The sequence below is a fragment of the Rhipicephalus microplus genome, chromosome X (assembly GCF_043290135.1).
Source record: "Rhipicephalus microplus isolate Deutch F79 chromosome X, USDA_Rmic, whole genome shotgun sequence".
NCBI lineage: Eukaryota > Metazoa > Arthropoda > Arachnida > Ixodida > Ixodidae > Rhipicephalus > Rhipicephalus microplus.
Window position 1 is genome coordinate 154,856,746 of NC_134710.1, and position 276,932 is coordinate 155,133,677.

General features: G+C 44.7%; 1 protein-coding gene across 3 annotated transcripts; it reads left to right on the forward strand.

The window, feature by feature from the left end:
- The first annotated feature begins 107,341 nt into the window (after positions 1-107,341).
- S1P (membrane-bound transcription factor site-1 protease) lies at positions 107,342-232,006 on the forward strand. Of its 3 annotated transcripts, XM_037428421.2 has the most exons (26): positions 107,342-107,481; positions 107,780-108,082; positions 110,107-110,258; positions 110,793-110,901; positions 111,081-111,160; positions 114,976-115,093; positions 115,533-115,643; positions 115,747-115,856; positions 116,242-116,358; positions 119,141-119,208; positions 119,308-119,410; positions 126,790-126,866; positions 127,760-127,834; positions 143,982-144,291; positions 154,859-155,041; positions 155,675-155,751; positions 179,011-179,106; positions 180,962-181,041; positions 181,153-181,188; positions 188,909-189,190; positions 190,039-190,116; positions 192,154-192,297; positions 193,059-193,178; positions 217,657-217,783; positions 225,455-225,617; positions 231,625-232,006. In XM_037428421.2, the coding sequence occupies exons 2-26, from the start codon at positions 107,890-107,892 to the stop codon at positions 231,883-231,885; spliced, it is 3,270 nt and encodes a 1,089-aa protein (XP_037284318.1). In that variant the 5' UTR covers positions 107,342-107,481; positions 107,780-107,889; the 3' UTR covers positions 231,886-232,006. The 3 variants fall into 3 exon arrangements, with proteins under 3 accessions (XP_037284318.1, XP_075734165.1, XP_037284319.1); XM_075878050.1 differs by lacking the exons at positions 217,657-217,783; positions 225,455-225,617; positions 231,625-232,006 and adding an exon at positions 195,726-195,945; XM_037428422.2 differs by lacking the exons at positions 217,657-217,783; positions 225,455-225,617; positions 231,625-232,006 and adding an exon at positions 194,044-194,185.
- The last annotated feature ends 44,926 nt before the right edge of the window (positions 232,007-276,932 follow it).

The window sequence follows — 276,932 nt, forward strand, 5'->3', positions numbered from 1 at the left end:
ATTACCCCTTCGCTGCCGGAGTATGGGGGATGGCCGTTGAACGGCGGAAGCAGTGATGCCTGTAAGCACAACGTGCTTCCTGATCCGGGCGTCGCCAAGGGACGCTCGATGCTACTCTTCCATCTATAACAATTCCACATGTGAAAACCATGAGAGTTCCCATTCCCTACCCTCTTTAGTTGCACTTTATTCCCAATCTGCCTTCGTTGCAGCCCGGTGAGATTCAGACACGCTGTATCTGTCTAGTCTTTCCCTCCGTCGTGTATGTAGCTTCACTGTGTTCAGTAGGCATCCACAGAAGAAGCCTCTCTTTGTTCCACTCGGCCAATCTTGCATTTTAACATACTTCAGGATGATCTAGGATTAATTTGCTTTCATATTGTAAATATCATTGGCTTCCGCTTGCGGCTGGCTTACGATGGTTACCGTAGTTTTTTCACGAAATACTGGTAGGTAATGGTAGCTTTCGCCGTAAGAATGTTCGATCAGGAGACAAGAAAAAAAGAGTAAAGAAAAGCAGCTTGTAACTGAGCACGAACTACACTTTCATATCCAATAATTGTCGTGCAGCCAATGTTGAAATAAGTTTTGAGCTTGACTGTTATTGACCCCTTCATGTCAAGGTGTCGCTAATATAAGATCAATTGCTTAGCGGAAAATATCTCGCGTATATAAAAAAAAGATTCTTAATGAGGCTATTCTCCGGCACCTGTGTTTCCTATATAATTTGTTACGGGCAATTCGAAATTCTTGGTTCAAGAAGTTGACCAGATGTGTTAGAGTGGTGGTAATTTCCACGCGGGTTTCTTAACAAAACACAACTGAAAATCTGTCACTTTGGCGAAAACGGCGTTCGACAAGGCGCGGTAAATAGAACCCAGGTATTTACAGCCGTCCTTGTCTTCATAACGAGCGTAGGTGTACATAAATAGGACACTATTTCCTATGAAGGTTTCTGAACGCCCCACACAAGCCCGCCATGGACGAAGCTAACTGCTGTTAATGCATTAGGTGAGCTTTCTAAGTTAAACTACGACAGCACACCTGCGCAAGCAAACGCCGAAGATGCCAAATATTATTCCGCGTAAGGCACTTTGCCCGTTCGCAGTTTAGCCTGCCCTCCAGTCCCTGGGCTTTCTCAGTGGAAAGATTTTGTCTAGATTTGAAGACCACCAGTCAATATGTATACGTTTTCGACTCTACTATTAGTTAGCAGATTTATGAGCTCTCCATATTTTTTCCTTGCGGAAACGAGCAGCAAAGTAAAAGAAATCTCGCATACAAGAAACGCTGCCAGTTTTGTATCCGATTATAAGAACAGTCGCAGCTGTTCGAGGTCGCACTTTCAGCCTGTCAGCTGCCAGATTGGGCGTTCGATGTAAGCGCGTTTCAATTGGCTGCCTTCCCTTTTCCAAACTCAATCGACGGCCTCGATTGCGAGTAAGGAACGAGAAAGAGAGAGAGAGCAATGACGAGCGGGGCACTTGGAGCGCTACCATGTCCGCGGAAAGCACAACTTCGGGTAACCTTTGGGGCTCACGGCGAAATGGGGCTATTTCGATGGGCGAAATTCACCCACCGAGCTACAGAATGGGAGTCACCTCGTTAGCTTGCCTTATTTTGTGGTCGCTCTGAATTCTCGCTATAGGCTGCGTGCTGGCGTCGCCCCCACGCCCTCTTGCTGCGTGGCCGCGAATTTGAACGTGACAATTTCATGCGCGTACATTTTCATCCAGTGCGGGCAGAAGGAGAGCCTTATGAGCGAAGCTCGTCAGGCAGTTGCCCTTCAGCGCGCGCGTAGAGAGCGTGCGCGGACAAAGGTGCGTAAGCACGGTGCCCGACGTTACCTTTCTAATCTTCTCAACCTTATCATAACTAATCACAACAACAAAAACATTTACACGCGTATCGATCACAGACAGCCAAAACGTTGGCACTGTTCTGCGCCGGAGCACCATACAAGTACCACAAAATGAGCAGTATCATTTAGCGAAAGATCTCCCAGTGTCGTCCGCCCTCCTCTACCCCTGCTCTCCCATTTTGAAACCGTTTCGGACTAGGTTTACGTTAGGTGCAAATAGGGAATGCGAGGAGGGGCTGCGAAATTACTTATCAGCTATACTACCAAACACTCAGGACCATTTCGTCGTATTTACTGGCACAGAGTTTCGTACAGCAGCAGGAATGTAACTGGAAACATGCGAAGGGGGCGGTTGCGCACATATACGATCATTCTGCGTCTGAACATTGCGCCAGGATCGAATCAAGCAGCATGCATTCCGCTCTTGTCTATAGTTCTGCATTCGTAGGCACGTAACGTTGTGTGATACCCTACTGTGTCATCGTAACACGGTTTTACTTTCGCATGTTCATCGCAGACAGTCTGTAGCAGCACTCACGTTTCACACGAGGGCACAGAGGCGTCATGTCTCAACTTGCTCATAATAACGTCTTTCCGGCAAGCTTGCCGCAATCGAAGTATTCACGGCCGTAGACGAGCTAAAGACAGAAAATTCTTCACTAGAATGTTCTTCAGAATATCACGCATGAACTATGTGGTAGTACACGATATAGTACACGGTTCCTAAATACTGAAGGCGTTCCTTAACACATCCATATTCTTTCTTCTCTCTGTGTGGGTGTGTGTGTGTGTGTGTGTGCGTGTGCGCGTGTCCGCGCATGCTTGCAGGAGTGCGTTCCTTTCGACGGGTCTAGAGTTTATACGTGCTCATTGAAGAACTCCAGGTAGTGGACATTACTCCTTTACTACTTTCTCTTACGGACACAAAGTTTCTTTCGAGTTTTAAACCACCACCAATCCCTAATAGAGTGTATATTTAGAACACCACGCGCTCGTGTCACGGTCGATGAGCTCTTAAAACCGTCAGATGCGCTAAATTGGCACCCGGCCCCGCCGCGGTGGTCTAGTGGCTAAGGTACTCGGCTGCTGACCCGCAGGGCGCGGGTTCGAATCCCGGCTGCGGCGGCTGCATTTCCGATGGAGGCGGAAATGTTGTAGGCCCGTGTGCTCAGATTTGGGTGCACGTTAAAGAACCCCAGGTGGTCTAAATTTTCGGAGCCCTCCACTACGGCGTCTCTCATAATCATATAGTGATTTTGAGACGTTAAACCCCACATATCAATCAAATCAATTGGCACCTGTGCAGTGTCATAAAAGGCGTAGCTGCTCTGAAGCACGCGGGCCTGACGACTCGAGGAAGGACAAGGCGATAGAAGAACGCGTCATGCTCAATACCATTTTTTTTATATACTGAGCGCAATTTTCTCGAGCTCGGTGAACACGTTTTCAATGATTGGCCATCGGGTAGTTTACGGACTTTGGGGCATGTTTGCTTGTGTCTAATACCAATGTCGGTTAGCTATCCTAACTAGTTCATAGTATTCAAAAAATTACTGGCTTTTTTTAAAAAATTGCCTTGAAATTAGGTGAGAAGTCGCGACTGGTTATCAGCATTAAATTTTTACCGTAGCTTTCTTCCCCACCACGTTTCCCCTTACCAAGTACAGGCTAGCCAACCGAATATTTCCTTTCGTTAACCATCCTACCTTTCATTTACCTTTCTCCCTGCCTGTCTTCTGCAAAGATGTTGGATAGCATTAGCGCAAGTATTATAAGGCAACATGAGGAATGAAAGACAAATAAATAGCCATGAGACGTGAGAAAAAAGTGCTGAATGTGTGCATTGTGGCCTTTGCAAATCGCACTAGCCGTAACCCTGAATGTGTATTTCTTTTGTGCTCTTTCGTTCACGGTAGAGACTGATAAAATTTTGTTTAAGTGATCAAAAGTATCCGCCGATACCACCAGCGTAATGTAAGTCAGTCGCGACATGCAGTTGTGGGAACTCGTAACAGTGAAACTTTGCAATGTACTTCATACCCGAGTTTTATTCTACTTCTCGCGATTAAAATTTCAAACAACTGGGACACACGAGATGTAGTGTTTCATTTTTCATTCAGATGTATTCGAATTACTATAGATTAGCCATGCAGTTTAACGTTACATACGAGTGTGCAATACACTGAGGTGGTGGGTTAAAAAAAGCTATACTAATGTTAACTGCCTGGAGTTCCATGCACCCAACGTTCGCAAGCGCCCTTGCATTTTAAGGCCAATGGAACGTGACCCCGAAACATGCGACCTGGCGCTCGGCGTAGCTGACGTGTTAGATGAAATTCGGGTTTCAGTGTTTTATTTGTTTCTCTCGTTATTCGTTTGTACTGTCCAAAGAGTTGATCTTAAGTCAGAAGCAGATCACATATTCAAGCGCGCACACGCAGTGACTCACAAGAGGACATGGTTGCAGGTAACGTCGGGCACCTCGATGACGAGCTCATTTTTTTTCCTGGCTAGAAAAGATTCGATATTGCGTTGATTGTTTTGCCGTCCAGCATGTTCTTCGGGTCAATCATTGGCGCTCGTGATTCGAATGGTAAATCGCCCGTCACTCAAAACTTGTGCGCACCCGCAGACGTACCTTTTTTTTTTTTTCGCGCAGCCTTTCTGTTGATTATGTTATTAAAGAAAGGGGAAAAAAGTTTATCACGAAAGCTAACAATTGACTGCGGCCCACTGTAAGATTACATCTAAAATATGTTTAACCGAAGAGAAGTAAGAATCGTATCTGAAGGCGCCTAATATTTGAGGAATGTCATTTAAACTGGCTGTTAAAAAAATTTTTGAATCACCAGAAAGAGAACAAAACAATGCATGCGAGACGTAAAATTAAATGAGGTGTAAGAAGCACTGGTGATTTCGAATAAACATTCTCTCCCAACCCCATTATTTCCGGCCCTCTTATACGGTAGTAAGGAGGCTGCATAGTCAATCGCCATGTTTTTGACAAATTTTTTAATGCCAAGTGTTTCCATGTGCGCTCTTGCTTGCGGACACAAAGCCGACGGCGCTGCATTCCCTTAACCAGACCATAAATTCGATTATGAAATTAGGCGATAGGGAAGCACGCTTGTTGAGCCACGCGTGCAACCTACAGTATACACGCATACGGAAAAAGCATAAATGTTCACTCACAACTAGCACCTTACGTTTGAGGGCTTATAATTTTGTAGCTGGCATGTTGTGTCAAGAAGCAGTTGAGAATTCACTAAGCTGCGGAGTTGCGCTATAGAGGGGCTTCTTTCACTAAACTCTTCTCGTATAGTACGTTGAGCTAATTCCTCGCCATATCGTGTATAATTCACATCTTGGCGCGCGTCATTCCCGCCCGCTTGCTCCAAGTTTGCAGCAACCAACCGTTCCGCGCACGCAGATTGCATCGGTGCAATCGCCGCGACAAACGCGTGGAAGATGGCATCCGTTTGCTTTGTAAGCTGTTACCAGGACGTACGCTAATATCAACCATCACGAGAAAGCGCAGCCAAGCGAAAGATCGTTTCCAGTTGATTCAGAAAGTCCGGCTCGTCGCGTGCTCGATGGAACTTGTTTCTCTTAGCTGAGCGTCGTTTTGCTCTATTCGCAGTTGCAGCGCGGCCACTTAGCGGAGCGCCACGTACTTTTTGCGCTTCGGTTAGATATTTAACGAAAATGTATCAGAAGAGCGTGTGTAACCTTGCTGAAATCTGAGTGAGGGCTAGAAAATGAGCGACCATATATGTTCTGCCAGATCGCGGGCCGAGCAGCTTTTCAGCGTCGCCGAGCCGATGTTCTGCGCACGCGCAGTTCTGCTCTCCTATTTAGCTGCTAAGGAAATCAAGCCGTGGGAACGTTCACTGCAATGTTACGAGTATCCGAACTGACACGCTGTCCGAGCGCGGAGTGGCCAAAGACCTAACTGGCCGAGCTGACCGGCTTTAGTTTGTGCGGGGGCTTGTGGTACACGAGCTTGTAACTCCGACTGCCAGACTCGAGTGGCGCGATCACGCGTGGCCGCGTGCGTGTGCAAGTACTCAGAGGAAACGGCGACATGTTAAAGAGCTCTTTGAACAAGCGAACTCCGACTCATTCCGAAGTTTGAGGCTACTTACGAAGTGTACCGACGCAGGCTCAGAGAATGGTTTTCGTCCTTCTTTCGGTAGCTTACAGCCCTGCTCCGGCAATTCAAAGTCATCTCTGTCATCATTCCTGGAGAAGAAGTAGGAAGAGTACCGGCTCAGAACACTACAGGTGGCCGAAGACTTCTTTCCCAGCATATCACGAGGAATGCGACATCTCAAGGCCCCTATCTCGAGCCCTTGTTTCACAATTATCGAAATGATTTCACTCAAAAGCGTACGCTCGCGACGAGAAAAAAAAAGTGTATATGTTACTCCCCCGGATCACTGGGTGTTCATGCACACTATACGCCTCGTGGTTCGCGTGAAGTCCATCAGTCCGTCGGCTCAGCGGTGTACGCGAAATTGCAGCTACAACTACGTTTTCTGCTTGCGGCTTTTTGCGAATGAAAAATGTCTCCAACGTTATGATACCACTCTCCAAAACGCTGCACTTAACAGATATTCCAAATTCCCGAACAGGAGAATGCATGACTGCGAGGGAGTTTCATATATGCTCTTATTCCCATTTTCACCTCGCACTTCTTTTTTGTCTCTCTCTTCTTTATAAAAGTGAACATAATACCCATCCGCTCCACGAAAATCACAACATTGCTCCTTTTCTTTAAGACACCATTATCTTCCATACAAGTATTAAGTTGTCGCCTTGGACTTGGTTTTGTTCATTTGCTCTACAAAAGCAACCGTGCTGCCTTATTTAGGAAATAAAAACAAAACAAGATGTTCCAATAAAATATGAGTGGAAAGGCGAAAGCCACAAGTGAAATTCACTCATTCTGTGCTGCCCGGCTGCGTCATGCGTGCTTACGCGTGCAGTGGTGATATTCCGTCGACACCCAATGAAGCGTTAACCTCGCTGTCTGCGTGTGTCTTCTTGGCGTATACTATTGAAAGGTATCCACGACGATCCTGAAAGAAGCCACAACACAAAACTGGCGTATGTGGTTCGTTCACCCATAAAATGATTGCTCACAGCACTTTGGATGAACTTAACGTGTCGCTTTCCTCTGTAGAGAAAACGCCAAGCTGGTCTGCGAGGGCGAGATCTGTGCACTCGGAATGACTTGGACTTGCAAAGGTATGTTGGCAACTTCTTCGCACGTGTGCTTCCTTGTGCGCGAGGCTACCAAAACGCAACATGCAGCGTGAATACGCCGCTGCTTTGAGGGGAACTTTCCCTGAGCACGCGCCGCCGTTTTTTGCGCCTTTAAGCTGTGGCCGTGATGATCTCAAAGGTTCCTTTAAAGGCTGTGCTGAACTGAAGGCATTGTCTGCCAACTTTTTTTTCTTGAGGACCTTCATTTTTGCAAAGCTCAATCAAGGATCAACTTCTATGGGTGCAAGTGCACGTGGTTAGTCTGCAAAGCGCGTAGACAGTTTTGAAGCGGGTTTTTCCCATCTCTCTAGTATTTTCTTGAAACTGCTGATCATGATTTATATGTGGGGTTTAACGTAACAAAAACACCACATGATTATGAGAGACGCTGTAGTGGAGGTCTGTGGAGCTTTCGACCACCTGGGGTTGTTTAGCATGCACGCAAATCTGAGCACATGGGCCTACAGCATTTTCGCCTCCATCGAAAATTAATATCGCCGCAGCTTCCTAAAACCGTGTTAGCAGACATTACTGGACGTGAAGACAATTAAATTCTTGTAAGTGTGAGAATTATAACCTTGTTAGTTGTTTGCGTGTGTGTGTTGTGTGTTTCATGGTCATGTGTAGAGAGAGAGAGAGAGAGAGAGAATAAAATGAGAGAAAGGCAGTGAGGTTAACCAGAAATTGGAGCATCCGAATTGCTACCCGGAACTAAGGGAAGTGAGAATGGGAAATAATGATGGGAAAGAAAGCGAAGTGCGAAATAAACGTGCGAAAGAGAACAGAAAAAAAGTGATCTGGGGTGCTAAGCCTATTCAATAGGCCACTACCACGGAAAAAGTTCAATGAGGCCTTCACTGATTTTCAGTGCGAAGGCAGATTATGATGCCTTTCAAGGTGAGCTAATGCAGCAGCTAGCTGCTGTCTTTGCACGCTGTAGCGAGGGTAGTGACAGGAAACGTGCTCTATTGTTTCATCGCTGCCGCAATGGTCGCAAGCAGCACTATCTTCCATGTCGATTCGGAAGGCGAAACTTTTGGTGCAAGCGACACCAAGCCACAGTCGGCAAAGCACCGTTGTCTGAAGTAGAGATAGTCCGGACGGAGGCTGAAGTCGACTAGACGTGTCTAGCCTATGCAGTTGCGTGTGCCGTAAGCACTCAGCGTTCCACGAGAATTGTACTTCTTCGTTAGCAATTTTTCGGATTTCCATTGCAGTATCTCTCCTTGAAAATGAAATGGATTCTTCTTCACCATCTTTGTGTGCTGATCGAGCAGCTGCATCGTTTCCTAATATGCGTTGTTCGTTGCCTAATATGCTGCAGTGACTTGGAAGCCACTGAAACGTGATTTTGTGTCTTTCGTTGAAGAAGTGGTGAAGTAACTCTCTAATTTCCAACACTAGTTGTCACGTGTAAATTTACGTGTTTCCTACACAAATGCAGCTTATTAGTCTCAGTTGGCGCTGCCACTAAAATCCAGGCCTTATTCGGGGGCGGCTTAGAAGGCTAATTGTCTAATGGCTGCACTGGTACTGCGATGACAAAACAGCTACGCCTTAATGAGCAAAATATTGTCAACATCTTCAAAAAGATGGCAAGCATGAAGCCATGCACTCACCCAGCGCCCTATGCACAACAATAGTGAAAGTAGCGTCAGCGCCGTGCGACACTGGATAACAGCAAGATAGACAACGTCAGCAAAAACGCTGCATGTGGTTCGGCCTTTTAAATACGTGCCAATCTGTTAGCTTTCCCGGAGCCGATGCCATTTTTCTGCTCGCGAGTACACTAGAAATCATGAATTACTCTACAACGTGCTCCATTTGAACGTCGACCCCTCCCCACCTCTAAAATATAAAAATGAAGCAGAAGCATACACTTCCTATCAATGTGTATATCGTGGCAATCTAATTCTTTGAAAAGCATTGTTACATTTTATATCGTCTACATGAAACATCTGACCTTGTTTCATTGCCAGGCGTCATTCCTGCACTGCATTCATCGCCGAATCGGAAACACTGCCCCAATTTATAGAATATAAGCGTGCTTTTTTACGTCAATGTGGCACACGTTCTTCTCATTTTGAAATCATTTGAAATGAACACAGGGAGTTGACAGTCTTTTTAAGACTTCGCGAACAATGAAGGAAATAGGTGGCGGATGGAAGCGCTACGGGTCAGAAGTCAAGGTAAGAAAGATACTTTTATGCCAATTATGTAAAAAGTCACAGCCTTGCCGCAAAGGCGAAGCAATGCACGCGATAGCAACAATTTGAAAGGTCCCGCGCAGAATGGAAAGCACATCGAAAGGTGCCCCGCGTTTCTCGCGCACAAATTGCGCACGAAACGTACTCACACAGGTACGAATGCACGCGAATAAGCGTCTCATTTGTTACTTCGCTGAGTCTCAAAAGCGCGTGCTTTTTGTGAACGGAGACTGCAATGATTGCAGTGACCTTTGTGCGCCCGGTAACTACAGCAGAATCATTCCATGTAAAGTCCGAGGCCAGCCAAGGCGTACGATCCTCCCCTCCTCGCCACCGCGATATAAGGGCGCGCGAGGGAGCGTCGCTCCCCTTCTCTAAGCCGGGCAAAGTACGCGTAGGAGGTTAGAACAGGCACTGCTGCGCAATGTGGCGATGGCCGCTCATTGCGCCATATTTCTAGTAATGCCAAAAACACAGCATTGGTAAAAGGTAGATATAAATAGCTTGCCATTTGAACGGTGAAGAACGTTCTCCGGGGTGGCTCAGTGGTTAACATCTCGCCTTCACGACGCAGAGGTCCTACGCTTGATACGGCGCCCCGATGCCGGCGGCAACATCCAATCGAGAGTGTCCATATAATTCCTATCGCAATAAAAAAAACTGGGCAAGTTGTGTTTTATTGTTATAAGCTGGAAGCATGATGGCCTATATATTGGGCACTCGTTCTTCTAACGTTAGTCACAAAGTTAGCTGTCGTTCATTTACATCGAACCTTGTTGTTTTCGGTTAACTTGCGGATGAGTGTACGTGAGGCAGTCGGGTCGCTGCCTGAATATACGCTTAGGGGAGCACCTCTCGTCTCCGGAAGGAAAGTCTCTCACACAGTCGTGCATCGTGCGCAGTGTGATTTCGAAGTGCGCTTGGACCAGGCTACTCGCACCGTGATCGCACAGCAGATGAACTTCCGAGTCATTTCACATTCATATCACCCGTCACCAACAATTTCCAACAAAGAAAGGTGGCTCCTGAAGGGAAGGGTTTAACAACTGAATACGATGTGACAGTGGCTGGTATTGCACCTAGGACAGTGCGCGTGTGCAGCGGGTGACGTCTTCCGAGTATGTATGTTTGATCTTACCTATAGGCCTTAAGTTGATAGCAGCACTACCAGTGCACTGGTGTCATTCCCTCCATCTTAGTCGCTGTCTTAGCTAATGCTCGAACTTTCTTGTAAGATGTGTATGTACCCACTCACTTGCCTTTCGGTCTTACTTAAAAAAAAAGAACTAGAAGATATTTATACCATAGTTGTTACACGTACAGGCCGTCTCACGATCGCGATAACATCAGCAAGGTCGCCGGCCTAATTAACTCTTTTGCTGTTTACTAATTCACTCGCCGCGAGTTAGTAAACAACGAAAGGGTCAATTGGCATCTGCGGAAGATAAAAATGGGAGCTTTAATGAAGACAGAAGTATGACGAAAAGACAGTAAAATGCTGGATTGTATGTATAATAGCCTCAGTAGAATACATGTCTATTGTCGCGCCCCGTCTCGAAGAGATATCAGTAGCAATCATTATCACTGATATTATCGCCATCACTGTAACTTGAATGTTTCAATGCTTCCTCAACAGTAAGCTTCCTGGTGGCCGTGATGGCCTCTATCCGATAAGCATGTCATCGGAATAAAAAAAACCACTTGTACTAAGATTTAGCTAAAACCACTTCATGAGTTAACTCAAAGCCCCACACTACAGCATCTCTCACAAGACACCGTGCAGTGTTATGACGCCAAACCATGCGTTTCATTTCGTCTTCTTAATGTACCATACGCGTAACATACTCGGGCGCATTCCCTTTTTGTTTTGTGAATTGTTAGCAGAGGAATTTTCAGGTATAGTAAAATCTAATCAGCTCATTGTGCATAGTGACAATAAAAAGTTAAAAGTATATAACTCGCTAAAGATGGTGTTTCGCTAACTTTAATACTTTCATTTACTATAGTATATACACGCTTACGTTTTCCTTGTTTTTTGCGGCACAACCTTCGAAACTAAATGTCATACTATCACTCATATTAAACATACTAAGGCTTTACTGCAGTGGAACAATACCGCAATTTCTCTATCGATTAAAGACCGAAATCTCGAAGGAAATACGACGGCGAAACTTGCACAATTCCCTAAGCGCTCTCACTTGTAAATATTTTCACTTCATCTAAACTAACAAGCTGTTCCCGTTCCCTGAAAGTCACTGTGATTTACAGTATCCATGTATGTAGTCACACAACCACACTAGCTATGAGGCTTATATTAGCACGTGGTTAAATCAAGAAAGCCTTTCAGAAAGCATTATTCATTATCTTCCTCAAAACTGGGATGATAAAACTACGTCGTCACCGATATAAATGTGGCGACATCACTTATAATCGGGTTTCTCATAAAGCAATCGAGGGCGTGTGCACTTATATTAGAAAGAATGCTCTGGATATAGAAACTGCCGACAAAACGAGCGTTTGATTTATTCGCGTTTTTTATACTTCCCCCTTTGTAGCTCGCCCTAGCCACTTATGATGTAGCGCCGCTCAAACCACTGCTTGAGTGAAAAGCTTGGCAAATGTGTGCAAACTCTGATTGTACTACATGTTTTCTTTGTTGTTGTTGTTGTTGCAAGGCTCTTGAAACAGTGAATGTCCCAACGCAATATATGCGTGTCCGCATATTTACTCGTGCACTATTGCGCTTAGCAGGTGTGAGTACACTAATAAAGGCTCTCAAACGCATTAAATTAACGCGCTAAAAACAAGAAAATACACGCTTTCGCGGGCTACTCGCGCGCGCTCCCAATGCAGATGCTTCTGAGATCTTTAGAACCATGCGACTCAAGCGCCGCTGCTACTGTCACACACCGGAGAATCAGCCGAGATATGGCGCTGCCACCTCGTTCCCTCCACTGCTATACTACTGCCCCCTTCTAGTACACTGTAGCCTTGATGCCCGCGCGCTCCGCTGAGGGTGAGGACAGCCGCGTCGTCTGCTACGACCACCGCCATTGCGCCTCCCCACCACAACTCGATGGTATTCGAAGCGCGATACGCAACGCGCGTGTGGTGCCCTGATACGCCCGGAAACAAGTGCAAGCTAGCGAGCTTTTCTTCTTAATGAGGTTTGGACATCTTTCAGAGTTTATTTTGCCTGAATGCATGCAGGGAGCACATATTTCATGTAAGCTGACGGCTTCCGCATCAGTTATGCGCTAGAGGCAGACGCTGACTCTATTATGTTGAAAACAAATCCCTACGCCGGACCACAGAGGGGATTCGAAATCTATATCGGTGGTGTCGTCTACATGCTTTCTTTGTTAGTGTTAATTATTATTTGGGGCTTTTACATTCAAAAACCATGCCTCAATGCAGGACTGTGGCAATTCTGACAATCTGTTTTTTTTTTTGCCTGCATTGACACAGTACATGCGACCCTGGAGTTTTACGTTCTTCAAAATGAGACCACCGTGGCCTAGATCAAAACTGTGAGCCTCGCTTCAGCAAACGAGCACAGTGACCACGGTACCATTCAGGCAGACACCCTTTTTATTACATTAATCGTTTCTCCACGATCTACTCATCGCACAACTTGACTTGTTTTTTTTGTTTATTTAACGACATAGCGCTTTCATTCTACACAGCGGTGCCCCGTCTTGTCTTCATGCATCTTCTTTGTATGGACGCTTTGCGAGTACAGTTTGCATAAGCACTTCTGTATGATCCCTGATAACTTACAGTATTATTAAATAAATTATTTACTTCATTACTAATGCGTGCTGAAAGAGTTTAAATACTGATAGTGTGTGTGTGCGTGTGTAAACGTATGCCCTTTCCCCTATTATCATCCAGTGTAGAAATAATTTATCTTTGCGCATTAATGCAGCGCTGACAGAAGCAATTCAAATTCTACGCTTTATTGCCGAATTCATTGAGGACTGCCTTTAGTTGCTTCGCAGTGGTCGTAAATGATAAAAAAACAATAATAGTTGCGTAATGATTCGAGACAGGACGAAAAGAAAACTTGAAGTACAGGAACAATAAAAAAAAATTGAACTGCACACGTTCTTACAAGGTTCATCACAACAGCATAGAAGGCGTACCTAAACCAAAGAAAAGATCTTGGAAAAAAGGAACCTGCGTGACTTTGTAATGGTTCGGGCGCTCGAATGGTCCGTAATTGAATTGCGGCCGCAGTGGCCCCACTTCGATGGAGATGAGATGCCGGAGCTCTTAAACTTAGGTGCAAGTTACATAAGAACACCTGTTCAAAATTTCCGAAGTCCTCCAATGTATACCGCGTCTCTCGTGGTCATATGGTGATTCTGAAACGTACACACGCTATTCAAACTTCATTGGGTACGACACTGCCGCTGCGCAAAGATAAATTCCCACAAATGAATATTAAAAAAAACAAGGATATCATCTGCAGAGAAACACGTGTAGTGTATATTTCATGACAAAGTTCTCATCGCATATAGTGAAACCAAGCATGAAGGGCAGATACAGTACCAAGAGCAGCAAGCAATGTTCACGAAGTGAAATACACGATTCATGCACACGAGAATCAAGCATACAGCGGTCAGCGTGTCTGTTGCTTCCGCAAAATTGGTGCCGGCACTAGTTATGCATGCGGAATACCGGCTGGAAACTTACGCTGCGAATGGATGATATGTTTGTCGGGTGCCACTTGTCATCTTTGATTTTCACTGTTTAAAAGGCCTTCATTTCGGCTCTTTTGGGAAAAGATACAGCTTCCAGAGTTTCTGCAATGATTAGTGCACTGCGGCACGCAATACCTGCTGTGGTGACGGTAGCGAGCGCAGTAAACCGGAAAAAAGCGAGCGCCAGCACAATTATCCGGGCGCAGCGAACACGCAGAAGTGACGAAGTGGAGTCAAAAGGGTGGCCATGCAGCCGCTAAGGCCGAGGAGGCGGCACCTGCCCTTTGAGAGGCTGACACCACTCTAAGCGGGGGCGCGCGCATCGAGGCACTCTAGCTGATTAGGGTTCGCAGCGCTCCAAACGTGTGTTGGGAACCTTCGCAGCCTCCGAGAACACTTCTATGTGTGTGCTCGTCTTTGAGACCATTATTATTATTATTATTATTATTATTATTATTATTATTATTATTATTATTATTATTATTATTATTATTATTATTATTATCATTATTATTATTATTATTATTATTATTATTATTATTATTATTTTAACGGGTCGTTCGAATGCATTGATTAGCTTCTTGTAAGCTACACTGCCAGAGCGGCACGCACACGATGCACTGTGTCTATGCACACATTTTGAATAAAACACGAGAATCGTAGGAGAAGCGAAAGCTTTTATTTTCAAGTGATATTCTTGGTAAGCAGACGCTCACTTTCTTAGTGTCTGACGAACGCGGTCACGAGGAGATAGGTTCATAGCACTACAAAACGCGGAAATACAGCTGCCATATCATGAGTATATATTACACACAAGAAATAAACAAATAGGAAACATTATACGAAGACCTGCAGAACAGTAAAACTGCAGTAAACGCCTATAACTACACATACAGTGCACAACGCTACACAGCAGTAGTTGCCGCAGCACTCGGCATGAACGAAAAAAAAAAGAAAGCTTTTGGTTGCGTTTTTTTTCCCACCTTCGCACAAATTTTCTCCTACACTTTATTTACACCACTCTTTCACGAAAACAGTCGCAAGCAGTTGCCGCAGCAAAAACAAAGCAATTTTAGGTGTCATGCAAGCCGTTCACGAGGCAGAAGTGTTTACTCAGAGATTACATCCTAGCTTTATCTTACAAACATTTTTCTAGATTCACCACTTCTCCGTTATTGCTATCATCAGAGCTTTCACAATTTGCGAATGCCGCAGATAAAGATACAAAGCATAACTGCACTTTTCACAAAATTTCACTCATTCAGTGAATTCAAATGCATGTACTAGCACAAAGAAAACCTAGCGACGCGAGTAGCGATTCATTTTCTTGAGTCAACAAATGATTTTCTCGTAAACGTGCTGTGCAGCATTGCAAACCGTTTTTTTTTGTGTGTGTGGCGCGATTCACGAAAGTAAGACATGAAATGATGAGCACAGAAAAGCTCTCTGTGCTGAACATCACAATGCCAGAATTGTTAGGTTAAGGATTCAATGACAAAGACAATACACACTTTGTAAGGTGTTGATAGTGCTCGTACCTATAGCAGCAGCCAAGCTGAGAGGCAGGCCAAACAAGCGAAGACCACGACTCACGCCGGGCACGTTATCGGACATCTCTTACGGCGTCTTCCTGCTGCTGTTCGTACTTCTTCATTGCCTTAAATGCTCATGCACACGGAGGGTGACAACGTTGCCGTCGCTTCGAGGCCATGTGCACTATTCTCCAATCCTATAGTATTCATTCCTGATGCCAGCCCGACGATATCGCACCGCCAAATCGCAGACAATAAAATAGAGACGGACTCAGGCCACAATCACAGTCGCAAAAACACATACACGTATAATGCACTAGAAAAGGTACTGTAGTAAATAACTAGTACTCGTGTTTCCATGAAGCAGTAATTAAGCGATGTGTTGCCATCTTGCAGCTGGGGTGAAGCTGCGTAGCTCAGCCGCTTTTTGCCCCGAGTGACTACCCTTGTCATTTTTATGCTGCTCTATGGTTGCACTCCGTGTTCATGAGTGTTTAGGACAGTAAATTACGGACAGCAGCAGGAAGACGCGATAAAAGATGCGCCATAACATGCCCGGCATGTGTCATGGTCTTCGGTTATTTGGCTGCTCAGGTACGAACGGCATCAACACTTTGTGAAGTGCGCATTTCATTCGTCATTGAAGCCTTAGACTAATATTTCTCGCATCGTGCTGTTCGGTGCACATATCTTTTTTTGTGTGCTCTTCACTTCGCGTATTATTATTTTTATGGATAGCTTCCCACGAAAAAAATAAAAACTGGAATGCTGCGCAGCACGTTTGTGAGAAAATAATTTCTTGGCTCAAAAAAGTGGGTCACCGCTCGCATTGTTAGGTTTTCTTTGTGCCGCTACACGTATTCCATATCACTGCATTAGAGAGATTTTATGAAAAGTGCATCTATGCCTAATATGGTTATCTGTGGCGTTCGCAAATTGCTTAAACCTCTAATGAGTGCACTAAGAGAGAAGTGGCGAATCTAGAAAAATGTTTGCAAGCAAAAGCTATGATGCAATCTTTAAGTAAGCACGACTGCCTCCTTAACGGCTTGCATGACACATAAAATTGCTTTGTTCTCGCTGCGGCAACTGCTTGTGACTATTTTTCGCAAAGAGCGATGTAAAGTGTGCAGAGAAAATAAGTGCGAAGGTGGGAAAGAAAACGCAGCGAAGGTTTTTTTTTTTTTCAGTTCATGCCTGAGGCAACTACACCCGTGTAGCGTTGTACACTGTATGCGTACTTGAATGTGTTTATTGCAGTTTTACACTTCTGCAGGTGTTCTCGTAATATTGCCTAGTTGTTTATTTCTTGTGTGTAAATTATATTATTCATTAGACAGCTGCATTTTCGCGTCTTTCCGCGCAATTAACCTCTCGTTCCTGCGTTCATCAAACATTAACAAAGTGGGCATGTACTTACCAAGAATATCAACTGAAAATAAACGTTTTGTCTCCTCTAGTAATTCCCATGTTTTAATTAAATGTGTGCATGTACTCACATTGACATCGTGTGTTGGCCGCTCTAGTTGTGCAGCTTACACGAAGCTTATTGATGCATGCAAACGAGCATTGATAGAAAGTATGGCCTTAGAGAGGAATACGCAGGTTGAAGTGGTATCGGAGGCTATATGTTATTCCTAGTCACAAATAATGGTCATTGAGGCGTATTTTTCTGTGGAGATCGATCTCTGAGGCTGCAAAGGTTCCCAACATAGAGTTTCATATAATGATACCTAGAGGGGAATCTGGCGCTAGTGTCTACGCGGGGTCCTTCAGCAGCGCTTTTTAAGGGTCGGGAGTTCGATAATGGCATCCCACCGCTGACACCAGTTGTGAAAGGGTATGAAGTCGATTGCAGGTACGGCGGGTTTCTTCACGGTAGCTGGCTCCCCGCCATCGTCCGAAGCTGATCTTCGCCAGTGAGGTACACGTTAGAAGCGAAGTAGAACGAAGGTTTATTTACAATATAGATGAAAGATAGGAACTGTACAGGGATCTAGAAGATCCCCCATTATGTACACACAGAGATGCAGTTCATGATTCAGTTCTTATTTACAAAATGCTTCCGCTTTTATAGCCCGCCGTCTCCCTACACGAAGGTGAGAAGAAGGCGGTGAGCACTCTCGCCACAAATCTCAACGGTCCATCTCAATGGTCTCAACGGTTTAAAAGTCTCAACGGTCCATCCACCAGAAAGGGTGCACATATTGCGCTCGGCTGGGCAAAAAGGTCACTGGCAGCACAAGCGCACCACACAATGCCCGGCCCCCACCTTGAAGGCACCGCAAGGCGAGGAGGAAGAGTCCGGATCGGGAAGGTTGAGCTCCTCTGGGGAGATGGCCACTGACCCGAACGCCAGCAGCGGTCCATGGCTGCTTTCAGCTACAGGCTTCCAGAACTCCCTCAAACATGGAAGTCCAAACGCTCGATCCCTGAGAACGGCTTCTTCGACGACTTCCCACGCTTCCGGGCTGTCGGTGCTTTGCGATGGCCTCGCGTAAATGACAATATCCGAGTCTAGAAGTTGATTTAATGAGATCAGCCACAGTGGCGCCGTTCTACTCTGTTCGAGCCCGTTCAACAAAAAGCTTGTCTGGCGAAGCTTACGTTGAGACCTGACTGGTACCTGGAACATCTACGGGACAGCGTCTTCCACACTGGGCGCCGATGGAGTCGAAAGCATCCCTAGTAGGCCAGCTTACGCACAAGGGCGTCTGCCCAGACTGATTGCCGGGCCAAACGTAACATGCTTGCACCCCCATAGGAATCATGGGAAGTACAGACTTTGGATCTGCTTCGAGTGCATGGATCACATTCTTGAGATGGCGACACTTGTTTGCTGAGTGTAAAACAAAGGTATATGAAGTTATGTCCAATTGAAACTTACTTCATTTTTTGTACGCAAACTTTATTGCAAAAGGTTTTTGTGACTAGGCGGTACAAGTGAAACCTGGACAAATTTAACCACCAGAGTATGTATTACTCTGTCATTGCGCTCCAGATTTAGCATCAAGATGTAATGAATTAATCTTTAGAATATTTCAAAAAAACATTCTTATTTTGCCCTCGAGGTTACGCAATATATATTTATGGAAATAACAGCACAGTTTTAAATGAGAAACGCTTAACGTTTCGTCTTCTGCGATTCGAGGTGCGTCTGTTCAAGTGGTCTGTCCCCAACGAACCTTTCGTTTAGTTGTGAAGTCGAGTCAGAAGAGTGTGGTGGTGCAACTCAACTTCGCGTCGCTGTCATTTTGCAGATGATTCCAACGAGTTTTCGCTATAGACGCACTAAGAACAAACATGAACTCGATGTAATATCCTGCACTGGCATGGGACGCTAGATAAGACAGATGCTTGGGCTAGTTGGTGATTGGGAATCAACATATTTGCGCAGCGCAAGACTACGAGTAGTTGCGACGTAACTACGGAAGTAGTTACGTTGTAATTGGTTGCGCGATTGCGAGCGAATGTTCTGTCATGAGTATATATGTCCAGCGTTCTCGCTAATAAATTTTCTGTTGAAGTCAGCGCTCTTTCTGTGCTTGTCTCTTCTTCTGTAGTTACGTCGTAACTGCTCGTAGTCTTGCGTTGTGCAAATATGTTGATGGGACGCTACATCTATGCGCAGCGGTGAGTGAATGACGCTTAGCTTAAACTATCAAACACGAATTATGCAACTGAAACGTTGCAGTACGTTGAAAGGTCTAGCAGTTTTCAGCTTCTTTGAACAACAAAGGCGCAGCTTCAGTCCTTTGCAAAAATAGTCACAAGCACTTGCCGCTGCGAGAACAAAGCAAACTTCAATGTAAGGAAAGCTGTTAACGAGACCATCCTGTTTATAAACAGGACGGCCTCGTTAACATATAGTACGTTAACACATAACACGTATATATAAGTATACTTAAATATTACGTAATATTCAGCCAAAAAACATTTCTCTAGATTCACCACTTCTCTCTTATCGCGTTCGTTAGAGCGCTAAGCAATTTGCGAACGCCACGTATAACGATATAAAGCATAGCTGCACTTTTCACAAAATCTCACTCATGCAGTGAATTCGAACACATGTGGTGGCACAAAGAAATCCTAACAACGCAAGCGGTGACCCACTTTCTTGAGCTAAGAAACGATTGCCTCGTAAACTTCCTGCGCAGAACTTCAGTTTTTTTTTTCATGTGAAGCAATCCACAAAAAATATTACGCGCAGTGAAGAGCACAAAAAAAAATTGGCAGATCCCACGTACAGTGGGAATCGATTATATGCGAAGCACGAATGAGGAAGGTTGATATGCCACCTTCAAATCACCACAACGTTACGATGTCAAGGTAAATTATACCCTACATGACTTCTGAGTCATGATTACCATGTTTGGGTGTGTCGTTTACCTTCGTCATCTATTCACGTCACGTGATGCCATATTTAGTATATGTGAAGCTATCGAAACGGCCACGAGCACGCTATGAACGTGGTATGTTGTCATGTTTTTTCATAGCACACGTGTCATGATTATGATGATTGCACCAGTCATATACCTTTGTCACACATTGACGTCCCGTAACGCCAAATTTGGCATATGCGGAGCTAGCGAAACGGCCGCGAGTGCACCGTGAAGGGCCCAATATACTCCAACGTGGCGCTGAAGCGTGCGCATGTTGAGCACAGCGACGCTACACATTACCAAAATGCGAGAACTTTATAGTTTCACGCCAGGCGCAACCGGTGGGACCAGCGTAACCGGCTCGAAATGCGACATGCTGCATTTGGCGCCGGTGCGTTACTCAGACAGCACTGCGTCTGCCTTTTTTCGTGGGGGAGGGACGCAGGACGCGCTGAAACGCGCATGCGTCAAAGCAACCAAGCGCGCCGCACCCCTTGGAGTTTATATGGCAGGACCAGCGCCTGGCGTGGCCAACGCGGCGTGACGCGACAAAACGAACACCGGCGCGTGCGCGCGCCGCGTCTCGTCGAACTGTATTGGTGCCTTGACTGTGTTATGTATACATATATTCATGCTGTCACATGACACGCATCTCATGATTATCATGTTTGCACCAGTCACAAACCTTCGTCATCCATTGACGTCACGTAATACCTAATTCGGTACATGTGAAGCTAGCGAAACAGCCGCGAGCGCACCATGAACGTAGCATGTTGTCATATTACATGACACGCATGTCATGTTTATCATGTTTGAACCAGTCTCATACCTTCGTCATTAATTCACGTGCTGTAATACCAAATTATGTATAAGTGACACTAGCAAAATGTCCGCGAGCACGCCATGAGCGTGGCATGTAGTCATGTTGTTACATGACACGCATTTCATAATTTTCAATTTAGGGTCTGTCGCTTGTGTTTGCCATGCAATCATGTCATACTATATACCAGTTTTGCAAAATGTCATGTGAACGAAACCTCCGCAAGAGCAGCAAGACAATCAAATGTAAATCATGACATTCATGACATAGATATCATGATTTTCATGTCATGACTAATCAAATATGCTCCTCATACAGCAATGTGATGCCATACCAAGTTTCGTATCGATATCATTATCCAAACGGCCAGGAAAGCTGAAAGTCGTAGGCGGCTAGATGAAACGATAGATACCCTTCAAGTCGCCGAAGTTCGCTAAGAAATTTAAAAGATATCTGTGCCGAACAGCACGATGCGGGAAATATTAGGTTAAGGCTTCGATGACAAATACAATACGCCCTTCACAAAGTGTTGATGGTGTTTGTACCTAGCAGCAGCCAAACAAGCGAAGACCACGACGCACGCCGTGCATGTTATGGCACATCTTTTATCGCGTCTCTCTGCGGCTATCCTTACTTCACTGCCTTAAATGATTATGAACATGGTGCACACCACAACGTCGTCGTCGCGTCGACGCCATGTGCACATCTTTGGCACCCAAATTCACGCTACATTCTGCCCGACGATGTCACCCCATACAATCGACGGCGACAAAGATTGATTGATCGATTTGTGGGGTTTAACGTCCCAAAACCACCATATGATTATGAGAGACGCTGTAGTGGAGGGCTCCGGAAATTTTGACCACCTGGGGTTCTTTAACGTGCACCCAAATCTGAGTACACGGGCCTACAACATTGCCGCCTCCATCGGAAGGCGACAAAGACGGATTACAAGCCGCTGTGTGAGCTAGTGAAAGATACAATCGCAGTTGAAAACACACATATACGTATAATGCACTAAAAAAGGTACTGTAGTATATAACTAAGACACACGTTTCCTTGAAGGCAGTGAGCGATCTGTTGCCATCTTGCGGCCGGCGTGAAGCTGCGTAGCGGCACCATTTTCGACCAGAGTGACCCCTCCGAATTTATAGGGGCGAAGCTTCTTAATTAAAGCGGCACCCGTGTCACAAGTCCCATTAATTCGGGAGGCGATCGCCGGGCTAATTCCAAGGGCCGAAGTATCGGCCCCCCGAACCGCACCTCGAAAGCGTGGACAATTTAGAAGTGGTCCTTTTTGGCGCGCCAGCGGACGCCGGCTGTGGTCCACAGAACAAGTCAGAGCCGAGAGTTGATAAACATAACAAAATTATATTCTCGATAATGGCAGATCAAAACAATACACAAGTATGCACACTCCACAATAGCTGAATACAATATGTCACCAATCAAACAACGTACTACACAGTACAATCAGCCACACTCGAAACAACGAACACAGACAACAATACGCACTACAATGCAGTCTCATGCATTGATCAACCAAGACACTTAAAGACTAAAAAGATAGAAAACCTATTCAGTCCAAAGTTCTTGGAACAAAGGTCTGGATGATACTCTTCCGAGAATCACTCACTCAAAGTCCAGCGTTGTTGTCATTCCGCTGCCCCCGAAGTTTCTCTTCCAGGAAACCTCGCGTCTTCAATTGGCCACTCTCCAAGCTTCAACTTCTTCGCCGGAAACACGTCGGCTTAACACACGCAGCTGTTGCCACGCGTCTTCGCTCGATAGCGGTAAACACACACTCTTGCCTGTAGCTCGAGTCGTCACCCCTAAGGTGGAAATCATCTTCTTCTCCTGCTTTGTCTCTACGGACAAAACCTTCGCTGAGTACACGGCGGTATACCCTACGCGCTCTGGCACTAACTTCCGTCTTCTCCTGATCTCTCATCTCGGCTGCTCGATTAAATACCTTCCGCGCGAGATTCCAGAAAGTTCTCATCATTTCGTCGGCGCGATGCGCAGCGAAGGCTGGGGGAAAGGGCGAGACGATACGGGGGCCGTCCACGACGGATGACTCAACCCGGCATCACCACGCCCCTTTCCATCGAGAAAATTCCAGGGCTTGCTCGGCCGCCGACGCGAAGAGGTTTCGTCGGCGAACCTACGCTTCCGAGGGAGAGAGTCGCGCGCCCGGGGAGTCTTTGGATGTTTGTTTTCTTTTTTTTATCGTTGACCTCGCGGCGTCACTCCGGCGTTTCGTCGCGAGAATTTGGCGGCGCGCCCTTTTTGAGCGCTCGTTTTGTGACAACCCGTTCGTCCCTAGTCGTAGTCGTAGTGCGTAACCAGTCTTACACTTTGACCTGCACGGTGGTGCCGGTGGAAGATTTCGCCTGTGCGTTGTTGAACAATAAAAAATTCGCAGCGTGCGCTTTAACTAAAACCCGAATTCTTCTGTCTCTCATTCCCAATTAACAGCCATCGGCATGTACATTGAGCGCTATCTAACAAGAAAGGGTTGCTAGGTTATACTCGCTGGGCGTAACCTCCTTGGTTGAAAGGTTTAGCGAGCGTTGGGCCGCAGTGCCATGAATACAGTGAACTAGTATATACCATGAACTCGAGGTGGTTAAAAGTGGGAAGTATACACGAAGCGCAAGCCGTAAGAAAGTGTGCTTGTGCCACCTCTCGTTTAGACCATGGAAGGTTCGCTGAATGGCGGTGCACCTATATGCGGAATATATGATGAAAAAATTCGAGATGGTGGTACTTGGAGTGTTGACTAGATGGATGAACGGACACACAGGCAGATGTATGGATGGGCGCACGGATGGCTACACGGACGGATGGACGCATGGACGGACGTAGGGGCGGATGCATGGACGAACGCAGGGACGGATGCATGAATGGACGTGCGGACGCACGAACAGCTAGACGCACACACGGACTGGCGTATGGACGCACGGACGGTCACACAGACGGACGCATGGACGGATGGAAGCAAGAACGAATAGACGAACGGATGCTTCACTCCACTCTCCATCATTCACTCCGTGGATATGCTGCCATTGTTTTATTACTCTATATATGCTGGCAGTGTTCAGAACATGGGACAACTCCTAATGTGTTGCGTCTGATATTGTTTGATATCAAAAAGTCGTTCACGATTTAGAGGACTCTGTGCTCTACTTTGTATTGTAGAAAAAGTGGGTAACGATTAAGAGTACTGGGTACTCTACTAAGGGAGAGCACCAAACCGTCCCGTTAGGTTGCAGATGGGTTGCTTACAAACTTTTTATTGATGTGTTTTTCACGCGTGGCGAATTTCTTTTGCCAGACCTTAAGCACAAAAAAGCCACCATTCCTGCTCCACTTATTGTCTAGAACTCACCAAGATTGTGTCAAGGCGCTTTTTGAAACCTAAAAGTTTTGTTTTTGCAGACTGTACTCCATCCCTAACGTATTTCTTTTAACCTAATATTACCGTTTACTGCAAACTTTGTTCCTGCGTTTGATAGCTTGACAAGAGAACCGTCGTAGTAAAATTGATCCCAGAAGCAAGATCCTTTCCAACGGGTGACCGCTCTTTTGAGGCGCTGCTTTAAGGCAACATATCTAAGACACGCTTTTTTTTTAATGTGAAGCATTTCATTGCGTACTAAAACAACTTTTGTTGTATATCTACGTATCCTTCTAGCCACTTACGTTAATGACGTGGACTCCCCACGTTCGCATATTAAAGGAAAAAGTTGCGTATACGCGACCATCTTTCGCTTGTTATCAGGCAGTGCCGGTGGCTGTTCCGTTAATGCCATGTTACGAATGTATACTGCTCTCTGCGAAGGCCTTCTACGTTACAGCCTTCTTGCGATACACAGAGTTTCTCAAACGAACATACAAGCACTGACTGGAGCTCAAGCAAAGGCCCTGAGGGTGTACCTTGACCTACCAAACAACACATCAAGCATCGGAACCCTTGCTAGAAGTAGGCGCCTTTCCACTCCTGTTCTGCAGCAGGAGTTTCTTCGAGCCCCGCCGTTGTGGTCTAGTGGCTAATGTACTCGGCTGCTGACCCGCAGGTCACGGTATCGAATCCCGGCTGTGGCATTTCCGATGGAGGTGGAAATGTTGTAGGCCCGTGTGCTCAGATTTGGGTGCACGTTAAGAACCCCAAGAGGTCGAAATTTCCGAAGCCCTCTAATACGGCGTCTCTCATAATCATATGGTAGTTTGGGGACATTAAACCCCCAAATCAATCAATCAATCAACCAGGAGTTTCTTCGAGTTCATTTGCGTTATGGCACCAGAGTGCCGGATCATCCGCTTGCTTCAAACAGTAGTCTTGTGCGGAGCCATCTCTTGCTACACTATCAGAGAGTATCAATGCATGCAGAACCATCGTGTGAAACTCCTTTGTTAACCATAGTCACCTTCGTGCCTGTGTTCAAGAGCAAAAGACGCACACCCGGACCAGCACTCAGATATTTGACTCTAGAGCATCTGGAAAACTGCTACAGAGCTCATCGTCATATTTGCTCTGACGGCTCTGTTACGTCTACATCATCCGCCATTCGCATCTGGATTCCATCTGCCGATGTCACCATCTCCTCCACTCTCAGTCACTGCACCTCATATACAGCCACTGAAGAGGCTGCACTGCCGGCTGCCATTAATTAGATTGTGGACCAGACAGCTGAGTCCTGGGTCATCTCCACTGACTCAAGAGCAGCGCTGCAGTCACTGAAGTCTCCATGCACACAGAAACAACTCGTCACCGACATCAAACGCCTATGCAAGAAAGCCTGTGACCTCCGTCACCCCATTGTTCTGCAGTGGATACCTGCCCACTACGGAATAGAAGGCAACGTTCGGGCTGATGACGCTGCCAAAGTTGGAAAGACACTTAAGCGGAAATTGTCGAGATACCTTTCTTGAGCTAAGATGCTGCAACGCTAGTGTCGGCACACGTACGCCTGGCGCCTCCGGCGATCCATCTGGACAGACCCTGGCCAACAGTATGGGCCTCTGCACAAGATCGATCCATCATGTCACTTCAGGATGCCGCGAAACCTCAACAGGTAAGATGAACAATGAACCCATGCACCATAAATGACATTCAAATTGAATCAGTACAATATTTTAAATATCTTGGGGTATTTTTCACAGCCAATCTATACTGAACCACTCACATTGAACAGATCACTACTAAAGCAATAAAAAAACTTGACATCCTCAAAAGGCGATTATACCTTGCCAACAAAGAAACCATACTCCATTCATACATTTCCCTGATAAGACCATCGCGGGAGTATGCTTCAATAATATGGCATCCTCACATTGAAAATTTCACTTACGTGGTTGAATCAATTCAAAACAAAGCTGCGCGCTTCATAACGTCGTCATACTCGCCGTATGAAAGCGTAAGTTCCATACTGAAATCCCTTAGTCTGCCCCCCCCCCCCCTTGCCACGCACCGTAAACTTGCACGGCTAACTTCCACTCACTCTTTCACAGCAACTCCCAGTTTGCGCGCAAACATATCCTCTCGCCGTCACACATTTCAGCCCATGTTGATAACCCTCACAAAGTTAATCCCATCTTCCCGAGAACAAAAAAATACCAAAACTCGCCCTTAGCCCTGTCAATAACCAACTGGAATTCCTTGCCAGCTGATGTAGCCAGTCTAACAGAATCTTCATCCTTTCTGAAAGCAGTAAAAGTGTTCTTAGAACTTCCAATCGAATAATGTAGTTATGCGATGGTGTTGCTCATCTGAATTACTTGAATATTTTTGTGTGCGTTATTTGCACCTACACTTGGTTACCTGGAGCCTATTGTATTTTTATTAACGAACCTTTTCTTCTGCAGAGTTTACATACATGTTTTTTCCCTTATGACTACTGTTGTGTGTACTCTTTTTTTCTATTTAAGTTTTATGTAATGATGTTTCTCAACATTTACTGTATCTTACACATGTTGAAAATCTTCTTAATCCCCCCTCCTATGTAATGCCCTCCCGGGTCCTTAGGGTATGCAAATAAAAACATGTTTACACCGCATCCGATCAAACGCTGCATATACGAATTACTTCAGAAACAAAATTGGATTGTCCGACTCAGCATTTTATGCACAATGTAACGTCGTTGAAGACATCAATCATGTCCTCTGCGAGTGCACGATATACAAATCAAAGAGGCAGTCTCTGAAGATGGCCTAAAATACAACAGGACGCAAACTTGGAGTTGAAAAATATTCTAGGTTCATGGCAGAACAGCTCCAGTGCGTTAGACTCCACAAAAACGCTACTGACATTCTTACGGGCCACAGGATTGAATGAAAGGTTGTAAATAGTGCAGTGCGTGTGAGTGACTGTATGTGTTATGCGACTGTTATGCGTGCATATAACTGTATGTGTAGTATGTTTATCATTGTATGTATTATTGTCATCACCCGGCACCTGGAGTAACCTGTCAGGTGAAAAACCAGTCAAACCACTCTAGATCACCATTAAAATAATTCTCTCTAGCCGCTTAAGTCAAAATGCTCTCGTGGGCACCCTTTTGACTTGGCGTGAACCAAAATTAGTATTTGAAGTAAAGATGGTTTGACGAATACGGCGCGCTAGTCACGGCGTGAATATTGTCAGAATCCCGTCGCGTACATCGTCAAATACCTTCCGCCAAGCAGTGGCACATACCCGTGGGTGGGTATGTGTCACTTGTGTGCGGGTATGTGCCACAGGTCATTCACACCGTGGAATGGCGAGAACGCACATGGGTAATTTCAACACTGTAGCATTAAAAAAATACACCTGAAATCGGCAGCGTTGGCACGACGAATGCAAAGAATTAATTTCAGAATGCCAGCACGAATTGAACCGAAGTATTCTGTGTGGCAGTCAATTATTCTACTACAGAGCCACGCCAGGTCTCGGAACTGCTTTTCATAAGTACACTAATGCAAGGTATATGTAAACTGGTAGTCTAACTTCCATAGAAGCCCATGGATCTAGTAGTCGGCGGCTCGTTGCCACCGTAGCAATCTACGTGAGGAGGGGACAGCTAAAAGCAAAAATAAAAAATAAGATATGACGTAAAAATCGGCAGTGGTAGCGACGTCGCGAATTAGCCCTACATGGCACGAAATTGAATATTTGCTTAATTGCTGACCTGCTACGTGGCCTTTATTATTACGCAATTTCATTGCGCCTCGTGTCTCGCTAATTGCATGCTATAGAGAAAAGAAACAAAAATACCAAGATTGACGAAGCAAAGTTGTTTTATTAGCCAAATGACGTACTCGCAATATGCACAAGAAACTTCGCAGAGGCAGTTGTGAGACAACTATTCATAAGCACAACAGCATAACTTACGAAAACTCACGTTGCCCAATTGTTGAAAATCACTGCACTGTGACAGCAGTTTTGAAAATATAGCTTTTTTTTTTGCTTAGCCTGTCGCGTTCACAGTCATCAGCTGTACGCTCTGAGCTGTACGCTCCGTTGGTTCTTACTCATTGTGTCAACTGAGAACACACGCGAAGTTTCGTTTTTAGTGTTGCAGGCGTCCTCTCACGTTTTCAGAAGTTGTGTCGTTCATACGGAAGGACAATAAACTTTTCTTGTTATCGGAACAAATGTGTACGTATTGTACGGTGTGCGCTCACTGCGTGTTGTGTGCGCGCGTACTAGAATTACACACTTTACGTGCATGATCATGTATACAATACAGCTGTGCCTTCTTACCGACGTGAAGTACGTCAAGTACTAGGCTGGCGTTGCACGGAATAGCTACAAAGCAAGCTCTCCAAATCGTGCATTGCCACACTGACACTATATACGTGCGAAGAACTGCTAGTCGGCCCGTAGATCAGGAAATATGGCTAAGAGAAAGAGAGAGAGAGAAAAGGCCTTGCGGCGAGCAGAACGCGTAAGTCACTACCGGGTGAGTGCGAATACAATGCTGCAGGAGCTTAATGACTTCATTCCGACATGTACCAGTACTTTATGTGCCGGTGCACAAAAACACCCCACAAAGTATTTAAGCACGCCGCGCTCAGGCCTGCCACGCACGAACAGTCTGGGAAAGGTGTGCCCGCAACATTTTACTGCATGCAAAGCATACAATACGCGTTAAGTTAACGCCGCGACTATATAAGCGAAACAGCGCTGAGAGCATGCCATGGAGCGACTGCTGTTTTGTGTGCCCCATACCGGTTTGTTTGCCCCATAAGTTTGACGTCACTTCCGCCACACTTCTCGCAATGAATTGGGATAGGATAGGGCCTCTCCTTAGTTTTTCCTTCCTCCTTGGCCCCAGGAGCCTATAGGGGTGCCCTTTCATAAAGAGAGAGAGAGAGAGATAAGTTTATTTACAGAAAGGCAGAGAAGTTGGCCTGAGCGATAGCTTGCTCTAGCCTGCTAATATACACTGGGAGAAGGGAAAGGGGAAAAGAAAGATTAATGGATGACGATGGTGAGATAAAGAGGTGAGTATGTAGTGTTCTTTCTAGCTGAGACACATTTTACAACCGCGCATATAGTCCAGTTGTTTCCAAAAAGGTTATAACTGCTCTTGTGACCGCAGTTGCACTGTTGGTGTCTGGCCAAGGGCCCAACACGGTCTCATCAGTTAATAACCTACTGCAATATAGTTAAGTAGAAAAAATCGGTGTTCGTCGTTCACGTGCGTATGCTGGGCAGACACAAAATATGTGCTCAAGTGTTTCTGGCACATTTCACAAATGATATGTACGTAACATCTGGTGTACGCGCACCAAGACGAATGCGGTGGATCATACTTGTGAGTTGCCGTTTCAATTTAGGGGGCATGCGGAACCTCATTTCCGGGTCCCACTTGTGAAGTCGCTGGTGTCGCCATTCCAGTTTGGTCTAGTGCTAAAGTGTGTAGCTGCGCATCACGCAGCGAAGCAGGGCGTTCGTGTCAGCTCGTGAAAACGCAATGCGTACTTCAGGTGCACTGCTTAAGGCATATTTATCTTCAGCGTCTGCCTCTTCGTTTCCCATCACGCTGCAATGAGCGGGAATCCACTGGAAAGAGAGAATATGAACCTTTGTTGAAGCAACCTGAATAAGTTCTGTGATTTCTATTGCCAAGCTGTAATACGGACCTTGCTTCATGATGCAAATAATGGTTTGCAAAGCGGGTTTGGCATCACAGAACATCGTCCAGGCACGAGGTCGCTCTTCGGAAATAAATCTTATTGCCTCCCGGATAGCGACAAGCTCAACGGTAGTTGATGTGGTTTTATGGTCCACTTTGAATCGTCGAGCGATATCCATGTCTGGGATGACAAAAGCTGCGGTGGAGGCGTTTAGCGTGGTGGATCCGTCGGTGTACACGTGCAGAGACTCACTGTACGTTGTATAAATGTGATATAGGATCAGTTGTCTCAGGCCAACAGAAGAAATGAGTGACTTCTTCGTAATTCCAGGTATCGTAAAACAAACAGGTGGTTTAGCAGGACCCACGGAGGCACTGCAGGGGCATTTGGCGGGGAAAACTTTGATGGCATAATATTTTCATGTCGCGATATTACTCTTGAGAAACTCCAATCTGGGTGAGTGGTGGGTAGTACTGGCAATGGGTGCTGTCTGTGTCTGCTCATAAATCGGAGGTGAACTCTAAGTGGCTCACAGAGCATGTATACACTGATGGGACAAGCCCGAGCCTCTGCGATTGTCCCATTTGTTGAAGTACAGCGCGGTTGACCCAAGCATCTTCGTGAGCATTGAACTTGAACACTCTCTAGCGTCTTCACACAACTAGGTCTCATATTGGAGAGCACCGGCATGCTGTTTCGAATGTATCCCACAAATAGAGCATTGTACAATTGAAGTAGCGATGATTCTGATGGGCCCCATCTTGCTCCTGCTACATGGCGAAGAACGAGAGCAAAGTTCTTCAAATTAGATTTAAGTACTGCGACATGCCTCGTCCACGATATATCTCTGTGTACAACAACCCCAAGGAACTTGTGGTGCGTTACAGCAAGTATCGCTGTCCCATTAATAAATATCGGCTATTGCGACATATGCTTGCGCGTGAACGCAAGCACTGCGCATTTGTCGATTGAAAGAGTGAGCCCCTCACGTCGTAGATATTTGTATGTTATCGTCCCTGCACGCTGCAGTCAAGCTCGCAATTGCGGACGAGTAGTTCCAGATGCCCATATGCATATGTCATCAGCGTATGCACTGTTCACCGTGCTGGGAAGTTCTGCTGCTAGGCTGATCACTGTGATATTGAATAGGATCGGGCTGAGAACTCCTCCTTGGGGAACACCACGATGAACCTTATATCGATCGGTGTCTATGTTATTTGTCGTCATGTAAATGATGCGGTCCCTAAGGTAGCTAAAAATCCAAGCATACAGTCGTCCACCGATGTCAAAATCTTCCAGTGCGTCAACAATCGCACATGCAGCACATTATCGTAGGCACCCTTAATGTCTAGGAAAACCGCCGCCACTAGTCTGCGTCGGCTTCTTTCCTCTTCAACGCTGGTGATCAAGTCGACCACACCATCAATGGCAGATCGGCCTCTTCTGAAGCCGTTCATAAATGCAGGAAAGGAGTTGTTGCTCTCTAGAAGCCACTCTAATCTTGACAGTACCATTCTTTCGATTACTTTCTCGACGCAGCTGGCTAAGGCGATTGGTTTGTAGCAGGAAAGTGCATAAAAACACTTCCCTGGCTTAAGCAATGCAATATTGCGACTGCATTTCCAATTAGCTGGGACTTCTCCTGACTCCCATGAGGTGTTATAATGAGATAACAGCATACGTCGTGTTTCTGTATCAAGATGGTTGAGTGCAGCATACGTGAATCCGTCAGGTCCTGGTGCTGATGATCGGCGGGAGGCAGAAACCGCAGCGTCAAGCTCATGCATTGTAAAACGTACATCAAGGCGCTCGTCAGACGATAGAGGCGCAATGGTAGTAAGAGGCTCATTAGTGGCAAGACCATCAGTGGTGTCCACTATGAGGCGACAGTAGTCACTGGCTATCTCAACTTCTGTCCGCCCCTGATGTAGCGCAACAGCTTGAAATGGTTGACGTTGTTGGGGAGTTGTCTGCAAACTTCTTACCACCCGCCAGATCTTAGAGGTTGCCTGGGGTCGAGAGATCCAGAGAATTTTCTCCAACGTTGCCTATCAATCTTGTCAACATGCCGAAGAACATGTCGTTGAGCTTGACGACAAGCGGAAAGGTCTGAAGGCGACTTCGTTCATCTGTATCGGCGTTCTGCACGGTGACGGATTGCACGAACGGCCTCGTATTGGGAGTACACTGCTGATCTCTGCATCGGTAGGTTAACCTGTTTGGTTGTGTCACGCAGTGAAGAAGCAATGATGTTCTCTACCTCGGATGTATCAGTCGTGTGCTCACAGCCGGACTTGACAGATGCCTTGATCAGTGTCCAGTCGGTTTGACGGATGTAGCGTGTGTGCGTGCGGCGAAACCACCTGAACTGAACATAGGTTGGAAGGTGGTCACTGCCGCAAGTGTCCAAATATGTGCACCAACATGCGGAAGACAGAAGGCTTCTGGAAACAAAACAGAGGTCGAGGCAGCTGCTGTAAGACGTGCCACGAACAAATGTAGGTGATCCGTCTTTGAGTACGCTTAGTCCATATTTGCATATAAAATTGACCAAATCCCTTCCGCGATAATTCGTTGTAGTGCTACCCCAGAGGGGATGATGTGCATTAAAATCGCCAATCACAATGTTTGGCCTTTGTGCTGCTTGAAGAATGGTCCCCAGGTGGAAGAAGTCCATCGGTGCGCTTAGGTGTATGTGTCCTCCAATTACTGAGAATGTCCGCTTTTTATGTTTTATAGTCAGGCTCACGTAATCATTCCTGGTATGCGACGCGACTTCATGTCTCAAGGACCTCAAATCACGGCGTATACAAACGAGAACTTTGCTCATACGTTGATCACTGCGGGACCAAATCTGGATATATCCAGATATACGAAAAGTTGAAACCATATTCGGTTCACATATAACGATAACAGGAAATTGATATTTAAAACCCGTTGTCTGAAGTCTCACAGACGGCCACGTAAGCCACGAGCATTCTATTGCATAACAAGCAACTGGCGCATGCGTTCTACGAACATCAATGCCATGTTCACTTACTGAAGAACCAGTAGAAGATGATCCAAAACTTCAAGTAGCTGCACAGCCGCCTTCGCAGCGGGAGTGTTTAGGCGGCTGAGGGTCTTAGGCATCGAGCCCATCAAATTGTTAAGCATAGCCTTGAAATCTGCGTTGTCCATCTTGTTGTTTTCTTCATTGGGGGTAAGGCCACTATGTGATGGTGGCGCTATCGTAGCTCTTGACGGTAGTGAAGGCCACTGAGTCTCCGACGTGGTGAGAGCCAATGACTGGTTACATTGTACTTGCGTGGACTGTATTGGCATTTGATCATCTGTATCCTCCTTTCTGGCCGACAAAAGTAGGCTAGGAGGTGGTGAGGGCACAGTTTTGTTTGTCGAATTCGATAAGCTATGAGCACTGCTGCTCAGTTTGCATCGGTGTCGCGAACGATGTTTACGGCGCTGTACAGCCCTTGCAGCTTCTCTGTCAGTGGAGTGGTCTCGAACCATCTTCTTCAGGATACTAATTTCATTCCTCATTTTGGGACATTCCTTTCATGCTGCGTCGTGGGCGCCTGAGCAGTTTGGGCATTTGGCCACAGCATTGCAGTTATCACCATCATGAAGGCCACCGCAATGCTTGCAGGTTACTGCACCCTTGCAAACTGCACTAACGTGCCCAAATTTCATGCATTTATGACATTGCAGAGGTTTCGGTACGTAAGGACGCACCGACTGCCTCACGTACCCAACTTTTACATGTGTGGGTAACTTCTTTGACTGAAACACTACTTTAACACGTCGCGTGCGTCCAAAGCGGTAGAAACCAAGCACGGGAGCCGACGATGACAGCAGTTTCTCGAGACTCGAGTCTGTTATCTCCTCATCCACATCGTATATAACTCTTGTTCTCGTTTCTTCGTCGTACGCAGAGAATGCGCAAACCGAAATGTTTCCTAATTGAACAATCGCTTTCAGCGTGTCCAATATGGCCTTCTTAGTGACCTCCATGGACAGTATGTTCTTTCGAGTATTTATGCGTATTTCTACGACTTTCCCTGGAGCGATGAGCTCAAAGTACTCCGACAGGCTATGCCTATTTAGGGAGTTCAAGATGTCTGTCTTCGATGTCAGCACATACGAAATGGTGTACGACCACGTGCTACTCGCCTTTGTCTGTGCTTGCTGGCCAGTTGGCGATGTCCGGCTGATTTTCCTCTTCAGGCGTCGGCTTGATACGACCACGTAGTCGCTGTCCGAAGCCATATCTTCAACGGAGGAGTCATCAGAATTGTCAACGTGGACCACGCTTGGGCCGGGGTGCGAACTTGCGTCAGACGCACTATGATGTGGTCGGCCCAGTCCCGGTTGCTAGATGGGGTTTTGATCCCCCATTCTAAGGGGAACGTCCCTTCGAGGTGTGTCAATTATTGAAAAATCTTGGCAAAAGAATTAGAAAACTCACAGAGCTCGAAGCAGACGCTGTTCTCTGTGACAACTTTTTCTTCCTCCCTTGCCCTTTCTTAACTTTTTATATATTACTCTATGGCTAGAGTGTACTAAAACTGTTGAGTGGCATGACCACGCCTCGCCGCCTGATCCTTTCTCGTTGCCTGTAGCGGTGGCACTGCAGTCGAATAGTACTGAAAGAGCCGCGCGCAGGAACAGCTATACGCTTCGGCTCCTCTGTCGCGCTTTCTTGATGCAGATTTCTTCGTAACTGCCCATCATTCATGTCTAGCACACGATGCCACAACCCTTAAAGTATGACACGCCAATCTAGTGAATTTGAGCTCCACAAAGGCCCTTGCGAGAGATCGAAAATAATTCAGAAAGGCTGTGGCTTATACCGCTTTCTTCTCTCTTAACTCGCTCTTCGTTGGTTAGGCGTCCACAATATTCAGAATAACTGAGCCAATATATTGGAAGCTAGGTGTGCTCTGAAAGCTGTGAGATTAAAAAACAAATACCGTGTCAGACGCTCGTAGAACTAGGACGCCATAAGTAAACAGGAAATTCGAGAGGAAGGGAATCTGAACCCCCTAAACCACGAAATGTTTTTGTAACTTAACTTTTCAGGGTATACTATAATATTTACACGCATTTACAGCGACCACCAATTGCCAAAGTTAGTCGTTCTGCTGCACCCCCCCCCCCTCAAAAAAATTCTGGGTAGCCTTGCGCCGAACGTTTACAATTGGCGAAGCTGAATATAGCGTGCCTCTGTGCAAATGCGCACTGTATATTTCACCTTTGGGACAGTATGACGTCTTAAAACTAGTTCAAGTCTAACGTAGTCGGACGAGAAATGCACCGCCTAAAAATAGTTGCTGTGCTAAGGGGCATTGCATGGATATTGTTAAGAGGGCGGTGACGTGTGACTTGAATGCGTGTACTTGTGGATATATATATATATATATATATATATATATATATATATATATATATATATATATATATATATATATATATATATATATATAAGAGGGAAAGAAGTGTATACCTAAGGGCTCGTTCTTCCGTATTTTAACACAATATAAATGAGATCTAACATACAATAATGCCAAAGAATGTATATGGGCAGTTATTAGAACCAATGTAATGTAAATAAGAAGAAAGAAAAGTGGGTGAAAATGACTTGCTGTGAGCAGGAATCGAGCCTACGACCTTTGAATAACGCGTTTGAGAGCATCAGCAGCAGTGAGCGATGTGTTGCCATCTTGCGGCCGGCGTGAAGCAGCGTAGCGGCAACGCTTTCAGCCAGAGTGACCACTCTTCAACTTTTATATTACTCTATGCTGGCAGTGTTCAGAATAAATTGTGAAGGCTTTTGAGCACTGTGCACACCCTACCATAACAGAACTCGTAATGTGTCCCGGTTAATATTGTTTGCAAGGAAAAACTGGTTCATGTCTAGTACTTCGTACTCTACTTTGTGAGCAGAAAAAGTGGGCAACAATTTAGAGTACCAGGTACTCTTATATGGGAGAGCACAGAGCCGTCCCGTACAGATACCGATGAGTATCTTTGGCGACTGTATATGTGTCGTTCATGCAGTTCAGCGTTTTCACTTTTACATCGTCAAGAAACGAAACAACCAACCTTGCCCCGGCGAGGTGCCTGTAACTTGCCCAGATTGTCTCATCAAATCATTGCTTTAAACTTGAAATCTTAGTTTATGCATAATGTACTTGATTCTTAGCGAATTTCTTTTAACCTAATTTTACCGTTTACTGCAAATTTTGTTCTTGTGTTTGATAGTTTAGAGAATCGTTGTAGTAAAATTGATCCCAGAAGCAAGATCCTTTCCAAAGGGTGACCGCGCTTTCGAGGCGCTGCTGTAACGCAACATATCTAAAGAATACTTTTTTTAGGCGAAGCACCTCAATGCGTACACTGCAACAACTTTTGGCGTATACTATCTATCTAGCCGCTTATGTCAGGATGCTCTCGTGGTCCCCCCTTTAACTTGGCGTGAACCAAAAATTAATATGGGAAGTTAAGATCGTTTGACAAATACGAAGCGCTAGTCAAGGCATAAATAATGCACAATGCCGTCGCGTACGTCGTCGAACACTTTCCGCCAAACAGTGGCACATACCCACGGGCGAGTATGTGTCACTAGTATGCGAGTATGTGCCACTGGTTATTGACACCCCAAAACGGCGGGAACACACATGGGTAATTTTAACACTGTAGCGTTAAAAAAAAAGACCCGATTTCCGCAGCGTTGGCACGACGAATGCAAATTCGTCACCAATGCTGCCACTAGTCACCTGTGGCATGAATTGAACCCAAGCATTCTGCGTGGCAATCAAGTATTCGACCACAGAGCCATGCCAGGTCTCGGGACTATACTTTTCAAAAGGACACAAATGTTCGTGAAACGGGAATCGGTGTTGCAGTGCGTGCTATCCAATTTTATAAACAATCATATGTACTTCTATATAGCAGTCTTCACGCCGTGGTAACGTCAATTGTAGTTAGGTACCATCCGATGAAGTTGATGTATGTAGCAGCGTCCAGGGCTACCATCCTCGGGAGAACCAGCGCTTCATATCCCATTTTTGCTTCTGGGGTTGCTAATACTCATGTTCCTGTTGGCATCGTTGCACAAGGGCTAACAACTGCTTATATAAACATCAGCTACTCTTCAACATATATGTGTGTGTGCAATGTTTGCACATATATTTAGCATCATTTCATAACGCGTCACTCATTAAAAAATTACAACACAGTTACCTTCCCTCTGCATGCTTCGCGTAACGTCGATTCCGAAGGTATGTGGGATCTGCCGATGTTTTTTTCTCTCTCAACTACGGAAGTTCTCCCTCAGTAATAACACGACAACATGTCTAGCCGCTACGGTGGCTAGTGACGCTCACAAGACGTTTATTCTGTCTTAGTGCGTGTTTTGCTGCCAGACTGCTCATCAGTATCGAATCTCTTCCGCGGCGGCCGTGTTTTCGTTGCAGGCGGAACTGCTAGAGGCCCATGTATATATACATTTAGGTGCACGTTAAGAAAACCACAGGTCCACCCTAAATAACTCCAGATAGTCAAAACCTATGAATCCTTATACTGTGACTTTTAATAATCTTATCGTGGTTTTATGACTTTAAACCCCTATTCAGCATATTCATAGGACCATCTTGCACTTCCATGCAAGCACATATTCGCTACATCTAAACGAATAATACATCAAAATAAACAAAAAAGCGCCGAGATGCTATTATGCACATACATGCTTTGCAGTAGATTAACTAAAAAATAAAACAACTGCCGATATAGTCCGATACTTGATATATACCAAAATTGATATAAGGGGACGTGACTGCATGGCGAACGAGATTCGCAGGTCATTGCATAAATGAATTAATTCCCTTCTACTAGTCACCTGTGGCACATGCCCGCTGTTATAAAATGAGGTTCGGGGAGTAGGCATTTATGAGTGGTGTAATAGACGCTGGCTAGGGCAGCGAGGCAGCAACTTGCTCGACATACAAACATATATTCAAACAGAGAAGAGCACACAAGGGAAAAAAATGAAAAGAATAGATATACAAGGAACACGGGAAGCATCTTTAGAAACTGTTCAGTTCAAATAAACACCGCGCTCACGCTATGGGGCTTGGCTCGATGGTCGTGGCTGCGTCGCGAATCGTGGACGCAGTCAGGCGAGAAGGGCCAGGCGAGTTGTCGCAGCTACTGCGTCCGCTGCGCCGGAGCAGAAGACGTGCCGTTTGCGAAGTCTTTCGGGCGTTGACGTCGTATGAGGTATCTTCCGGCACTGCTGGCCTCCCGAACGTTGACGTTCCGCCAGGCCAACGCGTCTTCTTCGCTCCAGCTTCTGGCCGCCGGCTGATCAGCCAACAGGGCCTGTTCTTCTTTTTGGCACGCGCCACGTGGTCACGTGCAGAGAGGTATTTTGAAAGCGGTTGATTCACGATAGTTATAGCGCGAGAACAAAACGACCACACAGAGACAAGCCTTCTTGTCTCTGTGTCGTCGTTTTGTTCTCGCGCTATAACTATCGTCATGCCATACCAACTAGCCCAAGCTGCCACACTCCGGGTGAATCACTTTCGCTTCAGTGCGCGTGCTCGCGCTCGTTCGCCACCACATGTCAGCTACTTAGCGGCGTCAATGAACTTCATTACACCCGCATACAGCGGCTAGTTGTATGTGGTTACGAGCCACAGGTGGTTAACAGTCTTTATCAACACATTCTTCAACGTCCTCGTGCCGCTGTGAATGCGGTGCCGTCGCTGGCGTTGCCGATGTAATATCCCGATGGAAGCAAAGAATAAAAACTACTGTGCCAGTGGAAATGAAACTTAGGCGTTCTGCATGTCATGTCAACTAATCTACCACAGAGCCATGCTTGTGTTCCAAACCACTTCGAAAGATGACCATATACAAGCGTGATGTCGGGACAACACTAAATGTAGTCGCGGGTTTATTCACTTTTAAATCAGTGTAGTCAACATTACACATACGTATACCTCTAAATCAGCAAGCTATGATCAAGTAGTATTTAGCAAATACGCCTAAGATCGCTACTTATGGCAGGCACATCATCGTACCTTATCATGAGCTTTTTGGCGATAAAACTGACGTCTCTTCTCTAGTCTGAGTATATGATATACACATCGCACCATGAGCCAACATTTACGCGTACTTGTTGCGCCTGGTAAGCCACCGATATTCGCACACCTATACTCTATTAACCCAAATACATCGACAAGTCTTGTAACATTTGCCTAAGAAAAAATAAATCCGGCATAGGCTGACTGCTCGCTGACTACGTCGCATGAAACCGATTCCCACAATGATTTGTAGCCACCAGCATTTGTTTTCCTAAGATGATGATGGTCGTCCCAAATCTCGAAAGATATTACCGGTCCGAGCAGCCATGGTGCACTCATGGTGCTCATGGTCGCTTTCTTTGTACATCTCCCATAAGGAGGTGAAATTCAAATGCACCGCTACCACCGAAAGCGATAATAACCCCGTGAAGTTACTGCTTACGGCTCTTGTGGAAGACCGCGAAGCTCTCGCTCTGATTACGAATGGATTACGTTGTGTACGTTGTCAGGGTGACAGCAACAACAGCTGCTCACTTCTTCTCGCCTGTTTTCGTTCCACTCTACGCGCCATTATTTTTTTCGCACTTCCTTATTTTTTTACAATGGCCGAGTTTCTTTTTTTTTCGTGCACTTGCGCGTTATCTGTATACTTAGCCGTGCATTCGTGTTTGCCTCTTCGCTCGCAGCCCACAGTGTGTTTGAATGTCGCAAGCAGCATGCTCACAGCTAGCACGAGCGTCGAGCATTACAAGTGATCTCTAATTATAGTTCTACTATTCGTGCTAATCGCAATGAAGTGCTCCGTGTATCATCCTGACATCCCCCCTTCAGTGACGTCATCTTCGGCTAGGCCTTGTATTTCCGATGTAAGAAAAGCTGTGTTGGTAGCTTACTTCCCCTGGCCTTGCGAAGTACGGTATTTTTTTAATGTTATGTGCTGCTGCTTAAACGACTATTAGCTGCCTCCCGTTGTCCCCAGCTAACTACCAAGTAGTGATCAAGTACCTCATGATGTGCCTCGGTTTTTTTTTATCGCAATGTGATGCTTATATGCAAAATATGCTTTTTTATTTTGCTTACCAGTAGTGCCGGTGTCCAGCATTCCATGTATACTTGTGCAATGCCTGAGCAAATATATATGACTGGTTGTTTGTGTTTTGCATCAGTACAATGGTTCGTGGGCATATCATCGCATTTTTATTATATATTTAGATAGCTTGCGCTTCACTATTGTTTTTGCTGTGCTCTGACGTTCATTTAAGCTTTACGATTGTTTCCTATCAAGAGCTCCTCTGCACTTCGGCCGGTTAGTAAATGAAAATCGCGTACTTTATATGCGTATACGACCAAATGGCCCACACATTTGAACGTGTTCGATTTTTGAAATGTCTTATTTCTTAACTATACAGTCACGTTTTGTGTTCCTCATGGATGGACACATTGTACATGCTTGTTTTCGGTTCTTCTCCTGAACGTGTATTGTGCCCCGTTATACGCAAGCTTGAGTTTCGGAAGCGGAGCAATAAAACGAGGCCAGAGAACACGTTCCGCGCTCGTGTACAAAGGTCCTCTTCAGAGTATGGGCATCCCGTGGACGTCTGGACAGAGAGGGATAGAATGACCCGACACTGCGAAATTAGGAACTTTTATAAAATAAAAACTGGGCGTATTTAACCGTCCCCAAGCCCCAAACTCAACAGATCTGAAGCGGTAGATTTGAGGCACTTGGGAACCCAGACCTTCTCCAACACCATTCATTTTTACATATGCGCACATGTCTATCCAGATGATACTTGCAAAATGTGCGGCTAAGCTCATGCACCACTTAGGCACATTCTCTGGGAATGCGGAGTTTTAGTAGAAGAAATGCATGCAGTTTCCCCAGATGAGGCTGTGGCGTTGTGGATGGCTGCGCTGCACAGCTCCAATCTTCAGGATCAACTGTGGGCCATCCAGCAAGCCTGCCAGGTGGCGAGGAGACAGGGTCTCCGGCCCTCCTCGGGAGCGGCCTAGGACCAGGGCATGTGTACAAATATTGCGCGCACAGACATATGTGGAACAGTTGCAGATGTTTATATAAGCAGCAATTGTTTGCACTTGTGCAACGATGCCAACAGGAACATGAGTATTAGGAACGCCAGAAGGGAAAAGCTGATTTGAAGCACTTGTTCTCGCGAGGATGGTAGCCCTGGACGCGCATATATATTGTGGTTGATCGCCAGCGTGAGCATGTCTACTTCCTTATGGACTCATCCACAAGCCAGTCGACAGATCATCGCGAAAAACCTAGCAAACTTTTCTAGAAAAATTCACGATTAATGAAAAATACCACGAGCAACGTACTCGGGAGATTTGTGAAGCATTGAAAAGGGTTAATACAAAGGTGGCCAATGTGCATGTGTCATTGTATACTTCGTGTATTTGCGTCATGTTGCATTTCGCTGCCCACTAAGCTTACGGTAGAATAGAATACGGACAGCAGAGGCTTGTTCTGGAATTATTTTTTTTTTTTGCGCAGGAAGTGAGCATTGCTATAGGGGACATTGCAGGCGAGTATCCAATAAGGAATGGTTGTTGGCACGGTAACAGTTGTTGGCGCGGTAACAGTTACCCGCGTGTCGTTGGCGTGAGGATTTCACTGGGCAATGGCAAGCCACTCAATAGTATCTGGGGTTCTACGTCCCAAAATCATGATGCGATTATGAGGGACGCCGTAGTGGAGAGCTGCGGAAAATTTGACCTTCTGGTGCTCTTTAACGTGCACTTACATCGCACAGTATACGGATTTCTATCATTTCGCCTTCACCGAAATACGCCCGCCACGGTCGGGATTGAACCCGCGACCTTCGGGTCATCAGCCGAGCACCGTATCTGCTGCATCCACCGAGGAGGACAAAACGAGCCAATTGGTCGTTCAGTGAGCAAGCAGACGCCTAGTTCCGGATGTTTCAGCAGTGACGATAATCGTACCATTTACCCTAAGATATTACCATTCCGTGTTAAATCTGCCATGATCCTGACACGTATTAGCTGCGTGAGTTTCTCGACGCGTACAGCAAAATTACGAGAAAATCATAGTGGCTCACACGGGTCTCACAAAATGAAATAGCGATGTACCCACTAATTGGGTGTGGTATTTCCGTACTTACCATATGGAAAACCGCCAAGGCTTAAAGGAGCTGAGAGTCAAACCTGAGAGTAGATAACGAAAAGAGACATAGAGTGATATGGTATGAAGAAAGGCAGTGAGGTTAACCAGAAAGCAAGTGTCTTGTTTGCTACCCTGCACTGGGGAAGGAAAATGGGAGACAGAAAAGTAAGGAAAATGGGATGAGAGAAAGAGAGCGGGACGGAAGTGAAAGCACACAAACAAAACGTCACAAACGTTCGACGAGGCGGGTCGATCGCAGAAACTTCAGGAGGGCCTTCGTCACTTTTTGGTGTGAAGCTTGATCTTTCCGGCATTCTAAAATTAATTTTTCGGAAAGTGGCTGGTCTTCGAGGCGTGCAAACACTGCTGACAGAGACTGTCTTTGACAGTTGTACTGCGGGCACTGACATAAAATATGTTCAATGGCTTCGTCAGCGACGCAATAATCAGACGCAGCACTGTCTGCCCATCCGATGCGGCAAGCAAAGGCGTTCGTAAAAGACACCCCAAGCCATATGCGATAGAGAACGGTTGTCTCAGATCTGGATAAGCCAGATGGAATGGAAAGTAGTAGGTATGGGTCCAGACGGTGAAGACGGGTGTGTAAAAATCCGGGCGTGTTTCACTGAGACCTGGTGGCATCGTGCGTGAGTGTATTAATCCTTGCTGCTGCGTCGCTTCTTGGCAGCGGAATGGGATCCATCATGCCATTTTCGTGAGCGTTCTTTGCTGCAGCGTCGGCATGCTCGTTATGGATTATTCCGCAGTGGAGTAACCGTCGAAAAGTTACATCGTGTCCTTTCTGAATTGTACTTGCTGATACAATTGTCTTGTTTCCAACACCAATTGGTCTTGAAGTCCACAACGTAGCGCAGTTTAAATACAATACAGAGCTGGTTTCGAATCGGTTAAAGTGCAACCTTTAGAGGTGCTTCTTGATCAAACCTACGGAGTGCACAGCGGAGTACTGCGAGCTTGGCGATTGTCAATGTTGTTTTGTGAGATGTTCGAAATTGAATGGTTTCAGTTTTCGCTCTGAAGATCACAGCTCCTGCAGATACCCTAACGTTTGTCGTACCATCCGTATAAAGTTTAACGTGGTGTTTGTATTCTTCGTGCAGCATATGTAGAGTCAGCTGCTTCAACGGTGGTGTCGAGAGATCCGACTTTTTGCGAATTTCTGGCACTGTCAAGCGTAGGGTTAGACGGTCTGAACACCAAGGGGGTGTCAGGATACGTTCCGAAGGTGTGCTGCCTGCTGGAAGGCACTCACGGTAACCCAATACTCTCTTACAGAAGGAGGCACTCGGGCGGTCATCTGGAAGCGAAGCGAGGTGTTGGGCAGGGGCGTGAGCAACGTGCCTAATATGCGCTCAAAGCACCTTTAGAGTAATGTGTACTGAGGCTGGATGATCTTTGGCGATTGCGATGGTCTCCGCTGTAGATGTGCACCGTGGTAATCCAAAACAAACTCTGAGTGCCTAGTCCTGGGCGTTTTCGATTGTATGTATGCTACTTTTGGTGGTGTTCGTCAAAACAGGCAAGCTGTACCACAGGTACCCCAGGAACAACGTACTGTATAGCTGCCACATTGCGTGTGACGTGCCCTACTTTTTTCCTCCGAGGAAGTTGAAAAGTTCGGAGATGGCTGTTTGGCGCTTTTTCAGAGTGACCACATGGGGATTCCTGCAGATATTTTGATCAATGGTGACTCCCAAGAACATGTGTGTGCGGGTGTAGCAGATAATTTGTCTATTTATGGTGACGGGATAAGATGTAATTGCCATCCGCGTGAACGCAATCAGTGCTCATTCGTCTGGAGAAATCTCGAGGCTTAAGGTACACCGAAATAGAGTTCGCAGATTTCTGAAGTTTTGCCCCAGCTAACTATGGACGTGTTATACCAGATGTCCAAACACCAATATCGTCTGCATAGATAAATATCTGCACATATAATGGTATGGTTTCCACAAGGCTGATCATGACAAGACTGAATAGTGTGGGGCTCAATACACCCCCTTGGAGAACACTATGGTGTATGTAATGCTGAGATGTCAGCCCATCATCAGTTCCCATAAACAATGATCTCATATGAAGGTAGCAGCAGATCCAGCAGTACACTCGTCCACCCAAGCCAACGGACTCGAGGGCATCAAGTACGACTTCATGGGAGACATTGTCAAAAGCTTCTTTGACAGCCAAAAATAATGCTACAGATAGCTATAGGCTCATTTTCTGGTGCTGTACGTATGTCACGAGATCAATGACGTTGTCATTGGAGCTACGAAGACGACAAAATCCGGTTATGGCGTCTGGATAGACGTCTGTATCATTCTAAGAATCACTCGAGCCTGGCAAGAATCATTCGCTCCATCAGCTTGCCCACGCAACTAGCCAGCACTATTGGTCGGTTTGACGTCAGCTCTGGAGGTGATTTTTCAGGTTTTCCGTTGTCTGGGAAGAGCTCCAGCTCGCCATGACTCATTAAACTCGTCCAGTAAAGCACTACGTGCGCGATCACCGAGGTTGCACAATAGGCGATATAATATATATCTGATCTGGGCTACGACGATCGATTACAAGAAGCAAGAGCGGCGTCCAGCTCTTCTATCGAAAAAAGGCAGGTCCATGCACGGATCAAGGGAGTGGGGTGCAGATGCAGCAGTAAGGACCCTTGTGCAATGTGATAGGCCGGCAATCTCTCTACAAAAATCTTCTGCTATCTTGATGTCCTTTCTACGTTGGAAAAGTTCCAGGGCTCTAAACGGATAACGTTGTTCGGGAAATGTGCGTAGGCCTCGCATGGTTCGCCATATTTGAGAAAGTCGTTGGCGAGGGTCAAGAGGATCGCAAAACTGCGCCTACCATTGGAACTTCAGTCTATCCATACAGCGCTGGATCTTTTTTTGCATGCGACTTGCTGTGCGTAAATCTCTAATCGACTTTGAGTGCCGATATCTGCGCTCTGCACGCCGACGAATCGCGCGAAGTCGCTCTAACTCTACGTCCATTTCCGAGGGCTTTGAAGAGCACGTCAGCGTGCACATCACGCTCTGCGCTGCTTCTTTGATCACTCGCTCAATGCCAGAGGATAAGCCTGTTCCACATGTGTCTTCTAGGCTGGTTGTGAATGCAGACAAATCGATCTTCCGGATGGTTTTTGGCTGTTGACCACTGGCGAAGCCTTTGATGTTGAAATAACTAAGGATTATGGTTGCTGCCATGCGTCTCGATGTCTAAAAACTACTTGACGCTTGTGGTGAAGCGACGGGACACAAATGTCAAGTCCAAGCAGCTGCTGTACGTGGACCTTCGTAGAAATCTAGGGCTCCCATCGTTAAGTAGAAAAAGTTCATCAGCCGACAAAAATGAAGCCAGTTTTTTGCCTGTGACATTGACTTTTGAGCTTTCCCAAATAGGGTGGTGGGCGTTGAAGTCCCCTGCAATTAGCCATGGACCCAGTACGCTCGCAAGTATGTCATCCAGTATTTTTTGATCAAAACGAGCTCAAGGGGATAAGTAAACACAAACTAATGTGAAGGCGAGGGTTTTTTGCTTCACAGTCAGGCAAACATACTGGCTGTCGTCACGTGGTGGCACAGGATGAATAATGCAAGTAAGCTCACGACAAATGTACACAAAGACCTTGCTGCTTTCGTTGCCGGTTTGGGGCGGAATAGATACGTATCCTGATAGTCTGAGCATATTTGTTAAGTTTGGTTCAAAAATCACGGTGATTAGGAAACGGTTCAAAAACACGTACTGGCGAAAATCAGAAATTCGTGATCTAAGTCCTCTTGCGTTCCACTGGATAACTGATGCTTCTCTGACCACTTTGTTGAATGATTATTGATCTCCATGGATCTACGCGAGGGCGGCGAGGACTGGGCTCAACGCGTCCAGCACCTGTAGGTCACGTCCAGCAGTTGGAGTTCCCAGGCTTCTCAATAGGTCAGCAATGACAGCAACCAGGGATCGTAGCATCGGGATAATTTGTCGATCTACCCTTGACATATTCTCAACAGAAGTAGGCTCGGAGGAAGCTGTAGGGTGGGGAGGCCTGGAGGGGTCTCCTTCGCAGGCTGCGTACGAGGAAGTGCAGGCCAGTCATCCGCAGCTATGGGCTTGTCCACCTCATTTCGCTTCGTGCTTACTGTTTTACTGGTGTTCGAATAAGATTGGTTACGAGTGACAACCTGTATTGCACACCTTCTACGACCACTGCGTCGGTGCCGTACCCTTTCAGAAGCCTCTCTGTGCGATGAATTGTCTCTGACCAGTTGTTTGATAATAACAATTTATTTCTTTATCCGTGGACATTTCTTGGAGGCAGCATCATGTGAACCATCACAGTTTCCGCACTTCAGACTTGTGCCCTGACATGAGTCTGCAGTGTCTGGCTCAGCGCATCGAGGGCATACTGTGGTGTTCGTGAGTACACCCATGACATGTTCGATTTTCGTGCATTTATGGCACTGAAGAGGTTTAAGAACAAATGGCCGAACAGGATGTCGGAAATGTCCCACCTTGACATATGACGGAATAGAATCTCCTTTGAACATTATCTTTACACGGCAGGTGTTTTCGAGGCGAAGTACATTTGTGATGACAACTTCGTCGTTCGCGGGTTTTATAAGAATTGGAAGATCCGAGTTCACAATGACCAAATCAATGTCATAGATTACTCCCGCCATGCCGGTACCATCCATTGGAATTATCAGTTGGACCCATCGTGAACTTTCTGGCATTCGCCACTTTCTGCGAACTTTCTGGCAGCGCCGTCTTTTCTTTCTGTTCTACTCCTTCCCTGTCCTGTATTTTTTTCTGGTGTTGCGCTGTAAGAAAGTTCACGATGGATCCTAACCAACTGGCCCGACTTACCGTCTTACTACAATATTATCAGTTGGACTTTGATGTCTGCGAACTCCGATAATCTGCGTAGCTTGTCTAAGGCATTGGCAGTCATCGTGTCTACAGCAAGAATATTGCCACCTACTGCATAGTCGTCTATCAGCACCGGTATATCCAGAAAAAGCCGCACATATCGTTCAGTCGAATCCACACCCTTTACTGTTAGCGTTGATCGGAGGTCTTCAGCACGTCGATTGCCAGCGACCTCGCCTCCAAGGGTCGCTTGCGTTAGTTTTCCCGGTGGGGACTGGGGGACCGTGCGCCAGCATGGCGCTGTGGCGAAGATGAAAAGCGCCTCGGCGACGGTGAGCGTGGCTGCCGTCCAGAAGGCGGTGGCATGCGCTGTTGAGCCAGGTAATCCTCAATGTCCCGCGGTCGCTGGTCATACCGAGGAGGCGCTGAATATACTGAAAAGCCGCGCAGCCCAAGGCCACTATGGCCAAGGTATGGACACTGGCGGTACAAATGGTCCGCTTCACTGCAGTGGAAGCACAAAGGTCGGCGATCAGGAGTGCGCCAAACATCAGATTTCCGAGGCGAAGCACGTCTGCCGTCAAGGTAGTGTGCTGGTTGTTCCGCAAGATGCACAGGGTTGGCGTAAACGAGGGGTGGGCGCGTGCGTGTGTTCTCGTAGTACTGTAGAGGCTGCGCCGACTGAAGTGAAACTGTAGGAGGTGCCTGAACAAACAGCGGGGAAGAGGAAGCTGGGCGCTTCAAGGCTTCCGCATAAGTCGCACGGTGGTAGTCAGCCGGGGTGGGTGTGGCGTTATCCAGACTCACAGGGTCACGCAAGGCATGATGCAGCTCGTCCTTGACGATACTTGCAATAGAACTCACCGTAGGTAGTGGTGGTGTGGCAGCCTTTTGCAGCTCCTCACGTACTATAGAGCGGATAAGGTCGCGCAGACACTCGGTGTTGCTCCCGAAAGTCGTCAGAACTTGAGCAGTGGACGTGTTCACTTGCCGCTCATACAGGGTGGATCGATGCTGAAGCATCTTTTCCATCGTGACGGCTTCAGACAAAAACTCGGCGACCGTGTTCGGAGGGCTCCGTACAAGGCCAGCAAAAAGCTGCTCCTTAACTCCCCGCATCAGGTGACGCAACTTCTTCTCTTCTGTCATACATGGATCAGCCCGCCGGAACAGACGCGTCATATCTTCCACATAGGTCATGACAGTTTCGTTGGGCATCTGGATGCGGGCCTGGATCGCTCGCTCCGCTCGTTCGTGGCGATCAGCACTTCTGTAAGTGTCCAACAGCCGGCGGCGGAAATCGGGCCACGATGTCATCTGTTCCTCGTGATTCATGTACCAGGTACGTGCTCCATCCTCCAAATAGAAGTAAACACGCCGTAGTTTGGCCGCGTCGTTCCAGTCGTTCAAAGCAGCCACGCGTTCGAAGTCGACCAACCAGTCGTCGACGTCTTCGAGCTCGGTGCCATGAAACGGTGTCGAAACCTGTGGACTTTCGAGGGTGTACCGAGTCACCGGGGGGTTTCCCGTACCTGTTAGAGTGGTTTGAACGGACGTGCTCATCATACTTGTGTGAACTGTAGGGTCAGCTTCGGGTGGCAATCCCCTGATCCTGCGGCTTGTCCGATGAACGGGAGTGTGGACTCGCACTGGGCTTGTGGTGCCGCTTCCAGGAGAGGTCTGAAACATCCGTGAGGGGCTACCCCGCACCTCCACCAATTGTCACGTCGCTCCAGGGGGTGTCGACAAGGTTTATTGATGTCCGAGCAACAGGGCTTTAACCAAACGCGTCGGTTGGGCTTGTCTGCCAGAGCGGGGGTCCACGCGCACTTCTTTCTTCTCTGTGGTGTGTGCCTTCACCTTGACATACGACCCACTACTAGAAGTAGGTGGCAATCAATCAGCAATCAGCAATCAGCAATTCAATCAGCAGATCTTACACTCAAACCGCAGAAGTGTCACTTTGGTTATGAAGAGCTCAAATTCCTTGGCCATGTAGTCAACGCGAAAGGAGTCCGACCCGACCCCGACAAACTTGCCGCTGTAGCCGCGTTTCCGCATCCTACAGACAAAAAGACTGTTCGGCGATTTCTGGGCTTGTGCGCCTACTATCGACGATTTATTAGAGGGTTTTCGAAGATAGCGGAACCCTTGTCTCGCCTTACACGCGATGACACACCGTTTGTATGGGCTACCGAACAACAGGCTGCTTTTGCCGAGCTACGACAGCGGATGCAGTCAGCCCCTGTTCTTGCGCATTTTGACGATGATGCTGACACAGAGGTGCACACTGACGCCAGTAACATCGGCCTCGGCGCAGTGCTCGTCCAGCATCAACACGGCAAAGAACGAGTCATTGCCTATGCCAGCCGCTCACTGTCCCGTACCGAGGTGAATTACACGACCACAGAGAAAGAGTGTCTCGCAGTAGTGTGGGCGATCACCAAGTTTCGCCCGTACCTCTATGGTCGTCCATTTAAAGTGGTGACGGACCACCATGCCCTCTGCTGGTTGGTAAACATTCGTGATCCCTCTGGACGACTTGCCCGATGGAGCTTGCGTCTACAGGAATTTGATGTTAGCATCGTATATAAGTCTGGACGGAAGCATGAAGACGCTGATGCGCTGTCGCGTGCACCCATACCTTTAGTCAATCAAGAAGAAGACGACGATGACGGTTTCCTGGGCGCCCTTAGCTCATCTGACTTGAGCAGACGCCAGCGAGAGGATGAAGAGATTCGACCGCTCATCGACTATCTGGAGGGTCATAGCGTCGTTATACCTCGCCATCTATTTCGTGTCATGACGTCTTTCTGCCTCCGAGGTAATGTCCTGTACAAAAAAAACGCCCGTTCTACGAGCCGCGCTTACCTCCTCGTCGTTCCGAAGGACATGCGGGACGAAGTCCTCTCCGCGTGCCATGACGAGCCCACATCTGGTCATCTGGGTTACTCGCGAACGCTCGCCAGAGTAAGTGAGGCGTACTACTGGCCCGGGCTTTCGGCAAGCGTGAAGCAGTACGTTAAAAGCTGTCGTGAATGCCAGCGTCGAAAGTCGCCACCAAGCAAGCCGGCTGGATTACTTCAGCCAATTGATCCACCCCACAAGCCATTTGACCAAGTCGGCATGGACATTCTCGGCTCATTTCCTTTATCGTCCGACGGCAACAAATGGGTCATTGTTGCAACTGACAATGGGACCCGCTATGCTGAGACACAGGCGATACCACGAGCCACGGCTTCTGAGGTAGCACAGTTCTTCATGTGCCACATTGTTCTGTGCCACGGTGCTCCATCTACAGTGATAACCGACAGAGGAACAGCGTTCACTGCACAGCTTCTTGATGAAGTTTTTCGGCTAAGTAACACTAGGCATCGAACGACGACTGCTTACCATCCGCAGAGCAACGGCTTAACCGAGCGACTAAATAAGACAGTCACAAACATGATCTCCATGTACATCGACGTCCAACACAAAACATGGGATCGCATTTTGCCTTATGTGACGTTCGCTTATAACACCGCCGTTCAAGAAACAACCAAATTTACACCGTTTCGTCTTCTCTACGGCCGCGAAGTTCAGACGATGCTGGATGCGATGCTTCCTTATGAAGGCGCTGATCGATTAACAACTTACGCAGAAGAATTTGCAGAGCGTGCCGAGGAAACGCGCCAGCTCGCCCGGCTACACATTGGTCAGCAGCAACAGGTCGATGCACGACGTTACAATATGCTTCACAATGACGTATCTTACAGTCCGGGAGACCAAGTTTGGGTTTGGACCCCTGTTCGACGCCGTGGCCTCTCCGAAAAGTTGCTCAGCAGATACTTCGGTCCGTATAAAGTAATACGCCGCGTGAGCGACGTAAACTACGAAGTGGTTCCGGACGCTACGTCGTCACGATGGGCACAACGAAAACAACCGACCTCTGACATAGTTCACGTGGTGCGCATGAAGCCCTATTTTGCGCGTTCCTAAAAGACCACTTTTTTTTTTATTTGTGCTCTGACAATTCCCTCATCATTGGTGAACTTATCGCGTCTAACATTTGATCATTAGTGCCCTTTTTCATTTGTTAACCTACTTTGTTTTGGTTTTTTTTTTCAATAACTTTACAGCATCGGGACGATGCTCTTTCTTTTTTTTTTTGTTGAGGAGGAATATTTCCACCTACTTTTAGTAGTGGGTCGTATGTCAAGGTGAAGGCACACACCACAGAGAAGAAAGAAGTGCGCGTGGACCCCCGCTCTGGCAGACAAGCCCAACCGACGCGTTTGGTTAAAGCCCTGTTGCTCGGACATCAATAAACCTTGTCGACACCCCCTGGAGCGACGTGACAATATTCTTGTGTGGATTCAAACGAATATCTTTAATTTCTTTTGGCGCAACACCCTCAAAGTACATAGCCTGTTTATTGTTCGAGGGCATGATGTAGGGGTCCTCGGGCACGAACAAGATGATGTGCGGCCAGCGTTGTTTTTTTTTACTTCCCAGTTAACGTCCCCGATGATGAAGATAGCTTGCCGTTTCTTCGTTTGGCCTTCCTGCTTTTCACGGTCTCGAAACTGTCACCCGACAAGTCGTCGCCGAAGGCCTGGTACAGTTCCGTGTCTTCGCTGGTGCTCGAGCAGGTGCTTCGTTTCCGCGACAGGCTTGCGTAAGTTCATCTCTGGTCGGTCCGCGGCGCAGAAGGATCCACATCCATAGCCATTGGGCAGTGGCCATCAGTAGTTCTGGGCAAGGCGCGCTGATTTAACGAGCAGTTCACCATGGCAGACCTTTGACTGGGCGGGCCGGTGGAAGACTCTTCATCCGGTCGGCCTGGGACTAGAAGCAGCGTCTCCCGGAAAAAGCGAAAACTCGATAAAATTGCTAGGAGCAGAAAGCAGAAGCATTCTATGAAGAGACACTTCGTCGTCGTTTTCCAATATAACGAAACAAGATATTAATTGATTGAGAGTGATATACATTTTAATACAAGCAGTAACAAAAACAAAAGGAAACTTGTAGACAGGTACGAAGAATCACCAGTGATTACAACCAAAAACAAATGCAATAAACAGTTATTAATAGATAGTAAACTAATTCAGTATACGAGTGTACAATAACAAACAAAATACAAGAGTACGCTTAACAGTTGCTCACTGAAACAAAGTTGAAAAAATACAAAAATACGTCATTTAGATGCCTCTTAGCAGCAGCCAGTTCATACACGATGCATGCAGTCGACGACAGAGCTTTTCAGCCAAACGCTAGGGAGTCTCTTGAGGTGTATTGTATTACTGAGCTGGGTTTCGTCGGAGTATAGGTTTTCAGACTCCCGCAGTCAGTTTGAGCTAACTTCGGAGGAAAAGACGCACACTTGCTTACAGACGTTGGTTTGTCATCTCTTAATTCAGCCTACTGATTCAGACTTCAGATAAGGCTAGGCGAGATTCATCTTCATCTCATCTTCTGTAGGCTCTTAGGAGTCAGGAACGGGGCTGTAGCTTGTAGCACGCTTCCGACAAGGTACCCAGTGTCCACCGTGATGGATCAGTGGATGAGGTGCTCGACTGCTGAAGAGAAGCTCGCGGATTCTACCCCGGCCGCGGCGGTCGCATTTTACTCCAGGTGAAGTGGCAGAGGCCCGTGTGCAGGGTGATGTCAGTGCACTTTAAAGAACACCAGATGGACAAACTTGTCAGAGCCCTCCACTACGGTGTTTCTCATAATCATATCATGGTTTTGGGACGTAAAACCCCAGATAATATTTGATAACGTACCCGATAGAACAGAGTTTATAGTCGCTTGGGAGCACACCCAACCTGTTGGAAATCGGTGGCATGGGACCACAGGACCTAAAATTAGGTCGCCTTTTCTTTATTTGTTAGTATTTGGATAATCATACTTTCTTACACTTATTAGATATATCTCAATTCGGTAATTCACACATACTACCCCAAATACTCTAACTGCTCTTTATAATCTACGAAAAGCCGTTTACTCATGGTAATCAGCACGACTATTTGGGTGCTCAGATCACTTCCTGCTTAAAATGTTGAAAAACATAATTACAGTTGTGTTTTCGATGCCAGAGGCAACAACTGTAGATATTAAAACCCAAATCAGGCAACTCCATCTCTCAGTTAAAGTTAGAAACACACATATCAGTTATACACATTCCTGAATACGCAAGCCTCGTATTGTAACACCCCAGAGCCATATACAGTCGAAAATTAGCTAGAATAATTCAACACTTTGCCTTCTAGCTGGTTCGTCTGGGCACCAAAATTTGCCTTAAGCGCCAAAAATCTCCACATGAGAATGCTCCTCGGCTAAATTAGTCACATTGAAGCTTTATTAACGTTGTTTTGGAAATATGGTCGAAAATTTTGAAGACTGCGTAAAAAAATGATATTGCTAGAGCACGTAAAAAAACGCAGCAAAAGTGTCAAACCTGTTTGTGAAATCACGTGTGAATTTCACTTACACTCGTAAGATGTTTGTATTTTCACTCGCCACCACTTGCATCGATAAGCAATGGCTGCAGTATATACAACCATGTCTTATTTAGCTTTCTTTTTTCTTTTTTTTTGTTTTTGTTGTTACTGTGTCAATTCGATCGTTGTAGCATTTTTGCGTGCGCTAACTAATGCGGGTATTGCATCTCACCTCGCGCAATACACGGCTAGATTTTATTGCCTCGAAACTCAAAATACTTGACTCAGTGGAGTGACGAGTATCACAGCCAATTGTCGCTGCAGTCGAAACTCTTGCTCATCTGTCCTTCCCTGTGCACCAACTTTCCATCACTTCAAGCATTCATCTTCCTGTGAACATCTGCACTTTTGATTCAGTACAGTAGTTCATCTGTTTTTCACGTTTTTTACAATGCTTTATATCTTCACACATTTTCCTTTTATCATTTTTGATGAATACATCAACTTGACTTTCCGTGCGACATTTGAACTTTTTTTAATTAATGAATGTACTAAGAAGCCCCAATCTCCGAAACCAACAAAAGGCAGTTTAGAGGGTTCAAGAGCTCGCAGAACGCCACCACGTTCTCGCCTTGACTCGGGTGTCCCCTACAGTATTCGCCCCGAGATCAGACTACAGGGGGCAGCACCATCACCGTGCTAATGTGGATAGGCGGCCGGTGGTGCGCATGCAAATGCACGCAACGGCGCGTTTTCTGAGCGCTGTGGGCCGATTGTCGGCGAATAAAATGCGTTGACTGCTGCATAGTCGTAATAAATATGCCGTTCATTGTTTAATGGATGTACGAAGCTCACTGAACGTTACTTTTACTTGTGACAGAAATGAAGTCTGCCATTAAAAAAGATGTTCGCGCTTGGCGACTGTCGGCACTTTCGCACTGCAGTGTGTCACGTTCCTTGTATTTTAAGTGTGAATACACTTTATAAGCGACCCCAAACCATCCACCGCCGTCGGCGGCGTCCGCAGTCTTCTCTCTATCTTTAAAAGAAAGAGGACTTGGCGGGCCGCAGCACGACGCTCTACCGAATAAGCCACGGACGCGACGCTGATATCGGTGTCAGTAACGCGCCTTATACCCCCTCCCCCTTCGCTCGCTCCTCCGCTCTCCTCGCTCGCTGCAGCTGCGCGCGCACCCCTCTCTCTCGCACGCCCGCCTTCTCTCTCAGTCTCCCGTCGAGAGCGGGTCGTGAGGGGGAGTAAAGTTAAAATCCATTGGCATTCGCCAGTGAGTTAACGTAAACTCCCCCGTGTGATCAAATTGCGATTCCCAGGAACCATTACACCATAAAGGCACCATAGTGTGATTAATAAATATAATAGTGCGAATTAATAAATACCCCTCAAATCATCACCTCGTGTATTCGCACTTAACCATGTTCACCCTCGGGGAAATGCTTGGGAGGTTTTTTTTAATTTAGGTGTTGAGCTTGTGTCCCGTCTACTATGCACTGCTGAGCATGACTGAATTCATTCTTCATGCACGCTGGTGATGAATACCAACCCTCCCACCCCCCTCCCCAAAAAAAAATTCAATATTTTCGGGCGATGAACCCCAAAATACAGCGATTACTCATTCCGCTTTTTTGTATTATATATTTCTTCGTGGAATAGACGTAGGACAGTCGATAAGTTTATTCAGGAAAGCTAAGTGACTTACAGTGCTGAAACACGCTTGTTCCTACTCCTATAACAGTATAAAAAGGTAATAGTTGAGCTCACATCTTTTTTATATTGATTATCTGCGTCAAAGTGATGGAAAGGTTCGACTAATTGATAGAATGAAGTTTTTCTTTTTCAAGCGAATGTGTGTCCACTCCTTCCGTCTGTCTAGCACAATGCCACAAAAGCTCTCAAGATAATGGGAAAAAAAAAGTGACGCTCTTCTTGAAATTATACGACTCTGTGAGGCACGCTGTCTGGATTAATTTTGACAATCTGGCCCCTTTTAAGCGAACCCAAATCTAAGAACAAGGGTGAGGCAATTAGGAAACTCCAACCAAAAATTGTATTACAGCGCTTGAGTCAGCTTTTGGTCTGGCTTCAAAACGTTGGTTTTCTGAATACAATTTTTGGTTGTAGTTTTCTAATTGCCTCATTCCTATTCTAACCAGGCAGACTTCTGCCAGGTGTTCACCTTTGATAAGAACACGGGTCTGTCTATATAAATATATCGCCCAATGCTAAAATTGCTCACGGCAACGCAAGTTTAAGCAGCTCCGTGTCATTCAATTGAAGTACCGAAGTGTCAGAATTTACTATACAGCAGTGTCATGGGACTGGGACCGTACAATACAAGGTTATCTAAAGCCCAATTAAGGGTCGTCACATGACCGATAATCAAGAACGCCACATTTTTTTCTTTAAGTTGACGCCTAACAACAATTCAAAACCTTAGTTTATCCCTGATTTGCTAAAACGCTGCAATCACACAATATTTATCTTTCCTCATGTTTGGGGTGACGCCAAGTGCACTTTACGATGGGCTTCAGCTGAAAAGCGGAACCTACACCGACATGATCTTAGCGAAGAGAGGCTACGACGGCGATACAAATCACTCTCGCCAAATGATCGACCTCATCTTATTGCGGCACATATACATGCAGGCGAGTAAGGCCAAATGCTTCTGTAGACAGTGCTAGGCAAACGTACAAGCAGTTACTCTTGCCCTAACAGAGTGGGACAAACCGCCCTTTGAGCATGAGCATGACGTACGCGCACGTGTTAGCCTATGTGGGTAGCAGACGACGCCGGGAGCTATCCTCACTAGGTGTGCTTCAGCCAGTGGTCACCAGGCGGCGACTCCACTTGATCCCGGCTGCTAGGATGTCCCTCGTCGACACCCTGGTGGCTTAAACTTCTCCACACTTTTTCATAAAGTTCTTGACTGACTGCATTTTGCTCTCATCACCCTACACAGCTGGGAACCGTTACGATTCGCATAATGCGTAGAGCACTGTATCGACGCATTGGCGTCGAGCTTCGTCATCCTCGCCATAGTACTTCATTATTAGAGGCCCTAAGAACATTTCATTGAATACCTTTCTATCGTTGCAGTACAGCCAGTACTTATTGGAGGGCCGCATTACTTTATTAAACTCTATAGAGATCTTCAATACAGCGCAAATTCATGCAGAAAACTAAAAACATTTTTGGGAATTGCCATTCACATTGTAGGAATGTATGAAACAAACTAATACAGTTTGGCACTATAGTGACGGCATACACTTTGTTATGGAGGCTTCATGCACTTATAAGAAGTTGCAACATGGAGATCTGTTTCATTGGTCTTCGCTTTTCACTTCCTTGATGTTTGACGTAAGCCAAACTCGTGAAGCAGGATCTTTGCGAAGCTTCTGTGCACTTGAAATTATGTAGGAAAGATAGTTCTCGAAAAGAGTAGGCGTGGAACCCAGGCATATAGTCTTCATCGCGCAAGTGTCTGCTGCGTACGATTGTCGATGCAGACTTGTCGTTGATGAAGAGGTTGTCTCTCGCAATATTCTTTTGTCACCTCGCGCACAGCTTAGTATTGTTTGGGAATTGGTGAGAAGGAACACCGGGTGTTTTCCCCGAACGGTACTTGCAATACAGAACCACGGTGACCGAGCGGCCGCGACGGAACACAGCAATATACCTTCACACAGCTAATATATATCCATGTACGTAATGCGCGCACTGAAGGTTGTGCGACTGCCTTCTCGACTCAACAAATTGCTATAGACTGAACACTCACAAAGCACTGAATGAAATGCAGCGGTGATGGGTAAATCCCAGAAAAAAGCAAGCCACACTAAAGATGAAAGGCAATCCACAACAACCTGTTTGCAGCAATAAGCTACAAGAGAATTTATATAGATTAAAAAAAAAAACCAGCTGCTCACTCGACGAAAAGTTGTAATTTTGCCAATTTCTATTTCTAAACATGTTGTTCTAAGAACTAGAAAGAGTGCAGAACTGATTTCCACCACAGTTTTAGTTCTGGGGCAAGCGGCTTGCGAGCGTAAGCAGCTGCGTACTTCGTTCGCATTCTTCATGGAAGTGGCTTGCAGTACAAAGGAATGCAAAAGGGCTTGGTGTCTCCGGAATCAATATTTCCCGGTGGTGTTAACACCTTGGCAATGCCCACCACCACTATCTTTGTGTGCCGTCTGAAGACGTTATTCAGCAGCAAGGGCGCTCTTTTTTTTTACTTTCTTTCTCCTTATACGCAGTTTTTCAGCCATTAGAGGTACAACACACGTACGTGTTTTAAAGAGTTTTCAGGCTGCAGACAGCAGCTATTAGCCCTGAAAACACTCCAAATGTATTTAGAAAAAGAAATAAAGAGAGAAAATAGCTAGAAAAGGGAAGGCACGCTCGTCATTCCGTGAACGACCTCTCTAAATTGTGACGTCGTTGTCCGACGAGACCAAGGACCACAGGCGTTTAGTTCTCTCTGATTGCAGAACAGGTGTAGCATTGTTCTTTTATCTCTCTGATCGTTGCCAGTGCTTTATGTCTTTTGAATTATGCCTCTCATTAGCTGATTCTTCCGCATTTTTCCTAAGTTTCAGCTTGTATTATCCACGAGCACATACATACCTACATTAAGCAGCAAGCCGTCTGGTAAATTGCTTTTATTTCATTAGGCGATCCTCTATCAATCCTCAACTTCTTTAATAATACCCCTCCCCAGCTTCGTCGAGAACCCTTATTCCACGGTTTCACATCGTCAAACTCCCTCGTGTCGTGTGCGCGTCGCAAAAGATGCAATGTCATGGTCGCTGCGCCCCTACCACCGACGGGTGGCGCAACATACTCAGAAACTCCCCCATTGTATTCGCGAGGGGTGAGAAGGCCGTGAGGAAACAAGCACGCGAAAGTGCAGTCTAGCCCGGCGGCCGTGAGTTGTATTGCTCCGCCGCCCTCCCGCGCGCAGCCTGCAGCTGCTATCACGTCTCCTTTATTATTATTATTCTAGTGGTACTTCACAAAACAAAATTAGTATAGTACTTCTGGAGCTTCTTCCCTAACTATGCGAAGTGCTAAATAATTGCCCCGGAAACGCGTTGCGCTATTCATAATGCATGACTGCCACCGTCGTCTGCTATGGCTACCGAAATGAAAACCGCGGGCGCCGAGTGTGCTGCTTCTTTAAATGGTAACAAGTCATTCCGTGTCAAAATGAAGCATCAAATAGGTTTTAACGGTAAAAAAAACTTATCTTTGCTGCAAAAAATGCGCGACCACTTTACTTCATTCATTGTAGGTTTGCATCTAAACACGGGCCGCGGTCGACATAACGAGCATGGGCAAATTTACATTTTTTTTTATTTAGCGCGCACAGCCCTACAAAGCAGAGTGCAAGGGAATTCCCCACTTTGTTGGAAGCAGCACATCATTGTTACAGTCACAACCTTTCTGTGATGGTTGTGGGCAAATGTGAGAACCACGCATGCGCGTGCCTCATTAAGAGTTGTTACTTTTCACTGCGGCATGATCCTGATATTTATTGCACTATAAATTTCTACGATGGTCACACGTTGCACATTCGACTGCCATCGATCCACGCATGGGTGACAATGAATTATAAATGATTGGTTCAGTTCCAGAGCTTTCAGCAAGTGGTAAATCGTGACAAAAAATGCAATCATCCAGCAGTATCATTTTGCCACTTGAATGAGCATGCTGCGAGGCCTTGCGTAGTGCGATATAAATGGCAATTTCATGTTTCATTAAAATTGGCAGTGCCGAGGTTTTCTTCTTTTTTACAGCTTCATTCATGAGCTGCGTGATATTTCGCGGCAGCTCTTAGAAGATGAATCGGTTTTCGAAGCTGACCACGTTTTCACCTGTAGATTGAAAAATAAATAAATAAAAAGTTTAGAGGAAGTGACAGTCGCTATGGGCAACGTTTCTAGAACTAGGTCTAAAACGTTGGCTATGGGCGCGTTCAGACTAGGAAGCCTTGATATGAACCCTGTGAGCTAAAGTCACGGACTGCAGGGGCGATGGCAGAATTTTCGGAAGGGGTGGGGGAGGGGGGTTGGGGGGCGCCGCTTCTGATGAGAATTGGGCCCGGGCTGGCATATCTGGCAGACCCTTATTTTGGCGCTATACCATAGAAAAACTGACTACGCTACTGGCGGATGGAAACCCGTGTGATCGGGCACACTTATGGAGACGGACAGCCAGGGAGGAGGGTGGGAGTGGCACAGATGGTGGTTAGGTTACCTTGGCGAGAGAAGTAAGCTTTAGCGAAGATTGGAGCGGCACAGGTATGATGTAAGAAAAAAAGGTTTCGTCGAATGCGCTGGCGAAACATGCATAAGTGGCCACAAAATAGACTGGAATAGGGTAAAATTAACGCATATAAAGAAAATGAACTGAACTTCCAGGGTATATCGTGGCTCTCTGACAAATGAGACGATGGCGCACATTTTTTTCTACATAACGACAGCAACATCCCCAATATCTACACACTACGTCTTTTTTTTTTTAATATACGTAATCGGACTGTTTGGATGTTCTTTTTTTCCCGGTGAACGAGGCTCCGGTATTGAAACTGAAACGTTTCTGCTTTTGTGTGATCATTTATTGCCGGTGCTCATTTTAACCTTATAGGTTTGAAATAAAAAGCACAACAGCAGAGAAAGAGAGAGGTGACAGTGGCACAACCAGCAGCCGTGACAGTGCCCCCCCCCCCCCCGTACGTGGCGCACTGTGGCACGCCGCCGGTAACTTTTACCGCAACTTTCCGGATTCTGTAGTCTGCAGAAGTCCGCAAATATGAAGCCAGAGCAAAAGAACGCTGTTAAAACGTGAAAACAATCGCGAAGTCACGGTAAAAGCAATGGATCCAACCACCAGCTTTCCTTCGCCAGAGCGAGGTAAGATCACGTGATCCAACCATGGACGTCACAGCGACACTCGCGCCTCCAGTGGTGGCCTCGCGCCCATCGAAGGGCAGCCGCCGTGGTCGCTAATCTATCCCACGCCCTCAAGAATAGCAGCGTGACACCACACCTGCTATGCTGCCACGGTGGTTTGCTTCATCAACGCCCCTGCACATACCGCGGACAGAACGTACAAATGAAGCAAGGGAAAAAAATTGATGCAGTTATGCCACTTATTCCGCTTTTGTTTTTGTTTTGTTTTACCGCAGATGTTGGCAGCGTTGTATCATCGCAGCACGGACCTATCAATGGGTGCATGTCAGCCAGCACTAGCATTTGCACAAAACCCAGCACGCAACCAGAAAATGAGGATGAGGCAGTTGCCATCACGGCACAGCACTGCCCCTTCGATACCATATGTATAGACGCAGTCCGCTTTGCAGGGCTTCTCTCCGTTTTTTTAGTGCCTTTTATGTGACAGTAGCCTTCAGATCAAGTTATTTTTCGAAACCACCGTGCAATATTACTGGCGCAATGGCTTTTCAGGCTGTTGTTGTGTAAGTCCTCCGTATATTGTTCCCGTGCGGCTGTTTATAAACCACTTAAATCAGCGACGTCCGTGTCGTAAAGAATACCCGTATCTGAAAGTATGTAAATGGAGAAGTCACACTAGTCGACCAGTTACGAACTTTATTTTTAGTCCTTCAGCGATGATTTTATTGTCTATACTGGCACTCGTTGTGACTTTTCAACACCGAACACGCTGAATCTTCCTGTTTATATACATAAAAGCCTTCATCTGCCCCTAACTATGTAGTATACTGTTTTTTTATGATACACCCCAATCAATAATGCGCGTTTTCAAATTTTATCGTGCATTTTTTGTTCTGAAGAATACAGTTACACTGTGCTTTTTTAAGCCATAGTTGGAACAGGCGTAACTGCAGCTTGGTGAGGCATAAAGTAATGAGATGGTACAGAATGAAGAACGCCTTGAGTTTTCCACGAGCTTTTATTTCCTCTTGTCAAGAACGCGTTACTTCCTGAAATTCCCAGCGATAAATCACTGAATACAGACAAATATGGCATGGGTGGTATCAATCTTTAAAACTATGTTTGAAAGTAGCAGACCTGGTAATTGTTTTTTTTATTATTCGTTTGCCTTTGACACCATACAAACAGACAACGCGTGAGTCACAGAACGCCATATTTTTTTTAGCACGCCGTGGGCAATCGCGAGCGTCACCCTGTCATAAGTCGTTGTTAAGAGCCACGCGCTTTCACTAAGTGATGCTTTCTCTCGCGTTTAATGGTTGAATTTCCTATAGATCTGCACAGGCTAAGCAGAGCCCAAACTTAGTCGTAGTTTGCCTCTAAGGCCTTTCCTATGCCCTTTCTTCTTTCTTCACTTTATTTGAAAATGGCTACGAAGCTCCTCACACCACCAGTAATCAACAAGCGCGTTCTCCACCTCGATCAATCCCCTTTTAATGACGTCATATGTAGCGGGAACGCTGAAAAGCTAATTTTCATCACGTGCAGACGCTGTCGTTCTTTCACTCTTGAAAAAAATGTTGTGAAAAGCTTTTAACCTCTCGAAGCGAAAATCGGGTTAGTTGGGGGTTCACGTTTGGATCGAAAAACAGCGCAAATATTACAAAGACGGAAGAAGAGACGCCAAGTCGTCTCTTGTGCCATATTTGTCCGTATATTTGCTCTGTTTTCACATCCAAGCTTTTAACCACGAGCAAGTAGTTAACAGCAGCTGTTACTAACCTTCTTGAGCCATTACAAACTTTAAAGTTGCAGTAGCTACCACCTAGAGCATCAGACGCGTTGTTCCAAGGTAGCAGGTTCGGATTCTGCTGGTGGCAAGTTATCTTTTCAACCACTTTTTTTCTTCAAATTTACAATACAACTACTTCTAATAACATTCTCTATACTTTATCTGGCTTTATTTATCTGTTTTTTCTCATTATAATGTGTTAACAACAAAAAACGAGCCCTTAAGTTTACACTTTCCTTAATGTCAGCTTAACGTCATTTGTGTTTAAGGGCCATCCACTGAAGTTGGTCTACGCAGCGCTAGCCAAGGCTATACTATCCTGATAAGTACGAGGGCTACATATCAGCTTGCCTTTTCTGGTGTTGGTAATACCTATGTTGCGGTTATCAGTGATGCGCAACTGCAAACAACTTGTTAAATAAAACATATGTGGTGGTTCAGCATATGTCTGTGCGTACAACATTTGTAATATCTTTAGCGTCATTTCGTTCAGTTCCGTTGAATGAAAAATCACTGCCTAAGCCCTCCGTATAAATGGTTAACCATTGAAAGCTGAAACGTGCAGCCCGAATGTTTAGCAATGGGTTCAACCCGACGTGGCGCTGAAGCCTTTCACAATTCTTACATGTTCGTGCTTGTTAATGAAGCTATAGACATGTTTGGCTTTGGCCCCAACAGTGTTTATTTCACATGTCGCACATTGTGCCTCGCATGATCACGGTCATGGAGGAGTGTAAGGAGCGGTTAAATGCGTTTCGCAATGCGTTAATCCCAGTGGTTGTTCCCGAACCACAGGTGGTCACACACGTCGCTGCCGAAGCCCAAGTGCCGCTGGAGAAACTCCCGCCGAAAGCGGACATTCATTCCGATGAACGCACTCCCACAATCGTCACGCTGTCGTGCCACGGCGCTTGTTCGTCGCGGCGTTGATGCAAGTGTTTGACATCACGAGTTAACTCGGCGGCGTGGTTTGCAGAATCCACGCGCCACCGGCATTTGCATTCTCGTTCGCGATTTAGCGGGGCTTGGAAGGCTCTCGGATCATCGGTGCGCAGGTGCTGCCGGCACTCGGCCTCCCGGATTTGTTTTTTTTTTTTTTTGTGCTGACCGCACCATCGGCCCGGCGAATGCGAGCTTTCTCGCGTTTCCACTGTCAGCGTCATTCTAAAGTTGTCCGTTACTTGCCCATGCAGAAGGTTTCTGTAGAAACTGATGCTCGCGTGCTCGGCGCCCTGGCTGTGACGGGTTAGATGACGTCACTTACAACACAGCCAATGGCGCACGTACTTGGATGCGACGCTGAGAACGACGTTGCCGATACTACAGCCAATGGAGACCACCCGCAGCACCAATGCCGAACTTTTTTTTTCGTTTATCCAGCTTTCGCTGTAAAAATTACTTGTTAGCCACCTTTCCTCGACATGCTTCGCATAGCATCGATTCCCATGGTACGGTGGGATCTGCTTTTTTCACATGAGCCATGGTACCTTCCAAGCAATCGCTGGAAGTCACGTTCATTCCAGATTGTATACCGAAGAGTTCCCTTCATCCGCCACGGTGTTCAAGTGGCTATGGGGCTCGACTGCTGACCCGCACGTCACAAGATTCAATGCCTGCTGCGGCGGCCGCATTTGTGATAGAGGTGAAGATGCTCGAGACCCAAGTACATAGATTTGCGCGCACGTTAAAGAATCCCAGCTGGTATCGTCTTATAACCATTAAAAGATTTTAAGACGTTACACTTCACCAATTATCAACTGCGCCCGTCGTACGTGCTATGCATGTGAGTGGAAAAATTTACAGCAATCTAGAATGTTTTGAGACACTCAAACCTGGCTTGCGCCGAGCCACGGCGAACAGATATGAGCTTTAGTCAGGGAAACCCTATCACATTAAAAAAAAGTTGACCCCGTATCTGCATGTTACACCGCAAATGTCGTAAAATGACTATAGTCTTAGGTTTGGAGAGAGTGAACAAAACGTTTATTTGATATTCTGTGCAAGACAGGCGCTGCGAGTGCCTCGAGCGTGCAGCGGAGGCGAACGAGTGCATAAAGTCACGTCACGTGTGAGGCATGACCGCTATCCGGCAGTTATCCTGGAAAACGGGGTGCGCGCTGTGCGCGCCCGTCTCTGAGGTGATAAGGTGTAGAACGCAAGGCGACAGGTAGGTGCCACCACCGTGTCGGCTTAGCAAAGCTTTGGAAACACTTGCCGTTTCGTGCAAGCGTTGCATGGCCAGCGCAGTGTTATAAAGACTACGATCCTTAGAATTACTTATGTATGCCTTTTCCAGCAAAAAATACATATACATGATATTGACGTGCCGTTATAGTGCCTCAGATATAGGCAATAATTGCTTTTTAATTGACAATCGCACAGGTATGAACGCTGAACCTTGAGCAATATTGGTGGGTGCTGCGGATGGGGTCGGTGGTTTGAAGTATCATTTGGTCACTTTGGTGCCGTTTAGCGTACCGTTAAGGGTGGGCAAGCAGACAGACTAAAATTTTTGCGTCGAAGGTCCCCAAGTAAGACTATCGTCTTTAAAAAGAAAACATAGGACATCTCCACCATTAGCACACCTGAGGAAGTGTGTTGCACGGGCACCCAGCAACCACCGTTCATGAAGTTCCCACTGCTCCTGTTCACCAAAGCGTCAATAGCGCCAATTTTTGCGGTATAAGGATGAAGGATTTTCGAGACACGAGTCGAATCTGCTTGGGCAAATTCGCAAACTCTATGTGTGACATGTGCGCGACATTTTGCTGTGCTTTGTCTACTTCCCGTTTGTTACGGCAGTTGATATACGCGTTGTCTGCAACGCTTTCTATCGGGCTGTTCCCCCAGGAGATGTAGCGACGAAGCTGTGACGCAGGGGGAGGGGCGTTTGCTCAGTCGGCGTTTTAGCAACTTTAAGTTAATTATTATGATTATACATACTGGTTATTTCAATTGTATTACTTTAGAGCTTCTTCATTCATTTCAATTTTGATTTGAGCCTTAGTGGCATTGTTATAGCCTGTATTGAGCACTTTACTCTAAGTGTGATCAAGCCGCATGAGATGGATGGACGACAAGCCGGGCCCCTAGAGTGCTCGGCACTCAAACATGCGCATGGCATTGACCTTCTATGAAAAAGCTTCTTCCCGAGACTAGAAACAGGGCAGTATTTTTTTTAAATAAGAGTTTCGCTGCAAGGGCGAAGCAACGAAAGGTCAGCAGTTCACTCCTTTAAGAAACTTTCCTCCTCAAAACAGGAGAAATTCAGGCCCGTACCGATTGGCGCACATTGTAAAAACTCCACAAGACGATGTCCACAAGACGATGTTTCTGATACTCTAAATGTCAAACAACTTTCTGATTTAAGTGATCAACAGATATTTCACAAGTTTGCAATGTCTCTGCATAACTACTTTTCCTTTATTGTTATTTCTGGCAAAACTAGGCACTACTGTCATCTAAGGAAATACTGCTCCCTGACTACCAGAATAATTTCCGTTATATCAACGGAAATGCTTCTCCCCTTGGACTTCCACCTTCCGCGTGAGTCCGCATCTTAGAGATGTACCACGATAACACTTTATTTCAACTATGATATCCTTAACCCCGGTTTGTTCCCTGATCCACTCTGTTCTCTTTTTGTCTCTTAAGGTTACACTTATCATTTTCCTTTCCATCTCTGGCTGCGTCGTCCTCAATTTAAGCTTAAGCCTCTTTGTGAGCCTCCAGGTTTCTGCCCTGTAGGCAAGTACCGGCAAGATGCAGCTGTTATATACCTTCCTCTTGAGGGTCAATGTACCAGTCATCAATTGAGAGTGCTTGCCGAATGTGCTCCACCCCATTTTTCTTCGTCTATATAATTACACTAATCTTGTGGTTTGGCTCCGCGGTTATTACCTGTCCTAAGTACACGTAGTCTTTTACAACTTCAAGTGCACTACTACCTATCTCAAAGCACTGTTTTCTTCCAAGGTTGTTGTTGTTGTCCATTACTTTCGTTTTCTGCAAATTAATCTCAATACCTACCTTTCTAGTCTCCTTGTCTAATTCAGTAATCATGAGTTGCGATTTGCCCCCTGAATTACTCAGCAATACAATGTCAACGGCAAAGCGCATGTTACTATAAGGTAATAAGGTACTCCTGGGGTGCGGCCTCACCGGTAACCACTGCCGGTAACGCACTCCCTCACAAGAGAAGGATTAGCCACCCTGGTGCCGTATCTGGCCACTACCTCCCACATACATACGTCAATTAACTCACGGCCCTCCGTCCAAAGCAGCTGCGAAGCAACTGACCACGGCGGTGGTCAAATCTGCAACGCAGCAGAGGGTGCTAAGAATCTCTGGATCCGGACAGGCCGCCATAAGAACCTGAACTTGGCAACGTTTAACGCTAGAACCTTATTTAGTGAGGGAAGTCTAGCTGTACTATTCGAGGAGCTAGAGGGTGTTATATGGGATATAATAGGGCTCAGTGCGATTAGGAGTACAGATGAGGCCTATATGGTGCTACAGAATGGGCACGTTCTTTGCTATCGGGACTTGGCTGACAGAAGAGAACTGGGAGTGGGGTTCCTAATTCACAGAAATCTAGCTGGCAACATAGAGGAGTACTAAAGCAATAATGAAAGGGTGGTAGGTATCGTAATTAAACTGAATAGGAAATACAAGATGAAGGTGGTACAGGCTTACGCGCCTACATCGAGCCATGATGACGCTTCAGTTGAAAGCTTCTATGAAGACGTGGAATTGGCAATGAGTAAGGTAAAAACACAATATACTATACTAATGGGAGGCTTTAATGCAAAGGTAGGGAAGAAGCAGGCTGGAGACCAGGCAGTAGGAGATTATGGCATCGCTACTAGAAACGCCAGAGGAGAGTTACTAGTAGAATTCGCAGAATGCAATAATTTACGGATATTGAATACCTTCTACCGAAAACAAGGAAACCGCAAGTGGACATGGAGGAGCCCTAATGGCGAAAATAAGAACGAAATAGACTTTATAATGAGTGCACACCCAAGCATCGCGCAGGATGTGGAAGTTCTTGGCAAGATATACGATGCAGTGACCATAGAATGGTGCAGTTTTGAATTCGCCTAGACTTGAAAAAGGAACGACAGAAACTGATACGCAAGAAGCCAGTCAATGAGCTAGCATTGAGAGGGAAAGTACAGGAATTCAGAGCCTCGCTTCAGAACAGGTACTCGGCTCTTAGTGAGGAAACCAACCTTAGCGTAGATACAATGAATGATAATCTGACGAGTATCATTACGGAGTGTGCAGTGGAAGTTGGAGGCAGGGTAGTTAGACAGAACACTGGCAAGCTTTCCCAGGAAACGAAGAATCTTATTAAAAAGCGTCAAATCATGAAAGTCTAAAGTACAACAGACAAAATAGAACCAGCAGAGCTTTCGAAGTTGATTAATAGGCGTAAGGTATGCGATGTAAGAAGGTATAACATGGAGAGAATTGAACACGCTCTGAAAAACGGAGGAAGTGCCAAAGCAGTGAAGAGGAAACTTGGGATAGGCAAAAATCGGATGTATGCACTAAGGGACGAAAAAGGCAAAATAACTACCAATATGGATAGAATAGTTAAAATAGTGGAGGAGTTTTACAGAGATCTGTACAGCAGCCGGGACAACCACGACCTAAATACTATAAGAACTAGCAGTAGTAAACCAGATAACACCCCACCAGTAATGATAGAAGTCAGAAAAGCTTTAGGGAGCATGCAAAGAGGCAAAGCTGCTGGTGAGGATCAGGTAACATCAGATCTGGTGAAAGATGGAAGACAGATTGTGTTAGAAAAACTAGCCACCCTGTTTACGAGGTGTCTCCTGGCGAGAAGAGTACCAGAGTCTTGGAAGAACGCTAACATCATCTTAATACATAAAAAGGACATGACAAGGACTTGAAGAATTACTGGCCGATTAGCTTGCTCTCTGTAGTATACAAGCTATTTACAAAAGTATTTGCTAACAGAGAAAAGAAAACGTTAGAATTCAATCAACCAAAGGAACAAGCAGGATTTCGAGCAGGCTACTCAACAATCGACCACATTCACACTATCAATCAGGTAATAGAGAAATGCTCAGAATATAACCAACCACTATACATAGCCTTCATAGATTACGAGAAGGCGTTTGATTGAGTAGAAATGTCAGCCGTCATGCAGACACTGCGTAATCAAGGCATCGATGAAGTATATATAAACATCCTCGAAGAAATCTAAAGGGGATCAACTGCTGCCATAGTGCGTCACAAAAAAAGCAACAGAATACCAATCAAGAAGGGTGTAAGGCAGGGGGACACAACCTCCCCAACCGCGTGCTTACAGGAGGTTTTCAGAAGCCTAGAATTGGAACAGTTAGGGAAAGGAGTTAATGGAGAGTACCTTAGTAACCAGCACTTCGCCGATGACATTGCATTGCTGAGTAACTCAGGGGACGAATCGCAACTCATAATTACGGAGTTAGACAAGGAGAGCAGAAAGGTGGGTCTTGAAATTAATCTCTAGAAAACGAAAGTAATGTACAACAACCTCGAAAGAGAGCAGCGCTTCGAGATAGGTAATAGTGCACTTCAAGTTGTAAAAAATCATGTCTACTTAAAGCAGGTTATTACCACGGATCCAACCCATCAGATTGAAGTAACTAGAAGAATAACAATAGGGTAGAGCATATTTGGCAAGCACTCTCAAATTTTGACAGGTAGATTGCCACTATCCCGGCCTCAAAAGGAAGGTATATAACAGCTGTATCTTGGCGGTACTTATCTACGGAGCAGAAACCTGGAGACTTACAAAGAGGGTTCAGCTTAAATTGAGGACGACGCAGCGAGCAACGAAAAGGAAAATGGTAGGTGTAACCTTAAGAGACAAGAAGAGAGCAGAGTGGATTAGGGGACAAACGGGGGTTAAGGATATCATAGTTGAAATCAAGAAGAGGAAATGGACATGGGCCGGGCATCTAGCACGTAGACAGGATAACCGCTAGTTATTAAGGGTAACTAACTGGATTCCTAGAGTAGGCAAGCGGGTTAGGGGGAGACAGAAGGTTAGGTGGGCAGATGAGATTAAGAAGTTTGCGGGTATAAATTGGCAGCAGCAAGCACAGGACCGGGATAACTGGCGGAACATGGGAGAGGCCTTTCTCCTGCAGTGGACATAGTCAGGCTGATGATGATGATGATCATGATGATGATGATGATGATTATGGCAACGACGATGATGACGACGACGACGATGACTTTCGATTAGCTCTCTTAATTCCCTGACTTTTTCACTTCTAGGCCTCTGAAACCCTCCTGTAAGCACGCAGTAAATAGCATTGGCGAGATTGTATACCCTGCCTTACACCCTTCTTGACTGGTATTCTGTTGCTTTTTTTCTGAAGCGCTATGGTAGCAGTTGATCCCCTGTAGATTTCTTCCAGGATGTTTATATATGCTTCGTCGTCGCCCTGATTCCGCAGTGTCTGCACGACTGCTGATATTTCTACTGAATAATATTAAAACAAGGATATCTTTAAGGATATATTTATCCTCAATAAGAATATCATAGTTGAAATCAAGAAGAAAAAATGGACATGGGCCGGGAATGTAGCGCGTAGGCAGGATAACCACTGGTCATTAAGCATAACTGACTGGATTCCCAGAGAAGGCAAGCGAGTTAGGGAGAGACAGAAAGTTAAGGGGGCAGATGAGATTATGAAGTTTGCGGGTATACAGTGGCAGCAGCAAGCTCTGAACCGAGTTGACTGGCGGAACATGCTAGATGTTTTTGTCCTGCAGTGGACGTGGTCAAGCTGACGACAATCACACTTGCCTCCCACATATTGGAAAGTATGATAAACCAACGTTTCTCAAAATCGTTGGAAGAAGACTTTTATCACCGAAGAATTCTTATATTTTAGTAAGCATCGCTCTTCAACCCACAGAAAAGGAACAGAACCTCGATCCGCATATAGTAAGCCAATGTTGTTAACTTAAAGGGGCCCTGAAACACTTTTTGAGCATGGACAAAAAACGCTGCTGATCGGTAGGAGGGGCTACCGAGAACACGCGAGCTAAATATGATAGCGCAGCATGCGGCCTAGAATTCACGATAAATTATCAAAGTCATGCAGCTAAGAATTGCTTTCTCTTCTCTTGACATCACAGAAGACGCTCAAACATTACTCGTAGAAAGCCTTCTATTGGCCATTGGTTTATTTGAACAAGGCGCACTCAGTCTTTACAAGAATAGCTGCAGAAGGTCATGACTTGTCCACGCGTGCGCGCGCGATCACACTGAAAAAAACTGCTTATTTAAAGAAAAAAAATACTGCTCAAGGTGACGAGGCTTGCGTGACGTATTTTTCACCCCTACCATTCCCCTCTCCTTAGCTTCCAGTGCTTCCGTCGGGACTAAAAAAGAGAAAATGCGTTTGCAGAGTGCGACAAGTCGTTGTTACTTTGCTCGTAAAGTGGACGGATTCCTAAAAGTTTTGCGGCGTTGAATTCGTAAGACAACAAGCTTTTGTAGTGAATTTATTCAATGGGTATTTAAAAAAAGGTTTGAGGGCCCCTTGGAAGAGGGTGTTCACTGACAGAACTAGAGCTGTGCAGGGGGCTAAGTTTCGAGCCCCAGCCTGGCACGGCCTGCCATCCATTATAATCGCAATTCTGGAAACTCAGGAAAACGCAACGAAACATACAACAAAAATACACATACTCAAAACACTTCAAAAAGGATTGGAAAAATTATAATGAAGTTATGGCATGCTTGTGACTGCGCCTGCGTTCGATCCGGTGTGTTCAGGAAGTGGTGATGGTGTAGGTAGTTGTTTTTATAAGAAGAAAAAGGTGTCTTAATTTCTGCCGCCTGGTAGAGAGCACGGCACCGAGCGAGCAGGAGGGGGAAATGGGACAACAGCGGATAGAAAAGAAAAAGGTTAGAGGTGTAGTTGTGCAAACATCTTCAGCACTGACAGCAGTCTGGCAGCAAAGATCGAGGTGGCAAGGGCCCCGTTCTCAGCGGTAGGCCGTGATTCCCATCTAGTGGAGCAACTCCACTGAGCTCCATAGCGGTGGTAGATGGGTACGAGATGGGAAGAGCAGATGCTTCAGAGAGCTGGCAGGAAGGCCCTGTCTCCGATAGGCCATGGTTACTATTGAGCTCTCTTGTGCACTATTCTGAGGTCTACCTTTCTTTGGTTGCCCCATGCAAAGAAAGGTAGACCCCAGGTGGCCGCTGATGAAGTGATGGAGGGGCAACTGGTACTGGCAGATCAAAGAACATCTGGTAGTAGAGTTGGCAGAGTCCACTCATCCGTGAACTTGGCTGGCTGCGAAAGTGCTTCAGGAGGGTCCTGCTATCGGTGACACTTTGAAGATGGTCGATTTGATCCAACGCACGCTAGAGCATGCGTAGGGATAGGGGCCACCTCCGACCTCGGTGAAAGTCGCTGCCACGGGGGAGTACTTCAGGAGCCCCAGGATAGCCCTCACTGCTCTTCTGTGGTCCTACCAAGAGGAGTCTTCTGGCCGCTGTCAATCATTCTCATCTTTTGCACAAGCTACACATCATCCTGAAAATCACATATGGGTGATTCAAGTGCTAGATTTTTTCATTATCGTTCTCAGTATGTCGACTTCAGTCTCACAAGTACACCAGTTCTAGAGGTAGGCTCTGAGCTCTAAGGGTCTGTCCTGGGCCCCTTATTATATTTAATTTATATAAACGATCTTCCGCAACATGCATCTTCGAACATTCACGTTTACGCAGGTTATTGGGCTTTATAGGACGAGATCGTTTCTGCAGGTGACAAAAGGCGTTTGAATGATTCCTTAACGTCGTTTTATGCTTGGTGAGAAATTTGAAAATGAACATTAATTTCAAAAAAACTGCTGCTTTGTCATCTGCAAAAAAGTCACAGCTTTGCCACAAAGGCGAAGCAATGAACGCGATAGCTAGAAATTGGAAGGAAACGCGAAGAATGTCAAGCAGATGAAAACGTGCTCCACGTTTCTCACGCACAAATGACGCACGAAACGTACTCACAGGTTCAGGTAAACGCCAATAAGCGTCTAAGTTGTTACTTCGCTGTGTCTGAAAAGCGTGCCCTCTTCGCAAGTGGAGACTGTGCAACGAGTTCAGTGGCCTTTGTGCGCTTGGTAACTACAGCAGACTCGATTCGGTGAAAGCCCAAGTTGTACGATTCTCCCCGCCGTGAGGTAAGCACGCGCACGCGTGAGTGTACTACCCCCCCCCCCTCTCTTTACGAGGCAAAGCACGCGTTGGAGATGAGAGAGGGCGCCGCCGCGTTATGACGATCTGGTAACGTGCACTCATTGCGCCATCTCACTGGCAATGCTAAACACACGTTAGTTCCCCCAAGATGCCCATCACCAGAGGTAAATGGTAGATATAACTAGCTTGCTGTTTCAATGTTGAAGTAGGTACTCTTTCGTGGCTCAGTGGCTAACGCCTCGCACTCACGAGCAAGATGTCGAACATTTGATTCCGCGTGCCGAAGTTTTTTTTGTCTTAATTTTTTCTTGCATTTATATATATATATATATATATATATATATATATATATATATATATATATTGTGGGCATTTAGTATACCAACCCTCTTCATCTGTACATTATCATCATTATCATGTGTTGCTCATGCATCCTCATCGTTGTCACGTATCATCATCATCTTGGTTCGTTCATCTCAGCTGTCGGCTGCCGGTTCCTCGGGCCTAATAAAGGTCTTCTAAACCAAGACTTCATACGTGGTGGAGCGTGCTGTTAGATCCCCCGTCATCCTCTCGACCACTCTACCCCCTGGAGCTACGTTCAGGTCGCCGCTTGGGCCAGGTGCGGATATATGTCGCACCAAGAAGAGGTAGGTGCTGCAGCCGTTCCCACTCCGCCACCGCGTGCCACGCCTTTTCACGTCATTAACAGCCTCCAGCGTGAGCCCCATCCCTTCGCTGGTATGCGAGGGGAAGATGTGGAGGAATGGCTGGACGATTTCGAACGTGTCGGCGCTGCTAACCGGTGGGATAACACCTACAAACTCGCTCACGTGTCATTCTACCTCACGGCTATCGCGAAGACGTGGTTCCTCAACCACTTCATCGACATCCATGACTGGTCAGTCTTCAAAGATCAGCTTCGCCATGTCTTTGGCACACCGGCTGTTCGTTCAGCTCTCGCAAAGAAAGCTCTCGCGACTCGTAAACAGCACATCGGGGAGTCGTATACATCCTACATCGAGGATGTCCTTTCACTTTGCCGCCGGATTGACACCCCAATGATAGAGTCAGACAAGGTACGCCAGCTTCTTAAGGGGATTGCACCCGTCGCATTCAATGCCCTTGCAATCCAGAATCCGGCTACCGTTGCTGACGTTGCGACGACCTGTCAGCGCCTCGAAGAACTTGAATCTATGCGCCTACAACCGGACAGTGACGCGGCCCGTATTACGGTGGATCCAAACCTACGAGACACAATAAGGGTGATTATACGCGAATAATTAGAATCAATGGAATTCACACTACCTTCAGTGTGTCCCATTCAGTCTTCTTCAACGTCATTGCGGGATGTCATCAGGGAGGAGCTCACGTCCATGACCCACATGGCCCACCTGCAGCCCACTGTCGCTCGTACTCTCCCATCGTTCTCGCATGCCGTCGCCGCACCATCAGGCACCGTCAGCTCGACGTCGCCGCTACGAACGTATGCGTCTGTTGCTGCCGCACCTCCCAGAAGCTTTCCCACGAGCTTTCCATCACCACCGCCTGAACCATCATCTGTCCCTCTCACTGCTCTCTCTCCCGGTGCATCTAACACAAGCTACTACCCTCCTTATCGATCGACTCGCCCTACGTGCTATTATTGCGGCTATCGTGGTCACATTTCACGCTTTTGCCACAAGCGCCAGCAAGATGAGCGCAGAGGGTACGACATACGCGAACGAGACTATACCGCAGGAGCCTTGTACCAGGGCCGTCGTTATACGTCACCGCCACGTCGGTCTCCAACTCCGCCAGCATCCGGTGAACTGCGCAGTAGTCATCGATCAACCCGACGCCGTTCACTATCGCTCTACCGTCGCTCCTCTTCAGCCAGCTTCCCTCGTTTCTGATCGGCGTCCGGAAAACTAAGCGATGCAGTTTTTGGAGGACAAACTGCATTCCAACACAGTACTCCAATTCCTCCAGCGCGCCCTTACAATATGATTGCAGTCACAGTTGACGGAGTGCACGTTGATGCTTTAGTGGACACTGGGGCTGGGTTTTCTATTATTCGTGCTGATTTGTGTACCAGTCTTCGAAAAGTCACGACGCCTTATGATGGACCAACACTGGTTACAGCCCAGGGAACAATGATTCGCCCTTCCGCTCTCTGTACTGCCCGTGTGCTTATCGACGACATTCTTCATCATATACAATTCGCTGTGCTATCCCCGGGCCGTGCTCCCACAAACTCATTTTAGGCTGGGATTTTCTTTCATCTGCTTCCGCGGCTATTTGTTGTGCACAACGTGTCGTCCATCTTACTGACACAGACCACTTGCTTAGTGACGAAACCTACAGGCCACTTCGACTCATCGCTGCTGTAGACATTGAGTTACCCCCAAACGAACATCAATTAGTCACAGTTTTGTCCAACGACGTCGACTCTGGTGACATTTTGGTCACTCCATCGCCCGTTGCTTTAATAAAGACATAGCTCTCGCATCAGGTGTGGCTCGCTTCAACAATGGATTAGCTGTCCTCGCTGCTACGAGCACCACACCACATAAAATTTTACTGCCGCGGGGCACTACTGTCGCCTGCGTTGCCGATCTGGAGCCTGTGTGCGTCGTGCCTCTTACCCCTGCCTCCTCTAAAGGCCGTCCTGGTGATCATGCTGCTTCTTCGGTCTTTACAGCAGCCATCAACAAGGACTCGACAGACTCGCAGAAGCAGCAGCTGCTTGATTTGTTGCAAAAGCATGCAAACTCTTTTGACGTTCATTTATCCAGCCTGGGTCAGACAACTGCTACAGTACATCGTATTCAGACCGACGGAACATCCATTGTGCATCGTCGTCCGTACCGCGTCTCCCTAGCCGAACGAAAACTCATTGAGGAAAACGTAGACGATATGCTGCGACGGGAGATAATCCGACCCTCAACCAGTCCTTGGTCGTCTCCAGTGGTTCTGGTGCGTAAAAAAGACGGTTCCGTACGACTTTGCGTCGATTACCGAGCACTCAATAAGATCACTAGGAAGGACGTATGCCCCATGCCACGTATCGACGACGCCCTCGATGCCTTACAAGGTGCTGAATTCTTTTCGAGCCTTGACTTGCGTTCCGGCTATTGGCAAATCCCCATGCACGAAGATGACAAAGAAAAAACTGCGTTTGCAACCCCGGACGGCCTATACGAATTTAATGTTATGCCGTTTGGTCTATGCAATGCGCCCGCAACTTTTGAGCGCTTGATTGACACCGTGCTGCGTGGCCTGAAATGGAAGACATGCCTATGTTACCTCGATGACGTTGTTGTCTTTTCATCGACGTTTCCTCAACATCTGCAATGCTTGGACGAGGTCCTGACTTGCCTTGCGGGCGCTGGTCTTCAAATTAACACCAAGAATTACCATTTCGCCAGCAGATCTATCAAGGTCCTCAGTCACGTTGTGAGCAAAGACGGAATTCGTCCAGACCCTGAAAAAACTGCTGCGGTGCTTCGCTTCCCTCGCCCTGACAAGCCGAAAGATTTGCGAAGTTTCCTTGGTCTCACCTCTTTCGGCGATTCATACAAAACTTTGCCTCCATAGCCGCACCACTCCATAAGCTACTTGCTTCTGGTACGCCCTTTTCAGTGGTCTCAGGAATGTGAATCGGCTTTCGACAGGTTGAAGAGTGCCCTCACGACCGATCCTGTACTTTCTCATTTTCACGATGCTGCACCGACCTTCCTCCATACAGACGCTAGCGGCCACGGTTTAGGAGCCGTGCTCTTCCAGCGCGACAACTCTTCGCGAGAGCGAGTCGTTGCGTACGCCAGCCGCGTCCTCTCCTCAGCCGAGAGGAACTACACGATCACCGAGAAGGAGTGCCTCGCCATCGTTTGGTCAGTGCAGAAATTTCGTCCCTATCTTCACGGCCGCCATTTCACCATTGTGACCGACCACCACGCTTTATGTTGGCTTTCGACAGTCAAGAACTTGTCGGGACGCCTCGGCCGCTGGATTTTACGCCTACAAGAGTATGATTTTAACATCGTATACAAGTGTGGCAGAAAGCATAGCGACGCCGATTCTCTTTCTCGCTGCCCACTACCAGCGGCTCCCCTCAGCGTTTCCGCAATCACTTTGCACAACACACCCTCGGAGTCCACGTCTACGGCGGTTTCCTCTCTCGCCTCTATGGACCAGCTGCCTTTGGACGACCCGCACGATTTTTTTTCTCGACAGCTGGCTGACCCGTACTGTCGACGTATTATAGGCTACCTCACTGGCAGTTCCCGTCCACCTAATGCGAGGCTCTGTCGCCAACTCTCGCAGTTTAAGCTGGACAACTCGGTGCTGTACTGCAAAATTTACCATCCTGACGGTCAGCGCTGGGTTCCCGTTCTACCCCGATCGCTTCGGTCCGAAGTCCTCAGAGCACTTCATGACTATCCGACGGCTGGTCACCTTGGTTACCACAAAACCTACGATCGCCTTCGAAGTCGGTTTTATTGGTCAGGTATTACCACAAGTGTAGCTCGGTACAATGGGTCCTGCACTACCTGCCAATGTAGAAAACTACCCACATCTGCTCCAGCCGGTACACTACAGCCTTTTCCGTGCCCAGCCACACCATTCGAAGTTGTAGGCATCGATCTTTATGGCCCCCTTCTAGTCAGTGCTTCTGGAAACCAATGGATAGTAACAGCCGTTGACCATTTGACGCGCTACGCCGAGACGGCATCCGTCACTACCGGTTCAGCTTCTGAAATTGCCGATTTCATCCTCCGAGCCATTATACTGCGTCATGGTGCTCCACGCGTATTGCTCAGTGACAGTGGAAGGGCCTTCCTTTCACAACTAGTGAACGAACTTCTTCGCGCCTCTGGCACAACTCACAAGACTGCCTCTAGTTTTACTCCCCAAACTAACGGCCTCACTGAGCGATTCCACCGCACTCTTGCTGACATGATCGCCGCCTACATTCAATCAGACCACAAGAACTGGGATGTAGTTCTACCATTCGTCACTTTCGCCTACAATACGGCTATTCAGCGGACAACCGGCTACTCACCATTTTACCTAGTTTATGGACGCTCCCCTACTTCTTTCCTGGGCGTCTCTTTCTTTACCTGCCACGCGGATTCATCTCCATCCTCTTCAGAGGAATACGTTTTACGGCTCGCAGAGAGCCGCCAACGTGCTCGTATAAACACTGAAGCCCGACAGCAAGACAGAAAGCTGGTTTATCATGAATCGCATCGTGCTGTATCCTTTCCACCTGGAAACGAATCGCTCCTTTTCACGCCTATTCGAACACCTGGTTTGTCCGACAAATTCCAGCAACGGTTTATCGGGTCATACACAGTTCTTGAAGAAACTTCACCAGTTAATTATCGCGTGGCACCACTTGTAGCCCCAGCAGATCACCGTTATCGAACTACTGAGGTCGCCCATGTCTCCCATATGAAGCCCTTCATGCGACGTTTTTTGTCCCCTTGACTTGCCGCGGCCAGGCTGGCCACTTTCTTGTGGGGGGAATTAGTGTGGGCATTTAGTATACCAACGCTCTTCATCTGTACATTATCATCTTTATCATGTGTTGCTCATGCATCCTCATCGTTGTCACGTATCATCATCATCTTGGTTCGTTCATCTCAGCTGTCGGCTGCCGGTTCCTCGGGCCTAATAAAGACTTCCAAACCAAGACTTCATAATATATATATATATATATATATATATATATATATATATATATATATATATATATATATATGTGTGTGTGTGTGTGTGTGTGTGTGTGTGTGTGTGTGTGTGTGTGTGTGTGTGTGTGTGTGTGTGTGTGTGAAGAAGTGTATACCTGAGGGCTTGTTTTTCCATGTTTTTACAGAATATTAATGAGATCTAACAGACAATAGTGTCAAGGAAAGTATAGGGGAAGATATTTGACCAAATTGTAATGTAAATATGAAGAAAAGTGGGTGAAAAGATAACTTGCCGTGGGCAGGATCCCAACCTGCGACCTTCGATTGACGCGTTCGATGCTCTACCACTGAGCTACCACGACAGCTATTACCCCAGCCACTTTATAGGGTTTATATGTGAATTAAACGTGGGAGTGTCAGTCAGCGCCACCAGTATCCATGGCGGCGAGTGTGGCACACTCTTTTGAGCCTGTTTGGCGTCACGTAGCACGTGAATTTGTTACGAGTGGGCCGCTGACCAATAGTCCCTCGTATACAACCTAAAGGCACTAAGTCTGCCAGTACGAGACCCTAGTTAATGAATAAGGAAAGAAGTGTATACCTAGGGGCTCGTTTTCCCGTGTTTTTACACAGTATTAATAATATCTAACAGACAATAATGCCAAGGAAAGTGTAGGGGAAGATATTAGACCAAATTGTAAATATGAAGAAAAGTGGATGAAAAGATAACTTGCCGTGGGCAGGATCCGACCCCGTCTGCAACATTTATATATATATATATATATATATATATATATATATATATATATATATATATATATATATATATATATATATATATATATACATATATATATATATATATATATATATATATATATGATGAAATAGATGATCAGAGTTTCTTCCGGCTACCGTAATGAAAGTTATAAACTTCGAGAATAGTGCAGTATAGGAAACAAAACAATAAAATATTTATTTAATCCTAACAGTTTCGGCTGGTGGACCAGCCTTCTTCGGAGGATGTAAGTGTATCCTCCGAAGAAGGCTGGTCCACCAGCCGAAACTGTTAGGATTAAATAAATATTTTATTGTTTTGTTTCCTATACTGCACTATTCTCGAAGTTTATAACTATATATATATATATATATATATATATATATATATATATATATATATATATATACGGAGAATGATGGCGACGCCAGTGACAAAATTCAACTGAGAGAGTCTCTATCATTGGCATTGCAATAAAAGTAATGAGAGCTGTCGAAACATACTGTTTTAATGGTGTCTCTTTAACCAGAGTTATGCAGTATATACAGTTATCTTGGTGTCACATTCACTCATCATCTTTCATGGTCCACTCACATTGCCCTAACATGTTCTAAAACCCCAAAGCAACTGGGATAGTACGTCAAACAATGCAGAATGCCCGCAAAAATATTAAACATTTTTTGTATAAATCTCTTGTTCACCATATTATTGTTTATGCCTCCACGAAGCGGTCACCTTGCAGGCAATGTGACGAACTCAGACTGTAAGTCATTCAAAAGAAAGCTGTTAGTTTTATTTTTCGCAAGAACGACCGCAATATCTCACCGTCATTAGCATTACATGAACTAAAGGTAGGATCTCTTTTGGTACGTCATGATGCAGAATCATTAAAATTTTTGCATAACATAATCAACCATTCATATCGCATTTCAAAGAGAGCGTTTTTGTCATTTATCAAACCTATTTCTATCCGTAACTTCCACGAGCTCAATCTTATTACCTTTTTTTGCACGCACAGATACATTTAGGTATAGTTTCCTTCCCCACACAATAGGATTATGAAATTCCCTACCCTGTCACATTTGATTACTCCCCCTGAATGATTATGTGACTATTATTGTTGAAAATTATTATGTAACAAAAGCTTAATTTCTTTATTCAGTGTTATAAATGTTTTATTGTTATTTTGTTGTTACTTCTTACGTATCTTTTCTGTTGCAATTTCTTCTATACAGTATAATGCCACTCCAGCAGTGGCCCTTTTATGGGGTTGCAGTATGTAAAATAAACATAAATAATTAAAAATAAAGAGGCATTTGAATAAAGTGGATGCTTGAAGAGGGGTTGGTTGCCCCGCCGCGGTGGTCTAGTGGCTAAGGTACTCGGCTGCTGATCCGAAGGTTGCGGGTTCAAATCCCGGCTGCGGCGGCTGCATTTCCGATGGAGGCGGAAATGTTGTAGGCCCGTGTGCTCAGATTTGGGTGCATGTTAAAGAACCCCAGGTGGTCGAAATTTCCGGATTCCTCCACTAAGGCATCTTTCATAATCATATGGTGGTTTTGGGATGTTAAACCCCACATATCAAGAGGGGTTGGTTCTGTATTGCGATTTGCATACGCGTCTTCCGTAGGCTATGCATAGCCATGAGTAAAAACATATACGGCACTTAATCAAGTGATGCTGGTAGAAGATAACGTATGGTGCGAGCGTTAGCAACAGGCAGGCAGACAGACAGTGAACTTTATTAGAACCGGAGGAGTTACTGCAAGACCCTCTAAAGAGGGGCCGTTGTAGCCGCGGGCCATGCCCACGTAGAGGCCAGAACGCCGTGACGCTCCACCCGCTCCTGGGCCGTCTGGACTACCTGGATTTGCCTGCTGAGTTCCGTACTTCTGATGGCCTCCTCCCATTCGGCTTCGCATGAGAGAAGATTGTTAGGCAGCATGGGACATCGCCAGAGCATGTGAGCCGTAGAGCAAAAGGTTTCATCGCAGTCAGGGCAGCTAGGGTCAACGTCCGCGTATATTTTACTTAGGAACTCCCGCGACGGAAAAGACCCCGTCTGCAACATTCTCAAGGTAGCTAGCTGACTGTGCTCTGCTGAGCTCCGCGTGAGGAAGAAGATAGATTCTTCTGCCAAATTGGTAATGCGTGGTTATTTCATTGAATGTGAGTAGTGCATCGTTCTGCTGAGTGCCTTCCTGCCCCTACGTAGCCTCCAGGCCGTCGCGGCACGTAAGTTCTCGCGCACAATCATGGGTCAGCTTGTTGAGGTTTGGGAAATCTTCGAGAACGTTTTCCCGATGTGTGTGGGGAACCAAGTGATAACATTACAACCTGGACAAGCCCTCTTTTCTAGAATGAAGGTTGCCTCTCGAGCGAGGTTGCCCGATTGGAAAGCTCTAATTGCGTCTCTTGAGTCGGTGTAAATGTAGGAACGCTCTGGTCGGACAAGGCCAGCGCAACCGCGATTTGCTCTGCTATACCCGGGGTGGCCGCCTTTATCGAGGTGGAGGAGCAAGCACCCCCCTCTCGCCCCACCGCGGTGGTCTAGTGGCTAAGGTACTCGGCTGCTGACCTACAGGTCGCGGGATCGAATCCCGGCTGCGGCGGCTGCATTTTCGATGGAGGCGGAAATGTTGTAGGCCCGTGTGCTCAGACTTGAGTGCACGTTAAAGAACCCCAGGTGGTCAAAATTTTCGAAGTTCTCCACTACGGCGTCTCTCATAATCATATGCTGGTTTTGGGACGTTAAACCCCACAAATCAATCAATCAATCGAAGCACCCCCCTCTCATCTATAACCAACAACGCGAACATTATACTGTTACCGTACTGCACTGCGTCGACAAATACGGTGGAGTCAATGTCATCCCTGACTCTCTTCAGGATGGCTCGTGCACGCGCTTTGCGCCTACCCTCGTTATGTCGTGGATGTGCGTTTCGCGGGATGGGCCCAACCATGTATGTCGCCTTTGTTTCCCGACTCAGTGTTGTTCGCCGTTCCTATGTAAGCCTAGGAGACATGCCAACCTCGCCAAGGATTCTCCTACCTGCTGAGGTCGACGAGAGCCTAACCACCAGGGAAGTGACCTGCGCCTCTATGATCTCGTTGATGTTATTGTGCATACCAAGTTCATCTAGTTTGTCAGTGCTCGCACAGATCGGCAAGAAAAAGCACCTTCTTGATGCTCTTACGCATGAGCGTATTTGACTTCCTCTTTTCTGTTTTTGTCCGTACTAAAGCAGACGCCACATAGTTAATATGACTCATGAGAAACGCATTGTACATCCTGAGGAGGTTGTCCTCACCTAAACCTTTTTTTCGGTTGGTCACCCTTGCGATTAACCTCAGCATATTCTCTGTTTTGGCTGTAACGTGGCTAATTGTTCTTGTATTACAGCCCCTCGCATGTATGAGCAGGCTTAGTGTGTTAACTGAGTCATTTAACTGTAGGATTTTTTTGCCCACTAGCGTATAATGCCACAGGTAGCTGTGGTTGAGGGGAGTTAGACCCATAACCTTTTGTCCAGCCAGTTTGTAAAGTAACAACTCTGATTTACTGGGAGACAGCTCGAGTCCCGTGTCGGCGAGGTAGGTTTCCATCTCGTCCAAGGCCGCCTGTAAAGCTTGCTCGATTTCTGCTAGGGAACCCACTGGGCACCAAATCGTAATGTCATCTGCGTATAATGCGTGACCTATGCCCCGTAGGCCACCCAGTCTGTCTTAAAGACCCTTCATCACTATATTGAAAAGCAGTGGTGAAATGACTGATCTCTGGGGGTATCCCGAGGCCCAAATTTGTGCTCACTCGACCGAATCTGCTCCACCTGAATACAGGCAGTTCTGTTCTTAAGGAATGAGCTAACGAAGGCCTGGAATTCGACTCCAAAGCCTATTCCCACCGTGGCCTGCAATATGTATCGATGGTACACTGTGTCAAACGCCTTAGTGAGATCCAGGGCTAGAATACCCCGCACGTCCCGAGTGCCACTATCAAATATTTGCTTCCTCAGCATTAACATAACATCCTGCGTTGATAGGACGTGTCGAAAACCCACCATTTTATGCGGGAAGAGGTCCTTACGCTCTATATATACCCGAAAACCCTCTTCAAGATTGCGTGCTCTGCTACCTTGCTTATGCATGAGGTTAGCGATATCAGTCTCATGTTGTCCAAACTAAGGGATTTCCTGGTTTTGGAATTAGTATAACCGTAGCCGCTTTCCATGCGTTAGGCACCTGTCCTTCCTCCCATACCCTGTTGGCCTCCGCAGTTAAAAGTTCCACTGCTTTATCGTCCAAATTACGCAACATTCTGTTAGAAACCTGATCCGGCACCGGAGCCTGCTTGCTGCTTAGATTGTGCAGCACATTCCTGATTTCTGATTCTGTGAAAGACACTTCCAACTCCTCCACCGTCACGCACTCGATCTGCGGATAATCTTCGTCTTGTGTCGGCCCTATAGGTATCTATCCACAACTGCATTCAAAGGGGACTCTTCAGTACCACCCTCCTGTTTGTTCTTGTGAATGATCTTACTAATCGATTGTCTTTGATCCCCCTTAGTCTGCGCGTCACCCAGGAGATGCTTTAAGAGGTTCCACTTCCCTCCTGTGTGCATGGACCCGTCTACGGCCGTGCATACCTCATCTAATTGTAGCCTATTAAGCTCCGCGCAATACCTTTCTATCTCTCAATTAAGTTCCGCAACCTCTTTTCTCAGCCTGTGGTTCCACCGTTGTGTTTTTCATCTCGTCAGAATAGAGGATTTTACTTGCAACAGGTATGCTAGGTGCGAGTTCATGCGCGAGGCGTCCGCTTCGTTTTGGCGACCGTAGTGGCTTTCTCTACATCCTCCTTGAGCGAGGTGATAGCCTCGCTGAACGAGGAATATGTGATGATGCGCTCCTTCCTGAGTGTCCTAAACTTATCCCAGTCCGTGAGTCGAAATACTCTTGCCGGTCTGGCGTGAACCTGTAAAGTTACCGCGGCTATGAAGTGGTCACTGCCCAGGTTCTCCTGCTTAGCAAGCCACGAGACGTTATCAACATTCCTTACACTTGCTAAGTCAGACGTTCTGTCTCGAGCAACTGACGTACCCTGCCTATTGTGGGGAACCCTGGATCAGGGATTACGGTAAACACGAGATCATCCAGGATCCTCGTCATATTCTCTCCTTTTGCCGTCTGTCTCACATAACCCCATGCATTATGAGGGGCACTAAAGTCCCCGGAAACTATATCAGTGGAGAGTTTTTGGCTATCGACTTCGCCTTCCTAAGCAGGCAGTTAAAAGTATGTCGCTTGTGCGACGGCGGGCTATAGACATTAAGCACAAGACTGCTCTGCTTCAGCCAACCGTGTGGTATAACCTCCATGAAAAGGGCCTCCATCTTCCCTCGTCCAAATTGTATTTGGTGTTCAATAAAGGCAGACTTTTTGCTGATCACTGTGGCTAGTCCTCCATCGTTCTTTACCGACACAGTTTTAAAGCCAGGGAGGATAGGGACTTCACATAGTGTCTCCTGTAATAACAAAATCTGCGCTTTTTCTACCTGACCTGTCAAAAAAAACGCCAGGCCTCCACGGTAGGCGCAGCGCAGTCACAGCGAAAGCTAGAAGAGCAGCCTTTCAGAGCCTTTTTCAGACACTCATTCGGTAACTACTGCAAGCACACTTGCTTGGTACCAACTAGGGCATTAATAATAAACTTTTGGGTAGTAGGCCGGCATTCGCTATGCTATTTTCGGTCATTCTTCTGAGAAGCGTGGTATCCGCTAAACACTTGCAAGGAATTTTGTGCCAATTGTCTATGCAGTGGCTGACGACGATGAGGAATTATGGCTGAAGTGGGTATGCGCCACAGTTAATAGGGAAACAAGAACAAGCTTTTGTTATTTGTTGGAGCATTGGACGGCCCACTTGTTACGCTAATCGCATTGTGCGACGACAGGTTGTTCTTTCGCTATTGTAAAACACTTTGTAAGTCGCATCAACGTGATTGCTTTCCCGAAATCAAGCCTGCCTAAGGCAAGTTTCACATGTCACAAGCACCGAAGTAGCTCAATTATAGAATACTGGGCTGGCACCAAGCAGACCCGGGTTTGAGCCCCACTGTGCCATTGGTGCTAGGTCATGCCTGCCTAAGGTAAGTTTGATAACAAGTTACAAGCACCAGCGTAACTCAGTGGTAAAAAATTAAGCTGGCACCCAGCGGACCAGGGTTCAAGCCCAACTGTGTCATCGGTGCAAGGTTTTTTTTTTATTTCGCGCGATGTGGTAACGGACACCAGCGGCGACGGCGGGGGACAGCATGCCACTGCGCGTGACCCGAGTTTTGATCTCATAACAGCTTTCGCTGTAAAACTGCCGTATACGGCAGTTTTACAACGTAAAAGGCGATAAGGCGTCATGATGTTATTTTACCATACCTTGCTCCTCGGCCGAAGCAAGGTCGTTGGTGTGATTAGGTGCCTTGCTCTGAGCTCGGACCTTAGATTTGACCCTAATCCTGGCCTTTTGCTCTAGTACCGTTACTCTTTGTATTAAAAGCTTTACATTCTCTTGGTTTTCTCTACTTATCCGTAGTAGTTCCTCCAACATCTTTCTTTGCTGATCCTCGCCCTTAGATGCTCCCGAGTCGCTCTCCTCTTCAGGTAAGGGCGCCTTACGTTTTGCCTTTGTGAGACCTTCTCGGGCGGCTACCTGTTCGACTACCTCTGGCGTCTGGGTGCTCACCTCTAATTCAACATGCTTGAGGTTGGCATTGGTGGCTTTGAGGTGGCAGACCTCCATTCTGAGCTGCCTAACTTCCTTTAGTAATGCTTTCACGTGCGCCCGACTACCATGCTTTGGCGAAGCCAACCGCGTTACCTCCTTTGGTTTCTGCTGCTCCTTTTTCGTCTTCTCTTTGACATGATCCGCCCAGGTAGGCTGCTCCTGGATTCTGACACTGGACACCGAGCGCGGTCTGGATTGAGAGCGGTTTCTTGTATTTTCGCGCTTTCGTGCAGCAGGAGTGCGTGAGCGGCTTCTCTCGGTGCTGTGCTCCCACAGAGACGGCGTACCCAAGTGGCTCCTACCACCCGCCGTGCTGGCATTGGTCGAGTCACCTGATTGTTGCATGCGTCACCATCGCTGCCTCCATCGTCTTCTTACGATATAAGGAACTTGAAATTTTCCCCTGCACTGACTGGCCGCTATTCGGGGGGGGGGGGGGGGGGCACCGCACAACGTGCACTTCGGGTCGCACAGGTGGCCTTCCGTTGGCGGTTGGTTGCCGCAGGTGCGGCACCACTTGCTTCCTGGGTTGGGACACACGTCAGCCCAGTGTCCCAGTTCTCCACACTTGTAGCAGACTTCCATGTGGCGTCGGTAAAGCGTGCAGCAGAACATGCTTGCGCCACATGCCACGTAGTTGGGCTCCTTCATACCCCCGAAAAGCACCACCACCGTCGTGGTGTTCTTCATTCGCCTGGCCTCTGGCCTCCAAGGCGCCCGGGTTGCGATGATTGACAGCTCTTGCTCTGAATGGAGCCTCGCTGATTTCAACGTCGACTCCTCTTATGATTCCTTTGCATGTATTATCTGGTGGGGCCAGGTACGCCGCCCCCCCCCCAAACGTGCCTTCGCCGAGCCGTACTTGTTGCACTCTGTTCACTGAAGGACATCCCACAACAGAATAGAGTCTTTGCAGCTAATAAAGCAATGTTCTATTGTTTCCGGCACATAACATAGACGGCAGTTAACAGAAGGAACAAAAATACTTTTTTTTTTCTTTTTGACCATGTGATATGTGGGGTTTAACGTCCCAAAGCCACCATATGATTATGAGAGACGCCGTAGTGGAGGGCTCCGGAAATTTCGACCACCTGGGGTTCTTTAACGTGCACCCAAATCTGAGCACACGGGCCTACAACATTTCCGCCTCCATCGGAAATGCAGCAGCCACAGCCGGGATTCGAACCCGCGACCTGCGGGTCAGCAGCCGAGTACCTTAGCCACTGGACCACCGCGGCGGGGCCTTTTTGACCATGTGTTTACCAGTAATGTTTCAGAGTGAAGTTTATAGAAGAATGTCTTTGAATGAGGTGTATTGTACATTTTTCGCACTCGTTTCAACACATCGTGGCCTGGAAGATCAGAGTACGATGAGCGGTACGACGGAGGCGAAAAAAGCATACGTAGTATACCCTTATACAGTGCCTTGCATTATACTGTTTACAGGTACTCTATACAAAAAAGCGAGCTTTACGGAACTAAACTGCGGGGAGCTAAACTTCCTGCATGAATCCCTATAACCAGACGCGTTCGGAGAAGTTTGATGAGACAATTATGTATGGCAAGCAATCAACAAGTGTAATTTGCAATAATTAACGGATTACGGAATGGGAATTGTCTCGAAAACTGTTTTTAATAGGTAAATGTGTTTCAATCCTGACCGACCCTCACTAAAAGGCCTGAATATATTGTCACGACGCATGGGCTCAAAAGTCTAAGACCATATGCAAGTAGCAGAAATCCGATGAAAGCATTGTATATAATATTTTGCGCAATAGATAAGTTGCAATGTAATAAGCTTTGCTGCAATAGGTTTGTTGCAATGGGTTGCAATGGGTTGCAATGAGCTTCGTTGCAAGGAAAGTATTACAAGCTTCAGCTCTCCCAAATATTAAAAATCGCTGGCGAACAAATGTCTCGGCCTGTCTTTCAAGCTTAGGAACGCACTCTTTCCACTAATGCGCACTGAATCTATACACATTTATTGGTATACCGAAGTACGTTGGAGGAGTTTTTGTCCAATTAATCCCTGCGAACCAATTCGGCGTGCTACTCCACGAGCCAAACCACCGTCCTAAATTCTTAAAGGCATTTAAACGAGCTCCTGACACAACGCAAAACTTTTCAATCGGAGATACCACATTTTCTACTCATGGCCTATCTGTGCAAAAGAAAGCGACATCCTCTGCATAAGCTAATACTTTCAATTCACTGCCTCATACACTGAAGCCATGAATTCAACTGGGCTATACTATGCTTAAGCACAGTTGTTCTAGATGAAGTGCAAGCAGAAGGGGTGACATAAGTCATTACTATTTTACAGAAGAGCAAATAGAAGCAGGTTTCGATTGCTCACCATTAACAATAAAGTTAAGACATAGTTTCGCTTTTGATTTTGTTAGCAAATTGAGTTCAGTTTCAGGGCTCATGTGCATAATTACCAGAGACTTATTTCTATCTTTTTTTCGTAAGGACAGCAATTAAGTGACATGACCCTACCTCTCGTCTACAATAATAAAAGAGCTAATTTATTTTTAGTTAGTGACGTGACTACTCTATCCAGCCATCGTGAGATATTTCCTAAGACAAAGAAATATTATGATGACGTGGAGCAAATAATACTCCTGATTATCTTTGTACACATTTCTTACTCATGCTGTATAGGTGAGGTAACCGAAAGTAGATTTTTTTTTACATTTACAAACAAAAAGAGCGAGAAAATATATGCATTTTAAACTGTTTTGCACGCGAAATTTGCATGCGGAAGGTTGTATACGAGGGGCCATCGGTCAGCTGCCAGCTCGTAATAAGTTCACGTGCTACGTGACGCCACACAGGCTCTTAAAGAGTATGCCACACTCGCCGCCATGGCTACAAGTGGCGCGGACTAACATTCCCACGTTTAAATTCACATATAAAGCCAATAAAGTGGCTGGGTGGATAGCCGCCGTGGTAGATCAGGGGTAGAGCATCGAACGCGTTATTCGAAGGTCACTGGCTCGGTTCCTGCTCCCGGCAGTTATCTTTTTACCCACTTTTCTTTCTTCACATTTACATTACAATTGGGTCTTATAACTTCCCCTGTACATTCCTTGGTAATATTGTCTGTTAGATCTCATTAATATTGTGTCAAAACATGGAAAAGGCAAGCCCTGAAATGTACACATCTTTCCCTTATATTCGTGAAGGTATGGGATATGGCACAACGGGAGCGTTGTCTACAAGGATAAATATATTTATTTCCCAACAGTTTCGGGAGGGGTCCTCCCTTCGTCAGGGGATGAGTTATACTAACATACATGTTCAAACTTCGTAGGTGCCGCGTAAATATCGCCTTGAAAGATGTTCGCGAGAGTGAGAGAAAACTAAAAAAGGAAAAAAAAAACAGTGAACGCTGAGCACGAAAGCGAAACCAGCCAGTGCACATCCAAATGTCGGTGTAAATCCACATCCGGTTCTCATCGTGTGCTGGCCAGTTCTCGACGTGTGTCGGGCCACCCAAGATTGTCGCCGCGGTGGCGGGAAGGGTCCGCGACGGCATGCGTAAGGAAAGAGTTTCCCCTTAATGGTTCGGTCGGCTCTTTGCCTTTGATCATCGCCCGTTTCCCCTCAATGGCCGTCAAGTGGCAGGCGACCGTGAACACTTGATATGTACACGTGAATATATATATAAGTATATATATATATATATATATATATATATATATATATATATATATATATATATATATATATATATATATATATATATATATATATATATATATATATATATATATATATATATATATATAATATATAATATATATATATATATATAAGAAAAAAAGAATTAAAAAGAAGAAAGAAAGGACAGTGTACACGTACGAATCAGTCAGAAAAACAAGCAAGCCCCAATTTCCTCCTGGCTTACTTCTCGGATGACGATATTTATAGCGTGAGAACAAAACGACGACACAAAGACAAGAAGGACACGAAGGACACTTGTCGAAGGACTTCTTGTCTCTGTGTCGTCGTTCTGTTCTCGCGCTATAACTATCGTCATGCCATATCAACTAGCCCAAGCTGCCACACTTCTAAGTTACTTCTCGGAGGCAGGAGCGTCTTCCGGGGTCCTCGTTGATGCCGGCTACTAAGGTTCTAAATTTGAAATTAAGATATGTCTCGCACTGTTCGCACTTGCACCTGTTTGAGAAACCGCATTGTAAAAGAGTCACGCTGATATTTTCAAAATGGTGGTTTGGCAGGCGCAGATGTCTAGATAAAGGTAGCTTCAGCAGTGAAGTGGCGTGGTACCGGTGATTATTGAACCGCAACCGAAATGGCGTGTTCGTTTGGCTGCTATATTCTTGTCCGCAGATGTTGCAATGTAGCATGTATATTACGTTACTGGAGTTACAATTAAGGCTTTCAGTTATGTAGAATTTGAAATCCGAGAAGTTTGCTTTTGATTCACGTGTTGTGACCATCTTAGGGCATACCTTGCATCGAGCTTTTCCGCAGGGTTGGCACCCTGATTGAATTTTGGAGGGGTTTGTTTTTGCTCTGACAAGAATGTCCTTCAGTTTTTCAACCCTGCGGTACACCATGTGAGGTGGCTTCGCGAAAATTGAAGTTAGTCGTTTGCTTTGCCTAATTATGTTGAATTGGCGGGAAAGTATGTTGTTGATTCGTGGCAGTGATGAAGAGTGAGTATAACGTACATGGTTCGCTTGGGAAGCCGTTTTAGATACTCTGTTTGGTCCCTTAATTATATCATTCCGGTTCACGTTGCGAGCACGTAGTATGACATCGTCAATAATGTCTTCAGGATAATTTTGTTTCAATAAAGACTGCTTTAGGTGTTCTGCGTGTCTGTCAAATTCCTGCATATCCGTGCATATTCTTCGGTACCGGTAGGCTTGAGAATATGGGATAGCCGTTTTGCAATGCTTTGGATGGCTGCTGTTGAAATGTAGGTACATTTGACGGTCTGTAGCCTTTTTGTAAAGGTTTGTTGACAAGCGGTCATTTCTGACCGTGACATTGACGTCCAAGAAGTTAATGCTGGTTTTGGAAATTTTGTGCGTGAATTTAATTGATGGGTGACACTTGTTAAAATCCTCTATGAAGCGGAAAAGACTTCCCTCATCGTGGTTCCATATCATAAAAATACCGTCTAAGTATCTTCTGTAGTAGAAAGGTTTCAAGGGGCGTCCCTCAATGAATGGGATTTCAAGTGAAGCCATAAAGTTGCTCGCAAACTTTGGGGCCATTTTTGTACCCATTGCAGTTCCACTGACCTGAAGGAAGTGCTTGTCATTGAACTAAAAATTGTTATAATTTAGTACAAGTTTAAGAACTGTAAACAGTACCTCGCCACTTACACCAGTTGATGAGTCTGATTTTACATATTCAGAAACCATAGCCATTATTCCGTCATAGTGGGGTAAGTTGGTGTACAGTGAGCAGACGTCCATGGTCACCAGAAAACTACCGCCTGGGCTGTTGAGACTTGAAATTTCGCCAATGAAGCGGTTTGTGTCCTTTAGGTAATAAGGGAAAATTGCGGGGATGTCCTTTATTAAGGAATTGATGAATTCTGATATATTTTCTGTTGATGTGCTGTTACTGGATACTATCGGATGTCCCGGATTACCTGCCTTGTGTATTTTGGGAAGCAAATAGAATCAACCGGGAAGAGAATGGGTCAGTAACATTGCTTTTAACATTTTGCCGGTAATTTTCTCGTCCCGGCGGAGATTATTTGGGGTTACTTTTATCTCACTTTCAAATTCGGGAGTCGGCTCCATTGGAAGTTCTTTGTAGAAGTTTGTGTCTGATAGTTGTCGTTCCCCTTTCTTTAAGTAGTCCGAGGTGTTTAAAATTACTATGCAGCCCCCTTTATCAGCCGATTTGATGGTAATTTCAGCGTTTTTTCGTAGTTCATCGAGTGCCCTTCGTTTTGACTTAGGTTGTTTCGAGACGGCTGAGTTTTTTCATACGCTCTGATGATATCTTTTTGAACTGCTGATATATACATATCGAGGTGTTTGTCTCTCTGCTCACCTGGACACCATGATTTGTCACCAACAATCAATTCTCGTCCGTACACACGTCGAAAACTGGCCAGAACACGATGAGAACCGGATGGGGATTTACACCGACATTTGGATGTGCACAGGCTGGTTTCGTTTTAGTGCTCAGCATTCACAGTGGTTTCTTTTTCTTTTTTTCTCTTTTTTTCTTTTTTTTAAGTTTTCTCTCACTTTCGCAAACATCTTTCAAGGCGAGAGGAACGCGGCAGCAACGAAGTTTGAGTGACTCATCCCCTGACGAAGAGAGGACCCCTCCCGAAACTGTTGGGAAATAAATATATTTAACCTTGTTGACAACGCTCCCGTTATATATACATATATATATATATATATATATATATATATATATATATATATATATATATATATATATATATATATATATATATATATATATATATATATATATATATATATATATATATATATATATATGGGATATGGCACAACGGGAGCGTTGTGCTCTCTCATCCCCTGATGAAGGGAGGACCCCTCCCGAAACTGTTGGGAAATAAATATATTTATCCTTGTTTTCCGAGTAGCCGAGAGGCACAGATTCAACTATCTTCCTCTTCCTCGTAGGCCAAGAGCACGAACGCGTGGCGCAGGCCAGCCGGGTCTTGCTGGTGCTCTTGCCATGGTGATTGCGGCGGGCAACTTGAACGTGGCCAACCTGTCGCGGCATTATCCCCCTCCTCAGACGCATCGTCCCGATGCTTGAGAGATTGAAATGATACATGCGCACTCTCACTCGTTTTCCGACGATCTGTCATGATAGGGCTTCATGCGGACTACGTGTACCACTTCCGTGAGATTGCGGCGTCTTGAGCTCACGTGTCCCGCGGATCTGACATCATAAGTGACGTCGCTGATACGGTTGAGTACTTCATAAGGGCCGAAGTATCGACAAAGAAGCTTTTCAGAGAAACCGCGGTGGCGCACTGGAATTCATATCCACACTTTGTCACCGGGATGATGAAGTGCGTCACTGCGTCGCTTGTTGTAGCGACTAGAGTCGACGCGCTGTTGATGGCGTCTTCGGTATCTTGCCATTTGTCGTGCTTCTTCGGCTCTTTGCAAGAAGTCATCTAAGTCAGGTGGATAGCTGTTTTGTCCTGTAGTGGTAACATGGCATCCAGTGGGGTGGTCACTCTTCGACCGGATACTAGTTCGAAAGGGGCAACGTGGGTTGTTTCTTGAACGGCTGTATTATATGGGAATGTTACGTAGGGTAATATTTCATCCCACTGTTTATGTTCAACATCGACATACAATGATAGCATGTCGGTCAGAGTTCTGTTGAGGCGTTCGGTTAAGCCATTTGACTGAGGGTGATACGCCGTTGTTCTTCTGTGATCGGTATTTGTCATGCGCATCAGGCATTGCATAAGGTCTGCAGTAAATGCGGTGCCCCGATCAGTAATAACGACGATGGGCGCTCCATGTCTGAGCACTGTGTTGTTCACAAAGAACTTGGCGACTTCGGCAGCTGTCGCACTGTACAGAGAGTCAGTGTCAGCATAACGGGTCTGTAGTCTGTAGCTACGACAATCCATTTCTTGCCTGCACATGATGTCGGGAAAGGTCCTAGGAAGTCCATGCCGACTTGTGGGAATGTGGCATCCGAGGGGTCTATTGGCTGGAGAAGGCCGGCTGGTTTCACGGCTGGAGTTTTGCGCCGTTGACATTGACAAGTTTTCACGTAGCGCTGGACTGATGTGAGCAACTTAGGCCAATAGTACTTCAGGCGAATCCTGGCGAATGTTCGGCTCACACCCATGTGTCCAGATGTTGGCTCGTCGTGGCATGCATGCAGAATTTCCTGTCGCATGGCTGTGGGCACGACTAGTAAAAACGTTTCACCGTTAGGTTCAAAGTTCCTCCTGTAAAGGACACTTCCTCGAAGGCAGAACATGGAGAGCCCTCTGGAGAATATGTGAGGGTCTTGAACGTCGAGACCCTGCAGGTGTTGCATAAGCGCTAGCAAATCTGGGTGATCTTGTTGTTGTTGAGCTATTTCGGATGCGTCGACAACGCCTAGAAACAGGAAGTCTTCCTCTTCAGGTACACTTGGATCGACGGGAGAGCGTTACAGGAAGTAGGCATCACTGTGTTTCCTTCCAGATTTGTATACGACAGTAATGTCATACTCCTGCAGCCTAAGGCTCCATCTGGCTAGTCGACCTGACGAATCCTTGAGATTTGCCAGCCAGCATAGAGCATGGTGGTCACTGACAGCTCTGAACGGTCTACCATAAAGGTAGGGTCGAAACCTATTTATTGCCCAGATGACTGCGACACACTCTTTTTCAGTTGCAGAGTAGTTTGCCTCAGCTTTTGAGAGTTTGCGGCTGGCATAGGCTAACACTTTCTCTTGACCATTTCGCCACTGGACCAGGATGGCGCCGAGGCCGACATTGCTGGCATCGGTATGGACTTCAGTGTCGGCTGTCTCATCAAAATGGGCAAGTATTGGTGAACCCTGTAGCCGTTTTCTTAATTCATCAAAAGCTTTCTGTTGTTCGCTTTCTCATGTGAAGGGCACGTCGTCTTTCGTTAGTTTTGTAAGACCCGCAATCATTGAGTAGTTTTCCACAAATCGCCTATAATAGGCACATAAACCCAAAAATCGACGCACTGACTTTTTGTCTGTGGGTGTAGGGAACCTCTGAACAGTGGCTGTCTTTTCGGGATCAGGACGAACACCGTCAGAACTAATGACATGTCCAAGGAATCGCAGCTGTTCGAAGCAGAAGTGGCATTTTTCGGGTTTGATTGTCAAGTTTGCTGACCGGATGGCTTGTAATACTGTGCGCAGTCGCTCTAGATGTTTGTCGAACGTTGCAGAGAATACCACCACGTCATCCAAATACACTAGGCATGACTGCCATTTAAATCCCACGAGGACAGTGTCCATCATTCGCTGGAACGTCGCTGGCACGGAATAGAGGCCGAATGGAAGCGCTTTGAATTCGTAGAGGCCATCCGGTGTCATGAATGCCGTTTTTTCACGGTCCCGCTCGTCGACCTTTATTTGCCAATATCCGCTTTTCAGATCCAAGGAGGAGAAAAGCTTTGCGGATCGCAGCCGATCTAGTGTATCGTCAATACGTGGCAAGGGGTAGACATCTCGTTTAGTTACACTGTTGAGCTTTCGGTAGTCGACACAGAATCTAAGCGTGTTGTCTTTCTTCTTAACGAGCACTACTGGGGACGCCCATGGACTATTCGAAGGCTGGATGACATCATCCGAAAGCATTTCCTCCACTTGCTTCTTAATGATTTCCCGTTCTTTCTGTGACACTCGATATGGATGCTGGCATATAGGCCTCGTGTCGTCTTGCGTTATAATTCTGTGCTTCGTAATTGATGTGCGCTGGACCTTCGAGGCAATTGAAAAGCAATCAGAGAATTCCTTTACCAAGGCGTAAATCTGTTTCTTTTGACTGTCCGGAAGGCTTTGGTTGACGGTCACGGATGTGTCGATGTTGCAGGCCACTGGTCGAGTGGTTGACGTCGTTAAGCTGCATAGTTCAGTCGCCATACAGAAGTCGTGTAAATAGGCAATAGCCGTGCCTTGAGCGACGTGTTGAAGTTCATTGGAGAAATTCGTAAGTAGTACATCTGCACGGCCATTCGTCAAGTGAACAAGACCCCGAGCTACGCAGACACCTTTTTTCAAAAACGGCCCTACATTTGTATCCGCTATACCTTCGCGGTTGTACAATGCATCATTTTCTACGAGCACCATTATACTGTAGCGTGGCGGCACAGTTACGTCATCATGAACAACGCGTAGAGCAGTTAGGCGTCGTTCCTCAGATTCCTCCACAGGTATAGCTCGTTCAGTCGAAAACGACACGCTGGACTTACGCAGGTTAATTACGGCGCCATTAGCTCGCAAAAAATCCATTCCTATAATGAGTTCTCTTGAACATTCTGGCAGCACAATGAAATCGGCCACGTAAATAAAGCCCCGTATTTCAAGTCTTGCAGTGCATCTGCCAAGGGGCGTAATAATGTGACCGCCTGCCGTGCGTATCTGCGATCCACTCCACTGTGTCACAACTTTGTTTAGCTTTTTCACCATCTTGTGACTTATCACTGAATAATCAACACCGGTGTCGACTAAGGCATTCAGCTCCCATCCTTCCATTCTCAACCGCAAATCTGAAGTAACGTTTTCGTTGCTGCACACATCTACCGGAAATACACCATCGTCGCCCTCAAGCCATATTGGAGGATCTTCGTAACTGATGTTATCAGCGGCCTCACCTCCACAGGTCGCTTGCTTCAGTTTTCCGGGAGTGGACTTGGAGAGCGATGACCAGGCTGCCTTGAAGGTGCACGTGGGCTGGATGACCGGTAGCGCATAGGCGACGGTGACCGTGACCGATGTTGGCGTAGAGGTGGCGAGTTCTGCCGCGTGGACAAGTACTCCTCAATCTCCGCTGGTCGTTCGCCGTTTCGGGGGCACGGTGCATACGACGGGAAGCTTCTTAATCCAGCCTGTCGGTAAGGGCAGAATCTGTACAAATGACCCGCTTCGCCACAATGGAAACACAGAGGCCTGCGCTCGCGATCACGGCAGACGTCACTTTTCTTTGGCCTAGGCTCCAAAAAGCGATGCGTGCTACGTGCTCCTGGGGGCAGATAAGTAGCCGTTGGTTCCCGTGGACGAGGTGCGCTGCGTGCTGCAGGTGGAAGAGGAGTCACCGCCATCGCAACTGCTGCATTGCTGTGTACTGTGGGTTGTCTGAGAACTTCAGAGTAAATTCGGATAGGTCGAACCGACTGCAGCTCACGCTCTGGTTCTCGTATGGCCTGCCTCAGTTCGTCACGAACAACGTCTGTAACAGATAGTGCAGTTGGAGTCTGGGGCATTTGCAGTCTGCTCAGTTCTTCTCTAATAACTGATCTAATGAGCTCTCGCAGGGCTTCAACGTCGTTTCGCACGCCTCCAGAGAATACCTGTGCAGATGCGCAGTTAAGATTCCGGTTGTACTGCCGAGCCCGCTGTTCCAGTGTTTTTTCGATGGCCGTTGCTTCCGAATAAAACTCAGCAACTGTGCTTGGAGGGTTGCGGACGAGAACGGCGAACAGCTCATGGTTCACTCCGCGCATTAAATGGCGCACCTTCTTATCCTCAGCCATGTTGTAATCCGCACGCTTGAACAGATGGACCATGTCCTCAATGTACATGGCAGCACTCTCGTTTGTGAGCTGGTTCCTGGATTGAAGAGCAGCTTCCGCTTTTTTTTCGCTCTATGTTCGCGAACGTAGTCACCGCTTGTCGTCGAAATACCTCCCAGGTAGACAACGAGGTTTCATGGTTCTCAAACCATGTCTTTGCGAAGTCTTCCAGGGCGAAGTATGCGCGACGGAGCTTCTCTCTTTCGTCCCACTCATTCAAGCACCCCACTCTCTCGAACAGGTCCAACCAATTTTCCATGTCCTCGTACGAGTCGCCGTGGAATACTGGCGGCTGGTGCGGTTGGCTGATGAACACTTGTGCCGGTGTTAGCTGGCTAGTCATAGTAGCGGCGTCCATCGTTTGGCTTCCCCTTGGTGTGAAGTGGAGAGGACTGAACTCAGGTGAGTCATTTCGAAGACGGCGACTTGCCCTCTGGTGTACAGGAGTCACTTCCATGGGGTTGACAAGCTGGTCGTCGGGGCTACGCTGTCTTGAGCTCGCGGGGCTTCGATTCATTACCCAGCACCTCCGCCAGAAATGTAGCGATGCTGAGGAAGACAGGCTAAAAAACAAGCGTCTTTATTAGGGCGAACTTGTGCCCACGAGTCTAATGACTATGGTCGTCGAGTCCGAGTAGCCGAGAGGCACAGATTCAACTATCTTCCTCTTCCTCGTAAGCCAAGCGCACGAACGCGTGGCGCATGCCAGCCGGGTCTTGCTGGTGCTCTTGCCATGATGATTGCGGCGGGCAACTTGAACGTGGCCAACCTGTCGCGGCAATATATATATATATATATATTAAACTTCGAGAATAGTGCAGTATAGGAAACAAAACAATAAAATATTTATTTATACCCACAGGTTCGGCTGGTGGACCAGCCTTCTTCGGAGGATGTAAGTGAAATGATACAAGTTCCCGTAGCAGAGGGTCACCCTCACAGTTTAAAGACCCACCAAAAAAAAAAAGACAAACGGGCGAACGAGGTAGCAACAGACAACAAGAAGCAGAAGAAGGAGAGGAACTAGAAAGGAGCGACGGAGAGCCGCCGGAAACGAGCGGGTAATTCTGGCATTGTTACTGGGTATAGGAAGACGCGCCGCCAGCGGAGGCGACCAAGAAAAACGGAAAAATGTGGAACATGTTGCCGCTTACTCGCATCCCACACATGGATCGAGTTTAAGTTCACGTGGTTCGGCGGCTGGCCCGCGGTATCGGGCCACACACACACACACACACACACACACACACACACACACACACACACACACACACACACACACACACACACACACACACACACACACACACACACACACACACACACACACACACACACACACACACACACACACACACACACACACACACACACACACACACACACACACACACACACACACACACACACACACACACACACACACACACACACACACACACACACACACACACACACACACACACACACACACACACACACACACACACACACACACACACACACACACACACACACACACACACACACACACACACACACACACACACACACACACACACACACACACACACACACACACACACACACACACACACACACACACACACACACACACACACACACACACACACACACACACACACACACACACACACACACACACACACACACACACACACACACACACACACACACACACACACACACACACACACACACACACACACACACACACACACACACACACACACACACACACACACACACACACACACACACACACACACACACACACACACACACACACACACACACACACACACACACACACACACACACACACACACACACACACACACACACACACACACACACACACACACACACACACACACACACACACACACACACACACACACACACACACACACACACACACACACACACACACACACACACACACACACACACACACACACACACACACACACACACACACACACACACACACACACACACACACACACACACACACACACACACACACACACACACACACACACACACACACACACACACACACACACACACACACACACACACACACACACACACACACACACACACACACACACACACACACACACACACACACACACACACACACACACACACACACACACACACACACACACAAGAAGCATACGACCCGCTCCAGCTTTCGGAATATAATGGCCACGTTGGAAAGCTAATGTGCCCTCTCCCCCTCCCTCCACCTGCCCTCTCTTGCAGAAAAATGTACAACAAGTCATACTGAAAATAAATGAATGGGTATTCTTGTAAAGGATGAACAAACAAAAACGTAAACAAAAAATATATAAAAATAAATAATACTAAAAAAGTACTCAGAAACGAAAATAAAGTCTAATAATACTAACACACGCTGTTTGGTTCACGTAGCATCGAATTCGTTTAGTTTCACGCGCTATATTGACCAACTTGCGTGTGCGACTTCCCGTATGTATAAATAAATTAATTGAGTAATTCAATTTTTGTGTTTCACGAAACGTCGCGGAGGCACGTCAGTCGCCCAGGGCTCTCGTTGATTCCGTGGGTAAGTGATCTGAATTTCTTTATAAAGTATGACTCCCGCTGTTCGCGCTCCCGTGTGTTCTGGAAGCCGGATTGTAGGAGTATGACACTTACGCATTCGAAAGAGTGACCAGGAAGATTGATATGTTTGGAGAACGGCAAATTGAGGAGGCCCTTTACGTGTGCCCTGTGGTTGTTGAAACGCAAACGGAACGCGGTTTCCGTGTGTCCAATATATTCCTGTTTGCACACCTCACAGCGAATTTTGTATACCACATTGGCTGAGTCGCAGTTAAGGTCGTCTTTAATTTTGAACACATAGTCTGAACAGGAGGCTTCGGCCGTATCTGTGGTCACCATGTGTGTGCACACCCTGCAGCGAGGTTTCCCGCATGGTCTACAGCCCTGATGGTGGTTGGATTTGTGTGTTTTCGCCCTGACCAGTAAGTCTCTCAGTTTTTTATTTCTTCGGTAAACCACCTTGGGGGAGTCTGAAAAATGGCAGAGAGGCGACTACTCTGTTTAAGTATGTTGAAGTGGCGGTTTAGTATAGAATTCACCCGAGGAGCGGCGGTGCAGTATGTGAGGATTAAATTTGCCCCTGAAGTTATATCATCTTTATTCCCGCCTTTTCTCCCATTGTTGATTCTCGGTCCAAAGAGCGAGCGCGCTCAATTGCATTGTCAATTATTTTTTTCGGGGTACTTTTGACGCAAGAAGGCTGTTCTCAATTCCTGTGCGTGGGTGTCAAATTGCGTGATTTCAGAGCCAATTCTTCTGTATCTGTGGGCTTGAGAGTAAGGAACACCTGTTTTGCAGTGATGGGGGTGACTACTATGGAAATGCAGATACTGTTGGCGGTCTGTTGGTTTTTTATACAGGGAAGTAGATATGGTGGTGCCACTAAGTGATACAGTGACATCCAGAAAGTGAACACTCTTCTGCGAATACGTGTGCGTGAATGTTATCGAAGGATGCACGGAGTTGAAACTGGAAATGAATTTGGAAAGATTATGTTCACTATCGGCCCACACGAAGAATATATCATCGAGGAAGCGTCGGTAAAATATAGGTTTGAATGAAGAATTTTCGAGGAAAGGAATCTCCAAAGAGGCCATGAAAATATTTGCATAATTTGGGGCCATTTTGGTTCCCATGGCAGTTCCGTTTACTTGCAGATAATGTTTTTGGTCGAATTCAAAGTTATTATGTTTAAGTACCAGATTTAGGAGCACCTCTAAAGCGTTTTCGTCGAATTCACTCGTCGATTTACTTTTTCCATAGGCGGCGACTGTGGCGGTGATTCCTTCGGTGTGGGGAATGTTTGTGTACAGTGATGAGACATCCATGGTGACCAAATAGCAATCTAGAGGTACCACAAGTTTTGAGACTTCTCGAAGGAAGTGGCTGGTATCTTTGATATATGATGGGAATGATTGTGGGATGTGCCTAATCAGAGAGTCAATGAAACTAGAAATTTTTTCAGTAGCAGTACCGTTGCTGGAAACTATGGGTCGGCCGGGATTGTTAATCTTGTGAATTTTGGGTAGTAAATAGAAACGCCCGGGAGACGATTTGCCAGGTGACATCATTTTAAGCATAGGGTAGGTTATCTTCCCACTTTTACGTTATGATATTAGTGAGGCCTTAATAGTACTTTCATACTCCTCTGTCGGATCACAAGGGAGTTGTTTATAGAAATTTTCATCTGCCAGTTGGCGAAGCCCTTCTTTGATGTAGTCAGTCCTGTCGAGTACAACCACAGCACCACCCTTATCAGCCAGCTTAATAACGATGCTCTGGCTGTCACTTAAACTGCGCAAAGCCTCCCGCTCCTCTTTGGACAGATTGTTGCGAATGGGTCGGTGCTTTTCATATTCCCTGATTATATCACCCTGGACGGCTGAAATGTACATGTCCCGATATTTGTCTCGTTGTTCACCTGGAGTCCAAGATTTATCTGAAAATTGATTTTGTTGCGTGCTGCTTCGATCATGAAGATATTTTTTTAGACGCATGGTTCTGGCAAAGTTGTCCAAATCTTGGTAAAGTTTAAACTCATCAATTTTGCCAGAGGCGCGGGGCAGAAGGTTAGACCTTTTGATAGCAGCTTTGTTTGCGCAGGTGTCAAAGATCTGCTGGAAAGGTTAACCACATTGGTGACATCGGTGCTCTTTTGTGGAGATTGATGAGAGGTAACAGGTTGATCTGTATACGTTGTGGGAGGATTGCTGGCGGAGTATTTTAAAGTCGGCCACGCACAGTCTCGCCTCAATTTCTTGTCCTTCTTGACCTGAATGGTCAATCTCTTTTTTCCTTCGTATTTGGCCAGCTCTTCTGTTTCTGACTGCGTCAAACTTGACTGTTTTAGTCGCGCCTTTTCTTCCTCTTTAAGTTCCGCGGCCTTACGTGTACTGTGTTGTATTACGACCTGTGTAAGCCTAATAGATGCATCTTTTAAGATATTGCTCCACTGCCGCTGCTCATTTTTGTTGAAGTTATTCATTGCGGGTTGCAGTTGAACAGTGAGACCCTTTGGTGCGAATCCCGATGAAATATATGTTTTAAGGTTTGAAGCATGCATTTCAAACCTCACGCGCTTATCAACATTCTTTCTTAAGGCCATGAAATCACGAGACCAATATGTGCTGGAGCAAGCCGTACCTGACGGGTTGTTGAGTCAGTCCCTGCGTGGGGGAGAAGCACTGTCATTGGAAGCCTCTGGGTGGCCCCGAGTCGTGTTGTAGGGGCTCTTGCTTCTTGATCTATGAGGAGCACCTCTCGGCGCTCGTGGTGATGATCGTCGACATGGGATCCCGCTTGCTTCGCGGATGCTGGGGTTCTCACTCCGGGAATGACAATGTTCTCTCGGTGGGCCCGGCAGACCTAATGGTGCATGGTCAAGCCAGGTTGACGGCGACCTCACCATATTTCGCAGAAGCAGCGATCTCAGGTGGCTGGCGATGAGGGCAACACCCTCAAAACTTGGGTGTATACCATCGGCCGCCAGAACCCGGCCAGGCGGAAGCCATTCCAAGGCGTGATCGATGTAGAAGAGAGTCCCCCTTCGACGACAGTGCAATCGAAGGAGGTGGTTGAAGTGGCCCGCTTCTCTGTTGAACCGTGCGACGAAGGGCCGGTTGAGGCACGCGCGCCTGCGGTCTGGGGCCCTCGGTAGCACCAATGTGGTGAAGATCTTCTTAATCTCCGGCCGCTGCTCCATGATTCGGCTCACCATGTCCTTGTATTTTTGAAACACCACAGTGGCTGAGGAGGAGGCTATGTCATTCGTACCCACGTGTAACACCAGAGTGGTCACTGTGCGTGGAATAAAGTCCAGCAGTGAGAGTGCTTCCTGCATAATCAGTCCAGATTGAGTCACGAAGACGGGCGTGTTTGTTCGACGGGGGTCAAAATGGTTGTAGAGGTACTTTGCTTGAGAGTCACCGATGATGGCTGTCGTTGAGGGATGGTGGGGGAACTTCCATGTTAACTGTTTCCTTGCAGCACTTGCAGTAGCCATGAGTATAAAATAGATGAAATAGATGATCAGAGTTTCTTCCGGCTACCGTAATAAATGTTATAAACTTCGAGAATAGTGCAATATAGGAAACAAAACAATAAAATATTTATTTAATCCTAACAAAGCAGCTATCAAAAGGTCTAACTTTCTGCCCCGCCTCTGGCAAAATTGATGAGTTTAAACTTTACCAAGATTTGGACAACTTTGCCAGAACCATGCGTCTAAAAGAATATTTTCATGATCGAAGCAGCACGCAACAAAATCAATTTTCAGATAAATCTTGGACTCCAGGTGAACAACGAGACAAATATCTAGACATGTACATTTCAGCCGTCCAGGGTGATATAATCAGGGAATATGAAAAGCACCGACCCATTCGCAACAATCTGTCCAAAGAGGAGCGGGAGGCTTTGCGCAGTTTAAGTGACAGCCAGAGCATCGTTATTAAACTAGCTGATAAGGGTGGTGCTGTGGTTGTACTCGACAGGACTGACTACATCAAAGAAGGGCTTCGCCAACTGGCAGATGAAAATTTCTATAAACAACTCCCTTGTGATCCGACAGAGGAGTATGAAAGTACTATTAAGGCCTCACTAATATCATAACGTAAAAGTGGGAAGATAACCTACCCTATGCTTAAAATGATGTCACCTGGCAAATCGTCTCCCGGGCGTTTCTATTTACTACCAAAAATTCACAAGATTAACAATCCCGGCCGACCCATAGTTTCCAGCAACAGTACTGCTACTGAAAAAATTTCTAGTTTCATTGACTCTCTGATTAGGCACATCCCACAATCATTCCCATCATACATCAAAGATACCAGCCACTTCCTTCGAGAAGTCTCAAAACTTGTGGTACCTCTAGATTGCTATTTGGTCACCATGGATGCCTCATCACTGTACACAAACATTCCCCACACCGAAGGAATCGCCGCCACAGTCGCCGCCTATGGAAAAAGTAAATCGACGAGTGAATTCGACGAAAACGCTTTAGAGGTGCTCCTGAATCTGGTACTTAAACATAATAACTTTGAATTCGACCAAAAACATTATCTGCAAGTAAACGGAACTGCCATGGGAACCAAAATTGCCCCAAATTATGCAAATGTTTTCATGGCCTCTTTGGAGATTCCTTTCCTCGAAAATTCTTCATTCAAACCTATATTTTACCGACGCTTCCTCGATGATATATTCTTCGTGTGGGCCGATAGTGAACATAATCTTTCCAAATTCATTTCCGGTTTCAACTCCGTGCATCCTTCAATAACATTCACGCACACGTATTCGCAGAAGAGTGTTCACTTTCTGGATGTCACTGCATCACTTAGTGGCACCACCATATCTACTTCCCTGTATAAAAAACCAACAGACCGCCAACAGTATCTGCATTTCCATAGTAGTCACCCCCATCACTGCAAAACAGGTGTTCCTTACTCTCAAGCCCACAGATACAGAAGAATTGGCTCTGAAATCACGCAATTTGACACCCACGCACAGGAATTGAGAACAGCCTTCTTGCGTCAAAAGTACCCCGAAAAAAATAATTGACAATGCAATTGAGCGCGCTCGCTCTTTGGACCGAGAATCAACAATGGGAGAAAAGGCGGGAATAAAGATGATATAACTTCAGGGGCAAATTTAATCCTCACATACTGCACCGCCGCTCCTCGGGTGAATTCTATACTAAACCGCCACTTCAACATACTTAAACAGAGTAGTCGCCTCTCTGCCATTTTTCAGACTCCGCCCAAGGTGGTTTACCGAAGAAATAAGAAACTGAGAGACTTACTGGTCAGGGCGAAAACACACAAATCCGACCACCATCAGGGCTGTAGACCGTGCGGGAAACCTCGCTGCAGGGTGTGCACACACATGGTGACCACAGATACGGCCGAAGCCTCCTGTTCAGACTATGTGTACAAAATTAAAGACGACCTTAACTGTGACTCAGCCAATGTGGTATACAAAATTCGCTGTGAGGTGTGCAAACAGGAATATATTGGACACACGGAAACCGCGTTCCGTTTGCGTTTCAACAACTACAGGGCACACGTAAAGGGCCTCCCCAATTTGCCGTTCTCCAGACATATCAATCTTCCTGGTCACTCTTTCGAATGCGTAAGTGTCATACTCCTACAATCCGGCTTCCAGAACACACGGGAGCGCGAACAGCGGGAGTCATAATTTATAAAGAAATTCAGATCACTTACCCACGGAATCAACGAGAGCCCTGGGCGACTGACGTGCCTCCGCGACGTTTCGTGAAACACAGAAATTGAATTACTCAATTGATTTATTTATACATACGGGAAGTCGCACACGCAAGTTGGTCAATATAGCGCGTGAAACTAAACGAATTCGATGCTACATGAACCAAACGGCGTGTGTTAGTATTATTAGACTTTATTTTCATTTCTGAGTACCTTTTTAGTATTATTTATTTTTATATATTTTTTGTTCACGTTTTTGTTTGTTCATCCTTTACAAAAATACCCATTCATTTATTTTCAGTATGACTGGTTGTACATTTTTCTGCAAGAGAGGGCAGGTGGAGGGAGGGGGAGAGGGCACATTAGCTTTCCAACGTGGCCATTATATTCCGAAAGCTGGAGCGGGTCGTATGCATCTTGTGTGTGTGTGTGTGTGTGTGTGTGTGTGTGTGTGTGTGTGTGTGTGTGTGTGTGTGTGTGTGTGTGTGTGTGCGTGCGTGCGTGTGTGCGTGCGTGCGTGCGTGTGTGCGTGTGTGTGTGTGTGTGTGCGTGCGTGTGTGTGTGTGTGTGTGCGTGCGTGCGCGCGCGCGCGCGCGCGTGTGTGTGTGTGTGTGTGTGTGTGTGTGTGTGTGTGTGTGTGTGTGTGTGTGTGTGTGTGTGTGTGTGTGTGTGTGTGTGTGTGTGTGTGTGTGTGTGTGTGTGTGTGTGTGTGTGTGAGTGTGTGTGTGGCCCGATGCCGCGGGCCAGCCGCCGAACCACGTGAACTTAAACTCGATCCATGTGTGGGATGCGAGTAAGCGGCAACATGTTCCACATTTTTCCGTTTTTCTTGGTCGCCTCCGCTGGCGGCGCGTCTTACCTATACCCAGTAACAATGCCAGAATTACCCGCTCGTTTCCGGCGGCTCTCCGTCGCTCCTTTCTAGTTCCTCTCCTTCTTCTGTTTCTTGTTGTCTGTTGCTACCTCGTTCGCCCCTTTGTTTTCTTTTTTTTTTTTTTGAGGGTCTTTAAACTGTGAGGTTGACCCTCTGCTACGGGAACTTGTATCATTTCACTTACATTCTCCGAAGAAGGCTGGTCCACCAGCCGAAACTGTTTGGAATAAATAAATATTTTATTGTTTTGTTTACTATACTACACTATTCTCGAAGTTTAAAATATATATATATATATATATATATATATATATATATATATATATATATATATATATATATATATATATATATATATATATATATATATATATATATATATATATATATATATATATATATATAGACTAAAGGAAAGAAGTGTATACCTAAGGGCTCGTTTTTCCGTGTTTTAACACAATATTAATGAGATCTAACAGACAGTAGCACAGTAGTAACACCTGTCTGTTTGTTACAGTAGTAACAGACAGACAGACAGGTTTCCTTGGCATTACTGTCTGTTAGATCTCATATATATATATATATATATATATATATATATATATATATTGCACGATTACGTAACATAAAACTCTTATTCACATATAATTAAGAAAATTACTGTTTGCTAAATAATTCATAACACTGACCCCCACAGCAAACCTTCTTACCAATTCGTCACGCACGCAGATGCCGATTATTAACTTCTACTTTATACCTTTAAAGGAGAAAACATTAGCTAAAAGTAGTTAACGTGTCAAGTAAATGCTTCTGCCCCTACTTTTTTTACTCTTTTTAATTGTATTTAGCATTCTACACCGGCGAAGGGGGAACAGGGGAGCGAAAAAATTTTCATACAATGCCAACATTTCACTTTTTTCTTTAGTCCATAACCTACATTGAGCAAAGTTTTCTTGTGGGGAGACAGAAAGCGAAGAAGTTTGTTATAACAAAAAATTCCTCGCCCCGCCTAAAACCACAGCTGTGCTAAAACTTTGTCGTGCGTGAGGGGCAGCCAAAGTTGCTTGCAGCCTTTCTCATTAACTCTGGCATTTTCGGCTACAAACGGCGGAGCTATGATTTTCTTCATTTTCTTTTGGCAACCATGGGCTAGCAAAAGTCATCTTTAAAAATGGCCGCTGTAGTGATTTTGCGTGCTTTCCTTAGGGAGATGTCAATTTAGGGTTGTTGTTGAATCACACGAGTGATGTGATTTGCGATCCCGCAATGCATGACATAACGACGAACATTTGCAAGAGACGACGGAAACCTTTTCTTTTACTTCACAGTGGGTCAGTCGTTGATCAACAAATATGGATCAGGTATTTTGGTTTCGACCACATCACTCTGCGATCCACTGTATTCAGCGTTGTATATAGTACCCCCCCCCCCCACACACACACAGTACAAGCTGTGCTTCAGTTGTTCTTTCTTGCACAAAGTGCAAAGTGAAATTATAGATGGCAAACACGTTTCTAAATATTTGTAACATAATATTACTGTTCAGTTTCGCTGTGGAACATGTGTGATGTGCAGTTTATACTGTGGTTGGCGAGTGCATATCGTATTTACATGTATGTTGTAGTCCGTGCGTTCACATTGTGTCCTGTTTATTTTCAGTACTCACAGTGCACGTGCCTGGATGGGGTTATTGTGGTGAATCAATATGCTTATTGCCGTTGAACTGAACAATTCCAAGAAACGCCGTTTGCGTTCATCCCTGTGTGACCATGAAACTGAGGGCACGCTGGAAGCGCCGGAGAAGTCACCTGTTTCTCTCTTGGTTGTCTATCCTTTGGGTGTTATGTACTGCGACCGGAGCCAGGAGTGGTTTGAAAGCTCAAATGGCGGAGTCTGTGTGCAATACCAGCCATCCTGAGCAAAGGGTTTTGCTGCAATACTCCACTTCAGTTGTTCGAAACGGTACGCGTTCTTTCCATGCCTACATGTAACATTTGCGTGTACAAATGTCGCGCAGATGTCGCACACACAAATCTCTCGCACAATCTGCGCTTGCCAGGCGCCGATCGCGAGAGCGAGAAACATATAACATGGGAAACCAAGACAAGTATCATCTTGTGGACATTTTTTGTGGTAAACTTACTGATGCTTTTGAACTGCAACATGTGCGAGCCGTTATCATGTAAGCTATTTCGGCTGCATTTTCGTTTTGAAAATTAAGTCTAAGACTTTTAGTTTTAGAATAACGGCCATGGTGTTTTCGTTTGAAACGGCTTTTGCTGTTCTCAAAATGTTCAGAAAGTTTACTTTCTGTAAACAATTTGGTGTGCAGTAGAAGTTAAATTCTTCCTTTCGTTTTGAAAATTAAGTCTAAGACTTTTAGTTTTAGAATAACGGCCATGGTGTTTTCGTTTGAAACGGCTTTTGCTGTTCTCAAAATGTTCAGAAAGTTTACTTTCTGTAAACAATTTGGTGTGCAGTAGAAGTTAAATTCTTCCTTTGACATAAGCTTTTGCATTACATTTTTCATTTAAGGGGCATGAGATATTGTGTATTAAACGCCTAGTTTTTGGCGGCTTAAACTGGACTATGTATAAAATGCTCACATGTTACATCACGGACGCAACTTCTGAAAAAAAGTGAGACTCCAGGATGGTGGCTTTGGTGAGAAACAAGTTGCTTCTAAGAGAAAACGATGTGGAAGGAATTCACTTAAAAAAACAGCGCCAATAACGAGGGACAAGAGAAAAGAAGGAGACAGACAGACAGAAGGAATGTTTTTGTGCGTGAATAATGAAAGAACCTGCATATGATGTTTTGATAGCATTAATGTGACATCAAAACTGTCTCGTCCGCACATGCTAGTGCTCTTACACGGCGATTTCAGAGATGTCATTGCAAGCCATCTATGGCATTTGTTTAGTGTCATCATGTTTAAAAACACAAAAAAAACTCATAAAGTCAATCCTGGAGACAGCTTGTTCTTAACCTTGTGTAACTACTCTGCCTATGTGCTCAATGAAAAATAATATTAATTTGACTTGAAAGTTAAAAACTTAAACATAGTTATCAAAAAAAGTTGATGTAATAGTTCTCATGTTCTTCTAATTATTTGATTTTTTTCATCACTATGGAAAGTTTTTCTGTTAAGTCTGTTTACAATGACGAAATTGAAGGAAGCCACCTCCCATTTCTTATTCAGTAGTTATAAAAATACTTTGGGGCACGCAGTAGAAGGGACAATCTTCAGTACATTTATTGTATGGTTGTGTTGCATGGAATAAAAAGTATTAGGCTGAAATTAAGTGATGGTTGATTGGCCATATTAATTTGGATACCAGTGAACCTAAAGGGACACTTTCATTTCAGAAGTGATTGGGGTGAAAAATTCAACTGAATATAGAATGCACTTTCACCTAATGCAAAAATAATCTATTGCTTATTGACTAATGTTGCATACTTCACTATATTTTAATGATTTTAGATAAGAATCTAGTAGTAGTGGATATTTTGATATTAAAGGTTGACTGTGGAGCTAATTTTTTGCCAGGAACAATCCCAACAGTTGATAAATAAAAGAACAGTGCAGACAAAGTAACCTGTGGTTTTAATGTATGACCAGAAAATGGAACTTCAAAGTGGATTAAAAGAAACTTGCCTCTAATAGTTGGCGAACCCACATCCGCCACATTAGAAGTATGATGCTCTACTGCCTGAGCTGTCATTCCAGCTGATCCCCTGTCTGCTTCATTTTGTATTTATGTATCTCTAGAAGTACCCTTGGAAGTGTTTACAAGTGAAACAAAGTTCTATAATGAACCATACTAGCCTATTTCATGTTTATTCACACTATATTGTAGGAATGGTAGATATATTTGCTGTGATGTCATTTATTTATTTACTATGATGTCAGTTGGCTTTCTAGTTATTTTGTGTACTATAGCTCTGTATAGTCTATGGCATCTACATCAGGCCTTTTGTTTCAGAATATATCATCACATTCAAGCACTATTATCGGACAAATGCACGCGACAAGTTCATCAAAGCAGCCCTCAAAGGTTCAGGAATTCATAACTGGGAGCGGTTGCCCCGCCAAAATGCAGCATCGGACTACCCCAGTGACTTTGAACTTATAAGGGTATGTAAGTGAAAAAAAAAAGGTTGCTGCGGTTGTCAAGTAGCGTCAATTCACTGGTAGCTCTTAGTGACACCATAAGTGCACAACTGACGTTGAATAGTATTTCAAGATAACTATCAATCAGCATGTGTTGCACACTAGGGAGGAGATTGGGTGAAGTGCAATAACATAATGCATAGTTGTAGTATGACACTAAGAAAAAAAAATATAAATGAAAGAAGAATGAAGAGCATGTGTTTTCCCGCTGTTCACTCTTCGCTTGCTTCTTTTTCCTTGCGAGGGAGCTCTTACACTTATGCGATATCTTGAGCACTGTTCATGCAACATTACAGTTGCATACTGACGAAAAAGTACTTTGCTTGACCCATCCCTGTACTTTTCCTCATATTGAAAGGGCAAAACTGATGCAGCAATTAAAAGTTTTTTGTAGCATTAATTGTCTGCTACTCCAACAACTCCATTTTTTTCTCTTATTGTGGTGCTTCTGTTTGCACATTCTGTAGTCACAGTTTTGCTGTTCTGCCCTACCCTTAGCTACTTGAAGGAACTGTTGAAGAGGGACTGGTAGCTCTTCAGGATCATCCACTGGTCAAATATGTTACCCCGCAGAGAAGCGTGACTCGTACCCTGAAGTTTATTAATGGCAAGTAACTATTTTGCCCTGTCTACAAAAGCTGCACTGAAATTTTCTTGTGTGTTATTTTGTAGCTACTGTGATATCTCTCTTGTTTTGAACTTTTTCGTGGAACTTTAGTTCTGGTGTAATTTTCCTGCTACGGGTAAATATTATTATGCTATTAAATACTTATCTTTACTCTATAGCTTCCGATGAAAAGCCGTGCAGGGGCACTTCTTGTTGGCACTCATCACGTTCATTCTCGAGACGAAACAGCCTTGCGTGGGTATGTCGCTACTGCTCCATTCTAAATTGCTGCATGGCTGAAAAATGCCTAAAACAGTGTGTCACATTGCTGCATTTGCAATTGATTGATATGTGTTAACATCCCAAAACAACCATATGATTATGAGAGACGCCGTAGTGGAGGGCTCCAGAAATTTCGACCACCTGAAGTTGTTTAACGTGCACCCAAATCTGAGCACACGAGCCTACTGCATTTTCGCCTCCATCGAAAATGCAGCCATCGCAGCCGGTAGTCGATCCCGCAACCTGCGGGTCAGCACCCGAGTACCTTAGCCACCAGACCACCGCAGCAGGCCTGCATTTGTGATTGCACCTGATTATGTGTGCATCAAGATTACTGTTTTCCCATTGATAGTGTAGCATCTTAGAGTTGTGTATATGTAGCTTGATTAAATCACGGCAATAACGTGCAGATTTCAAGTTATGGTCCTGCCAAATATATGTCTTTAATTGTCAGGCTTTCAGTTCTACTGAAAGTGAATTTCAGAACATGGGGGAACTAAAGAGCATATTTTCAATGTAACTTTTGAGTGTGATATCTACAAAATACATTCGGTACGTGGAAGGCATAAATATTTACTGGAATAATGTGTATTTTATGTTCCTAGCATGTGCGTTCATGGTTTTCGCTGAAGCTTCCAGTGAATGTGTTGTAGTAATGGCAATTCAAGTGGAATGCAGTTGGACACGGGACTTTGTTGGGCTGCTGGCATTCTAGAAACTAGGAAACAAACAAAAGTTCGGTGTTTGAAGTCCTCTTTTGTATGCAACACCTCCTTCGAAATAAAGGAAATGTAGCGCAAGGCAGGTTTTTTATCACTTCAAGAATTTTATGCGCACATGCAATTGTTTCTTAAAAAATCTAAGTACTTCAGCTTTTATGTCATGGTCTAGAAACCTGGAATTCAGCTGCACATGGAATGAGTTGCACATGTTCTATTTGTGCATAATTACTGCTTTCTCAGTCAGCCTGTTTATTACTATGGCGCACCTGCCAAAAAATGTTTTTAGAAGCATGTTACAGGCACAGATGGCTTCATTTGCTATTTTAGACATTTCAGAAATTGGAGGCTGTAGTCACTTAGTATCGGCACGAATGCATGCTAAGCCTGCGGCCGTGCTCATAAAGTACACCATAGCTGCGTTTTAACGTAAAGCTGGACACCTGACAACATGTCAGCCAATCTTTCCTCAACACTGAACTTTGCTTCACTGAAGTGACTTTATTTTCTGGGAGCATGAAGCCGCTCTCTCACTTTTTCTTTCCTGTTATTTTGTTAACCATTCAGCATCACTGTATAGTGATCGCTGCACTGGGCTGATTGAGCTGTACATTTGTAGTTTGCAATACCACGCAATTTTTGCCTCTGATTTCGGTGAAGTCGTAAAGAGGCCGGCTTGAAGCCCAAGCCACACTGCTCTTGGTGTATGTATGGAAATGATGGCCACATTAAGAAATCATTTGTTGTGCTTCGCGGGAATTGAAGCTTGATATTGGAAATGGTGACTCAACAGTTATCCACTGCAGAAGAAAATGATATGAAAGTGTTTTTTACAGTATATTTTATACATAATCGGTAATTGAATGAGTATCTGTTCTAAAAAAGAGTCATGTGTCTTTGTTTATGCAATAATTACTAGGACTGCTCATTTAGCTTCAGTTAACAGGTAATTTTTGTTGCTTGCACGTAAGTGTGGAGTGGTCGGAGCTGGAGCTTTTTTTCTTTATTTAAAAGAGGGGCATTGCACAAAAATGATGCTTGTTTTGGATGTTGGTTTGAACACATTGCTGTGTTTAGCCTTGTTGGGTCATATAATTACTTGAAATTTTCACCTCAAGTGTGGATAGATTAAACAGACTGTCTACCATGCATTAGTGTTTTTGTTTTTTGTCGAAATAGTAAGCATACCATCTGAAGTGTTCAACCCTTAAGTGGTTTCTTTTGAAAGCGACTCAAAAATTTTACAATAGCATTTTTCAATCTATGTTCTGTCATGTGTTGGTGTGAAGATGCCCGCAAACACTGGTTACTGTATGCAATGACAATAGTTGTGCTATGAAAGTAAAAAACTGGAATTACATGCAGCTTTTGCACACGGAATGGTGTTTTGTTTAATAGTAATACAAGTATTACTGTAATGGCAATTTAGTGTGCATAAACTTCTATGTAAAGTATTATTACCACGTTTCTTCAAGCCTTTGTTTTGTTAGCCTGAAAAATCACTAAAATCTAGCAGAAAACACGAATACGCCAGCGTTGTGAAACAAACTGTAGTGATTCCACTCATGCCAAACATGCAACTGAAACAAACATGAGACGTGCTTTGCAGAAGAGAAGGTGCTTCCTGTTTTCAGTTGTGTTTAGATGTTCTAGACATTTTTTTTTTTTTTTTCTTCTTCTGAGCGGCACCAGATGCCTTGCTCTCGTTTCTCTGCAGTAGGCAGGCAGGTGAACAGGGCACCGGCATCGGCTTCAAGTGCCTCTATCAACGCGTGGGAATAAAAAAGGCTAAAATTACTTTTTAACACCAGGGAAAGCTAAAGAATGTGTATAAAATGCAATTTTAAGTGATACATATTTATCTTTATGCAGACTAAGCCTACATGAGGTGTTTTTGGTGGTCCTGAACCACAGTGCCGTCGAGTGACGCTAGCAGTCATACTTTCATGACTTTCAGAGCCAGGTTAAAAATACTATATCATTTTTAATGAACAAAAGTATGCTTGTTCCCACTGATGTGACAAAAAATCTTCCCATTTTCACTAAAATCATAAAATCACAGGAAGCATGGGAGTGGGATGAAAGCTCACTGCACATGGTATGCACAGGATGTGTCGCGAATCCACACACATGATGTGTACTATTAATCTCCGGCCAATATTGTGGCATAGTGTGCATAGTCTACTGCGATTGTTTTAAGCTATTGAGATTGAAGCACTTGCAGTTTATTAAAGCAATGCTTCTAGCCACTGAGGCCCCAATGACCAATTGTAGTGAGAAAAGCAACGTACAATAAAGAAGAGGAGTCTCTTAATATTGCCGCGTGCATTTCTTACTTTAAGTTTTTTTTTATTCTGTTTTCGACCACAAAGCCTCAGTAAGAAATGCTCAGCCCAAACTGCGCAATATTGTTCAAGAACATTCCCGATCATTTTAGATCATTCTGTTAAGATTGCCTGCTAGACACGAACACTTGAGATTATTCCAGAGCTTGCACGAGGACCAGTGATGAGGCTGGAATATTCGATGACACATGTATAAATGCTGCCACGCTTCGCCGCTTGCCAGTTGATCACCGGTCGACGCTCTGTTCGCCACTATCAGTGCCCGTGTGTAGCTCTAATCTGACCTTCAGTTTCCTGGCCACATGTTCCGCTGAATAAACAGTATTTATCTGAACATTGAGTGTGCTCTCTTTGCCCACGTCACAACACCGTGGCAATATGCTGCATGATTTACCTCTATGCACAAAACCAATGCTGTGTAAACACAGTGATTGCATGCTGTGCATCCGTGGCTGTTGATTGCACTTAGGCATGATGGTGTGACCCATGCATGAATGGATTGAAAAAATATTTTTCATATTAAACCTGTGGGCCCACATTCGGGCAATTAGCCATACAAAACTATGTATACAATGCATCGTTAAGTTAATGCTGTCTGTAGTGTGTGTCACTGGCTTTATTGCCTCATGTGGTGCAGTTTTGAAGCATGTACGACTGCCACTTGCTTTCTCTTATACTCCAAGTATGTGGACATGTACTGTGGGACTGTTACTTCTCTTGTTACGCAGGACAGTGCCTTTGCACATGAACCTGAGCGTACTCCGCAACGCAAGCTAATGCGTGCTATTCCTAGGCAAATCACAAAGGCGCTACAAGCTGATGTTTTATGGAATCTTGGAATAAGAGGTATGTAGCTCGTGCCTGAATGCAGATCATACTGACATTACTAGTGTGCTTAACATTTAATGGGTCTTGTTAACACTGCTCAGCATAGTAAGAGTGCTCGTAGATTTTATTCGGCGTTTTTGTAATTACCAGTTCTGTTCTAGCCTTGAGAAAGACAAGTCCACTTGTCGAAATGTCAACTCAACACAACCCCTGTTAACAGTTTTTTCATGAGTATAAATTATCTATCCTGTGCTGTAAATACTCTTGTTTACTTTTTTTTCTGTTCCTGTGTCATGTGTGTGTATGAGAATTACGAGTAGCATGTTTCTTTGTTGCATATCCTTGGTTTCAGAAATGCCAGCATAATAGTAAGTTATGTATCTGCATTCTATGCAGGCTTGCTTGCCTATTTAGTCACTTGTAAATTTGCCTTTTTTTTTAATTGTCTGTGTTCCAGGTGCCAAGGTCAAGGTGGCAGTGTTCGACACAGGGCTTCCGAAAAACCATCCCCATTTTAAGAAAGTCAAAGAGCGGACAAATTGGACTAATGAAAAAATGCTTGATGATGGTACGTCCTTAGTGGTTGTAGTCACGAAGCTCTGCAAGTAATTGCACGTGGCTGTAGTGCAGAAAGAGATAAAAAAAATGTTTGTGTTTGGGTTCACCTGCAGGTTTAGGCCATGGCACTTTTGTAGCTGGTGTCATTGCTAGCAGTCGTGACTGCCTTGGCTTTGCTCCTGAATCAGAGCTGCATGTGTACCGTGTCTTCAACAAGGATCAGGTCAGTGCACCTATTTGTTTAGCTGCTTGCAGAAAATATAGCTGCTTGCAGAGTAGACGTGAAATCAATTATTTTATTTTCATTAATCATAACAGACGGATGCTTGCTGCACTTGTTTTGCCTTTGTTCCAATGGCAGTGACTTGTGTTGTTGGCTGCTCAAAAAAAAAAGTTTAGCGATATGCTTTTGCAGAAAAGTAACTAATTAACTGAGTCTCTGAAAAACCACATGTTGCAGCTTTCGATATAGTATAATCACATTTGGTCAATTTGTGAAAGCATGTATTCTTCTTCTGAGTACATATATAGCTTTGGTGCAGGTATGTAATTTTTGATCAGATTCATTTGCATATTATTACACATTGCTTTCCTTTGATAATTTTCAGCTGTCCTATACGTCTTGGTTTTTGGATGCTTTCAATTATGCCATCCTGAAGAAGATAAATGTGCTTAATCTTAGCATCGGCGGACCTGACTTCATGGATCATCCTTTTGTGGATAAGGTAATTTTTCTTTATGTGGTTCCTGTGGATGACTCTTACGGTCATTGAGCTTGCTTTATTCAAGTATGCACACATTACTGTGAGATTGTGTGCAAGTTGTGTACATTTTCCCGAAAGTATATTAGGCCTTTTGCAAGTACAGTTGTGTATGACTTTGCATCCAGTATTTCCTAAAACCTTCATGAATTAAATACTGTGCACCTTACCAGAAGGTTCACGCTTTTGACCCTTTTAGTTTGTGTGCTTTTTCAGTATTAGTGAAATGGAGGGTTTGTGAATTAGGCAGTTGCTACCAAAACTTTTCATAAATCAGCAATTTATATGTTTACAAATTGTCTTCGAGATTCTCTTCTACTTTTGCCTGCATGGCTGGAAAAATCAGTAGTTTATTCAAAGAATCCTTTAAGAAATTCAGTTCGGTGTATATCATTCAATTGAAGATTATAAAAAGTGCCTGCGAAAAGCATTCTTAGTACCAGTTCATTACTAATAAAGTGGTTTTGCCCTTTTTAGCTTCATATTACTGTTCATTTTGCCATTTATGCTTCAGCCTTGCTTTCAAGACCTACTCATAACCGCATTTGCAGCCTTGCAAAAAAAGAAAAAAGCCAAACAATTAAATTTTTAAAACCACGAAATTGCCTTGTTTGTCTGATACAGCTTGTCTGATTTAATACATTTTATATAAGTGCACTAGACGACAAAAAGCAAAACAAACATGGACGGGAGGTCATAACTCTAGTGTGCAATCCATTTCAGTTTGAAGTCAGTGTTTGTCCTTTTTTTTTTCTTCTGCTCACAGCCTCTTTTTTTCTTGTGTAGCAATAAAAGTAAGAAAGCCAGAAAGCTTCGATGAAAATGCAGTGGACAATTCTGACAAGGCTGTTGTTTTAAAAGTTACCTTATTAATAAAAGATTGTCATAATTCTGTATGGTACGGTTATATATATTATATCTAATTAATACATTGAGTCAGCACCTGTTGAGTTGTCATTGGAAGTTTGTCCATTTTTTCTCTGTCTGTTTTGTCCTTTTTGGTCTATTCAGTTTGTGCTCAATCGACACAGTGATAATGGATAAAGTAAGTGTCTTTAACATGCATCAAAAACTATATGATAACTAAAACCTCATGCTGTACAATTTTTAATTATGTTTACAATTGATGCTGTGTCTCAGCTTCGGTTTTGTTTATTACCTATGATTCATGCACTTTACAAAGGGAATTTTACACTTTACAAAGTAAGCAGCTATAGTTGTGTTGTGTAAGAGAGTGAAGAATTGTTGAGGCTAAGCTGCTAAACATGGTCTCATGTAACTTGTTTCTATTTCAAAAAAACATATGAGAGAGCGAGAAAATAAGGTAAATCTTGGTTTATGATTTCGTTCATTATAGTGATGTTTGCAAATGCCCAACTGAAGGCATATTTTTTTTAACTGAGCAAAGGAAGAGAAGTCACTGTGTCTGCGGTTAGAACAGTTGCTAGGTAGAGGAAAGGGTTATACAGTTTTAAGTGCACGTACTTTAGCATTAGTCTGTTACATGATTTCTTCCTCTGTTTAGAAAACAGACCCGATGCGTTATTATTCAGTTGGCTATAGTGCAAATGAGAACTTCGGCCATATGACTGAGCTTCACATACATCTCAATAAATGGAGAAGCTTTCCAAAGAGAAACCATTCTTGTTCAAGTTACCATGGATTATCTTGACGTATTAGGGCTTGCTCGTATCGCATGTTAGCTTTTTAGCACAGGAAAAAAAACACAAAGGTGGTGTGATATATGACAACAGTAGGTGCTGTCCTTCAGCAGATATAATATCTTTTGGCAGTGAATAACTGTCTTCTTTATGTATGATGCTGTCCGTGGGTTTTTTCTGGAGCCAGGAGGCTAGGCGGGCATCCTACATTTTCAGCAGCTTAAAATGTTTTTGTGTGATAAAATTTGGTCAGCTTCTGTAATATTGATACTGATGCGACATTGAAAGTTATTGTGGGTTAAATAATGTTTAAAATTAGAAGAAATAAATTGTTTGGAATAATTCAGCAGTTTTTGATACTCTGAGCATAGCTGAATCAAAAGCTAGGTCAAATTAACTCATGTTAGATTAACAGAATTTTAGTGTACTTGAAAAATAGGATACAAGATCCCAAAATATATTAGTTTGATTTTGATCATAAGTCCACATTTAACTTTTGACTCACAAGCAGCAATGGTCTAGTGGCTAAGGTACTCGGCTGCTGGCCCGCAGGTCGCGGGTTCAAATCCCGGCTGCGGCGGCTGCATTTCCGATGGAAACGAAAATGTTGTAGGCCCGTGTGCTCAGATTTGGGTGCGCATTAAAAACCCCAGGTGGTTGAAATTTCCGGAGCCCTCCACTACAGCGTCTCTCATAATCATATGATGGTTTTGGGACGTTAAACCCTACATATCAATCAATCAACCTTTGACTCACAAATTTCACATATTCAACTTCTACTTAAAAGACCAGCAGTACAGAATTAAAACTGAATGTGATTGTTTCGTGTCTGTAAACTCGATACTATTTCAATTAATAAGGAAGGTGACCTGAGCCAAGAAGTGCTGACTTGACTTTTAGTTAGCAATGAGCTTATTTTGGGATGTGCTAGTATAGCTTTTTTATGTTAAAGTGTACTATCATACCTCTCTGCAAGTATTGTGCGTTATGTCAAAATGATTTGCTTGTATTCAACTACTCTCATCCCAGCCTTGTGCATTTATGCAGTATAGTTGTTGAGAAACTTTGCTAATCTTGCAACGCAGGTATGGGAGCTAACAGCAAACAATGTCATCATGATTTCTGCTATTGGCAATGATGGCCCGCTGTATGGGTAAGGCACCTATGAAACCTTGATTTTACGATGAACTTTTTCTTGTGCATTTATTTATTTTGGGCTTGTGAAATTTGTTTTCTTTGCATGGTTTTGAAGTACTTTAAACAATCCTGCTGATCAGATGGATGTGATTGGTGTGGGTGGAATCAACTTTGAAGACCAAATTGCCCGTTTTTCATCCCGAGGAATGACAACCTGGGTAAGAGTTTTTAAGATGTTAAAAAGCTGTACCACATTCAATGCTTTGTTGGGCACTCTGTTACAGGGTACTGGTTGTACACACCAAAGCCACAGCTTTCCTTTTTTCTTTTTTTTCTGGCGCTTGTGTCAACCAGGCTAGCTGCGCATTGAGGAAAGCATATAAAGTAAATCAGTTATCAAAACTTTAAGTCTAATTATTTATGGTCTATTCTAGTAGTCCCCTTCATGCGAAGAACAGAATGCAGCCAGTAATCGGGGCTGTCAAAGGTTTCCCCCTTCAACTGAACCTTGTACTTATAACTATGCCAGATTATTCTATAGACCGTTTCAACTTGGGCGCCGCCATATTGCCTAGCAGGCAGCGCCATTCCTAGTCTGGCAACCAACTGGAACGTGCAAAGGTCCGCATTTCTATGGAAGGTATTTGTACGGTTGTAGTTGCAATTGCTTTGTTTTTTCATTCTGACACACTGAATTTCATTGGAAATGATGTAGTATAGATAGGAAATGAATCTATGCAGTATAGGTAGGAAATGAGTCTGTGAGAAGTCCTGAATTGTTTTGATTTGTTCGGGGTCAAATATGATAATATGCGACGGCGTGGACGTCTCGCAAGTGGTCGGTGTTATATGTTTTCTACACTTTTTGTTGGAAAAACGTAAAAATATTTCGACCTGTTCCAGCAGGGCAAGCAAGTGCTGGCACTAGGCTAGTGCGGATATTTGAATGCTTCGAATAGTCAAAGGAATAGTTGAGTGTTCGAACTCGCTTCGATTCGAATTAAAATTATCGAATATTTTCGAAGTATTCGCTATGAACGAATAAGTGTATATTAATCTGCATCTCACAGCTTGTAAAGGTGGTTTTACTGCAATGTAGGAATGTTACGCTGCAAAAGCATCTATCCGGGGAAATTCGTGTTGCCGCGAAGCCTCCCTTTAAATTTAAGGGGGCTCTGCAACACTTATTGAACATAGTCAGAAAACGCTGCTGATTGGTATTTAAGAATACCGAGAATACGTGAGGCAAATATTATAGCACAGCACGCAGCCTGTTATTCACAATAAATTTTCAAAGCTCAAAATTGCTTTCTTTTCTCGGCAAATGGCTCTACAAGCTCAAAAATCACTTGTCACAGCCATTGGCTGATTTGAGCATGCGCTCTCGTAGTTACCGGGGCCACCGCGGGAGGCCGCCGCTTGTTCACGAGTATGTGCGCGATCGCACTGAAAAGCCACCTATTCGAATAAAAAAAAACAGAGGTGTTCAAGGTCACGAAGTGCGTGTGACGTATTTTCTTTCGCTGTGACATTCATCTCTGCTTAACTTCCAGCTATTTCGTCAGGATGAGAAAAGAGAATGCAATTGCAGCGTGCGACAAATTTTTGGAACTCCGCTCATACTGAACTAATTCTAGAAACTTTGGGGCGGTAAACTTGTGAGACAATAAGCATGTTTACTGGCTCCATGGCTACTTGAAAGAGTGTTGCAGGGCCCCTTTAAAGGAACATGTTACCCTCAAATTAATTCTTCATTTTATTAAACTTATTATGATGGCTTATATGCTCCAAGTATAATAAATTTTAAAACATTAAGTTTCTTACAGGTTATCACTCGCATCCTACTGAAACTACTACTGAATGTTTCGACTTCCTTTGAACAGAAAAAAGATGGCATTTGCATAGAGTCCCTATTTCAATTCAAAAGAAATATTGTGCAAGTTAGTTGGGTCATGATAAATATTCCTGTTTTTATTATATGTCATCATACCATTTGAATTCGATTTGAAATTATTCTATCAAAATCACTATTCGCTTAGAATTCGCTTCGAACCTAATATTCACTATTCGCACAAGCCTAGCTGGCACCCTTTGAGGATAAAATGGATTTTTTTTTTCTGGACTGTAATATTTAATTTTTTTTTTTTGCACTCCCAGTTTGTTTATGCTGTCGCAGTGACTACCACCCGTACATGCAATCGTGGATGAGCACGTAGTTCCAATTTCTTGGTGATGATGGCATTTGTTTCTTGTTCACAAACTTGTCTGTCTTTTGCTCGGTTTTAATTACGCCTTATTACTTAATTGTTTATTGTCCCCCGGGTGCAGACAAAATTAGAACTGTTAACAAAAATGTGTTAGCACAGAAAAAACAATATGCTAAGATTTTCATGCCAGCACACTTCTCTTTTTTTTTTTAGAGTCGTAGAATTTAATTGTACTGCGACGGTGGCATAGTAAAGACAGTTTCTTCTGCCGATGAGGCACCAAGCGCTCCCGGTCTCGAGCCTATGATCGCCATAAGAGCCACTTTCTGTTAATTTTTTTCTAAATAATTTTGTCTACCAGTTGTACAGCTTTTGCAAAATCTTGGCTGTTGTTCTCAAAGCTAAGCAATGAAATTGACATTTATAGAAACAATAGACAACTGCAACAATACGTTGTTTAATTTTGTTTCGCTCTTAGAAAATAATTAATTTTGTTGTATATATCATTGCGCGATTTGTCAGACACGGTTGTTGACTGTGCGAAAATTGTCTATACCAGAAGTTGCTCCAAACAGAAAGTGATAGAAGTCCCTTTTTTTTTTTTTTTTTCACTATTCAGCTTTCATATCGCGCATCGTGCACGATCCATCCAGCCATTTTACATTTTACAGAAGTTGTATATACAGTAGACTCTCAATAAACGAAAATCTGTTGAACGGAACTACTGTTTAAATGAAACTATCGCCTTTGCAATGCTTGGTTTTGGGCTTGTATTCTGTACCCAAGTTCACCTCTCACTTAACGGAACTCCTGTTAAATGCAACACATTTTACCTGCCCCTTCCGGTTTCGTTTACTGAGAGTCTACTTACTTATGACAATAATTCGCCCACGTCATCATCATCATCAGCCTGACTACGTCCACTGCAGGACAAAGGCCTCTCCCATGTTCCGCCAGTTAACCCGGTCCTGTGCTTGCTGCTGCCAATTTATACCCGCAAACTTCTTAATCTCGTCTGCCCACCTAACCTTCTGTCTCCCCCTAACCCGCTTCCCTTCTCTGGGAATCCAGTTAGTTACCCTTAATGACCAGCGGTTATCCTGTCTACGCGCTACATGCCCGGCCCATGTCCATTTCCTCTTCTTTATTTCAACTATGATATCCTTAACCCCCGTTTGTCCCCTAATCCACTCTGCTCTCTTCTTGTCTCTTAAGGTTACACCTACCATTTTCCTTTCCGTTGCTCGCTGCGTCGTCCTCAATTTAAGCTGAACCCTCTTTGTAAGTCTCCAGGTTTCTGCTCCGTAGCTAAGTACCGGCAAGATACAGCTGTTATATACCTTCCTCTTGAGGGATAGTGGCAATCTACCTGTCATAATTTGAGAGTGCTTGCCGAATGTACTCCACCCCATTCTTATTCTTCTAGTTACTTCAATGTCGTGGTTAGGCTCTGCGGTTATTACCTGCCCTAAGTAGACATAGTCTTTTACAACTTCAAGTGCACTTTTACCTATCTCGAAGCGCTGCTCCTTTCCGAGGTTGTTGTACATTACTTTCGTTTTCTGCAGATTAATTTTAAGGCCCACCTTTCTGCTCTCCTTGTCTAACTCCGTAATCATGAGTTGCAATTCGTCCCCTGAGTTACTCAGCAATGCAATGTCATCGGCGAAGCGCAGGTTACTAAGGTATTCTCCATTAACTCTTATCCCTAACTGTTCCCATTCTAGGCTTCTGAAAACCTCCTGTAAGCACGCGGTAAATAGCATTGGGGAGATTGTGTCCCCCTGCCTTACACCCTTCTTGATTGGTATTCTGTTGCTTTCTTTATGAAGCACTATGGTAGCAGTTGATCCCCTGTAGATTTCTTCCAGAATGTTTATATATACTTCATCTACGCCCTGATTCCGCAGTGTCTGCATGACGGCTGATATTTCTACTGAATCAAACGCCTTCTCGTAATTTATGAAAGCTATGTATAGTGGTTGGTTATACTCTGAGCATTTCTCTATTACCTGATTGATAGTATGAATAGGGTCAATTGTTGAGAAGCCTGCTCGAAATCCTGCTTGTTCCTTTGGTTGATTGAATTCTAATGTTTTCTTTACTCTGTTAGCAATTACCTTTGTAAATAGCTTGTATACTACAGAGAGCAAGCTGATCGGCCTGTAATTCTTCAAGTCCTTGTCATCTCCTTTCTTATGTATTAAGATGATGTTAGCGTTCTTCCAAGACTCTGGTACCCTTCCCGCCAGGAGACACCTCGTAAACAGGGTGGCTAGTTTTTCTAACACAATCTGTCCTCCATCTTTCAGCAGATCTGATGTTAACTGATCCTCACCAGCAGCTTTGCCTCTTTGCATGCTCTCCAAAGCTTTTCTGACTTCTTCTATCATTACTGGTGGGGTGTCATCTGGGTTACTGCTAGTTCTTATAGTATTAAGGTCGTGGTTGTCTCGGCTACTGTACAGATCTCTGTAAAACTCCTCCGCTATTTTAACTATCCTATCCATATTGGTAGTTATTTTGCCTTCTTTGTCCCTTAGTGCATACATCCGACTTTTGCCTATCCCAAGTTTACTCTTCACTGCTTTGACGCCTTCCTCCGTTTTTCAGAGCGTGTTCAATTCTCTCCATGTTATACCTTCTTACATCGCATACTTTACGCCTATTAATCAACTTTGAAAGCTCTGCCAGTTCTATTTTGTCTGTTGTACTTGACACTTTCATGCTTTGACGCTTCTTAATTAGTTTCTTCGTTTCCTGGGAAAGCTTGCCAGTGTCCTGTCTAACTACCCTGCCTCCAACTTTCACTGCACACTCCGTAATGATACTCGTTAGATTATCATTCATTGTATCTACGCTAAGGTTGGTTTCCTCACTAAGAGCCGAGTACCTGTTCTGCAGCGACATTCTGAATTTCTGTACTTTCCCTCTCAGTGATAGCCCATTGATTGGCTTCTTGCGTATCAGTTTCTGTCGTTCCTTCTTCAAGTCTAGGCGAATTCGAGACCGTACCATTCTATGGTCACTGCATCGTACCTTGCCAACCACTTCCACATCCTGCACGATTCCTGGGTGTGCAGTCATTATAAAGTCTATTTCGTTCTTATTTTCGCCATTAGGGCTCCTCCATGTCCACTTGCGGTTTTCTCGTTTTCGGTAGAAAGTATTCAAAATCTGCAAATTATTGCGTTCCAAAACTGTTCCAAAACGTTATTCATCCAAAATTGTTCCAAAACGTTACTCATCCAAGCATAAACGTGCTCACTCTGCATCGTCGGCACGCTTCAGAAAAAAAAAAGTGCTAGTTGCCAGTTCGGTCCTCCTCGCCCGATAGAACGATGTATACATGGGGTACTTATGTATTGAATGCATGTGAAAATGTAACATGACAAATTGTTTTCGCATAATTTCTCAGGAGCATGCACCACGATATATTTAAAATATTGATACCATTTGGCATAGTGGTGCATGCTTGTGGTGGTGTGTTTCAGATGTTAACATACGTACATGCTTTACTTCACACGCTGCCACTTGAAGGAATGGCTGATATATTATAGTGATTTCTTCAGCTCAGTTGTATGTCTTTATTATCAACTATTCACAGCAATCTAATTTCGTTGACTTTGGCTTTTTGCAGTTCTAATCATTGATCGAAGTAAAGAAAAAAATTATATTCGCTTAGGATCATTACACTGCCAATTGTCAACCTAAGTTTACTCAGTCAAGCAATTGAGTTGAATGCTGCTAACTTTTAGAATGACCACCATTTGGGCGTGTTGGTATATGTCCATGGTGGTGAAACATTAAAGGGACACTAAAGTCAAATAACAATTTATGTCAGAGGGAAAGCTCAATATATGACATCTAAAACGACAATATTATCAACAACAGTGTCCTTACCGAGAAATTAAAGTAAATGCACAAGAACACAAGTACCGCAGTAGGACATTTTCAAAATGATTCCGATAACATCAGACAGACCGCCTACAATTAATCACTAGTAATCGATCTAACTGCACTTGATGAAGAATGTTCCATGCTTAAGGAGACGCAATAAAATGCTGCTTGTTCGTTTCTGTTTGATTCATGGAAAGAAGAACCGCCGCAGGTTACTATGGGGAATGGTGCGACTGGTTCAAAAATTCAATTTTCGCGTGACTACACGGGACAGGTGGTGCCATCTAGCGGGGTGCAGTTGAAACAAAAGCATCTGCAATCTTAAAGCCAATAGCGGGAAATTGATCAATGGCCGTTGCTACTGCTGTGGCTTCCGCTGCTTTCGGTCTGCTACTACTAGCGTAGTAAAACCGGGCAACATTGTGCACGGCAACAGTGACACGAGACGGTCTGGTTGGTTCGCTTGTTGAGGCAGGTGATTTGAAGTGCACTAATTCGATGCGGAGCACTAAAATATGATTTTATTTCAAAATAGGCCCTACCTTGGCACAAAAGTAACACTACGAGGTTTCGGGACAATAACATCGACTTAATAGTTGACTTTAGTGCCCCTTTTAAAAAAGTGGTTAATACTGGTTTTCAATGATGATGTCTGTGTATTATATACATTTATATATATATATATATATATATATATATATATATATATATATATATATATATATATATATATATATAAGGGGTTATTGTTTCCAAATAAAAAAATTCGGTTGCTAATACTAGTAGCACCCTGTTCTGTGTTCTTAAAAAGTCTGTATTCTTTTTAGCACTTTGCTATCATAAGCTGCTGACTTTACAAACAAAAATTTGTGGATAAACTGATGGTTGAGCTGATAATAGTGGTGTCATTTAATGCTAGAGACTATAGAGTTTTTTAAATATACACTAGAGGGAACTCTGGCGTGAGTGTCTATGGGAGCTGCGACGCACGGCGCTTCAGTGAGCATGGTAATGATGGGTAGTACGCGTATTTTTCTAATCTTCATACTTCTGGCTCTGTGTGTGTTCATGTGGCTTGGATCTGTTCTGTCACGAAACAAACATCCAGCGAATGTCCAGTCATTGCACTTCACCACCTTAATCTCTTAGGCTTACCATTTCAAATTGGGCACGGAATTCAAAATCAATTGTTCTTTCCTTAAAACGAAATTGAAGCACAGCAATAAACGAAGCCACAAGTTTGATTCATTACCTGCAAGTACGAAGACTAGGCAAATCCGTGTGCTACCCATCATTCTCGTGGTTGCTGAATGATCGCAGTGCCAGAGTCTTTCTAGTTAATTTTAGGACACACTATGCTAGAGACCACTCTGTCAACACAAGGCAGCATGTTTTCTAATAGTTAAGGATCATCTCTCAAAACCTAATGAGCTCAGAGAAATTTATTAGATGTGTGATGTGGTGCAAATACTCTCACGGTATATATGTAGGAACTGCCAGGCGGCTATGGGCGCTTAAAGCCGGACATCGTCACATATGGTTCTTCCGTCCGAGGCTCGGCTGTTTCGTGAGTGTGTTTTGGCTTGCATTGTACTTTTCTCAGTAATGTAGAGCTTGGAAAATTTTGGCAAAGTTGAAGTTATTGAATTCTGTGTTCTCTAGTTTAATCCAACAGACTGTATTTGTTTTTCTGTGTTTGTTCAAGTGAACACTACTTTTGAACTAAGAACATCTGAGTGGTTTTCATTTTGTGTCAGGTTAACTATATTATAGATGCAACGATTCATTGTATGGCATCAAGCATAGCTCATATACGTTGAGGCAATAGGGAAAGCCATGACTATTATGCTACAGTAAAAGCTTCTGTGTCGCTGGATGTGGAACGTCGTAATGTGGCATATAAAGATGTTTCCTTATTTGACGCATGATATCTGTATATATATATAAATATATATATAGTATTTTTAGTGCAAGTATAGGTGGAAATAATTATATGTATAAGATGCAAAGTAAGTGAATACCTTGATGTGGTATTGTAAAGATTAAGCATACTGGCAAATAAAAATTATCTGATAGACTTGAAATTTATTGGTGGCTTAATAGAGCAGAACAACATGAATGATACTAGTGCAGTCGAAATTACTCAGTACTTGTTCGTCACCTCAAGGTAGGCTGGATTACCATTCAGTATTCAGACCTATGAAATCTCTAAAATTGGATCAGGGGGCTCAAGCATGAGTTTCATCAACAGTTATCATGACTTACAATATACCTAAACTTATGCCTAAGACGAGTGTATGCAAAATGTTTTCATGTTTGCTGACTTACACTCATGCATCTTTCCCCTTTATTTCTGTTTGCTTATTTTGCCCATTTAGACCTTTTACTATATGTATGGTAGTGACCTAAGTTTTCTGCAAACTTGTTGTAATGCTTTTGCTTTATTCCTCACCAAAATAGAGGATCATGCCGGTCATTGTCAGGAACGAGTGTTGCTTCGCCAGTGGTTGCTGGAGCCGTGACACTTCTCATGAGGTGAGGCAAGGGCAGTGAAACACTCAAATAATGCTGCATGTACCATACATCATGTGAACCAGTTTGGGCTAAGGGCTTAAGAAGTAATAGTGAGTTTACTTCAGAAGATGGGGGGCACAAAGGCTCACCTCAGTACTTCAGCAGTACATCAGTGTAACTTCGTGGGCTGAGAGAGAGAGAGAGAGATAGGTTTATTTACAGAAAGGCAGAGAGGTCGGCCTGAGCCATAGCTTGCTCTAGCCTGCTACTCTACACTGGGGGAGAGGAAAGGGGAAAAGAAAAATTAATGGATGATGATGGTGAGATAGAGAGGTGAGTATGTAGTACTCTTTCTAGCTGAGACAAACTTTATAGCCACACATATAGTCCAGTTCCTTCCCAAAAGTTTATAACCGCTCTTATGACCAAAATTGCACTGTTGGTGTCTGGCCAAGGGCCCAACACGGTCTCATCAGTTAATGACCTACTGCAATATCGTTCAGTAAAGAAATCAGTGTTTGTCGTTCACGTGCATATGCTGGGCAGACACAAAATATGTGCTCAAGTGTTTCTGGCATATCACAGTGTTCACAATTAGGACCAGTGTCACTGTGACCGATGATATGTGCATAATGTCTGGTGTACGCCACACCAAGACGAATGCGGTGGATCATATTTGTGAGTTGCCGTTTCAATTTAGGGGGCATGCGGAACCTCATTTCCGGGTCCCATTTGTGAAGTCGCCAGTGTCGCCGTTCCGGTTTGGTCCAGTGCTGAAGTGTGTAGCTGTGCATCATGCAGCGAAGCAGGGCATTCGTGTCAGCTCGTGAAAACGCAATGCCTACTTCAGGGCACTGCTTAAGGCATTTTTAGCTTCAGCGTCTGCCTCTTTGTTTCCCATCATGCCGCAATGCGTCGGAATCCACTGAAAAGTGATAAATAAGATGGCCATTTGCTGAAGCAACCTGAATAAGTTGTGCGATTTCTATTGCCAAGCTGTAATACGGACCTTGTTTCATGACACAAATCGGGTTTGGCATCACAGAAAATCGTCCAGACACGAAGTCGCTCTCCGGAAATAAATCCCATTGCCTCTCATATAGCGACAAGCTCCGCGGTAGTTGATGTGGTTTTATGGTCCACTTTGAATCGTCGAGCAATATCCATGTCTAGGATGACAGAGGCTGCGGCGGAGGTGTTTAGAGTGGTGGACCCGTCGGTGTACACGTGCAGAGAATCACCGTATGTTGTATAAATGTGATATAGGGTCAGTTGTCTGAGGCCAACAGAAGAAACGAGCGACTTCTTCGTAATTCCAGGTATCGTAAAAAAAAAGGTGGTTTAGGCAGGACCCATGGAGGCACTGCAGGGGCTTTTGGCGGGGAAAACCTTGATGGTACAATATTCTCATGCCGGGATATTACTCTTGAGAAACTGCACTCTGGGTGAGTGGCGGGTAGTACTCATAGTGGGTGCCGTCTGTGTCGGCTCAGCAATCGAAGGTGAACTCTAAGTGGCTCGCAGAGCATGTATACACTGATGGGACAAGCCTGAGCCTCTGCGATTGTCCCATTTGTAAGTACAGCGCGGTAGAACCAAGCATCTTCGTAAGCATTGAGCTTGAACACTCTCTAGTGTCTTCACACAACTAGGTCTCATATTGGAGAGCACCGGCATGCTGTATCGAACGTATCCCACAAATAGAGCATTGTACAAATTGAAGTAGCGATGATTCTGATGGGCCCCATTTTGCTCCTGCCACGTTGCGAAGAACGAGAGCAAAGCTCTTCAATTTAGATTGAAGTACTGCGACATGTCTCGTCCACGATAGATCTCTTTGTACGACAACCCCAAGAAACTTGTGGTGCGTTACAGCAGGTATCGCTGTCCCATTAATAAATATCGGGTATTGCAACATATGCTTGCGCGTGAATGCAAGCACTGAGCATTTGTCGATTGAAAGAGTGAGTCCCTGACGTCGTAGATATTTGTATGTGATCGTTACTGCACACTGTAGTTGAGCCTGCAATTGTGAACCAGTAGTTCCGAATGCCCATATGCATATATCGTCAGCATATGCGCTGATCTTCACCGTGCTGGGAAGTTCTGCAGCTAGGCCGATCATTGGGACATTGAACAGAATTGGGCTGAGAACTCCTCCTTGGGGAACACCACGATGAACCTTATATCGATCGGTGTTTCCGTTATTTGTCGTCATGTAAATGGTGCGTTCCCTAAGGTAGCTAAAAATCCAAGCATACAGTCGTCCACCGATGTCGAAATCTTCCAGTGCGTCAAGAATCGCATAATGCAGCAAATTATCGTAGGCACCCTTAATGCCTAAGAAGACCGCCGCCACTAGTCTGCGTCGGCTTCTTTCCTTTTCAATGCTGGTGATCAAGTCGACCACACGGTCAATGGCAGATCGGCCTCTTCTGAAGCCGTTTATAAATGCAGGAAAGGAGTTGTTGCTCTCTAGAAGCCACTCTAATCTTGACAGTACCATTCTTTCCATTACTTTCCCGACGCAGCTGGCTAAGGGGATTGGTCTGTAGAAGGAAAGTGCATAAGGACACTTCCCCGGCTTAAGCAATGCAATAATGCGACTGCATTTCCAATTAGTTGGGACCACTCCTGACTCCCATGAGGTGTTATAATGAAATAACTGGATATGTCGTGCTTCTGTACCAAGATAGTTGAGTGCACCATACGTGATTTCATCAAGTCCTGGTGCCGATGAGCGTCGGGAGGCAGAAATTGCAGCGCCAAGCTCATGCATTGTAAAATGCACATCAAGGCGCTCGTCAGACAATGGAGGCGTAGTGGTAGTAAGAGGCTCATTAGTGGCAAGATCATCAATGGTGTCCACGATGAAGCTACAGTAGTCGCTGGCTATCTCAACTTCTGTCCGCCCTTGACGTAGAGGAACAGCTTGAAATGGTTGACGTTGTTGGGAAGTTGTCTGCAGTCTGCAAACCTCATACCACCCACCAGATCTTAGATAGAGGTTGCCTAGGGTCCAGAGATCCACAGAATTTTCTCCAACGCTGCCTGTCAATCTTGTCCAGATGCCGAAGAACATGTTGTTGAGCTTGACGACAAGCGGAAAGGTCTGAAGGCGACTTCGTTCATCTGTATCGGCGTTCTGCACGGTGACGGATTGCACGAACGGCCTTGTATTGGGAGTCAACTGCTGATCTCTGCATCAGTAGGTTAACCTGTTTGGTTGTGTCACGCAGTGAAGAAGCAATGATGTTCTCACCTCGGATGGATCAGTCGTGTGCTCACAGCCGGACTTGACAGATGCCTTGAACAGTGTCCAGTCGGTTTGACGGATGTAGTGTGTGTGTGTGGCGAAACCACCTAGTAAGCAATCAGAAACAGCACCGTCTTTTCTTTCTCTTGTGCTCTTTCCCGGTCCTGTATTTTTTTTTTCTGGTGTTGCGCTGTAAGTTCACGATGAATCAATAGGCGGATTCAAGAAGGACAACTAATTCCACACACATGGGGCAACATGATTTATTGGCATGATAAAAATCACTTATCTTGGCCTGCTTCTTCATTTTTGAAATGAAGTTGAAGACGCTGGCCTCGATCTTATTAAGGCTGTCTAGGTGCGACAGCCTGGTTCCTTCCATGTGGCAGATACAACGGCAAATGATGCCGAATGCTGCCGCCACCTCAGCGGCGGAGTACGCGCGTGTAGCCAGTGCTTGGTCCAGATGATCCTCCTGGTCACATGAGCTGCCGGCTTGCGCATCCTGGGTCCCTGCGACCGCAGATACTATGTCCTCGTCTTCGAGGCTTGCAGCGACCCGGACATTGCAGTCCGCTTCCATGAAATCGTCCGCAGACACTTCGTGTGAAGCTGCTGTCGGGAAGCGGGACAAGAACCCATAAAATGCGTTGTCTATGCACTCGTCATCGTCTTCAGCAGTTTCCGCAAGTTCCAGTGTCTCGAAGCCTGTCTTGCAGAAGCAGTTGACCGCTATGTCCGTCTTCACGTCTCGCCATGCGTTGAAGATCTCTGAGAGAGACAACTTCGCAGAGATTTCCGGCCACTCTTTCGTCATCCACTGCTGGATGTCCTGGCTGCTGACAGCTTCGCTTTCACCAAAATGATTTTACCAACGATGTTGTAGTGCTGCTTAAATCGGTGAAGCCACCCAATGTTGTCGGCAAAGTTGTTTCATAGAGTGCAGCGGCAAACCATTTGGCCTTGGTCATCAGCATCGGGTCATCCACCAGATCGTGCGCACTTCTAAAAATCAGCCATAGAGTGCCTTTTCTGCATTCCCGTGGGCAGTAGCGCTCACATGACAGGCTTCCAATGTTGGCTGTACCGCCGCTTTTGCCTTGATATCTTATTTGTTCTTCAACAAGGTACCGTATTTACTCTATTCTACCGCGCCCTCGATTGTAACGCGCACCCGGTTTCCACGACGAAAAAAAAAAAGTAAGACATCGATTGCAACGCGCACCCATTTTTCTCGTTGGCCCGCACGATCACACAACTCTGGAAAACGACTCCTTTCGAGAGCGTCTTTCACTTAAATATGAGGTACCAGGGGAAGCTTGTGCCCATCTGACATGTAACAGAGCATTGCCGTCACTGTAGTTTTACCGTGGACCGACGTCAGCACGCGAACTTGCTTCGCCCCCTTCTTCTCGACGGTTGCGGTGCCAGGCATATCGAAGTAAAGAGGCGCCTGATCGGCATTCCCGATTTACCCAAGCAGGTAGCCGTTGTTGTGCCGCAAGTTAAGAACGAACCTGTGAAAACTGTGAAGCTTTTCATTGTACTCTTCCGCAGAACTTTTCGCATATGCCTGTTCACTTACAGAAGGAAAATTCTTTTCTCTTCATAAAGTTAGTTAGCCAGCACCTGCTCGCTTTAAACTGGCTCCTCATTAGACCTTTTTCTAAGGCTAACTGCATAGCCCACACTTGGAGCAGTTCTGTCGTCACGGACCTCTGTGCCGCTCGCTGCTCAAGCACATACTCGCCGATTAGCTCTTCAATTTGCGGAAACCGACCCTGCTGTGGTCCACTGAAGCCTTTGCGTGAAGCTTTGCTGTCGACAATCTTCTGCTTTTGTTTCCGCCAGTCCCACACGCCACGTTTCAAAAACTCCGAACGACCGCGATGCGGCCCGATTTCCGCTCGTTTCTGCACACGCGATGACTTCCCTTTTAAAAGCGGCATCGTGGTGCACTCGAGTTTTTGGAGTCGACCCTTCCATGCCGTCGATGCTAATGCACTACAAGATGACGAACTCCTCAGCACACGTACGAAGTGCCGCACATGGGAAACACATAGGCAGAAATGGCCGACGTGCGTAGAGGGCGACCATTTTGAAAATGCTGATGGCAATAGAATGACCGTATTCATTTCTTTTTTCGTACTCGATTCTAGCGCGCATGCGATTTATGAACTCGCTTAACCGGAATAAAGGTGCACGTTATATTCGAGTAATTACGGTACTTCAACAAGTTTTATGTGGTATCTCGAAATCGTCTGCAACGGTCAAATCTTTCTCGCTCGCTTCAACACGCTGAATAGCCTTCAATTTCATCGCAAAGTCAAGGGTCTCGCGCTTCTTGATGCTGGTCATAGTTACACGAGAAATCTACAATTTGAGAAATCCGTCCCGGCTTTGCACAGCACGCACATAAAAGAGAAATTCTGCACATGCGGTGGTACGTAGGTGACGAAACAACGAAAGCAACAAAGCGCTCACGAGGCAATGGCCACTTGTGAGGGCAAATGGCGTGAGCTGCGGTTTGCTGATCAAAACTGGCAAAACAGAAACAGAAAGTAAAAGAAGAAGGGACATCGGCTCCTTCGTTCCTGCTTTCCAAGCCAACTAGCACGTGGTGAAAGCATGAAAGAGAGAGAAACAGAAACAAAAAAAACCGTTCCTCTAGTTAGAGATTGTGCAGTTCGAGCCCTCTCGCCCTTACCTTTTTCTGAGCATTTGGGGAATTTGCGGAGGCCTGGTGCCGCGCGGAGGTCGCCAGGTGCTGCAAGTGCCAAATTGCACCTTCCAACTTGCACGCGAAGCAGCGCTGCCGCAGAGATCGCGGGGCGCGACTAGTGTCGAAGCGCACCTTCCAGCTCGTGTGGCATTCGAAATATTCGAAGGTGGGTAAAAATACCCTTCAATATAAAGGCAGAGGCTCGGCAAGTAACAAAGAATGGTCTTGCAGCCAAAAACGCTGCCTTACAAGTGGTGGAGAATGCTTTCCGGTCCCCTGGTCCTCTCCCTGCAGCGCTTTTTCATTATTTTCGATTACGAACCATCCCTGGAGCTCCGGTCGGGTCGCCGTCTGCGCAGTCAGCCTACGGTCATGTCGCAAGACGAGCACAACAACACGGCGTCATCCACCCCGCCTGCATCCTTGGGAATGCCTTCTTAGACTGTCACCGCCCCTCAAAAAGATCCACCGATGTTCGCCGGCCTTCACGGTGAAGACGTTGAAGACTGGTTGGACGAGTACAACCGTGTGAGTGCGCTTATCTATTGGCATGATTCTGTCAAGCTGTCCCGCGTACCGTTCTGTCTGACGGGTGTCGCCAAGACATGGTTTCTCAACCATCAGCTGGATTTCCCAGACTGGCATATCTTTAAGCAGCAGCTCCGTCAGATATTTGCCAACCCTTCTGTACGTGCAGACATCGCCAAACGGAAGCTTGCTGAACGTGTCCAGCACTCCGGCGAGTCCTATACTTTATACATTGAAGATGTTCTTGCCCTATGCCGTCGCGTCGACAGCTCGATGACGGAGCATGACCGCGTTCGCCACTTGCTCAAGAGCATAGGCGCCGTCGCATTTAATGCTCTGGCGGCAAAGAACCCAACCACGGTCGCCGATATCATCAGTACGTGTCAGCGACTCGATGCCCTTCAACTGATACGTTTACAACCTGAAACAGCAGATATCAGGCCAACGCATGACGGTGAGCTTCGTGCGCTGATATGGTCCATGATTCGCGAGGAGTTGCAGCTCCAGGCCACCTCGTCATCTGGTGAGCTCCGCATGACGTCTTCTGCAGGCAGCATCCGCAACATTGTGAGGGACTAGCGTCCATGACGTGTGAGCAAATTCCGAGCTCGCATACCACTCCAAAACCGACGTACGCTCAGGTGGTTGCAGCGTCACCTCCTCAGCAATCACCACAGTATGGGTCAACTATGCAGCCTTCACTAAATGTCCTCGCCCCGAGAGCAACGCCTAATTCTTTTCAAGCCTGGCGTCCATCTAGACCAATTTGCTACTATTGCGGAATATGCGGCCACATCTCACGGTTCTGTCGTCGACGTGAACAAGACGAAAGGCGTGGCTATGGTGACTTCGAGAAGGAGAAGTTTGCCCCTGCTCCATAACATCGTCGCCCATACCAACTTTACCAACGCCGCTCACCCTCTCCACAACATTTCGATGCAGCCAGTACCTTCCGCTCCTCGCGCCGTCGCTTCCCGTCACCTATGCGCCGTTCCTCGTCACCACTTCGTCCGGCTACCACGGCGTCTGATCATCGCCCGGGAAACTAAACAGTGCAGCTTCAGGAGGGAAAGCTGCATTTTGCGGACTGCATCGAACTCCTCTGGAACGCCCCTCAAATGTACTTTCAGTGTGTGTTGAGGGTATATGGACTGAAGCCTTGGTGGACACAGGTGCATCGCTCTCAGTTATTAGTGTGGACTTGTGCTCCCGTTTGCGCAAAGTGAAGACACCGTATGATGGCCCTCCCCTTCGCTGTGCTAATGCGGTTTTTGTTCAGCCTTCTGGTGTTTGCACAGCATGAGTTTTTATTGAGGGCATCCTTCACCATATACAGTTCGTCGTTCTGTCATCCTGTACCAATGCGCTCATTTTAGGATGGGACTTTCTCTCCTCAGCTTCAGCCGTGATATCTTGCCATCAGAGGATCATTCGCATGTCAGATACTGCGCTTTCGTCTGATAGCTATGCCCATAGCCAGCGTTTTGTCACCGCTGATGAATGTTTTGTTCCTCCAGGTAATGAGCATATTCTGACCCTGACATCAGATAAGATCGGTACTGGTGATGTGTTCATAACACCGTGTGGACGCTACATCTCTGGTAGACTTACCATCGCTCCTAGCCTGGTGCGCTTTCGTGATGGCAGAGCATTAGTTACGACAGTTAACCACACTTTACTGCCTATTGCAATGCCCCAGGGCACCAGTGTGGTTTGCTTCACAGATACAGAGCCACTTTTTCTAGTGCCCCTTCACGCAGACTCGCCATCTTTCTCTACGAGTACTGATGACGATGCTACAACGGCTGCTTTAACAGCCACAATAAATCCCGATCTCATGTCAGTGCAAAAGCAAGAACTTTTGGGTATGCTTCAAAAACACAGCGCTTCATTTGATGTATCTTCCAAGCTTCTGGGTCGCACTTCTGTCGCCGTGCATCGAATTGAAACGGAAGGCAATACAATCGTACGCCGCTGCCCATATCGAGTGTCATTCGCAGAGCGGAAAATCATCGAGGACAACGTTGCTGATATGCTCAAACGAGATGTTATCCGGCCTTCGTCCAGCTCGTGGTAATCACCTGTAGTGCTAGTCCGAAAGAAGGACGGTTCAGTGCGATTCTGCGTCGATTATCGAGCACTTAATAAGATCACGCATAAAGACGTCTACACGATGCTACGAGTCGACGATGCACTTGACTCTCTGCAAGGCGCTGAATTTTTCTCCAGCTTCGATTTACGGTCTGGTTATTGGCAAATACCTATGCACGAAGCGGACAAAGAAAAAACTGCTTTTGCAACACCAGACGGGCTGTACGAATTCAATGTCATGCCATTCGGTTTATGTAACGCTCCTGCCACGTTTTAACGCATGATGGACACAGTTCTACGCGGCCTAAAATGGAAAACATGTCTCTGTTATCTAGATGACATCGTCATTTTCTCATCTTCTTTTCGGCAGCATCTTGATCATTTGGATGAAGTTTTGACGTGTATTTCTAGTGCTGGACTTCAGCTTAACACAAAAAAATGCCATTTCGCCAACAAGAACATCAAGGTGTTGGGCCACCTTGTCAGCAAAGATGGCATTCGTCCAGATCCTGACAAGCTTGCTGCCGTGATACGCTTCCCTCGGCCAGAAAATCAGAAACACCTACGAAGTTTCCTGGGCCTGGCATCTTACTTCCGCCGCTTCATTAGTAATTTTGCTGCCATCGCGTCGCCACTGCACAAGCTGCTCACATCCGTATCAACTTTCGCTTGGAATGACAACTGCGAGCGTGCCTTTCAAGCCCTCAAGAATGCTTTAACGTCCAACCCTGTTCTGTGCCATTTCGACGAGAACGCTCCTGCATGTCTGCACACCAACGCGAGCGGCCATTGCATTGATGCAGTTCTTCTACAGAGGGATGACACTTCACGGGAAAGAGTTATAGCATATGCTAGTCGTGCTCTTACGGCTGCTGAAAAGAGCTACTCCATAACTGAGCAGGAGTGCCTTGCTGTCGTTTGGGCCATACAAAAATTTCGACTGTATCTTTACGGACGCCACTTCACGGTTATTACAGACCACCACGCCTTGTGCTGGCTCTCAACACTGAGAAACTTGTCTGGTCGCCTCGGTCGTTGGGCGCTCCGCCTGGGCGCTCCGCCTAAGTCTGGCAAAAGACACCAAGATGCAGATGCTCTCTCTCGCTGCCCCCTTCCGCTTTCATCATCAAGTACGTCAGCTTATTGCTCGTCTGGTGGGCAAGCCACTGCGTCACCCCTCACATTATCACACCTTGCGGTTATCGACACGCCGGCTTCAAATCGCTACACCGAGTTCGCCACACGCCAGTGTGATGATCCATATTGCAATCGCGTTATCCAACGCCAAAATGGCGTATCACCTACTCCCAATGCTAGATTGCGCCGACAACTACGGCAATTTAAGCTCAATAACAATGTGCTCCATCGTTATGTTTACACTACTGATGGACACCGCTGGGTTCCAGTACTTCCGCGTTCTCTACATTATCAAGTCCTCGAAGCCTTTCACGATGACCCATGTGCAGGCCACTTGGGATTTCACAAAACACAAAGCCGCATCAGAAACCGTTTCTTCTGGCCAGGCATCTCTATCTTTTTGGCCAAGTACGTTGCATCTTGCCATCTGTGTCAACGGCGGAAGCGACCAACTTCGTCTCCTGCTGGCCTTCTGCAACCTATCCCGTGTCCCGAGACTCCATTTGCCATCGTTGGCATAGACCTACTCGGACCTTTCCCCATCATAATCGTTGGATTGTGACTGCTGTCGACCACCTGACACGGTACGCAGAGACTGCTGCACTACGCACAAGTTCTGCATCAGACGTCGCAGACTTCTTTCTCAACGCCATTGTATTGCGTCACGGTGCACCTCGCGTCCTCCTGAGTGATCGCGGCAAGACGTTCCTGTCCACCATAATCGAAGCCGTGCTAACAACCTGTGGCACAGTACATAAGACGACGTCAGCCTACCATCCCCAAACTAGTGGGCTGACAGAGAGATTTCATCGGACACTAACAGACATGCTGTGGATGTACATCGCACCAAACCACAACAACTGGGATACAATTTTGCCTTTTGTGACGTTTGCCCATAACACCGCTGGTCAAAGAACTACTGGCTACTCGCCTTTCTACCTCGTGTACGGCCGTTCACCGACATTCACCATCGACGTCTCTTTTCTAAATGTGCCAACCGACGCCTCGGCAACCGTATCAGAGCAGTTTATCACAAGACTCGAAGAATGCCGGCACTGGGCTCGCCTTAATACAGAAGCCAATCAGCAAGACCGCAAGCAACGCTACGACAGCTCTCATCGCGACGTCTCCTTCAGTCCGGGGGATGAAGTGTTGCTTTGGATGCCCATTCGTACTCCAGGATTGTGTGATAAGTTTCAGTCACCCTTCATTGGACCATATACAATCAATGAACAAACGTCCCCAGTGAACTATCGTGTCACTCTTACCGACCTTTCTTCGGATCGTCGCTGTCGTGGTTCGGAGATTGTCCACGTATCGCGTCTAAAGCCATTCGTTCGATGTTTCGTTTCCATCTAAGACGCGTCCGGGCTGGCCGCTTACACTTGGGGGGGGGAAAATAAGTGTGAGCATTATTCATATGCGTCATCTTATATGTACATACTCATCATCATCAGTCTGACTTATGTTGTAGGGCAGAGGCTCGGCAAGTAAAAAAGAAGGGTCTTGCAGCCAAAAACATTTCCTTACAATATGTATATATTATGTCGCCCACTGTTGGGAGAACCATAAGTATAGCAGTGATTCAGTGCGTCAGTGTATTTGATGCTATGGACTTGTTCACATTAGCAGGAAAGCTGGTCATAACTTCGTGGTCATCGGCTCGGCGTCGCTCGCACTCGGGCTTCCCGGATGACTGGGTCCTGGCACTGCATCCGTTTATGCGCAGTATCCAAGTGGAAGTGAGCACTGCCCTGTTTAGAACTAGAACTACTGCACAGAAAATAACTTGTCATGACCATATTAGGCACAGATGTATGTCCAGCAAAAATATGGAATCATTCTGGAGGCTCATTTTGGGGGAACATAGATCTTCTGTTTATGTTAAGACAGACCCAAACGAAAGCTATAATGAATTCTTGTCTGTGTTAAGTAGGCATTACAATACATGTTTTCCTTACATCATTGCGAAACCTAACGGAAAATTGAGAAAACTGGGGGTAAGACGAGAACACATCAAGATGATCAAGAAAGCCGACTGTTCAAGAAATTTTTGCGTACAAAACCTACTGCAGACTTTGCAGTTTCTAAAGCTTACAGAAACAAACGAACAGCCGCATTATAAAAGGCAAAAGCCGCTTACTATGACCGCGTGTTTTCTTAAATCTATCTACGATGCCCCAACCAAGTTTGGAAAGCAATCAATCAAGCCTTGAATCTGAGTGCTGCTTGGAATACTTTAATGGAGATAACCATCAACGGGGAACAGTCTATCCAGTGATTTAGCCGAGCATTTCGTTGAGCACTTCGCTAATGTGGTACGACCACTGGGAAGCACTTTTGATACTCAGATTTCTTTTCACAATGCTGAAACAATGTTTCTTGCACCAACAGACAAAGCAGGAATGGTGTGCAAATTGTTATTTATTTAAAAAATAGCAACGCTATTAACATCAACGGATTTCAGATTGGAGCTATTAAGCATGTGATTGACCTTCTTGCTTCTTGTCTAGCTTACGTGTTTAATCTAGTTCTTCAGTCTGGCTGCTTCGCAAATCTCATGAAAAAATTAAAAGTCTCTGCTATATGCAAAAATGGAGATGTTAATGATGATAATAATGACCGACCTATTTCAATAGTGCCAATATTTTCGAAGAAACCAGAGAAAATATTTTTCTACCTGTTGAGTAGTTTTCTTAAGAAACATGACTTACTTTCAGAAAATCAGCACTGTTTTCAGCACGGCAGTTGTACACAGACTATACTGTTAACCCAAAAAAATTGATAATTGAAACATAAAGGAAAAAATGCTTGCACTGGGGGTTTTCATTGACTATAGTGAGGCCATCGATACCCAAAATCATCACATTTTACTTGGGAAGTTACACACTTATGGGGTACGAAGTGTATCTGATTCCTTACTTCGTTCATATTTGTCTAAGAGAAAGAACTGTTTCACGCTTTAACTGTTTCTCATTCTACAAATCAATATCGTGCGGTGTGCCTAAATTAAGCATATTAAGGCCAATGCTCTTCAGTATCTACGTAAATGATATTTTCTACATAAATGATGATACTGCATTTCTACTGTACGCAGATGCGACCAGTCTTTTTGTTTCCGGGAAAAATTGATCTGAATTTATTGACTGAGCCCAAAGCGTACTTTCAGACGTCCTGTGGTGGCCTACTGCTAATGGCCTGCGAATAAATGCAAAAAAAAGGCTGTCTTTTTTAGATCTGGAGGTACGGAAATTAATCCTCACCAATCATTAACACTTGACGGAATACCTGTGGGAATTTTGGAGAAACATAAAGTTCTAGGTTTGACTTTTTCCGCTCATATGACATGGTCATGTCATGTTGAATCGTTTACGAAATCTTTATCGCGGGCTGCTAGTGTTTTGTCACGATGTCAGCATTTTATTCAGAAAAAAAAAGCTAAGGTGCAGATCTACCACGCTTCCTTTTCCTCGCACATAAATTACTTCCTACTTGTCTCGGGCACCACAACCTTGTTCAACATAAAAACCATTCATTGCAAAAAAGAGCACTGCGCTATATTGCAAATGTCCCATGCAGTATGTCTGTAGGGTCTGTGTTAATCAGTATGAAACATATAATCAGTATGAAACATATATATAACTTTCAACTAATTTGTAACTACTTCTTTGCAAAGAAACAATCCAGACATCACCAGAATGACGTCACCAGAATGAAATAATTCTGGTGACGTATTTACACTTTGTATCGCGTTCATGAATATTGTTCATGAATGTTAATACAGTTATTTAGTTCGCTCTATGTCTGTTTCTTCTACTGCTCTATTTTTATGATATTCTTCAAATTTTTTGTTCATTTCTCCTGCTCTAAATGCACTGCATTTGTTAAGAGCTTTAATTTATATACTGCTGCCATGTACGTGGACCATCGGGCATTCTCAAGTGGTTTTTAACGCTATAGCGTTAAAGAGCTCGTGTCGCAGAAAACCCGCCATTCGCGTCGGCCCCGTTGGTTGTGAGCGAAAATTTGTCTGTGCGTCTGTGATTGAAAAATCAAGTTACCAAGATAGCCGCGGGAGGTCGCTACTTGTGTACGCGTGCGCGTGCGATCACAATGAAAAATTCGCGCATTCGAAGAAAAAAAAGTGCTAAAGGTCACAAGGTGCGGTAGTTTCTTTGCCCTGCCACCCCTCCCTGCTTAGCTTTCAGCACTTTCGTCAGGACGAGAGAAGAGATAATGCAATTGCAGCTTGGGATAAACCTTTGTAACTCCACTCGCACTGGACGAATTCTTAAAGTTTTTGCGGCGTTCAATTCGTCAGGCAATGAACTTTGAAAAAGTGTTTCAGGGCCCATTTAACGCATTTTGTTCAATAGAGTCACGACGAAAACGAGCCCATTTGGCGATAATAGCGCGCGCTTGTCTAATCTACTCCGTGCGTGTTTGTGTGTGTGTGTGTGTGTGTGTGTGTGTGTGTGTGTGTGTGTGTGTGTGTGTGTGTGTGTGTGTGTGTGTGTGTGTGTGTGTGTGTGTGTGTGTGTGTGTGTGTGTGTGTGTGTGTGTGTGTGTGTGTGTGTGTGTGTGTGTGTAACAAAACATATGAATAAGTATGCACTTAGCGGTTGAAGGGTGCACTAGGAGCCGGATTGCACTATCGCGTTCAACTCTTAAAAGGCAAAGCTTAAAGGTCCCCTAATTTTTTTTAACCGCTTTTCGCCTGAGGGAAACCCAACTTGCTGAAAATAAACATTGATTTGATTTGGTCCCGTTCTCATACTGGCTGGCATGTTAAGGATTATCACGTCGTTGCCATTGTACCTATCATATAACAGCAAGTCTAACTTTGTGAAACACAGCCTCGAGAGTACATGCCTTTTATGGCAACCCATGGCAGCAACTGTCTTATTACAGCGAGATTCTTTTTTACTTAGCTCAAGTGCAGTTGCTGTTCAGTTGTTGCCTAGGGTATACAAGAGCCAACATGACTTCACTCGAGTTGGCGCATAGGAGTGTTCGATTTTGCATGAGTGCTCCGGCTTGGTCAGCGCGCAGCAGCTGCCCTGGTGCATACACAGCTTGACATGACATCACACCAGCTTTTGCAAGGCGAGCAGTTGAAAGACAACAGTGCAACAAGCTTTTTTACATGAGTTCGGACACATTATGGCTAGCACAGCTTTACTGTCTAAAACAAAAAAATTACACTTATTCGATATTTTGATCGGGGACTACTCTTTTTCACAAGCAAAGTTGACAGGTAAAGTCGCTGGATTTATACGTTTGCTCGCACCTCTCTCAGTGTGCGCATGTATAAATCCATCCAGTGACTGTACTATCAGCATCAAATGAAACTCGAACAGTGGCAAGCCTTTGTGATAGAGTAGTGCGTGCCGTCCAGTTATCACCATATATGCGTGCCAGTTCGTAGGGTTAAGTGGACGGCGGGCACTATACTATAGCGAAGGCTTGTCGCTGTTCGGGTTTAATTTGATGCTGATAGTACCTGTCAACTCTTCTCTTGAAAAAAGACCTGTCCCCAAGCAAGACATCGCATAAACACAATTAATTTTTTTGTCTTTATGTGTGTGCCTGCACTTCGTATACACTCAAACCTCATTATAACAAAGTTGCATCTTATAAGAAAATAATTTCATTATATCCGAAAATTCATTATAAAGGTTATTCCTAACACTGTATCTATTGAGACTATCTTTCATTTACTTTGTTACAGCCAACATTTTATTATATCCATGGTTGTTATATTGTGGTTCAAATTGCATGTGTGTGTGTGTGTGTGTGCGTGCGTGTGTGTGTATGTGTTTTGCATATACAGTACTCACAGATTGAGACAGTTAATTAGGACTAAGTAATGCACACACTCTTGTTTCCACTGTCTTCAGTTTAGTTCATATAGACGCAATTTTCATGTAGACATGTAGATCAAAACCAACATCATCATTAGAGACCACGTTCTTCGTGAAATGATCTGGTTATCATGAACATTTATGCATGTCAGTATTTATAATAAATAATTTGATGTCACGTTAAATCTGTGAGTACTGCCCCGCCGCGGTGGTCTAGTGGCTAAAGTACTCGGCTGCTGACCTGCAGGTCGCGGGTTCGAATCCTGGCTGCGGTGGCTGCATTTCCGATGGAGGTGGCAATGTTGTATGCCTGTGTACTCAGATTTGGGTGCACATTAAAGAACCCCAAGTGGTCGAAATTCCCGGAGCCCTCCATTACGGCGTCTCTCATAATCATATGGTGGTTTTGTGACGTTAAATTCCACATATCAAATCAAATCTGTGAGTACTATACATAATAGCAGATATCCAAGTTTCTTTTCCATGGAAGCCTATGTATGGCATATTACATGCGAGTACTTAAAACAATGAGGGCATAAGAAATAATTATGTATGTATGTGCTTATGCAGTGGAGCACTGCATCTCGGATCAGCCCTTAACCCTGCCAGTGTGAAGCAGGCTCTGATGGCATCAGCCGGCCGTCTCCAGGGCTTCCCCATGTTTGAACAAGGCTGGGGCAAGCTGCAGCTGCTTGAAGCTTACCGAGCTTTAGTCAACTACCGTCCTCAGGCCACACTCAGTCCCAGCTACTTGGATCTCAGTGAGTGCCCCTACATGTGGCCCTACTGTACCCAACCGCTCTACCATGGTGCCATGCCTGTCATTGCCAATATCACGATTCTCAATGGCATGGGTGTATCAGGCCGCATTGTTGGTAAGGTGAGTGGTACATGTGTGAGGCTAATCCTAGCTTCACCTTTTATTTATGTGTTCTCTTTTCTAACAAATAAAATTATTTTAGGTTTATGAGCTGTGGTCAGGAGCACAGCTAATACGAGGTCTGTTAGAAAAGTATCGTACCTTTAGTGGAAGAAAACAAAACTGACATAATTGGAGCGTTGGAAACCTAATCCCCCCTCAAAGTAGTCCCCTTGGGACTTCACACACTTCTCTCAGCGGTGCTGCCATTTTTGGAAGCATTTTGAGAAGGCCTCTTTCGTAATGGAGTTTAGCTCAGCTGTTGTTGCAGCCATAATGTCCTCTCTTGTCTGAAATTGCTCTCCTTTCAATGTCCTCTTGAGTTTGGGAAACAGCCAAAAGTCGCCGGGGGGGGGGGGGGGGGGGGGGGGGCATATCAGGAAAGTAAGGAGCCCTTTGAACTACAGGAGTCTAACTAATCGTCAAAGAAAGTCTGAACCAAATGTGAGGAATGTTCAGGATTATTGTCATTATGGATGCGCCAGTTTGTTCTTCATCACAACTCTGGTCTCTTATGACGTAGGCGGTGAAAGACACCCCTGTAGTACTCTTTGGCGATTGTTTGACCCTGGTGCGTACTCGGGGTCTACCACACCACGGGAGTCAAAGTACTCGGCATCTCTTTGACGTTGCTGTGCACTTCGGGGGCCTTCTTTGGTCTTGATGACGTGGAATGCTTCCACTGTGACAACTGGGATTTGGTTTCCAGGTTGTGCCTGTTTACCCAAGACTCTTCACCAGTGATAACGGTGTTCATGAGGTTAGGGCCGCTACTTGTGAAATCCAGCATGTCCTGTGAGACTTCAACACGAAGTTGCTTCTGCTCCACTGTGAGCAGTTCCGGCACTAATTTTACCAAAACTCACTTCATGGCCAATTATTCGGTCATAAAGAAATGTGCAGAGAAAGTGCTACTGGACAGCTCTTTCGCAGTTTTCTGGACAGTCACACGATGGTCCCACACAACCACAGCAGTCACTTTGGAAATGACCTGGTCATTTCAGCATATTGATGGCCGACCACAGCATGGCTCGCTCTCTGCCGGTGTGTGGCCATCTTTAAACCGGTTGTACCACTCCTTAATCTGTGGCCAATTATTCGGTCATAATGAAATGTGCAGAGAAAGTGCTGCCGGCTAGCTCTTTCGCAGTTTCCCGGATAGTCACACGATAGTCCCACACAACCACAGCAGTCACTTTGGAAATGACCTGGTCATTTCAGCATGTTGATGGCCGACCAGAGCATGGCTCACTCTCTGCCGGTGTGTGGTCGTCTTTAAACCGGTTGTACCACTCCCTAATCTGTGTGCAGCTCATAGCGTCGTCATTAAAAGCCATTTTGATCTTCCCAATGGTTTTCATATGGCTGTCGCCCAATATGGGGCAAAATTTGATGCAGTAGCGCTACAGTGTTCTAGAAGGGGGTAGTGAGATTAGGGAGAGCACGCGGGTGTGATACCTGACGTAGAGGTCGCGAGATGGCGCAACCAGCACGTGGGCTGTATGGAACGCGAAACGCAGAGCCTCGGCAATGTGGAGAAAGCCGTGTGCACTTGGTGTTTCACAGAAAAAAGGAAGCGCGGAGTTATTTAGCATGTTTTTGAAAACTTCCTCTGAGTTAAGACAAGTGCAGAGAAACCTGGACAGGCAGACGTTTTAAGCTAGCGTGAAAATAAAGCTGACCCAACAAGTGCAGAAAACGGGCGCAGGACGATGCGGCTGATTGGTAAACTAAAGGCTCGCGAACACTATAGAGTTAAAAAATTAAATGGTTAAATTGTCCATATCATTTGCCATTGACAGTTGTCATACGTTAGGCCTCAATCGCATTCACAAGTACAATTAAACCAAGCAACTGCGGCGCTGCATGTACTAACACATTCGGAACATATGCCCTATATCAATTTCATTACGAGCAGTTTCGTTTACGTTTGTACATATCCACTGAGAGCTTAGGATTTTATTATTCCCAAGACGATGCCGCTATGGCGCGGCTGTAGTAGTAACCCGAGATAGCGAAGTTTTATTTTGTAGTAAAAATAAAAACAAGACGAGCAACAAAAAAAATTTTATTGGCACAATACACCACAGTGTTCTCAAAGAACATGGCTGCAACGAAAGAGGCATTAAGAGCAACGGCTGATCATCACATGCAATTTCTTTTTACGCCATTCATGTCGCGATTTGTTGAGCTCTTTTACATAAAAATGCAGCATGGTCAGCACATAGAACTTGGTCAACTCTGTCGTGAGTGCATCTAGATGCTGGCTGCAACCCAGGGCATTACGAAAGTTATCATTCACCAGCAACATCACATCCACTGTTCTGGCCCTGCAGGCTTTCTCTCGGCTGAAAAACACGGTGAAGATGTCTTAACTGCCCTGAGGAGCTCCTGTGAGCGATACAACAAGCCTCCCTTGTCACATATCACAGTGAACTCAGTGTTTCTGTTTTCCGTATGAGGGGTTTCCAAAAGAAGGGTCTTGCAGGGCATGCAGTCATAACGCTTCAGAAACCTAATTTCGAGCAACATAACCTGCCATATAATGTATTAGACGGTCATCGCTCTTCTGCTCTACCAACTCTCTGTGCTCTGCAGGAATACTCCGAAACATGCTTTCAGCTGATACTAGGGTCCCTTTTTCAATCAAATGGTCCACTGCAGGAACCCTGGCTTCCTGAGCAGGAGGATCTTGCGCCCTAGGGAGAGAACTATATTGCCACGTTCCATTTCCCAAGTTTTTGTTATCGTCCGAAAACTCCGCACGATTCTCAGCGCAAACCGCGCCTGCAGTTTTCTAGAAGGTTCCGGACTGTAGTAGATCATTTCGATAAGATCACGCCCACTGTGCGAGCGGTACAGATTGTTCTGGAAGCTACGCCACCGCCAGCGATAACGCTAGAACATTCGACGGCAAGAGTATAAATGCCGACGCGCTTCGCCGCTTGTGAGTTGTTGATCGAAGGCTGACGCTCCGTTCGCCGCTATCAGTCTGAGACTGCTATCTCTGCGAGACTGCTGCTGTAATTGGACCTTCCGTTTACCGGGCACAGGTTCGCCCAAATGAACAGTTAAATCCCAACAAGAAGTCTCCTGTCTTCGGCCACGTCACGACCCCGTAACATTTGGTGGAGGTGCTGCTTCGTTCATGTACCGGACGCCCCCGTCAAGCCGTGAACCCAGCCCACGTCGCGGAGAAGACACCGACGCCAACCAGGAGCAGCGAACAAGCCGCCGACAGCAAGGGCTACCACCGGAGTACGGGCTTCTACACGACAAGCCGCGGAAGACTAAGGCCATGACCGCGACTGCAGCGACAATGACAACCGCAGCGTCCCAGCCCACGATGGTCATGCATCAACCTAGGGAACCACCAATTTTCCATGGGTCATCGTTCGAAGACCCGGAGTCCTGGCTTGAGACATACGACCGTGTGGCCGCCCTCAACCACTGGGACCATGACGAAAAGCTGCGTCGTGTGTTCTTCTATTTAGAAGACACCGCAAGGACCTGGCTCGAAAATCGGGAGTCCACGCTCCGAACGTGGGATGTTTTCTGCGGCGCATTCCTGCAAACGTTCGCGAGCGTCGCTCGAAAAGAGAGGGCCGCTGCTTTATTAGAGACCCGGGTTCAGCTACCAAATGAAAATGTCGCCATTTTCACAGAAGAAATGACCCGACTATTCTGTCACGCTGACTCAGACATGCCTGAGGAGAAAAAAGTTCGTTTCCTCATGCGAGGGGTCAAACAGGAGCTCTTCGCGGGGCTGATGAGAAACCCACCGAAAACCGTCCAAGAATTTGTAGCCGAAGCGACCACTATTGAAAAGACCCTGGACATGCGCACCAGACAGTATAATCGTCGCCTGACTGCAGACTGCGGTGCTGCTCAAGCCAGTAACTCCGGAGACCTGCGTGAAACGATCCGAGCGATCGTGCGGGAAGAGCTGCGCAAGCTGTTGCCTTCGGCGCAGCCTCAAGTGGATTCGATCGCCGACATTGTGCGAGAAGAAGTTCGGCAATCGCTTCAAATTCCCCACGCACTGCTGCCCGAACCGGAAGCTATGAGCTACGCCGCTGCACTGCGCCACAACGCTCCTCCCCGTCCACGCCAAAACGCCGCCCCATCGCACTTCCGTCGACAGACGCCACCGCCGTCACCACCCCCACCGACGTCATACCGTTCGCCAGCGGCCCAGCGCAGTGCACCGAGGAAGACTGACGTCTGGCGCACCCCTGACTATCGCCCGCTCTGCTACCACTGCGGCGAGGCCGGACACACATACCGCCGTTGCCAGTACCGACAGATGGGACTGCGTGGCTTCGCCGTCAATGCACCGCGTCCACAGCCAGGAGAACGACCACGTGACATCGCCGACTACCTGACAGGAACTCGGTGGACACCACGAAGCCCTTCGCGTTCGCCGTCGCCCAGCCGCCGCACGTCACCGCACCACCGGCAGTACTCTGGCCCAACGCGGGGCCGGTCTCCTAGCCCGTATCCGGGAAACTAAGGGCAGCAACCGGTGGAGGTGCGGTTGTTGTGCGACGAACTACCGAAGATCCTCCGACGACGACGACGCCGCGACGGAGCTTTCCGAACACAACGCCAGCCAGGCAAAGCCCTGACGGCGAAAGCTCATTTACCGAAGATGGCCTGACGACGCAGCATGGAAGCAGCGGAACAAGCCGACGCAGCCGTGACCCGACGCCACGCCCTAACTGTAATGCGAGACGGCGAACTAGCGACCTCGACGTTCTTATCGACGGCCACAGTGTGACTGCTCTCGTCGATACTGGAGCCGACTATTCTGTCATCAGTGGGTCGTTCGCCGCGAAGTTAAAGAAAGTTAGGACAGCTTGGAAAGGCCCTGAAATCCGCACAGCCGGAGGTCATCTCGTAACGCCTGCAGGAATCTGCACAGCGAGAGTCACCATTAACGGTCGTATTTATCCTACAGACTTCGTAGTCCTACAGCGTTGCTCGAGAGATGTCATCCTTGGCATGGACTTCTTATGCCTCCATGGTGCTGTCATCAACCTAAAAACAAAGTCGATAACGTTATCCACAGAAGAAGCACTACCGCCGCGCACGCCGTCAGGACACCATGCCTTGAATGTGCTGGAAGAACAAGTCACCATTCCGCCTCGCTCAAGCGTCATTATTTCAGTCGGCGCTCCTAAATCACCTGACTTGGAAGGCGTCGTTGAAGGCAGTCAGCATCTGTTGGTCACCCGAAATATTTGCGTCGCAAGAGGAATTGTAGAGCTGCGGGGAGGCAAAGCAACGGTTATGCTCACAAATTTCAGCAATGAATACAAACATGTGAACAAAGGAACAACGGTCGCATACATCGAAGAAATTGTCGAAGCCACCAGTGCTTTCGCGCTCGCCGATTCTGCGGAACCTGCTCAGAGGAACCAAGCCCCTCCCATAGCTTTCGACGTCAATCCCAGACTTCCGAACAATAAGCAAGAACAGCTCAAGGCCGTGCTCCTGCAATACGAAGATTGCTTTTCGTCGTCATCGAAAATTCGGCAGACCCCAATCACGAAACATCGCATCATAACCGAAGAAAATGCCAGACCACTCCGTCAGAGTCCGTACAGGGTTTCGACGCGAGAACGTGAGGCCATGAAGAGACAAGTTGATGAAATGCTGCGGGATGACATTATCCAGCCGTCCAAGAGTCCATGGGCATCCCCCGTGGTGTTAGTGAAGAAAAAGGATGGGACCCTACGTTTCTGCGTCGATTATCGCCGCCTGAACAAAATCACAAGAAAGGACGTGTATCCCCTCCCACGAATAGACGACGCACTTGATCGGCTCCATAACGCCAAGTACTTTTCGTCAATGGACCTTAAGACTGGCTATTGGCAAATCGAAGTCGACGAAAGAGACCGAGAGAAGACGGCGTTCATAACACCGGACGGCCTCTTCGAGTTTAAGGTGATGCCCTTCGGCCTTTGCTCAGCGCCTGCAACGTTTCAACGCGTTATGGATACAGTACTGGCAGGATTGAAGTGGCAGACTTGCCTTGTGTACTTGGACGACGTCGTCGTGTTTTCCTCGAGTTTCGACAAGTATCTTCGGCGCCTTGAAGCTGTACTTCAAGCCATCAAGACTTCCGGACTCACACTGAAGCCAGAAAAGTGCAGATTTGCGTATGAGGAGCTGTTGTTTCTGGGGCACGTTATCAGCAAGTCTGGAGTTCGTCCCGATCCACGGAAAACAGCCGCCATCGCCGACTTCCCGCCGCCCACTGACAAGAAAGCCGTGCGCCGATTTCTGGGCCTGTGTGCCTATTATAGGCGGTTCGTGAAAAACTTCGCCCGCATCGCCGATCCTCTCACTAACCTTACCAAGGCCGACGTGGAGTTTAAGTGGGAAACGCCGCAGGAACACGCTTTCCAGGAGCTTAAACATCGCCTCCAGACGCCTCCGTTACTTGCCCATTTCGACGAATTCGCCGAGACAGAAATACATACTGACGCAAGCAGCGTAGGTCTTGGCGCCGTTCTTGTGCAGAGGGCTGACGGACTTGAAAGGGTTATTAGTTACGCCAGCCGATCGCTATCCAAAGCAGAAGCAAATTATTCCACAACAGAAAAGGAGTGCCTCGCCATCATCTGGGCTACGTCGAAATTTCGCCCCTACCTCTACGGCAGGCCCTTCAAAGTTGTGAGCGACCACCACGCATTGTGTTGGCTAGCCACCTTGAAGGACCCCTCAGGTCGCCTCGCACGATGGAGCCTGAGACTTCAAGAATATGACATTACTGTCATTTACAAGTCCGGCAAAAAACACTCCGACGCCGACTGTCTCTCTCGTGCGCCTGTCGACCAACCGCTACCCGACGACCCGGATGACGACTACTTCTTAGGAACGATAACTACCGACGACTTCGCTGAACGACAGAGGGCCGACCCGGAACTTAAGGCCCTAATAGAATACCTCGAAGGCAGGACCGCCGAAGTCCCGAAGATATTCAAGCGCGCACTTGCGTCGTTCTTTCTACGAAACGGTCTTCTACGAAAGAAAAACTTTTCACCGCTTCGAGCTAAGTACCTTCTTGTGGTGCCTTCAGCTCTGCGACCAGAACTCCTGCAGGCCCTTCACGACGATCCGACGGCAGGGCACCTCGGTGTTTCTCGCACGCTCGCGAGGATACAAGAAAGGTACTACTGGCCACGTCTTACCACCGACGTCACTCGTTATGTGAGAACATGCCGGGACTGTCAGCGACGCAAGACACCGCCGACAAGGCCAGCGGGACTTCTGCAGCCAATTGATCCACCTTGCCGACCTTTCCAGCAGATTGGTATGGACCTACTGGGGCCGTTCCCGACGTCGGCTTTCGGAAACAAGTGGATCGTGGTAGCTACCGACTACCTCACCCGCTACGCCGAGACAAAAGCCCTGCCAAAAGGCAGTGCATCCGAAGTAGCTAAATTCTTCGTCGAAAATATCGTCCTACGTCATGGCGCCCCAGAGGTCCTTATCACCGACAGAGGAACGGCATTCACTGCCGACTTAACCCAAGCAATCTTGGCATACAGCCAAACAAACCACCGCCGGACGACAGCGTACCACCCACAGACCAACGGCCTCACCGAGCGGCTTAACAAGACGATCGCCGACATGCTGTCAATGTACGTCGATGTCGAACACAAGACGTGGGACGCCATTCTTCCGTATGTGACCTTCGCATACAACACGGCGGTGCAGGAGACGACGCAGATATCGCCATACAAATTGGTCTACGGAAGGAGCCCGGCAACGACGCTCGATGCCATGTTACCCAACGTCACCGACGAAGAAAACCTCGATGTGAGCGAGTACCTTCAACGCGCCGAAGAAGCCCGACAACTTGCGCGTCTCCGTATCAAGAATCAACAGACGACCGACAGCCACCGTTACAACCTTCGACGACGCTTCGTGGAATACCAGCCCGGTGAACGTGTTTGGGTGTGGACGCCGATACGCCGACGTGGACTAAGTGAAAAGCTTCTGCGACGGTACTTCGGACCGTACAGGGTGGTTCGACGGCTCGGCCCACTTGATTACGAGGTTGTCCCCGACGGCATCACGGACTCTCAACGACGCCGATCGCGACCTGAAGTCGTCCATGTCGCGCGCCTCAAGCCGTTTCATGCGCGTTAACAAACTGAACTAGTGTTTTTTTTTGTATTATTGTTGTATCGTAATTTATTCATTGTACTTTCTTGCATTATTTTTGTACTTTCATCTTTAGTTAAAGCATCGGGACGATGCCTTTTTTCAGAGGGGGGCAATGCCACGTTCCATTTCCCAAGTTTTTGTTATCGTCCGAAAACTCCGCACGATTCTCAGCGCAAACCGCGCCTGCAGTTTTCTAGAAGGTTCCGGACTGTAGTAGATCATTTCGATAAGATCACGCCCACTGTGCGAGCGGTACAGATTGTTCTGGAAGCTACGCCACCGCCAGCGATAACGCTAGAACATTTGACGGCAAGAGTATAAATGCCGACGCGCTTCGCCGCTTGCGAGTTGTTGATCGAAGGCCGACGCTCCGTTCGCCGCTATCAGTCTGAGACTGCTATCTCTGCGAGACTGCTGCTGTAATTGGACCTTCCGTTTACCGGGCACAGGTTCGCCCAAATGAACAGTTAAATCCCAACAAGAAGTCTCCTGTCTTCGGCCACGTCACGACCCCGTAACAATATATTGTTTCACTAGCTCTGTTAAAGTCAACTTTCCCCGAGCGTACGGTCTTAGCAAAGTTATAATATTACAGGATTAATGACAATTAGGAACTGCGTGGGTCTAGGTTGATTGCTGGGTGCGTTCATTCATCCATACGTGCTGCCGTCACAACAAGTGCACGAAGCACCAGCGGCAGCCATGCCAGCCAGCCCACGCGACTACAGCGCCGCCACCAGCATTCGGGTCTCGTCCGCACTCGCCGCCTCGTTTCAATGCGTAGGGTGCTCCGGCTGCTGGTCCCACTATCCCCTTCTAGAACAATGTAGTAGCGCTGCTCCAGTCCTTCTGTCATTTTCCTTGCAATGAAAAACCGACGAGAGCACTGCGTAATACCTCACTCAAATGCTGCGTCCTCGCGATTGGTAGGCGAGAAAAAATTTGTGCATGGCGCACAAATTTTCAAGGTCGCCTGTTGCAAGCACACTTGTTTCAAATTTATAAAGTCCTCACAAAAAAAAGGTCGGATACTTTTCTCAGAGACGTCGAACATATGTATTGATTTTATGCTATGAGGTGAAATCTTGATACTTTGAGTGAAGACTTCCTTCATTTATTGATTTAATATCGCATGAGTTCTGCTTTAATGCCATTAACCTGGAGAATGAGAATAAGTACAATTGTTCAGATATTTAACATTTCGTGAGTTACCACGACCTTTTTGGCAGTGAGTGGCCTAACAGCAAAAAGTAGCCAGGTTGGCTCTAATGTGAATGTTTTGTCCTGTGCAGTTTAATTAGTGGTAGAACTCATGCCCTTCCGGGGCTATCTTCTTTCTCCTGTGTATAAAAAGTGGCATGAAGCCAAGCGCCTTCTCATGAAACTGTTAATGATATCAATTAATGCTAAAACAGGTTTAGTTTTGTAGCAAGAAAGTATTTCACGAAATAGACGGCAGATGTGTGATTATCTGAAAAGTAGTTTCTCTGTGTTAAAATTTCATGCATAAGTCACTCACCATGAATTAAAAGCACATCACCTTTATGTTTAGCACAGGTTTTGCTCATATGATATTCATTGTCTTCAGCAAATTTTGAGCACTGGATTGTGGTAGTTGTACCTAATTGAGGGGGAGGGCTACATGTCTGTATGCTTTTATTTATCCTTTTGTTTTATCCATATGAGTAAACGTTTTCTGTATTTTGTGCACATTAACCAAATAAACACAAGCCTCAATTTTCTGTATTTTGTGCACATTAACCAAAGAAACACAAGCCTGCAATGCAGCTATAGTGTATAGAAACAATAAGCTGCTTGTCTGCTTTTTTTTATATACTACCTGTGTGCGTGTTTTTAGTTTGTTCAGTGAAATATAATAGTGCAGCATTCTCAAGCTTTAGTATCTCTTCTTTGCATTGGTAGCAATGTAGCGGAGTTCCCTTAATAAAAAGCCATATGATCCATAATGCAGTGGCACCTGTAAAACCTTGATTTTCTGCCTGATAAGTTTTTCTCAGCTTCCTCATTTGATTTCTTTCTTGTCTTACCTGATGTGGTCAATCGTGCAAAGAAAAAAAAATGGAACAAATTCGCCATTAAAATTTCAGTCTCTCTCCTCTGAGAAGCGAGCTGTAAATTGGGATAATGAACAGCATTTTTCTTATTTGCCACTGTTGGGACCAGCATAATTATAAAAGTGATTCATTGAATCAATGTTTTAATACTGCAGACCTGTCTCACATTAGTAGAGAAGCTGGCATTGTTATTTTAACATAGTTTGGTTGCTCTGTGTCTAGTGTCTGTATGACTACAATTGTCAGCTAAATACCCACACTTGTCTGCCCAGCCCGAGTGGCATCCCTACATTCCAGAGCATGGCCACTACTTGGAGCTTGCATTTGGTTATCCTGAGGTGCTGTGGCCCTGGTCAGGCTTCCTCTCCATTCACTTCTTGGTGACTGCAGAAGCTGCTCAGTGGGAAGGCATTGCCCAAGGCCATGTGTCTCTTACTGTGGAGTCCTCCCCTGGGGTAAGGCACTCCAGACTAGGCTCATGTCCATCAAGGATGCTCCATAGTCTTCCTGGTAGCACATGCATTTTCAGAAGCCCTTGGAAACTTATGGACTACAGAAAACAGAATTTTGTTTAAGGAGTTGAAAAGCGCTTAAGGAGTTAATGCAGTGTAATGCTTGCCAAAATGTCATAGTTTATAGATAAATTTGACTTATATTTCACTGCTTTAGCACACATGTGGGCTATAATTACTGTGGCTCTTTAAAATAAAGGCCTGCACATCCCTAGGCATTCTTGAAAGCCATAGGTTATGTTGGGGCTATGTGCAAGCTGCCGTTATAGAAACTAATATATTGTCACTCTCTGTGATTGAGTGAGTCTTCACATGCCAGTTGTAATGTTCGTAAGCAAAGAGATTTTCTCAAGTTGATCATTAATATGTTTACCTTATTTTGCTAATTTCATTGTACTCTTTTATGGCATGTACAACATTTTTTAGTTCTTGCTTTTTTTCTGATATTTCTTTTTTTGTGTGTAAGTTGAGAGTGGCGTTACATTTATTTGATCATAGCATTTGCTTTCTTTTTATTTTTTTTTGTGATGCTTTCTTTTTAACTGACAAATTTATTTCCGCTTTTCTGTCTTTTAGGAAGGGGAAGTAGAACCACGGCGATCGAACCTAAAGTTGCCAATTAAGGCAAAGATTATTCCAACCCCTCCTCGCAGGTATTGTTTTTTTTTTTTCTTTTTCTTTAGTAATGTTGTTGTGGTGAAATTATTACTGTATTTACTTGCATAATTTTTGTGCACCTAAAGTGACATGTTTGATTTGAAAAAGAAATCTGTTTGCTCACATATTTTGTGTGCCCGTTCCTGTCTCTTAGCCTGCACATGATTGAAACAGGTTTGTTAAGATCGATACTGTTGCGATATCGCACGCATACTTAAGGCCACATACAGAGAAGCTCAAACAGGAACTCGTTGTCGGGCAATTGTAGTATGCAGTAAAACCTCGTAATTATGTATGCTTTTTAATAAATGATAAAGACTAAAATGTAGTCGTAACAGGTTCTCAACCCACTCCCCACAGAGTCAGACCTTTGTTGCCTACCACAATCACTTTTTGTCAGGTTAATAGCACCTCCAGCTTGCAGTGTGGCCGACTCTACAATGTGCTGCAAAATAACTTACACCTGTACAAAGGCTAATCAATCAATGATTTTAATTTCAGTTTGAATGCAGCGATGCCCATACAGATAAGCATTGAAAGCATTGAAGGCACTGATGTTAACCTCTGATGTACACACCAGTGCAACTTATCACATGCTGCTCTAGCCAGCATGTGTCGCACTGTGCCATAAGCGACCTGCAGTCTTTGATAGGAGGCAACCCAAATGCACTGCACCCCCATTTGCAGTTACCTGCTTTTAAGGGGCAGGCTACACTTGATGGGCAACTTTTTTATTTATGTATAGAGCTGAATGAAATTTTCACAGTCTGTGTATTTAGATGTACAGATTCTAAACATGTAAGTACTTTTTTGATAGGTCAAGTTGTTTCCAAGATACTCCACAATCAATGTATAACCTGGGTTCTTTGTTTGGAGCCTAATTAGCATCTAAGCAGGAAGGACCAAAACAGTGTAGAAACAATATAGGATGTTTAAGGGGTGCAGTATGCTATAAATAAAATTTACTGGGCCAACTTCAACAAGATTTAGAAGCAATCAATGTTCACAGAAAAAAAAAGCCACCGTCACATGCCACGTGTGGAAAAAAGATTTGAAGATGGAGCTCGGAGGCGAGGAAGAAGAAGCAGCCAGGGTGACGCTCTGCACATTTTTTTTTTGTTCTGTCAACAATAAACCGAAGACGTATCGGTTATGCGGTCTCTCTGGTCCTTCTGAAACATGGTGCCGTGACCAGGAGTGATCTGAAGACAGACGCAAAGACTTCAACCCCATTCGCAACAACGGGTTGAAGAACGAAGCAGTGGCGTCTGGCTCAAGGACTAACCGTCGAGAGAAGGACCACGACCGACGACTGTTGGCAACGCACATAAAAAAGGCAAGAGCTCTTTCAACACGTTTTAGGCATGAATAAAGAGGTCCTATCGAAGAAGCGGAAGACGCTTCGAGCAAATGTGACGACGCTTACGAGCGAAATCGATAAGAAGATAGAAGAAGACGCCGATCGAGCGCAACTTATGACGCTTCTAAACCAGATGAAGAGCGTGTCACAGACGCTAAGACAAGTTAACGAACAGATAGAACCGTTCATTGAAGAAGACAGCGCGCAGGCAGAATTTGAAAGAGTTTTGCATTATGAGATGAAGATCGTCGCTGCAACGACAAAAATTGAGGAGCGATTACGCGAGTTAGAACAAGCGACGCAACTGACTACGAGAATAGTCACAGAACAGGCGAGTTCAGTGCAAGGTACTGACCAAATCTCGGAGACGCAAGAGCTTGTTAAGTTGCCACGCCTTGAAATGATCAAGTTTGATGGGAAAAAAACAGCATGGCCAAGGTTTTGGCATCAGTTCGAGACATCGGTGCATAACAGAGTGAATATGCCGAAGAATCAAAAATTTAATTATCTTCTGGCGTCTCTGAGCGGGCAGGCTGCTTCCCTCATAGAAGGCTTGCAGTTTTCTGATCAGAATTACGAGCATGCAGTCGCTCTTTTGAAAGAAACCTTCGGACGAGAAGATAATTTAAAAGAGAACTACATAAAAGAGCTTGCAAATTTGGAAGCAGTGAAGAGTCCTAAAGATGTAGATGGGTTGAAGAAACTCTTCCAAAAGTTGCAAGTGAACACACGAGCACTGCAGTCGTTAGGAGTGGAAATGGATAGTTACGCCACAGTGATAGCTCCTGTTGTAAAATCTGCGCTACCGGTGGATATGAGGATTGAGATGAAGATGAAGGAGTTAAAGAAAGGTGACAACAGACCAGCAACTACGGAATCGAACTCAGCGTCAAGAAACAGCACGAGCAGTTTGAAAGAAATTATGGAGTTTTTAAACATATATATACGCAGCAGAGAAGAAACTCGAGAGGAAAAATACGACGTGACCCAGTCACCGCACAGTATGAGGCGGACTAGAACATCTACGCTTCAAAGCACCTCGATGAAAAAATGCATCTTTTGTGAGATGACTGGACACTACACGGAAGATTGCAGAAGAAGCATTAGTATGCAACAAAAGAAAGAAGCCTTGCAACAGGAACGAAGGTGCTTCAGATGCACCAGACCTCACCACACGGCGAAGATATGCCGTGCTAACGTACGCTGCAAAACATGCAAGGGAAGGCACGCGACATCCATGTGTCGACCACGTACGCCTGCAGGAAAGTCAACACAGCAGCAAAGCGGGGATGTTGAGCAAGTGCTTAAAAGCGCGCAACCTGACCGGTTAGACACCAGCAAGTCCTGCAACATGCACGCACAGCAGTCTGATGAACAGAAGTGCATACTACTGCAGACAGCCTTTTCGTGGACGGAGGGAGAAGGCAGCGGGTGCTACGCACGGATTCTGCTGGACAACGGGAGTCAGAGGACATTCATCCTCAAAAGCTTGTCAAGAAAACTAGCGTGCAAGGTAAAAAGATCCGAAAGGATTACTGTAGGATCATTTGGAGGAGGAGAGATGGAACTAGACATGAAAGTCGTCGAGGTCAGCGTGAGGAAGGATACCATCTCGGAGCCAGTCACGATTGAGGCACTGGAGATAGAAGTTATATCCTGTGACGTGCTACCATTGCCACCATTGACAATACACGAAAGAGCAAGATCGATGGGAATTCGTTTGGCTGATGACAACCAGAAGAAGGACAAAGAAAGAAAAAATATGGAAACTTCTATATTAATTGGAGCAGATTATTACTGGACTGTCGTCACTGGTCGCATTTGCGAGATTCATCCAAAAGTAATGGCAATAGAAACAATATTGGGATGGACGGTCCAAGGTCCTGTAGGACTTCATTGTGTGCCGCTGAAATCATCGATGGTTATGGTACTCAAGGTCAGTGCCAAGTCGGACACGACTGCGGACCAACTGCAGAGATTCTGGGACTTGGAAAACATGGGCATCAAGGAGAACCCAGCAACAAAGATGAACGATGAACATGTGCTAGACTACGTCCGACAAACAATGGAGTTCAAGGCAGGAAGATACCAAGTGCGGCTACCATGGAAGGAAAACGTGACATTGGACGACAACACCACCATTGCAGAGAAGAGGCTTATGCAGGTGACCAAAAAATTATGCAAGGATAAAGATGAACTCCTAGCCTATGACAAAGCTATTCGAGAGTACTTTGAGCAAGAAATAGCAGAAAACGTCGAAGAAGATGCTGGATCCGATATACAGAACAAATTTGTATACTACATGCCGCATCAAGCAGTAATCAAGAAGGACCGAACAACGACAAAAATACGGATCGTCTTTGACGCATCGTCAAGCCAGAATCCAGGTGAATCCTTAAATGACAACTTGGAAAAGGGGCCAAACCTAAACCCCGACATCACAAGCTTGCTGATGAACTTTCGACATCACAAGATCGCTATGTCAGCCGACGTGGAAAAAGCATTCCTGCAGATCAAGATACATGAAAATGACCGAGACGCACTGCGATTCATATGGTGGGAAAGAATACCCAGCGAAGATATGCCAACCCCGAAGATAAAAACGTGGAGGATGACGAGGGTTACTTTCGGAACTACACCAAGTAGCTTCCTTCTAGCGGCCACGATTCATCGACATTTGGATAAATTCGAAGAAAAATATCCTGCAGTTGTGGCGCAACTCCGGAAAGGAATCTACGTCGATGACGTTTTACTAGGAGCCGACGAATACTCGACATCGACAAAGATATACAAAAAAGCACGAGATATTTTTCGCTATGCGGGAATGAATTTAAGAAAATGGATTTCAAATGACGCCGAGCTAAGAAAACACTTTGATGAAGAAGGAGAGGATCTGGATCGAGGGATAAGAAAAGAGGGACAAATCAAGATTTTGGGACTGAAATGGAATTTCGTAGACGACGTGTTGAGCTTTCCCGACACTACATGGCGAAATGACAAGGACACGAGACAACTCTCAAAAAGACAGGTTTTGCAGGACACGGCAAAGCTATATGACCCTTTAGGTTTTTTGACACCATTTTCAGTCAGAGCAAAAATATTGCTGCAAAAAATTTGGATGGATAAACTGAAATGGGATGACCCGTTACCAAGCCAGCATAGATCAACTTGGAAGGACTGGTCGGAGGAGCTTCAGCACTTAGATGACTTCACCGTTAACAGATGCTATGACAACAGACAAGCTGAAGTGAAAGCATCGACTCTGCACGTGTTCTCCGATGCGAGTCCAATGGCATATGGAGCAGTAGCATACATTGTAACAGAATACTCCGATGGAAGCAATGAAGCAAATTTAATCATTGCAAAGGGTAGAGTCGCTCCAATCAAAAAGATCACACTAGCAAGATTGGAGTTGTTGGCGGCCACAATATCAGTCAGATTGGCCAGTCATATAACCGAGAATTTCATCAGGAAACTGAGGAATGTGAAATTCTGGACTGACTCTCAAATTGTGTTATGCTGGATAAAGTCAAACAAGACGAAAGATCTGTTTGTTCGCAACCGCGCAGCAGAAATTAAGAGCAAGTCCAATGAGAGTCAATGGGGTTATGTTAAAAGTGATGAAAATCCTGCGGATTTTATGACAAGGGGGATGAAGATGAAACGTTTGCTGGACAGTGAATTATGGTGGAAAGGCCCCACGTGGGTCAAGAATGAAAAACAAAGCCCTGATTATGACATCACGCATGAATCGGACAGTGATGACAACAAAGACGAAGAAAAGACAGTGGCATGCTTAACTACCACCACGAGTGAAGAAAAGATAATTGATGTGAGCAGATTTGGATCATACAAAAAATCGTTACGAGTTACCGCGTGGGTGATGCGTTATATAGGAAACCGACGAAAAGAAAGGAAAACAGGTTCGCTGACAGGAGAAGAATTGGACAAGGCAGAGTTTGTGCTGATAAAGCAGGAGCAGAAAACGCTACAAAATGCAGTGACACGAATATATGACAACATGAATCTGTACGGCACGAACATCTTCGAAGATGATCAAGGTGTCCTGAGAGTAAAAGGGAGGCTTCAGTGGAGTGATTTGAGCTTTGATGAGAAGCATCCTATTATTTTACCAAGAGAAAGTCACTTTTCAGAACTCCTAGTTCTAAACGCGCATCAAGTAACAATGCACGGTGGCGTTGCGGCAACATTGACACATCTAAGAACGAAGTTTTGGATTCTGCGTGCCCGACAAATGGTGAAATATGTGATAAAGAAATGCATCACATGTAGGAGATTCAATTCTAGACCAATGGCACAAGAAATTCCACCTCTACCAGCTGACAGGATTACACAGACGAGGCCATTCGACACTGTTGGTATAGACTTTGCTGGACCGCTAAATGCTCGAGAGGAGAAAGGCGGAAAAGTTACAAAGTTTTACATTGTGATATTTACGTGTGCAGTAACAAGAGCCATACAACTGGAGTTGGTCAAGAGGATGTCATCAGAAGCGTTTATACAAGCATTCCGAAGATTCGTAGCTAGAAGAGGATTGTGTACAACTATTTACAGTGATAATGCAAGAGCATTCAAAAAATCTGAGAAAGAGATGAACAAGATATTAAAGATGGAAGATGAAAGGGTTCAACAGTATACCAGTAACCTGAAAATAAAATGGAAGTTTATTGTAGAGTTAGCTCCATGGTGGGGAGGATTTTATGAAAGACTGATCAGAAGCTTTAAGACATCCATGGCAAAAACTATAGGTGCTCGACTTTTGGATGAAGAAGAACTACGGACTGTGGTTGTTGAAGCAGAAGGAGTACTTAACAACCGGCCTCTCACTTATGTGTATGACGATCCTAACGAGCCACAACCCATCACACCGGCGGACGTTATAGGAGGCAGGCAAGCAATGAACAAGCAGGAAGAAAACAGACTCGGAGAAAACAGTTTGCTGAATTACTGGAGTGCAAGAAAACAGGCTATGATAACATGGTGGACCAGATGGAAAAAGGAGTACCTGAGGGAGCTTAAGTGTGCCAGCAGAAAAACAGAGCGTCACGCAAATGTACAAGAAGGAGATGTACTTCTGCTTGGAGAAGCGCGAAAAAGAACTCGGTGGAAACTCTGCAAGATCGAAAAGATTTTTTCAGGCAAGGATGGACTAGTGAGAACATGCTTGCTTCGTACACCTGAAGGAAAATTAGTCAAGAGGCCGATTCAACTGTTGTATTCTCTCGAAGGTTGCTTCGGTTGAATCTGGCCGGCGGGAAGATGTGGAAAAAAGATTTGAAGATGGAGCTCGGAGGCGAGGAAGAAGAAGCAGCCAGGGTGACGCTCTGCACATTTTTTTTTTGTTCTGTCAACAATAAACCGAAGACGTATCGGTTATGCGGTCTCTCTGGTCCTTCTGAAACACCACGTGACCCAATTTTTAAAAGATTTAATGCGTATATTGCTTCGAAAATAGACATATTGCACACTGCATGCATTTATCTTTCTGGCAAAAAAAGAATTATGCTGATAGCTTCCGTGGAACAGAAATTATTTTCCCTCCAACTTGGCAAATGTGCCGAAATTGCTGTTTTATGGAAATGAGGAAAAACATTTCAGAACACTTTAATTGAAAAAATACTAATGAAATATAAAAATACACCAGGGGAATAGTTTGAATGCATCGCATCATTATGCTTCTTCTTGACCAGCTTTCTCTGACTCCGGGGCGCTTCTCTCTTTTTTATTTGAGCTTGCACTCCGACGACAGTCCTTCTTCCAAGCCCTCAGGGATGTGCGTCTGGATATGGTGATGTCCAGATGCTCTAGAATTGCAGCAGATGCATTGATATTGCTCGTGTTGCATCACAGCTTCTGCAACAGTAGCTTGCACAGCAAAAAGATGAGCGTTCTGCTTCTTTGATACCAAACTCTAAATCACAGATTGGAGGCTTTCGTTTGAATTTTGAGTCTTGCCTCATTAGCATCTTGTCTCGCTGCTGCACCATTTGACTACGCAAAGTGCTCAATCTTTCGTGCAGTTGCCGACACTGACGAAAGACCCTCAAACGGGATTTTCTCACGGGCGCGCATGTCGCAAACTTCCCTGGCATCAACAACATCAGCATCTACCCCCGCACGGCTGGAGTCAACACTGCACACGCTGTCAGGGAGGCGCGTGTTTACGCGCACTTCACCGTTGCCGATGGCAATGCCACGGTCATAATTCACAAAGCTTCCGCCATCCGGGAAAGCCGTCTCGCACACTCCTTCGTTGATAACATCTTCAGTACACGTGTGGCCAGCGTTCACGCCACGCACTCACGAGGAACCGTCTTCGGCATAGAAGGATTATGGTCTTCGGTTAAAGAGCATTATCGAACAACGTTGGCGCTTGCTCCCGCGACACAGTGGCAGCACCGTTGGACTTTCTGCCTCTGCCTTCCTTCCGTGAACAGCCAGAATGATGCTGCGATCAAAACTGTTTTGCACCGTCAGGCATATCGAGACGCACAAGCACGTTAGGGATACGACACCTTCGCAAGGGCTACAGTGTACTAGAATTGGGCAGTGGGCCCACTGAAGGGCGGAGAGTGATGCACTTCATGTCGTCGCCAACAGGCAGCGTGACTCACAGCGTCACCTGTAGCTTTCCGACGGGTTGAAAGGCGCGGCAATTGGGCGTGGCTGATTTGCACGTAAAAAAACGCTATGCTGCGTGTGCAACTTTTCTCTTTGTTGTGAAATAAATGACTGCCATCATGATTGACTTACGAAGCGTGGGTGATGTTTTAAGTGGCTACTGAATGGGTGCATGCTCCTCCACACAGCCGCTGCAGTAACAGGACATATACAGTCGAGCCCGTTTATAACGAACTTGAGCGTGACGCGGCATCCGTTCGCTGTATCCTGAAGTTCCTAGTAAATGAAACACAGCTTTTAAAAAAACGTTGCGAGTGAAAACACAAACTTTTTTTGCCCCAAATAGTCCGTGATGCACGTGTTTCGAAAAGCAGAAGCGATAAGGGTGGTCACGAGTTCATTTAAAACGGCAGGGTGCTCGTTTGCCGAGGCCCATAGCATAAGCTGCATGAGGCACTGGCTCCAAAGTTTCGTCGTTCTCGCATTCCGATTCCTCCAAATCACTCTCGCCACGTTGTTCATTCACAATGCCCCAATACGTGCACGGTTCTGCAGTGTCGGCATCATCATCGGTCGTAATTAAACCATCGCAACAGATGTCCCACCCGCTCTCCCAGGTCAAAGTCGATGACACGCTGCCACAAATCGCTGCTGCAGTTCGGAAGCTTCAGGATTCGCATCAGGCGAATCCGCATCAGACGTCGACGAATTCGGCCTCGCGAAAACAGTTTCGCGCGCATGTAGTCGTCACCGCCGTTTACAAAATATTCACCATCTCCACAGCTGAATACCGGGATGCCCGAAGCGGCAAGTTGGCTGCCAGGTGGTCAACAGCTATGAGCAAGCGCTCCGCAACGCAGCACCTAATGTGCGGATTACGCTCAAGGCAAGTGGTCACACTTTCGACATTTTGTTGAGCGGCAGGAAAAAGCGTGCTAGTCCTCCCGTCAGCCATCATGACCACACACGCGCAGTGGCGTAACTAGGGGGGGGCAAGGGGGTACAAGTGCCCCGGGCGCCACTAGGGAGGGGGCGCCAAGCCGAGTCCTCGGGTTGGCGCCCCCTGGAAAGGTTGTCAATGTTTTTTTCCGTAAAACCGCCTGGAAGGGGGGAGGGGCGAGGTTGTAATGTACGACTGGAAGTGGGGATGGTGGTGAAGGAAAGGGTTGCCGCAATGGCTTTTGCATCGGGAAAAGGATCCTCTATTTTCATTTTGCTGCGCTACCTCCGTGCCTTCCCATGACCCTCGGCTAAGCTTTGTTTTGTGCTCCGCAGCACTGGGTTAGATGAGTTTCAGCGAACCCCACCAGCCTCCCAAACCACTTACTGAAAGCTTCCCTGAAACCAACCACGTACGTAAACAAAATAAAATAAAAAAGTTCGAATGCACCTTTTTTGAGTAAGAACAGAAAACTCCAACGAAATAGCCGATCGTCCAACGACTAATCGTCCACGCAGCGGCGGAAGGAAGGGCGAATATAATCCGTGACCTCGGCACCAAAGGCTAAACAAAGGCGTTTATTCGCAGAGTTCTCTGGAGGAAAGACGGAGAAAGCGTGACACGACGGCGACGTTTGTTGATTCCCTGCATCGCGGGCGCCAGCAAAGCAATAGAAGGGCGGGGGTCAACGTTTCCCACATGCCATCCACCGCCATGGGCAGGTTCATCCTTTGGCCCAAAGAACACGCACCTGCGAAAAAAGCGCAGAGCGTAGTGTACCCGACAGCATGTGCCGACTGCCCCGCTTCGTACGTTGGAGAAACCAAGAACTTCCCTGAAAGAATGCGGCCGCACAAGGATGACCTCCATCAATGGAACAGCGAACGGAGCGAAACGGCAGAACACTCCGACCAGTTTAACCCCCATACCAGACCCGAGGGCGCGGTGTCTAGCTGGTTGCTTTGTTTTGTACTCACCCTGCATTCCTTGGGATGCACAAATAGCGCGAAAGCTTAGGTACGAGAAACTTGGGCCTGGGAAGCGCCCGTGCCGTCAAGATTTTTGCAGTGTGGACTGGAAGAGAACAATGACGGGTAAGGGACTTCCGGAAGTTTGAATAAAAAAAGAAAAATACTATACAAAAACGCGGGCGTAGCTCATCGAAATCAGAACTGGTGGCCCTTGGCCTCCGAAATGGCCCGCCGCGCGCCAGTAGGCAATCGCGGAAGCCTACATTAGCGCTTTTAATGGGGGGGGGGCTGTAGTAATAATTATTATTAATAATAATATTATTATTATTAATAATAATAATATTATTATTAATAGGAGCTGTAGTAATAATTATTATTAATAATAATATTATTATTATTAATAATAATAATAATAATAATATTATTATTATTATTAATAATAATAATAATAATAACAAACATTATCACGGGCATAATGAGGGGCGCGGAAATATATTTGCCCTGGGCGCCGTCCTATCTAGTTACGCCACTGCACACGCGCACCAAGAGCGAGCAAGACGCGCACACGCGACACACATGCCAGAACGCGTGGAACAGCTCTGGGCCCGTTTCCAGTCAAAAAACGGAACTAATTCGAGCCAGCGTGGCGGGCGTCGTGGAGCGGTGGAGACAGGTGAAGGGGCTGTGATCAAGAGAGGAGAGCAGACTTGCAAGAGAAGGGCAAGGAGTTGCGATAAAGAGAGGGGAGGATGTGGCGGGAGGGCGATCTTGAAAACCAAAACACACGGGAAGGAGGCAAGTTGGGTAGCTTGCTTGAAAGGTTCACGAAACTCGCACGTAGAAAAACTTGGAAAGAGTGCCTGCGCGCATAGAAGTCAAAGCATGGCCGCCCGGATCGGTGCGCGCAGCGGTATTCGAAGAATCGATGGCCGTGGTCAAAAAATTGTTTTGTTGTGCCGGCAGGTTTACGTGGCCTCGCGAACTTTGATATTTCGCAATTCGTTTCGCGCAAATTAACAGCCATTTTCGCACTTCGGCACGCGCGCGGAAGGCATGCTGAGCAGAGTGCGAAGTGAGCGAGAACAAGTCCTAAACATGAAACGAATCGCAAATTATCAGAGTCGGTGGGGTAGCGTACGGGCGTACACTAGACGCAGACTATCGGATACAGTCGGTGGCCGGCGACGCCAACGACAGTACCAGCGATCAAAAACAGGGTAGATGGCCGACCAGTCTTTGAAAGATCGGTGACAGTGTGAAAACAAGTGCCTCACCCCGCACCGCCTCGTCTGGCGGTGCGGGATGCTCAGAGTAGCAGAGGGACAAAGGACGGTGGGGTGCGTAACAAAATGTAATAGGGGCATGGAGGAAGGAAACAACTTTCCTTCCTCCATGGGTTGGGGAGAGCGGCAACTAGAGGGTCACGGGGGCAGGGTCGGCGTTTAACAATAAGAATGTATGGGCACCTCGCCGATGCCTGATCGGTGGTCGAAATTGGTTTCCCGGGAAGTCGGCGGACTGCGGACTCCGTTCGCTGTAACTGATCAGCGGCGCTCTTAGACAATCGTTGTAAGTGCGATTTTGTGCCATTGAACCAATGTATATTTTCACGGTCAGGCGGATATTGTTCGTTTTAAGCGAAAGTTTGTTTTAAGTGGGGCCGTTATATGTGGGCTTGACTTTAGTTCCAAGTATTCAAGATTTTTTTAATCTGCTTTTTGATACGACGTTCAATGCTAGTATTTCACCACTGTAGCAATAACAGCAACTTTACTCCCGCTTTTCAAGCCGCACTGGGCAAATAGGAACACCAATGCATTTTCTAATTCTTTTTTTTTTTTCACATATGAGCGGGTCTAATTAGAACTAACTTAATGCTTTTTTTGCAAATCACTCGTGGGTGGAATTACTTGACATTGTAATAATTGTATCTGCATCATAATCTTCAGGTTTTAATTACACATGTAGATCATATCAAGAGGTTATCAAGAGCAATTGGACTCGTAGACAAATGTGGTACTAATGAGTCTAATGAAAAATATATCAATGCATAGTTATTATGAGCACATAACAAGTAATATACATCACTGACATCTACATATTTTTACTAATCCATAAAATAATTTCCACCAAATATTCAGCAGCATGAAAAGAGCAGGGCAAGAAGAAACACGCAACAGCATCTTATGCTGACAAATTGATTTTATTTGCACAATACCGTGCGTATGTATGCACAAATGCTTGCTATATCACAATATAAATTAAAAATGCAGGAAAAACTGTCACTCGTGGTCAAAGAACAAACAGGTACAAGAAACTTGAATAAGCATCAGCTACTCAATCACAAAAACGAAAAAAGAGATGCAAGGAATATTTAATGTAATTGGAAAGCCTATCAGTACAGCCAAAGGCCAAAGACAGAAATATTACTGTGACCCCGATAAAAAAAGATCAATGCACGCGCAATACGCATATATAATTCAAAGCGAGCGTCAAATATTAAAAAAATATATTAAAACGAAAAATAGGTCGAAACAGTGAGACAACCCACACAAAATCAACCAGAAAAGTAAATTTTATGCTATTTAATATGACTGGTTGGCCTAGTTACCAGCCAAAATTTGAAATACAAAAAGGCCAGTGTATAAATGTTCTATTAATCGATTTTTTTTGGCTAAATCAAAGCATGATTATGGCTTTGCGATCACTGCTCTCATGCTTTTTTTTTTTCTTGTTTTTCTTTACTTTTTTTAAATTGTACTTGACAGTGCGGTCACTCTCAGATAGGTCCAGCTCTTCTTGTTGTGAAACACTGCCCCTAAAATTTTTCTGCACGTCCGCAGCATGCTTTGTGAGCGCGACCACTGGAGGCTGTAGAAAGTGTACCCTTCCCATCCAGATGCAGCGGCAGACTGTTCTTGAGACAGTTGCAATTTGTGGATAGACAGAGATACCGATACTTCAGAGAAAGATCAGGCCCCCGGCGGGTGCCCGATCTTTTGACACGAGGAGGGTCATGGCGGCGCAGCGCAGGGATAGGGCAATGAGCCCACTGCCTACTTTTAGTTCACTGTAGCAAGGACAATACCTTTTTGAAATGGTGGCAGATTCTGCCAGCAAGTTTTTATGGCCAATCGGAAAGCGCCATTGCATTCAAATGCACGTGCGTCAAATAACCAATGGAATTGCATGCTGTGCATGATTTTGTATTCTCTTTATTTTTTGCTTTTGTGAAAAGACATAGTTGTCTACTGCAAAAGAAAAAAAGCTAGAAACGCGACCTTTCAAACAAAACCAAAATAGCGCCGGTAGAGCGTGTAGTTCGCGTGCTATCGGCGGTTGAAGTATGGCTAGTTTACTCTTCAATTTAAAGGTCCGCTTGCACGAAGTTGCTCTCATTATTAGTTATAACTTGAGAAATAAGTGAAATTTCTGAGCCGAAATTTGCTGATAGGTGTGCAAGGGCATTGGGCACGCAAAAAGGATGAGAAATAAAATGCTAATTTTGGCCTGATTTTCGACATTAAAGTGCCGCGTTCCTCCTGAAGGACTGCTTCTAATGTGCGCCATTTGCAGAGGTTAGCAGGCAGGTCACTGTTGCCTTGTTGATTTAGCAAGATACTGGCCACACCTGTGCACGATCACTCAAAGAAACCTCGCCACCCAGACTTTACCCTTACAAAAGCGTACATATGGTCAACTAGCACCCAGGCAGGGATAGCATGAGCTTAGTATCTGACAAACTGTACACAAATACAGTCTACTCTCGTTGCTACGGAATGAACCGTGATCATCCGTCAAAACGAGTTTCCTTTATCCGACGTATGTAATATCCAAACTCCGGCGGCGGGGCATGGGGGGTTGCAATGCTGATTTTTTATTTTACTGAGCAGTATGGGGCAGGCTAGTTCTTCTGATACATGCGGTACGTACCATATTTACTCGCATATAGGCGCACTCGCATAATAGGTGTGCCACCTGTATGGTCGCGAGAAATCAGTTTTTTTAAAGACGACAGTTTTTCTTGGGGACCTTCAACGAAAAAATTTTGGTCTGTCTCTCTGTCTGAACATTTGTCTGTTTGTTCGTCCTAACGATACCTCAAGCGGCACCAAACGGCCAACCCCATCCCCAGTGCCCACCAATATTGCTCAAGGTTTAGCGTTCATAGTTGTGTGATTGCCAATTAAAAAGCAATTATTGCGCATATCTGAGGCACCACAACAACGCTTCGATATTTTCTATGCCTGCATTTATACTAGAAGAGGCACACACAAGTAACTTTAAAGAATGTAGCGTTTAATTGCACTGCACCGACAGTGCAACGCAATGCTCAAAAAGGTGTTTCCAACGCTTTGCTACGACGTGACGGTGGTGGCACCTGCCCGTCGCTTTGCATTCTACACCTTATCACCTCCAAGACTGGCGTGCATCTTTCTCCGCGGGCTGCATGCTTTCGTTTTCGAAGATAACTGCCAGATGGCACTTGTGTCTAACGTGCCTGGATGGGCTCGTTCGCCTCCGCCACACGCTCGAGGCACTCTAGCACGGCGCCTGCAGAATACCATTCACCGATTTTCTTGCACAACACATCAAATTAATGTTTTGTTCACTCTCTCCAGACGCAAGACTATCGTCTTTCGACGACATTTACAGTTCAACGTGTAGATTCGGGCCGATTTTTTTTTTTTTAATTTCTGCGCATAGTACGCACACTCCAAACTTGGCCATGATCAGTAGTTCTGTACCGTATTTGCATGGTCACAATTCAATGCCCTCTTGATCAACTGGATCAAGGAAAAAAAAAGAAAAATTGCACAAGTGCTGAGTGGGCTCACCTAGTGAGGAAGGGTGGTTGCCTGGGCGTCGCAGTAACCTTTGCACCGGGGGTGGTGTGGCTTTGGCCACGCGCGCTCCGCTTGGAACGTGTGATCGCGTTCTCATCAAGTGAACTTAGAGTTTCCTATCAGAAAAAGCGTCGTCATAATCATGTTTGCTACCTTTTCCGCAAATTTAAAAGCTTGTGAGCTTTCTGATGCGAGATTTTGCCTTTGCTGTCACTACGCTGGCTTGCACAATTTCCCGGCCGCAAGCCTAAACGTCGCATCATGCGCGCTGCTCTTGGATCAGTGCTTGAGAACGATCTTTTCAATGCCCGATCTTCATGTCTTGTAACAAACTTCCCACAACAACACGTAGAATGGTAGAGTAAGGCTAATGAGCATTTGTTGCTTTTCAGTAGCGATCGCAGGCAGTCAAAGTTGCAGTTTTGTTCAGAATCAACGTAACTCTTTACGGTAGCTCTACCTGATCGAAAGACAGCATAGGTCGTGCTTGTAACACTCAAATGGTTGTCGGAAATTCGATTACAATGTCTTTGGATATGGGGTGCAAGGCCGTGCAATGAACATTCGCTATCGCTCAGCGCACAAAATTTCGGTCGTTATAATGCACATGGCCTAAAACGTACTCGGCAAGTTTCCGTGATGGGGCTTTCTTTTCATAGTTTTTTTTTTTCCACATTCATTCTGTTGGCAGTGTGGGTCCTTCAATGCTAAATTTTTGAAAATTTGATTGCTTCTAAGTACACCCATGGCATGCCTTGATTCTCGGACACGCGCTAGTGGAGCCTATCAAGAAGGTTGTTTTGACTGTAGTGTGGATATTGTGACTTCGGCGACTTACATTATCAGTGCTCCATGCTGTAGTCGAAAATAACATTTTCAGAAATTTTACCCAGCATAATAATCGCACCCCAAATTTTGCACCAGATTTTCTGTAAAAAAAGTGCACCTATTATGCGAGTAAATACAGTATCTGACCACCTGGTTACGAAATACAGAACAAAATAGCAGTGCAACTTCTAATTAACAAGGGAGTGCCGTTACAGTAGGTGCCGGGACACTGTGTGGCCGCTGCACAGCAGCAAAGCTTAGCCCGATAATGAAGTGTTTCTAGCAGGCTTTTTGAGCCACTTCTGTTGATTAGCTTGGAATAAATCTCCTCTTATTTGAGCAGGTGGGGGGGGGGGGGGGCATTTTGCTTAAATTGGAACTACACAGCTCGCTGGAGAGTCCAAAGTTAGTCTGAGAGTTCTGAACTGAGCAGCATCTAGGCATCTTTCACATTAGTACAGTCAATCCCGGATATATAAAACCAGATATATCAAATTATTGGCTATATTGAACAGTTGAGAAATCCCCTTGAATTTCCCATGTAAAAGTATTGGACAGTTGCACCCGTATATCGAACTCCCGCACAACGGGACATCCTCTATATGAAACATTGGCCGCGTCGAAGCCCTAAAGGTGCATTGTTTTCTGATCCAATGTTGATCAATTTTCGGCCGCGTTCTAACAAGTTTGGATCCCTGTTCGCGTGCAGGGAATGAAAAGGCGGTGTTATTTTATCACGCTGATCTGTTTCGTTGCGCAGCGCTTGGGAGTGCACAGGTATGTTTGGTGCACGATCTGCAGGTTTTAACATGCGGGCATATTGTTTTTCAAAAAAGACCGATTGCCGAGGGCACCAAAATGAGAAGGCAAAGTGACTCAGTGATCTAGTTGCAATGTTCACATTCTCTTCCTTGTTTGTTGGCACACAATGGCATGCGAGCCTGAAAAGCATGGCCTTCAATATGTGCAACCTCATAGACGTATCTTGTTTTTGGTTTTAAAACGCATGTGTCGGAGGCTACGCTTTTTTTCACATCAAAACAGCTTAAAGCAGCGGCTGCCAGCTACAGAGCCACAAGTGACATCGATATCACCAACATGTCGACAGTGGGAACTCGGCGTTTTCTTTTGCGCCTTAAGGACTTGTGTACTTGTCGCCTCGTTTCTGATAAATCCTCATTCGGGCGCTGAACTGAATGTTGACCCGCACATAGCGATAAAAAATATGGCTGGGGCTTGGAGCGACGTCAAGTAAAGCACCGTCGTAAACTTTTTTTGCGGGCCAGGTGACGACTTCAGGTGCGTCTACTGCATCGATGCTGCACTCATGGATTTCGTTGCTGGTGCCGCGGAAGTGTACCCCTTTGGTTATGAATGTGCCAACGCCTTCACTGCCGCCACTAACCAACCTTTTGCCACGCTTCAAAGCTTGCACCGGCATTCTGCATCAAACAACGCTGTTGTGGCCGAAGTATCTGAATTCCCTTATTTTAAAAGCTTTAGTGATATTGAGGATGACTGGAACTTGACGGCGCGCAAGTAGCAAAACAAGTTAGTTCACAGACTATTTTCTAGAGAAATAAAGTGCAGTAACTTGCAGTTCACATCTTGTTCTTCATCATACTGTGATTGAATTGTTATGTTAGCACTTGTAACGATTTGTGAGGCCTTAAATATGCATATTTTTTGTTTCAAATTCTCTATATATATCTCACTATTTCGCGATCCCCTTCGAGAGATATTCCGAGATCGATTGTATTCTAATGTGACAGCGGAACTCTTCTTCTTAGAGCACCACAGCGTCTTACTTTCAACTTCGGTCACAATGCCTAATTTTACTGCCATGAGTGACGAACATCAAACAAAAAACACAAACAAAATCTTTTTGTTTTCGTATTTAGCTCAAAAATAAATTTGTCGCAAGAGATTGGCAGGCACCCTTAAGCAATGATGCAACCACTTTGCACCATATTCCAGTCAGCTGCAACACTTGAACCATTGATACTACAGACGAGTTGCATAAATACTAGCAACACTATAAAAAACACAAAAATGTTCATGCAACTCTTGTCTAAGCAGCCACTGTGCATGAAATCAGATTTAAAAAAACACTCAAGGAGATGGTTCTTGTGCTAGTGAAAAGTATGAATGCCCAAACCTGCACTTTGCTAAGGTGAGATACTAGATGTTTCATTTCGATGTCAATATTTCATGTGATCCAGGTACTACTCATGCACGGTACATGAGTAGTACTGTGCATGCCTGCCAAATGCACGGTACTACTCATGTACAATGGCAGCTGCTGGCGTTGTATCATGGTCCGATAAAAGCGAACCTGGCTCCATTAATTTAACAAACAGACTAAACATAGGCTGAATTTTGGCTCATTGTATCCAAAAGTCTGTTGTATGTATGTCTGTTATAATGAGCGTAGACTGTAGTTGTAAGGACCATGGAGTAGGAATTGCATTTGAATGAAATGGCAGTAGTTTCGTTTGAGTTCCAGATTGCCTAGTGCCGGGTAATGGATAATGGTATTAGCACTTATGGCTGTGTCTTGTTGTTAATGTTAATTGCAGGGATCCCATTCCTGTGCCAACTGTGCCAAAGTGCACCAAACGAGATTCGCTGTGCCAACCAGATAAAATTGACGCAAATTGCGCCAAGCTGTGCCAAACCATCTATCTCAGGGGTCCACAACCTGTGGCCAGGGAGCCGCATGCGGCTCGCAGCGCAGATTTATTCGGCTCTCGGAACGATGTCAGAAATCTTGAAATTGCTAGGCACTGCAATTGCAGCAGCATTTCGATAACTATAATTAATGTCTTAATTACCGGAGACAGCAATTGAGTGTAATAAAAGAATTCTTTACCTTCCTGCGAATATGCGGCTTTCAAATATTGGCCACCAGTACTTTTCTGAAGCAGTGAAATTCAACCTCATCCTGCGGCAGGATCGTAATCAAAGCTCCTATGAACGCAACTATAGCAGAAGGCTAGAGATATGTCACTGTTCATGACAATGATTGCAATGGTGTTAGTTCTGCACTGGTTTACTTACGTACATCAGCGCCACATATATGTACTCTAATCGCAAATGAAACCCAGCTACAGCAAAGAATACCGTATTTACTCGCGTAGTGAACACACTTTTTTCTCGAAAAATCGGAGCAAAGTGAGAGGTGTGTTTATTATGTGGGGCAGATTTTATGAAAACTTTTTCAGAATGAGCAAAAAATGCTGTAATGCAAAAAAAAAAGTTAGGTCGCTTAGCTTTTCGCATACGTGTAGACTGTTTGGAAACAGGTTCTTTGTTGCACATTACTCTACTTCGGTAGTTGATGGCGCTATCTTCTGTAAGCTGTTCCCACGACTCCCTCGCATGCCATAAAAGCGTTTTGTGACTATTTGTTGTTGTAATCCTTAAACGCAACAGTGGTATCTGCATGCTGTTATCTACAGGGTTGCCCAGAAGCGTGCGCTACGATGCACTTTGCCAACTTCGCGGCAACCTCTCACGACGATGCTGTTTTCATTGTAGCAAGTAACGAACATTGCAGCAAGCTACGCCCGAAACATCAAAACAAACCGTCGATAACAAGATTAACAACAAAATATGGCCGCTGTCTCACTTTCACATAAGAAGTTTCTGCACGCGTGGCCAACAAGCGAGGCGAGTATAAGGGATGCTATCATGTGGAAATCGTCACAATCTTTTCTGGGTGACAAGTGATTTTTTCTGGCAGAAACGTGAGACACGATAGCGACGAATGACCCTTTGCGATAGCAAATCCTGTCATCGTCGCTCGAAAATAGCATGCACGTCATTGGGCCTTAAAGTTTTGCATTTGCAGGAACCGATCGTCGGTCCGTGCGGGCAGATTCATAACCTTCGCTCGCTCTCGCTTGCCGTGTGCTTATCAGCTGGGATATCTCTACACTTGCATTCATGAACCCTGCTGTGGTGCACAGATAAAGAAGACGGGGGATGCGCCGCGCACAGATAGAAAAAAAAACAATATGGCACGCGGCGACGAGCAAAGGGGGGAAGGGAGCGAACTGAGGTAACTGAGGGGGGTCAGCATTATAATTGAAAAATGGAAGAGATTCAAAGGGTAAGTAGGCGCCAGGTGTTGGTTAGCGGGACTGCTGGGGATAAATGTAGGTGGTGCGTTTATCATGCAGGGAAAAAAAATTTAAATTTTGACGACTGAAGTTAGGGGTTTGTTTATTTTTCGAGTGCGCTCATTACGTAAGTGAATACGGTTTTACACGTAGAAACAAAACCAACATGTAACAAGCAGAACACATTGTTTATTTTGTAAAATAAAAGGGAGCACTACTGTCGAAGAGCGGTAGAGCCCACGTTCATCTCTCGTGCGCTGCTTCGTGTTAAGTAGAACCTCGTTGTAACGAAGCAGGATATGATGAACTAATGAATATAACTAAGCAATTGTAGTTCGCCTTTAAATTCTCATAGACACCCATGTGTTTACAACCTCATTTCGATGAAGTGAAAATTTCTTCACAATGGATATAACAAAGCATCCTTTGTCCACAACGAGCATTTACTGATCATTTTGGTATACGTCAGTTCGATATCTTATTACGCGACGGTTTACGTATAATCACGGCTGCAGTTATTCATAACTCGCGCCTTGCGCTCACCGAGAGCCGCCTGCCAACATGCGCATGGGTGTGTCTCCCTGCCTCCCCTTTCCTCAGGAACCAATGGACTTGCCCGCGCAGCAACTCGGCCAAGCGTACGCATCAGCCGGCCTCCCCTCTTGTGTGGATCTCATTGACCCGCCCGCACATCTGACCTCCTCCTTCCCTTCAGCTCCGCACTGGGACAGCGGAGATTGTGGCTATGTTCTTTGTCGTTCGATGTGGAAGGGCAATATCACCTCTATTACTTTCGCCGCCCGACTCGAGATGGACAATAGGAGCGGTAAACGTAAGCACAAAAGTATAACAATCGAGCAGAAGTCGGCAATGTTCAAAGCCGTTGAGTCCAGCGTCAAGAAAAAAAAAGTAGTCGAAGATTTCGGCGATGTCGTCGCCAGTGAGGGTGCGCGGGCAACCAGGCCCAGCCGTCGTGGTATGCTCTCCTTGACTCCGGTGTCGTGCTTAGCTTTCTCAATGTACCTCGGTGCTGATACTGACGCGGTGATAACGAAAGAGTTGTCAGATGCAGAAATTGTGTGCATGGTGACTGGGGGTGCATAACGACAGTGACGAATGTGTCGACACCCCGGAGCCTAATGTTAGCGAACCCGACGTACCAACGCCCACGCAAGCTCTGGATGCGACAGACTTGCTGCGACGCTTCTTTAGTGCTTACAATGACCATGAGAACAGATTCGAAATAGCTGCTGAAGCTTAAGAAGCAGTGCACGTGCTTATCCGTCGGTGGGGAGAATCGCCTGCTTTCGCTTTGACCGGTGCAATTGTGCCGGGCACGCAAAGACCACTTCGCTCGCTGGACCGGCGCATTTGCAAAAAAGAGTGTACTTTTCCAACACAGTGAAGTAACAACTGGGGTATTTGTTAGTTTGCACTCATATCTGTACCTGTGATTACGTTTCGTGCCTCGTTTTTTTTAAACAGTGCGTTAAGTGTCTTGCGGTAAACGTTGTTGGTTCGCTCTCGTCCTGTGTATGTTCTTTTTGTGCATTATTTGTGCGTGAGCAGCGTGCTGCACGTTTTGACTGGCTTGCAGTTCTCAGCGTCACATTTCAAGTTGTTGTTACGCATTCGTTTGTCTCGCCCTTGTAGCAAAACTGTAACTTTTCTTAATTTTGGACAACCGTGTCGTCACCCCCGGTGTAGAGTGTACTAAAAGTGTTGAGTGGCGTGACCGCGTCTCGCCGCCTGATCCCTTCTGCATTGCCCGTAGTGGCGGCGCTGCAGTCGAATAGTACTGAAAGAGCCGCGTGCAGGAACTGCTATGTGCTTCGGCTCCTCCGTCGCGCTTTCTTAATGCAGATTTCTTCGTACCTGCCCATCATTTATGTCTAGCACATGATGCCATAGCCGTTGAAAAATGACACATTAATCTACTGAATTTGAGCTCCATGAAAGGCCTTGTGAGAGATCAAAAATAATTCTCAAAAGGCGTGTTTTATACTGATTTCTTCTGTCTTGACTCTTTCTTTGTTGGTTAGGCGTCTACAATATACAAAATAACTGAGCCGATTTATTGTAAGTTAGCTGCGCTCAGAAAGCTCTGAGAATAAAAAAATACCATTTCAAACGCACCCAGAACCAGGAGACCGTTAGTAGAGAGGGGAGAGGAAGGAAACCTGAAACCCCTTATACCATGAATTTTTTTTTTGTAATTTGACTTTTTAGGGTATACTAAAATATTTACATGCAGTCACAGCGACTACCAATTGCCAAAGTTAGTCATTATGCTGCACCCCTCCCCTCCATCAAAAAAAAATTCTGGGTGCTATCTTTGCGCCGAAGGTTTACAGTTGGCGAAGCTGAATATTGCGTGTCTCTGTACGAATTCGCACTGTAAATTTTACCTTTTCGACAGTATGACGTCCTAAAATTAGTTCGTCTAACGTAGTCGAACGAGAAATGCACCGCCTTAAAAAAAATAGTACCTCTGCTTCTGCTGAGGGGTATTGTATGGATATTGTTAATGGGGTGGTGACGTGTGTCTTAAATGCGTGTACTTGTAGATGTGTGTGTGTGTGTGTGTGTGTGTGTGTGTGTATGTGTGTGCGTGCGTGCATGTGTGTGTGTTTTTTTTACTTTGTACGTATAGAAGTTATACAAGTAAAATTTCTCAAAACAAGATGCACCACTGTCTTTTTACATTTTAGACACCTAATGATAGAACTACACTTATTATAGAAAACATCGTCATAAATTTGCTGGCTTGCAATGGCATTACGCCAATTGATTATTCGGAAAGCAGCACAATTTAAGCTGTCAATACAAATTGAGAACTGGTTACAATGAATTTATGCACAATAACATACTGGCTATATATCCAATTAGCACTTTTTAATGTTTGTGTGTTGTTTTTAATGTGTTCACTATGTAATAAGCCTTTCAGAAAGCAATAATTATTATGTTCCCCAAAACTGGCATAATAACACCGAGTCGTCATCGATGTAAATGTTGTAACAAGGTTACTTGTACTCGGGTTTCTCGTGAAACGATCTAGCAAATGTAGGCTCATGTGAGGAACACTGTGCTCGGCACATCGTAGAGACTGCCGACAAAATGGGCGTATGATTTAATCGCAGTTTTGATACTTTTTCTCTCTTTGTAGTTTGCCAGTAGCCACCTATGCTGTAACGCACCTCCAAGCGCTGCTTAGTGAGAAGCTAGGCGGATCCGTGCAAATTCCAATTGAAATTTTTTTTGTGTGTGTGAGGTTGGCAGGTTCTTGAAACAGTGAGTGTATCGACGCAATTTCAGCTTACCTGCTTACCTCCAGCTTACCTGCAACTGTCCAGTTAACTGAAACACAATATTCTACGTACCATGACTTCAGTGAATACTTAACTTGTGTTTCGGCACACACTGCCTTTTTTATTTCATAAAATGAGAAAGTGAGCTAAATTATGCAAGTAAATGTGGCAAGCTCATCAAAAAAAAAAAAAACACCTAATACATAATTTTTTATGCTTTGTCTCTTTCTTTCAGTAAGCGCATATTGTGGGATCAGTACCACAACTTGCGTTATCCTCCTGGCTATTTTCCAAGGGACAACTTGAAAATAAAGACAGATCCTTTAGATTGGTAAGACCAAATAAGTTTTAGCTGGCTATGTATACCAACTGACATATATGCCAACCAGGTATCAAAAAAAGGTTACTGTAACTTAATCACTAAAGCTATACATTTACCAGGTTATGAAAAATGTATACAAAAAAAAAACTCTTTCAACTGTCTTTCCTATGTTAGTTCATTGTAGTTAGGACTTTAGGCCTCCCTTCATTTGTGGGAAAGCCCTCATTGAACAGTAACTTAGATTTATTATACTAGATTACATTATACAGTATAATCTCAGTAAACGGAACCTGAAGGGACCCGGAAAATATGTTTCATTTAACAGGAGTTCCGTTTACTCAGAGGTGAATGTGGGTGCAGAATACAAGCCCGAAACGAAGCATTGCAGAGGCAATAGTTTCGTTTAAGCAGTAGTTTTGTTTAACAGATTTCAGTTTACTGAGAGACTACTGTGTTAAATTACATTATATTGTAGTGAAGCAAACTGTCTCTAGCACTGAACAAAGCCTTAAGAATGTTATACAAATAAATAGACTTATAATTTCTCCGTACTCATCACTGCTGTAAAAAAAATCAACGCCAGTGCTTGCCAAATGGGTGCTGTAGTGAGACAGTTTACCTGCCAGGGGGAACTCATTATCTTATTATCTCATTAACTTATTATCTCAAACAATATTTTAGATAATAAGCTGTTGTCTCTATGAAAGGGCACGACCAAATGTAAATGTTTGGCAGTATTAGCTAATTTAACCACCATCAACCAAATTGTAAGAAAATATTCTATTAAACGAGGTTTGATATATAATAGACAAGCTATTGTCTCCACAAAAGAGCGTGGCCAATTGTTAATATGTTCAGAGATTTGACTGTGCTCTTTTGTGGAGACAATAGATGAATATCTCAAAGCTTGTTTATTAGCATATTTTCTTAAGCTCTGATTGTCGGTGGTTAATTTAGCAACTTCTTCCGAACATTTACACCTTGAGCTCAGACCACATTCAATGTAAATGTCAAAGGGCTGTCGAAGAACTGCTCTCCATAGATGCATTGTGGGGTGAAGTGTTACAGCTACTAGAAAACGCGAGTGGATGTGCCAGTTGAGTTGTTTGAGATGTTGGGTTGACCTCATTTGGCAAATTTGTAGCCTGGATTGCCATTGTTGATAAATTCACTTCACCTGACTACCTATTACTGTCACAAATGATTATGCATATAAGTTAGCTATATGGGGGGTAGCTCTTAGAAAAATTTCTTGGATGTACCAATGGGAACACCCTTTTAAATTGATGCAAACACCAGGTAAGAGAAGGGGAATGTTTAGTTCATGTGCAGTGTTGGTTGGGTGCACAAATGAAAGGTGGCCATTGCTTTTTTTTATATTTTTTGTTTTTTTTCTATATACTGAAAAAAGAGCTGTAAATTGTAGTGTCTTGCAGACAAATAATAAAACTAATATTTTCTTATGTTTTCTAGAACTTTCAATGAACATATTTTCTATGAATGCAAAAGTTATGAAATTAACTATTCCAAATAATTAATTACAAAAAGTTTTAAATTTGCTGCTCTCAAAATACTAGGGTGTATAGGGATTTACTTTGCAGGACTGCAACAGTTTAGTCATCGCACCGCTTTATTCACAAATGTATATTCCCCTTTCCCTCAGCCTAGGGTAGCCAACCATACACTTTTCTGGCAAACCACTCCGCCCTTCTGTTTCCTTTTTTTCTTTGCAATCTTGTGTTCTCGTAATTGTGCTGTCAGTATGGCATCGACCTACCAGCCCATCTTTCTATCTTCATAATTTTACTGTTAATGAGAAATCAATTTCTCTAAATGTAACTGGGAATTCTTTCTGTCCTTGCAGGAGTGGAGACCACATCCACACTAACTTTAAGGACATGTACCAGCATTTACGAAATAATGGTTATTATGTCGAAGTTCTTGGTGAGTATGACAAACTGCCTTGTACCCTAGCACATGAATACACCATTGTCGTTTTTTTGTGAAGTGTGTTGATTTTGAAGAGTATCTAAATTTTTTCTTTTAAATCTACAGGTTTTCCATTCACATGCTTTGATGCGCAAAACTATGGTAGGTGTTCCAAATTGTGCATGCTTTGTTTCAATTTTCATGTTTACTTTTTCTGCTGTTGAGGTGTGCTATGTTCTCTGAAATAGTAACATTGTCCCATGATTTTCTTTTCATTATTTGTTTTTTTTTCCTGGGAATAAATGACAGTGGTGACTAAATGGCATGTCCACTGCTTTTTGCACATGTTCATCTACTAACTATGTAGGCATTACAAATGAGGGTGTTGGTGTGGATGCATTACAGTAGACTCCCAGTAAACGGAAATTTGTTAAACGGAACTGCTGTCTATATGGAACAAATGCTTCTGACAAGAGTGATTTAATTCCTGTATTCTGCTTTTGTGGTCACCTCTCAATAAATGGAACTCCTGTGAAATGCAACATATTTTCCTGGCCCCTTCAGGGTTCATTTAATGAGAGTTTACTGTATGAAGAAAATAGCAGGGCAAAAAAAAAACTAACCGCATTGTGGGAATTGATGCTAGCCTGCCACCATTGTGCAGGCTTTGTTGCCTATTTCTGCCGTTGTCATGTCCTAACATGACTCTCCTTTCCTCCGTGATTGATTGATTGATTTGTGGGGTTTAACGTCCCAAAACCACGATATGATTATGAGAGACGCCGTAGTGGAGGGCTCCGGAAATTTTGACCACCTGGGGTTCTTTAACGTGCACCCAAATCTGAGCACACGGGCCTACAACATTTCCGCCTCCATCGGAAATGCAGCCGCCGCAGCCGGGATTCGAACCCGCGCCATGCGGGTCAGCAGCCGAGTACCTTAGCCACTAGACCACCGCGGCGGGGCTCCTTTCCTCCGTGGTCCGTCAGTTTTGGTGGAGCGGGATTGGCGTTGACCGCCAGTGACTGACCCCCACTTGGCTGCGACAATTGCGCTAAACTGCGTCGAATTGCCCTGGCTGCTACACGCTGCTACATTTCCTCAAAATTTGGCAAGTCTGTGCCCAACTTGTGCCAAAGGGCATGCTCTGACTTTCAGAAGCTAAACTACTTGAGGTTCTCTTGTTGAAAATTACATCGCAGTTCATCTGCGTAAGACGCAACCCGAGCCAAGTCAAGTCATACTGGACCAAGCGTCACAGTTGGGACCATGGAGGGTTGGGACACAGGATTTTTCGAACTTTCTAGGGACCGGAAAATCGTCCGAAAAAAGATTCATAACTTTTTATTATGCTCAAGTAATTAAAACACCATAGCCCCTCTGAAATAGCTTCAATGCCTCCTAGAGTACACTTATCAGGCATTTTGGTGCACGCTCAGTCTGTTGTAAATACATTCGGGGCCTGCCGATGTCCATTTGCAAATATGCGTCGCGTGATGAGTGCCGCCGATACTAGCAAAGCGTGGTTTGTGGATTTATCGCATTGAGCGTGTGGAAGGGATGACGCAGAACATAAAGGATGTGGCAGAATAGAGGAATACTTGTCTGGACCTCCGCGATTAAGTATTACTAGTGTGTTTGCCGCATTGCCACCATCACGCCTCCGAGCATTTCCGGTGCTTATCCGTAAGACATCATCTCTTGGCGGGGATACCAGCCCCTTCGAATTTTTATTGTGGTAGCAATTATTGTCTCGGCTGGTTTTTTTGCCAACGCTGCAGCCGTCATTCACCGTATATGTATACATATCTATATATATATGAAAACTCTATGAAATAAAAAACGCCCGTGCTCGGCGCCCAGCTCGTCCCAATGCCCCGATGCACGCTTATCTCCCACGCGTGCTTTCCCCGCGAATGGAGGGGGGTAGATGCTTGTGCGCATGCACTTATCCTTCAGTGGTGAGAATCGTATGCCTTCGGCTTTCGCCGGAATGATTGCGTTAGTTGCTGGGCCCACAAAAGTCACTTCGCTCAGCTGCACAGGCCCCATTTGCGAAAAGAGCATGCTTTTCATGCACAGTGAAGTATAAAACCTAGGACAATTCTTAGTTTGCACTCATCTATACTTGTGATTACGTTTCATGCATTGTTTTTGTTTAAACAGTGCATGAAGTGTCGAGCGGTAAACGTTGTAAGTTTGCTCTCGTCCTGTGTATGTTGTTTTCGTGGGCCATTTGTGCATGAGCAGTGTGCTGCATGTTTCGATCTGCTTGACGTTTTAAGCGTTACATTCCAAGTTGTGGCTATCACATTCATTGGTTCGCCCTTGCAACGAAAGTGCGACTCTTTGTCTGCTTCACCTTATAGCATTCATGCATTGCGGCAAAGTTGACTTTCGGACATTACTGTGATGTCGAGTGATTTTCTAAAGCACTCGTTTAAGCCTATGAGGTCATAGACGTAGCAAAAGTAGGGACTTTAAGTAATGCTGTTTCATGCCTGTAATGTTAGCTGAAAGCTCAAAAAGTCAGGCACCCCGTAAAGTTCCAGCGTCGAAAGTTTTAGATGTTCTTATCCAGAGGCGTCGATATGGCTTCTGATGCTGTCGTGAAATCATCTGAATTTTTAAGCATGTCTGAAAAATCTGGCATCCGAAAAATCGGCAGTCAACTGATCTTCAGTCACGTTACAATGAAGTGCTACAGTTTTAAATTTTATCATTGTCACTGTCTGCTAAATATGGTCAGGTTATCTGTCGGTGATATCATTTTCTTTTCTTTTTTACTCTTACTATGCTTGAATATCATGCAGGACATTGTATTTTTATCATTTGTCTGTCATGAACACAGTATTAAAAAAAACAGCAGAAAGAGGTGGATGAAAAAATTCTTAAACAGGGGTTGTGTCGGGCCAATGTTCGACAAGCGGACTTGTCTTTCTCAAGGCTAAAACAAAACAGTTTTGTACCGTGGAAGACAAGATGTTTGTTGGAACGTCGGCTCGACACAGCCCCTGCTTAAGGATTTCTTTGTGAACTCAATAGGTGTCTTAAAATTGACTCTAGCAATATCTGCTCCCAAAGCCAGTTTTGCTGCTCCAAAACGCATTTTTGTCTGCTCTAAAAGGTGCTCCAAAGCAGCCTAAGTCATTAGTATCACTGGACCTCTCTCGCCCGGGTGTCAACTGCGGTGCTGCGCTCGGTCTCTCAGGAAATTTCGTGCGCGCGCGTCGGAAGTGAGTCAGAATCTCTCTGGGACGACAAAGGGTGATCACGCATTTCTTTCCCTTCTGTCGGCTCTTTTTGTTTGGGGCTCACTAGGACTTCGCCAATGGCGCCTTGCGCCTGTGGTGAACGCTTACCTTTCGTTGCCCCTTTTCAACACTAGGCCAAAGAGCATTGGGGTGTTTTCGCACGTGGTCCTACTATGCCAACCTGTAGCTCTCGAAGCCAGCGCAAGTGGATTTTGCCCTCGCTTGCGCGATCGGGCCCTGTTGTCCCAGATCGTGAGAGCTACGCAGCATAGCCGCAAGGACCCATTTTCCTCAGTGGCGTGTGACCGTGAATCTCTTTTGTCCACGGAGACGTGCTCGTGGCACCCTTTGTGTTGTACTTCTCGTCCATGGCGTGGATAAGCCTCATTTGCTTTCCCGTCACCCCTTTTGCAACGGGCTCTGCACTGCGTTTTTGGTGTCACCGCAGGCAATAAAAGGTTGTGACCTGTTTGAGAGCAGTACTGTGTACTTTCCACGCTGCGCTCGGCGCCTTGGCTGCCCAAACGTGCCTGTGCAGCGGCGTTAGTCACGCGGAGTGATGATTAGTGCAGCCCTGCGGCTTGCCAAGACCGGGCCCGCGCGAGTAACCTTACTTCTTCGATACACGTGTACATGAACACAAGCACTGTCACAACTAAGGTTTAATCAAAAGCACGGAAGAAATATATTTCCACGCACGATTGTTGTTTCAATTTGGCTGTATTAGGTTTACGCCCACAAAGCCTTGTCAGCAATGCTCAGTGCAGACCACGTCTCAGTGTTTGAGAAGGTTCACGATTGTAGTAGATCATTTTGTTAAGATTGCGCGCTATATGCAAACATTCAAGCCTATACCAGAGCTCGCACAACCACCAATGATAAGGCTGCAAAGTTTGCCGTGTGATATATAAAAGACTGCATGTCCCAGCAATGATTAGTTTTATCAACGACTAGTTTAAACAGCAAACCTGGAATCAATGTTTTATTGAAATGGCGAACTGGGATTTGCTGTTTAAATAAAATCTTATTCTTCCTTCGGAAATGTTCATGTCGACTAAATGGCACTGTTCTGTCTGACAGTGTTCAATTTTTATGTTGTCGTTGTGGCCTCAGGCAACAAATAATTGAATTCTTGCATTTTAATGATCTTAAGAGATTGCCGTAAATACAGAGAGTTTTGACAGGTGCTTCAGATAAGCCTATTCACACATGTTAACTGAGGGCAAGCGAAGAGAAGAGCACTTGCAAGGTCGCTGCTCAATGGAGTGGTGAATATATGGAATGTGAGGAATGGGAGTTTTGTATAAATGTAGAACACTGCAATACTTTAACATATGATTTCCAAGGGTATGTTATCACTATTTGATATAGCAAATAATTCAACATATCTTAGTTTTGATGTATTCATATAGTACTGTACTGCAGTGCCATGGCTCTTTGTAGGGAATGTTACTGCCATTTTATAATACTATGAGCCATTTCATTATAACATGCCAATTTATTTGCCTGGCCACATTATCAACTGGTGTCCATCATTCTACTGTGTTGTAGCCAGTTTAATACCTCATGTTGTAGTGTGCATGTATCCCGAAGGAGTATGGCCACTGGCGTGGGTCAGATCTTGGCGTGCCACAGGGCAGGCGTTAATCATCGCCATGTCGAGAACACAATACTGCTCAAAGTCGCAACACTTTATTGCCTGCGACAACACCAAAATGCAGTACAGAGCCTGTTGTAAAGGCGCGGCGAGAAAGCGAACGGGCTTATCCACGCCACGAGCGAGAAGTACTACACAGGGTGCCGCGAGCACGTCTCCGTGGTAAAAGGGATTCACAAAGACACCGGGACCAAGGCCCGATTGCTCGAGCGAGGGCAGATGCGCTCGCGTTAGCTTCAGAGAGATATGGGTCGGCGTAGCTTGGCCATGCACTAGGACACCATACCGCCCTTTGGCCTAACGTTCGGAAGGGGGGCGACATAAGGTAAGCGTTCACCGCGGGCGCAAGGCGCTGCTGGCGAAGTCCAAACGAGCCCCAAAGGGAGCCGACGAACGGAAAAGAAAAGAGTGCCTACCTTCATGTCATCCCCGGAAAGGTCTCCCACTCCGGACGCGCGCGCGTGAAACCTCTCGGGAGACTCTGCACACAGCGCCACAGTCAACATCCGCTACCGGGTGAGAGGGGTTAAGCGTCGCTCCTCGCTCTCCCAGCGCGGCAGACCATGGAGGAGGGGAGTCATGTCGGGACATGAGAATGGAGAAAGAAGCAGCAAAGCCCACGCAAAGGCGGTGGGCCAGCCTCAATTCCCACATTCCCTTCTCCTTAGTTTGACCTTTACCGGTTTGCAAAGGCAGCCGGGCGTCACCCATGCAGTTAAAATGACACTGGTATGAGTGACAGCTAACCTCAGTTTAGCCCTGTAACTGCTGCTAAAGAAATGATGACAAAGGACAAAAACCGCTAATAACAAAGTAAACACATGACACTATAACCTGTTTGTGAAAGGGAGCACAGGAAGGTAGGACTACTGTTCATGGTGCTGAAGCGGGGTAGCGTTCACCGCGCGGAGTGGGCGGAAGAGCGTGACAATGTCCGCTGGTTGCGATGCCCGTGTGCGAGGTCAGAGACACGGAAGGGGGCTTTCTGATGCCTCGTTGCTGCTCTTGATTGGTCGTGAGTCCGGCGAACACCGCTTCGGTGGTAGTTGGGAGGCCCCGAATTTCTTGATGGAAACGGGGGACCTCGCTGGGAAGCCCGGCCTCTCCGGGAATCAGGGAGGCCGAACTGGAATTGGCTGCGAGGTGGCCTGGCGTTGGCCGGCAGCATATAGCTACTGTCAGCTGGCCTCGGGCAGGAGCCATCGTGGAAAAGGCAGCAGGGCTTCTCGACGACGGCCGAGAGCAGAGCACGGCCAGACTGTCTGACAGCACTGGGTAAGGGACCCGAGCACCTCTAGTGTCCACGTCGATGGGGTGAAGTCACGACGCGCACCTTTTACGGGCACGCAGTGAAGCGTCACGCACTTACACATGCATGCACGCGCACACACACCGCCGACGGCTGCGCGAGCAAAGGCGCAAAGCATTCTTCATCCCTCTCTCCACGCAATAAGCACCGATACTCAAGGTCACAACTCCCTTTGCAGTAGACGAAATAAACACGAAAAAAAAGTAAAACAGAGCAAAAATGACACTCAATATCTGGTCAAAGGAACATAAAAACATAAAATACAAATGAACAGTTAATATTAGACAAAAGAAACATAAAAACATAAAATACACATGAACACTTAAAGACGACACACTGGCAGCAAACTGGGCGGAGTCAACTTCTTTACGAGAAAAGGCCGTAAAAAAGCTAACCTATACTGAGGCTAGACAGTAAACTGAGGACCTTCGGTTGCGGAGAAGTCCGCTGTCCGGCGCGAAATAACAAGGGTGACCGCTTTCTCAGATTATATCGGTGCGGGGTCCGAATGCAGTTCATTGTCCCGGGTGTGCCCCATTGCTTGCGGGAAGTGCCGCAGGGCGCTAGAGCGAGCTCGTCAGACCGGAATACAAAGGGTTTCGGGTCTGTGATATGGGCATGGCTAAGTTTTCCCGAATGGGGATCTTTCAGCAAGTACACGAGTGGAGTGCAAGCTTTAACCACTCGGTACAGACCATGCCACTTAGGAGCGAGCGAGGTTGAGAACCCCTTACTGGCATCGCTAAGAGCGTGGTTACGCTTCAGGGCAAGATCGCCCTCCTCAAAAACTAGGTCGCGATGCTTGTGGTCATATTGAGCCTTCTGCTGAGCCCTGGCCGACGCCAAACTTTGCCTTGCTTTGCAGAAAGCTCGACAAAGCCTGTTCTGAAGTGTCGACGCGTAAGCAGAGCAGTCTGCCAGCGTCTCCACGTCCTCGAGCTGGCATTGAGTGACGCTGGTCATCGGATTTGCCAACTCCTTTCCAAAATTTAAGAAGGCGGGTGTGAAACCAGTTGATAGACTCTCGGATGTTCAAATAGCGAATGCGAGCTCACTCAAATGGTCTACCCAGTCTCTTTGAGTTTCGGCAAAGGTCGCCAACATCTGTTTGAGCATACGATTGATGCGCTTCGTCAAATTGGACTGGGGATGGTAGGGTGAAGTGGTGCAGTGATCAATTCCGAGAGAACGGCACGTGACGCTAAACTTCCGAGCGGTGAAATACGAAGCACTGTTCGGGATGAGCCTTTCCGGGAAGCCGAACCGGCAAAACACTTCCTGCAGCTTCTCTAGCATTCCGATGGAGGCGGAAATGTTGTAGGCCCGTGTGCTCAGATTTGGGTGCACGTTAAAGAACCCCAGGTGGTCTAAATTTCCGGAGCCCTCCACTACGGCGTCTCTCATAATCATATAGTGGTTTTGGGACGTTAAACCCCACATATCAATCAATCAATCAATCAAGCTTCTCAAGCACTGCTCGGGCTGTCACCTTCCTAAGAGGGAACAATACCACCCATTTCAATTCTCACAATGTTCATGATTTGTTGCACGACCAACAGTTTTTTGGTGTCTAAGGGTTTTGAAAAAGCTTAGCTGGCATATTCATGCCTTTATTTCTCCAGGCAGCATAGAGTTTATGTAATTGTGTGTTCATGTTTCCAGGAACTTTATTGCTTGTTGATCTTGAAGAGGAATATTTTCCCGAGGAGCTGGCTAAGCTGCATCGTGACGTAGAAAATGGGTTGTCACTGGTGGTGTTTGGTGACTGGTACAATGTTTCTGTCATGCGCAAGATTAAGTTTTTTGATGAGAACACACGCCAGTGGTGGATGCCCGACACTGGAGGTTCAAATGTGCCAGCCACAAACGACTTGTTGTCAGCGTGGAACATTGGCCTAGGTGACCATGTTTATGAAGGGGAATTCAGCATTGGAGAACATAAAAGTAAGGCGATTTCAATTATGGATTCAGATGCATCAATCACAGCAATATGAAAAAGCAGACAGTGAAGCTAGGTGCACAAAATACTTGGAAGTGCACCACATTTTTTTTTTCATTTTTGTAGATCTGTGTTTGTTTATACTGCAACTCGTTTTGGAGTAGGCATTGGCATGTTGTCGCTGTTGCTGCAGAGTGCTTGTGTTTTCTTGACAATTGATGTAAACTTACATTCAATGCTCAGTTCAATTTACCATAACTTATTTTTCTCTCATAGTGTTTGGCTGATCATAATATAGAGTAGGCAAGCATGATCATTTTATGCTAACAGAGAAAGACAAAAAACCTTGCAAACCCACTGTGTTGCATTGTTGCAGTTGAGCGGCAATTATTTTCTGCTAGTTAATTGCTGCGTTTTGGATGCTAGAAATCGGCATCACATTATTACCCTCTGATAAATTTATGATACAACCATTACAAGAAGTAAAAGTTTTGTAGAGTTGTCTATGGAAAATTCACACGTGCTGGTTGCTTTTGTTGCCTTAGGTACAGTGGCTTAAATTATAGGGAGTTCATTAAACTTGTTCTTGTCAAGCTTCAGTAGGGCTATGAGTGCAGCTTGTTTGGGTCAGTTAGCTAGTTGTTTACGACTTTTTCATAAGACAGGCTCATTGTGTCGTATGCAGTGTTGTAGTCAAAAGAATTTTTATGACCTTAAAAAAAAGGGCTTAGTTAGTGACTGAAGATGTTTGAATATATTGCATATTGCATGCATAGGCACTAAAGTGTCTTGTCTGCTCTTCTGTTTTTACTTATTTCTTGTTATTTTTTTTCGCTGTCTCTGGGTTCTGCAGTGTACTATGCCTCTGGTACAAGCATAATCAAATTTCCAGAGAATGGCCTTCTGATTCGGAGAACCCTCACCAATCAAGGTTTGAATTGTACTCCTGTTGTGGCTCCGAGCAGTGCTGTGTTTTCACGCGGGGGCTTCTAGAGTAAAATTTCCGAGACAAATAGCCTACCTTTCACTTTCTTCGATTTATTTATTTTTGTCAAGATGGCCTTATTATTTATTGTGTTAGTCCTGTAGTTATTTAAATGATATAGCAGTCTATTACTTTTCACAATGGCAGAAAACTTCAGTAAAGCTGTGCAACATTTGCTGACCTGCACGTTTAATTTTTTGACACTTGTAGCAATACTAACTCAAGTAGTGTTTATGAACTCTGGTGCTAATTGAATAGTTTCAGTTTTTCTTTTTTACACTTTTGTACTTGCCAAGATAGAAGCTGAATAAGCCGCATGAGTCCCCACTTTACTAAGCTGAATATTTCAAAAGTCTGATTTTAACTTCAGGCATAGATTGACTTGCATATTTTATGTGCCAGAGTGAGATCTAATTAGGAATGGTTGAGGAAACCAAATAATAAAAGATGCCATACCAATGAATTTTTAAGCAACTTGCAATTTGATTATGTAACATTTATTTGTTTATTTTATAAATGCACTCGTAACTGCTAGACATAAGGATGAGCAATATGTCTAAAATTTTGTTGTTGTATGAAGTTGAGGGTCTGTGCTGAACAGATTGGTTAGCTTAGTGGCTGTGGTGTTGCCCTGCTTGAATCAAACTTTTGGGTGTCATCCTGCCCTCAGCTGCTTCATTTTGATTAAGAATAAATGCAGGAAACTTCAATGTGCTTGTATTTTGGCGCTTTTTTGGGGTGGGTTCCCAGCTGGTCATGATTAAACCACAGGCCCCACTATGGGAATGGACAAAAATTAAGTTTGAGGGTTGAAGCGAATTTAAAGTGAATAGTTATTTGGTTGAATAATTTCGAATACAATGGTTTGAACAGTCCATATCGCATATTAATAAGAAAGATGAGCGTTCTTTGTTTTGGTTCAATGAATTTGCATAAGACTTTTAAGAATTTGAACTAGGCATGTGTGAATGTCACTTCTTTGGTTCAAAATGAAGTGGAAGCAACATTAAATAGTCGGAAGATTAGTACAGCAGTAGGGGGGAGGTTTTAACTGGTAAAATACGTTAAGTTGTAAGAATTACTTTGCTTAGTGCATACAAGCCCATATAATACACTTTTAAACTTAATATATAAGTTGGAAAGGTGAAGGTAATACACTCAGCTTCATTACAACAAAGTTGCATCTTACACGAAAATAAGTTTGTTATATCCAAAAATTTGTTATAAAATCATATTCTTAACACTGAAGCTATTGCTAAACTATTTTTTATTGGCTTCATTATAACCAATATTTCGTTATATCCAGGTTCTTTATATCGAAATTTGAGTTATGTACATTTTACCTAATGCTCTGATTTCTCCTGCATGGTCAGTTTGACGGCATTATGTTCGCATGCTGCGGTAAAATTACATTTATAAAGGGTTTTGTTCGCTTATTTATACATATATTCTGAATTCACCTCGTAGTAAATTCGAATACTGTAATATTCATTTGAATATTCAAAGGGCCAAAATATTTGCCCACTGCATTGGCCCACTGCATTGGCCCATTGCATTGACCCACCATTTGCCCACTGCATAGTGGGGTAGGGAGGGGCGAATATTCTGGCAGTTCGAATAGTCAAACAAATATCACAGTATTCGAATTTGCTACGAGGTCAAGTCAGATTATTCGAAATTTCGAAGTCTTCAAAATTAATGAATATTCTGCATTCACCTCAGAGCAATTCGAATACTGTAATATTCGTTTGATTATTTAAAGTGCCAGAATATTTGCCCACTCCTACCCGACTGCATTATGGCTCATAATGATATTAATTCTCAGTGGCATTCAAAGCCCCAGAATTTAATTGTTGTTCTAGTGGTTGTAGAGTTTAATTGTATAGGCTAGCCCAAGTGTTTGCCAGTACTTTGTTTTTATTCTTTAGTATTTTAGACTTATGTGGATGATTAGAAGGTGGCTGAACAGCTCTTGTATTTTAGGCCAGGAAGTGTTGGAGAAGAAAGCAGATCGTGTTGAGGGGGTTCCTATCCTTGGTTTGCTGCAAACTGGCAGTTCCAAGACTTCTGGGCGCATTGCTGTCTATGGAGACTCAAATTGCATAGACACTACACACATCCAGAAAGGTTTGTCTTTTCTATTTTGTTTTACAACTGGTGGTTAACTGATGCTTGTCGGTGATGATGTGGTTTCGTGGCAAAATGTGATGCATTATTGTTTGAAGCGACTCTTAACTGGCCGGAACATGTGACAAGACACTGGTGGAAGTGGAATAGCTGTGAATTATAGTGACCAAATTGAACATTGTTTTTGTGATTTGAATAGATTACGTATTTTTAAAATGCATTTGAAAGGCACAAAAAGTGGAATCGTCACGTTACCTGGTGGACAATCTTGGTACTGTGCGAATTAGTCGTTTGAATCTATATATTGTCCACTGTTGTTAAGGCATTATTTATGCTTAAAATTATTAGCATATTATTAGGCATCCCCACTTTATTCTATGCTTAATACAAGGTAAAATATATTGGTGCGAATGAGCAGCACTGCTTTTGTAAGAACTAGTTGAACTATGTTGAGCTGCAGTGTATGTCTGCATCGTGCATGCATGCGCAGCAAACTGCAGTGCATCAATATAAACCGCTTTTCGCATCATCACTCCATAGTTAGACTCTCTGACTGGTAAGCTTTCTGTTTTACCAAAGAAAGCAAATAACTTAAAAATTGGTTGTCAATCTTTATAACTGTCTGGCATTGATATTTTCGTGCCATGTTCACTTAGTCTTCATGCATACATTTGCAAGATTATCATCAAATGCATACTGAAGTGGCCTCTGTAGCTACGTTAAGGTATTATTGACCCCTTGCCTCCCTTCACACTTTTCAGATTGCTACTGGCTGCTGCATGCTCTGGTTCAGTATTCAACCACAGGCCTGATTGCACCTTTTCTTGAAACTACAAATGGAGCACTTCCCAATGATCCAGTGTTGCCAAAACGAATGGAAGGTAAAGCGTTCTTGTTTTGTTGTACTGAACAAGAATCGTGAGTGGATTTTTTGTGACTTTCAATCTTTTTCTCTCAATTTGTATCAGTGGTGTAGCCTCTTGCTAATGCAGGGATTCTTTCCAAATGTCCATGTTATAAAATTTTCACCTTTTGTCGGGTGGCAGTACATGTTTAACGTTGCGAATGTCAATGTTTTGCCAAAGAACAGCCATCTTTAGTCACCTGACTGCATGGTGATTCTGTTGAACATGATGGAAATTTCACTAGTATTTACGACTTCTTTGGGAGCATCACATTTATTTGTAGCAGCTGAAGTAGTCACATGAAGTAAATTCCTGTTACGTTGCCATGGGGGGGGGGGGGGGGAGTGCTCATTACAGCCGTGTAAATAGAATGGAGATATCTTTCTGATCTTTCGGGTCACAAAAGTTTTAGATCATTTGTTAAGGCCCGCCTCACACACACAAAAAAAGAAACACTCCAACATCAAGATAGAATTTTCAAAAGTTATGAGACCATAAGACACAAAGCTGAATATTACAGCAGCTGAGGCGGGCAGCCTTGAATTTAAATTATCTGGCTAACAAGGCAGTTCGAAAGTTTGCAGTCAGAAATCGCTGCAAAACTCACAAGTTCCCTCTTCTATAAACTTTTTGCGCTAAATGACATTTAGTTATGCAGTTGAATGACATGTTGCCAGGCAGAATTACCGCAATTTCATACATGCTAGAAACTTATTTTTACATTCACTCAGTGTCTCTAAATGCAAGCGACATGCTTCTTGGCGTGCACATAGCAAAGGGTTCTATAACTTTCTCTGCGAAAGCTCTTTGTCTGTTCTTTTCAATTTTTTTCACGATGCAGTGAGAGCTTGAAGAGTCTAAACAGGTGGTCTTCTGACATCATCAAATGAAGCCACGTCTTCACACGTCGCATCGTGATGAAAGAACAGTCGGGACAACACGTTGTCGAGAGAAAAGTTATGGCCATTATTTAAAGAGCATGACTGGTGGCGAGATAGATCCCCTCAGCAAATGCAAGAAAGGGGGTCAGGTTTTCATTGAAGTCTGCTTTCACCCATGACCGACACGAAAGTTCCACTTTGCAGTTGAAGTTGTCAAAGTCAAAGTATTTATTAACAGTCTCGCAGAGCTGCTTCTTAAAATCTTTATTCGAAAGCTTCCTTAAGGCGTTTGGTTGTAATAAAACAAGTGCAAATGTGGGAGTATTGCACTCTTCAAATTTTTCTTCCAGCGTGAGAGCAGAGGGTCCAAGTAAGGAATAAAGACAATATGGTGCTAATACTCTTCCGGAGTTTCCAGGGCATTCAGCCTGTGCATTTGGCGTGCAACCATTGCGGCATACTGATTTCTGCCCCAAGCTTTCCTGCAGTCTCCTCGTTCGCAGAATAAAGGTCCTTAAATATGTCTTCCGCTTTTGCCTTGTGCTCGCCAATTGTTCAAGTGAGGAGCCGCATATACCTCTGCACCTTTAAAATGTCCATCTGGGGTTTTTGTAACGTATTTGTCACTGGTTCAAGCAGAGTAGAATATCTGGCGATAATGGTGAGGCAAATTAAAAATGAAGGGGCACATAGATTGCACTATATTTGGTGTGCAGTTTCCCACGTTGGCCTGTTCGCAGACGATGGCAGTGTTGTTAGGGCCTCCATGATTTCAACGAAGTGTTGGCAAAAGAAACGAATGCCCTTATATTTAGAGTTTCACCTGGTTTCACAAAGCAAGGGCAGCAAAGACACATTCTTCCTCCTCAGGGGGCTCTCCCGGAACAACTTTATTGTTGCTTTAATGAATGCCACCACATTCCTGATGTCCACCACTGCGCTTGCCTTGTTCACCACCAAGTTTAGCCGATGTAAAGCACTGTGAAATTACATGGCTCGAGGGTGTTCTTCCTTGATTATAGCCTGTGCGCCAGATATACTGCCCGCCATTGAAGAGTTTTCATTGTACCCTTGGCCTACGATGTTTTTAGAATTAAGGCTAAAGTCATCAACAGCCTTGAGAATTTTGGCAGAAATGGTTTCGGCATGCATGCTTTCCTGCGGAATCATGCCAATAAATTCTTCTCGTACAGCCTGGGTCTACAAACAGCCCCGCCGCGGTAGTCTACTGGCTGAGGCACTCGGCTGCTAACCCGCAGGTCGCAGGATCGAATCCTGGCTGCAGCGGCTGCATTTTCGATGGAGGCGAAAATGCTGTAGGCCAGTGTGCTCAGATTTGGGTGCACGTTAAAGAACCCCAGGTGGTCAAAATTTCCGGAGCCCTCCACTACGGCGTCTCACATAATCACATGGTGGTTTTGGAACGTTAAACCCCACATATCAAATGAATCAATCAATCATGGGTCTACAAACGGATATTAGTCGTGAGCTGTTCTCTGCCTGATATGTTCGCAGATTTATCTGCCAGCAGTGAATACTGCCGGACTTGTTGCACGCATCGACAATGTCTCTCCGAAGGAGGTCCTCGCTCATTTTCATCAGCTCGTTTTGAATACTCGCTAATGTGTACTTTGCATTTCAGGTGCTATTATCGAGATTTGGCACCCCTTTGAATTAACTCATCATCCAATGAAGGTGCAGTACTGCGCATTGTGACAGATGAGCCTCCCTATATGAACTATGATGCCACACTCCTACGGAACTTTTATTTTGAACTAATACGGTGCTTGCTGCAGCTTTCTTATGATGAGTACATCTTCATGAGTGCATATCTGCACCATCTGGCTTCCCGATACGAGACCGACAGAATCATCTGCTTCGCAATATTAAAATTAAATTGCTAGCTTTTTTATGAAGCTAGCCTAAATCTGGTTTACCACTTTATGGGTCAAAACGAGGAGCACACTAACACAAAAGGCATGCATGTTGCAGGTTAGCTGGTCACTATAGTGGGACATGCTAAAGGCGGAGGCCATGTGCTTGTTTTCAAATAGCAAGGGGGGGGGGGGGGGAAGCAATGAATTGACTCAATAAACCTTTTTTTTTCCTCCATCTCTTGGTGTGCTCAAACGTTTTTTATGGCAAAGACTGTAGCTGTACTACATGCTGTGATGAAGCTTACCTGCGAGAGATTATTCGAGGGTGCAGTCAATGTGGAGTATGTGCCTCGATGTTAGAGGCTCCTCAAGTTTGAGCAAGGTGTAAGAAGTATCTTCAGATTAAAAATCATGGTCCAGCTCGGAAAGTTGTATCTTCCTCGTCAAACATTGCACAATGTCAGTATCAGCTTTTCATTTAAAGAAGCTTTTGATGTCCATTTTCGCTTTGCGGTGACATTGTACAACAGTTCCGCAATGCTCACAGACACACACTTTAGTGCGGAAAGGCTTCGACCTTCCTTAGCGAAACTTTTTCCTGTTCTGTTGGTTGCAAGCTATTTTTTTTTTTCACCATGGGGGGTACACACTGTAGTCGGGAGTAGAGAGGTTATTAGAGAAGGGCTTTCAAGAGCTGGCACTTTGCAGAAATCTGCACGTTGGCTTTTTTCAGAAATGTTCTTCATAGGCATTTTCTCATTCACTGACTGGTTTTCTCGTTCTAGGCACGTTCACCCCACCAAATATTTCAGCATAAGTGCACGAGAACTACCAAGGCATATTAAAAAATCATAGTATATCCACGGAGTGAATGATGATGAGTGGGGCGAAGTGTCCGTCCGCCCGTCTGTGCTTTCGTCTGTCCGTTCGTTCTTGCTTCCGTCCATCCATGCGTCCGTCCGTCTGTACATGCGACCGTCTGTGAGTCTGTCCATCCATCTCTCTGTCTGTCTGTTCATGCGTCCATCCGTTCGCGCGTCTATATATCCGCCTGTCTGTCTGCTAGTCTGTCTGTCTGTCTGTCCGTCCATTCGTCCATCTAGTGAACACTGCAAGTACCGCCATCTCCATTCTCGCATCCCCTGTGGCACATACCCGCTCTAGAGCGTTTATGTGCCACTGGAGGCTACGTACTAGTACATACATACAAGGGATGGACAGACCCACGCCTTAAGGAGCTTCGACCATACAAATTACTGCGCGAATGTCGGGTCTATAGGTCGCGTTTACTGAATGCAACAAAACGTCAGACGTCATTTCTCTCAAGCTTACCTCGTTTTCTTACACCTAGCTGCCACATGGTGTCAGAGAGTGGGTTCGCAGATAAGACCTTACTGTGTTATAAAAGAGTTTTTTTATCGATGTTTTGATGAAGCTGAGATTTCTGAATGCTAGCAAAAGTTTATTTTATTTTTACAACTGGGTTAGGCAGCTGAGGATGTTTCGTTCTTTGTTGTTGGAATGTCTCTCTACCATCGCTTTTGTTATCGGTGCTGTCCGATTCAACAAGGGGCAGTACAAGCCTGGCCATTTTCCCTTTCACGGGAACATCACGCAGGTGTCCAAATCGCCCAACCTTTTACTTCGGAAGGCAAGTGTTGGCCATATACTCTGCAATGATTCGGACGAAATGGAAGATCTTCAACATACTCGAAGCAGCTATGACAAAGGGCTGTCGTTACTCTCCCCTTGATTTAAGGTCCGTGAGTTCAATTACCCCACGAATTCCATCCCACCTGGCACGTTAGTGCTATACGCCTTTCTTAAACTTTTTCCTGGGCGAGTTGGTTCTACAAATTTGTGTATATATAGATACGATGCACCAGTACAGTAATCGCATTCATGTAAACAAGTAATACAGTCAAATCTCGTTGGTGCATACCTGCTTAAGCGTACTAACGGTTAAAACATAGTTGCGACGAATACCCAACCGAGTCTCATAGAGACTAATGCATTCGCGAACCGCTTAAGCTGTAGTGTTCGGCCTATGCCTACTGGTTAGTGCATACTAACGGCAGACAGCGATAATTATTTACATGACAAAGTTTTACTGCTCCGCTGAACTTTGCAGACGCCACAATGTGCTGTGAATGGTTTTCCATCATGTCGATAAATATGATGATCAGCCGATAAGCTATTTCAGCTTACGCGCGATTGCGGCGATGACATTGCGAGTAACCATCGGGGAAAAAATGAAGGCGAGTTGGCGACCACCAACAAACGCGCCGGTATGACTTATCGCCGGCGAAAAGCCTTGTCACAATAAACATACCCGGTTATCTGCTCAGACAGGCATGTAGCGTACCGTCACTTTAGGCCAACTGCACGCTTTAGTAGGCGACTACCTGAATGTGCTGGGCCACCAATTGCTGCCGCTTTATTTTGCGAAACCGTGTTTAAGCGCACACCGCTTTACAGAAACGCTAGCAGCCCACTGTCATGAAGTTTAGCATTGCGAATCACGGGCACCGAGAAACCTTGCTGTATTATGCCAACATGCATACCGTACAACGAGCGTAGCGCTATTGTTACCATGCTGCACACTTTTATTTAGCGACAGCTCAAATGCGCCTCCGTCCGCTGCCAGGACTGCTAGAGCATAACGGAGAGCACATTGCTTGCTGAAAGCTCTTCGTCGCTGCGTTAACCCAGCAGGCTACTCGCCGAATCTGTGCATGGCCTGAAGTGGAGAGGGTGTACTCAACAGCAAGTGGATCGGCAGTCACGGTGTGCGCAGAGTGAGCGAAGCGCTGCACGCAACTAGCCACACAGTAAAAGGTTTGGCTCTCAGCATTTGTACCGCGTTTTAGAATAGAAAAGAAAATTGCATCAGTTTTCGCTTGGAAGCAAACCGCGGATCAACTGTATCACGGACAGCCGGTTGTGTCCGTTCTGTCGCTGTACCACGCTGCGTATCCCGGATCCCGTGGCAGTTTCGAAATGCATGCTCATCGGCGTCGACACCGTGTGCTATTGGGCAGTTGTGCGAGAGTCGAACTTTTCTGTACTTGGGCTAAAAGAATGAAATGGCTTTGCCGAAGGTTCCAGGCAGTATTTCCAGTGGCATCGAGTTTCTTCCTTTGTTGGCGGCGATGGAAATTTGCTGCTGGTGGTTAATGCGTAGTACGCTTAGTGCGTAGCTATGCCGTCGTCCCTGGCAGGTACATATTAACGGGGTTTCACTGTAGTATCGTAATTTGGGCGAGTTGGTTTGAGGACTTTCTTGGAAACATGTCGGCACTCACACAATAGATGAAAAAAACACCTGTTTGTCTTCCCGCCATTCGTTTTTTTCGTCTATTCTGTATGCGCCAAAATGTTTCCAAGAATGTCATGTAAACAAGGTTATGGTAGAGTTTTAGTGCTGGAAAGCCCTAGCAGTTGGGGCCCCGCATACTTTTGTGCTATTCCTGTGTTTCTGCTGCTCAGCAGCTGCACCCAAGCAGAGTGGCAACTATCTGCTAAGCTTTATGGTGAAAGTGTAATGGAGAAACCAAAGAAAAGAAAGGCAAGATCGACTGCTAAACTGTAAAAATACTTCTTTTTTCTGGTCTGTGGTTCAGGATGATCGTTAAGCTAATGTAAAGCCCCTCCACGTGTTTTCTTCTGGCTAGGTTAAGTAGCGCCAACTCGTTCTTTCCCTCTCCCTTTACACCAGGTTTCCGACCAGCAGAAGCCGAGGTTCGGCCATAATGTTTCTGCTGCTTCTCTGCTTCATGGACCCACCTCATCATAGAGTTTCCTATATATCCACTAGAGGGAACTCTGGCGCGAGTGTCTATGGGAGCTGTAACACAGGGGGCTTCAGTGAGCATGGGAATGATGGGTAGTACACGAATTTGTCTAATTTTTGTACTTCTGGCTCCGTGTGTGTTCACGTGGCCTTGAGCTAATCTGTCACGAAACGAAAATCAATGAATATTCAGCAATTGTGCTTCACCACTTTCATCTATTAGGCTTACCATTTCAAATCGGGTCACAATGTTTAAAAGGGTTTGTTCTTTCTTTCAAAATAAAACCGAAGCACCGCAGTAAGCAAAGCCACAAGTGCGATTCGCTGCCCACAAGTACAAAGAGTAAGCAAATTCATGTACTACCTATCATTATAGTGTACTGAAATATGGGGTAGTGTGTTCAGGGAGAAGCCAAGGCTGCCGCATTTGATATCAAAAGCTGCGAGAGGGCACCACCACAGCATGGGCTGTCATATCACACAGCTTTCCCGATGCACTTCGGATACTTCGGAGGTTTTATACGTCACGCTTTTTAATATGCTTTTAATTGCTAACATAACAGCAACAAAGGGTCATACATGCATACGAAACAAAACGAAATGCAATAAAGCTACTACGCACAGTTTGAATTGAGAAGCAGGGACTTGCAACGAGACCTCGAATCAGTCAAAGCTTGGGAAACAACATTCGATGCAGTTTTTTACAACTCAGTTGATGAACGAAAAAGAAGTGGCGACAGAGAGATCTATAGATCAAAGAAAGATCTATGAACCCAGATGGGTTTTTTTTTTTTTTTTCAACTACTATTGTAATGAGTCGTAGCCTGCACCCTGCGACAGCTTCGACTTTCTCTGTTACGCGTGCAGCACTGTTTTTGTCAATAATTTCCTTACACACTATTAATTATGTGGCTTAGACGCCAAAACTACCATTTGACTGTGAGACATTGCTTAGTAGAACACTAGGGGATATTTTTGACCACTTCAGGTGCTTTAAGGGGAGATGCGGGTCGAAAATAGCGAGTTTTTTTTTCAATATTACCAATTTTTTATTTTCGCCTGTTTTGATAAAATTAGTACCTCTACTGTTATGAAAAAAATAATACAGGTTGAGACCTAACGGGAAGTGCTTTAAAATTGCATCTAAAGAGCACAAGGTGCCTATTAAATGTCAAAAGTGTGCAGTCTTTGGGCACCTTGCTGCCGATAATGCGCCGCCGCTCACCATTGTCGATCGCATGAGTCAAAGATTTGAGCCTCACTCTTCAAATACCAGCTGTTCCTCTCACTGATGCAGTGTAACAAATAATAAAAAGAAGCACTCTTATGCATGTTTTTTGAGCGCTGCGACTGGCTTATCACATGGTACGAATCGGGGACCGTCATTGGCCTCTGCGCGCCTGTATGTGCTGTGAAACCTATTTGCGGGGTCCATGTCTTGTCGAGCAGTGCAGCTGAACAATGCTTTTCTCCTGTAATTATCTCCGTAATGAATGAAAGAAAGCATCGCTTGCAAGTGAAAGCCATTGTGCGGCGCACTCCGTAGGAATAGGCTACGAGCAGCTGGTCCGATTTGCAGCAGTTGTTGGCTTGTAAAAGTCAATGCATCAAAAGTCATTCACACCCGTCAGCCGAAAAGTTAGTAATGCGGCAATGGATGATGTCAGCGCCAATCTTGAGAGGTCGAAAAAGCTCGCAGTGAGAGAACTTAGTAGGGACGACATTGCCATTATGTACGACGGTATGTGGCAAAAGCATGGCTGCAAAATGGCATGACACTGGACTTAGTTTGGATTTCGCAGTTCTATCGAACTTCTTCCCAGCTTGCAGTTGGCACAAGGCTCTGCCAGATGGAGCGGAAGTTTGGCAAGCGTTTCATAGCCCTGTCTATGAGCGAAATGTCTGTGAGGAATTGGCTCGAAAAAGCCGAGAGGGACAAACTCATGGTGCTGGCGTATTTAGTCGCAGTGGCCGCTACAAGAAGGATTGTTCTTTTTGGTGTGCAAATTTCATCTGATTATTATATCTTTCATAAATAAAAACTCAATTTTAACTTTAAAACTCGTTTTTCTCAAAACACAAATTTTACCATTTTTTCCAATGTGCCCTTCATTTTTCGGGCACTTCTTGTGCTCGGATCTGCATAAAATTTTGCCCAAATTTTTTCCAAAGTATGACAAATGCAATTATCTAGTTTAAGTTTCAATATTTTATTGTATAATAAAAAAAGTGTATGTATACCTTTACTAGGGTAGGTGAAATATGGACTTTTTATGTCTATTATTTTTCAAGCGTATTACATATTTTGTATGTGCTTTCTAATGAGTTATTTGCACTCAACACTTTATTTGAAGCATTATGAGCTATGAATGGTAAAAAATTACAGAAGTTTAGAGATGAAAAGAGGGGGGGGGGGGGGGCAAAAGGGTTAAGGTTATCAATTTGTCATGTTGTAGAGCTAAAAGTCTGTAACTTGCAAGAAAACTTATTATATATTTGAAATCAGCATAAAAAGTTTCATGAACAGCGCAAGTTTCATTGCTCTAGGGTGAATATTTTTTAAAAAAGTGTCTTCGAGTAGCATCTCCCCTTAACATGCACCTGAATCTAATATAACATGGGTGTTTTTGCATTTTGTGCCCGCTGAAATACGGTTGCGCCTTTGCCAGGACTTTGAATTCAATAGTCAGAGGAAACGTCACTAGGCAAAACAGCCAGGCTATTAGAACAAGCTGTTTATTTGCACATGTGTGTGGATACCGCGGTCAGTAGAAGCACTGGTCAAATTCGTCACCATTCCAAAGAGTTATCATTGGATGATCAATTGTCATGGTGGCATTTTTTTTTCTTCAGTTTGTCTGTCGAAACAGTTGACATCCTCGGCGAAAAAAATTAAATCTTGTTAGAGCATAGAACTTTGCTACTGCTACCATCAATAGGTCTGCATGCTGGCTGCAGCCCAGGGTAAGGTGAGAGTTAATTTGTGAGCAGCATCACATCAGCGTTCTTGCTGCGCAGCTCTACCTTGCTGAAAAAGGCAGCAAATATTACCTCTGGTTTAATCAATGTATCAAACAAGCCTCCAGAAGGATCGAAGGGCCCAACTCCGTCACAAATATGTGGAAACTAAAAATTTTGTGTCTGTTCAATTGGGAGATAAAGAAGGACGCTGTGCACGGTCATTTTGTTTCAGAAACTTTTGTGCTATATAACCGATCATCACTTTTCTGTGCCACGTATTCTTTATTATCAGATGGAATGCCCTGGAGTATGCCATTTGCTAATTCCAGGTTCCCTGCTTCGACAGCACTGATCAAATCATTTTAACTCTTGGTTGCTTCTTGGGTAGAGGGATGACATGGTTCAAGAAGAGAGCTAATTACTTCACCAAGCTTTGTATTGCCTGAGCGAGGTGTGTAGCCAGAAATTTATTTCGGGAGATGGGGGGGGCACCACCTTGATTTTGGGGAGGGCACCCCCTTATAATGGTAATTTTTCACTCTATATGCCACGGCAAAAAAAAAAAAATCTGGGCGATGGCGGGGGGGGGGGGGGGGGGCACGAACTACCCCCTGGCTCAAGCTGACTGTACTGCTTTTGCGAGGCTGTCAAATGACAAGCAGTTGATAAAACATTTCCTTGATGTGAGATGATCGTTTGATCAGCATGATTGCTGCAGTATCCCGAAGAAGTCGTGTGAGAGTATCACTGCTGTCTCGTACATACAAAATTTTTATTTTCCCCCATATTGAGCTTGCAGTAAATAACTCTTCCGTGATTTAGAGTGTGATGAGAGCTCTAATAAATTGAGGGCATACAAAGCTTGACCAAGTGTTTCAGCAAAGCTGTCTGTAGTGTTGGCCACATCAGGTTCGGGGTCAGCAGGAATCTTCATTGACGGAGCTAAACCAGTGACTTCACCATCAGCCACTGAGCAAAATATTTGAGGAGGAGAAACTCAGAGGCCGTGGCAGCGGGCAAGGGTAATGGGATAGCATTACGGAGGAATGGGGTTTACACCGAAGGTCGCCAGATGACGCTTTCTGCTTTTTGCCATCTTTTACATGCATTTCTATGGAGGCGATACCTAAAAATCGTGATAGCGCCTCATACATTATAAAATTTTTCTGATTTCTATCTGTAACATCAATCATTAGACATGACAGATATTTTGGTTGCAGTTACTAATTGATACTGCCAGAATTATAGGCCGTACAGCATTTGAAACAAGCTGCTAAATGGTTCTTGAGCAGACGGCGTCTGCACCTACACTAACCACCGTACCTGCACATGCACGCACCCCTCGCTCATTGCTCGTATATTGTGCGCGCATGAGTAGGGAGCCTTGGGAGGGAAAGTTTCCAGCAAGCGGTCGTAATCCCCTTCGCGATCTTGGCTTCCTCGCGTTGTGCCGGCGGCGCCGACTTGAATGATTTCTCGGTGTGCACGCGCTTTTCACGCCATATTGAAGGCGAGTGCTTTGAACACTTCGACCAATAGCTCTTCACGATGCCGCGGAAGTGTGTTGTGCCAAACTGCAACAGCGAACAGGCATATCCTACAAGGACAAGGTAATTACCCTCAAAGTTTCTAGTGGCCTAGTGAGGTTTGAGGCGTTGGCTTGCACCATAGCAAGGAATGACCAAGAGCAGACAGGGACATATACAGGCGGTGCTATTGGGTTGAATTGGTGGTGGCGAAGTTCTCCTGGGCAAAGTAAAATGGCCAGTGTTCTTACCTGACTCCGTGCCTTCAATCTTTCCACACTTTCTCAAATACTTGTCAACTGTTCACACAACCAGGCACACACGCATAAATATGCACGCACACAAAGAAAAATGAACTAGACCTACGTGAACTGCAGAAAGCATGCAAGGACAGATACTTTGGTGGCACAAAGCAAACATGCTTACTCGTTTTATTGCACCTTGATTTTGTGGTCACAAACAACATAAATGCTGTCAGGTTAAAATTTGGAGCCGGCGGTTACGCTTTCAAACGATCAACACATCCACTTGGGCGCGAACGGCGATTCGGCACGCAGTGGCCTTGAATGAGAGCACGGTGAGAGCGGCGTGCGCGTTCTTCCTTCTCCTAAAGTGGATTTTCATGAGTGAGGGCGCGTCAGTGTTGTGCGCGATTTCGTGATATGTTCAAGACGCCCGAGCGAGTGCAGTTTTGCCTTCTCTAATATTCTTGCTCCGTGCCGTCAGCACTGCACACTGCAATTTTTTTCGAGATGGCAGGATCAACTTTGGAGTTTTCCGCCTTCTCAGATGCCCCGGATGCAATGTTTTCTTCGATAAGTAGCACGAAGCATTTTGTGACAACATCGGCACGGCGCCCAGCGTCAGCTCGTGTCTCCCATGTGGTATGCCAAGTTCACCATTTATAATGTGCACATGTCTTTGAGAACACACAACGGCTCCAAGTGCAGCTCACATACTGAGCAGGTTTCATTCGTTGTCCTGTCCTTGAAATGTTAATTCTGCTCCCAAAACTTTCTCCGTGTTTCATCTTTTGAAACAGTGAGAAGTGACAGATGCTTACCTTTTGCCCACAGATAACCTGTTTTCTACTCTGGTGCGAAGCAGGACCATTGACGCCGACGACTTAGCATTGCTTCAGTGCAGCATGGCCACTGGCCAGCAAAGAAATTGCAAAAAACAAATTTGTTAAGCTGGTGCGAACACACGTGACAGTCACTGCTAGTCACTGCACAGCAGCCGAAAAGGCAGAGCGGCAGAGCTACACTTATCATCCCGCCAGCCCATGCAGCAGCAGCGCCGCCTGGCAGATCGTGTTTTTATTTAACGCACGCCGCTTCATGCAATGCATGGCGAATGAGGGCACTTGAACACGCTACTCGATATTCTAGTACACTATTCGCAACTTCCATGTACCGCGGCCAGCAGCTCTGTTGAGATGATTGAAGTTTTCGAACTGCTTCAAACAGTAAATGTTGCTGCTTGTTTTCTCACGCTTGTGGTCATTTTGCAACATTGTGAACAGCCTCGATATTACCGTAACTCTTTCAAGTTAAAGGGAAAGTAGAAAGACCAAGCCGACTGATTTCACTACGAGCCTCAATGCCCACAGCTTATATACACTGTGAGGAAAAGTAAGCCTCCCGTTCAAATTAGCGCCCCAAAAAGCCATGAATGGTTAAGAGGGTTAAATTTAGCAGGCAAATAAAGGCTCATTAATGTATGCAGCACCCATTTTGTGTACGAGTACACCAGCTTCTAGGTTCGCAGTTTTCGCACTTAGTTTCGTCTGCTCGATGCGGTCGCTATGCAAACAGTACCAGAACTAAATTAAGGATGCATTCCACCTCTAAAATAGAAGGAAAGACCAGTTTGAAAATGTTCATCACATCATTACACATTTCGGGCGTCTGCAAGGTGCCTCCATGATCTTCACATCTGCAGCAATTTGTGTTCGGCCTTATTTGCTGATGGCGGGTTTTTTTTTTTTTTCGTTTCTGCTTCGCACCATACTGTTTTTTGTACTTCTCAATCACTAAGACATAGAATGGTAACGTCACCTTTTAGCACCTTAACTGCTCTTTTTTTTTTAATTCTGGTCAAAAGTGCCTGTTTTTTTATAACCAATTTCGATTGTTGTTGAAAAGATATTTTCACCACATAGTCAATTTAAATCGATGAAATAAAGCATATTTCTGAACAATACACAGGAAACAAGCTACCTGCTGCTAATAGGATTAAAAACTTTATAAACAAAACAGTTACAGACGCCACACCTTTCTTCACTTATGTAGGCTAAGCACCCTTGGGGTATTTCGCTCAGGAAGCTTCGGCGCTGTGCAGAAAATTTCAAAACGCGGAATAATCCAAGGCGGCTTCAGTGGCAGGCACTCGCAATGTTAGCGTCCGAGCTGCTTTCGTCATCACTGGAAGAGCTACTCATTCACCGTCATCGCTGTCTTCGTTTCCGGACATGAGATAAATATCTGTACTCGAGTTATCATCATTCAAACAAGATGACGCAAACGAATAGCTTCTTTTTTGTGTTCACGGGTCAGCTATGAATGGGTCGCAGCCACCGCACGCAGTCTTTTTATTTAAAAGCCGCACTCCTGCCACAGGAGAAAACCTAATCCTCAAGAAAATGCTGCCATCTTTTGGATGACACACGATATAACCCGTAAATGCACGCTTCTCCGCCTAAACTCTAGAGGGAAGTACCTATTGCGCTAGGATGAGTTCTACTCGTCCAAAGCAGTTTGGTGACAGTGTGGGCAGGACGACCTCTGCTCGTCCCAAGCAGTTACGGGGCTAAACATGAAAATTGCGTATTATCACTAGTTTCGTTCGCTACTTGCTGAATTCTCTTGATATTTTGTTGTTGTTCTTTTAATCAAGAAAGCACTCTAAAATCATATTGCCAGTAATATGACATACCTCAGTTGGTGCTTTCATTTTGATATTGAAAAACAATTTTTTTTCTTCTGCTTGTTATACATCGTGCTTTTAGGTGAACTGAACAAGCTTCACTCAGGATTGAATGCAAGCAAAACGTTTATATAAAGCTCGACTCTAAAAATGTTTTTGCTATTACTGAGAAGTTTCTACTGAGGCTCTCATTATAGTATTTTTCGAACATGACACCGGGGGTTGCACACGATTACGCACAGTCAGCAATGTGAAGAGCATACATGTGTGCCTTATTTACAATTTTGTGCATATTTATCTACTCAATGTGCTACCTGGCATTTATTTACTTAATATAGTATATTAGCACTTCCTTACTTTCTCAAAACAAATCGAAGGACCACCGAAGCACGAAAAATTGCACTCTTCGCCAAAAGTGTACTTTCCAATACCGCCTTTTTCAGGACGATCATCTCAACAACCGCCATGTTGGGTGTACAGTCCCATGGTCGCTCAACGATCGCAGTGCCAGAGTCCCTTATAGTTCATTTTAGAAAACTCTATGCACCTAATATGCTAAGCTCACACCACCTGATCCGCCCACCCCGCCTTATTCACGCTGTCCCACCGCTCGGCTGTCGACCTTTTCGATCAACCTGGTGCGCAGCAGGGAGGAGGCGTTCCTGGCGAGCTTAGGATGAAACTCAAGACACTCTTGTGGTATGAAGAAGAAAGCGTTCTGTCTCACGTGTGCAGAAACAAGATCGAAGGAAAAAGCGGAAGGGAAGCTCTGAAATCGTAACTAGGCGGCGAAGCACTGGAACAATGGTTGGCGCAGTAGACGCGATGGAGCGGCAGTAGACACGACAGAGGTGCTTTACCTCACCCGAGTGAAAATAAACTGAAGAGAGAAAGCACCATGTCGCTATAGCAAAGAACCCAGGTGTAGCTCGTGCAAGGTCGAAAAAGGCTGTCTGAAGAGAAAAATTTCAGTTTCCTATCCGAAGAATGCCAGGGGCAGAATTTGCCAGGGAAAAGACTTTCACAGATGGATAGATTGAGTTCGCCTTCTTGGTGCCTGCCTACTTAGGTTCTCCCAGAAGAAATATCAGTAGGAAGGTTCCTCGACTTTTTTTTACATCATGATTTAAAGGACCATTCTGGAAAGTCTCTAAATTAGCGATGTCCACAGGATCATAAAGAGTGGTCTTCTGGGGGAGTTGAATCTGTATAATGTGCAGCTGTTGATAAATGGGTATAGAATAGGAATGCAGTGGGCTTAATTTCATTTAATGGTCATTAATTTTATTGCCTGGTTTTGAAGGTGCTCAAGCGGTTTAGATGAATGGTGTATGTGTTACATTATGATGATGAGCAGTATGATAAATGTCTGTTAATATAAGCATTATAAAGTGAGAAAAGAATATGAGGTTGAAAGAATGCACATGTTTTAATGGTAATGCAAATACCAAATGAAATCTTTTTGATGAGTGACTTGGCATGGATATTGTATTTAAGGTGTTTATCCAGAGTAATACCCTGAAATTTAAGATTATGAGATGTTGGTGTATCATAATTCCTCAATGAGACAAATATAGAGGAAGCAATCACTATTTGTGGACTATGAAAAAGCACGAGTTGCTTTAGTAGGATTAATTTTAAGTTGGTTATTTATACACCCTGAGTGAATGTTTTTAAAATCTGTAGTGTGTTCTGCAGTGCGGTGACTGATTTGTGTAGTGAATAAATGGTCGTGTCATCAGCATACAGCAAACAGTCTGAAGAGGTAAGTGTTTTGTGTAAGTCATTAACGAAGAGGAAAAACAACAAAGGGCCTAATATAGAACCTTGGGGAACGCTGCAGTTAATTTATATAATGAGAATTGGCCATTAATATATACTACTTGTGGCCTGTCATACAAGTAACTGCAAAATAAATTTAAATGTGAGCCAGTAATACCAAACAACTGTAGCTTATCCAGAAGAATAGAATGCAATAATGTGTCAAATGCCTTTGTTAGGTCAGTGAATATGGCTCGTACTACAAACCCTTGTTTAATGCTATCCGTGAAATTGATTAAGGCCTGTTTTGTCGAATAACCATTCCTAAAACCAAACTGGCATGAGAAGAGAAGATTAAATTTTATTAGATAATTCAATAAACGAGTTTACAGAAGCTTTTTAATGACTCTACTAAAAAATAGCAAAATACGAATTGGGCTGTAGTTGTTAATGTTATCACGAGCACCTTTTTTGAACACCGAAACCACTTTACCATGTTTCGGCTACTAGGGAAGTTTACTTGTTTTGAAGATTTTGTTTGCAATGTCTGCCACAACTATTGATATATTCGCAGCAACCAGTTTTATTCTAGAAGGCTGTATAATCCAGTCCTAGTCTCGTAACTCTGAGGAAAGAAATTACATCAAGAACTTCTGAAGAAACAGGACGAAGGAAGGAAGACCAAGAGCTAAGTGGAAGATCGGGTGGAACACTAGATTAAGACATATTTTTTCATTTGGCATAATTATCACTGAAAACATAGGTATATCAGCCTCGTTAGTATATTCCCTATCATTGTAAATTGTTTTTTTAATACCCGTATTGGACTTTGTAATATCAAAAAATTTTTTATGAGCTCCCAATTGTGCCTGGTATCTCTTCTGTTTTCAGTTATCCATCGTTCGTAATATTCCCGTTTTGCATGTTTAAAGATGTCGGAAAGAATGTTGTTATAATTTTTAAATCTAGCTCGCAAAAATATGTTGAAAGGCCGCTGTTTGACCTTTTTATGAAGATTTGTTTTCTTAATTATAGAATGTAGTAACACATTTGTTATCTATAGATTCCTAGGAGACGAGAATGTGTGCTTACGGGATAAATTGGTTGTTCAGTCATAAATGTAATCTGTTATTCTTTACAGGAACATAAAATATGCCTTCTCAGGACAATTTTCCTCTAAAAACTATTCCAGCATGTGCCGTGCACCTTCAGTGTAAATAGTGTTTCATCAAAAAAACTTTTAGTGTATTGGCAATGCTGCGTATGTTTTCCGGTGCCATGACTCAACAACAGGGGTAATGATCCATAATGGTATAATCTATCCCTCCAGTGGTGAAATTAGAGGACGAAAATGAAAATATATGGTCTGTTAGCTTGCAAGAACCAGCAGTGTCAAAGCTTGTTGGAACATCAAATAAAGAACAAAAACCATAGCTAAATAAGCAGTTGATATAATCAGAGCACAACTGACAGTTGGGATAAAGTATGTTTATGTTGATGTCACCACAAATGATGATATTTTTATTTTCATTGGTTGAGATGTCAATAATTTCTTCTAGCTGTGAACAGAAGTTTGAATGCGAAGATGATGGGGAACAATGAAAGCATGCCAGGATTGTATGTCTGTTGTTGAGTGGCAAGACATACCAGTCAAACTCTAATCATACAGACTTGTACAGTAAATTACAGAATGAAATATCGGAATGACGAGTGTACGAAACTGACAAATTCACAAAAATGGCAGACTCACCACTTCTTTAGATTCCACGGTAGCTATGTTCACTAGTGTATTGTGGAATATCAAGTAGATTGCCATCTGCTTGTGTTGGCCACATTTCAGACAAAAATATTATAAAGTTGTGATCAAGTATATAGATAGAAAATTTAGTGCCTCATCATGATGCTTTCGAAGACTCCAAATATTGCAGTAAATGAATAAAAATAGGGGGGGTTTGTCATGCAGCAATGCTTTCATTTTATCACATGAGAACATGCCTTTGTTCATGATTGGAATTTGAATGAATGATGCACAGACGCACTAATTATGCAAATATTGCCAGATTGGTTATGCTGGATATGCGATAAATACGACTATTTTCAGTCTTTCTGGCTTCGATGACACTATTTTCACTCCAGAGGAATCGCCACCCTTTGGTCTTTTTTCAAGTCGAGAGCTTGCACGTAAAGACATTTATTTTCTGGCATGAGGTGATCATTAGCAAAAAAAGGTCAGTCATTGTTTCCCGAAACACCAATAGCAGAAGTAGTGAGTTTAGCTTCCGAGCCTTACTAATGAATTCCACTCGCTTCGATCTCAAGCAGAAGCACGGGATGATATTCCTTTTAAGTTTGTTGTGAGCAGTGCACTGAAAAGGAATAATTTGGTGGTACCTTCTTGAGCACTTTTTAATATAATAGCATTAAGGAGCTCGTGTAGCAAAAAGTTTGGTGCCTTTAGTCAGTTTGTAAATAAAAAAGCCCGATGACTGCAAAGAATAAAAACAGGTTGAACAATGCTTGCATTGACATCAAATTTCTCAGGGCAGCTCCTGTAAACAAGGTAATGTAAAGAAAGTTGGATAAATTTAAGTCGGCGGGGGAATCAAACACCGGCCTTCCAGTCTCAAGATGAGTATGGCTCCCAAATGTCATAACGGCTCAGTTGTTCAAGCTAAATAAACAGAGACTTAGTGAGCATGCATGCGCTTTAAAGTTTTTTTTTTCTCCAGTGCTGCTATCATTACTACTACATATTGGTGGCCTCCACAAGCAGTGTAAGCCTTTGTGTTAGGGCATGTTGTATCAAAATGGTGCCATCCTCTCATATTTCAAGTCGATATCAGTGAGGCCCGATAACATTATCGTGTCCCACATTGAAGGTCAAACTTTACTATCCTTCAACTCTTATATGTTGCTTTTGTGTTTCTATTCATCAAATACTTTAGTTTACTGCAGTGTACACTGCGCCCAACTTGGCAAAAAAGTCGAACAGCTTTTTGTTGTGCTCATTTAAAAAAGTTAATTTTAAAGACTTTTATCATTGAGATTTCTTATGAAATTGTGCTCAGTCATTCTTATTTTGGATGTCATTAATGAAAAACAGCTGGGAGGATGTAGTTGCAGTTATACAAAATTATGTGTTTCTGCATCTTGCTTGATTATTTATACAGTCGAATCTCAATAATTCGAACTCGAAGGGGCCCAAAAATTTGTTCGAAATTAAAAGAAGTTCGAATTAATGAAAGTTAAATAAACGGAGGGCTCTCTATGCAGTGGCGCATGTGCATTGAGCTAACACACGAGGGGGAAGTTTCAGAAGACTTACATTTATTCACAAATCATAGGACATCCTTATTAATTGAAGTAATCGGTGATGTGCTTCTGCACACGTCTGCCTTCCAGCGAGTCAATTAATTTCCCACGCAGCTTTCAAAGCATTTCTATTTCGGCTTCAGCATTCTCCTGGCAAGAGAAGTCGCGCCCAGAAATGTCCAGCGCCGACCTTTTCTAAAGACGATGACAACAACTGCTTAGCGGAGCCTCTCTGCTACGCAGCGGCAGCATTGCCAGCACGTGACAAGAAGGGAGGAGCGTCTCCACGCGGAGAGAAGCAGATCGGCATTTGAGAGAAAACCAACACTCCATGGCAGCTTTTTTTTTTTTTTTTTGCTCTCTTTGCGCGCATCGTTGAAAGAAGAAAGGTCACGTGGCAGGGATGGAAAAGGGGAAGCCTGGCACCGGTGTGTGAGAGACACATACTCCCCCCCCCCTCAAGGCGCAGAGCCGTCCTCCCGCATGGGCCAGGGCTGCAGAAGATAGTGTCTTTTTTCCTATCCTTCAACCGCACATTCATTCAACCCAGCAACAGCTTTGTTTTTTTTTCCTCTCTCTCTTCGCGCACTGCGTTGGAAGGAGAAGGGTCTTTACGTGGCAGGGTGGTGGTGGTAGTGGTTAGAAGAGAAAAAAGGCGCCTAATTTCTGCAGCCCGGTAGGGAGCACGGCGCAGTGCCTGCCACGTGGTAGGGACAGAAACGAGGAGAAGAGTGACAAGGGCGCGTCGCAGATCGGCATTTGAGAAATGGCAAACATTCCACTGCAGCCTTTTCTTTCCTTTTCATTTCCTCCGCGCGCAACGTTGAGGTGTTGCAGGTGCCGCCGCGGGATTGGGTGGGGTGCTGAGAGCATTTTACGAGTGCGGTATGTTTGAATTAATCATCGCAAGTGCTTGCGCGTTCAAATTACCGGCCGTTTTTGCCCATTGGAATACGCATAGCTTTGACGAGACCTCATCGTGAGTTCGAATTAACCGGAAGTTCGAATTAAGCGTGTTTGAATTAATGAGATTCGACTGTACGTTATGTATGCGCAGCGTCAAAACAAAAATGGAAAATGTGACCATCAGAGCAAAGATACCTCAATTTAGGCTGTTGCCCTGCTGTCATGTAATTTTGAACCAAAGCTCTCATTCCTGTGAGGTGTGACAGTAATGTCTGCATTGATCGCGTTGATTGAAGATGTTTTGCATTGATTGGACTGAGTGTAGAGCAAGTCGATTGAATATGTGTCATGCCACTTGCCAGAATCTGAGATTTTGACAGGAATTTGCTGTCATGAAAACAGATCAGTGGCTTCTTATTACTTATTACCACTGTTTATTGGACCTGCATTCCTTTTGGCTTTATGTGTGACGTACAGCTACTGTATATAGACTACTTCGCCGGCATGGTATCAAATTTTGGTAACCAGATCTTGATTTTATGAAAGTTTGTTTTTAATAATAGTACTGAAATTGGTATCTTTTTTATTTCTGCTTAATATTAAAACATGTTTGTGACCCATTATATGTGAAAAAAATTTGACCTTATGCTGTGCATAAACGTTGATATTTCAGTTCAGTGAAGTTTGATATAACAAAGCAAATTTCCTCCGTTACCAACTTTATTTTATCAAGGTTTAACTGTATTAGTGGTTTGCCTGATTACTTTATGGCCTAGGATTTGGAATAATGCCTCTTTGTGTGACAAGCCTACCTTAGCTTAGCTGCACATTTCCCTCAAAGACAGCACTGTATTCTATTGGAAAGTACTCTTATAAATGTTAACAAAGGGGCCCCCTTAGTGGCTGCTTCTACATTTATTTGGTGCATGAAAGGTGTAGAAAAAGCAAGAAATGTTACAGAAAACATTTTGTCCCTGATGGTGTACTGTTACCAACTTCAAATGTTGTTTGGTTTGTTGTTCAAATATTTTAGTGACTTCTTTGAATTATCAGAGAGTTTAGCATTGTATACCTATGTCTTGAGTTCCTTGGGTTCATTGGATTTGCATAAGCACCACAGATGTTTTGGAATGAGGGTTGCCCTCTGTTAATCCTAACACAATACAGTGGCACTGGGACGTTCTCAAAGCCAATAGATAAGAGCTACAGAGGTGGCTTGGTTATGCATGCCATTCTTAAAAATAGAATTTGTAATCACATTACGTGCGCTCAGTGGCAACAACCTAAGACAATTCCGTATGCAAAACTTTGGGTGCTCTATTTCAAATGTGCTTGTTATTTGGACATTAAAGTGAGTGTCAAAATAGTGTAAACATAGCATGTGCATGTGTGTATGTGTGCTTGCATGCACATGCATATTTTTCTCTCTCTCATTAAGACCTTCACACAAGTTTGAAGGTGTGAAAAGAATTTTGCCTATGTTCCACTTTTTCGTGAATTCCTAAATTTTGTATGACTTCTTTTGTACACTTTGAAACTTTTGAGGACTTCACTGAAACATTTTACTCGTGTTCGTTTTGAAAAACAGCATTAAGGGGAAGGTGAAAACTTGTGATGAAAAAATTCGTAAGCACCCCAAGCAGATATTTTGGCAAGTGGACTTGTCTTTCTCAAGGCCTTGAAGAAGAAAAGTCCACTTGCCAAAGCATCAACTTGAGCCCACAACTGCTGTTTACAGATTTTTTCATAGTACCTTATATGTACAGTACTCACAGATTCAAATGCAACAGACAGACAAAAAACTTTAATGAAGTCCTGAGGGACTAGCTGGGAATAACCCGCCGGGGTCCTCGGCTTGCTGCAGGCTGCTTCCATGTAGGAATCGGGAGGCCATGCCTCTCCACTCTTTCACAGCCCTCTGGACGGCCGTTCACTGTATCTAGAGTACGGTACTTACGATGTCCTCTTTCCAGTCCTGTTCGCCGGCGTGTGACATATCCTATAACGCAGGACTATAATGAACTAGAATATACTCTAGTGGTGCGACTGGCCAGGCTCCAGCGTCTCCTTTCACGCGGATGCTGCCAGGTGGCGCCACTGCTACTTTCCATGTCAGCTTCGGCTGCGTTGTCGGGCTATCGCGGACGCCTGCAGAGCTATGGATGTGGTTACTTCCAACACGCATTTCATTCCTCGTTCATGACCGTAAAATTACTAGGTTACTTACTGTGAGGATAACCTGGCAAAAGTGTTGGCACGCCATCAGGAACCAGTGATGATTTTCCCCGGGGAACGCGCTATTCACTGCTATTTATCACGTACACATAATCATGCAGGATATATCTTGGCTGGAAATGATGTTCACACACCACTGAAATTTTAGTCAGAGGCTTGTCCGCCCTCCAGAAGTTACACTCCCACTTTGTGCGGGTGTCATCGTCCTTGAAAGATGCAAACGACAGCGCTTTCGAAGCGCAGAGTAGCCGCTTCGGCAATCCAGAGCGAAGCAATCAGAATCCGCTCTCCGCTTCGGCATGTCCCGAGCTACATGTTTGTTGGAGCGGGATACCTCACAAAGTGTCAACTCCACCACAGTCCTTGTGAGAAAATGCAGCAGCAGAGTGCACCCGCACACATGCAGTAGAGCAGCTTGTTAGAACTGGCAATTCAATAATCCGGCCTGCAAAAGACGCTCATCGTCCCGCAAAAACGCTGTACGCGTCATGCAAGAACACTGGTTGAGAAGCGCGCGTACTGACCGGGGGAATAAAAAAGCGCGTCTCGTGTACGCCAGAATCTCCCTCTGGCTGTCACTGGCCCTCTCGTCTATATCACCCGGACTAAAGATTTTTTCGAACGCCTGTGACTGACAAGAAAGGGACAACATTATGCTTCTCTTTTCTGGTATTGGTCTTAACGTACTTTGAAATGCACGCATGGGTGAAAGTGACATGGAATAACATGGTACTAGATGCAACACAATACACAAAATGAATGAAAAGCAGCATATTAACTTTTTCATGTTTCGTTGGCCTGACACTATCCCTTAGGATAGCCCTTATCTATGCTTCCACACGCCTTGGTCAGTCGAAAATCCAAATACGTACACTCGCGGCCCAGATTCATGGTTTCCACAGAAATGTGAGCACAACACTTCCTTGGCATTGCAGCTGCTTGCAGTGTGGTCACTCACCAACGAAGAGGAGCACTAACACAAGCAGCACACATCACAACTCCGGAGAGCCCGACGGTACAGAGAACGTTGCAGCATTCTTCTTTCTCGTGCTGCTTAAAATGGCAAACTCAGCATGGAATGCCCGCTAGCTTGTGAAGAGTTCGATAAAAGTCCAGCGTCGAAGCGCAGTAATGCTGCAGGGGCTAAAACACCGATACAAACGCGCCACCGATACAAACGCGCCGGCGTCGGTTGCGTTGTGTGCCATCACAGGGCACAATGCAACCAGCGCCGTCGCCCAGTTGACGTATGCGGTAGAGCTTCCAGGCCTTGACGAAGTTTTTATAGTTGGCGTTGTCTCAACGTGCCAAACTCACACACATACTGACGCACACGCACTAAGTAACTCCCGCGCTTCCCGTGTTACCCAGAGAACACTCTTAGGGCGCGCGCTCGCCTTGCACTAATGACATGAAAAGGCACAGTGGTGCCGTGAGAAATCCTAGCGGCCATACGTGCGATTTTGGACCACCGAGACAGCAGCCGCAGCCTGCCAGTCGTGCCACTAGAGTACATTCTAGTTCACTATACACAGGACACTGCCAGAGCATATGTGCTAGAGTACTAAACACCCCTCCACAGTCCGGGCTCTGTGAATCAATATCTCAGTTAATTCAGCTTAGGAAGCCTTTAGAGGGATATGACCTTATTTGTAGCATCTTATACAACATGAAACTTTTTTACTATTATGACGGGTATATGCAATTACCCTAGATAACCACGCCACGTCGCAACAAATCTGGTCTCTACAGATAACATATGCTTTCATTTAAGCATTCAAGTCAAAATTGCATCTGTATCACTCGAACTGAAGATGGTGAAAATGAAAGTGTGTGCCTTACTTAGCCCTAAATTGTCTTGTTTCAATCCATCAATGCCGTACAAGCATTAGGTAATGCAGTTAATATGTGTAGGAAAACGGCAAATTATGTTAACACTGACTTGCTGAATTCATAATAAATGCTAAAGAACAACAAAGGTCTGAGTAATAAAATAAATGCAATGGTCTTTATTAAATGTTTATTAAATGTCACACAGCTTCTGTGTAAAAACGAAAAAGATTTTTTTAAGTCATGTGGTTACTGGCTTGTCTGTAAGCTGGAATTGAACAGTGAATATAAAAGTGAAGCTTACTTTTCTTTTACTATTTTCCTGGCCAACAGGTTGTATGGAGTGGTTATGAGGTGACTGGGACAAAAAAATGAAGAAACGTTTATTTTGTTTTGAGGAAACTATATGTACTGGTGTTCTAAGACATTAATTCTGTTTTCTAGGAAACCGTCTGTACCGGTACTCCAAGGTCCTCCAAAACTACCCTGGGGTACCTGAGCTGCGGGCATTGCCTCCGTGTCAAACACTGAATTGGGCAGTGCCACAACCACTCAATGAATCAGCACCAAGGTGAGCATCTTTCAAATGTGGTATCGAACATAAATAGGGTGCGCAAATGTCCAAACTTTCGAATATTTTTCTCATAGTGTTGAATCAATTCACACTGGAGTTTATCCAAGTGTTTCAAACTTCCAGAAGATAAATATAACAGTTTATTATAATGGAAAATTGGCGTGCAGCGGGCTTGGTAGTGCACTTTGTGGTGCCGACATGTGAAACTGCTAGCCATCTCCAGTAGTGCTTTGAGCAGTTGCTACGTGATAAGCTTAGCTGGGGAGTCCATTTCCGATCCGTAAAATGTCCTTCCTCATTTCCACCGAGCCAGTCAGTGGGCGGGAAATTCCTAGCTTTCGAAGAACAACAGTGTGGCTTCTTCGCTTTCACATGTCCACTAGCGCAATGTCTTTGTTCGCAAAGTTTGGATTCGTCTCGTACATCGATGCTGTAAGCGGAGTTAGGTCTAGCCTCGACTTTGAGCAGTAAACTTCGTTGTGGCTTAATTTAGCCTAATTAAACTGAACTGGGCAGGAGTGGTTGGCACTATCTTCATGAGCTTGGCTTCACTAGGCTCATGGCGAACTCGGCTGAGATTAATTTTACATGATTAGGTGTGGCTTATTTAGGCTTAATTATGCTCGGTTTGAGGAGACAATGCCACGCTTAACTAGGTTTAATTAGGTTTGGCTGTACTTATCTTGCCTTAGCTAGGCTTATCTAGTAAGCTTAATTTGGCTTAATGCGGTAAAGGCAAGCTAAGCTAAGTTTCCTGATCACCAGAAATCTTGAATAATTATGCTTGGCATTATTAGGTTATATGATACTAGCTATGCTTTGTTAGGCTAATTAACTAATGTCAAAAGCAATGCACGCCCTGTACTCAAGCTGGCTCTGCCGCATTCACTACGTAAAACAATGGTACAGATGTCATGGAGCAAAAAAAGCAATTACTAGTTGACTTTATGTCTACGAGTGCCTTGGCCCCTGCCCCGCCACGGTCATGTAGTGGCTAAGGTACTCGGCCACTGACCCGCAGGTCGCGGGATCGAGTCCCGGCTGCGGCGGCTACATTTCCGATGGAGGTGGAAATGTTGTAGGCCGTGTGCTCAGATTTGGGTGCACGTTAAAGAACCCCTGGTGATCGAAATTTCTGGAGCCCTCCACTACGGCGTCTCTCATAATCATATGGTGGTTTTGGGATGTTAAACCCCACATATCATGCCTTGGCCACATCAGACAGAGCGATGTGAGAGGCCACCTGATATGAGGTCACCTGACGTGAGAGGCCACCTGAACACCACTGAAGCAGGGGTGAGCTGCTTCAGTGGTGTTCTCAATGGCAGTCGAGTGGTAGATACCACGTCGATGCATTTTCCTATGCGATCCTGTGGTACGCATACTTTTGCTCACCCAAGTAACCTGTGTAAAGACTGCAACTTCATGCACTAAATACAGGGGCGCTACATAATATCAGGCTGCTTGAAGTATTTTGAATCCCTTCATTGCACCATACTAAGGCTTCTCTTGCAAAATAGTACAATCCATATACATGGTGTTTCAAGGAATGTGCCCAATATTATTTAAAAATTACAGAAATGAGGCTACCAATGGCATTGCCATTGCTATGGCAGAAAGCATCTTTAAATGCGTACAAGCATTAATTGTGGCAGTAATTATATAAATTACTGTAATTCACAATTTTTAACCTGTGTAAATAAGAGGTTCAGTCCTATGGGTGAGTTCAAGTCCCTCCTGCGAATAGTCTATAACCACATTTTAGGGGTGAAGTTTCTTGAGGCGTGGGCTGTGCGTCCCCTGTATGTCGCCACCTCTCGTTTAGTTCTTGCAGTGTTCACTAACTAGACGGCGGTACTTGTAGTTGATGATCAAAGATGCGAGATGTTATAAAATAGGAATGATGTCACATATGGCGCCTGTCATTGGTGAAAGGTAATCGTTCGATTTAGTGCGGCGACGTACGCTAGGGTGAGGGTTGTAATAAAATCGAGTGGGCAAAATGTACAGAGGATTCACGGTTTACCAAGTTTACCTCCGGAGTTTCGCCCACTCATTATCATTCACTTCCTGGATATGGCGGCACTTTTTTTAAAAGACGGCCACTGGTAATCACAGCCAAGTGATAAAATCTGGCTAATTTTGCAAGTGCAACCAAAATCGAAACACCAAACAGCGCATCTACCATTCTTTGCGAAAATTCACTCAGTAATGACACTGTTTTCTTCGCATGGGGGAAAGGGGATAAGTGAGCATCGAGAAGTGGCCATGCAGCAGGTAAACGTTGCCACTAATACGAAACGAAGTATCTAGATAGACGGTTGATAATGGCAAACGAAACAGCTTTGTCATTGATAGCGTTTTCGGAGTGATTGGTAGATGCGCTGTTTGGAGTGTTTCGGCCTGCTAAATTAGCCAGATTTCATCGCTTTGCTGTGATTGCCAGTGACCGGCTTTCGAAAATTTGAAAGTTGTTATGGATCATTCGCAGAAAGGACTTCAATATGCCCATTCGACTCAATAGCTTGTTTCCATTGGTTATAATGTTTATTGTTTTAATTTCTGTAATTACTGACATAATTCATGTTTCTACTTATTTGAAGATGTATTCTGTCACAGTAAAGGGAATGCTGCACGTAGCACGCACTTGTCTCTTTTCTGTAATTTTTAAATGATATTGGACACACTTTTTTAAACACCCTGTATAGTTTAGCTCTTTGAATGTTCAATTTTCAAAAAAAAATTAAACTTTTACAGATGGTTAAATTAGCTTATTATAGCTTTTTAATGTACAAAATGTGTAAGGTCCGGAAAAAAAATGTTTTAAATTCACGAACAATATCTTGGTGTCAGTATCACTCAGAACTGTGTCATGTTTAATAGCATTTCAGAGCGTGGTATTGCTTGAGGCGCAGGTCTGCACACAGTGCTTCAGTCAGCACATATAAAACGTGTGTCTGTCCTTCTCTTGCATTGACTGGTTGTTTTGGCACACACATGCGGCATCATTTTGGGCAGAGTAAAGTCGGTAATTAAAGGGGCCCCGCAACACTTTTTGAGCATGGTCAGAAAATGCTGCTGATTGGTAGTAGAGGCTCCCGAGAACACGTGAGCCAAGTGCTATAGCGCAGCACACAGCCTGGAATTCTCAATAAATTATCAGTCAGCTAAAGATCGCTTTCTTTTCTCTCTACAAATGATGGAAGACGCTCGAAAATCGCACGTAGATTGCCCATCTATCAGCCATTGGCTGATTTGAACATGGCGCGCTGGGCTTTTACAGAAATCGCCGCGAAAGGCTGTCACTTGTCCACATGTGTGCGCGCGATCGCACTGAAAAAGTTGCATATTCAAAGAAATAAAAGTGCTCAAGGTCACGAGGCGCACATGACGTTTTTTGTTTGCCCCTCCCATCTCTCCCCACTTAGCTTCCAGCGCTTTCGTCGGAACGAGAGAAGAGAGAATGCGATTGCAGCATGAGACGAATCTTTGTAACTCCGCTCGTACTGGACGGATTCTTAAAATTTTTTCGGCGTTGAATTTATGAGGCAATACGCTTTTCGAGTGAATTAATTCTATGGTTACTAAAAAAAGCGTTTGAGGGCTCTTCAAGGAGAACAAGAATATGTCGTTAGTGTTAGTTATAAACAAGCTAATAGTGGCATTAATGAAGATGGAAATGAGCTTCCACCGACACTGCTGTTAAGAGTCCATAAAGATAAAAATCAAGTTTCGCATGTATTCGTTGTGCTCATGCTGTGAAATCGAAACCAACTAAAGGACGTTGCCCATTGGTGTCGCCACGAACCACGCAATGGGCTGAAATTAGAAATTAGTTCTGTTTATCTTCTCAAAAAGGTAGCACAATCATTTTCAATGCTTCTTGTAAACCCTAAGAGGTGACAGCACGTCCTGGTGCTTATGCATTGTCATTGCAGCACTAAATTTCAAGCAGTGGTTTGAAAACTTACGTGAACGGTAAAGACACTGTGGGACAGAAAACCGCCATCATATATGTATGGCAAAAACACTCAAAAGGTTAATGCGCTAGCATTAGGGCTTCCAGATTAATCCAACAAGCCAAACCATGAACAGCCAACAATAGTACTCTGAACTTGATAGGACGCTAGGAACAGGTATGGCACGCATTGTAGGAAAGTAACCACCTGCTGCCGCGAATGATGTGTTCCCTCTTCGCATGGCGCAGCCTGTAAAAGCATGTACACCACTATGGCTGCAGCCAATAGGGAGCCACACCCGGCCTCTATTAAGTCTTGTGGGGGAATCACCTTGTGTAAGTCTCGTGGAGTGTCAAAACAAGTGGTCTCGCAGTTATTCAGAGATGAGCCATAAATGAAGCGCCAGGCTCTTGTGGGTTGTACGAATAAGGGCAGGCTCCATGGAATGCACCACTGTGGCTGAAATGATGATTTGAGCATGCATCGACTGATCATGACGTCACAGCTCAACTGACAAGTTGTGAGCAGGCAGACTGAGAAAATTACATGCGCCTGCAAATAAGACTTCTGCACAAAGGGAACACCATCTCCATGCTGATGCCAACGCCACGACAAGTGCGTGGGCCAACTGAACTCACAAGAAAGACGTTCCTGCACAGACATCGACATTCACGCTATGAGGGCTTGACAGATAGAGGAATGGTAATAGTTCATACTGAGCCAGAGCTAATCTGGCGCTTTTCATTGTGTGTCTGTGTGTGTGACATGGTGTGGCAGTTTAGAAGAATAATTTTCACTTAAGTAACAAATATTATGATCAATTGTATTATTATAATTTGCAGTTTTTTAATTTCCACTAATACTTCATGACACGTTCTGGCCAGTTATCAATCCCACTAGCCTAGCCCTTCCAGCCTATGCTAGAGCTTGATAATAAGAGAACAGTTGGATGAGCTGCACAAGACGTGCTAACAAGTTTGTGCTGGTGTTAAAGTGTCAGCAAGACCAACTGAAAAATTAACAATGTTTCTTTTGGAATGCAAGGTAAATCATTTGGAATCAATGGAAATATCTCAGCTTTCAAAGGAAGTCATCCTCTTCTAGAGAAAGAAAGAGAGGGTGTTCATTTTTCTCGTTTTTATTTTGGTACCAGTGGCACTTGAAATAAAGTAGTGCCAAGACACAGTAGCCAACGCAGTGTCCTGACCAGTGTGCACATTGCACCTATGCACTTGCACTGATATGGAAATAGTCTTAGCAAAGTGGTCTTAGAGTTTCGTTGCATGTGCTGATTGTGGCGGCAAGTAAAACAATTGACTTCTTTTGTTGGAACAGGTAGCATTAGCATATTTTGTGCCCTGAATTAGCGGTCTCAGATAACAATTGGGCAAAAGATAAGCAATGATCAAACAATTGCTATCTCAGGATAGAGCCGGTGTTTAAACAAGGAAACTTAGGTTAGGGCACATTTGGACAGACATATTGGATCAGTCACGCAAGCTTGAGAAAAATAAAGTACAGGTGTTCCAAAAGTGAAACAAAGCACACGAGTTGTGGCCGAATGGGGCAACACTGTACGCCAGCACACTCGATCAGAACATGTGCTGCAGATAGTGAGAGTGCGTCAGAATATACTGCCGACTCATACCGATATTCTTATGCCCGCCTTATCGCCGGCTCGATTGAACCCGTACTACTACCATGACTGCTCGTCTGGGGCAAAAATGGTGGCTTTCTTGGCAGTAATGCAGAAAGCTCCATGCCTTCGAAGATTTCATGATTTGGCAAAGAAATGCATAAAGCATTGAAATCATCCTTCCAATGACGGTAGTTGCGTGGCTTCACTGCTTCACTCTCGAACCAGCGATAAGGCAGGCGTAAGATTATCAGTAAGGGTTAGCTGGATATGCCAATGCATTCTTGGTATCTGCAGCGCATATTCTGATAGAGCGCACTGGCATGCAGTTACGCCACGTTTGGTGACAGCTCACGCGCTACAATTTTATTTTTGTGCACCTGTATTGAAAAAGGCGTGGCGCCCAATATTGAAGGTTTAGTTATGCATTGCATGTTAACCTGTATGCATTGTGCAATAAGATCGGTTTGTTTCTCCTTAAGTTTGCTTGCCTTAAAGGGGCCCTGAAACACTTTTTTGAGTAACCATGGAATTAATTCACTGGAAAAGTGTATTGCCTCACAAATTCAACGCCGCAAAAATTTTAGGAATCTGCCAGTACGCGCGGAGTTACAAATATTTGTTATATGCTGCAATCGCATTATCCCTTCTCTCGTCCCGACGAAAGTGCTGGAAGCTAAGCAGGGAGGGATGGGAGGGGCAAACAAAAAATGTCATGCGTGCTTCTGGACATTGAGCACTTTTTTTCTCTTTTGTTCTCGAATACGCGATTTTTTCAGTGCAATCGCGCGTGCACACGTGGACAAGTGATGGCCTATTGCGGCGATCTCTGTAATAACCCAGCGCGCCATGTTCAAATCAGCCAATGGCTGATAAGTGGGCGATCTACGTGTGATTTTTGAGCATCTTCCATCATTTTTCGAGGGAATAGAAAGCAATATTTAGCTGACTTTGATAATTTATTGAGAATTCCAGGCTGCATGCTGCGCTATATCATTTGGCTCGCATGTTTTCGGAAGCCTCTGCTACAGATCGGTAGCGTTTTTTTTACCTTGCTCAAAAATTGTTGATGGGCCCCTTTAAGGTAAAGTTCGCTGCACCATGCAACTTGGCAGTAAATTTCTTCTTTTTCCTCGACTTTTTTGTTAATATGCTAGGTACAGTTTTTCTTGAACAACTTGCATCTGACTTGCAGCACAACATCAGCAGCATAGCTGCTAGGCTGCGTTGGACACATTTGGCAGATTGTAGCTTGCTAAATACTCGAATAATGCAATCTTATTTTTTTCTTTATGCAGAATTGGTGGCAATGTTTTTGATTTTAACCAGAGTGATTTCTCAAAAAAATAATTAAGAGTTGCCTTCAATAATAAAGCACTATTCCGAGATCTTGGTGAGCCACATATATTTCAGTACAGTTTTTAAGTAGCAGTGCTTGACTAAGCCACAAAGGTTATCTTAAAGAAAGTTTGAATACAAAAATCAATATCCACCAAATTTTATTATCCTCGACTTCATTGTATACAACAATAAATGTCTGTATTATAAATATCTTGGCCATTTACCCTGTTATTGATTTTTTTTATATTCTTGCTGTGGCAAAGTGAAATTATATGCTTAAGGTTGAATTTTACTTGTTCTTTGCTGGGAAAAAATGTTGTGACCAAGAAGTGTGCAGTTTTTTTTTTTTACTAAGTGCACTTAAAGTTAGAAATTGTGAAATTGGTGGGAAAATGTTTTGGGTGGCTGAAATTTGTCTATAATTTTTTAGTAAAGCAAAATTGCTTCTACAAAACTAACTTTGGAATTATTTTTCTGGGTCCCAGAACCTGCATCTAGAGTAAATATCGTTAAAATTGAGAATGCTAACCAGGACCACCTGGTTATAATCTGAATACACCCCACGGACTTGAAAAAATTTAAACTAGAAAAAAACATTAGCTGTAGTTATTTGTGACATTAGTGTTCTTGGAGTTTGACTGCACTCTTGAATGTTTTATAGTACATTTATATAATGTTGCATGGTGATTTGCTGATTGATTGATCAATTTAAACTTCTTGCCATGCACGCAGTGTCTTGTGGAAGTCCCAGAAACTCCTCTCTGTTGATCCCCTACCACTGGGAGCTGGCGCAGCAGGTGCGGTTGATGTGGCCGACGACTTGGCGTTTCCATCTCTGAAGCAGCGTTGGGGTGGTTGGGCCATGCAGCCGGATGAAGACGACAGCAGGCAGGCTGTGAGCGCCTCTGAATATTTTTCTCCCTTGCGACTGGCGCTAGAGCAGCGTCGCACAGTGCTGTGCTTTGGGGCACTGACAGCTGCCATCTGTGGCTGGATGCTGTATCGCCGGTGCTGCTGCTGCAGAGCAGCTGCGCGCAAAGGGCAGGGCCGCAAGGGCCGTGCACGTCGGCGCATTCTCTCACTGCCTATTAGCAAGCTGCTGCGGGGCGTGTAATGTAATTTTGTAAAGTTTACCAGCCTCTCTTGTCCACCTCAGTAAACTTGTTTCTTCTGTGTATTTTTCTTTTTTTTTTCAAGCACATTTAAATCTCGTACATCTTTACACCATAGTGAATGTCAGAACTGGTGTTCAAAGCTGCAGCAGATGCAAGAAAAATTATTCTTGCATGTGTTTTAGTGCTGGCAAGTTAAACCGCTACTTATTAGCCAAGCCCAAAATTGTCCACTCAGCTTAGTTGCAGTTTCTGTTTGTCAGCACAAGTTTTTGTTTTCACTGTGTAAAATACGTTAAGTGCAAACTAAGAGATCTTGAATGATACTTGCAAACACGAAATTATATATCATTTAAGCTTATCTGCATGAATTAAATCACCAGCGAGGGCAAAAATTTTTGTGAATTTGTAAATTGATAAATGTCAGCACGGATAATCAATACCTGAAATGTATTAGAGTTGTGTTTATCGATTTATTAAAGCTGGTGTATCAGCAATCTCAGCAGCCGTCGCTATTTACCAGTGTTAGTTTCTTGTTTTAGTTTGCTGTTTAGTACATTATGAGTTTATGGCAACTTGCATGTCTAGCTTTTGCACACTTGTGTCATATGAAGATTTAGGGCCACCGTTTCTAAAGCTACATAGATTGATCAAAATCTTCAAGTTGTTTCTGAAATCCTCTTTTTCCTGTATTGTAGAATTTGGATGCAATATCAGTCACAAATATTTCTTTAAGAATTTCTTTTTTTGTGTGTGTATATAAGACAACGTGGAGCAGGATAGGCTACATTTTAAGCTAACTGTTCATAAACCTCTTAGCCGTTGTCTTATTCATTAATATAGGGAAGCATCAAAAAGTCTTTATTATGTGTCTAGAGCACGAAATCTGGGTAAAATTATCCATCGAATAAGAGAACCATTTCCAATTGTCTACCCATTTGTTCGGTTCTGGCACATGAAGTTTCATACAATTTGTAGTATTCTCATTCTCGCCGTGGATTTGGTGCTCAATTGGTTTTAGGAGAAAATCCAGATGTGCTTCTGCAAATTGGTTAAAACAGCTTTCATCCTGAGTAACTTGTGGGTTCAAATACTTGTAACATGTTTTTAGCTAGTTGTAGCATATTTATCCTTATCCTACACTAAAAAGATATATGTCAATGCCATTATACATATGAACAGGTGGTTATAAGTAACAGTTGCTCAGTTACTATGACTCACAAGAGCTTTATAAGCTGCAGATAAAAAAGCTGCCACTAATAGAAAACTAAGCGGTTGACTTTGAGTTCAAGAAAGAAGTGATATTTTGGATAAGTCTTTGTTGCTCAGTAGTTCAGGAGGCCTGTCACTTTTGGAAATTAAATGCACTTTCTTGAGGGTAGCAAGTTGCTTGCATCTTTCCGGGACATTTAAAACAGTTTTGTAAAAGTGAAGGCATATGCATGTTTAAACCACTCGAGACACCACAGGTACATCATTTTCCTGCAAGCACCTAATGCCTTTGCCGTGCAAATGTTTTTGTATTCATTCTGGTATGTGCAAAAACTTGGAAAGCAGGTCTCACAAGCATGTCAAAGGAAAGCTAACATGCTGCACAAGCATCGTACTTTTTTGAGTACTTAATTAATAAAGTGGTTATGAAAAGAGCCATCAATGTACTTAATCTCAGAAATGCCTTTGTTTTGAGACTTTAGGAATGCTATAAAAGTCTCGAGAAAAAGACAGAACAGTACTAATCAGAATTTCTCAGCTGGAACACTGCACCTGAGATATGTGGGTGCATGCAAAATAATGAGGCATGCATAAAACCACTGGATTGCAGCTACTGGCTCATTACTGAAACACTTGTTTAACAAATGCATGGTATATGTAAATGCTTGTGCTGTGAAGGCCACTATGCAAAAAACAATAAAACTGAAGACAACTCTCCCCATGTGCCTGACTGTGAAGGCAATCAAATGCCTAGGAAGCAAGCTTATTTTTTTCTTTTTTTTTAAGATGTAACTGAGAGGCAGCTAATGAATGCATTATTTCACCTGTCAATTTCTTTTGTGTTCAAATCTTTTCTTGGTCTAGTTTACAATACATTCTGTATTCAGTTGAGCTTTTGACAGTGTGTACGAGTGGCCACAATTTGTACAGTAAAAAGCCGGATGCTTTGAATATTTTCTATGATAGCTGTAATTGTGCCTTGTTAGCTTCATGTCGAGGCATCTTACCTTTTTACAATGCACTAGTGTGTTTGAAGTGTGCTTCTTTAACTAAGTAATGAATAAAAACTGGCTCATTATCACCTGTTAATGAGTAAGTTTCTGTACATTTTCACAATCCCTCTTTAGGCTGTAACATAAAAAATTTGGTATCTGCTTTATCTTGACAGCCTGGTTTATGATTTTATAGCTGGAATCCACAAAATATAAACTTTATGGTGAAAAATTAACTAGTATGAAATCTGAAGTTTATATACAGGACTTTTGTACAACTGCTGTGCCACTTCTTTTACTATACATGTTTTAATATGCAAGGTGCTAGTGCACTGTTGCAGATTTTTTTTACTGCGATAGCAATTATATGGACACTCTCGGCTGGATTTCGCGGCCAGTGTCAATGCCGGCATTGATGTCATGCACTGTATATGTATACGTGTCTATATATAAAACTACGGCGCGCAGAATCGAACCTGGGGCCTCCGCGTTGTGAATGCGAGGCGTTACCGCTGTTAGCGGGCATCTCTGGGGGGAACTATCATGTCTTCAACATTATCAGCAAGATGGCGCAGTGAGCGCGTGGCGGCTCTCATCTCTCACGCTTACTTTGGCCCGCGTAGAGAATAAGAAGATGTATGCTCGATCACGCGCCCTTATGTTGCAGTGGGGAGGATTGTACGTCTTGTACGTATTCAGTTGAAGTTACCAGGCGCACAAAGGTCACTGCAATCGTTGCACATCCTCCGTTTGCGAGAAGGGCACGCTTTTCAGACAGGGCGAAGTAACAACAAAGACGCTTATTTCTGTTCATCTTTACCTGTGAGTACGTTTCTTGCGTCATTTGTGCATGAGAAACGCGGGGTACATTTCGATCTGCTTGCCATCCTGCGCGTGACCTTCCAATTTGTTGCTATCGCGTTCATTAATTCGCCTTTGCAGCAAAGCTGTGACTTTTTTTCTTTTTTCAGAGAACTTGAGCACTGTTGTGTGTGTGTGTGTGTGTGTGTGTGTGTGTGTGTGTGTGTGTGTGTGTGTGTGTGCTGATTGATTGATTTGTGGTGTTTCAATGTCCCAAAACCACCATATGATTATGAGAGCAGCCGTAGTGGAGGGCTCCGGATATTGTGTGTGTGTGTGTGTGTGCGTGTGTGTGTGTGTGTGTGTGTGTGTGTGTGTGTGTGTGTGTGTGTGTGTGTGTGTGTGTGTGTGTGTGTGTGTGTGCGCGCGCGTGTGCGCGTGCGTGCAGCTATGCCAACCTGCTTTCTGCAAGTAATGTTTCTCATTTGTTTGTATGCTCATCAAAAAAGAAATTGATAAGACATAGATTCATAGTGTGAGCAAGACATGCTTTTAAAAAGCTACTCTAATAAAATCTTTCTAGCATTGCATAAAGCTATCCTTTCCCACACATGATGCTGTTTGCCTCATTTAGAAAACTTAATAACTTGACAGAATGCAATGAAGTTGTCAGAGATAGGTACCCATCATGCATACATTTTAGTCATACAAAAGCTTTTTAATAAATATATTAGATAAATTTAGCATCTGTAGTAGATACATGAGATAAACCGTTTCATCGGTACTGTATCTAACAGTAAACTATTGCACATTGCTTTGAGGATCAACCATTGCATACCTTCTTTATAAGGATGGGTGTGTTGGCACTTTCTTATGCTCTTGTTTTTAGATGGTGTTAAAACATCAGATTGAAAACCAGCATTCTATTCTCTACAGGAGTGTATCAGGTCTGAAGTTTTAAGGTGTCACATTCTATGATAATATTTACTCTGTTAGTGTTTTCTAATGAAAATCATCTTATTGACTTGTGCAGGTATCACATACCGGCAGTAAATGTGAGCTCTATGTTCTGGTAAATCTTGTACAATTACTCTTAGGGGACTGTTGAAGGAATGTTGATTATGGACTCTGCAAAAGTCTTACACTGCAATTTTTGGTGCTTATTCTTTCCCAAACTAGGCAGTTGACTCTTTTTTTACAGACAGTGATAAACAGGAATGTAAAATGTGGTGTCACGATAAAATAAAACATTATTTCAATGTAAAGCGTGGGAGGCATTAAGACAGTAACAACAGTGCATGGAACACTTCTTACAGTACAGTGATGCGACAAAATAGGGTCGCATTGCTTGAAAAGTCTTAATATTTGGCCTATAACTTTGAAAATACTGTGAAGCCCACCACGCTGCTATGCAGTTTACCTTTTAATACTGTCCTGTAAGCTGGCCATCCTTGCTTATTCATGCAAAGTGTGGTTATAGATTTTGCTTATGGAAGAAATATCAAAGGCTTTTCAAAAACGGTTTCACAGTGCCAGCAGCTTAGCATCCTGACCTTCATCTCACTTTATCTTAGGAACTTTTTATATTAATTCTTATAAAACTACAGGTGTGTCTTCCTTTTGGCTCATGTACTTTATCTGCAGCAGATGACGCAGTGTGCAGTGTGTTGTCATATACCCAATGCTATGTATGAGTTATCAGTTTTGCAAACCTGTTTCAAGAAGATGGAACTGTTGGTGATATGTCATGTTCTATTTCATAAAGCCTTGCTTCAATACACACTTATCCCAACGACATGCTTTGTTGCATTGATTCATATAAAAAGCTACTTCAGCAGATAAGTTCGAGTTAAACTATCTTTCAAGAAAGCCATTATACATAATGACATTGCATCATCTGGTGCTTAGCTGTTAAATTTTCGTATTTATTGTCCTTATTGTGAGTTTGGCACGTAAAGCTTTACAATTTATATTTTTTATTGTCTTCATGAGCTGTCTTTGAAAGGCATCGACTGATGTACCTTATAACTGAATCACTGTAGAACTGTGCCCTGTCTTATAGTAGTGCAATTTGTTAGTGCTGTGTGATTACTGTTGTGCAGCATTGTGTGTTTTTACTATGAATGAATGCCCTTGTAACGGCTCTATGAACACTATAGCTGTGCGAGTGAATATTTTGTAATCTATTAGTGACAAAATTCTTATAAGAGCAGCTATCTGCTGGTGTTTTTTTTTTTATCTTCTATCACTGTGTTGGCTTGAATTTGACCTGTAGCTGTGATGTGAAAATGGAGCCTTCATGACTTTCTTTGGTCGAAAATGCATGTGATATTTATTGAGATCTTAATTTGTTGCTTATTCCATGTTTTTTTCATTTCTGGCTATAGAGAGCTGTACAGTCCAGTCATCCATGCAGCACTGTGCTATATGCATGCTTGGTAGGGTTCACAAGTTATCACTGTTAATTTTATTGTAACGAAGTATAATAAGGTGCCTTGCTCATGGTTGTCCATCGTGAAGACTTAGGTATTGTTGAGCTTCACTCATGTGCAGTGTGTCTGCGATTTATAGTACTTTATCAAGTTGAGCCATAGTATTATGCAAGTGGTGGTGGAGATTCTTTAGGCTCTGTGTGGAAAAGGCTAAGGCGGCTATCTGCTGCCTTCATCTAGGCAGCTGAAGTATTTGCTGACTAACCCACTCTGGAGGACTAACAAGAAGACTCTGAGTAAGGGTGTGACTTTAACGCCATCTGGGATCGACAACTCTGTCATGTCTTCTGCAGGTGGTTTCAGAGGACAGTGTGGCAAAAGACAGTGAGCCATTTTTGTGGAAAGATGGTGGTGTGGTGGGAGACCTGGTTAAAGCTGCTGAAAATGGCTATCGCCGTATTGACTGGTCTGCTGTGCCTCAAAGTTTTCGCCGCATCTCTGATCAACATGAAGAAGGACAAGTGACACCGGGTGTAGCCAGTGATGACATGGTCAATCATGTTCATGTTGAGGTTCATGTTAGTGTAAACTTGCACCAACATATTGAACTGTGACAATATGATTATTTATGAATGCTAGTGTATTTATATTAACAGTGCATTGTGTCCATTCTTTGAAACTTTGTACATCTGGAAAAGGCCCACTATGAGAAAATAAAAATATGTTTCTTTCTTTTGTGCAGTGTATGTTTTCTTTTTTTTAATTTGTATTAGCAGCGTGTTGTGTGTGTATGAGGAGTATAGGCACAGGCTTGAAATAATGATATTTTAGTGACTTCTACAACACAGCATAGCACTACTTCTCCAAGAAAATATGGTTTTTTCCAATTTTGCAGCAATTTAAGTAGGTTAAAATCTGTATACCTTCCATTAGCTGTTTTGAATTGGATGCTGTTTTTAGCTTGTTTCAGGCCTCCGTTCAGTTATAGCTTCTGGCAAGGGAGCAGCGTTTGACATCACCGAAATAGTGGTATACATGGCTGTTTTCATTGCCATGACAACAGTATGGCAGCCATGGGACAGTCTTTCTCCCTCTTGCTTTTTATTTTGGCCAGCTGATTTTCTTTACCTCCCATCTCTCCATCTTGCACTTCACCACCTGCTATTCAGGCCATTGCACAGGCTCACTTTTCTTTAAGGTAGAAGCTTTAAATATTTATGTTTCTTGAGGTCCAAGACAAATACTAGTACAAAAAGAAAGAAACGGGTGCATCAGCTACATGTATAGTGCATTCATGTCATGTTTGCTGCATTCATGTGAGAAAAAAACACACTAAAATGTTCGTAAGCATGTGAGTTGCAAGCCTGCTTCATCATCTTTGGGGTATTTACACGAGTAAGAAAGGAAAAATTTGGACAACACTCAGAACTTTATCGGAGTGTGGAGATGAAAGCCTACGTAGACTTTCGGTTGACCTGCTGTTGAACTTTCCTGATGGGCTGAAATTTATGATGCGTGGCAACTATTAATGGAGGCATGTGTATTGATCTTTTTCATTTTTCTACCAGGAATGTGTAAAAGCAGTAAAATATGCTTGATGCTACTTCATGGATCACAAGCTTCTTGGCGTGGATACTTAGCACTCGCTCAGAGTTAAAGTGGATGGTGTGTGCTGTTGTGTTATGAATCAAGTGGGAAGTATGTCATTAGAAGTGCACGTGGAAGATAATTGTTGGGGTGATTAAAATGTGTGTAATGGGAGAATAGGATCTAAAAGAGTATGAATAAAAGTTGGAATTAACTCTTTGCAGTTTATTGTAGGGTTCCGCCCGACAGAACATCTTGGCCACAGTCATCCGTTGTGAGGCACTGTTGCTGGGAAAGCTCTTTCATGCTTGATTCATGCATGCATTTTCTTAGTGCATTGTGCCCCCATATTTTGAAAGAGTAGGTAAAATTATTTTACTTGAGCTTTGCTTTTTTAGTTTCAGTTCAGAACAAACGGAGGTGGTTAAAATTTTTGGACTGTAAAGTGTTAAACTGCACAATTTCTTTGGTCCGAGTTCATCGCAACTTAGTAAAGCAAAAGTGATTTGACAGGTGCAAGTGAATAGTACAGTTGGTATCATTGCTTCTTAATAAAGAGAAAGTGGTTTGAGATCTTACCACACGCTGTAGTGTAACTGATGATAGTACAGCATCGGTTCCGCACGACTCTAGCACGAGGTAAACAATACCTGAAAGTTCTCCAGATGTCGGTATAAAAGTACATGAGTGTCGGCAGAATGTGTTTGACCGTCAGTGGTAACTTCTTTGGAAGCTAAACGGGAAGTTGAACCAAATTTCAGTTTGAAGCCTGACAGAAATATGACCACAAAGTTTGACAGGACATCAACACCAAGTGGAAGGTGAACTTCCTCTGTACATCAACAGAGTGTTCATCACAAAGTTCAGCTCATTATCAGAAAGTTCGGTACATAAACAGAAGGTACTAGTAGGCTTTTGCCTTCACATTCTTCGTGTCTAGCAGCCCCCCAATTTTCTTTGTACAGCTGCTGGCACGCTTAATATGAATGCTCAGCAGCTTGGCCTAGACCTGCTTGTACTGATGCTTGCATTGCGAAATGTATCTCGGTATGTTTGTGGTGGCTGACGATAACTGGGTGCAGATCAGTATGACTGGTCAACTTGTGTTTTGCTTGTTCCTGACTGGTGGGGAGAGTGTACTCGCTATCGACAGTCCTGGCTATTGTCAGCCGCCGTTAGCGAACCATCTAGCACTTTGCGGTTCTGGCATCGCAAGCCAGTCCACGCCAGGCTGTAGAGTGTTCTTGCTAAGCATGCCCACGACTGTACATGTATGTTTTCTGCCACACATTGGCAGAGGTTGCACAGCTGGTGTCGTATTCACTGGATAAAAAAGGAGGTGTGGTACACTACATATAGTTAGACATAATATTCATGAGATCTAACAGACAATTATGCCAAGGAAAGTATAGGAGATGTTATTAGAAGTAATTGTGGTGTCATTGTGAAGAAAGAAAAGTGGACGAATAGAAAACTTGTCCTGGGTGGGGTCCGAACCTGCGACCTTCTAATAACGCTTCAACTGCTCTACCAACTGAGCTATCGCAGCGGCTTTCCGCCCATTCTTTTCATGGGGTATGTATGTGCATTAAACGTGGGAGCGTTAATCAGCGCCAACAGTAGCCATGACTGCAAGTGTAGAACCGTCTACTTTAAGAGGTATGTATGTGCATTAAACGTGGGAGCATTAGTCAGCGATACTAGTAGCCATGACAAAGAGTGTAGGACCGTGCACTTTATGGCGTGTGTATGTGCATTAAACGTGGGAGGGTTAGCCAGAGCCACCAATAGCCGTGACGGCAAGTGTCCACTTTATGGGGTATGTAGGTGCATTAAATGTGGGAGGGTTATTCAGCGCCACCAGTAGCCATGACGGCAAGTGTAGAACCATCCACTTTATGGGATATGTATGTGCATTAAATGTGGGAGCGTTAGTCAGCGGCACTAGCAGCCATGACGGCCAGTGTAGAACACTCTTAATCTGCCTGTTTGGTGTCACATAGCCCGTGAAGTTATTACGATCTGGTATGTGACAAATAATCCCTCATATACTAGTATTTAATCCTCGTAATAATCCCTCGTATACTAGTATACCAATAATCACTCGTATACCAGGTAAAAAAAATTTTTGTGAGTGAATTTGAGTGAATTTGTCTGAGGAAAATTTTGGTGAGGCTGAGTCCAAGTGAGTCCAAAGCTCAAGACATGTTACTTGAGTGAGTCTGAGTTCCACATTTTTGCCGACGAATGGTTCTATCTACTTTAATCTTCAGCATTACTATAAGCCTTACCTAGATTCACTTTCTACTCACATCTACTCATGCCTATGCCAAAGCAGTGTCGTTCACAAACTACTTAAATATTTATTAATCAGAGGTGCGAATTACGTAGGGGGATGCCTTGACCTCCACCCCCGCCAACTCTTCCAGGGAAGTTCTTAATAACTGTATCTTATGTTGTCATTTCTTTCAACAAAAATGACCTTGCAAGCACTCATAATTCATATTATAAGGTACTATATTAAATATGCCAAAAAAGCATTGATTCCATGAGATATTGATGTTATCGAGCACTGACATCGTGGTAGCAAAAGCTAAATCTAGGTTAACAACCTCGTAAGTTGACTCACTCAGACTCGGATCGAGTCGTGAGTTTGAGTCTGAGTGAAGAAAAATTTCGTGAGTGTGGGTCGGAGTGAGTCTGGCTCAGGAAAATTTTGGTGAGTCTGAGTCCAAGTGAGCCCTTAGGGCAAAATATGTTTCATGAGTTAGTATGAGTGAGCTCCTCAAGTTTTGCTGACCTGTGGTTGCAAGTTCAAAGATTCACTTGCAATGTGGCACTAATACATCTGTAGAAAATACACTTATATGATGCCCTTGTGCAACATGCTTATGACTGAAACACACTACTAATTCACCAATAGACTTAAGAAGCTAAGACAAAGTTGAACAGTTGTGACTCATTGCAGTGGCCTGTACAGAATATCAGCAGAGAACAACAAGCCTCTAAAGAGAGATACGCTTAGTAAAATAAGCCAGCAGTGCAATTTATTTTTTTTACTGAATGTATTTTTAGGAGTAAACATATGTCACTGAAATTACAAAGTCTATTCATAGAAATTACAAAAGTCGATCCATAAAAATTATGTCTTAAGCTTTGCAAATGAAGATTGCTCGTGCAGTTTGCCATGGTGGTGGTGGTGGTGGTGGTGGTGGTGGTGGTGGTGTTGCAGCAGGCGGGGTTAGCCTGGCCTGCATGGCCGGCAATTGTTCCGCCTGAGCATCTCCTTAATTTGGAAAATGTCACCATGTGTCAGACAGCCCAGTGTCTCGCAGGAAGACCAACAAAGTTCGTTGCACGTTCCTCCTAGTTGCCGCGGGTCCTTCAGGAAAGATGATGTCATCAACTGTCCGGTGCCTATGGCAGCCTTTTCGCAAGGTGCGGATCATCGCTGCTCTTTGGGCATCAAACTGTGGGCAAAGCCAAATGAAATGTTCAATATCCCCGATGTCACCACAGAAGGCACAGAACGGGGAAGCGTATCTCCCAGTCTTGAATGACCAGGCCGGGGTGTATGCGGAGCCGGTTCTAATGCGGTACAACAGCGTCGCTTCTTCACGAGAAAGTCCATGAATTACACATGCTTGGTGTGGAAACCTGTATATCGCCTTGAAATGATTGCGTATCACATCTTTGTTGTTCTGGTAAGTCTTGGGAGTTCTTACTTTTGGAAACGATGTACGTGCTTCGCATGCAAGGGCATCAGCCTTTTCATTGCCCTCAATGCCAACGTGGGATGGGATCCACTGGAACTGTATATTAAAACTCTTGCCATTTAGGTGTTTGATTAGTGCCAGAGATTGCCTGGTGAACTTTTCTTGAGGTAGGCCACGATGCAGTCTTTGTAGCGCCGATTTGGAGTCCGTCAGCACTACAACATCTCGTGCAGAAAAGGATCGCAGTTTTCGCAAAGCCGCCGTAATTGCAGCGCTTTCTACCGTTGTGGACGAAACCACGCGATCCAGGCGGCCCGACCATGACACGCCCAGGCTGGGTATGCAGAAAGCCGCTGCGCAGCTATCAGTCTGTGTGCACACTGATCCGTCGGTGTACACTTGTAGGTGGCCACGGTACATGGTGCTCAAGTGGTCCAGCGCAAGAAATTTTGCTTCCGCGGCTGGAATGGTGCGCTTCGCTGGTAGATTGGGTACGCTGAAGTTGCACGCAACATCCACAAAAGACCATGGCGGGTCCATAGGGCGCCGTTTAGGCAGTTTCAAGCCTAAATATTGAAATGTGTTTAGTGCCGCGTTGAAATGTGAGCCAGTTCTTGCTCTTAGCCGCCGGAGAAGCGCCGTGCCTGCGAAGGACTCGCCCAGTCTTGACAGCTGCGTCAATAAGGCCTGAGACGCCAAAAGGCGGAGCGGAAGAGACTCGGCTTCATTGGTAACCTTCGTGTTTGAAGCCGCCTGAGGGACTCCCATCGCCAAGCGAAGACCCTTTCTGTGCACTGCCTCTAGGCGTTCGAACTGGCTTGGTGATGGTGATATCAGGGGCAGCTGATAAAGAATGCGGCTTGTTATAAGCGCATCATTCAATTTAAGCATGGACATAGGATTGTTGCCCCAACGGACCCCTGCCATGCGACGAAGAGCGTTGATCCTTTGCACTGATGCAGTTACCATACCATCAACCGCACGTCGCCATAATAGCTTGTTGTCGATGGTAATGCCAAGGAAGCGAACACTTGTTGCACAACGAATTGAGTGGCCTCGAATATTCAGCGACAGACGTGTTGACTTCCGTCGCACTCCCGGGAAGAGCATGAAGGCCGACTTTTCCGCTGATAAAGATAGGCCAAGTGTCAACAAGTGACGCTCAATGATTGAAATAGCGCTCTGTGCTATCCGGGCCAAACGTTTGTGCTGGTACCCTGAGATCCAAATGCAGATGTCATCGGCGTAGATGGATATTTTAACTGCTTTCAGAGCTGAGTGCAGAGTGTCGGGAAGCCTGGCCATGGCAGCGTTAAAAAGCAAGGGAGATAGAACACTTCCTTGTGGGACGCCGAGGGAAACGCGTCTCTCTTGAAGTTTGAAGTTTGAAGTTTATTATTATTAACAGACTGGCGATACATAAAATGAAGAAGACGTTTTACAGACTAGGGTCCCATAGTCCGAAGACTGTAGGGGGACCCACGATGAAGAAAGCATGTAAACAAGTGCAAGGGCAAATGGCAAGACAATGTAATATTAACAAAACAATGCTATAAAGCAACTATAGAAAAATAACGAAGCGATAAAACATAGTAATAATCACAACTTCAACAAATACAATCGCTAAGTCAAAATGCAAAAAGGACAACATAGAATAATTTATAGTGATAGAAGATATAATTTCAAAGTTTTTTTGAATGTATACAAGTTGGATAGAGACTTTATATTTGGTGGAATAGAGTTCCATAATGAAATAGCTGTGAATGACAAAGACTTTATGCCGTAATTAGTGCAAACTCGGGGTAGTAATAAATTTCGCTCCAATGCGAAGCGAGTGCGGTTAGTGTTTATCAATAAGTCACAGTTGATGAGGTCGAAGGGTAGCCGACGGTGAATTATATTAAAGAACAAACAAGTACAATGAAATTCAAATAACCTACTAATACTCAGAATATTGTATTGTCTAAGCAAAGAAATAGCGTTCGAACGACGAGGGCTGAAAGTGATAATGCGGATTGCTTGGTTCGCTCGTTACATTTCCAAGCTTAACACGGACACAGCGGTCTCTGAGAAATTCATGTACGAACCGAAGAGCATTTCCCGACACACCCATGGCTTGGAGCCCGTTCACGATGCCTGCCTGAAGCACACAATCATATGCCTTGGCAACGTCCATGAAGACGGTGAGTGTCGAGAGTCCGCTGACGCGGTGGTGTTCTATGTGGCTTAATAGGTCCAAAACACTGTCCTGGGCACTCAGTCGTGGGCGAAATCCGGTCATACACGGTGGCCATCGTCTTCCTTGTTCAAGGTACCAAGTTAATCTTGTACATATTAATCTTTCCATCAACTTAGATACGCATGATGTTAGAGATACCGGTCGATATGACGCGAGGCTCGCAGGATCCTTTCCGGACTTTAGGACTGGCACCACCCATGCTGTCTTCCAAACAAGTGGGATCTCTCCCGTGCTCCAGACATGATTAAATATGTCCAAAAGAGCCCTTTTTCGCTCATATGGTAGATTTGTCAGCATTTGATTGCTGATCAAATCGGGACCCACGGCACAGCGTCTTCTTAATTTGCTAAGTGCCATATCCAGCTCTCGGAAGGTGAATGGCGTATCCATCGTGTGGAAAAACTGGGGTGACAGAGGAATCGCCGCTCCTGCTGATCTACCAGGTATGTACACGTCTGCGAAATCCTCTGCAAGGGTTTGCAAATCTATCCCTTGTTTCAAAGCGAGTGCTTCGAATGGCCTGTTTGTTCGGATCTTCCCAGAAAGACTATTTATTACTGCCCATATCTTTGTCAAGGGCGTAAACGTTGATAAACTCTCACAGAAAGCGGCCCATTGATTTCGTCTTAATTTTTTTGTATGGCGACGAATTCCAGCGTTGATCCTGTTATATTCGGTTTTCGCAGACGGATTTCCTTTTGTTCTCATTATTTTCCGCTCCGCTCGTCTACGTGCTGCGCAGAGGTTCTTCAATTTCAAGTCTGGAGCAGGAAAATGGTCAGGCAGTTTCAGCAATGAAGTTGCTGATCGCTTGCTTTGCAACATATCTGCGAACAGCTCACCAGTGGATTTGTCCAACACTTCTCTGTAGGTGTCCCAGCGTGTTACATTGCAGAATTGCCGACCAGCAGTTCGAAATCCCAGGATATTGGTGAAGATGGGGAAATGGTCGCTGCCCATCTTGTCTAGAGCCGTGGTCGATGATACCAGAAGGTCCGTGGAGTGAAGTACAAGGTCTATTGCACTCCATGAATCAGGTGGCCTGAAAAATGTAGGTTTACCATCGTTCGCCACACATAAGTCGGCAGCATCTGCAGCTGCTAGAAGTTCCCTGCCTCGAAAATCTACACTCTTATCTCCCCAGAGTGGATGGTGCGCGTTAAAATCACCACAAATTATTCGAGGAGCGGGACATCGAGTGCAGAGGTCCTTTAGGAAAGTCTCCATAGAGACCTTTTTTCGTGGGCTTATGTACACCGATACCACACTCAGTTTTCGGTTTCCCAGACACACTTGCACAGCAGCGACTTCCAGTGAGTTGGAACAGAGGTCTTGCACTGGTAGGGTGACGTGAGGTATTTCCCGCCTTATGTATATCATTGCGCTTCCATTTGCAAACGACGTTATGCTCGGGTTGCCGTGTCGGATGTACCCTGGGAGCGTCCTTGCATTCGGTAGACCGGCTTCGGAGAGGGCTAGAATCGGTATTGGAATGTCGCGCAGGAAAAGGTTGAGTTCGCACAGGCGTTTTAGAAGACCGGCGCAGTTCCATTGCATTATTAAGGGCACTTTTGAAGGACGAAATAGACCAGGTGGGCGAGACAGCGCCATTATTCTACTGTGTGTTTGTGGAAGCAGAGCAAAGTAACACTGACTCTAGAGCCAGGACTGCTCCCAACATATCCTTCGTTGAACTCGCAGGCATCTTAGCGACGTGTGAACGCAGTGCTGTGAACAGAGCGCGAATAACGTGCTCGAGGTTTTCTTGCTGTTGGCTTCCAGATGGTACTTGAGATGGGCTCAGTGCATCAGCGTAGGTGCGCTTGGCGGACTCTTTCGTGATACATTTCTCACCAGCGTTGAGCACTTGCGTTAACTCAGTACCAGCTCTTGTCGGATTTAGGCGTGGAAAATTTCCTGCGCACTCGTTATCCGAAACGCCAAGTTGTGGCGCGCCGGAAGTCTTCTTTGTTAGCGATGGTTCGTTCACAGTCTTCGGGCCGAGGACAAACGTCTTATTTTTTCGCTGAGCAGCTGTTCGTGCTGGACATCGGCCGTAGCTAGCTGGGTGGTCGCCGCCACAGTTTGCACACACAAGTTTTTCTTTACTTGTACACGTCTTAAAGTCATGAGGCCCCCCACAGCGCTTACACCTTTGTTCCCCACGACAGTGCTTGGCTACATGTCCAAAACGCTGGCATTTAAAACAGCGTGGTGGCGTCTCCACGTAGTCTACCAGCTCGTGTCTGGTGAAGCCAAGGTTGATTTTCTCTGGACGTTCCGAATTGGGAGCGAATGTGAGAACTACAGAGTCAGTGCGCCTTGATTCCCATTCGGTGGATGAGGTTTGGACTCGTCGTATGATCCTTCTTGCGTGGTATACTCCCTGAGGTCTCAGGTAGGTTAACAGCTCTTCGTCCGAGTACCATCTTGGGACCCCTTTTATAATGCAGGTATTTTTCATGTAGCTGTGTGGTACACGGGCAGATATGGCCAGGCCGCAGATAGTGTTGGTCTCTAGAAGCATATTAGCTTGATGTTCTGTCTCTATATCCAAAAGCAGGGCTCCCTGTGCTGTGAAACGGCTCTTAACTGGGGCTCCACCGAGAATTGTTTCAATTTCCGAGTATAGGTGAATAGGATTCACTTGCCTCAAGTTAGCTCCTTCGGATGTTGGAGCAATTAAGACAGGAATGCCCACCGTCCTGTCTTTGCGATGTCGTACAAGGCGGAAACCGCCCTCGTCCATGTCTTGATCTGTGAGGTTCGCCCCGTTGTGGTCCCCGACGACAGTTGATTCGTCCTCTGATTCAGCGCTGTGTTGTCGCTTGCAGTCAGGTATGCTTGCGCAGACCAGCTGGTGCTTCTGACCTTGTGTCACACCTTGGGAGGTCATGGCGGCGCTCTCCCTGATGCTTGTCTCGTTTCTTCTAGCACCTTTCGACGCGGCGGGCTGCGCAGCACCCGTCGGTCGCCGATACGGCAGGTACCTTTTCGAGTCGTCCGACGTCTTGAGCAGTGCTGAGCCGTAATATAAACAAAAGTAAACGATAAAAGCAGACAGAGCTACTTAGCCAAGCAGCAACAGCTTCGTCGTCTTCTTCCTCTCCTGCAGTTTGCCATCTAGTAATTGTCATATACAAATGTAAGCATAAAAGAATAAAAAATTCCTCAACATGAGGTGTCACTGGAACAGACAAGTGGCTCTACAATTGGCTCCAGCAACACATTGTGTTAACAAATTTTTCATCCCTTCTAGCTTCCAGCATCCCCCGAACTTCTGTCTTTTTTTTTTTTGGATAAGCATGAACAGTTATTTCTTAGCTCAAGGTCATGGTTTTAATTGCTGGCCCCGCAGTTGCACTTCAATAGGGGGAAAATTCAGAAAACTTTTGAGTACTTAGATTTAGCTGTACAGAAACCCAGGTGGTCAGAATTGCTAAAACTTTTGGGAATTTCACTACGGCATCTCTAAATCCTACTCAGCTTTTAGTATGCAGAACCCCCAAACATATTATTATTATGATTATCATTATTATGATTAAAAAGGAATTTTTCAGCTATTACTGCATTTATGAACAGACAAAATGGCAAAACCTCTTTTGGGTACATACAGATTCTTGAAACACTTCAAATTGAAAAGTTTATCTGCAAGACTTAGAAAGTCTTAAAATTATTGTGCTTTGACCTTGAAAACATTTGCATTTTACGAGTATAAATCTTTATTTCTCACCCATTTCCTACGGTGTATTAGCGTGAATCCAGCAAATTACGATTTTTGGATACGATACCATTGATGATATGCATATACTAGATTCTTGAACAGGAAAGACTAGAACCTACACGGATGGTGCTCAGCACCCTTAAAAAGGGTTTTACAAGGTCTTGATTAATAGTTATTAGATGTAAATACCCTTGAATTCTTGTCTCTCAAACCTGTGCTGATTTGACTTTGATATGTGGGGTTTAACGTCTTAAAACCACCATATGATAATGAGAGACGCCGTAGTGGAGGGCTCCGGAAATTTTGACCACGTGGAGTCCTTTAACGTGCGCCCGAATCTGAGCACACAGGCCTACAGCAGTTTTGCCTCCATAGAAAATGCAGCCGTCACAGCCAGGGCTCAAAGCTGTGTGAATTCTGACTCGTCGCATAGGTAAAACTTTCCTAGATTAAAGCTACTGTAGTAACTCGAAGAAAATTAGAATGATGTTTGCAGCTGCTTCTGGCACATTGCAATGTTGCTAGTGAGCAGGCATGATCAGTGAGTACCGTGACACATCACTGGATGTTGGAAAAGCAGCAAGCGATGAATGGAGTATAATGGCACGTATACTATACGTTGAAGGGAAGGAGATGGGAAACATAGCAAAGATGATTTTGTAGACCATATGCCAAGGTATGTTTTTTTTTTTCTGCACTAACGACAAGAAACTTTTTTTTTACCGACTCTAAAGAGGACTCGCTTAGTGTATTCCATGCTGAATGGTTGTGTCATCCGCGATCTTTTTTGCCAATCACTGTCTGCAATCTCCTGACGCTATGTAGCCTTCGCCGAGTGGTACCTTGTCCACGAACTTCTTCGACTGTGTCTGCCATTTTTCCTATCTCTCCTCTTTTCTATCTGTCGCTCCTCTGCGGAGGGTGCTTTCTCTTCTTTATCTTTCTACTATTTTTTTTATCCCCTTCTCCCATTCCTTATGAGGCACTTTGCCGTGTTGCCAGTTAGGCAAACAGAAACTAGGTGCCTTTTTTCTTTCTTCAAGAATCATGCATTCACTCCAGAGTTGCTGGTTTTGTTTGCTTGAGGAAATGTGGTGGCAGTTTTGTGCTGCATAATCTTTTAATTGTAATTTACTCCCTCTCCCACTGTACATCTGCTTAAGGATGTGAAGCTAGTTTTCTCATAGACGATACTCTGCAGGTGGGTTTTAAAGGTGGAGCTGTTTAAGCTTGAGTTCATTCAGTGGCCGGGGACTGCTCAAAACTCAGCATGGCTGTGCGAAGTGAAGTGGTAGTATAGCATTGCTATGTTTAGTATCGTATAGGCATATAGTATAGCAAGGGTGTTGAAATGGAGGTGAGGATGAGGAGGGCATATTGTCTTGTTTAGTATAGTATTTCAAGGGATGAGAAAGAGAAAAGAGACAAGGAGGAGTGAGTTGAGAGCTAGTGAGAAGGAGAGAAAGAGGAGAGAGCAGAGTGTACAGCATAGTTATGTATGCAGTAGTATCGTATATGGTATAGCAAAGGTGTGGCGATTCTTGAAGTGAGGGTAAGGAGGGAGGAGGGCATAATATAGGTAGTCTTCTATGGTATAGTATATCAAGAGGGTAGGAAAGAAAAGAAAGGTTGAGGAGGAGGACAAGGGTAAAGAGGAACATAGCCATGCATAGTGTAATATAGCAAAGGGTGAGGAGGAGGGAAGGCCACCAGCTCTGCTGTTACCTCAGTCTTCTCATCATTAGAGCATCTCTGCTCCAATTTGTTAGCAGTATGTCTTTTGATCTTTAGTCTTTTTGACTGGTCGACATAGCCATTAATTGACATGGTTACAGTGGACTAAAAAAAAACGCCTCTCACAGTTCATGGAATGAGGTGGGTGTAAAACCCATTAAGGCCCTATGTACTTACAAAGTAGACTTTTTTTTTCGAGAATAGAAAATACACAACAAAGCATTTTCATCTTGCTCAAAGGAATTTCGGATGCCAAAGGTTGCAGCAATCCTAGCTTGGAATATTGACTCGGCTCTGTCTTTTCTGTTTTATGAGTTGTTAAACTTTAGAAAAATGAGAGCCTGTCAAATGCATGTGGTCAGTACTCCTTTTTCAAATTTGATTTGAGGTCTTAGTTATTATTTTTTATTATTATTATTTACAGATACTGCAATCTCAATAGGGATTTCAGCAGCGTAGAAATACATCGTCATGTTAAAAAAAAATTATGTAGCAAAACAACAAAGGGTAGCAAACATTGCTTAAAAAAATACAATATAGATAGTACAGAGCACGTATACGGAACATGAACTACATAAAAGTGGCAAAAAAATACATATTTGAACAAGATTGTGTTGTAAGTTGAAAACTAATTAAAAAATATTTACAGCAAATGAAGACAGTGAAGGTTGACCAACTTGAGTGTTTGTTAGGTTATTTCATTCAGTCACAGTTCTTGGAAAAAAAGAATATTCGAAACTATTATTTTTTATGCGGAATAGAGTTATTGTTAGGGGATGCCTTTGTCTTGTCGCATACCCAGAAGAAAAAGTAACGATGTCAGTAATATGAATATTATAATCTTTTTTATAAGCTGAAATAAGGATTTAATTGGGAGACACTATTGCGTTCCGTAAGTGCGGTCAAATTGGCTTGTTTTAGGGGTTCTGTTGCAGAGGTACAGGAGTAGTTATTGTAGATGAAGCGAACTGCCTTCTGTTGCACCCGTTCAAGTTTGAAGTGAAGTTTATTTTCCTTTCACACAAAGGGGGTAGCCGGGGCTAAAGGCTGGAGTGCCTGACAGAGGCCTCGGCTCCCTTGTACAGTCTGACATAAATAAACGAAAACACATAATTGCAGTGTTAGCTGCATTTGCCAGTGTAACACAATGCTGCCAAGCATGCAGCGTAGACAAAATACAAAGCATTATAAATATACAGAATATAAACTTAATACAAGCTTATACAAAGCACAAATCAGATTCGAGTAAATATTTCTTTGTTTGTTTTTTGAATAATTTCAATGCAACATCAAAATCAACATCCGTCAACATTTTATTAATAACCACAGTGACCTGATAATTTAATTTTTGTTTGCCATAGTTTGTGCGCGTTTTGGGGACCCGGTGGATTTGTTTTCGAAAGTGATATGCATCGTTAGACAAAGTAAAGTCTTGAGTGTGCAGTTGATTGCTCTTAATATATTGCAACAGTCGAAAGAGGTAGACTTGGTTCGCTTTAAGCAGATCGTAAGTACGGAACAATGGCAACGTGGAAAAGTCTTTGGGTCTGCCACGGTACCCATGAATGCACCGCAAGGCTCTCTTTTGGAGTACTAGTAGTTTTTGATAGTTAGTAGGCGTAGTTGTTCCCCATACGAGAATACAATAGGTTAACTTAGAATACACAAGCGCATAATACATCTGCAGTCTCAACCACACGGGTACCAGACAAGCTACTTTGTAGAGACAGCCAACACTTTTACTTATTTCAGATGCTAATTTTGACACATGTGTGTTCCATGAAAGGTTCTGGTGGAACCAGACACCAAGAAATTTAATGCAGTCGACCTCATGTATTCTTACCCGACCAAATTGAATATTGGCCTTATATGAATCAGCAGTATTAATTGGCCTAAAAATAATGTAGCTAGTTTTGGATAAATTTAAGGAAAACATGTTGCGTTGTAGCCATGACTGCAAGTTTCCTAAGTACCAGTTTACCGTAGCTTCCGCTTGTACAAGAGATTTGGCTGTAAAAAATATGTTCGTATCATCCGCATACATAATCATGTCATGAGAGCCTGGTAGTTTAGTAATATCATTAATATATATTAAAAACAATAGAGGTCCTAATATAGAGCCCTGAGGGACTCCACAAGTGACAGTTAGTCGGTTAGATGCAACATCATTCACCCGTACGTACTGCATCCTATGACGTAAATAATCCTGCACTAAGTTATGTGTGACACCACGTACACCATAGTAATTCAACTTTTCTAAAAGGATATTGTGCTGTACGCAGTCAAACGCCTTTCGAAAATCTAAAAAGAGACCAAGAGTGTAGTGTTTGTGTTCTATATTTTCAAGTATTTTGTCTTTAATAACGAGTAGCGCCTGCTCTGCGGATTTTTTCTTCAGAAAACCGTACTGGCAAGCAGATATCAGGTTGTGTTTAGTGAAAAAACATTCGAGCCTGCAATTGATAACTCCTTCAAATAATTTGGAAAATACTGGTAACACAGAAATTGGTCGGTAGTTTGACATTTCCATTCGATTGCCACTTTTGTATATCGGACAAACCTTGGCGATTTTTAGGTCATCAGGAAACACACCAGTAGTAAACATTAGGTTTACAAGATAAGACAATACGTCAGATATCAAAGGCGCAACGCGCTTAATGGGGACAGATTTTATATCGTCATGACCTGCAGATACATCATTTTTTAACTTGTTGATTAAAATCACTATTTCTTGAGAGGAACTGGGTGAAAAAAACACAGACTTCGATAAAGAAGTAATATTGTTAATCAATACATTATCAGGTTCAGGTGTATCACCGAGCGGTTTACCAACATTGACAAAGTACTTATTAAAAGCACAAGCTAAATCAAAACCACACAAATTTCCGTCCGGCGTACTTATCTCGTTCAGCGCATTATTATCTTTCCCTTTCGTTAGATTAGCTACTTCTCTCCATACTTTACCACTGTCGTTTTGGATTCTCGTAAAACGCTCGATAAAATAATTTGTTTTTGCTGTCTTTAATTCTTTACTCAGTTGATTTCGATACTTTTTATACTCTTTTAGAATGTTGGGATCCCGATTCTGAATAAAGGAGTGGTACATTTTGTTCTTAGTGCAGATTTTTTCATGCAAATGTTTGGTTATCCACGGCTTTCTGAACTTCTTCCTATTTACTCTTCTTCTAATTAGAGGAAAAGCGTCATTATAGGCATTTAAAAACTTCTTAATAAATTCTGAGTACGCCCTGTTTACGTCATCAATACTGTATATGTTATGCCAGTTTATATTCCGAATGAGGCATTGAAACTTGTTTAAATTCTTATCATTTATTTGCCGCGTCATATATCTATCAACTGTAACCTTGCGTTCGCGCACTCTGTTGATAAAACAAAAAATTGGAATATGGTCGCTAATGTCCGAACTCAGTAATCCAGATTCAATATTACGCGGTTCAATGTTTGTAACACAAACATCTAAAAGGGTGGCTGTGTCAAGAGTAATTCTAGTAGGCAAAGTAATGTGATTGTAACATGCGAAAGATGAAATAACACCGTTGAAATCGGCAGTGTACGGGTCGTCATGCAATAGATTTATATTAATGTCGCCCATGAGTACAAATGGAAGAGTGCTAGAATTCAAATTTTCAAGCATTTTTTCAAGGAAATCTAGAAACTCTCGCTTATTTCCAGTCGGTGGCCTATAAATTGCTACGACAATTACATTGGGCAGTGATACCGCTAAACATTCAACACTGGGGCTCATTATTGAGTAGTCCTCAAGAACAGAGTGCGGGTAGCAGCATTTAGCATATATAGCAAGGCCTCCACCTCTTCCATTGGGACGTAGGAGACCGTTATAAGCGTAGTTATTGAAATGAAGGCGGTCATCATGTGTGAGCAACCATGTCTCAGAAAATACTAATACATCAAATTCTGTTGTTAGTAAGGTAAAAAGGTGATCGAGGCGGTCGCCTTTGTTTTTGAGGCTTCTTATGTTAAAGTGAATAACAGACAGTTCCTGGCGTCGGTTATGGAACTTAGCGTTGAAAGATTCAGAGTTGTATAAAGAACAAGTCGGTATTTGGAACATAGCCATGATTCCTCAAGCGAGAAATAATACAGCTATTGTGATATTTTGCACAAATCGCTCTCACCGGCAATCCTGACGGCATTGGAAGATTCATTCCGTCTGGCGAAAATCTTGCCCCCGCTTGTCCAAACGAATTTCCAAGACATTTCTTTCTTGCGGGCAATTGTGGCTCCCAGTAGTTGCTTATTAGCACGGGTTAAATGTTCGTTAACGTACACCCTATCGGATCCAGGAAGCCCTAGCATTTGATTTGTGATCTGTCGTTTCCTAGCTTTCGCAAGAACGGCCTGTCGCTTGTCTCGGCGCACGAAGCGAACGATAATGTTGCTCTCGCCCGTTACTCGTGTTGCTATCTTGTGACATGTGTCAATGTCAGCAGCACAAACTGGTTCGTCAATAACTTCGCCAAGTTTTCGTATGACATCATTAGCATTGTCTGCTGCCTTCACGCCCTTAAGCTCTAGATTATTCAAACGGCTATATTGTTCGAGCTCATCAACTCGTTGCGCTAGCTGCTTGTTTTCTTTCTTGAGATCTTCGTTACTTTTGAGCAGGACGCTCAGTTCCTGCCTCAAAGCTTTCAGTTCGGAGTTAATCGCCTTGGTTTCATCGCAAGTGTCGCTACAAAACTTCACACTTTCTTTAACAGAGCGCATTTCAAGTCTCATTTCACGCTTGAAATCATCGAGAGCTTTCACAAAATCCTTCGTCATTGCTATGAACAGAACAATGCAGGCCTGGCAGCAGTGCTAAGAAACTTATAACGTGAATACACGAATGTCCCAATAACACAAAAAGCAGCAGCAGCAGCGGTGGTGGTTGCGGTATAAGACAAAACGTAATACCAAAGCTTGAGGAAAACCAACTGACCTGTAGAACGTAGGAACAGCAATTAGTCAAGTGCTCGCATCCGCAACCACCACTGCTTTGGTGCGGGCGGGCCACCGGTCACTGCTTTTGATGCGTAGACCGGAGATCCGCGCAGGCGCAGGTCTACGACAAGAATGCGGTGCTGCAGTCACTATCGGAATGTATCCTAGTCCGTCAAGGAAGGGCACCGCTTCCCGATGCGTAGACTGGAGATCCGCGCAGGCGCAGGTCTATGTCAAGAATGCGGTGCTGCAGTCACTATCGGAATGTATCCTAGTCCGTCGAGGAAGGGCACCTGTAGAACGTAGGAACAGCAATTAGTCAAGTGCTCGCATCCGCAACCACCACTGCTTTGGTGCGGGCGGGCCACCGGGCCCGCCCGCACCAAAGCATTGTTATTTTCAGTAAAGGGGTCCCAAATATTTGTGGCATAATCAAGTACTGTAAGTATAAGTGTTTTGTATGCTAACAAGCGAACGGTTGACAGTTTGAGTGCCCTCCTAAGAAAAAACAATCTACGGTAAGCATTAGCGGTCACTTTTCCAATGTGTCGATTCCATTCTAAAGTGTTTGTTATGTGCAGGTCAAGGTACTTGTATTTTGTTACCTCAGAGAGGAAAATATTGTAAGCCGAGTTATTAAAACTTCGCTTGACTTTTTTGTTAGTAATGAAAGATAAACAGTTTTCCCTAAATCAACCGACATTCGCCAATCTCTACACCAGGCAACAACTTGCTGAAATGCATCATTTAGTAACATTTGATCAGAATGACTATCTGTTGCGGAGTATAGGACATAGTCATTGGCATATAATTTAATCTTAACTGGTAGGTCATTTGCTATACCATTTATATGCAGGAAAAAAAAAAGAGGGCCTAGAACCGAACCTTGGGCAACACCAGATTCAACAGAAAGTTTATCAGAGTTGTGACTTTTTAAGGTAATGAATGGACTATGTCCACTAAGGTAGTCAGAAATCCAATTAATCAGCTGCAGATTATTAAGAATTATGTTTAATTTATGCAGCAGTTTCTGAGGAGACACTTTATGGAAAGCTTTCAAAAATCTATGAATATGGCATGTTTTTTTCCTGTTGTTTATATTGTTTGCAAAGTCATATACAATTTGTACTAATTAGATTATTGTCGAATAGCCTTTACGGAATCCATGCTGATGGATTGTTAGAAATTTATGTTTCTCTAAAAATTCCAAATTGTGTTTGTGATATACAGTTTGTACTAATTAGATTATTGTCGAATAGCCTTTACGGAATCCATGCTGATGGATTGTTAGAAATTTATGTTTCTCTAAAAATTCCAAATTGTGTTTTTAAATGATGTGTTTGAAGATTTTGTATTCAGTTGAAGTTATTAAGATAGGGTGGTAATTTTTGATGTATTGCTTATTCCCAGTTTTGTGGAGTGGCTTGACTTTGGCGGCCCTCCAGTCACCCGGCACTTGGCCAAATTCCAAGGATTTAATGAACAAGACCTTTAAATGTTTGGATACCCATTCTGCATAACGTTTAAGAAAATAATTTGGAATGTCATCTGGGTCAGGAGATTTTTTTATATCTAGATTTAGCAACATATTAAAAACACCCGATTCAGTGATCTCAATGTCAGGTATAGGAGGCAGGGCGATGTCGTAAAATGGTAAAATGCCATTGTATCTAGTAAAGACATATTTGAAATGTACATTAAATAGGTTTACAATTTCTTTGGTTTCATAAACCAATGCACCATTGACATCAAACACATCACACTTCTCAGACTTTGGGCTAATACTTCTTTAAAATTTCTCTGGGGCTGACTTGATGTAACTTGGTAATAAGTCACCATAATAGCACTGCCTGTCACAACTGACTTGATTTTTAAGTTTTATCATTAGTTCATGGATTTCGTTGTCACCACAAGCAAAATCCCTATTTTCTTCTTCATTCCTTTTAACCGTCTTTTCAATTGAAGTGCATTATGAGAAATCAAGAGATTATGTTTCTTCTTTTTAGTTAATCGTGGCACAAAAGAAATATTACAAGTGTTATTAATGTTTTTAAACTAGATCCAAAGTTCATTTACATATCAGTTGCTGTTTTCAAATTCATTAAAATGAAACGCATGGGTATCAAGGATCGAAACGTCGTCTGCCCGAGAGAAATCAGGGAAAGATAAACGTTGCAATGTTTCGTCTAATAAAGTGTTTTAAGACCACGACTTGGTGGTCTGATATGCCCGAAACTACCTCCCAGGTTGCTCATGCGTCGTTTGATTCGCTGACAAAAAATAAGTCCAATATGGATTTGGAAGATCCCTGAATTCTGGTGTAATCCTGTACAAATTGAAGAATATCATATGTAAATGCAATGTATTGCATTGCTTCTCCGACAAGATCGTACTTTGTGAGTGTGAAAGTTGGCCAGTGTATATTTGGTAAATTAAAGTCCCCTGCTATAACGATCCGATCATTGGGTCTTATATTCTCGTGCCAGTAGTTCTCGAGCTCCTGCAACATAGAAAGGAGCATTTGGAGGTCTGCATGTAGCTCCTATAATGTATCTGATACCACTGAAATAACAGGTACAAAAAATACATTCAATGTTGTGTACATTCGGCATTCTGAAGATATTTAGCGATGACTTGAAAAGTATAAAGACACCTCCACCTCTGCTGTCTCGATCTTTTTTATATGCTCTGTAACCAGAGGGAACAAAATCACTGTCATATATTGAGTCGTTTAGTCACGTTTCTGTCAAAACTGCAACAGCAGGATCATGTGAGAGGATGAGAGCCTCCAATTGAGCGACCTTGTTAAGTACGCTCCTAAAATTTACATTAATTATCTTCAGTGATCGGGCTTTAGGATATTGATGTCAGCCAGTCTTTGCTTTGGATATCTGAAAGTGTACATTTCTCTCCCCATCCCAGCCGAACAAATTATTACTTATGCTCACTTTGTCATAAATTAGTTTTACTTTCACATCATTTGCCTTTTCTCTTGCCGTGCTCTTCCATAGTTACCGCCTTACGTCACGAAGCCGTTTGGAAAAGCCTTCAGATAATGATAGATTTGTGCCTTTTAGCTTATGAGCTGATTTTATTATAGACACTTTTTTCAAGATAGTTATATAGCAGATTTATATGTAAAAAAAATGGGTCGCTCGTGCTTCCGCAACAACATAATAATCCCTGCAGAGTGCGAGAAGCATATAGAGTGCATAGTCTCGCTCTGAGGTGTAATCAAATGTGGGTGTACTTTGTATAGTACAATTAAACTTCGTGGGAGCATACATGTGCCTATTGTTGCGTGTTGCTTCAAAGATTAAACCAGTAATTTTCTTTCGAAGAATGCTGCTGTTGTTGTTTTTTTCAGTTATCTGAGGCTCGCGAGGCTGCGACAGATGCCTCTTTGAATATACGATAGCCCGTTTATGTTTTCAATGACACTTCTGACCCCGACATACAAACTTAGAAGAAGGAGGAGAATGACAATGGCATGAATGAAACGTCTGGAATGTAGTTTGCTTTCTTTATGGAAACAAGTATTTGTTTCATAAAAACCAAGGGCAAAAGCGTAGTTGCTTTGCTGACGATGACCAAAAGCACAGTGTAGACGCTATGCTCTGTAATTAGGTGGCCATCCACTGAAAAGGAAAAAAGAAAGCATAGTATCATTGTCAACCTTCTTCAGCAACTGTGAAAAAGCCACAGAAGAGGCTGAGCTCTACAATCAAGCTGGGAATAACTATACAGAATTTTTATTTCTAAGAAAAAGTGGTACCAGTCTATATTTACCCAGATTATTGAAATGGCCGCAGACAATGCATACTGCACTGGAGGTTTCAGCAGACCCTCTGTGCATTGACTATTGTCCTTTAGTCATATAATAGTAATACACTGACTGAGCTGTGTTGTACCCAGCATATAGAAGTATCAAGAGATTTCTAGCATCCACTGTCCTTGCTGTTATTCTATGCATACGAACATTTTCACAAAAAGCTTGGAAAACAATTGAAGTCTATTACAAGGTATCAAAATGGCGTTGCGAAAAGTGTGACGTGACGCTTTCCATAAAGCGCTGGTGCTTCAGTAAGTTACATGGGCCAAGAAAGCTTTGGTATTGATTTGACAAGGGCCTGGTGTACTCTCCATACCTCATCGGGGACTGTGCCTTCACTTGTCATAATGTGTGGCGCTATCTTATAAAGCCTGTACATTCAATGACCTTACTCGCTAAATAGAAGGGAAGCACATAATGCCCATTTCCCGTTTTGATGCCGGTGGCAGTTTCGTTACTTTTTCCCAAATGCTTTACATTATAGTGAACATGAATTGTGTCCGTCATGTAGCTTGTTTTCCTTTAAATAGTCAACAATAAGCACACTGCATGTCAAAAAACATTCTTTTTGCATGATAAATGAGCTCCTCAAAACACGACGTAAAAACGAATCCACCTATTCGACGGCAAACGCGGGTCGCCGCTACAATGCTCTTTAGATTTGAAGTCGTCTTTCCAATTAGTGTCAATGTTAACATGCAAATGGTGCATATTTCAAATTGGCAGGATGAAATAAGGTTAACTAACAATCCTCTCAAACAAAAAAAGGGAAAAGTATTTCAGGCACTCTTGCGTTTCCAGATACATTGTGCGACTCTTCTTTTTCTTGCCTCATCACAATGCATAGGGTTTGTTAAATATACAAACTTGCTCATTATTATTTCACTATTTGGAAATCTGAGCCCGCGTATGCACTTCGCCGCGACAAATAAAAAATGAAACACACCAAGGAACATGTTTTAATCCATTCCAACCGTAGCCGTATCTTCTCAAGGACCAGATTCATCTGATGGACTGTCGTTTCGTGAGATCTCAAGTCGCATTTATTATCTCGCCCAAATTTATTGAACAAGTATTCAGTTCCCTCTTGAAACAGAGGCTCATTGTCGCTTTTGGATGTTCTGGCAACCTGAAAATAAAATTGCAAAAACACCTACCCTAAGTGATATCCCCAGTTCACTTCAGATCACCCGAAAATCTGTGATACATCAGTAGTAAAGACAGTAATGCGAAGAGCCAAAATCCAGTCCAGCACACAACTAAAAAAAGAAAAAACAATATATTTAGCAATCTTGCCAAAAAGGGTTACTAAAGATTGTTTATTCAAACCAAAAGCACAATGACGCAATCTTAGAAATCTAGCAACAGCATTCCCCTATCAACACCACGACAGAAACATATCACTCTCCTTTGTCCGAGGCGCCGGTAAAACCATCACCCGTTTGAAGCGAACTCGGGTGGCATGTCATTAGTGGAAAGCTGAGCCGGCTGATAGTAAGAACGCGAGTGGCCCGTAGACTTTCGCTGCAGCCACACACACTCGAACTCCGAAACAGGAGGGATAAAGGCCGAGCTAGGGCCAGTTCTAAACCGCAAATGATGCTGCGCACGCGTCTTCAAAGTGAACTCAGCTACTGGAAAAAAAAGCAAAGAAGTCTCGCTGACTTTTTACACTCCTAATGCGTTGTCCGCAGCCAAGGATGGGGACGGGTGGTTCGTGCCTCCCCTCTTTGAGGGACCGTATGAAATTCCGAATCGTCTTGACAATGCCCACTCAAAGTTCTAAAGATCAAAAGTCGCTTCAGAACACGTGTTTTCTATTTTTTTCGGGGCTTGTGCAGGCAAATGGTGTCTCCAGAAGTGTAGTCGTGCATTTTCTCCAAGACAGTGGACGTACAATGAGCACTGGAGTGGCAAGAAGGCAGCCTTGCGCGCGGCTCGTTCGTCAAAGCGATTGCAAACCGCGGAGACTCTGCAGCAGAAGCATGCACATGGCGTTATTAGTTTAAGCACATACGTATGCTGTGGTTGCTGTATCCACCCCGCACCGCACACATGCAGGGACCAAGAAAGCACGACTGCCATGCAAAACCTGCAGTTGCGAAGAAGGGAGCAGTAAGACACCGTGGTATAATAAGAAAAAATGGCTTTGGGAACTTGCGAAAGGTATATTGGTGGAGTTCCTTTTTCTTGCTTTTTTTTTTCAAAAGCTGTGTGTCACGCTCTCTTCTTTTACTCCTATTGCACGTGGTACATCGGACCAAAAGCCACCCATGCATGCATACGTTCAGTTCGCTTGTGCTCTGCGTCTGCTGTGCAAAGGTGCATCGGTATATGCGTTTCCGAACAGGCCACAGGCATCGCTGATGTGCCAGACAAACACGATCCTCACCGACCAGTGTTGCGGAGTTGCCATTTCGGAATTGGAATGATTCCGGAATCATTCCACATTTTGCAACCCCGAAATGGAATGGGGAACAACACTTGGAAGAATGGAATGGGAATGGAATTGAGCACATTTTGAGTGGAATAGAATGGAAATGAAATTGCATCTTTTCCCAAAAATAGAGCACGTTTTCATCCACACATTCGTAAATCAGAGCCTCGAATTCAGCTACAAAGGAGTATTTTTAAAATGGCTTGGCTGATTACAAGCACGGTACATTTATAAGCCGGCCACAGCGGCTGTCTCCCCGTCCTTCATTTGTTTTTTGTTTTTTTTGCTTCTGTCGCCGCTTGCGACTGAGACCGAAAAAGCGCTTTTCTTGTTTGCGATGCGTATTGACGCTGGCGCAGTGCTCCTGTTGATTGCAAGCTTTCATGTGCCAGCTTGCGCGCCGTCTCTCCCTCAACCCCCCCCCCCCCCCGCACACACACACACACCCTTTCGCAGTGCTGTTGTTCCTGCCTAGACACACGTGGTGCCATCGTTGCATCTATACGCGAGAGCACCGCCGACACGGAAGAAGTTTTTAATGTCGCCGGTCTGCATTTGAAATCACACAACGCGACGAGGTGGAACTAGCAGCTTCGAATGATGAGAAAACTTCTCTTTCCAGTCACCCAGGCCTGACAGAAACCCTGCACGCGTGCATGAAAGTTAAACTGTCTAATATGAACTCAGGCTGGCGACAGACTTGATTGAGCTTCTCTCCCCTGTCGAGGAAGCCATAGAGTTGCTGCAGAAAAGGCACGAGACAGCCGGACTTTTACTTCCCGCGTTGCAAAATATCTAAGTTGGCCTCGCGGGAACCTTAAACAAAGGCACTCTTCTTTGCAAAGAGGCAGCTAAAGGCCTACAACATAGTCTGGAAAAGCGGTTCGCAAGCACGTGGACTGACTCTGTCTTTTTTTTATGGGAGCCCTCCTAGACTCACTGTTTAGATGTTCTTGGTGTTCATCTGCAACAGCCCAGCAGATGCGTTCTGCTGTGCTGGGCAGGGAACCTCTTTTGTTAGGGCAGGACAGCGCCAGCACCGTTGCGAATGCATACCCTGAAGCAGAGTCAAGCAGATTGATGTTTAAAAATATCAGACAAAGTGATAGTGCCCACCAAGACAATATGCCTGGATCCATTTCAGGGGAAATTTCGCTTTAACCCATTAATTCCCAGTATGAGAAACATTTTTCCAAACTTCAAAATATTTCTTGTCCATGTCCTTAGAGTCACTAGGAGTGCAAGTTTTCAATAAAAAACATGAAGATATAGCCTGCGAATTAATAACGGGATGTTGCATATGTGCAACAATGGGCAGTAGTGTATAAAATGAAGGCCAATCCAAGTGAAAGAAACTTTTTATTGCTACCAATAATTTTGGCGAATTTTCAAATTGAAGAAAGCACAATACAAGCATAGCTGTTTGGCGCCTATTGGTGAAAACTAACAAAACAGTTACGGTCTTTGTTGAAACACATCTCCTTACACTTGGCACACGAAACATAGGTGTACCCTCATGGGCATGCCTTGCAGCGGTTCAGTTTTGCATTCCATGTGGGCCAGTGCTCGTTGCTGTCTCTTCTGACATCCCGGGGGACATTTAGGCACACTTTCTTGAATGGTGTGACATTCTGAATCGAAGGGCGCCCTGGTGGTCGTTTGTTGAGCAAGATCAGACTCGTTGCGAGCTCAGAGAGGAATTCTCTCAAGGGTGTAGGCGGCAGTTTGTGCTGCTGGAGAATTCTCTTGTGCATGAACCATGCATTAACAGCTGCTATTTTGAGCGTGGGCCAAAACAATTACATATACCAGCATTTAGACCTGATAGAAAAGCGATAGGAGAAGCACATTTTGTCTAGAAGATTCACGCCGCCCATTGATCTGTTGTAGGAAGAAATGATCGCTGGACAATCGACAAAAATATGCTTTTTCTCCTTGCTGTCCCACCTTTTGGCTGATGTAAGCGGGTCAGCACCAATGCAGTTCGAAAGAAGAGTAACAGTGCGGTTGTCATGCCACTTCACTGCCACCATTGTCTTTTGGTCACATGAAGTGACTGAAGTATCACAGGTGTCCCGACCTCGCTTTTTCGATTTCTCATCCATCAACTTGCTGCAGCTGAGTCTGTTTTCACGAACCGTACCAATATAGGAAATTCCCATTCTTGAAAGCTCCTCTACAAGCTGAGGGCCTGTGAAGAAGTTATCAGCGACAACTAGGTTGTTGTCTCGCTTCGGTAGGCTGGAACACAGTTGGAGCACGACCCCAGCTTCCAACCCAAGCTGGTAGCCACCCTGGCTGCCATGAAAACCTTTGTTGCAGCGCTGGTAGACATCGAAATCATAACACAGACCTGATTCCCCAGAACGTGCCCAAAGTTTTAGACCCCATTTACTCTTTGGTTTATTAGGCATGTACTGACGAATGTAACACCGCCCACAGAAAGGGATCAAGATTTCGTCCACTGCAGATTTTTTTTCTTGGGGCAAGACAACCATGTTGCTGCTCAAGGAACTGAGCCATGGGCGCACTTTCCAGCATTCGTCTTCTTTTACTTTGTCATTGGCCGCTTCATTATAGAAAAAATGCAGGTGGCTTGTGATCTTTTCAAATCTGTTACGGGACATTACCTGGGCTACTAATTCATATGTACTTCCATTTTCCCAATAAGCACGAACCCTGTGCATGTTTACGAGTCCCATCCTGAAAAACATGCCCAGAACAGATGTAAGTTCTTTCACGGTGAGGTTTAGAGTGGCTCCATGTTTTTGAAAGTAGTACTTATTGCTTTCATCGACGACAGCCTTTAGCATGGATCGAGAAACAAACATGTCAAAGTATTCCACTGCACTCAGCGGCTCTGCAGGTGGCAGCGGAGAGTTGTTCTCGAAACTACCTGCCTCGATATCAAAATCCTTCTTCACCCATGTGTACCGCCTTTTCATGTTCTGCAGTATCCGATCTACCGGAGGCGCATCTGTCGAGGTAGCAACCTCTTCCTCGGCTTCTTTTACCTCAGTTTGGATGGCATCTCCTTCATCACTGCTGTCTCCAGACACTTTTTTGCCACTTTTTTCATCAGCAGAAAAATCGCTCTCATTAGGGTTGATAACATCCAGCAGGTTTGCATGAACAAAACGCTTCGGCCTCTCTTTTGGAACAGAATAGAATGTTGAGGTTGAAATTGCAGTATGTCCCTGAAAAATCGTTAAAACAGCAAAATTAGCAAACAGACATCCGTTCACACACTCCACATGAATGCGTGTCACGATATGTAAGACGCGTTTCAAGCAGAAAAGCAATGTTGCATATCTGCAACAATGAAAATTGTGGCATTTAGTGCCCACTGTTGCATATGTGCAACACACCACGTGCAAAAAATATTTTCTCGAACAGAGCAAGCAAAAAACTAACTGTTGGGTTCTAGATTACTGTCAAGAGTGTTTCGAACACACATTCAGTGAAAAAAGCAACGCAGCTTAACTTGAGGGCTCATAAAAAAATATTTACAGTACCTTGATTGCAGAGCTCGACGACGACGTGGATGCTGCCATTTTGCAAACTGCAGATACGACGAATGTGGCCCCCAAGCGGCTTAAACTGGTACTGGGTGGAACGAAGAACCCTCGAAATAGCATAGTATGGAGAACTTTTACCAGTGCATTAGGATCCTTGCAATCGGCAGGGCACAGAACTGGGTGTTGCAGATATGCAACAAGGGGCACTAATGGGTTAACTTTCAGAGGGAACTTGAGCAGACAGGGTAAAGCCACTGAGCTATTGGAAGGCGAACGAAAGCAGCTTTCCCCTGCTTTTCCGCCTCGCCAGGGCAGTTTTCACGGTGAATGCGACATAAGCTGACGTGGAACACGTTTTTTTTACGGCATCCTTGATCATGACAGCGAAGCCAAACCGGCTGTCAAGCACCTCTTTCGAGCAGCTCATGTGAAGCGCAACTCGCAGCTAAAGGTATACGATGATGATGATGATGACCTCCTATGGATGGCGCTCACCCACAGTGGGGGATGGGCCAAGAACCGGGCGGCAGGATACTTAAATGAAACTAAAATGAAAATGAAGCCAATCTGAAAAAGTAGTTCAAAAATAATACTACCAAAAAGCAAAAATATTTGCTGAGCAAGCGGTCAAACCATCTCTTGTTTTTGATAGACATAACTACGAATTATAAACTAAAAATCTGAAATGGTTGGGGTTCACTAGCACGGTAATCTTTTAGTTGAAATTGTTAATCGCATTTTTTTCTATTTCTTTTAGGACTTACCATAGCACCTTTCATTCTCATTTCTGGTTTTTAAAAAATAAATGGTGAAACGCCGAGTGAGCTAATAAAATTTGCTTGTAAAATTTTGATGAATGAAACCAAAATAAAGCTTGTTTTTGCATCTTGCACTGCTTGCTACTTTTATTGCAGCATTTAAAAAACACGGGGACATCTAAGCACTTTTTACGATGTAGTGGTTATTAAAGAACTAGTGACGAATGGCCGGACGTGTTGTTCTTGTAAAAACATTTTTGAGCCGATGAAAATGAATAAGAAATACATTGTCACATTAAGTTGAGGGTGGCCTGTTTTAAGTTCAGCAAGCTGCGAGCACCAGCTACTGCTCTTAGGCAGGCTTGATGTCGGGAAAGGAATCGTGTTAATGACTAACGAAGCATTTTACAACATCACAGGAACAACCAGGCGTCACACAATGGGAATTGCATAACGAGTGATTCGTCCAGTGCTCCAACCCATCAAAAACATGTTCTTGATCACCTATTAACTGTGGTGCATACCCAGGTCGAGCATAATTCTTCATCGGCATCAGCCACTGCATAAAAACATTGCACAAAATTCCTAGCAATTGTGCAGCTGATACCATGCTTCTCGAAAGAATGACGGAGGATAGCATAGCAAGTGTGTAGCCGATACCACGCTTCTCCGAAGATTGACGGAGGATAGCATAGTGAATGCTGGCCTACTACAGAAAAATTATGAATATTTATGGCGTAGTGGGTACCCAGCAAGTGGCCACATTTACCCAAAGAGTGTTTAGAGAATGCTCTGAAAGACCGCTCTCCCAGCTTTCGCTGTGACTGTGCTGCGAGTTCCACACAGTCCTGGCGTTTTTTTTTTTCTAGGCATTTCAAGTAAATGTTCATAACAAAAAGAAAGAACTTACTTAAAAGCAGAGAGTTGAATAACTGTTTTTACCATCCATATCAGACCGTATAGTCTTTTTTTTAATTAAATGTATATAAGGAAAGGTTGGTGCCAAAGCGTGGCGCCGGCTACTCCTCTTCTCTTGCATAAAAGTCGACATCGCATATTTTGTGGGAAACACAAGGCCATACGTATGATTGATTGATATGTGGGGTTTAACGTCCCAAAACCACCATATGATTATGAGAGACGCCGTAGTGGAGAGCTCCGAAAATTTCGACCACCTGGGGTGGTCGAAATTGCACCCAAATCTGAGCACACGTGCACCCAAATCTGAGCACACGGGCCTATAACATCTCCGCCTCCATCAGAAATGCAGCCGCCCCAGCCGGGATTCCAACCCGCGACCTGTGGGTCAGCATCCGAGTACCTTAGCCTACAGACCACCACGGCGGAGCAAGGCTATACGTATGTACAGACGGGTCCACTGTTAAAGGGAATACCTGCATGAGCAACATGTTTAGATTTTGCTATCTTTCGGAATCATAGTGGCTTAGATATGCATAAGGCTACTGGTGGTTAAAAGTTCCGACTCCTCTTGACAGACTATTGACTTGCATGAATATTGTTTTTTAATCCATTTGCTTTTAGAGGGCCAGGAATATCGTTGGTGTGCATTCGAGTGTTCCCTTTAACAGTGGACCATACTGTACATAGCACAACGCTTACACAATGAGTCCACGTTTTTCAATACTGAATGTCCACACCACACAGACATGTGTCCACACTACATAGAAATGTGTACAGGCTATACAGAGTTTGCAAAAACACAAGTAATCACACCAATTTAAGTGTTCACACAAAACATGAAAGTTCAATAACACGTCTAAGGTGATCTTGTCGCTTAAATACGGAACTGTTTTCAGAAAGTTTTTTCCAAAAAAATCATAGTGAAACACGAAAACACTGTTTTGAAACATACCAGTTAACACGGACGAATTCCTTTTTTGTTGTTTAGTACTTTTGAGCTATTTTTTATTCCTCCAGAAAGTGAACGACTGCGCGCGCTGCAGTGGCTCGTAGCTTTCCTTTTTGTCATGGACCCAGGATTTTTGCAATTGATGGAGGGCGCTTATCCAAAGTATTGAGTTTTTGTAAAAGGTTCTTTCGAGGTACGTCATGATTTTTACAATGAAGAAGAATGTGCTCCACATCTTCTTGAGCTTCTCCACATGAGGACTGCCAACTTTCCTTATTCTATACAAGAAGGCCTTCGTATAGGATGTACCAAGTCCAAGCCTATGGATGACTGTTTCTGCCGATCGGCTAACCTTTAACGGAATATTAAATTTTACACCAGGATGAATGTTATACAACTGAGAGTTTTGTGCACCATTTTTGAACCAGGTTTCCATAGACAGTTGACAGCTCAGCTTATTTAATAAATATCGTGCCACAAGATCCACACGAGCCATACTAGGTCTGGATCTCAAGAAAGCATTTGACAATGTAGCTTATGAAACAATTCTCAGCTGCATATCGAGCTTAAACATGGGTGAGCGAGCCTATAATTACGTCAAAAACTTCTTGACCAACAGGGAAAAAAAAGGCTCAGCTTAGGAGCTAAGCCTTACATCTGATCTCCAAGAATTGGGCGGCAGAGCCACTCTACAGGGCTCCATAATATCGCCAATGCTCTTTTTTCTAATCATGATTGGACTACCAAAAGAGTTAAATAAAATCCCGGGAATATATCACTCTATCTACGCGGATGGCATCGCAATATGGGTCAGTGACGGCAGCGACGGTTACATAGAACAGAGACTCCAAGAAGCAATAGGAACATTTGAGTGATACTTAGAAGGCACAGGACTCACATGCTCCCCGGAGAAATCAGAACTTCTTCTCTACAGGCCAGCAATCAGAGGCAGACCACCCAAGTCAGAGGAAAACAAGCGACAATATGAGGAAATTAGGATTCATACACAGGAGAGCACAGCTATACCGACAGTTACAAAAATGCGGGTACTGGGATTAGTCATCGAGACTAACGGTGCCAACGGTGAGACTATACACAGACTAAATGCCAGTCACGAATGCGATGAGACTGATTCGCAGGGTCACGAATAAACACCGTGGTATGAAAGAAGCCCACGTAATACGTCTAATCCAGGCCTTCGTCATAAAGTCACATAACGCATGTAGCAGCATACCACGACTGGCAAAAAGCTGAAACTAACAAAATAATTAAATGTACTCATTCAGAAGGTCTAAAAAAACAACGTCTACAAACAAGCGATAGAAATACTTGAGTATGCTAGCACAGAACGTTTTCATCAGCTAGAACTACAGAATACGCTTGAAGAGATTATAGAAGCTCAGTGCATATCCCAGCTTGAAAAGCTCACTAAACCTAAAATGGGAAGAAATATAATGAGTAGAAGAGGAATCATGTATTGTGCACAACATGGTGTCAAACATGACATCCCCAATACAATCAGAGCTAAGATCGTCTCTAACCCGATACCGAAAAACATGAACCACATTATCAACACGGACCGAAGAAAGCACCGAGTAAAAGCACTGCTCAAAGCACACGGCATGAACAGTAAATCTCTTTTTGTAGATGCTAGCCCATACCCTGAACGAAAAGCTCACACTGCTGTCATGATTGACACGTCCGGCATCTGTATTAATGAGTGCTCTGTCATAACAAACAATATAGAGGAGGCTTAGAAGGTAGCCATAGCGATGGCTATCATCTCCTACAAACACTCATTCATACTGAGCAATTCACAAGTAGCAATCAGAAATTTTATGCAAAAACGGATTTCACAGCAAGCCCTCAGAATCCTCGTTAATAACCAAGAACTACACGAAGTAGATGAACCCAAATACCTCGTATGGTTCCCGGCGCACACAGAGACTGATTCATCCAATCCGAACGAGCTGGTTGTCGCAAGAATTAACTCGCCGCGCAACTCGACCACACTGCTCGACCACACTTCATATTGTTGCCCAAGCTGATTCACTGATAACTACCCATCGAAGTGGACCTGGCTGTAAACATATGAAGCGTAAAGCACAGAGTATTGCATAGAGTTCTGCCGTTGTGAATGTTGTGGAATAGTTGAGCTTAAAAGCTTTTCTCGCTTAGTATGCAGGTACAAAGAATGCCAATGTAGAGCTTTGATTCAGACATGATCCGTCGATGTACACGTTGTTGCGATGCGCACCTCCGACAACGGTGGTCACCCCTGGCGCCGCCGGCGTACCACACAAAGACCGATTTAGAAGCTCCACAGAATACATGCAACACTACAGAGAAGCAAGGCGGGTGCCTTCCCGCACTTCACCCGAGTCTAAACAGGCAAGAAGCATCAGAATACCGACAGCTACAGACGAACTGCTACCCGAACCCTGTGCACCTCCACAGGAGCTACCCACACTTATACCCGGACAATAAATGTAAGCTATGTGTAACTGAAAAGGTGTTTTACAAACATATATTATGGGAATGTCCCCACTTATCAACAAGTTCTCCTGAGGTTCTCTGCGAGCAGTGGCGGCTTGTGCTGCTCAGCTCGCAGGTTCAAGACCAAAAATGGGCTATCCAGCAGGCCAGGGAGGCTGTACAGAGACAAGGTCTCCCGGTACCTCCATGTGCGGTCTGTACCCCGGACCACAAACATGCCGGATACGAAAATAAAGTTTATTCATCATCATATGCTGCATGTGCAATGTTATCAGCTATTTCATTTCCTGTGATTCCACAGTGGCTTGGCACCCACTGGAACATTATGGTTTGGTTTAAATCTTTTGCTATAGCGTACGTCTTCTGTATTTCATATTGTTGCCCAAGCTGATTCACTGATAACTACCCATCGAAGTGGACCTGGCTGTAAACATATGAAGCATAAAGCACAGAGTATTGCATAGAGTTCTGCCGTTGTGAATGTTGTGGAATAGTTGAGCTTAAAAGCTTTTCTCGCTTAGTATGCTGGTACAAAGAATGCCGATGTAGAGCTTTGATTCAGACATGATCCGTCGATGCACACGTTATTGCGATGCGCACCCCCGACAACGTTACGAAGGGCGCTACGAATCTCACCGCTGCAACCACTGTTTCGAACGACGGCGACGCCAACACGGTCCCGAAGGCGCCACTGCTTCGAATTCCGCCGGGAAGGTCACCAGCCGTTTGGTAGCGTAGGTTTCTCAGCTCGCGACTGCTTCTGCGCAGAGCTGATAGACGAGCGGACGAGACGACGGTGAGTTAAACAAGGTTTATGTACAGCATATTTACAGAGGCGTTACAAATTCGGCACTGGGGCCGACAGAGACTCGAAGAGCCGAGCTCTCCTCTCTAACACATCGGTCTGCTCTCAAATGGGTCTGCCAACACATAGCTCAACTCTCTATCACATAGCTCTCTTCTGCTCACATAGCTCAACTGCGACACACATGTCTGCTCTCACATAGGACTGCTGCGACACACATGTCTGCTCTCACATAGGACTGCTGCGACACACATGTCTGCTCTCACATACTGCTGCCCGCGACCAGAAGCGCCGCTGGTCGTGAGGTCAGACTCCTGCAATGGGGGTCGCCGCTGGGCCGCGTCATTCTTTCTCATCGAATCTGGAGAGGCTGCGCTGCAGGTGGCTGCACCCAAGGACGAGTGACGTCGCCGCGCATTGCGTCAGACCCCCAGATAGGAAGGCGCCGGTTGTTTACTCGACGGGATCGCGGGCTGTGGTGACTCACTGCACGTGCACGCCAGAAAGGCGCCGTCGCGTGATGACGCCGTTAAGTTGTTCATCGCGTCAGGCGGGCTCGCGTGCTGGCCTTGACACAGATTTCCTTTTTCCGAGGCACGGACGTTCGCGGCGGACTCGCAGGCATAACAGCACCCCCACCGCCAGACAATGCGCCGGAAAGACGAGCTGCTTCCACGTGGCTCGGATGTCAGGCGCGCTCGTTCGCCAGGTCCCTCCAGGTTTGCCTCCAGGGCCATGGGGAGAATGCAGCTCCAGACTATGTTTCGGGAACACATCCCATTCTTGAGGACGGATCCCAGCTCCACTGGCTTGTTGCCACAACTTGTCGACCCGCTTCGCTCGTCTCTTTGACGATCTTTGGTTTCAGCACTGGTCGATGGTTCTGCAACTTGTCAAGAATGGTTCGACAACAGACAACACACGACACAAGCAAGTGCCCTCAGTCACCCGACAGAACACCAGACAAAGTATAGTACAACATATATCTAGCTACGTGTCTATCGGAATTTCGTTCCCTCTACATCAAGAGGCACATGTGGGACACAAGACTCTTAAAATGAGAACTCAATTTTTTTTACACGTACAACAACGTAACGAATTAGAATAGAACATAAAGTTGGCTCCTTGAGCTCACTCTGGACGAGAGCGCTGAGCTAAGGCCGTGATGAGGACAAAATTTTGCCCCGAATCGCCAGCGAGAAACCGAAAGGTGGAGAAGGTACTAACTAAACGCACGGCTCAATGCGTCGGCAAACGTCAAAGTTGCGCTGTCGGAGTATCATGCTCCATCTCAATAACCGGCCACTTTTAGGCAAGGATACCTATGCGGTACCAAGAACGGCTCACACTTGCGACGTTGCACAGGGGAACAACGATACGGCTTGCTACGGATTGACTCCTCACCGCTTAGCTCGATATCGTGTTCGATCACCCTCGTGTTTCTGGGGCAGTCCGAAAACACGTCTCCAAACTCGGAAACAATCTTTCTCTGGTCCTCCTTCTGGACTTCACTTAAGCTAGGTTCTAGGTTCAACTGCTCCAAGGTTACCTCCGATCCCCTTTCGATTATATCACTAGAACTCAAAATTTCTGCTCCCTCTTCCTCTGAAGCATTCAACAGCAGATTTACGACCGCTTGACGTAGAACGTATGGTTTCATCAAGTTGTAAATTTTGTTTGGCCGCCTTCCTAATTTCACTTCATAATTGGTATCAGAAAGCTTCGATATTACTTTGGCGGGCCCTTCCCAATGAGCCTCAAGCTTGTTCCTTTTGGACGGCTGCAGCAGCATTACCTGACTTCCTACTTCAAAAGCGCGTTTCTTCACCGATTTGTCGTAGTACTCCTTCGACAACACTTGTGCAGCTTTTATGTGGCTTTCCACTAGATCTTTCATTTTAATCGAGAGGTCCTCACGTTGCTCTCGAATGAGCGTTTCTCGATCAACCCTCGACAGCTCACTCCAACTTTCCGCTAAAGGCGAGAGCGTTGCAGCCCTCTCGCTCTGACTCAATGGCCCCATGTCGTCTCCCCTTGCTACGGAAACCACGCCGGTCGCTTCGGCGACGGGCCGCTCGCGTGACTGCTCACATGACTCACGCGGAAAATTTCCTCTCTGAGGTTCCGTCGACCCACCGACAAGGTCACTTGAGAGTTCACCGCATTGAACAAGATCAAGCTCCTGCGAAAGCTTCCGCGCTTGCGATCGCGTGAGGGCCATGTACGTTAAGTTGGGTAAGAACGATTTACCCTGCTCTTTGAGAAGCTGCTCTGAGTTGTTGGAGAAAAGATAAGGAAAACGATCGGGAAGCGCGGCAGACACAGCCGCTTCGGTGCGAAGCTTACCGAACGGGCCTTCAATGACAACCGTGGCGATTGGTGAGCAAGCACTCTGCTCCTCGGCGACTTGTCTGATCCACGCGCATTCTCCTGTAAAGTCATCCGGAGACACCAATGAAGGATGGACAACGTCCATGGTTGCCGCGGAGTCTCTAAGTGCTCGACACGTTTTCCCATTCACACTAATTTCTTGGATATACGGCTCTAACAACCGCATGTTCTTTTCCGATTCTCGGAGTGTTGCAAAAGCAAACTTTTGCTTACAGTTTATCGCGATGTGCCCTTCCTTTTTGCAGTTGTGGCAGATTCGCGGCTTCTGTTTCTTTTCCGATTCTCGAATAGTCGCAAACTTTTGCTTACAGTTTATCGCAATGTGCCCTTCCTTTCTGCAGTTGTGGCAGATTCGTGGCTTCCATTGATGAAGTTTCATTGAAAAGCTCTTTTTCCTTTCACCTTTTTCAACGCGTACTGCTCTGCTATGCAACTTTCGGCGAGTATAATACTCCTCAGCTAACTCTGCTGCCTTGTTTAGCTGTACTTCACCAAGTTTGTCCTGCAGCCAAAGTTTGACATCCTCCTCGATGCAGCGGTAGAATTGCTCCATTGCAACGCATTCCACCACTTTATCACGGTCATCATAAACACCTTCGCCCTTGAGCCATTCAATTAAATCAGCTTTAAGACGAAACGCGAAGTCAACGTGTGACTCATTCCCCTTTTTAGCATACCGGAACCTTTGCCTGAAAGCCTCGGGTGAGAACTTATAACGTCTCAAGAGCACTTCCTTAACCTCGTCATAGCTCTCTAACGCTTCCCTCGACAAGCAAGTTATCGCGTCGGACACTTCGCCGGGAAGAAGAGCTAACAGGTTCTGCGCCCAAAGAGACCGCTCCAAAGCGTTTCACTCACAGACGTGTTCAAACTTGACGAGATACTTCGCCATGTCCTCGCCTACTACGAACGGTGGCAGTTGGTCCCGAATTCTATAACCGCTGACCTGAACTGTTGGAGAAGCTACGCTAGGCGCCTGCGAACATTGTAGTATTGCCAATTCTATTCGTTTCAACTCGAGGCGCTCCTGTCTCTCGGCTTCCTCGCGGCGTTCTCGCCTTACAGCTTCTTCACGAACTTCTCGCCTTTCAGCTTCTTCACGTTCGCGAGCTTCGCGCCTTTCAGCTTCTTCACGTTCGCGAGCTTCTCGCCTTTCAGCTTCTTCACGTTCGCGGGCTTCACGCCTTTCAGCCTCCTCGCGGCGTGCTTTGATATCCACCCAGGCCTCATCGACTTCCTCAGCCCACACTCCCTCATCCTTCATGATCTCAAGGATCGCTTGCTTTCGTTTCGCACGGCCCAAAGTAATGCCGAGTTCCTCACAAATTTCGATGAGTTCCTTCACTTTAAGGTTCTCCATCGTTCACACTAGCTTCTTGCTGTTTGCCCCTATTAAGAATCTACTTGCCGTACCCACTATAAGCCTACTAGCAAGACGCGTAAGCAAATTTTAACACTCCCGTGTTTACACCCTCCGCATTAACTTTGGTTTCAAAGCGCTTCGACTTGGCTTGAAACGATCAAAGCTCACTTCAGTGCTTCACACAGCCCTTCTCTAAACTACTACAACCTGAGCTAGAGTAGTTTGGGGAACTGAGGGGAAAACATCAGGCACTCACCGCATCGATGTCGCTGACGCCGGCCGATCCCGCAGCTGCCAACCACTGTTGCGACGCGCACCTCCGACGACGTTACGAAGGGCGCTACGAATCTCACCGCTGCAACCACTGTTTCGAACGACGGCGACACCAACACGGTCCCGAAGGCGCCACTGCTTCGAATTCAACCGGGGAGGTCACCAGCCGTTTGGTAGCGTAGTGTTACGACCGGCCCTAGGGAACCAAGCAAGTAGAGTTTGGGGGAGAACCGGTTCTTGACCGACGGGGTCGTCCACCCCTACCTCCCCATTCAGGCTCCTCCTCTCACCGGGAGAACTCCGGACTCTGCTGTGCGTTCGTGACCATGTTTGGTAACATTTTAGGGCGCCGTGACCATATATGGACTCCGTGTTAGGTTGTGCCACTCCATGTGTTGTGAGAGGTGTTTCCCCCTCCCTCGTGGCCGAGGTGCCGGGGACACCGTATTGGCTGACGATGCGGACAAGGCGCCCAGTGTCAACAACGTGGCGCTATAAAAGGCCGAAGACGTTTTGTATCTCACTCACTCTTCTCTCTTTGGATCAGTTGATCACTTCTCCACATGTAAATAAATCTCTGTTGTTCGTTCGGGCGCTTTTTCTCGCTGAATTGTTGGACGATGGATCCTGCGACGGGGCCAGCTACCGAAAACGAGACCGGCAGGACCCGGAGTCCCAACAACTGGATGGCAGTGGCGGGATGCCGATAACCCCGAAAGCGACCACTGGACGGAGTGAGCCCGGAGTTCAACAACGGGACGACAGGAGAAGGATTACACGAGCTCATCGACTTCCAAAGGGAACCGAACGGCACTTCTGAGAGGCACGACGCCGGAGACATGACTGCGAACTGGGTGAGTGCCGCCTTTCTCTGTTAAATTTTACCAGGCATTTACTCTATGTGTTAAGTAAAAGCTGGTAGAGAGGGGCTGTCTTGGTCATTGGGTTAACAGGTAACTTGCGTCAGGCAGAAATTGTGCGATAGCTTGGTTAAGCTTCTTCTGTCAGTGGCGTCAAGGTTAACAGTGGCAGGGCAGGATTCCGTATAAGAGCTATTTGAAGCTTTATTTGTAGACTAAGTTAACGGAAAACTTGAGGCAAGGCAGGAACCTAGAGCTGTCGTTGCCGTCAAGGTTAATTAGTTGCAGGACAGGAATCTTTGTGGAACAGAGACAGCGGTACTGGAAGCAGCCATGAATCTGAAATCCCTGCGAAAGTCCATGTTGTTGCTACTTGCAAGGGAGTTGAATCTGGAGGTGTCGGACTCTCAAAGAAACCCAGAGCTGATAGAGGCGATTCTCGCATTGGGGGCGGAGGATGACGAGCTGTCAGAATGTGTCGAGGAGATTCAGGAGAGGCAAGCGGCAGAGGCCGAAAGAAAGGCGGCCGAGGCCGAAAGGAAAGCGGCAGAAGCCGAGGCAGATAAGATGCGAAAGCACGAGCTTGAAATGAAGCGCCTCGAGCTAGAGATTAGCCATAATAGTAGAACAGGAGGCAGCGAGGCATCCGGTACCGCAGAGCGGGTCAGGTTCAAAATGACGGACCTAATGAGATCGTACAAGCTAGGGGAGGACATTGGGCTGTTTCTCGTCAACATTGAGAGAACTTGTGAAAGGCAAGGTTTCAGCCAGGATACGTGGCCTCAACGCTTGTTGTCCCTACTTCTGAGGGAGGCCTCAGAAGTAATCGCGCGCCTCACGAAAGAGGAGGCTGACGAGTACAGTGAGGTAAAGTCGAGCCTTCTCAAGAAATACAGGTTGTCAGCGGAAGGTTTCAGACAAAAATTTCGCAACGCCGTAAAAGAGAACAATGATTTATACCCGGAGTTTGCTTACAAGTTAATGGCCAACATGGGGGAGTGGCTCAAAGAGGCAAAGGCGTATGGGAATCATGACAAGGTACTCGAGTGTATCAGTCTGGAACAATTCTATCAAAGGTTACCAGAAAAGGTGAGGTTCTGGGTGCAGGATAGACCGGACATGAACACCGTAACGAAAGCCGCAGAGCTCGCTGAAGAATTCGTTACGCGCCGCGCCCTCGGGGCAAACAGCGAGCTAAAAAGGGAAAAATTCCTACTACCGAATAAGGCGCCGTTTAGAAAACAACCGACAAGTCTCGCACAAAAGGGTGAGGAAAACAATTCATCTAACCATGGGGCGTCGGCAGAGGCAGGCAAAAGGAAATTTGAGGCGAGAAAACCGGCTGCTTGTTTCAATTGCCACGAAACAGGGCACTTCGCGAAACACTGCCCGAAAGAAAAGGTGGCCTTTTTATCTATAAATGAAGCCGACAAGAACATGAAGTTGTTAGAGCCCTATATGTACGACCTTACCGTGAACGGCAAGCAGTGTCGGGTTCTTAGAGACTCCGCAGCCACTATGGACGTAGTTCATCCGTCTTTTGTTCAGTCCGGACAGTATTCAGGAGACTGTGCCTGGATTAGACAAGCCGTAGAAGCAAACAGTCAGTGCCTCCCCGTAGCTAAAGTTGTCCTTAAAGGCACATTTGGTACGTTGAAAACGGAAGCCACGGTATCGCCATATCTACCCCCTCAGTATCCTTACTTATTTTCAAATAAGTCAGATCAAATGCTGAAGGAGAAAGGTCTAACGTTGGGAGAAGGCATAGTGCAGGCACTGACTAGATCGAAGGCACGTGCGCTGGCTGCGAGAGCAACATTCACTGAGGCAAACAAGCCTCAAATCGACAACGGGCCTGGTTGCGAGTTGGACACCACGGTAACAAATCGACTTGTGCGAGAACAGGCTGCAGAAGCCGTAGTCGCGGAGGCAACCAATAATAATAATAATAATAATAATAATAATAATAATAATAATAATAATAATAATAATAATAATAATAATAATAATAATAATAATAATTATTATTATTATTATTATTATTATTATTATTATTATTATTATTATTATTATTATTGCAGGTAATATAACCTATAATAATTATTTAGACTGTGGTACTTTCGTTTTATCTAAAGCTTCACTCCGACCCCCCCACCCCCCAGAGAGAAATCCTGGGTTTGCTAATGCGCACAGTATGTATGGTTATGACCTATAGGTCAAATCAAATCTGATACACATGAGATTGAAGTGCCATTTAGGATTGGAAAACAGGCCCAGGCAAAAAGTTCCAAAACGGGTCGAAAAGTGTCATGCAAACGTTTATTTTAGATACGACGCACACTGGTACCTATACCTAGAGGTGTGCGCCGAGGCGATTTCGACCGGCGGCGGCGTGGGGGTCGTCCAGAGTCGGCGGCGGCGGCGTTGTCGGCGCACGCCGGTTTTTTCATCGGCGGCGGCGTGCGGCCAATTTTCGTCGGCGGCGGCGGCGTCGGCGGCGCAGAAACCGAAACTGAAAATTCAAAAGGCTCTTCCGCCACAGGTTACTGAATTAGTTGAAATTCAGGAATTTTAATCCAAATAGCATAAATGACACTACACAGATGTGTCGACATCCCGATGAATGCAAAGCGTTTTGTAAAATAGTTTTTATTTCGCTTTCATGAAAAAATAACGCGTATTTCAATCTATGTCCATGTTCTACGGTAAATGTGCAGCACTTTGCTTTTTTTTTAATTTAAGATGCATCAGTTTGTTGTTGTTGTTGTTGGCAACGTCATACTTCATGAAACCTTTTTTCATTGAACAATGAGCAAGCAGTGACGCACGTCACTCATTTCGCTTTTTCCGGATCTGATCTTACTTTTACATTGTACGCTGCACAAAAGAAGAAGCACCTCTGCTTCGAGTTTTCTTATTACGATTGCATGAAACCGCTTTTTTGAGTATCTGTCATGCTTTGAATAAACCTTTCCTTCAAACGAATCAAATTACCTACTTTTCACAATGTGAGAATCTTTTATGCAGCGGTATAGGATGCGGAAGGAGACAAATCTGCACATTTATTCAACTAGTTCTCAGCGCGGTGTTCAATAAATTAAGTGTATACATGGGCGTGGGCGAGGAGGGTGGTGCAAAAAGGACACTTGAACGCTTCAAGCTCCACCAGCACTTGCTACCCACTCTAGTGAGACCAACACGACCTACTCCCTCAGTCGTGATGCAAGTTGAAAGAAGGCTTTGCATCCCCCCAAGACAAAAACCTGTCGATGGTCATATGTGCAAATGAGAACAAATGCAATATTTGCTCAGATAGACAGCCCATACTGGTCACGAGCTGGGCGTCCGTTGACCACGCCTGCAGAGAACGTTGACTCCCCGACCCCTTTGTGTTTGGTTAGGGCAGGGGGACACCCCTTCCAAGTGGGCCCCATTAAAATTTCTTTTTAAAAACGTCACAAATCATAACGTCATAAGTATGTCTAAAACATTCAACTTTTCAATGCTTTTTTGTAGCGTGTTCACGTGCTCAATACCCATAAGATGTGTAATAAATCGAAATAGCAACTGCCACTCTCGACTTGTTCCGAAAAAGACACAATAGAACAATGCAATTACGAGTGCTGGGAACCTTTGTTCTTTTGTATATTTGATTTCTAGGCATGATTTGAATTCTTATATAAACAAAAATAAAACCTGCAACATATTAAAAAAAGGCTGCTATTGCAAGATGTGTGTTGCAAGACGTGATTTTTCTAGACTTAAGTCTCTGCAAGGCACATCTAGTGTCACAAACTTGTAAGTGTCCCCCCCCTTTTCCCCACGACATCTCCTGATTCCCCCCCCCCCCTCTAATAAAAAGGCACCAATGTAGGCATCCGTAGGCCTCCGTGATCGCCTACTGGCGCGCGGCGGGCCATTCTGGTGGCTAGATCCAACAGTGGCGATTTCGACTTGCTTTATGGAGGTGCTGAAGGATCAAGAAAAGGCCGATATTTGTAAATTTCTTGAGAGTTCAGTGATAGTTTCTTCATGAATACCGTGGATCATTGGACCTCACTTTGTGTATAATGCTCCAATGAAAAAAAAATGGTTTCATCTTGTGTCACTGCAGAGTCAGAAGCCATCACATGTGCAGGCATCATTAAGCTTCTATATGACATTGCTAAGGTTCAGTACATTTGTACAAATAATTCTCGTTAATTGAACATTTTGAGTACAATCCTTGCTTGGGTTAGTATGTGTGAAACATAAATTTGAGATTTAAAATTATCATTGTGGGTTTCTGCAGCAAAGACACATTGATTAAAACTGATGACTCCGGAGCTACAGCAGAGGTAACATTCGTTCTGTTTTTTCGGTTACGGTAACGGTAATGCGTTACCTTTTTTATGTATCTATATAACGTGGAGCCGTGAAACGTTCCCCTTTTTCTTATTTGAGTAACTAGTGAGGTATTTAGTTACTTTTTACTGTAACGGATACATCACTAAATAGACTTACAGGAGTGATGTCGGCCCACACCGTTAGTTGTTGCGGTCTACAGGCTAGCTGTAAACATTACATGGAGATATATTCCTTTCATCCAGAAGGGTTGCTCCACCATTGAGGATCTAGACCTTTGAGGAATACACAACAGTTTCTTAATGATATGCATATCATCCCACCGAAGCGTGCACTTCGTTTCGCTGAAGTTTACAGTCAACGTCAGTGCGGTCGTCACGCGGTATGTTTTAGGTAGAAACTTAGCCTTCTCAAAATACCCAAAGACGTCGATCCAACGTGCAATGCGTGGCCACCCGATGACGGTTCTGTATGAAAATGGCATCCACAGTGAAACATGTTGCATCTGCTGAAATCTTATGACAACATTATTATACTGCCACGCTCGCTTGTATTTTTATGTCACAGTCTTGCGCAAAGGCACTGCCGTAGTGGTTCAGTAGCTAAGATACTCGGCTGCTGACCCGCAGGTCGCGGGATCAAGTCCCACCTGCGGCTGCTTTATTTTCGATAGAGGCGAAAATGCTGTAGGCCTATGTGCTGCGATTTGGGTGCATGTTAAAAAAACCCAGGTTGTCAAAATTTTCCGGAGTCCTCCACTACGGCATCTCTCATAATCACGTGGTGGTTTTGAAACGTTAAACACCACATATTAATCAGTTGCCTTGCGCAAAGGACGCTTCGCTGTCTGCGAACACTCTAGATTATTTTAAAATTTTCTGATAAGCTTGAGACACCTACGATATGGATGCTACGTGTATAAATGGCGACGTACCTTCGCACAGATCATATTGCCAACGACCAATGCTCTGATTACCGCTATCTGTGTAAAGCACGAATTTCGAGCACTTTGCACTTTCCTATGCACATGTTCACTCAATAAAAAGTGTCGTCTTGAGCAACCCACGTACCATCTTCTTTGACGTCGCAACCACGCGGCAATACCGTAAGTGAAATGAGAACGCTGAAATGATCGATACAAAACAATGAGATGGGGCATAAGTGCATGGCCAAGTTTTGTTTAAGATGCGTATACCACAAGCTATTGTCTTCTATAGAACCAATATGATGCGGATTCGTTAAAATACTGTGAAGTTGAATGTCAAGAAAGGAAGAACATGAACTTAGAAAGAGACAGTGGAGACGAAAAGTGATAGGTATCGACGTAAAGTTTGATTGGTCGTTCCCCGCCAACCGTCCTAAACGTGTTGTCGACTATCTCAGGTGTATTCGAAAAAAAAGGCGGGGTGATTTACTCCATTGAAATCAGTCTATCGCGAAAATTCTTTCGAGAGAAAAATATTTTTGGTGACCTATATGTGACTGAAATTTTAGCTATAGGCTGGGCCCTATATTGAGTCCTAAGATAAAAGCCTATTTACTGAGAAAGTCTATGTATAGGCTCTATTTATTTTGCCGACCTATGGTTTCGAATATTTAAAACCTCCCACTATGGCGTGCCTTGGTGTCGTATTGACGTTCTGGCTTGTAAAGCCGAAAATTTTATTTTTCAAATTATAAACTGTTCATGTCTCCCCCCCACCCTCCCCTCCCCGGCACTCGTTCTAGGGTAATCCTTTGATAAACACCAGTCACATATCTTTAAAGAAATGCTTGGATATCAACTATTCATAACTCTCATTTAAAGATGTGGAAATGAAATGACGTCACTAAATTACCGATGAGGTGAAATATTAACTTTAAAAGCACAGTACACGTGACTGAAAAGCTAATTCAACGCTAAAACAATGTAACCTTAACTAATAATGTCACCACACTTCTAAAACCTCATGCAATGTATATTGCATACCTGCAAGGTGCAGTTATTCGAGCGCTTTTTGCAGTGAAATTTGGCCATAGAGTTAATCTGGTTCATGGCAGTGCTATTTCTGAATTTGACGTTTGAATATCTAACGAGGCTTACGAGTTTCTTTCGGTGAAATCCGCGTTTTTTTTTTATTTTGGCGATGTAATTGAGCATTTTATGCATTGTGCTGGCACGAAGTTTATTGTAGATGATGCGTTTATAGAGTACACCGTTCAACGACTGTGGTGAAATAGAAACAACAATTTATGTTCATTCATGCTACACAACTCTCGTGATATGCTCCCAGAGAACAGAAAAACGCATAACGAAGTACATTACTAACGAACGGAAGAATTAAATATTTCTCGGTCTTTTCATGTTGTTTCTGTAGTCCAATCTACAAACGTTCGTATTAAACGAGCATGACGGTACGAAGGCATGGAATTGGGTTCTGCAGCATGTTGTGACACATGTGCCACTCCAGGCCACCTTTATTACATGACATCGGAATCCACACTGAGCTTGATCTATGATTATGTACCTAATCAACGGAGAATAAGAGCTAAGCTCTGGATTCATTATTAATGTGGCTTCAAAGACGAGAAAACAGCACGATTCGCGAGCAATCGAGCGCCCGTTCTCTCTCTCTATTTCGTTGAACTGCTTGTGCCCTGAGATGCCACTTCAATTTCTTTTTGAATAAATGTGGCGATCTGGAAAGTTGTGAGCGCCAAACACGGCGCTAACAAGAATGAGAGAGACAGGACGGGTGCTTGTGAACGT

Excerpts from the sequence above, each read along its gene's own strand:
- S1P (XM_037428421.2), top strand. The coding sequence starts at position 107,890 with ATGAAACTGAGGGCACGCTGGAAGCGCCGGAGAAGTCACCTGTTTCTC. Across the intron at positions 115,857-116,241 it reads GTGTCTTCAACAAGGATCAG|CTGTCCTATACGTCTTGGTT; the intron begins GTCAGTGCACCT and ends GATAATTTTCAG. Across the intron at positions 126,867-127,759 it reads GTCCGAGGCTCGGCTGTTTC|AGGATCATGCCGGTCATTGT; the intron begins GTGAGTGTGTTT and ends TCACCAAAATAG.